General features: G+C 45.0%; 4 protein-coding genes across 25 annotated transcripts; 2 read left to right on the top strand and 2 right to left on the bottom strand.

The window, feature by feature from the left end:
• Positions 1-12,818: 12,818 nt before the first annotated feature.
• On the bottom strand, positions 12,819-60,969 carry VAPB (VAMP associated protein B and C). 2 transcript variants are annotated; one of them, XM_023626808.2, is made up of 6 exons: positions 60,596-60,969; positions 35,857-36,009; positions 22,364-22,467; positions 18,946-19,026; positions 16,875-17,051; positions 12,819-14,314 (listed from the first exon to the last, which is right to left on the bottom strand). In XM_023626808.2, exons 1-6 carry the CDS (start codon positions 60,651-60,653, stop codon positions 14,156-14,158), a joined length of 732 nt encoding a protein of 243 aa, XP_023482576.1. In that variant the 5' UTR covers positions 60,654-60,969; the 3' UTR covers positions 12,819-14,155. The 2 variants fall into 2 exon arrangements, with proteins under 2 accessions (XP_023482576.1, XP_023482577.1); XM_023626809.2 differs by lacking the exon at positions 18,946-19,026 and having other exon boundaries at positions 60,596-60,960.
• Positions 60,970-66,547: 5,578 nt separating this feature from the next.
• RAB22A (RAB22A, member RAS oncogene family) lies at positions 66,548-143,236 on the bottom strand. Of its 5 annotated transcripts, XR_289293.4 has the most exons (9): positions 143,097-143,230; positions 142,024-142,103; positions 104,592-104,673; positions 95,268-95,339; positions 95,072-95,178; positions 94,337-94,446; positions 89,533-89,662; positions 77,677-77,748; positions 75,477-76,413 (listed from the first exon to the last, which is right to left on the bottom strand). XR_289293.4 is itself a non-coding variant. In XM_070247282.1 (8 exons), the coding sequence occupies exons 1-7, from the start codon at positions 143,130-143,132 to the stop codon at positions 89,565-89,567; spliced, it is 585 nt and encodes a 194-aa protein (XP_070103383.1). In that variant the 5' UTR covers positions 143,133-143,230; the 3' UTR covers positions 66,548-67,294; positions 89,533-89,564. The 5 variants fall into 5 exon arrangements, 4 of the variants coding, with proteins under 4 accessions (XP_070103383.1, XP_023482575.1, XP_070103382.1 ...); XM_070247282.1 differs by lacking the exons at positions 75,477-76,413; positions 77,677-77,748 and adding an exon at positions 66,548-67,294; XM_023626807.2 differs by lacking the exons at positions 75,477-76,413; positions 77,677-77,748 and adding an exon at positions 101,327-101,478 and having other exon boundaries at positions 82,376-89,662; positions 143,097-143,236.
• On the top strand, positions 143,099-221,310 carry LOC100056167 (serine/threonine-protein phosphatase 4 regulatory subunit 1). 17 transcript variants are annotated; one of them, XM_070247274.1, is made up of 22 exons: positions 143,504-143,551; positions 143,686-143,730; positions 152,578-152,774; positions 166,542-166,689; positions 170,459-170,591; positions 181,554-181,660; positions 182,943-183,085; positions 192,366-192,512; positions 201,140-201,247; positions 202,066-202,131; positions 204,216-204,374; positions 205,209-205,393; positions 206,469-206,929; positions 208,984-209,177; positions 211,856-211,951; positions 212,802-212,987; positions 213,238-213,399; positions 214,297-214,397; positions 216,500-216,620; positions 217,391-217,525; positions 219,822-219,963; positions 220,785-221,310. In XM_070247274.1, exons 5-22 carry the CDS (start codon positions 170,494-170,496, stop codon positions 220,940-220,942), a joined length of 2,769 nt encoding a protein of 922 aa, XP_070103375.1. In that variant the 5' UTR covers positions 143,504-143,551; positions 143,686-143,730; positions 152,578-152,774; positions 166,542-166,689; positions 170,459-170,493; the 3' UTR covers positions 220,943-221,310. The 17 variants fall into 17 exon arrangements, 14 of the variants coding, with proteins under 14 accessions (XP_023482567.2, XP_023482569.2, XP_023482572.2 ...); XR_011430843.1 differs by lacking the exon at positions 166,542-166,689 and having other exon boundaries at positions 143,477-143,551; positions 219,757-219,963; XM_023626804.2 differs by lacking the exon at positions 166,542-166,689 and having other exon boundaries at positions 143,477-143,551.
• A 1,742-nt stretch (positions 221,311-223,052) lies between these two features.
• Positions 223,053-233,631, top strand: ANKRD60 (ankyrin repeat domain 60). The gene is made up of 5 exons (XM_070247258.1): positions 223,053-223,081; positions 223,669-224,204; positions 228,768-228,898; positions 230,459-230,624; positions 232,857-233,631. Exons 1-5 carry the CDS (start codon positions 223,053-223,055, stop codon positions 233,156-233,158), a joined length of 1,164 nt encoding a protein of 387 aa, XP_070103359.1. The 3' UTR covers positions 233,159-233,631.
• The last annotated feature ends 42,679 nt before the right edge of the window (positions 233,632-276,310 follow it).

Genomic DNA, 276,310 nt, shown 5'->3' with positions numbered 1-276,310 from the left:
TTTATATTCTTTAAAATGCTTGCTGATCATTGTGTGAAATGATTTATTCACGCTTATTCTCTGCCTCCTCTATGACGAGTATCAGCTCCCTGGGAAAAGCGAAGGACAGAGCTGTCCCCGTCATCTTTTCCAGCAGCTCCAGCAGTGCCTGGCACATGGCAGGACCTCAGTAAACATGGTTGGGTAGAGAGACGTTGGTGATCCTGGTTAATCCTCACACCAGAACCTGGGACGAGGTCCCTGCCGTGTGCCAGGTCTGGGGTCCTGAGCAGGAGGCCCAGCAGTGTGGGTGCAGGTGCCTCTCTGCATCCTGCCAAGGCTCAGAGCGGAGGAGGAGCTTGCCCCAGGTCCCTGGCGGCTGGGCCCCAGAGCCTGAGATCTGAGCCTCCCTCTCGGGCGTCCTCTGGGCCTCCGCTCCCCTGGCAGGAGTGGCATTATTTCACTGTGTTTGGGGAAAGCAATTCAGAGCTGTTTTGTGGGACTCGGCTGAGCACCCTCTACTTAGGAGGCATGTGGGAGGGACAGAGAAGGCTCTTGGCCCATTGAGTGGACTGAGCCCCCGACCCCACCCCAGGGCCTTCTGTGCTGGAGAAAGGACAACAGACGTTTTCTCCCGGGCATGAAGCCACGATCCCCAGACTCTGGGCTCCAATAAGGAGGGGTCGGTTTGGGGCCGAGGGGCCGGGCTTAGGCCAGCAGACCACCACCTGTCTTGGCTCATCGTTAGTCCGGGCCTTCCACGTGAAACCTGAGATAGCTTTAATCAAGAGAGGAAAATAAAACCCACAGTTCTAGTTCAAAGCAAAACAAAACAAAATTAATGTTCTCCATTGTATGTTCAGTCACGTTTAAAAGGAAAAAAAAAAACCCCGTGCAGTTTATAATTTCATAGCGCAAGCTCCCAGGAGAGCAAATGAGCTTTTTTTTTAATAAAAAGTTTAAATTGTATACAGCTCTCAGAGGCCCATTAGCTAACAGATGCTGGTTATCAAAAGAAGTTATTTCTTTGCTTTTTCTAAGTGAATGTGTTTAATCTCCCTGCGGTGCTACTGGCCTAAGAAAGCGGCTAACGGTGGCGCAGGCTGCCGCGCTGGCCCTGGTCTCCTGGGGCCGGTGACTCAGGCTGACTCAGGCGGGAGGAGGCTGCAGGGGAGGGAGGGGATGGCGGCTTCCTGATGCAGAGGAGAGAGTCGCATTCGGTTGTGGCCTGGGCCGTCTCCCGGCAGTTAGTGGAGCCCAGCAGAGAGGGGCCGGTTCACTTACGGGGGGCACACTTGGGCAGCAGCCTGTGACGGCCAATCCACTCTTGATGGCCTGAAGGGACTGGGAGCCGACTCCTTCTCACGCACATAACCCCATCAGATGGATGTGAGGGTGGGTCCCCAGAACTGACCTGCTAAGCTTCCAGGCTGACCCTCCTCCCACTTCCTTTCTACCTCCATCCTCCACCCCAGCCAGGGAGCCCCCTGCTATTCTTGAATCACACCCAACGGTCCCTCCCAGGGTCTTGCATAGCTCCTCCCTCTGCCTGGACGCTGGGCCCGCCCCACCCCTACCTCGGCACCCTGATATTTTCACCACAGCACTGATCAGAATCTGAGATGCCCTCCTCGTCCGTTTCCTTATGTCTTGCCAGCCTTGCCCGTCTGGAGTGAGTTCCCTGACCACAGGCCTTGTCTGTCGTGTTCCCCACTGCACCCCTCAAGAGGGCGGACGGGCCTGGCACCTCAGAGGAGCTTGATGAACACCGTTAACCAGGTAAACACTCTGCGAACTGGTTGGAGCTCTGAATTCAAGCATCGAGTTGACAACCACACGCTCTCAACTGGAATTTTGATGTTGCTATTTTTTCAATAAGATGGGCAGTGCAGAACCCAGAACTGTGAATTTGAGGAGACCTGCTCTCCACCAGCCAGGCTCTCTCTAGGACAGGCACTGGGGCGGCTGCTGTCCTGGACACGCGCTCCCGAGAGGCCGTCTCAGGTTTCTCATACCCACAGAGGTCAGGGAGACGGTGAGACCCACCTCCCAGGCTCTCCATCTTCAGCTGTGGAGCCTTCAGCTTCAGTGTCGGCACCAGAAAATGAGCTAAAACCTGAGGATTCCTGGAGCCATCCTGCCCCGACTCGTGGCAAGACCATAACTGGTAGGAGATTCAAGAGGAATCAGTGATGTACTCTAAGAGGAAAGGCTTTACGCAAAGAATCTCTCAGTGAGGATGGGTCTTTTCCCCATGATGTCTTATTTATTTCCTAGGGGTTGGTCATTAATAACCTACTACTCTTTCTCCTACAGTTGGTATTTTTTTAATCCCTCAGGAGAAAAAAAGTTAACAGAAAACTTAGGTGGTGATTGCTTCTGTTAAAATCAACCGTGTCAGTTTAATGAGACCTGCATGTACGTCTTGAACACCCAACATGAGCCAGGTCCTGCGCCGGGTGCCTTGGGAGGAAAGCCTTGCAGACTTCCCACTAAAGTGGCCGAATGAAACACACGCTTTACCTCCACTTCCTTCTGAAGCCCCACTAAATCAGGGGAAAAGAATAAAAAGGCACAAAATCACATGGATAAACAAAAAGAAGAAGACAGCCAACAGGAGACGTCAGCAACATTCCGGCATCTGGAAAGCTGAGGGGTAACTTCTCATTGACAGCAGATCACGGACAGCAGAAGGAAAAGCACCGGCAGGCTGGTCGAGTGGCAGAGCTCAGGAGCAAGTCCACTCACGCCCCGAAAGTTTAGGCACCTCAGAGGCGGGAGAGCAGTGGGGCTGAAACCAGGAGGACCACTTGGAGGTCTAAATGTCAAAGGAGTTTTCCTCCCAGATCCTCTCCCGAACCCCTGTAAGCAACCAGAAATGCAATCAGGGCACCTGTGGACTTGGAGACCGTCCAGGGCAAGATACCAAGCTAAAAATAGAGGTAGTAACTAACGCTACACATCAAACCGTGAGGCTGCACAGCCGCTCTCCCGGAGGGATGGTGGCCAGGCTTTTCCCTCCAGGCAGGAGACTGGAAGATTCTTCTCCAGAGAAACAAGCCCGGGCCAAACCAACTACAGATACCGACAGCCAGAAATTCCCCAGGGAGGTGTCTGTTCGGTCCCTACCCGGTCAGCTTTCAAAGAAACACACCATTCAACAAATCCCACCTCCACATACGCAGCTTCCCATCAGCTTTTAGGGCTTCGCTCACAAATACACAGGACGGTCAAGATCACCAGGCACTTGAGGAGGGCCTCCAGGAGGACAGAGGCACAGACCTAGTCCAAAGTGACTCGTCAGTGGCAGATAATGCAGGGGGTAGGACAACAACTTGAGAATCCTCAGTGAAAACAATGTTAACCTTTGAAAGGCCACCACCACTTTTCAGTCCCTCATATAGAAGAACAAAAGCAGCACTTAGAGAACAACAACAAAAGAACTATAATAGCCTCAACGAAAAGAACATTTTATACATCCAGCAAAAGCAGGCTGCTATAAACAAATAATAGCAACTGGGAAAGAAAGAATTCTTGAAAATTATAAATAGGACAGCAGAAAAAAATTTTAAAAATTGGAAATGAAAATTGGAGAATTTCCCCAGAAATGAAAAGAAGGATCAGGAATTAAAATGGCATCAGACTTGGGGCTGGCCCCGTGGCCGAGTGGTTAAGTTCGCGCGCTCCGCTGCAGGCGGCCCAGTGTTTCGTTGGTTCGAATCCTGGGCGCAGACATGGCACTGCTCATCAAACCACGCTGAGGCAGCGTCCCACATGCCACAACTAGAAGGACCCACAACGAAGAATATACAACTATGTACCGGGGGGCTTTGGGGAGAAAAAGGAAAAAATAAAATCTTTAAAAAAAAAAAAAAAAATGGCATCAGACTTCTTTGGAAGCTGGCAGTCAGTGAACAATGCTTTCAAAATCCTCAGGCTGATGGCCAATGTTGATTTTTCTACCCAGTACAACAATCAAGCGGGAAGGCAGAATGGAACATGTTCAGAGATATAAGGTTCTCAGAAAAATCATCTCCCACATTCTCCTTTCTCAGAAACCTGCTAAAGGATGTGCTCCACCAAAATGAAGGAGTAAAATAAGAAAGAGGAAGCCAGACATCCAGAAAACAGGAGACTCAACCCAGAATAGGACAAAGGGAGTTCCCAAGAAGACAGAGAACGAAGGGTCTTTCTGGGATGATAGCTGTGCAGTAGGTCTAGAGAGGAGTCAGTCCACTGAGGAGTAAGAGAATGGAGAGCTCCAGGAGCGACCTTTTGGGGGAAAAAATACAAAAATCACAGATCACTTGATGTGTGCATGCATCCATCAGAGTCTCGGGCTGAATTCCTGATAAGACACATGGGAAACCAAGCAAACACAACACTGAAACTGAGTAACTCCAGGAGGAAAAGAGGTTATGTATGAAAGGGAAATATAATCCCAGAACACACAAGATGCAGCTGTGAACATTTTAAAACTTAATTATGCAAAAGGATACTGGATATTATGACACAGTAGCCAAAAATTATGACACAACACTACGAGGGGGAGCAGGAAGGAGCCTGTGCTTCAGATAGGGGTGGAGAGAGAGGTTACTGGAGCCAAGTCCGTACCCTTCTTAGAAGGAAATCAACACATAATATCTACAAGTGAAAAATAAAGAAAAAGTAATATAGCCACATCATCCATAAATCTAGAGGTCAACAGCAGAAGAAACAAGGAACTAGCCTTTGGGAAGTGGGAGCCCAGGCGATGAGGTCTGCTGGTTTCACTATGAGCCTGTCAGAACTGTTTGGCTTTTTACACTATGCCCATGAAATGCTTTGGTAAAAAATAAAATTAAAAATACTGCAAAACCAAATCCAACAACAACCAAACCTAGAACTTGCCCTCAAATGGCTTTCAGTGCAGTAGAGGGTGGGCTGTGGTAAGAGAGGTTTCAAAGACTTCGGGGGCAGAGCTGGTGGAAGACGGAGGGTGCCAGTGTCGTCGAGCAGGCAGTCCCAGGGGACGTGAGGAGAAGACAGCATTTGGGAGTCTGTGCAAACTGGGCTCATCCTTTGTGTCTGAGACTGAGGGAAACACCGGAGAAAATGCCAAAGCAGGACAATGACGGGGCCGCAGCCGTGGGGCAGGACCCCTGCTCACACAGGGACAGGAAGGATACTCTGATGGTTTTATGACGACTAATGGAAAACACTTTCTATGTTTTGGGAGCCATGTTGAGGACTAGCAATGTGACTGCAAGGAGGGGGTTAAAATATAACCATGGGTCCTGGCTTGACGTCAAAAAGCCTCCTGCCTTCCATACACATTTTCCTAACATTTTGAAGTAGCATAAAGGTACATTTTCCAAAGTCCAGAACACTAATTTTGTGTTTCTCCAAATTTTTACTATTTCTTTTGAAGTGATTTTAGCGGTCAAACATTGCTAAGAAAACAGAAACGGAAGTTCCACTTGGAAAAAAAAAGGAAGTCAAGACTCAAAGTGCAATTTCTGAGTGTATTTCCAGTTTCTGATGGGGTATGTCACTCCCATCACAGGGCCTGGCAGGCTCTCAGGTAGCAGGTTTGCCTTCTGACGCACTAAGGAGAGAGAACGGCGAGTCAGTGGGGCTCCTCCTTCGGGACAGCTCCTTTCATTGTTCAGAAAACTCTATTTCACAGCTGGGATTTTAACCCTTTAAAGATTACCATCCTCTGCATCCCTCTTAGAATAGCTCCCCATGGCCTGGGATACTGAAAACATCCTCATTTGGCGCCCTCTGTGAGCACATTGTCAAAAGGACCCCTAGGAACGCGAGAGTGACACACGCGTGCAGGCTAGCGCAGTCGTGAGGTTCCTGGCGCGTGTGGGTCAAGAATCAGAGCTCAAGTAGTTGGCCATAAAGGGTATTTCCCCTGCCCAATCCATTCCTATACCCTTTGTGGCAAGTGATCTTCCTATTAGTAAAATAATGTAGATTCCTATTTCCACGTTCATAAATGTCCTTAGCCTCCTTTCGGCTGTCCTGGCAGCAGCCTTTTGTGTGGTAAGCCTTTATTTCCTTTGACTTTACTTGACTGTGGATCTTAAGACTGTGTTCAAATTGCCTTTACCCATAGGAAAAGCTGCTCAACCTCATGCAAAGAAATGCAAATTAAAACTAAGAAAACGTGTGCACTTTTCAGACGAGAAAGGATGAAAAAATTAGACAATGCAATGTGCTGGCGAAGGCACGGGAAAGCAGGCAGCGCTAGGACCACGAGCTGGCAGGTGAAATTCAAAATGCAGGCGCCCTCGGACTCAACCCTCTCTCGGAAGGACTGTCCCATGACCTTCTCACTCATTTACGGGGGATGTACTGTGCCTGTGTTTGTACAGAAACTACTTAAATGGACCTCGATAGAAGGCTAGTTAAGTAAATTATGGGACCATCACACAGAGGAAAACTACAGAGCCATGAAGATGTGTGCAGACAGGAAAGGATCTCCAAGACACCTCACAAAGTCAAAGAGCAACACGCACGACAGGGCAGGCGGTGCGTGCTGTGCCTGTGTGTAAGAAACACCAGGGCTGTGCAGGGACGCACGCACAGGCAGGAGCTCTGCACAGAGCCCAGCAGGCGACGGGAGGCACCGGAGAGTCTGGGGAAGGGACGTGGTCCGGGCATGGAGGAAAACCTACTGGGCTGCCTGTCCCTTGGTCTTATATGAGGTCTTAGCATTTGCATGCGCTGCTTGCCCTAATGCAGCTAAAATGTCTTCACTGATGTTTTAACACCGTAACACTGTAAGACGGAGAACTGTCCGCCACCGCTCGAAGACCGAAGCCACCCCAGCTTTCGGACTTGGACGCCACTTACGCCAGCGCGCAGTCTGTACACCACGCCCACCGTCCTCCCCCACCAGGAAGGCCCGGGAGGCAGGCCGGGCGCCGCGCTCAAGCTCCCCGGGCACAAGTTTCCTCCCCAGGAAAATGAGGAAGCTGACCTCAGTCATCCTTTCAGTCTGTTTTCTGGCACAGAATATCCACAATTTTCCCTTAAACCAATGTCATGTCCCAAAGCAGCAGCGCCAGGGTAGAGTGAGGCGCTCCAGGACGCTCTCTAAAGCGGGTCTAAATGCTCTTAAGCCATCCACTCACAATAAACTTCACACTGGAGCATCCTTTAAATATATTCAGAGCACAGAATTTATTGAACAGAATACGGAGACAGCTAGTACAAAAGTCTGTGCCTGGGCAGGGCGGGCTTCCTCAGGCTGACACGGGACATGTGAGAACATGCTGGGAATGGCTCTTTCAACCTGGACGCAGCAGGAATACAGCTCCTCCCCACCGGGAGACGTACAGCCACCCACAAAACCATGAATTCATTACATGCCAGATCACCAAAGTGTACGGTGGTAAAGAGTCCTTTCCAGTGCCAACTTTTTAAAAGAACTCCACGTCAAAACAGGAAATACAACTTAAAATACATAGAAGAATTATGAAAACTAAAGCATTCTAAGACATCTCTTAAAATACTCAATTCCCAAAATGTTAACATACATTGAAGCCAGAAAAAAACATCACAAACCACAGAGATCTTTTTTGGGGACAAGGAGAAAGATATAAAGAAAGGTAGAACGACATGCATTATTTAAACTAATACTCAAAAAGGAGAGAGGGGGTGAAGGAAGCATTTAAATAGATCATTTTGAGTTTCCCAGAGAAGTTCTAAGTGGCAGCAGTTTATAAATTGTCTTAAAAAAGGAAACACTAGCAACAGAAATGAGAACCAAATGTATTTTACATTTTTCTATGTATAAGCTTGAATCACCTTACTGAGGCTGCTTATGAATGAAAAATACCAAAACAAACCACTCCCCTTGATTAATTTCTCAGCATCTCATACAATATCTAACATATAGAAGGTAAATGGATAAACGTTTGCCAAATGAGTGAACGATGAAAAGCAAGAACCAGTTCTTGTACACATGGTCTCAGTATTACAGACAATAAATTCTGACCTTTGAATCCAAGTAAAAGAGTCAATGGAAAAAAATATTTTCAAATGAATGCTGCACTAGAGGGTAAGAGTTGAATTTAGTTTACTTCTAAAATACAAAAGAAAGATGGGAATGCAGGCAGCCAGTTCATAAAAAGAACCAGACCTTTTTGTATTATATGAAAAACCATTAAGTCATAGGAGAAGCATGCACACTAATTTATCATCTTCTTAAATCACGAAAAGCTATGCATTCTTGTTAGCACTAAACCTTAATGAAATTGTGTTAAGATACCTGATTTGTCTCCCCTAGTTGGCATTGACTGAAGGGAAACAACCAGTAAAAGGTAACCTGTTTTGTTTCGGCCAGACCGGGCTCTGGGGATCAGAGATGCAAGTCCGAGGGCAGCAGCTGGCACCTGCAGCAGCCCGGGCCGTGCCCTGATGCTCATCAGAATGCACGTGTGGGTGCAGGACAGCGAGTGAGCATCAGTCCTGCACCCACATCCATTAGCCAAATGATTAAATATACATCAACCCTGTGGTATAATAAAGTAATTGTAATAGGGCATTGTCACAGGATCAATGTTTCCTGGTTTAAAAATAAACATTAGCATTTATCTAGCAGCAGAAAACTATTACCCCACGGTACTGTTTTATTCAACTGACATCTTTTAATCAAAGCAATCCATATTGTGGCAGCATTCCAAGGTATCATAATTGCAAATATTTATGGCAAGTTAGATAATAGCTATATTTTTGTTGCTGGCCTTTTCTTCCTTTTTCTACAGATTTGACGCAGACATTTTCTAATGAATTAATTCCATTAAGAAAAAATCTGAAGTAATTATATTAATTGAGACGTCTCATCCACCTCCACTGGTTTCACTTTTAACTATTAACACAGAACTGTTCAAGTCTTCTGAATTTTTCAAAATACCTCTGTAATGAAAATAAATTAAAACAAAACCTTTTTTTTCAGTGGCATAGGTATAGCTAAAAACACTCCAAAGGGCGTCTGGGTTCCTCGGCACAGGGGTGGGTGGCCTCATGTGCCCCAACTAATGTTCCAGGAGGCTGAGCCTCGTGTCCCCAGTGTGCGGCTGAGGGGATGCAGACACCAGAGTAAACGGGTTTGTGAGTCTCGCCGGAGATCTCCTTTCTCAGCCTCCCAAGTTCACCTCTCAACTGATGCTCCTTATCAGAGTCTGCTACTGCTCGCTCCCTTCGATGATTTCCTGGAGAAGTGTAACGCTAATTCGGGTAGAGGCCTGAGACCAGCAGCTCAGCTGTTTTTAAACCTCAGCAGGCCACTCCTGTGATACCAATTTTAATGAACTGCCCTCACTTCACATTTAATTTACAAGTTATGTAAAGCCTCCACAGAAAGCATTCTCGTCACCTCGCTGAGTTAGACTGGTAATTTTCTTTCTAAAGCCCCCAAATTCATTCCCCAGGAGCATCAGGCAGAGATCTTCAGGCGATGAGAAAATGGAGAACGCACATTTTTTTACTGTCTGAGGTGTGTGTCGTTTCAAAAGGAAAAAATAAAAAGCATCTGAGAGTCCTGATTCCACTTCATCTTTAAACTAACTGCATACGGCACGAAGGCCGCACAAGAGGTCAGAGGAGCTGAGGCCAGGTGATGCACCGGACCCCTGCACACTGCTCCTTCCAGCCACTCTCGCAGCTGAAGCAGTGTCTTAGTTAGCCACTTGGGCCCTCAAAACATGCTTCTTGGAGACTGATTCTGCTCCAAACGAGAGGCTCTAAAAAGTTGCCCAAGTTAACCTCCCAGAGGCTTCATCTTCTCATGTCCCGGCCACTGTCGCTGCAAGGGTTAAGTGCAGCGAGCGAATGTACAGGAAAGGCTCTACACAGGGTGAGGAGGACGTCATGACAGCAACTTTCCCTAAAGGATCACAGGATTGCCATCATAGCAGCTCTGTCTGAGGAAGGCTTAAAAAAATGCCTTCTCCACATCCGATCAGGCCTCAGGCCGGGGAGACCCAGAGGCAGCCCCCTCCACGCGGGGCACGTCCCAGTCCTCTGGCCCTTATCAGATCTGGGGGCAGGGACCTGGAGCCACCTTTCTACTCTGCAGGGGACTTTCTGGATACAACTCCATTTCTGCTGATCTTTGAAAGCATTCACATTCAGCAAGAGCACACAGGGCCCAAGCTTAATGGCAGTAGTACTCCTCAGAGTGGTAACTTCTAACTGATTCCACAGTTTCACTTAGCTCTCCTCCTTCTCCAGCCAGACAGGCTCAACAGGAAGGGGCAGGGAGGCCGCTCCAGACCGCGTGCCCCTAGCAAGACGCCCGTCAGTGAACTGCCACCACCAGCAGGGGGAAGCAGCAGCCTCTGCACCTGAGACAGTCTCGGAGGTGAACCGTTATTCAAGTGTTAAAGGTGACTTTGAAGCCCAACTCCCACCTCTCTCCTTATTTTTTTCTTTTAAACGAAGAATTTCACAAACAAACCATAACCAGAAACTTGTAAATGGGCCAGTTCTTTAGAGAAGGAACTGAAAATGACAAATGGCATTGTATTTTGGCATGGATTCTGAGTTTGCAAATATAAAGATTTGTGTGTGCAAAAAATATAGGCACCATTTGAAAAATGTTAAGCTACTTACATATGGTACATATGCTACACACATGCACACACGCACACACAAACACACAGCTTGTTTTCAAATTAATTTAAAAGGCTATTTAGCTCTGAGCTCTCTCTGCCTTCAGTTATATCGGACTCAACACAGCCTGCGAGTCCGGCGATATCTTCTGATAGCAATTCTGTTCCTGGGATTTGTTTGAAAGCGGTTAGGTTTTCACGGATCACTGGAGGTTCTTCATTTTTCCCCTTTCTGTGTTATGCAGGTTGAAGCCTCTCTCTGGGCACAAACTGTCCACAGGTAAAAATCAATTTTGATTTTATCAGTATTTATTACTGCTGGTGCCAGCAGTGTAAAAGGCTAGAGAGGGAAGACATGCAAACTAGCAGAAGGAAAGAAGTTAAAGCCGGGTCCTCACCCCTACAAATGATGGAGCCTGCTGTCTTTGAGAGGTGTCTTGTATCGGGCTGAGCGAACTTCAGTATCTAGTTAAAAATTCAATCAATGAAAACGTCCTGCTCTCCCTGATTGCTCACACCTCTCAGGTATTGCGAGCTCAGTGGCGGGTATTTCCAAAACAAGGGCACCACTCTTGGAGGCGCCGCAGACCAGTTCCCAAGGCCACAGGCACGAGGGTGGTGAGACTGCGGCCACCCACGCCCACGCCCGGCTGGCATACTCACCAGCTTCGCCCGACTCGCTCTGGCCAGTTTATGCCCATCACGTGACCCTCACCCTCTCAGGGCAGAGCAGACATGTGGTAGGACCACACAGCCACCTCTTTGCCTTACTCTGGCATTCCAGAAAAACATCAAAAACGTGTATGCTTCTCCAGGTCGAGATCTTGAGAGTTTGTGGCTCTTAAAACGGTCCCTGAACCTTAGTGGCGCTGGCTCCACACGTTCTCTTCCCCGACACAGTCTCTACTGACCAGGGTGACTTACACAACATCCAATCCTCCCACACTACGTCCTTCTCTCCCTGGGGAGTTCCCTGCTTTCACTCAGTCAAAAAGCCCCACAGACTAACGTGTTCACCAAATCCTAACCTCTGAAAGGGGAAGAGATTTTACAGGATGATTAGTCAGAAGAGACAACTTTGGATTTTACATTTTGATTTTTAACTACAAACAAAATGCCCACATGCTCAGAGAAGCTGTATACCTTCTGCTAGATCTACACAAACCGCTAGATCACTTTCAAAGACCTAAAGCAGAGCAGGAGCCCCAGGCACTCTTTTTAAGAACTTAGTCACTCTAGTGTAGCTGCCAGAAAACGGCAGTCTCATAGGCCAAATGCCACCAGCTGTTTCTGTGAATAAAGTTTTATCAGAAAACACAGGCACATCCTTTAAGAAACAGCCTGCAGACCCCTGCTCTAGAGAAATGGAACTTGTAATGCACCCCCTGGGCCCTCCTAGTCACTCCTTTCAATGCCATGAGGCATGGGAAGCTACATAAACATTAATTTGCTGAAGTCTCACACTTAGAAAAATTTTAATCCATTTACAGAAAATTAATGGCAAAAGGCACATGCCTCACAGCTCAGACTTCTCACTCTCTTTCATAGCACCCGGATCCACATGGAAAAGACACTGGAGAGTAATTTATAATTGGGCAGGCTTCCACATCTGCACGCTCAATGCAATCTAAGCAACAGGTGTGTGGCTGAGAACCGGGTCTGTTCGACATTTACCGCAAGTACTTGGGATCTATAGTGAGCTTCTTCTCATGAAGATGGAAACTTACTGACTTAGACCGTCCAGAGATTTCCACCTCCCAGTCTCTGGGTAGCCCCCCAACAGATCACCAGAGCCAGAACCTAAGGCCACTTGACTCCAGCAGGCTCGGGAGGAATGTGACCTGGGTCTGTAACCTCCAAGAATTGTCTCCCTTCTGATGAGTCTCTCTCTCAAACCCGCCCACACATGGGAGCCACTCGGCATGGCTGTCACCAGTCTCTTCTGCACGGCTCCTCGGCCCAGAAGACAGACTTCTTTTAATTGAAGGGCAAAGCAATGGGAGGGCAAGGGAGACCAGCTGCTTAAGATTTTCAGCAGTTTTATTTTATATTCTCAGTTGAAGCCAACCAAATATATATATATGTGTGTGTGTAATTAAATCATTAAATATATAAATATTTCTCATTGATAGGGCTCATTTTTAAATCAACTTTCCAATGACAAAATAATGATGATGATAAAAATAACTCCCCCCATATAGCAAATGTGACAAAATGACAAAAGAACTCTTAATTTGGGGGCTTTATTTTAATATTCTTTTCTTTTTAAGATGCTACATAGTCAAACAGAATTGGATTGGTCTTTTATGGCATAAAATTAATTCACAAATTCTCAATTACTACTTGATGGATTATATGAAGATCTCTCTCACACCCCACCCCCATTCCCACCCCACCCAGCTGGTTCCCTCTCTCCTGACCACTCTGCTGCCTGACTCACTCGCCCTGACCCCAAGCTAGGGCCGCATGGGAAAGGTCAGGACCAGGCTTGGGGCACGTGTGCTGGAAATATGAGCGGCGGTTGAGGGGCAGTGAAAGAACAACACAGAAGATGAGCTACTCTTCTCTTCTCCATTAAAGAGGGTAACACAGAGTCGACTGCTGCTACTACCAGTTTCCCTCCCTAGGACAGTTGTTATTTATTTACACAGACAAACGGTCCCTGGCAGCTGACCTCCAACAGTCGGATCAGCGACTGCTCCGTCTGCACGCAGAGCCAGAGCCCCCAGAGGAGCCGCAGGCCTCCAGCAGCAATGCCAGCTTCACGGCGTTAGGTAGCACAGGTGATTTTTAGGCCACAGCATTAATTATAATCTTGTGACAATAAGAAAACATGAGATGAAATACATTAAATAAGTTAAATATGCATTAAACATCTCTGAATAACAACTCAACCTCACTACATGAGCCATCAGTAACTGAGCCTGGTCCCTTAAAGAGAACAAAGCACTGACTTTTACTGCCAAAGTGCTGGGTCAATCAGTCGACATCCACCTCCTGCTGCCGACAAGCACATCTGATGCTGCCACAGCACAGTCTTTTCAGCTTCTGTCTCTGTTCACCAGTCCTAAGGAACTGATGCCCTGGGCAGACGTGGAGAAGCAGCCCGGGGAGTGCGTGAGCAGCGTGGGGACTGCTGTGTGGAGGTGACGGCACCCCCACCACACGGGGCTCCCGCTCCCCCAGGGCCAGCACCAACAGGCAAGGAAGAGTGTCTCATTTTAAGAGAGGTAATCCAGCAACATGTACCAAGGCTACAAATGTTTAAAATGACATTTACAACATGCCATTATCAGTTAATCACGGTTTCCCTTGTCATTAATAAGGATCATTCTTTTCCCCCAATCAGTTAGTATACATTTTTAACTTTCTACAAGATTGTTACATGTTATATTTGTGTGTGTGTATGCGTGTGTGCACGCGCACGCGCAGGGAGGGATAATTTAAAGGCAAGACCTGTGAGATGTCATCATACATTAATTTCTTTTTATACATGGTTATGATAAATTTAAATCCCATGATTACGGCGGATCCATCAATCCAATTCGCCGCCCTCTGCGTGCTGCCTACAAGGCGATCTTCCCTATGATGACACCAACAATAAAGAACAAAACCACCAGCGCAAGGAGCCGGGTGCTGAGGCCCTCCTCCTTCCCCGCCGTGGCGGACGCCGGAGCAGGGCTGTTGCTCTGCACACTCTTCCTCATCCGAAGTCCATCTTCTTCCTGCAGGAGGCAGACACACATGTCAAGGGAATCCAAGAAGCGGAAGTCAACTTAGCAGGGCGGGCTATTATGAAAGGGTCCAATCTCATTTTGCAAATAGAGAAACTGAAGACTATAGAGAAGGGACTGGCTGGAGGTCACTGAGAACAAACTGTCAGAAGCCCCTCTTTTCCTCCATCATCCTACATGATGCTGCTAGGTCCCCTTTTAGATCAGACATCTAAGCAGGACACTCCTTGGTTCCCCATGATTTATAGAAAAAGATCTATTCAGAGGGACACAGCCAGGCCATTTGCAACCCGGGCCCCATGCACCTTTCTAGCCAGGTCTTCCAGCTGCTCCTGTTGTCCTATGTCCCACCCAAATCCCTCTGTCCTTCCTTCCTCCACTGAACAAGCTTCCTTATTCAAGTCACTGGTTTTTGAAATGACAGGCATTTCCCAAGACACAAATATAAAAATCATAAGAAACTAAAAAGAAGGGGGCCTGGAAGCTTTCAAATGTAGAGATCTGTATATAGTTGGTACCTGATGAATTACATGTAGATTGCTGAATCGAAAATTTGACAGTTAGAATATTAAAATGTGACTGAATTTGATAAACAGATCTTAAATATTTTCTACCTAATGCGTGGAATTCCCATCAAAGCAACATTCCTTTTCATATAAAGATATCTGTCCACATTCTTCTTGCAACTACACAGCAAGTGTAAGGAATAGAAACTTTTCTTCCTTTACTGCCCCCGAGGCCAAGTCTACATTCCTGAATACAGCGTGCATCAAGGTCTTTCTACTCCAGTCCAGATGCAGCTAGATCTTTGCTCCATTACCCCATCTACTCAGCCACAAACCCCACAGAGAAGCTAAATTTTCTTTTCCTCCAATTCCTTCACATTCACCAAGTACCTAGTAGGTCCTGGAAACAACAGGCAGCCAGCCCAACAAGCTGACTCTCTGCGGCACTGGGGACCCCTCATCACGCCAGTTGTCAGTATTTGTGTCCCCCAACTACCCAGTCAACAGGGCAGGGCACCTCCTCGAGGGCAGGGACCACAGTATTAGTAGCCACAGCCCCAGGTACGTGGCAGGGCCTCAGGAAACTTGTCAGCCAAATGAAAGAATGAAACAACACAAACAAGAAGTCAAGAGTTTGGCAGGATAAAGAATCTTCTAATGTCAAGATTGATCTGATAATATTTTAAAGATATTCTGCTCATGGGGCATGGCCAATATCACCACATAGTGATAAATGACTGGTGTTATTCAATTAACTTCCAAAAAAAATGGGCACAGCAAAATACAGCATTTATTTTATTGGGTTTATAGAGAAGCTATTTCTAACTATTTATCACCTTAAATGGCACAGAGCTGTTTCTGAAGAGAAATATACTCAAGGAGAAGCTTTAGGCCTATCTTAGATTTTTCAGCCAAAAAGTACAGTGTCAGCTTCAAAATTTACTCCACACTAAAGGAAGTTACTGAATGAGGGAAATCAAGATCACTGAAAAGAAAGACGCCGCCGCCATTTCCCAAACACCGTCAGTTCTCCTGCAGCTCCTACACTGTCAGAATAAAAGAGAAGGGAAGTCGACTGAAATGAATTTATGATGGACATCTGGTGCTGTGGTCATCAGATGGTGAAAACCCACCACACATGGCTGGGTGGCATGATGAAGATGAAGAGAATAGACCGGCCTCAAAATTTAAGTTGTAACAAAAGCTCCTATGATCAAATGTTCAGAAACATTCTCTTTAATACTAGGTCTGAAACAGACATACTTTTAAAGCTGGAAAGGGCCTTGGAGGTGTTCTGCAAACAGAGGCCCAGGAGATGCTGTGACCAACACAGACTCAGAGCCAACTGAACTCTGACTAGTCATTTCTGCAAACCACAGGCCTCCAAGGCCCAGGGCAGTGCACCCTGCCTCCCTCCACCACCCAGTGCAACCTGACCCTCCAACGTCAATGCCTCATCAACGTCCACAAGCTGGGCGCTGAGGTTTCTCCTTCTATAATCACCACCTATCCACAGTGACAACTTCCCATCTCCAATCTCATCACCATGGTAACAGTTTGATGAGACCCTACTGCCAAAACCTATTTAGAGTCTGCAAAAATCAGAATTACGCCTGTGTTAAAACAGAGTACAGGTCAGGATTTACCCTCTTAAAAAACAGATTCTCATCCAGTGGGGATGTAGTGGGGTTTGAAAACGTGAATTCAAGATAACCGTTGCTTTTTCACTTTTAGTCTCAGAGTTTACTTTCAATTTACAGTAATGGAGGGTGGGAGGTTTTTGTTTGTTTACAAGGAGGCAAGTTCAAATAGTTGAGAAACTTCGGTTCAAAGGACACTGGTTCTTAATTTGGGGTGTGGGGAGGTGGGTGTTCAAGGACCCTTTTGAGATACCTGATGAAAGCTATGGAAATTTCTCCCTGGAGGAAAAATATGCAAATAGAAAACAACTCCACAAACTCAGGGGTTCATCAACCTCCCCACCTAGGATGACGGCGGAAAAGCTCCTGTTCTCTGTAGATTATCAGAAAATAAAATGCTGTTACCTTGAACTGCTTGTTCTCCTCTCGTAGCCTCTGAACTTCACCTTGCAGCCGCTTACATTCTTCCATCACCTTCTTGACTTCAGTGTCATCCAAAGAAGAACTCAGAGCTTTAGACACCATTGGAGTTTCTGTCTTTGATGCAGTTGTGGATATAATTTTATTTATTTCTACATCATGCTGTTCAGAAATAAATGAGAGCCCAAGTGTCACCAACTGTGTAATAAAGGACTTTTTTATGCAAAGTAGTTCTCAGCAAACACCACACGTGGTAGCGTTTCATCCACACTGTAAAATGTCACATTTATTTTAAAAATGGATCACTTTATCTAGTATCTTAATAATCTAAAGCAACTGAGCCCCAGAAATTATGGATAAGGGCAAATAATGAAGTTCGGCTGAAACTAATACTTCAAAGAGAGAGAAAAAGGGCTATGCATATTGCAGTATCAAATTCCTGCCATGCAAAAATTAGCATACTGTAATTGTGCAAGCTCAGGAGTTATTAGCCACAAATTACTGTCACCATGAAGATCTGAACATCCCCAGGACTGGCTGGGCAGGGGTGGAAGGCCAGGGAGAATGCTACACAGAGGGCAATTTATTTCATGAACTTAGACTTCAAAGCTGGGATGCAGGTGAAACAAGCTCAGGGTCTGTCTGCAATATTTCAATCTGGGGGAGATATGTAGCCCCCACCATTTCCCCCGCCGAGACTGTGCTGTGCTGCCCTTTCGAGAACGACTGGGGATGACTCAGTAAGCGGGGGGAAGGTAGAAAAGCACTCAGGTGTGTTGGGGAAAATAAAATACCTGGGGATCATTGCCCTGGGGGTTCCATGCAGCAAAGTGAAAGCTCTGCCCTTCATTTTCCAGAATAGTGAGGCCCTGAAAGGCAAGGCCCCAATCTACAGAGCTAATGTATCACAGAGCAAGGACCAGAATACAGATCTCACACTCAGTTTCCAAAATTGACCTTCCCAGGACATTATGTGCAATGGGAAGAGAGGAAAAAAAGACCACTACCCACTCAAAGAAGTAAGATGATGCTAGCGGTCAATTACTGTGCAGAAATAAAACACTAAGCCGTTTTGACACAAACCAACAGCATTCCTGGAGATTATGGATAATGTCAACAAGAATGTGAGCATTTCTACTTCCCAACTCCAGATATTAACAGCCAGGGTAGTTTAAGATTCTGCATGTGTTTTAAATTGTGCTTTTAATACAACTTAAGTTTTTCCAGCTTGGTTGAAGGGAGGTCCAAATTAGCATTTCAGATACAGACTTCTCTCTTCAACTGGCCACCAGTGAGGGCCATGGCAGGCTGAGTCCCTGGTTTCACACAAAGAGAAAGTGAGCTGACAGCTCAGAGGAAGCTGCCCCTTCTCCTCACCCCTTCAGGCAGTACAGGGAGTGATTCTCAATGGGGGACGACTTGTGGTTGTCACAACTAGGGGGTGCTACTAGTATTGAGTAGGGAGAGGTCAGGGATGCTAAACACCCTACAAGGCACAGGAGATCCCCCACAGCAGAGAATCATCCAGCCCAAATGTGAACAGTGCTGAGGTTGGGAAATCCTAACCTAAAAGCAGGTTTGGACAGAAGAGGCAGGTGGGGTTAGGGGGCCAGAGAGGTGGAGCTGAGGGGAAAGGGGGACAAGGAAACCTACAGGCAGCAGTCCGTAAAACAGAAGAGCCCACGAGGTTCCCACCTGGCCGCCAAGCCCCAGGATCAACGGCAAATTATTCCCAGTTTTTGTCTGACCCGCTGTGGAACAGCAACTGTAACTTTGCCAAGCCAAAGACGCTCTTTTGGATATATTTACTTTTCAACAACCAACAGGTTGCACTTTTCAAGGGGAAAAACTGTTTCAATTAGTTGTCTTTCTGCAAGTCTTTTCAAGGCTGACTTCATGAGGGCTCACTTATTTGGTGACTTCAGCTTATTTTTTTCTTCATACATCAGAAGAAGGAAAATAATTTGCCAACTTAAATCTTGGTTTTGCAGGAGATGGTAGGCAAATAAGTATCAGCTTGCAACATTCAATTATCGTTAACTATAAACATACTTACTGGTTTATCATTTTCTGCTGGCAATTCAAACACACATCTAAGTTTTGAATCCATAAGGTCTTCCGGTTTTGCCTCCTTCCACTAAAACAATTTAAATTTAATAATCAGGATATTATAAAGCTGCTGGAAGAATAATTTTCTTCCTATAACTGACAATTTCAGAAAAATACTCTTAATGAGAAGGCCCTGATGTATATCAAATAAAGAACTTAAGTCTGCTGAGATTTCAATATTTTTAACACGACAAAATTAAACACACTAGCTTTCCTGAATATTTCTTACCCTTCACAACTCCCGAGCTTGCTGCCTGACTCCTCAAAATCAACCAGTGCTCCTCCTGTTGCTAGTCTGTGGGAAGCACATGGAACAGAGAAGACCATTGCTGAACAAAGAGGTATTTTCTAAATTACGTCTGAATGGCCAGAGAGAAGTGGCTCTCCTCAAGACAATAACCCTGACCTCACAGGGCGCACCTTTCTCAAAGCAAGCCTGTGCTATCTGGGAGTGGTTTAGACCCACACTGCCAGCTGACTACGGGGCACGCTGACGAGCAAGCCACCGGCTGTGGCTGTGGCTGGCTGGGCTGACTCCCATTCCCTCCAGTCTGCTGGTGGGGACACCTTCCTGGCTAAATCCATATTCTGGGATGAGGCAGTCCTGGTTTACTCCTCCTCCTTTGGGCAGGGGAGGAAAGAATTCCAGAGAGTTCTGAGAATTGCACACCAGCATAGCAGGAAGGTTACAATACAGAAAAAGGAACAAAATCCCCCACCCTCACCCCAGGACCATGCAAGAGGCAGCTAGAGCAACAACGGTCCCAAGAGCCAAAAATGGGAAACAATCTGAATGTCGAACAACAGGGGACTGCCGAACAAATCACGGCAGACCCATTCAATGGAATGGCGTGCCATTCAAATGATACTGCCGACTATTTAATTACATGGGGGAGACTCACAGAGGATTACGTGAAGAAGCTACAAACACTGCTGTAAATCCGTTTCCCCGCACACATGCATGAGTGTACGTGTGCAAGCAAAAGAGTATCAGGCAAGGGTCACAGATAGACGCTAAAGCACCGGGTGAAGACTGCTGCTCTCCAAGGACCCGATTCCCGCGAGCACCACAGACGGCCGATTAACCACAGGGCAGTGTGCTCTGACACCGAGAGAGCTGGCAGTCACTCTTTCAACCAAGTAACCAAACTTGGCATCACCAAGACAGGGACAACCCGGCATGAAATGCCTTCATATCATGCACACATGGCAGCAGCTATGGAATATTCTTGCCAAAAAACATTTAACTTGAATTTAATCATGAGGAAATAACTGGACGAATCCAGAATGTGGGACATTCTGTAAGTCAACTGGCCTGGACTCTAAAAAATTCAATGTCATGAAAAACAAAAAAGTTGAATGCGCTCTACTAGAATGAGAAGTAAAGGCCATTTTCGTAACAATTGGAAAACGCTGACTATGGGTTTCTCTATTAGATATTATTATTGAATTAATGTTATCGTTCTCAACTGTGATAAAGGACTGTGGCTGTGTGAGAGACTGTCCTTGTCCTGAAGCATTTAGGGGTGAAGTGTCACGAAGTCTGCCTCTTACCGTCAAGTGGTTCACAAAAAAGAAAGTTCATGTTAGAAATCAAGCAAATGTGGCAAAACGTTAAATGATGAATCTAGGTAACGGTTATATGAGCAGTTACTGTACTGTTTTTTTCTACTTTCTGTCTATCAACATGAAAATAAAAATATCTTAAAACAAAGAAAAAGCACAAGGCTCTCATTAACAGTGGTTAGATCTGGTATAAAGAAACTACAGGTCACTTTTAGTCTTATTTTTGCTCATTTGTGTTTCCAAAATTTCTTACAAAACATTTCACCTAAAAAATTTTTTTAACTCTTATAAAAATTATAATACAAAGAAGTGAGATCCCCCTTCGCTGCCCACAGACTGCCTGGCCTGAAACAGCACTTGGACAAAGGAAGCGCCAGACACGAGCAGCAGGCGTTCTACACACAGCACATTTAATCCCACCTCAACCTGTGAACTTGGCTTTTAGCCCCATTTCACAGGCGACCAAACCCTGAAGAGTTAATGAAAACTGCCCAAGGCCACAAGGTTAGTAAAAGGCAGAACTCAGCTTTGCGCCCAAGACACCCAAGCCCGCACTCTTCCCACCAAGCCATGCAGCAAAAGTCAAACAGACCACATTCTTGGATATCCCATATTTTGTATTTGCCATACATTTCCTTGATCACACAAATTAACATGAAGTGACAGACCATGTTCCAGGGAATAAGAGAGAAAGTAGTGCATTGTCTCGATAATCGTTCTTATGAAGATAGCCTATTATCACTGATCTTCCTCTAATCCCACAATATCTGGCTTACTCTTCATTTCCTGCCCAAAAGTTAAACATCCATGAAGATGGTCAGTTATGCTTTCCTAAGACTAAAAGAAAAGGCTGTGTGGTGACGCTGGGACATGAAGGTAGGCTGTGCATGAAATCGCCCTTGGGGTAAACCTTTGAGAGAGAAAACACAGCACAGTGCGGCACAGCTAACTCAAGTCTGCAGGCACCCCTTGGATGAGCTCAGCCTCCCAGTTTGGTTTGGCAAGCTGGAAGTGAAAACGCGAGGCAAGCCTGCCCTTCTGTTCCAAACTGAGAGGACCAGGTGAGCTGTCCTCACTGGGGCTATGGATTGGAAGGTTCATCTGTGTATTGTGATTCAGACTCGCGGCACCAGAAGGCCTGCAGAGTCATTCAAATGTGTAGAAAGCTTACTTTGGGGAGAATTTCCATTATAATCTTTTTCCAGAAAAATCAGTAATATAATATCACTTATTTATTTTATGAAAATGAAGTCATCTTATTTTTATCAAAATCAGAGACAGAGACAAACATGTATTTAAGCAGGAAAAAAATGAAGGAATCTACGGGGGGAAAAAAAAAGAATCATGCTTACCAGCACCAAGCGAAAAAAAAACAAGCCACAAAACCCTTTAGGGTTGAAGGACACGCGGTAGTCAACTCTCTCACATCTTTCTGGGTTCCGGGGGGATGGGGAAGACACAGTAGGAAACATTCCCTATAATGAAAAGTTCCTTTTTCTGTGGAGGACAGGAGGCGGCATAAAGGGAGAGAAGCCTCAAACCACTCAAGATACAATCACAACAAGGAACTGCTGAAGCAAATCGAGATATAAATGTCAGAAAAGAATAGTGTTCTAGAAAGGTACATAAAATGTTAAATCAAAATTTTAGAAAAACCATAAAGGCAGTCAAAGTACAAAGCTCCCTGAAAACACCCTTCCCCTTTAGAAACAGTTCTGACACACACTGCAATGCGCCCACGATTCTGTACCTAATCATTTTTTAATTACTGGAAAAAGTAAGAAGCATTCAGTACTTACTACCGCTTCCATATCAGAAGTGTCAGGTGGAGCAAACAGAGACTGCACCATAAACTTGTGTTTGCTTTTCTCATTGGGGTCATAATCGAAAGGCTGTAACATCACTGGGAAAGAAAAGATGCCATTAGGAGGGTCAGAGCGTGGTTGCCAGCAGCCATTTGTCATGTTAACACTTGTCGTTTGGTGGTAAGGCAGTGTACCAGGATTCTCTGTCTGAGCCTCATGACGCCCCACCTGAAGCGAACAGGGCAAGGTGACCAGCATCTTCTCCACTTCGCAGGTCACAAACCTGAGGGCCAGAAAAGTTAGGGGACTTGCCCAAGGTCAAACAGCAGGTAGTGGCAGAGTTGGGACTAGGGTTTAGGACCCAGGTCTTCTGACTGCTAGTCCACTCATCTTTCACTCTCGCTCTCGCACACCTGACACAAACATCTGCTACAGGCCCCAGGAAGGAGCCTCAAATAACGGCTCCCTTGGACGAGTCATCCCCCCACAGTGAGGCAGGGGCCTTCCCACTCTGACTTAGGTTCCTTAGGACCCACCCCTGTTAAATGACAGCGGCTTTAAAATAGGAGATTCGCTACAAGGCTCTGACTAAACCACACTTCTAGTTAGCTCCCTGAAACCTAACTTTCTCACGTGCAGAAAGTGCACCGTAGCCCTACAGTGGTGAGCCCTGGTGTGGACGGAGCATCTCCCAAGCACCAGAAACGGGGCTCTGCTCTCTGGGTCTACTGTGATCCCATTTAACCTTTCAAACGTAGGCACTGTTGGGGAGTTTATTTTGATGTCTATTTCCAGATGGAAAGAACTGAAGCACAGAAAGCTTAACTAACTTGCCCGACCATGGAGGAGAGAACTCAAAAGCAGGCGAGCATCTGACTGGAAGCCAGTGCTCATGGCCACCAAGAGGAACTGACTCCTGGTCCTCTGACTGCAAGTTCTGTCCTTCTGCACCAGCACCTTTTCTGCTGGGCACTTACCAGTGTTCTCCTGCCTTTGAACCCCAGCTCAGGGCTTCCCACGTGCTCCCTCTAAAGCCTCACAGTCACTCACGCCCTGCAGCAGATAAAGGGCCTCCGTCCTAAGCCCTAGTTCACAAAAGAAGAATCTGGGGCTCCGTCAAGTGCAGCGATTGCTCGAGGTCACAATGTTAGGAAGCAGCAAAACTTCTACAAAGAGCCAAGTGCAGTCCAGCACCCACTTCTGCCACACTGGCCACCCCAGTGCTCCAGGCTCACATCCCGCACCCCAGGCCCGTCATCACGCACCTTACAGAACCACACACGATGGGGACGAGAAATACAAATATCCCCCACCCGTCTTGGGCATTTGGGGTCCTTTCTATCTCGGGGACAGAGAAAGTCTATTAATACCTAACAACACCTCAGACTTCAATGCTTTGGTGTCCGCAGGCACCCTGGCAACTCTGCTGCCTACGTCACCCATCAGAGTGCTCTGAGTGACCTCACTGGGAGACTTCTTCAGGAAAAAAATCAATAAATGTGCAAACATTTTTTAAATTCAGGGCTTATATATTCACAACATCAAGTTCAGCTACCAATAAAGATTACTAAAATAAGGATGTTCAGTCTGAGTACTCAAAAACTCAAGTGTGACCATCAGCAGAAAGAACAAGGCTCATTTAAAACACAGGGTCACTCTACTTGGCATTTTATTCTTGCAGGTCTAAGGCATGGTTCACTCCTGGAAAAGCGGTCCTTGCTGGCAGTTTTGGACCTGGAATGCAGATAACTCTTCCTCTGGCATCACTGAGCTGGCAAGAGCTCCCCCGTAGACAGACCTGGAACATCATCACACACCTGGCCTTGATACTCAGCCTCAGGACAAATGAACAGACTAGCAGGTCAAAACTATGGACTCTTCTGAAAGCTAAATTCCCATCATGGTTTTTTCCCACCCCCAAGACTGCAATAAGGAAGGCACACGTGATAAACTAAGGAGCTGATGTCTTCACAGGCACTCTGATCTTTCTTGCACAGGGAGTGTCAACCTTTTTTGGAGTTGGGAATTTCAGGTCTCAGCTGGCTGTAACAAAACCCTGCTCTAGTACTTTTTAGTATGGGAAAGAAGAAAACTTTGTCCCAGACTACACTTAGATTTTCAGCAGGGCACAGCTCTAATAGCAAAACCTGCCTCATCCTTGAGACTCTGTTTTGCCAGCTGTGCAAGGCCCCTAGTCCTCTACCATAGAGCTCTGAGGCTGAACCAGGATTATCTGTAAAGAGTACCGAGGCCCAGAAGATGAGAGCAGTCAGAAGACACGGCTGGTTTTCAGTAAAGTTGGCCCTTGAGCTCAAACCACACGAGATCACACACAGAGAACTGAGGGGTCCAGAGAACCTAAGACGCCCCATGCAGACAGCCCCAGGAAGACCTGCTGTTCCCTTCCCCTTCCTCTCCCCGTCCCTGAGCCACTGCAAGTGACAAGGAAGAGCCAGGAGACCTCTGCTAGGGTTCTAGGCATGCCCTAAGGCAAAACTGACCCTTCCTTTTCATCTCCCCATCCCCAATACCTTCAAAATGTCCCAAGAAGGAAAGGAAAATAGCCTTTACTAGTGCCTACTACGTACTAGGAACCAGAGAAGGCACATTTTCATTACTTCTCCTATTTAGCCCTCACAACAGTCCATGAAAGAAGCCCCTGTCTTCATTTTCTAGATGAGAAGACTAGGGCTTAGAAAGGCTAGGTGGCCTCACTCAGGTCCCATGGCCAGCATAGTAAATGACTTCCAGAGTCAGACTTTGACACCACAGGCTCTCAAAGTGTTATCCACAGACCCTGAGGGTCCCCACATCAGGCGATCTATAAAGTCAAAACTGTGGTCATGATAATAACAAGACATTACGTGCCTGTTCCATTCTGTTAATATTCACAGTGATAGCTGATGCAAAACCAGAGGTGGGTAAAACCGCCAGCACCTTAGCACGGATCAGGCAGCAGCACCAACAGTGCTTATGTCTCTGTATTGGGCACTGCCACACACACACAGTTTTTTTAAAAAGCTGGTTTCACTTAAGAATATCCTTGATGAAGCAAAAAATTATTAATTTTACTGAATTTCAATCCTTGACAACACATCTTAACAGTCTATAGGATGAAATGGCAAGTCCACATAATGCACTTGTGCTGTCCTGGGAGAAGCACCTGTGTAAACTGGGTTGAAAGTTGAACGAGATGTCCCTCATGGAACACCATTTACTTGAAAGAACAACCAACAGAAAAACTACAGTTATTCAGAACTAGGTATATGGCAGATATTTTTTCAAAAATGAATGAAGTGGGCCTGTCACTTCAAGGCAAACAACTTATAGCGGTTGTTGCCAATGATAAAATCCAGGCCTTCAAGCAAAAATTAGACTACTGGAAAAAAACTTGTATCTGCCACCAAGAGCTTCACAGTTTCCCAAATACTTAAAGACTTTTCTGATGAGATTGGTAGGAATACTAACAAATGTGATTTTTTGATATTGCATAATGAAATATGTCAACATTTGGAAGATCTGTATAACTCAGCTAACGTAATATTACAAAACCCAATTAAAGTGCAAGACCAATGTATTTCAGTGACACAAAGTTCAAATAGCTCACTGACATCGCTTCAGATTCCACATTGTACTGAGAAAGTGCCGCGTGTCAAGTTTTGGTGTAGTATCAAAAACCAATGTCCATAATAATCTGAAATGGCCAATAAAACAAACTCTCCCTTTTTCCAACTACACCTCTAGGGCAAAAGTGGTTTTCTCTCATGTACATTCACCGAAACAACACATTATAACAGACCACATGCACAGCAGATAAGAGAATCCAGCCTGTCTTCTACCAAACCAGACAACAAAGAGAGTTGAAAAACATGTCAAAACGCCAGTCTTCTAAGTTTTTTTGAAAAGTTATTTTTCATAAAAAATGTTACTTTTAGCATGTAATTGATATTACTATTATTGAATGAATTAATACTTTAAAAACTTCTCAGTTTAATTTGTACTATGATAAATATTGATACAATCCACAAACAAAAAAGCTTCTTAGGGCTTCAGTTTTTAAGAGTGTAAAGGGGTCCTGAGACCACAAGGCTTGAGCACCGTTCTTCTATACTAAGCTGCCCTGCAGGCCCCTCCAGAAGGAAAATGACCCGGCTAAGGAATTCAAGTGAAGGCACTGGCAGCTGTGTGTAGTGCCCCTCTTGGGAGAATGAGCAGTTTAAGAGGGAAAGCAGCTTCACACACACCAAGCCTTGAGCCCCAGCTCAGGTAGAGAAAGAGGCCCACATGCACATGCACAGGTCTCTTCCAGGGAGGGCCTAGGGTTTCCTGTGCTCCTCTCATCAAACCACTTGCAGCTGCTTCTCCCTTTCTGCAGAGGGGCGCTGAGATCCACTGCCTCAGCACAGCTTCAGGCCTAGAGCATCCAAACTGGCAAGTCGCCACAGCGTAGATCTGGAAGAACCAAGAGAAGGTATCACTTACATTCAGACCTTCAAGCTAAGCACACAAAGAAGCAGGGTCTGGTGGTAAGCAACCACCTTAAGGGAGCACTGGAGACAGCCAGAAGTGGCAAGTCAAACATCCCTTCTGCAACGGCGAGGACTCATGACATAAAAACGTAGATGCCCGATGCACTAGTGAAGCTGCAGAGTTCAAAAACTTTAAACCATGAGTGAAAATCGTGGCTGCTTGGTGAATGTCCAGGAGGCTCAGAGTGTAGGGCTGGGTGCTCGACCCCTCCCACACTTGAACAGCTCTGCTTCCACCTTGAGCAGCAAGTGGAAAAGAAAGTGTCTGCCACCTATCAGCCCTCCTTTCCTTGTGGGCTCCCGAATCAGCAAGCAAGAGTGAGGAGGTCAAGTGGCCACCCAGATTTTACCAAACTTCATAAACCCTCGTTGTCCCTCAGGATCCACACCCTGCTTAACACAGCCCCTAACTCACGTCAGAAAGTTTGCATTCCTGAGCTCCCATCATCTCAGGATAGTCCAATTCAGTTTGCTGTATCCTGTCAGCTGGAGCTTTATGAGAACAGGACAGAGTAAACGTTGCTAATCGTTTGTTCTTTCAGCTCCATACATGCAAACTGTAACAGAAATTATGTACTTTTTTCCATGACAGGCTATAAAAGAGCTTCCCATTAAGTTAATTTATTTCACTTGAACACCAGAGACACTGATGATAAAACCCTCTTAAATGAACCATCTATCCTACTTTTAAAATATATCTGCTGATACTACATTAAAAAGAAGCCTGTTACCAGGAGACGGCCTGGAGACGGGGTCACCACTCACCAACATTAACGCTTTGTGATACAATGTCTGCTGTAGTACAGAAGGCAAAAGTGGGATCCTGTTAAGAAGGGCCTTCAGGGTCATAAAACATCGGATCAATAAGATCAGATTTTCTTCAAAAGAGAAGAAATGCAGAATATATGCTACTTAACACACACACCTCGGAGAAATGACGACTTGATGAAAAGCAGCCTAGAAGCAGCCTGGGAGAACCCAAGCAAGTCCCAGATCACGTTCATCCGCACCATGATGGAACAGGCAAGTGAATACAAGTCTAGCCAGCACCATGGCACACGCTTTATCATTTTTTTTCAATCTCAGAATCTTATCTTCAGAAAGTCTTTCTCCTCCTTTTACATGCACAACCTTGGCTCAGGCCTCCACTAACATCTAGATTTCTCCAACTAGGAGATCTTACTTCTCCCACTTTCTCTTCCAGTCAAGCTGCATATCCCCCATAACCCCTACGAATTTAATCTCCCACCATTGTGATATTCCCCAGATCAAAAACCTCCTACCAAAAAACCCTATTTCCCTAGTAAAAGACAATCAGTTCAACTCTTCACAGTCTAGCTCTCCTCAGATTTCCTTGCATAACCCAACAATAGGTCTCCTTGCTGGTCCAACAGGGGTGCACGTTGTGCTGGCCACAGCCCCACACCCACGGTGTTCTCCTGTCATTACCAAAGTCTCCTCCTATCATGTTGGCCCTACTTGGCACATCCCTTTTGGTCCGCCTGCCCTACTCACATCTCAATATACCACACCCTCCAGGGTTTAACTCACTCAACCGACTCCGTAACTAGGGGATGTCAAGCTTCACCATGCATCAGAATCACCTGCATGCTCGTTAAAATAAGGCAGCGGGACAGCACCTCCAGAGTTTCTGATTCAACAGGTCTAGGATGGGGCTGAGAACATGTATTTCTAACAAGCTCTCAGATGAGGCCGACACTGCTGTTCCAGGGACCACACCTGGAGAACGTGTGCTACACTACCCCTCCTAACACTGCAGCTCCTACTAGAACGCCGTTTCACACCCTCATTCTTATTCTATCAGTGACCTTATTCTATCAGTGAATATTGTCGATACTAAGACTCCTAAGCTCCTTCCTTACATTTTTGCCCTTTCTACCCACTTAGACTGAAACCAGGAGCTCACGTTTTCATATCTCACCTTCTGGGTATTAATCTACAGTTTTTCACGGTGGAAGGGGGTGCACCTTCTTCCGTTCCAACACTCAAAGCACTCTTGAATCACATTCCCTCTAGAAATCTCCTTGGGGCAGCACAAAGAGAGGAAACCCTCTTTAACCCTCAACCATCCAGCTTCCCTTCTGTTCCACTTCCCAGAGCCACTCACTCTCCAACCCAGGGTCTAAGACAGTGGTTTCCAATCTTCATCACCACTGTTCTCTTACTCTCTAACCTTTCTTTTTTTTTTTTTTTAACATTTTAATTTATTTATTTTTTATTGAGGTAACACTGGTTTGTAACATTATATGGATTTCAGGTGGACATCATTACATTTTGACTTCTGTGTGGACTGCACCACGTTCACCAGCAGAAGTCTAGTTGCCATTCTCTCTCTCCTTTCATACAGCCTGTACAGCAAAAGACCATTCCCTACCCACCCGCACTCCCGGCACACTAAGGAAGTCACTCCCCACTCTTCTCAACTAAGCAAAGACAAACCAGAGCGGTGATCAGCTTAGGCTAACTCCTTCTACCACAACGAGGTGACAGAATTCTAGCCTAAAGCAAAGTAATTTCTCATTTTAGTTAGACTGTGCACCCTTATCATGAGTAAATTTATCATTTCCTTTAGGATTCTCAAAACGCTGAAAACATGACTACCTTCCTGGACCTCTGCCTATTCATGGGTGGAACTCGGAGTCTAGCAAGTAAATAACTAATTTTGTCTATTTAAAAATAAGTTAACATTGAACTGTCTTTGTGCTCTCCATAGGATTTTCCAGTTCAGTACAGCCCATCTGAGATAACAAACTCCTCATGTTCTAATTAATTAATTTGTGCAGAGACTAGTACAAACATATCTGTGTCACTGGAAGACAGGCACTGGCCAAAGAACAAGGCCCACTCACTCTTTTTTTATAAATATCTTTTAAAGATTTTATTTTTCCTTTTTCTCCTCAAAGCCCCCCGGTACACAGTTCTATATTTTAGTTGTGGGTCCTTCTAGTTGTAGCATGTGGGATGCCACCTCAACATGGCCTTATGAGTGGTGCCATGTCTGCGCCCAGGATGCAAACCTGCAAAACCCTGGGCCACCAAGGCAGAGTGCACCAACTTAACCACTTGCCCACGGGGCCGGCTCCATAAAAATACCTTTTAAAATACACGTCTTCTTCAAAACTCCAACATACTTTCCTGTCTCCTATAACACTTGACAATGGAAAACAACACAGCCTTTTGCTGAGTACTCTTGTGCTGTGACCATGAACACCCATTATATACTATCTTAGGAAGACTTACACGCCAGGTCTCTTGGGACTGATCAACTGGAACATGGAGAACGGTCTGCCCTGAGACTTAACTGATTCCAGATCCCTGCTGTGATTTTTGAACTCTCCCCCGTGCTTGCTCTCTATGGTGGCCTGTCCAGTCCTTCACTGTGGCCACCTCTCAAAGCCCTTTCCTTCACTCTGGCCTGCGAGGGGCTGGAGACCAGGACCAGGGTAACAGTGACTCTAACGTAAGAGTTAACAGGAGAGTCAAGACTTGGGAGCTCAGGTGTATAAGTCGTGAGTGAAACGAACATGACTTTTGGCTGCTCCAAAGGTGTGCTTAGTTTCTCCTCTTCAGTCACACTGCAGAGAACTGAAGTTAACTTCAGGTAAGTGAGGCACACTGAATGTACTGGCTAAGTCCTCTTCATCATGATCTTTGAAAATGTAAAGAATAAGTAAATTATATCATACTCCTAAAAAGTGAAACACAAGGGGCTGGCCTGGTGGCGCAGCGGTTCAGTTTGCATGTTCCGCTTCTGCGGTACAGGGTCGCCAGTTTGGATCCCAGGTGTGGACCTACGCACCGCTTGTCAAGCCATGCTGTGGCAGGCATCCCACATGTAAAGTAGAGGAAGCTGGGCACGGATGTTAGCATAGGGCTAGTCTTCCTCAGCAAAACAGAGGAGGATTGGCGGCAGATGTTAGTTCAGGGCTAATCTTCCTCAAAAAATAAAAAAAATTAAATAAAATTTTAAAAAGTGAAACACAGGATTCTTCTCAAGAAACCTAAATATTACAGTAAACTTTTAAACAATCTTTGAAAGCACAATTAAGCTGAATTTCTGTTGGTAATTTCCTTTTTTTAGAAACTAGAATCTCATCTGGTGAGAAAGATTACAGACATCTTTTAAGAAAGAACGTGCGTTGTTCTTATCCGAGTAATAAACTGGTTCATGAAAACCATTTATAAAAAGATTTCACTTATCAGAGACCTCCAAAGCAAATGATCAAACGAAGAAGAATGTTGCTGTTAAGATGCCCCAAACCCCCAAATTTAGCTCCCACTATCAGCACTTGACAGATGGATGCCTGACTTCTTTCTCGAAGGGCAGTGCACTTACACTCTGGTGCTCATCACCTAAAAGCTGCAGCCCCAGGCGGACTGGTCCAGGGCAAGCAAGCATCTCCACTAAACTGAGTCAGCAAAATCTTAAAAGGATTAATTATCAATTGCAATGCTACCCAATTACGCTAATTGACCAACGTTTCTATCCAAGAAGAGTTGCTGATATTCATTCTCTGTCCTCAGCTTTTTACTGGAAGAACTTTATGCTTTAAACGTGATGGAAATAAGTGCTGAAAAGGGATATATGTCAGAATGAATACTGCTCCTTAATTCTTTGAATTTTCGTTTAAAATACAGATTCAGACACGAGAAGATCTGTGTTTGTTTGACTTTAATCCATTTTCAATTCCCAGGGTACACTTAGTAAAGTGTATCTGTACGTAAATACTGGTATCTTCAATGACTCTTTCCAATGCCCCCCACACACAGATATTTTGCATTTCTAATTTGCTTGGTACACAGGCAACCAATGTGCATAACTGAACTGCAAATGGAAGCGTGCTTGCTACTTCAGTGAAATTAGAATTCACTGAAGGTTATAAAAATATTAAACTTAATATCATATTACAGGAAGCGTAAGTATTTTTGATGGGCCCATAATTTTACCACTTCACCTGCTGTACCTGCTGGCAAACATGGTTTGGAATATTAATGGAAAACTTCCTCATTATTAAACTGCAGTATTAAAAAAAAAAATCTACAACTACTAACGGCTTACCACAAAGACATTTTCAGAAATTATCTACCTTAAAAATATTTTCCCACCAGACAGTTCAGAAAATAGATTTAATTTTGTAAAGCTAGAACAAATGGGGAGACCCCCTACTGCTTCAAACAATTCATTAATTCAGAAAGTTCTATTTTCCTTGCATTTAAAATCTCAGGGGGCAAAAAATCCAATCTCCTCTTCTCCAATCTCCATTTAAGTGTGCCTATTTTGCTGAGGTCCAGATCTGAACAACTCAAAACCATCTCTAGTAGATGGTGTGTATCAAGGAGCAAGGGGCTAAAACCAGAGCATTCTGGGCCAATTAACGCAAAGAGAAAGTATCCTGCACCCCCGTCACCTACTGCACTGCCTCACCCAACAGGCAGGGATCCCAGAAGGGGCTCCTGTAAGAAGGAGATGAGATGAGCACCTACCTAAAGGACAAAGAAAAGGATGCAGATCACAGGCCCGAGTGACCAGATCCCAAACACCCCTTTGGCAAGTCCACGCATTTTCAACTAACGTCACCAAAAGTTTAGGTTATGCCTGTTTCTAACCATTACTTTACCACCTGAGTTTATAAACTGGAGTTGCTTTTTTTTTAAGGACCCAGTAAGTGATGGGCCATCTTCTGAAGAAAATAATATGAGAGGTCAGAGTCCAGACTTTTGACGCATAATGCAATGTCCCTTGGACAGCATCAGGTTAATCTGAAAGCTGGGAAGAGCTTCACACAGTGTGTCTGAGAGCTAGAAAGCGTCCCTCCCCGTCACAGCCCTGATTTGTGTGCCCGCAGATCTCAGTCCCTCTGGTCAGCTCCATGGGTGGATCTCCTCCTCCTCTCCCTCCCCAACCCCTCTCTCTAAGGATGATTTATAACCTTCCCTAATAGCTAGCACATCCCAAGGGTTTTCAGAAATGGAAGAGAAATAATGTACCAGTCATGTCCTTTTCAGGTATGCTGCAACATTCTGTATGGTACGCAGGACAATGCCAGTAGTATTTTAAGTAGATTTGATGGCTGCCTTTTTGTAGATTATATTTGAAAATTTACTAGTGGCTTTTCACTATAAAACAAATACATATTATAGAAAGAAGCAAAAACATGAATTTCTTCTTAAAATTAGAAAAAGTCCATAAATTAGTAAAATGTATGGAATTTACTTATTTCTAAAAAGGCAATTCAAATATGTACAATCCACCTTCAAGAAAAACTAGCCACTGTTTGCTCAAAACTAGTGGAAGAACAATGCAATCCCACTCTTGCACCGCGCTGTCAGTTAACACAGCACTGGTAAAATACCACGAGGCAGACACTGCTCTCTCCACACTACAAACGAGAAAATGGGAACCTAGAGAGGTTAATGGATTGGCCAAAGATCAGCCGACAGGTTAAACAGCAGAGCTGGGCTCCCTATTCAGGTTTCTGGACCCCAAATCCAGTGATCTCTGAGCAGAGTGGGTGAGACCAAGCGTGGCCACGTGTGCACCTGTGAGAAGGGGGGCTGGCTTTCAGACAATCTGCACCGCCTGTCTGCTGGCATCCTCCTCCTCCCCCTCCTCAGGATACTCTCTCCCAAAGGAATCTGGGCAGTCTACATACTCACCAAGAATGTCATCACGTAGCTGCAATTTAAGAGGACCCTTGGAGAAGCTCAGTTCTTTCTACCCCAAGATGTTAATTTCTAAGAAATGATACAGTGGCCCTTCAGCACATAAAAGCAGCAAATGGGGGCCAGCCTCCTTTGCTGACTGGTGCGGCTGTCCCAGAAATGCCATGACATCTGGCTTCACGTAAGTGCATCTCAGGCACCGAGATAAATACAAATCAACTAAAAACCAAGGAGCCCTTCCTCAGGTACAAACACATCTCGTCTCACGTAGGAAGGCCTGGAGACACATGGACATTTTATCATTCAATTGCTTTTTTCCCCTGAGTACATTACATTTTGAGAGCCATGGTACTTTATGTTTTATATTCATTTGTGAGTGAGGCCATCCCCTAATATTGTTGAGGCAGTTTCATGACACAGAAGAGCCACTGGATCAGGAGCAAAGACACCTGGCTTCAAATACCAGCTCTAGCACTAATCACCCACGTGACTCTAGATGAACACGTCCTCTCTCTGTACCCGACCTTCTTATCTGCAAAAGGACGGCCGCAACTACAGAGTCTTGTTCTTCCTTAAGTAGGTAATCATAAATCAAATGCCCAGGGTTAGTTAATAACTTTAAAAAACATTCCTATGATGGGGAAAAGATGAATGTTTCTGAAGGAGAGACACACACACTTTACCTTTAATATTGGAAAGCACACCTCCACCATACAACTGCCTGTTGAGACTATTTTATTCAGAAAACCAAGCTGCTGCCCCCATATTTATTGTGAAAATTGGTAATTCTCATCTACTGACGATCTTGCTCAAATTTGATATAGGCAAGGAAATCAAGAGGAAAAAAGAAGTCATTAAAAGAAGGGAACAAAAGATTTCAGCCACCCTTGATTTCAGGAGAAACACTGAAACCATATGGATCCAAGGGGCACAGAAAACACCAACATCCTAGGCCCCTCCCTTTCTCCAGCTGCAGCCCACAGTCTGGGCTTCAGCGCCAGACAGAATGATACACAACTTGGCTCCATCACTTGCTAGCTTCATGAGCCTGTGGTCACTGGTCTCCTTAACACAAGTGAAGTAAGGATGCATTCTTCACAGGGCACATAACAGAAATTATGAGCTAATGTGTGCGCAAGCCTAGTACACAGGAGACCCTCAATAAATGCTAGACCCCACCCTCCTGACTTCTCCTGGATAATAACCCGATTCAAGAGTCTAGATCAGGTCTTGCAGCCCCAGAGAGAAGCACACGGGAGGACAGCTGGCGTGGGCGCACCATAATGAGAGAGACCAATGGATGCAGGGAATAAGAGTCTGCAGAAATGATCAGATAATGAAACACCTTATATCTTTCCAAAGGGGTGAATCATTTTCTTTTAGGTGTCAAAGAAATAGCCAAATGTATCAGAATCAAAATCTGTCATGGAAAAAGCCAGCCAGATTCCCATTTCGAATGAGTAGTAGCGTCTAATGATGCAGAACCCTCTATGACACAGAGTCCCCTGATGCTTCAAGGATAAACACACACTCCCCCATCACAAACACAAAAGGCATCCTTGGATCCAGCAGTTGTAATGAGCTGAAAGTTTATTCCATTTCTAAAATACATTTAAACTCAAACCCATCACTTATATCTCCTTAATTCTGAAATCCAATTCTCAATTTGGGCACTTTACCAGTATCTTTTCAAAAGTTGGACTTTGGAAAATATATGCACCCTCAGACAGAAGGGGGAAAAAAACCCTATCAGACATGCACAAAACTTACACCCTTGAATATATTCCAATTTCCTCAGCCCTCATCTCCCTTAGCTTTTCACAATCAGTAAAGTGCAGTTACCAATCATTGGAAATGACATGAGCTTAATGTCAGAAATCATTTAGCTTAAATAAGAAAATAACTCCATTTAGCTTTCTCCCACAAAGTAAAATTAAGTTTGTTTAGCCCTTTTTTTATTTATCGCCAAAGGGCAGATTTAATTTCAAGGGAGTGAAAACCAAACTCATTCCAAGTAAAGTCTGAAGTTACCACTTTAATTTTGCTCTAACTACCGAGGCGCAAAGGCTGTAAGCATTAAACCAAAGAAGCATTAATTATGGAAAAACAATAGGTGAGTGGGACCCACTAAGCTTTTTAATCAGAGGGTAGAGGGTTGGGGGGAGAAGTCTGCCATTTTATTTTGCTATATTGCAAATACAAGCTTTAAGAAATCCCACCGGTTCTAAGAGGCCTTTTTAGCCCACCCCATTGGCCTCCAGTCTCAGGACTTACCAGATACATTAATCGAGGCCCCTGCCTCAATGATCCCACTGTTGGGCCTCACGCAGTACCTACGTGGTGCGGTGGTCTTCACTTTAAAACATACATTTCGGTCTGTCGGGTTGCCAAGCTTTAAGTTGGTGGTGACAACATCAGTGAAGGGACCTGTGGAATGAGACAGAGATTGATTGGGGATCTCGTAAGGAAAGTTTAGAACATTGACTGACTTATGTTCTAGGGTCAGGAGGGGTATGGAATATTGTTAAGAGAAGATTCAAGAGCCAAAACTGTCTCGCTATCATTGATAGGAGGGATGATGAGCTGAGGTTAACGTACCAACAGTAAGAGCTAAAATTCACCATGATCTCACCACGCCACCAAGCACCTAGTACAATTTCTAAAACACAGATATCGCATTGAAACCTCACAACTTTATGATTAATGCTGTTTTACAGATGAGAACACAGGCTCTGAAGACACGTTACCTGTCTAACTTTCCATGCTAGTTAGTGGTAGTTAGGATCTGTAACCAGGCAGCCTGAGTTTAAGGCCAGTCCTTAATCTACGCTAAATACTGATTTCCACAATAACAAGAGGAAACCTAATGGGGAGATGTAAGGGACTAGAATTGAGTCCATAATGATTATCAAGGGCAGAATGTGCCCAGAGTAGCAGATGTAAGAAGGACTCTGAGGTGTTAATGGTCTACAAACACAGAAAGCCCCAACAATACAGTGCTGCTGACAGAAAAATTAGTATCATCTTAGGCTACCGCAAGTTCTGGGTCCTGTAGGGCAGCCCACACCTGAAACATCACATTCAGTTGTAACTACCCAGGCTACTGGGAAGACTGAAACAAAGCTCAGTGCCCTGAGGGTATTTTTTTATTATTTATTCATTTTCTACTTTATTAGATTTTTTAATTAAAAAAGTAAAACATGCTTCCTAAAACAAGCCAAACAATAAAAGATGTATAAAGAGGAAGTTAATCAGCTTTCCCTTGTCCCCTGAGGTAACAATTATTAACAATACAGGAGGATCTTTCCACATCATCTGTGCTTATACAAACAGTACAAGCATGCACCGGGAGGGGGAATTAACAAAAACGGGATTACACTACTCACCTTACTCTGAAACTTGCTTTTCTTTCCATTTACCCATCAACGGACACCTGACCACTAGGTTTATTAAGGAGTCAGGTGGGAGGGTTGAACTACAAGACCTCTTAGGTCCTTTTCGACCCCTTTTCAAATTTACATTTTTCACCAGGTAAATCAATGATATCTTCCTGTTTCCTCCGGGCAAGCTCTTTACTCCTATCTTTACATTTACAAGGAGGCAGGAGATGGAGTGGGGAGATGTGTGTGCTCATGTGTCCATAACGTTGGTTACCTGTTCCCTAAGCAGACCCGACAAAGACGTTTAAATGTGTGCCTTGAAAATTTTTCAATCAGACTCCAAGCTCCTGAGGACAAGGATGATACTTTACCAGTTTCTGCATCTCAGGCACTGTTACCTAGCATCTAGTAAAGGTCTCAGAGCGACAGTGAGTGAGAGTGAGAGAGAGAAAGAGAGAAAGAGAGAGGGAGAGAGGGAGAGAGAGGGAGAGAGTGTGTGTATCTATCAATCTATAGACAGACAGATACTCATTCAGCAAGGAGGAAACTACCTTGTGGATTACACTAGCAAAATTAAAATCTCAGGCTGCTTTCTCTCCTCTAGAGATGCTCAGGGTATGAAAAATCAATTTGATATGGGCTTAACTTAAATATAAATTAAGAAATCAATATTGGTGGAAAGGAAGAAAGGAAAAGGGACTCAATTCTAAAATCAAATAAACTACAGCCAGTTCTGCTATAAAGCTTATTTTCAAAACGTGAATTTGTTCCAATGTGATTGATGTGCATATTAGGGGGACAATCGGAGCATAAAACGAATTTCACATTTGCTTATGCGTGATTTTGTCTGCAAGAAACGCTAGATGAACACAGAAAACTGCATCCCCAGCTGAACCGAGCTGCACAGAAATACACAAAATACACCCCTATACTAACACGTCAACCACCTGACAACGCCCTCAGTTCACTGGTGGGTTAGGAGCCACACCCAGCCATACCTGGTGTTACAACTTTCTGCTCGACTTCAGGAAACCCTCCTTCCTCGACTTCACAGTAAATCACACAGTGCAGCTCCGCCGACGCCCACTTCCACAGGTCCTCAGGTGAAGTGCCAGATGGACTGCAGTATTTATACATTTCCTACCCGTTTAACGGTGTAAAGCTGTGCTACTGCTTTTATTAGGTTCCTATCTTTCTGTGTGTGTGTGACTGACAAAGTTTTTGACTGCTGGGCACCTAACCCCAGGTCCCCCTCCTAAGTCCTGTGGGTTTTTTTACTGTGCTTTTTTGTATGGTATGGTGACTTGAGGAATGTACGTGTCGCACTATGGCAGAACTGACTATACTACTATCCTGCCTCGTCACTGCTTCAGGGTCACGTGGACTGAAAGCTATTCTCGTTCCATGGGCAGTGACACCTTCAAGGACAAAATGCCTGAAGAGATTTCTCCATTTGCTTACCTTTCCAACAAACCCTGCCTCTGGCCCTCTGGGAGTCCGGCTGGAAGCCATGAGAGGGAGGCACTATTTGGTACAGTTGCTGCCAGACGTCAGGAAAGGTGGAGTCTTTGGTATTGCATCCCACCTACTGGCTCCGTCACAAAGAACCCTTTCTCTACACTCAACATCATCTCCTTATGGAGAACTAAAAGCTTACACAGGAAGGAAGGTCCCCTGTGGCCCAAGAGGACTTTCAGCTACAGTGAGGGAGAGCCAGATGCTGACAAGGCTCCACCCTGTGTCAAGTGTTTGGCATCGAGGGAGAAAGCGGACACTTGGTGCTGAGGTAGTGCTTGGGGGATTGTGGAGGCAGCAGCTCTTCGTGACTCTACCCTTTCCCACTTTCCAACGCACGCAGTCTGACCCAAGCGAAGAGGGAGCAAGCCTGATCCCCCATTAAGTCTCTTTGCTTGCTTAGGGTGGAGATTACTTCAGCAATGGTAAAGAAAAAAGAACAGCTAAACACAACCAGAAAGCAATTAAACACATGGGGACCACAACCACCACGTACATACACTCCCTGGCCCTCACGTGAAAACTGCCAGTCACAAGAACTCCGCATAAGCACAGCTCCAGCTCAAACAGCCTCACAGTGGGGGGAAAGGAGAAGAAATCAGACACACGTGTGTCTACACAGAGACCCTCCCCCCCCGAAAAGGGGGAGCCTCCAATACAAAGCCCAGGGAAAAGGTGCTTGCTGCCAAGCTGAAGGGGCTTTGTAAACTACCAGGCCTCAGAGTTTTCCAGATATAAGCTTAAAGCTATTAGTTTCAACAATATTCTGCCTCAAGAACACGGAAGCATCTATCAGATCAGAATGCCAAGAATGCATAATGGTCCACAAACACACCCAAAAAAGTATAGATTCTTCTAAGGTGGGCTAATGCATACCGAATGCAGAAAACGGGAGGCCAGCATGGTCTCACTGTGAGGAAATTAATACTCAATTATTTACAACTCAGTTTCCAGCGTCTCTTCCTCCCCTTCTTGCCTCACGAAGTTGAGGGGAGGGGACTAAAGTTAAGTATTAGTTTATCCCTTACATTGACCTTTCACAAAAATAAACCAAATTTAACAGTAAACACTAAGGTGTTTTGGAAATTCCCCCAGTTAACCTATTACATAGCGATCTAAACAGTGTTTCAACCTATATGAATCACATAAAAGGTAGTCTAAATTATTGAAAGAAAAACAGTATTTGTAGTAATAAGCAGGATAAAATAAATATCCCAGATTTCTCCCTCAACACTCAATTCTGGGCCTTTAAGTGTAAGAGATTTCTTGGGCTTACATAGATTTTTATTTGCAAAACTCTGGAAGAAACTATACTGAAAATATATGCAAGTGAACAGCAACACTGGTAAAATAGCCAAGTCTCATGACTAAAACTCAAGATGTTTTATAAAAACAGCCAACCCCCTTCTCCCCACCCCAGGCAATTTACTCTAAGAATTTTATGGAAAATAAACTCTACTTGATTTGAGTAATTATAGGGAATAAACCATGTTAGTATTCTCCTTTTCCCCTGTATTAATGAATTAGAATACACAAAAACCTCAATAAAAATGATCTAAGGGCTTATGAGCATCATTCAGATTTTTACTAGTCACAGTCATTTCATAAAACTGCCATTTCCATTAAAGCATTATGTAAAAAATGGGATTTTACTATACCAACATGCATATTTATCCCAATGAATTTCAACACTGCTTACAAAGTACAGAGTCAATTTTACAAGTAAAATTTCCTCCAAAAGTTAGACTTTTCCTTTAAGAGGTGAAAAGAATGATCTGGTGTCTCTAGAACCGCAGTACATACTTTCAATCACTTCTCTTTCTATTCTTCAATTCCTTATTTTAGATAACGTTTATACAAAACTAGGAACTAAGCATCTAAAACGTGAAACAGGAGGTTGAAAAAAATGAAGCAACATGAATTTGAGAGAAATTAGGAATATTCTTAACTTGAACAATGTTCTTTATGCCCTATACTATGCATATTCATCTGTGAAACTTCTTGTGAGTTTGACAGATGCTCATGAATAGCATTAACTAACTGGAATATGAACCCTTTGACATGCTCTAAAACGTATGCATGGTATAAACCATTTCCCCCACCTACCCAGCTTGGCTTACTGTCATTGTAAAGGATGTATTTTAAGACAGTATGAAGAGCTAGAACTGACCTGTCTTAGAAAGCAAATAATACAATGCCAGCAGAAATACGCATAGCATCAAAAGTGAAAATAGGAATGGTTAATTTTTTAGTCTTAATTACAAAAATGGAGCCTTAGAATTATAAAGTGCTGGTTTAAAGGTCAAGGAAAGAAGGTCACAATCTAGCAAACTTCTCAACAGTAAGGGGTCAGGTTCCAGGTATTGAAAACTTTGTCAAACATGGCCGGAAAGATTTATCAATCAGGAAACACAGGAGCATTTTGTGGAAAAAGCATTTCATTAAATCCTTAAACATTTTACTGATCTATGTATGGTTTAAGTACTTCTTTTCCGTAATCGTTCATTCAGAGCTCCATAGAGAAAAAGACTTTAACAAAACTCTTCCTTTCAGGAAACGCAAAATCCATTTTTACAAAGAAATAACTTAAGAGTTCAGGTCCCACCACAAGTGGCCAAGTGGTTAAGTTCGGGCACTCCACTTCAGTGGCCTGGGGTTCGCTGGCTCAGATCCTGGGCGTGGACCTATGCACGCTCACCAAGCCATGCTGTGGAGGCATCCCACACAGAGGAGCCAGAATGACTTGCAACTAGGATACACACTATGTACTGGGACTTTGGGGAGGGAAAAAAAAAAGAGTTCAGGTCCCAATGATTCTAAAAGGTAACAGTGAAAGCTCCAAGTGAACTAACTTAAAACTCAATTGTGGCCTTACTTATGTGTGTAACCTCAAGCATATCAGGTCACCCCATCTGTAAATAGTAGGATACACTTCTTTAAGGGGTAAATATATCATTTTATTTTTACTCAGCAATTCAACTAGAAAATAAAGACACAAAATAAAAAACACATGAAACTATAAACTCCTAGAAGATAACATAGAAGAAAATCTAGATCATCTTGGGTTTGGTGATGACTTTTCAGATACAACACTGAAGGCACAATTCATGAAGGAAATAATCGATAGGCTGAACTTCATTAAAATTAAAAACACCTAACAACATCAAATGCTGGCAAGGAAGTGGAGCAACAGGAGCTCTCACTCATTGCTCTTGGGATGCAAAATGGTCTGGACACTCTGGAAGACAGTTTTGCTGTTTATTAAAAAAAAAACCTGAACATCCTCTTACCATACAATCCAGCAATCGCACTCCTTGGTATTTACTCAAAGGAGCTGAAAACTCATGTCCACACAAAAACCTGCACACAGGTGTTTATAGCAGTTTTACCCATACTGTCACAACTTGGAAGCAACCAAGATGCCCTTCAGTGGGTGCATGGATAAACTGTGATACATGCAGACAACAGACTATATAATCCAGCACTGAAATGAGCCATCATGCCATGAAAATTCAGACAAGGAGGAATCTTAAATGCATATTACTAACTTAAATAAGCCAATCTGAAAAGGCTACATCCCGTATGATTCCAATACTGGAAAAGGCAAAACTATGGAGAAAGTGAAAAGATCAGTGGTTGGCAGGGGTTAGGAGGGGAGGGATGAACAGACGGGGCACAGAGGATAGTTAGGGCAGTGAAGCTATCCTGCGTGACTCTATAATGGTGGACACGTGTCATTACACATTTGTGAAAACCCACAGAATGCACACCATCAGGACTGAAACCCTAATGTGGACTACAGACTTTAGGTGATAATGATGGTCGACATAGATTTATCGATTGTCAATCTATCACTCTAACGCTATACGTTGACAGTGGAGGAGGCTGTGCCTGTGTGTGGCTGGAGCTATACAAGAACTTTGTACTTTCTGCTCAGTTTTGCTGTGAACCAAAAACTGCTCTAAGAAATAAAGCTTTTCTTTTTCCTTCAAAAAAAGAGGAAGGGGCAGGCCTGGTGGCGTAGTGGTTAAGTTCGCGCGCTCTGCTTCAGCGGCCCTGGGTTCGCTGGTTCAGATCCTGGGTGCAGACCTAGCTCCACTCATCAGGCCACGCTGTGGCAGCATCCCACATAAAGCAGAGGAAGACTGGTACAGATGTTAGCTCAGGGCCAATCTTCCTCACAAAAAAAAAGAGAGAGGAGGAAAAAGAGTATTTGGCCTTTATATTAATTAAACTTTGGTAGCAACCCCAAACATTTCTATATTAAATATTGTGATTTTGAAATATATATTATATATAAATGGGTAAATAAAATATATATAAATGAATAAAGATGCTTTGTTTTGCAGAGATTGCTCTCCTTCCTTTTCCTGGAGTTCATGAAATTCTGGTGTTACGAATATATATTCTCCCTTTGTAATATATGTCTTGATGTAGCTACAATACTTTGAAACGCAAACTTGTATCTGTTACCAAGTAAGTTATATACCAATTTGATATATAATCTATCAGGTCTCAGCTTTCCAGACATAAACTTAAAGTTATTAGCTCCCCATCAGTTTTTTTCACTCCACATAAAAAGAGCTGTATTATTTTATATTCTTGCAAACACAATTTAGGTACAATATCTCTCCTTTCTTCAACCTTCCAAACAACAAGTTACGATATTTCACTTCAACTCTGAAAAGATTACCTTCTGGGAAGGTAATAATCTATCTCCAGAAGCCTAGGTGTGATGATGGATTTTGTTAAGACGATAAAATTATGCTTGAGGTTTTGATACAATAGACCCTGTATGGAAAAGCATATTAAAATGGGGGGAAATGGACACTATAAAGTAAAATCTGCTGGCTACCTTATAGACGTATCTAAAATTCATTCTTTGACAGTCTATTTTCATTAAAGGTATCCTATTGCTTCCTGCTTTCCCAACCCATCTGCAATGCACCAATAGTCACATTATTTCCTTTCTTGTTTATGTACGTCTTCCCCTTCCAGAATAGAAACGCCACGAACACAGAGACTTCTCTGTCCCTCAGTTCACTACCGATTGTTAGCATCAGAACACTTCCAGACGTAGAGCAGAGGCTAAATTTGCTGAATGAATGAATAAACGGCCATGCCATGCTTCTATCTACTTTAAACAGTGCTTTTATTCTTCCTGCATCCTCTTGTAGGCACAACCAGGCTTTGGGTGAGTGAACACTGAGACCACTGCTGCTCCCTCTCCAATATGACCACGCTTTTCATCTTCAGCACAGGACTTACCGTCAACTGGTACTTCACTTGTTCCTTTCCTATTTCCCATCTAGAGTAAACCTCCACATGAGAGGATGTGCCAGTCATCACTGGATGCCCTGAGCCTAGAACAGTGCAACACACGTAGTAAAAGGACCCAATAAATGTGTGTAGCATGAATGCATGCCACACTTCCTCGGACGCAACTCAACTCAGATTCTGGCACATTTCCTATAAACAGATGGCTACTCCGTAACTTGGATCTGAAGTCATGATAAATTTGTGCTGTTCATATACAGGTTGAAGGTATTAAAAATGTTCACCTGTGTCAATAATGCTTTCATCACGATTATTCTATGATAATTTTGTTTAAAGTTGCCCCCTCTAAAAAATGAAAAAAAGATATCATAGTCAAGATATTGAAAGAAGGTAAGCTCTAAAATACCCATGAATTCAAGAGTAAGGACATTAGGAGAAGTTTTTTCAAAAAATCTATTTTCTTGACTGAATTGTTGGCTTACATATTAAATGAATGCTTTAGAAACAAAAATAAAGTTTTGCAACCAATGTGTTTTTAACGGCAGACACTGGATTCCAATATTTCAGCAGAAAGCCTAATTGTGTAGCTCTTATTTTGAAATAGCCACACATAAAAAACTCTGCACATAGACCCATAACTTTCCTGAAGAAATCTTGGACTGCAAAGTGTTCTAAATTAATAAAGCAGCCTCCCTGATACCCTTGAGAGACAGCTAGCAACGGAGAAACATCACCCCCATTATTAGAGCAGGACAGATCAACACCAAGGACGCCGTCGAAGGCACACTAGAAGCCAGCACGACTGAAACAGCCCACACCCATCTTTCAGGCTGCTTATTTCACTCACTGGTTTTCTAGCTCCTTTGGAGCAGAAAGAAATAAAACTCAGTAGGCCACCAACTCCACGGGTGGGAAAACCGGACCACAAAGCACTAGTCTAAGAATTCAATACATCAAAGTACTATGGAAGCCTAAGATCAAACTCAGGAAAGCTACCCAAAAAGACATAAAGCTAGCCTAGGAAACTGAAAGATACTTGTAGCTTATGTTAACAGATAAGCAATTATTATTCAGAGTATATAAAGAACTCATTAATAATAAATGCGCTAAATTCTTATGAAGGAATACTATAGAACAATTGAAAATAATGAACAAGATCTGTATTTCATCAATAGATGGGTCTCAAAAACACGTTAAGTGATACATAAACTATGATACCACATTAAGCAATATAGGAAAAAAATGGAAATAGTTTACATACATTCCTCTGGAGGGTAAAGAAAGAGAGGAGCAGGAAAGGGCAGATATGGAGGGCAGAAATGTCTTCAAATTCCTAGTCAGGTTTAATGAGAAATATTTAAAACAAGTCTAACAAATTAATAACATTTAGTTATTCTGTATTTGGGTGTATATTCTATTACCACCCACATAAAGAAAGCTACGTATAGTTTACGTAAGATCCAGACAATGTTCTTTTGAGAGAATTTCTTCTTGCCCAGAATGCCTTGTCTATATAAAAATACTGGAATCCTGAATTGTGGATTCCATTATACCCACCATTATACCTACCTCAATAGCCACTCTTATGCAATTTGTAAAAATCAAGGTTATCATTTAAAACATGTTTAGAGTAGCAGTGGGCTCATTAATTCAAGACAAAGACCCAAAACTAAACTTGTGACAAAATCTATTAACAAGAACTTTGAAGACTAGAAGCCCTTACCCGTCTAAAGATAAATACTATGACTACTTCTCTCTAACGCAACACTTTTTTTTCTAAACAGAAAAATGGCTAAAGGTATTATATAAGAGCTGAAGCTTCACACATCCTATCTATATTCAGCACTAAGATTATAGTACACAGTTGACGATTATTTTAAGGTAACAGCACACCTGACTGGTATGAGTTTTATATATCAATTCTAAAAGAATCTCAGACTATTTAATAAACTGAATTTTTTCAATACACAATCTTTATTTCAGCGACTAACAAACATTTAGTAATTTTTCTCTATTTAGAAGACCAAAATTTGTAATTAGTCTTCACAAAAATAAACAAAAAGATAAGCAATATTCTACTCCAAATAAAATTCTACCTAAATGGAAGAGTGGCAAAACATGACATTTTTTTCACACAGAGCAGGAGGGCTCAAGACAGATATCATGTCAAGTGAGGGAGATGAATGATAGGAGAGCAAGGGGTCCCAATTTCTCATGGTCACAGGTGTGGTGTTAACTTCACTGAGTTACAAATGAACAGTTCAAGTCAAGAGCATAAAATAACTATCAGGAGAAGTAAAAACTTCCCCAAAATGTTCAGTCTTTAGGGGAGATGACAGACAGCACGTGAAAAGCGTCCACGTCAAAAGCAAGACATCCCAATACACAGCAGACACACAGGAAGAGAGCAAAGCACGCTTAGCATTCTGCACCTTCATGGTCCAACCTGAATTATCACTTTGTGAACAATGAGAAATAGCAGAGTGCGGTTTATCAGTTAGCATGTAATCTGCTCTGGTTTCCTTTTCAGTAGAGAACCTAAGTGGCTATACCAGTGAAAAGAGATTATCAACCAGGTCAGCGGCTTCTTAAACAAATTCAACAAGAAGCCAGGGAAAAAGGCTGTGAGACTTGGATGAAAAATATCTTCTATTTTCCTCTTTCTCTGCCTTTGGAAATCATACTCATTCTTCAAAGTTTTGCTCAAATGCCTTCTCTTTTGGAAAGGCTTACCTAATCTTTCAGTCCGAAAAAATTATTCCTTCCTATACTGTGTTCTAACAATAAGCTGATGATGGCCAAATTTACATCCGCAGCCTGACCCTGTCCCCTGACCTTACTTGTAGGTGGACTAAGCCTCAAATTTATCACATCCAAACAGCACTATTGAGTCCCATTCCCCTCCCCTAAACCCACAGCTCCCACCTCAGGAAAAGAAGCCACCGTTCAGCAAACTGCTTGAACCAAAAGCAGTCACCTTAGTTTCTTCTCTTCCCCTCCCACTGCACATTTAACCCATCAGCAAGTTCTGCCAGCTCTACCTTCGAAACAGATTTGGAATCTGAGCACCTCTCGCCACATTCTCTCTGCGGTCGCTACTCTGGTCCAAGCTGCGGACTCTTTCATACTCGTGGCCTGGATTATTGCAGGAACCTAACGGATTCTACACACACCACCACTCACACACCTCCCATAACCTACTTCCCCACACCAGCCTCGGTCATTTGAAAATGGACTCTTGCTCAGAAGACTCTTCATCGCTTCCCATCTCACAACAAAATCCAAAGTCTCTCCCGTGGCCTGCCCACCAGGAAGGCTCCTCCTTCTTCTCTGAGCCCATCTCCTACTGTGCCACTCCATCACTTCACTGCAGACACAACGACCTTGCTGCTCCTTGAACATACCAAGCTCATCGCCACTCGAGGGCCTTGCACTTGTCCTTCCCTCTGTCTGGAATGCTCTTCCTTCCAATGCATGCATGGCTCACACACTCATGTTATACAGGTCTCAGTTCAAGTATCACCTTCTCAGGGACATGGCCTTCTCCAATCACCCTCTTTAAAAGAGAACCCAGGCGCCAGTTCCGTGGCACAGTGGTTAAGTTCGGCACGCTCCGCTTTGGTAGCCCAGGTTCACAGGTTCAGATGCCAGGCGCAGGTCTACACCACTTGTCAGCCATGCTGTGGCAGCCACCCATATATAAAGTGGAGGAAGACTAGCACAGATGTTCACTCAGGGCTGGTCTTCCTCAAGCAAAAAAAGAGGAAGACTGGCAACAAATGTTAGCTCAGGGTGAAGCTTCCTCAACAATCAATCAATAAAACAAAATGCGGTCCATTAAAAAAAAACAGAACCCACTCCCAAACCCCTTTATCCTGCATTCCCCTCTCCCCATTTAGCACTTACCATTATCTGGCACCATATTATATGTATTTCCTGTCTTTTTATTTAATTCCCATCTTCCCCACCAGAAGATAAGCTCCATAATGCAAAGATTTGTCAGTTTTTTCATCTCAGTCTCTCAAGTATCCAGAACCATACTTAGCACATTGTAGGCATTCAATAAGTAACTGATGAATGGTCCCCATACTGTGCTAAGCCCTCAAGCTAGAGAGATGATACTTCTCCTGCCCAGAACCCTGAGAAGATAGAGTAAATATACTTGCAGAACCATTCCAGAACCCAACCAGAACTAAGAGGTAAGAATCTCTGGGATTGAGACTCTGGAATGACATATCTTGAAAAAAAAATCATCAAATTATAACAACGTTAGTTAACATTTAACAGTGCCATGCCTATTTTCGGCACTTTACGTGTATCTACTCCTTTACTCCTCCTAACATTCCCCACAGTGAAGAATCTGAGGCACCGGGAAGTTAAACCCTTTATCCAAGGTCACGTGACTTTTAGCAGCAGATCCAGGATTCACATCCAGACCATTTGGCCCTAGAATTCAACTCGTCAGTGCTGGGTAATGTACTACCTCTCACTGCATCGAATACCATATTAAAGCCCATGTATAAAGTCCTATGTAAACACAGGAGGGTGGGGAGGCGAGGAGCCGAACATGGAGGGAAGTCCTGGAGTTTGAAAAGATGAAGGGAGGTATAGACTGAGCTGCAAAGGCCCTGGGGAATGCACAGTGTGGTATGATCGCGTGCACGGCCCTGACAGGGGACATCACATGGTTAGAGCAGAAAGGGTCTGAGAGGAGTGAGTGAGAAATGGGACAAAAATCATGGCTGCTCATGCTTTTGAGAAACTTACAGTTTAAGTAAAAATAAAGTGTACAAACTGATTACCTTAATGCTATACAAGTCTCCAACAAGGTCTACATGAGGAAATGGAGGCAGAATATTAAAAAGGATTCTAGGAAGGGAGGCGTGAGGAAGGAAAATGAGTTTCCCTTTTCTGATCACGGACTCTTAAAAGTATTTACTGCCTCAACCAGCGTTCGCTATAAACCCAAGATAAGAATATATGTACTCAACGTGTGTCTGTGAGAGTGTGTGCGTGTCTGTTTGTTACTCTAAACAGCTTGTAAATATTGCAGGTGTTTAAAATGGAAAATAGAGGCCAGCCCAGAGGTGTAGTGGTTAAGTTCACACACTCTGCTGCGGTGGCCCAGGGTTTGCGAGTTCGGATCCCAGGTGCAGACCTACACACTGCTCATCAAGACATGCTCTGGCAGCATCCCACACACAAAACAGAGGAAGATGGGCACAGATATCAGCTCAGGGACAATCTTCCTTAAGCAAAAAGAGGAAAACTGGCAACAGATGTTAGCTCAGGGCTGCTCTTCCTCGTACAAAAAATAGGGAAAATAAAAGCTGAGACTGTTTTAAAAAAAAAGGGTGGGGGCCTGTTTTTGAAAGGCTTTGATTCTGGCCTAAGAATGCTGAACATTAACCTGTAAGATCCAGGGATCAGTGAATGTTTTAAAATAAAGAAATGACACAATCAAATTTCAATTTTAGAAAAATAACTCTGAAAACTGTATTCAGGATAGCTTGAAGGGTGAGGGAAGTAGGGAGAAAAATTAAAGACAGAGCTGGGACACGGGGCAATAATCCCAAAGGGAGAGGGCCCATCCTCAGGATCCGGGACTGGAATGGAAAGAAGCAAAGGGGCCCAGGAGACGCTGCTGATGAAACGGACTGACGGGATGTGAGAGGAGAGGAGGAAGAGGGAGGGAAAGATGAGCGCAGGATTTCTGGCTTACCCAATTGGGTGCAAGGTCCATTCCCAAGAAATGGAAGACACAATCAATGGGAACAAGAGGACAAATCCCGAATGCAGTGTAGAATGTGTTGAGTCTGATGTGCTTTCATGACAGCCAGATAGGCAGGGCTATCCAATAGGCAGAAAGCCTAGAAATCAAAAGATCTGCTTGGAGATGCTGATTTGGAAGTTTTCTGTGTAGAAGTGAGAGCTGAAGGTACTATTAATGAGATAACATAAACAGAATGGTTAAATGAAGAAGACTGAGGACAGAAGCCTGGGAAACGTCAATATCCAGTAACAGAGATGATAAAGAGGTGGGCAGAGGCCAGCCCCATGGCTGAGTGGTTAGGTTCACACGCTCCACTTTAGCGGCCCAGGGTTTCGCCCGTTTGGATTGTGGGCGCAGACCTGGCAGCGCTCATCAAGCCATGCTGAGGCAGCATCACACACAGCAGAACTAGAAGGACCTGCAGCTACAACATACAACTATGTACTGGGGGGCTTTGGGGAGAAGAAGAAGAAGAAAAAAACATGATTAAAAAAGAGGTGGGCAGTTCACCAGATGTCAAGGACAAATGTCATAAAGAGAAACCTGATGCACTGAGAGGGTTTCAGTGGAGGGGGAAGATCTGAGAATTGAAAAGAAAGAGAAGACGTAAACCAGTAACTGACACTCATTGCTTCCAAAAATTCAGTTGTGATGGAAGACTAGACGTTTGCTCAAGTCAGGGAAGATCTGAAGGAATGTGATTTCTTTTTAGGAACGGGTAACTTAAGCATGTTTGTAGGCACGGGGAAGAAATCAAGCAGAAGAGAAATCTGAGACATCAGAAGCAGAGAGGCTGACTAACGGAGCAGCGCACCATAAGCGATGAGAAAGGAATGGAGTAAAGAGCACTAGGTGAGGAGGCAGTCCTGACTGCGAAATAGGAGGGAGGGACAGGTGAAAACAGAGGTTTGCAGAAGACAGGAACGGTAGCAGCACTTGGGAGGAAACTTTTAAATATTTTCTGAGCAAAATACACTGTCCACGTAGATCAGCTCACACAGCGGGCCTCACTGACGGGTTTCACCACTCCTTGCCACAGAAAGCCGTCTTCTCTCTTTTTCCCCTCTCTTCTTTTTCAGCATTCTTTGACCCAGACACCATTAACTCCCTGAGAACCTGCCATGTGCCATGCACTGTGCTAGGCACCGGGATCTGGGGATAAAAGACACAGTCCAAAAATGGCAAAGGTATCGCTGACTAAAGGGAAAGGAAGTCAAGTAGCCAAACGTAACCCACTGTAGCGAGGTCGGGGCCCAGGGCACAGGCACCCTGAGCATCAGGAAAAGTGACCTCAGAGCAGCGAGCTGTGTTGAGCCTTGAAGGTAAGTGGGAGGAAACAGTGAAGCAGGAGGAGGACTGAACTCATTCTGAGTGGTAGAAACAATATATGCAAAAGCCCTGCCACCAGGGAGAAGGGAAGGCTGGAGTGTCAGCTGAAGCGTGAGGAAAGATGATGCTGGAGAGATAAGGGCAACAGGCAGAACGATTTCCCAGGTCTTGTTAAAGAATTTAAACTTTACTCTTTAGGCAAAGGGGAGACATTTAATGATTTTAAGCAAGCAAGAGATAAGCTCAGATTTGCATATTTGTAAGTGGCATCAGTATGGAGAGGAGAGAGAGGACTCAGACAGGAAAACAAGTTAAGAAGGCATTATAGTCATCCAGGGGAAAATGAGACAGCCATAGTGAGGACAAGGAAGAAGGGGCAGATCTGAGTCATGGAGTCTCTGCGTTGGTCGACTGTGGACGTGGGTACTATTCAAGTGAGATATATGCAGGAAGAGGAGGTTTGGAGGAAAAAGGAGTGGTGAGGAGTGTAGTTTGGGGCACGCTGCATTTGAAGTACCTGTGGCCCTATATATGGGCTTGGGTCAGGCCTGGGATCATCTGTAAGTGATGTCAGAAGCCAAAGATACTGGCAGAAGAGCTCCCCAATGGGGAAGAAGGAAGACAGAGGGGGAAACAGAAAGAGAGAGACGGAGAGAAGAGGAGCAAGAAGTGGGGGAGAAGGAAAATCTGTAACCCTCAGCATTATCAACGGAACTCCACGAGAAGTGGGCAAAAGTAGCCAAATGGGTGGAAAAAAGCCAAGAGAGAGTGATGAGGGAGGCAAAGGGAAGACTGTCAAGAAGCAGGATAGCAACAGGTGTCAAATGGCACAGAGAGTACACACAAGGTGAAGGAGGAGGCAAAGAGCGTCAGCCCCCGGGACCTAGCGGTTAAGTTCAGCTTGCTCTGCTTCGGCAGCCTGGGTTCAGCTCCCGGGTGCAGACCTATACCACTCTGTTAGCAGCCATGCTGTGCTGGCAGTCCACATACTAAAAGAAACAGAGGAAGACTGGCACGGATGTTAGCTCAGGGTGAATCTTCCTCAGTTAAAAAAAAAAAAAACACCAAGGATATGTGTAGTAATGAAGCTCCTGGGCAATGAGGTTAGGAGCAAACGAGAAAACGGAGATCTAGACTACTGTTTCCAGAAGCTTGCTAGGATAAGAAGGAAAGTGAAGAAAGAAGCTAGAAAGGGCAAACACAACTAAAAAAACAGTTATTCTTTTTTAAAGGTCTAAGAGACAACACTCAGATGTTGACTGAAGACGACTAATCACCAAAGCTGTGTTCAGTGCTAAGGTATGTCAAGAAAAAAGAAACAATCTTGCTCTGAAGGAGAAAAGCAACAAAGGCATTCATTTAAAAATAATAATAAAATAAAATACAAAGACCCAAATGAACTGATCAACTTTTCTCTGAACTTCCCTGGATGACCTCTCATGTTTCTTCCACCTCTGCCCTTCTCTGTGAGATTAGAGGTCAAGTGGGCACCCACAGTAAACCGTGGTCCTCCTGTCCCCAAACCACACGAGAAGTTTTGAATGAGTCTGTCTGCAGATTCTCTAAGGAGTGATTCATGGCTTTCCTTCATCCAATTAGCAAAGAAGTATCTGACTTGAAAAAGGTCAAAAAGCACAGATTTAGACTTTCAGAGCAGTCCATCAGGATACATTTATGTGCCAACAAATCAATCCGACCAACAGAATCAGAATTCAAATAAGCCTCCACAAGGACAACCTTTGGTTTTTCGGCAAATCCCTCTTTTTATTCTTGCGTATGCTTCTATCTCAAATGGTCATACCAAACATTAAAAAGATGACCAAGTCCAGGGTTGTATCCCTTCTTTGGGGTTACCAGGAGAAGAAAACGACGGTAAGAAAAGAATATACTCTATTAGTCACTCCTGGGAAAAACTAAAGACATGATACCTATAGGAGCCTGCATTCTAGCAGGGAAGACAAAGCAATGAGTTACAGCAGCACACGGAGAGTAAGACATCAACAAGATATGCAAGGCCGGCCCGGTGGCACAACGGTTAAGTGTGCACATTCTGCTTTGGCGGCCCAGGGTTCACAGGTTTGGATCCCGGGTGTGGACATGGCACCGCTTGGCAAGCCATGCTGTGGCAGGCGTCCCACACAGAAAGCAGAGGAAGATGGGCACGGATGTTAGCTCAGGGCTGGCCTCCTAGGCAGAAACAGGAGGACTGGTGGCAGATGTTACCTCAGGGCTAATCTTCCTCAAAATAAATAAATAAATAAGAAAATCAAGGGCCTTCCTAGTCAGCACACTCTAACTAGTCTTTTAAGGGAAGAAAAACAGCCAACATAATGATAAAAACCATGGTTTGCAGTCAGACAGATCTTGGTTCCAATCCCAGCTCCATCTTTCCTTCAGGTTCATAACTTAGGTACCTTAGGTTGGATCTGAGGGTCCTAACTGAGGCTCCACTTCCTAGGCTTGCTGTAAGAATCAAATAAATGAGCTCTTATAGAAAAATGCCTCGCACACACCATAAACTCACCAAGTCACAAATCTCAAATGACACCTTCCCTGTGAAATCCAAACCCGGAAGCAGAATTAACACAGCTTTTTCTAGCTCCCAATGGGGGGCAGCCCGTAAGTGTCCTATATCCATATTCTCTTCTCTCCCCTCACCACCCAGAGGCTGGAAACTTTAAGGGTCAGAACTCCTCCCTAGTCCCCAACCCAGTGCCTGGCCCATAGGCAGCTTTCAGTATGTGGTAAGTGAACCGGTCCTCAAGAGGGCTTCTGTCCGTGAAGAAACCTCAAAGGATGAGGTGTGAAAAGGAGGAAACCCGAAATCGTCCCAGTTTGGGGGAATGATGACTTCCCAAAGTATACCTCATACAGAAAAGAACAGTACTTTTTGTTATTCACCTTCAGTTTCTCTCTTTCAGTATTTGAGAACTCTCTAGCTATACATTAACACCCTTCTTTGTTTCTCTGCCTAAGGCAGTGGCCTGTCAGGAGCACTCAGAACTAAGGGCTTTGCAGCCCCACGTGTAGTTACGGCGGCGCCTACACAGCTCATTTATTTTAGACATTCCTATCTTAATAAGCACCCTTTCAAACTTCTCTAATTCCCACTTTACAAATCTGCAAACCTGTGAAATCTCCACCACACACAAGTGTCACCCTCCCTTCCAAAGATCCAATACAAGAACTGCCAATTACTCGAAAGTTCATGTCTTTAAATACAGAGAGTCATGGAACACCATCAAAATCTGATATAAAAAGTGAATATTTACAAGGTAAATCAAAGAGTGCTTTGGAGTCATCAACACGAATTTTCAAAAAGTATGGTAAGAAATCTCTCCTAAAAAAATTCCACAAAAAAATAACTCAATTAATTAATGTTCTTAACACATTATCCTGACAGCCACTAATATTTCCTTAATGGTTATGAATTCCCTGCCTCTCCGCCCCAAGAATGAACTCCATTATGAGCTCACTCTACAGAGCTGCTAGTGACGCACTAGAAGAAATGGGCTTGGGCACTAGACAAACCTGGGTTAATCTCTGCACCGTCGTTTATCGTGTGGCCGCATCCAGGGGCAGGCTACCTAACTACTGAGTAACTCACCTCACAGGACTGCGAAGGGGATTAAACAATAAGATAAAGAACATAAAGCATCCAGCACAGTCCCTAGACTTTGCCGACTATCTTCCAGAAATTAAGCATTTACCTTACGCACTGTTCATTCTGGCCTTATCTTTTCTTTCCCCTCATGCAGCAAAATGAACATCGGCACCCACTACAGCCACTGCTTTTAACTCCAGACCCAACCCACTGGAGGGGGTCAAGGAGAGTCCATCAGTTCGCCCCTTACAAACATGCCCTCTGCTCCTAGTTCCCTAGGGCCAGTTGTCTGTTCCTCTCCATTCTCTTAGCACCCTCCAGCCTTTAAAGACAACCCAAGGAACTTACAGTCGTAAAGGTTCCAAGCCACATAACAAGCAATTCAAATCTAGGTAAATGGTCCGGGGGCCCATTCCACTGTCTTAAAGTACAACCCAAAAGATACAAACAACAGCCCCAATCTCTCTCTCCCCCAAAATATGTACTTCCCGAACCCCCTTCCCAGACAGGCTAAGGTTATAAGAGCCTACTGAAATGCCAACTGTATACTAATTCAAACACGTTACAGGCGTCGGTAAGAACACGTGCCCACCAGCAGCACTTCACGTGCCCACACGGGTGCGCGCACACAAACCAAAGCCTCAGTGAAGACACTACCTGACACAGACAAAGAGCAATACTAACCCAGTCGAAAACCCTTCTGAAAGAATGAAGGAAAATTCTAGGAAGGTATTTCTAGCTTTACAGTTTTGTACAATTAATGCCAAAATATTATTAAAAGCAAGCCCATCAAGAATTTTCCATGGGACTATATGCCATTTTCTTATCGATTTCTTTTTTCCCATGCAAGGGGGGAAACCCTATAGCACATTAAGACATTTGTTTCTGTTAAAACAACACATTTAACATTTTGAAAAATATACTCTGGAGATAGTTTTGCCACATTGATATTTTCTAAAATAATCTTAAAATGACTGTCAAGTTCAGTAACTTTGTTTCTGTAACAAAGCTCTTTAAATAACTCTTGTTTTTGTAAAGCCAGCAGCCCTGGTCTGTGAGGTAAAAACTTCAAGGAATGCACATATTCACTGAGCTAGGGCTAAAGCAATCCTGGATATGCTATGTTGACGACAGCCTGAACGCAACTTGTTTTTAACACAATCCTTGTTGCAAAATAACCATACAGAAGGCTTTTATTTTATTTTATTAAAGACACTCTATGGCAACTTTGTCTTGACTAATGGAACTCAGCCCTCTTTGTGTTCTTCTTGTCATCTTGCTGAAGCCCGTGCTCATTTGTTCCAAATCATGGTCCCTCAGGTGGCAAATTTTTCAAATACAAATGGGGGATTATGAAGCAATCTGGGAGATCATTCTTTATGTAAAAATTCAAGTTTCAGGTTCTAAAAATCAAGCCTAAGGGTAGTGTTAGAGTGATAATCAATGTCTTCTATTCCCTTGACTCCTTTCCTCATTTTCCACTACTTAGTGATAACACTGCCCAAAGTTCTCAGTATTTTGCCTTCAGCACTGGAAGGAAAGATGCTATATAATTTTAATAAGTAAAAGATAGTGTAAATGTTTAAGAGTTCATCTCTGTAATAAGCATCAATTCAGACTAATTATTTTAATAAATCCACACTTGGATGCAAAGCTACCAGGTAATTATGAAGATAACTGTAATGCATGTTACAATCACACACATCAAGAAACTAGCACTACTTTCCAAATATAAGCACATGGCCAAGAACTATCCATTTTTTTCCCCTAAGGAGTTAACTATCAAGAAAAGTGGATAAAAGAAAGTTAACTTCTGGTTCACATTTTTCTCCCAGGAACAAAAACTCAAAAATAAATAGTGTAATCTATGAAGATTTAAGTTTGACTAAAGCCTAGTAAGTTTAATGCCACTTGCTTTTGATGAGCAAGCTGGTTAATAATTAAATAAATGAAGATAATCTATTCAGGATGGATTTAAACTACTACTATAAAGAATCTTAAGCAGACTGCTGACATTCTGTTGTGCTGTAAAACAGTCTGCTTCACGTGATCATGAAATGTTAAGGAAATCAGTGCTATTCCAAAGCTAAAGAATTAATCCTGTAGCTAGCACCTGAAAGATAATTACTGCATTGAACTGACTATATCTGCAGGGTTTTATATTTTTTAGCTTCCCAAACAATATTAAATTACACACTAAGGGGGTGATTCTAAGCATGCTTTCCTTATCCAAATGATAGTGTTCCTAACTTACCTACCATCTATAGCCCCCAAGTTCCTACTATTATCTCCCCAAAGCGGTAACCAACCACACCAACCCACTGGTTCTATCCCACCGGAAATCCCTACTGACCAACAGCAGAACTCTGAGACTTCCTGAAGGCCACTGGTTTAGTCTCAGAAGAAAGCAAGGGTGAATGAGTCCACAGAGGGTTTAAACCTTAAACATCCTCATGAGCTAGTTAGTTAACAGACCACTCTCACCCGACAGTATCACTGGGGGGCGGGGTGGAGGTGGTGCTAGGATGTGAAGAAGGATTAAGAGTCCCGGACAATGACAAAAAAAATAGAAGGCATTCTATATACCACAGATGGAATACGATGGAAGGGGAGGCAGAGGAGAGAGAAAGAAGACAAGAGAGAGAAAATGCCCTGAAAGTGACTCATTCCGAAAGCCCTTTGAGCTGGGCGGCAAGTAGGACCTCAGAACGAGGAGATGGAAAGAAAAGGACTAGGCCTTGGAAGTGAGAGAAACAGAAAGAGTGACAACGCAAAGCACACATTCCACAGGTTTCCAAAAACCCTTCACTCTTTCAGAAAGGTCCCCCAATCCAAAAGAGCTCCCACTGTTTCACCAAGGCAAATGTCACAGTGTTGTGCTTCTTTCAAGAGGCCAGTAGTCTTTCGCCTCTGATACCTGCCACAATGTAGACGGCACTTTCTAAAAGACTGACCAAGGCCATGCGAGTCTGTGTTCTCTTTTCTTCTTAACATCCTTGAATTCAACATAATTACACAAAATGCCCACACTGAAAAAGAATCCAACATATACAATCCCATATCATCTTAGGCTGCACTTACAAGATGATTAATTATTTTCCTTTGGATGACAGGCATTTGAATTATCACCTTCTTATTAAGCAAAGTTAGCTTACAAGTTTGATTCATCTAAGTGAACCACCCCAAGTCAGAGTCACCACTCTGAGTGACTTGGAAGAGACGTTAAATATGCCAGTTCTGATCCTGAAATGAATGATATCTATACAGCAAGCCAGGGCACTGAGCCTCTACCCTATTTCATGGTCTTAGTGCTCAGTTTAAAACAAACAAATCTCATAAAGTGGTTTACACATGCCTGAATACGCCTCTTCTGAAGTCATGAGCCAACAGCCTTCAGCAGTGGGACACCGCGACTTCTCTCGGACCACTTCCCTAGCAAAAATATCCAGTGACTTTGCCCATCATTACTTCGGCCAACCCAGGGCCAGAAAAATCACTCTTCTCTTCCATATCTTTCAGGTAAAGAAGTTGAAATGATGAAGTCAGTTGTCTAAATACAACCACCAATCTCTGTGTAATATTGTGCATTTACAAAGCACGGCTTCTAAACAGTAACAAAACTTTCTACAGGAGGAAAGGCAGACATGAGCGGCAGCCCCATGGACTGACGAGTGACCCCAGGCTTTGGGGAGTGAAGTGGTCAAACATCTCTAAGTGAAAGAAGTGGGACAAAAACTCCAATTTCTCAAATTAGTGCCTCTTTCCATAACATCACATTAGAGAAGAGCGTATATACTGCAGGTGGGGGTTGAGGTTGCAAGGGATCGATCAAGGAAGGACTAGCTGAGAAGCAACACAATTTGCACTTGGACAGTGGCTGCATCTGCACACAGGTGGCCTTAGAAGATCTGACTCCTGTCTACTAGCAGCCTCATCTTCCTACTTTGCCTTGCAACCAACAAATGCTCGTTGCTGCTGTCATGCAGACCTACTAGTGGCATCCCAAAGGAGCCCAGTCACCTCAGCCTTTGTGCCTCAGTACATGCAATTTCCTCTGCCTGACAAGCTCCCCATCCAGATATTTCTTCTTTTAGCCTGCTTCCATTCGACCTTTAAACTCAGCTCAAATGACACCTCTCTCAGGAGCTGACCTCCTTCGTGCTGCCGGAGCACTCAGGATCACCTTCTATCACTGCACTGTCCTGCCTCATTCTGTCATCTGCGCCCTTCCCTAGATTTCAGTGCTGGGGTAGGGTGTTGAGGGAGAACGGGGGCACACATATGATGTGACTCATCCTTTCCTGGTACCTGACACATGGAGCACTCAGTAAACGTTTGTGGACTAAATGAATGAATATGCCAATTCCCAGGAGTGGCCAAGCCACAGGCTTCCAATGTCAAGAACTTCAGACAACTCAGGTGGAAACCATCATCTTCCACAATCACTTTAGCAACCTGGACTCCTTTTCCAGCCTGGCTCCTCTAGGAGGCCATGAGAACGTCACGCAAGCTCAAAGACTGTCATGGAATTTAATCCATGTTAGGCTTTTGTGATTTTTTTTTTTAAATTTTTGTTTTATTTTCATTTTAACTACAAAACTCTTGCTTCTTTATGCATCTGGGGTCATTTCAGATTGTTAAGCTGAGAGGCAAAGTTCTAGACAGCTACAGTTCTGGACTATCTCCCAGGGTCAGAAAACATAATTGTTAAGAGGGTGAGCTCATGGGGCTGCCCCGTAGCTAAGTGGTTACGTTCCCACACTCCACTTCGGTGGCCCAGGGTTTCACAGGTTCGGATCCTGGGCACAGACCTAGCACAGCTCATCAAGCCATGCTGAGGTGGCGTCCCACAGAGCAGAACCAGAAGGACCTACAACTAGAATATACAACTATGTACTGGGGGGCTTTGGGGAGAGGAAAAAAACAGGGTGAGCTCTAAAGCCTGGGCTCAAATGTGCCATTTGCCAACTGGGCAACTTTGGGTAAGTTATCCTACACTACTTCCTGCCACTACATATACACCGGGGTGCCTCTGGCCAACATCCATTCCCCAAATATCTACTGAGCACCTGCTGTGGGCCAAGCGCTGGCCATCCGACCTCACGCATACTCGCACCATGTCGGCCGGTTTTATTTCCTTCACAGCACTTACCACCATCTGAAACGCTGCCATTTGCTGGTTTGTCTGCCCTGATTAGCAGGCAAGCTCCATGAGGGCAGGGGACTCGTCTGTCTGGTTCGTTCCCTGTCTCTCCAGTGCCAAGCACATGACTACCAGTTACTCAACACATTTGAAAAGAAGGAATCAAGTCACACAGCTCCCTACTGTCTCACGGGCTCATATTGTGGAGGAGAAGGGGGGAAAAATCATGAAAATCGTTACAAAGGGCCCCGGCTTGCCCCCAGCACAGCCGCGCACCAGGCTTCCTCTGGCTCCCGTTCCAGGCTGCTCTGGGTGGAAGGCCTCGCAGCCCCCCGCAGACCCCCAGCGCACGGACGCGAGCAGGGGCACGGGAAGACAGCAGAAGGCAGGTCAGCCCGTCCCCTCCCCGCGCCCGCGGAGGCGCCTGCGGAACCTCGGCCCCCGACACGTGCTGGGCACGGAGCAGAGCGACGACCGGTCCGGCCCGCATGGAGTTTCCCTTCGAGCGCCGCAAGCTGGCACACAGGCGGGAAAAGGTGCTCGTGGGAAGCGAGCGCCGCGCGGCCCGCGGCCGGGCGCCGTGACAGGGGATGCCCGCGGGCGTCCAGGCGGGCGGGGGGCCAGGGCAGGCCTCCCCGAGGAGCTGACATCTGACCTAAGCCCCCAAGAGGGCAACCTCGTGGAGCGCAGGGAAGAGCCTTCCCGGCAAAGGGGGCGCCCACGGTTGTGCTCGGGAGCGGACGGCCCCGGGCCGGACGGTCGCCGCCAACATGTCCCCGGGCCCGGCGGCTCGAGGGCGCGGCGCGCGGCTCGGGAGGAGGGGCGGCGCGGGGCCTCCCGGCCCGGGGCGCGGGCGGGCGGGCGCGCCGTCGGGGCGGGGCGGGGCGGGGCCGACGTCACTGCGCGGCCGGGCCCCCGGAGCGCGGGGGGGGGGCGGGGGTGCCGGGCGGCGGCCGGGCCCGCGGCCGAACATGGCGGGCCTCCGGGCTTACCTCGGAATTTGAGCTCGTGCTGCGGCTCGAGGCTCAGGACCTGCTCCACCTTCGCCATGTTCCTCGGCGGCGGGGCACCTCAGGCGGGAGACCCCTGAGCGGTCACCTGGAGCGGGAGGCGGGAAGGCTGCGCCCCCTTTAAATTTAGAAGGGGGGGCCGGCCGGGGCGCGGGCGGGGGTCGCCGACAGGGTGCGCGCGGGGGGGCGGCCTACGCGGTACAGGCGCAGGGGCGGAGGGCGAGGGCGAGGCCGCGGTGCCCGGCGAGCGCACGGCACGCACGCACGCACGCAGCGACGCACGCACGCACGCAGCAGGCTGGCCGGCTCGGCCCTGCGCGCGCGTCCCCCCTCCAGGGACAGTGCGCAGGCGCGGCGCTGGCCGGGGGGGCGGGGCTGCCGGGCGGCAGGGGGCGGGGCGTCTAGAAGTCCGGAGGAGGGGCGGGTCCGGGACGCCTAGAAACGAGGACTGTCACCGCGAAGATTACTTATTCAGGGGCCAAGGGAAAGAGCCGTTGTGTGAAGTGCTTTACTCAATAGTAATGAGAAGAATAAACTTGACTTTTCTTTTGCTTGTGTAGTGCCAGGCACTGTTAGAGACTTTGAATAATAATGAAAGTACTATTTATTCTCCCTATAAACGTAATGTTGATAGGTGAATGATGTGTGCTAAGCGCTGTGACATGTGGTAAACAATAAATATAAATATAGTAAGCTACCAATTATTGCTTGCTTGTTGTGTGCCATTCTGCTGAATGCTTTCAATAACAACAGCGGCAGCTATAATAAATAATAGCTACTCTACATTAAATGTTTACTGTATAACAAGCACTGTGCTGAATCCTTCACTAATAGAGGCAACAAATATTTAGAAATACAATAAGCAGAAAAGTTGACCTTGTTCCTACCCTCTCGCTAGAGCCTATTGGAGAGAAAGCCTTTGAATAAATAACCACACAAATTATGTGATTAAAAATTCCTGGGAACCCAGGTCTCCTTGGCCTCAAAAGTGAACACTCTACATCAGTACTGCCATTTAAGTTTTATTTCAGTATATAATGTTTACCACATAAAATATGTGTTCTTAATAGTCTCCTATATATATGTATATAGATGAAACAGACACAGCAAATAGTTAAAATGTTAACTCTGCATGGCAGACATATGGGTATTCTTTGTACTATTCCCACTTTTCTGTACACTTAAATTTTTCATGATAAAAAAGTTTTTAAAAAAATAATCTTTGTCTTTTAACTAGAGCATTTGGTCCATTTATACTTATTATATTTACTGATAAACACTGTATCTGGATTTATTTCTATCATATTATTTTGTGCTTTCTATTTGTCATGCTTGTTTTTTCTTTTTCCTCTCATTTATTGCTTCTTTAGGGCTGATTTTTTTTCTCATTCCATTTTTCTTCCTCTTATACACTCTATTTCTGTTGTTTAAGTAATTACCCTAGAAATTTGACATGGGTGCTTATCTTATGAAAGGCCAATTTCTTAAATATCTTTACCTTGCTCTCTTAAAATATAAGTACTTTCAGATACTTTAATCACTCATCCTCTAAATTATATGCCTTAATTGTGGTCTATTTTAATTTTAATCTTTCCCTTTTTCACCCCATGAGTCATTACTAACTTGCTTTATATAGTTGATGTTAGTTTAGACTCAACCACGCATTTACCAATTTCTTTGCTCATCTTTGCTTCTTGCATCTCAGAACTTAGAACTAGGATCACTTTCCTTGTGCCCAAAGTACATCCTTTAAATTCTATTTCAGTGAGGGTTTGTTGGGGCAAAGTCTCTCCGTTTTTGTTCATCTGAAAATGACTTTATTTTGCCCTTCTTCCTAAAAGATAATTTGGCTGGTTTTCTGGAGTGACAGTTACCATCCACTGGATTCCAGCTCCCGTTGTTACTGTTGAGGTTTCTGATGACAATCTCTTCTTCATTCCTTCCAAGAAAATCTGTTTTTCCCCCTGTTCTGAGGTTCTGAAGTTTTACTTACCACAATGTATGTTTTTATTTATTATCTTAGTCCATTTAAGCCGCAATAACAAAATACCATAGGCTAGGTGGCTTAAATAACAACAAACATTTATTTCTCACAGTTCTGGAGGCTGGGAAGATGCCGTGGCTGTCAAGAGCCCACTTCCTGGTTCATGGTCAGTGTTCTCTTGCTCTCTGGGGTCTCTGTTTTTTGGTTGTTGTTTGTTTGTTTTTTATTTTTTTGGAGGAAGATTAGCCCTGAGCTAACATGTGCCACCAATACTCCTCTTTTTGCTGAGGAAGATTGGCCCTGAACCAACATCCATGCACATCTTCCTCTACTTTATATGTGGGACGCCTGCCATAGCATGGCATGGTAAGTGGTGCATAGGTCTGCACTCAGGATCCAAACTGGGAAACCCAGGGTCGCCAAAGCAGAATGTGCAAACTTAACCACTGTGCCACCGGGCTGGCCCTGGGGTCCCTGTTATAAGGCAATAACCCTATTCCTGAGGGCCACACTCTCATGACCTAATCACCTCCCAGAAGGGGACACAAACATTCAGTATACAGCATTCATCCTGCTTGAATCCTCGGGTGTTTCTGAATTTGTTGATTGGTATTTTTCATCATTTTGGAAAATCCTTAGACGACATTTTAAAAAAAAGTTTTTAATTATAGTACAATACACATAACATATAATTTACTATCTTAATCATTTTAACTGAACAATTCAATGATATTGAATACATTCACCATGTTGTGCAATCTTCACCCCCATCCGTCTCCAGAACTCTTCATCTTGTAAAACTGGAACTCTGCACAGTAAATAAGAACTACCCCCCCGCCCCGGCCCCCAGGAACCACCATGCCACTTTCCATCTCTATGAATCTACTGCTCTAGGGACCTCATATAAGTAGAATCATACAGTATTTGTCCTTTTGTATCTGGCTTATTTCACCTAGCATAATGTCTTCAAGGTTCTTCCACATTGGAGCATTGTGACGATACCTCTTTTAAATATAACCTGAGCCTCATTCTCTCTCTCTTTTATTCTGGAAGTCTGACTAGTAGTTTATTCAATCAATGTTTTTCAAACTGTACATTGTTTCCCAAAAGTGACTTATAAAATCAATTTAGTAGGTTGTTACCAGCATTGAAAAAGAAAGTGAATAGAAAATATCAGTGTGAATTGTATTATTTCCTGAAGCTTTTGTTTCGGTTGTATTTATTAACATACCTATACATATACCTATGTAGTGAGTCGCAAGTGCATTTAGTACTCTGGGCTGTGGTAAAGGAAGAAAGAAACAGAGAGAGAGAGAAGTCTGTAAACACTGAGACTCTCGCACACCATTCTCCATGTCTCTTTACCTCTCTGTCACAGCTTAATCTCTCATGTCACTAATTCTCCCTTAAGCTGCTGATAAACCTGTTCCAGGAGTTTTTCATTTGTTATTTTTTTTAAGTCCGTACATTCTATTTTGTTCTTTTACATACCTGAGTGGTCACGTTGGCAGGCTTCTAACATTGGTTTCAGGCCCCTCCTCCCCCCAGGAAATGGAGCCATACTGGGGTTTTAGTGTTGGTCTTCACTGTTGTCACTTTAGATGATCAGCGGTGGCAGTGACCAGGTCTGTTTGACGAGGTTGGAAGTCTGTGTTCTTGGGGCCATGCAGAACTTCCACACCTGCCACCATAGCCACTTTGTAAATAAACCCAAGGAGCAAACAATGACAAAGCCGGAAATAAAGGCTGACACCCACAGAATGTGACACCTTGTCCACTTGATTATTAGAGTCACTGTGCATGGATGCCCTTGGGTGTGCATTTACATGGGACACCAATGTCTTCACACTGTGCCATCCTGAGAGGCAGCCACATACCTCCTCCCCACACCTCCTTCTCACCAATCTGGTTCTGCCACGTCTGTTCCTGGCCACCCACTGCCCACCAGTCAGCATACATCTGTGTTTCTGGCCAGCTCTCAGCCGGACAAAGTAGACATCCAGTAAACTGCTTGAGATTCCGCAAGTCCGTGGAGCCCATTTATGTCGTAATTCTGCAACCTGCCCAATCAAATTTGGGGTATGATTTTCAGCAAGGTCAAAAACCTATAGCTATGAGAAATACAGGATTATTTTAGGGCTCCACAGAATCTCTCTGGTTTTCTGACTGTGACTTAAGCTGAGAGTTTAAAGAGCGTATCATTTTCTTTCCATAATAGCTGTGGTGAACTCAGACCCAGCTATCCTACGCCACAGTCCTGTTGTCACTACCACATAACTGTAGCAGCCACTTGGCTCTCCGAGGCCCTTGCTTCTGTGGGCACTATATCACAATCACATAGGTGAGAGTGTGATTAGCAGTGATGTCACTACATGTTACTTGTAGATTACTTGTAACCCATGGTATATGCTAAACTGGCTCTCTGGGGCAAAAAGAACTCTGATTTGTAGTTTTGGCAGATTTCTGTAGTGCAAACACTTCTTCCATGACTGATTTGTAAGCTACCTTTGGGATGTCACTGAACACAGAGTTGAAAATAGAAGTGCGCCATCGTTGCTGGCGAGCTGGCATGAGCCCACTCCAGTACATCCTGCTTGTATTCCGTATCCCATCGCACTGCAATCAGGCCCGAGGGGGTGGCCCCATCAGTCTCAGGATCCCTTCTTTGAGCGTCTGCTTCTCGGGACCACTCTTGGTACCAAGTATCCTAATTAGTCAAGATCCAGCCAGGAAAGCAGAAATGACACCCGTTATTTTGACAAAGATAATTTAGCATGAGGAAATGGTTAATCAGGTAACGGAGAACTGTCAAAGCCAAAAGAGGAGGACAGTGAGACATCCCAAGGGTAGTGACTGCACGAGGCGGCTACGTTCCTGCGTGAGGAGAGGAGCAGAGGGCAGGTCTAGGGTCATTTGACCCCAAGAGCTCAGAGGACGGGCCGACTTCTGAGGAGAGACAGCTAACTGACCAGTCCTGGAGTCTCGGAGGGGATGCAATGAGGCTGCTTCTGGGAATAAATACCCCAAAAAAGTCAGAGACTGGAACAACTACTGCTGCCAGGTGAAGGGTTGCTGCTGAGGTGACACTGACAGAAACACAACGCAGACAGGAAGTCCCTTCTTACCCTCCCACCTTCAGGTCTTCCTCAAGTGCCTCCACTGAAGGAGCCTGACAGGAAAGCCAAAACCCGAGGAGAGACGAGTGTACAGAGCCCCAGCCCCAGGATCTCAGAGCGGCGTGCAGAGGGTTGGTTTAGAGCTGAGAGAAAACAGCTTCATAACTCCCACACCCTCTTCTGTTTCTTTAAACATCATAGACACACTTATTTTTATATCCTGTTCAATATCTGAAGTGTGTGTAGTTTTGATTCCGTCGTTTCTGTCGGCTCAGGGTGTCCAGTTTCCCTGTGTGTTTTACGCTCTTTCACCTTATTGATGGGAATTCTTTGAGGCCTGGTGTTGCAATTCCCCATCACCACACAGCTGATCCCTCCAAAACAGAGTGGCTGCAAAGATCAACAATCGTTCTATTAGTACACTAACGTGCCACGTAACGTTTCAGTCAATGACAGATCGCATATACGACGGTGGTCCCGCAAGATTAACACACGGAACCTCAGTGTAGGAGCCTGCACCGTCCAGGTTTGTGGAAGTGCATGCCGTGATGTTCACACAAGGATGAAATCGCCTGACGACGCATTTCTCAGAACGCATCCCCGTTGTTAAGTGACTATGACTGTGCTCAGCTAGGCGGTTCTCACTCACGGTCTCTTGTGTGGCCTCCCAAAGACAATGGCTGCAGCTGCACAGGGAATCCAGGGCCAATTACTAAGTTAGAGGTCACAGTTCCTGAGATTACCCTCACTTCCGACACCAACTGTGAGTTTGGGGGGCTCCTCAAACCACCCTCAGGCATGATAATTCGACAGCAGGACTCAGAACCCACTGACGGCTGTTAGACTCATGGTTATGGTTTATTACAGCGAAGGATACAGATTCAAATCAGCCAAGGGAAGAAGTGCACAACGCAGAGGGTTCCAAATGTGGAGCTTCCCTCGTCCTCTCCCTGTGGAGTCGGGACAAGTTACTCTCTGGCGTTGATGTGTGACAATATACATGGAGCATCACCAACCTGGGAAGTCCACCTGAGCTTCTGTGTCCATAGTTTTTATTAGGGTTCCACTATGTAGGCGTGATTGATCCACTGATTGCCCATGTGGTTGATTTCAGTCTTCAGATTCCACGCTATCACGTGACTCAAGCCTCCACCCTAGGTCACACTGTGGGTCTTTGTGGTGTGGCCAGCCCCCTCCCTCAGACTAAATGCGTATTGCCAGCCCCTGCCCTAAATCACGTTGTGAAGACTATCCAGTATGACTCAAGGTCCTCAGGCAAACAAAGACACTCTTATCAGGCATGACATTCCAAGGGCCCAGAGATTATCCTGCAGAAGCGGGGCCAAGGCCGGACCTCTCTTTGGGCAAATCCGTATTCTCCACTCACCAGGCTGGAATCATCAAAAGGCTCAGGTGCTCACATGGCTGGCGCCTGGCTGGGAGGACCCAACCAGCCGGAACACAGGGGCTCCATGGCCACTTCTCTCTGACTTCACAGGTTTGTCCGCATGCTCCCTCCAGACGGAGGCTTCAGATGGCGGGACTTTCCATATGGTAGCTCAGGGCTCGAAAGCCAGTGTCCTGAGAGAGAGAGAGACAGACAGCCAGAGAGTGAGTGAGCCAGCTGGAAGCTGCATCGCCTCTTCAAAACTAGTCTCAGAAGTCACACAGGGCCGCTTGTCCACTACACTGTATCCTTTGAGGCGGTCAAGAGGCCCGTCCAGGTTCACAGGGAGGGGACAGAGACTCTACCTCCTGATCGGGGAGGGGTGAGGTCCTAGAGGGACACGTGGGATAGGAAATATTGTTGCAGCAGTTTGTGGAATAGACAATATGTGACACCTGAGCGGAAGGGGGCTCCTCCAGAAGGGCTGCCTTAGCTTCTGCCAGGTAGGGGTTGGGAGTGGGCACTAGCCAAGGGAGCTACCAACCTTTGGAGAGGCTGCCCTGTGTTCATGATTCTTGGGGGAAATGGCCTTTTCCCTTCACTTTGGAGCTGGGGGAAGTATTTTCATTTCAATGGACATTGAAGGATCCTGCTAGACTCCCCGCCTTGGGTGGGCCCTGACCTTTATCTTCCATCCTATGAAACCCAAAAGACTAGGAAAGTCCAAGCACCGTTCACAGACTTCAGCAGTTTCCCGGGACAAAACCCAGCTCCAGGACTCAGCTTACCTCGAAGGGTTTTATCCTCCCTTTCTTTTTTGTCATCAGAACATTCAATGCTCTTAGAACATTTTATCCAGCATGTGCCTTGCTTCGTTTGGAAGGGTTGCTCAGAATATCGAATCCTCTCTCCTCCCAGAAAGAGGAGTCTCCTGAACAGAGTTTTCAGATTCAAATATTTTTATTGCACCCAGGTCTCAGATCTTAGTTTCTAATATCATTCCCAATAAACGGGACCCGGACTCCATGGAAAAATGGCTGCTTCTAATGCGGGAGCAGGAAATATATGAGATGAACCTGGAGCATCTTATAGTTTCAGAAAGTAAGTACGTGCTCAAAAGACAAAACCAGACGGCATGTCGAAGGGGACCTAGGAGCCAATGAAAGAGCTCCCAATGGCCAAAGCTGGGACAATTTGAGCAACAACAACAAATAACGTAGTATTGGATTGTAACCCAGAGTAGAAAATAAATATCCTTGGGTCTTCCTGTCATAAATAAATGATTGAATAAACAAATAGAGCAGAAAAGACAGAGAATTCCTAATAATTTATGTTACTATTCCTCCTTCAAGGAGTGGAACATAACTTGCTACCCCTTGAGTGAGGGCTACGCTTAGTGACTTCCATCCAAAGATGACAGAATGGAAAGTAGGAAAATAGTAACTTTATAAGGAGAGACTGCTACCTGACAAAGGGTACCATCGCTCACTGTGAGACAAAAGCCAATTGTCAAGAGGCGAGATGGTGGCAGAGAAAGGGCGTTTTATTACAGCTTGCTAGCAAGAGGGAAGATGGCCGACTAATGTCCGAAAGAGCCATCTTAAGGGGGCAGAGAATCTTGATGCAGTTATATGGGCCAGTGGGTTATGGGGGAGTGGGTTAGGAATGTTGACCCTCTGGTGTGACAGACTGGGAGTTGCCACAGCAGGTCTTTCAGTTGTCATTGATGATGGCTGTGAGCATAGACTCTCCGTCTGGGGGTCATCACATTCCTAAGGAACTCAAAAGAACAAAGTTAAGGGCTGACCCAGTGGCACAGCAGTTAAGTGCACACGTCCTGCTTCAGCCACCCATGGTTCACCGGTTCGGATCCCAGGTGCAGACATGGCACTACTTGGCAAGCCACGCTGTGGTAGGCGTCCCACATATGGGGTGGGGGAAGATGGGCATGGATGTTGGCTCAGGGCCAGTCTTCCTCAGCAAAAAGAGGAGGATTGGCAGCAGTTAGCTCAGGGCTAATCTTCCTTAAAAAAAAAAAAAAAAAGAACAAAGTTATCATCTTATTGCAGCTGGGAGGTACATACACAAGCAGGGGTCATAAAATCCACAGAGCAGGTGGATCTCCTGGAGGGTGCAAATCCAGCTGGGGCAGTTAGTCAGAGGTCATTCAAAGTTACAATATAAGGGCCAGCCCCATGGCATAGTTAAGTTCGGCATGCTCTGCTTCAGTGACCTGGGTTCACGGGTTCAGATCCCAGGCATGAACCTACACCACTCGTCAGTCATGCTGTGGTGGCGACCCACATACAAAATAGAGGAAGATTGGCAACAGATGTTAGCTCAGGGCAAATCCTCCTCATCAAAAAAAAAAGAAAAAAAGTTACAATATGGTTTCTTTTCTACAATATGGCTCCCCTTATGTCAACCTTGTGGTGAGCAGGTATCAAGACCTGGCAAACAGGTGATCAGCTAAGTGATCCTTGATGAGCCATGTCGAGAGCATGGCCTTAGCATGGCATGTGAGAAGGGCACTTTGCTTCTGTGATCTTCTCCCAAAAGCCCACAATCCCAGTCTAATCACAAGAAAAAACATCAGGGGCTGGCCCCATGGGTGAGTGGTTACATTTGCATGCTCCACTTCAGCGTCCCAGTGTTTCACCGGTTCAGATCCTGAGCGTGGACATGGCACCGCTCATCAAGTCATGCCGAGGCAGCATCCCATATGCCACAACCAGAAGGACCCACAACTAGAATATACAACCATATACTGGGGGAATTTGGGGAGAAGAAGGAAAAATTTGAAAAATTTTTAAAAATTCAAAAGAAAAGTAAAAACATCAGAAAAACCCAAACTGAAGGCCATCCTACAGAATGCCTGAGCAGTCCTCCTCGAACTGTCAAGGTCATCAGGGATGAGCAGAGTCTGAGAGACCGCCACAGCCCAGAGGAGCCGAAGGAGGCGTGACGGCTAGATGTCGTGTGTGTCCTGGGCGGGGTCCTGGAGCAGGAGAAGGGCATCAGGGGAAAACCAAGGCCATCTGGATAAAATATGGACTTTATGTAACAATAGCATGGTGATCACATGCTTAGTGGTTCACTGGTTGTGACGAACGTACCAACTAATGTCAGAAGTTAACAAAATGGGGAATAGTGTGCCGGGTACACGGAGACTATTCACGACGTTTCTGTAACTCCAAAACTGCTCTAAAATTAAAGGTTTATTAACAGTATTTTTATCAGATTTTTTTTCTCTTTTGTCCTATTTTATTGTGAAGTTTATTTAAAATAAAACGGATATCTCTGGACTTCAGCTCCTACAAGTTCAGGGAGTTCCTAAAACTACCTCCAAGTTCAACCATTCAGTAGAAGGACTCACAGAACTCACTGGAAGCTTTTATACTCATGGTTATGTTTATCACAGGGAAAAGATACAGATTAAAATCAGCCAAGGAAAGAAGAGCATAGGGTCGTGTCTGGGAAAGTACCCAACGCAGAATTTCTGTTGTCCTCCCCCAGTAGAGTCACGATGTGTTACTCAGCTGGCATCAGTGTGTGACAATATGTGCAGAGTGTTGCACACCAGCCAGGGAAGCTCACCCGTCTTTGGTGTCCAGAGTTCTTATTGTGGCTCAGTCACATACTGCCCACATGGCCGGCATTTAATCTTCAGCCCCTCCCATGTTGTTGTGTTTTTTTTTATAGTAGTCACTCATTTTCTGTAAGCCAAAACAATCAGAAGAATAGCTGATTTCTTTACTTTTGGTTTATTAGATTTTTATTTTTTATTATTCTTATTTATTTTTTTATTGTAGTAACATTGGATTATAACATTATGTAACTTTCAGGTATACTTCATAATATATTTCGAAATTCTGTGTAGATTACATCATGTTCACCACCCAAAGACTAATTACAGTCCGTCACCACATGCCTGCGCCTGATCAGGCCTTTCACCCTCCTCCGCTCCCCCCTTCCCCTCTCATAACCACCAATCCAATCTCTGTTTCCGTGTGTTTGTTGTTGTTGATTTATCTTCTAGTATGCGTGAGATCACACGGTATTTGACTTTCTCTGTCTGTCTTATTTCACTTAGCATAATGCCCTCAAGGTCCCTCCATGTTGTCACCAGATTCCATCATTTCTTCTGGCTGAGTAGTATTCCATTATGTATATATACCACCTCTTCTTTATCCATTCGTCCCTTGATGGGCACCTGGGTTGCTTCCAAGTCTTGGCTGTTGTGAATATGGCTGCAGTGAACATAGGGGTGCGTGTACCTTTATGCGTTAGTGTTTCCAAGCTCTTTCTAGTGGATTTTCAATCTTCTATGTTGGTGTTCTCTGCAGTGCGAACTGTGACTGTTGCTCCCTGGCCCCCCGGCCCTTTGACAACCAGAATGTGCACTGCGGGCCATGGAGAGGAAATGCAGTGTCATCGGTGTCATCATCCCACCCCCTTTCCTGCTTTGGAAATGCCACCCCCGGCTGTCCAAATCCCACATCATTCAGGGCCTCACTTGCTCACTCGCTCGCTGGTCCTCTCTTTCACTCATTCGCTCCTCCGAGCAGCATTTCCTCAGAATCTACCGCACGAGCATCCTGCAGCGGCTGCATTTAGTCTTGGCTACAAAGCACCCCACTGTCTAGGGAGGGGAGTTGAAAAAAAGCACTAAATTAATTACAATCTGTGATAAATACTAAAATAGATGAGAAGGAAGTTATGAAGAGACAATGAACTTTACTCTGGAGGCTGGGAGAAAATTTAAAAGCTCAGAGGATATTAGAGAATAGTCTTGGAAAAAAGCAAGAAAGATTTTGCCAGGGGCCCTGCCCTGTGGCTGAGTGGTTAAGTTCATGCTCTCTGCTTCAGCAGCCTGGGGTTTCATCAGTTTGGATCCCGGGTGTGGACCTAGCACCGCCCCTCAGGCTGTGCTGAGGTGGTGTCCCACATAGCAGAGCCAGAAGGACCTACAACCAGAATATACAACCATGTACTGGCGGGCTTCGGGGAGAAGAAGAAAAAGAAAAAAAAAAATATTGCCAGACAGAAAAGAGAAGGCGGGTTCTCCAAATGGAGGAATAGCATGTGCAAAGGCCCCGGGGTACAAGGCCTGCCAGGGCCTGCTTGAGGAAAGGCAAGGAGTAGCAATAGTTTCTCACATTTATTTAGCCCCTGCTCTGTGTCAGACAGTATATTAGTATACGTATTAGTTTCCTATGGTGCTGTAACAAATCACCACAAAACCGTGGCTTAAAACAACACAAATTTATTATGTTACAGTTCTGGAGGTCAGAAGTCTGAAATTGGGTCTTATGAGACTAAAATCCATCTGCATGCCGTCTGGAGGCCCCTTGCCTTTTCTAGCTTCTGGAGGTTGGCCACATTGCTTGACTCATGGCCCCTTCCTCCGTCTTCAAAGCCAGTGGCACAGCATCTTCGGTCTTCTCCCTCTTGGCCCTCTGCTTCCATCACATTGAGTGCGTACCTGTGGGCCAGATACTGCACTAACGGCTTTGCTTGTATAACTTATTTAATCCTCACAGTGTCAAGAGGGGTAATTTACCCCCACTTTACAGAGGAGGAGACTGAGCCACCGAGGAGTGTCGACAGCAAGAGCCAGAGGAGGAGGGATTTTCTGTCATGCTACACAGTCGGGTCTTTATCCACGGATGTCCTTGGCTATTCCAATATTTTCATACTGAGGAGTAACATGACCAAATGCATAGGTTTTTTTTGTTTTTGAGGAAGATTAGCCCTGAGTTAACTACTGCCAATCCTCCTCTTTTTGCTGAGGAAGACTGGGCCCTGGGCTAACATCCGTGCCCATCTTCCCCTACTTTATACGTGGGATGCCTACCACAGCATGGCTTTTGCCAAGAGGTGCCATGTCCGCACCCGGGATCCGAACTGGTGAACATTGCATTTATTTTTCACAGTGATCCTCCAGAAGCTGGAGGACAGACTGACATCAACAACCCCAGCCACCACGGACCAAGCGCTGTGTGCCAGGCACTGTTCTAACTCGTACGTTCTCACAACAGCAAGGCAATAACAGTATTTTCTCTGGTTGACAGACAAGTAAACCGAGGCACAGGGCGGTTTAGAAACTTGCCCAAGAGGAGTGAGAAACTGGAGATGGAGGACGAGGGCTTGGGTGAAACAGACCACAGGGGCGGGGGAGGGCTTATTTCTCAGAATGGGGGCCCCGGTGAGGGAGTGGGGCACGGCCCAGAGAATCCTGGTGGTCCTGCCACCAGCCCTGTGAACTCGCTGTTCCCTCTCCTGCAAGGCCATTCCCATGGCCGCCTCTACGTTGTCACCATCATTCTTCTTCTTGAACACCTGCTGTGCGTCAGGCACTCTGCCAGGTGGTTGGGACACATGAGATGTGGACACGGGTGCAAATAACCCGTGGGTAGGGAGTCCTCTGAAGAAAACATGGCAGGGCGTGGGGATGGAGCATGAAAAGGTGACCGTGGGCAGGGTGGGTGTGAGCTGGACGGGACACTGGTCCTAGGGGGCTGCTCCGAAGTCTTCCCAAGGCCAATCCCAGCCCCCCATCAGCCACCCTTTTCCTTCCTAGTACTTTTGCCAATGTGGAATTCCTTATTTGTTTATATATCTGCGTCTGTTTCTGCCCCAGGAAGCGAGCTCTGTGAGTGATGCATCTCTGATTTAACACCCTACCTCCAGCACCTAGCAAGGGCTTGAAGACAGCAATCGACAGAGGAGCGAGTGAAGAAATGAATGGATGGATGAAGGAATGGACGAAGATCCAGTCACCGGGCCTTCGAGTTTCAGGACTAGCTTGTACACAGGATTTCTTAAAACCCACGTAGACCCAGCAACTCAGAACCAGCCTGGATGGGGAGTGGGGAGATGAGAGTCAGAGCTGCCCGACAGCTTTGCAAACAGGGGTGCAGCCGTGGGGCCTAACCCTTGTCCAGAGATGGGGGCCCTTCCAATCTCAGGCATGAGGACTTGGGAGGGCCACCTGCTAAGGTGAGGGTCTCAGCCATCGAGGCGGATGTTGGGAGGTCTGGGGGCGGGGGAAGAAGACCAACGCCGGCACCCTTCCTCCCCCAGAAGCAAGCTCTCCCCGCCGCCAGAACCCCCTTGGTTCTTCCCTCCTGACTGTGAGTGACCAGGAATGCATCCTTGGTCCCCATCTCTGTGCCTGGCATGAAAAGGTGTTCAGTAAGTGTTTGATGAATGAAGAAAATAATGTAATTAACTATTTGGGGTAGAGGTGGGGGGATAGAGTCTTTTCAATCCTTAGGACTTGTTCCCAGCCACCCAGAAGGCCACATTTGCATACACATAATTGATATTCTAATTATAAATCATTTGTATTGATTTATTAAGCAGATCCCCAAAGGATCTCTAGAAGATAATTAGATTCCACGCTCCTTAGGGGTAAGGGAGGCATATTTACCTCACTGTCCCCCACGGCGGCTCGAGGCAGGAGCGCTACATGATAAATGTTTGATGAGGCCGGGAGCGAGCATGGTCATATGGGGGGGGGCAAGTTTGTAGGGACCCCACAGATTACTCCCAGTGTGTTGGGGGCTGCGGGCACTGGGGACGCATCTATCTGTGTGTTTGCGTGTCCGTGTGTATGTGAAATCTGCGAACCTCTCTTTTCCCTGATCCCTACTGATGTTCCACTGTGTGGCCTTCATTCATGGAGGGGGACGTGGCTTAACGCTGGGGACCGAGGTACAAAAGGTGCGTAGACCCCTCTTTCTCTGTCCAACCAGGAGACAGAGTTTTCAGTGGCCCCACCAGGGAGTGGCTGGGGGCTGGGAGTGTCAGACTTCTCCCTGTCATCTCTGTCCGCCTCTCCCTCAGTCACCCCAAATAAATGACAATTTACACACACACACACACACACACACACACAACAAGCAACTGGAGAGGGAAGGCATCATCAGAAAACTTTGCTGTTTTCATTGATCTGATTAAAAACTGTGCTTGCTCTGCAAGCGCAGCTTGAGACCCCCCACCTCCACTGTCTTTCTGACCCATCAGCCACCCCCGGGAACAGAAACTGTGCAGCAGCCGCCGGGTGTCAGCGTCGGAAGAGGAGGAGGAGTCCCCTGGATGCATGACCTTCAGAGCACCAAGCAGAGGCCAGAGCAGTGCTGGCCTGCTGGCCGGGGGCTGGGAGCAACGAGGGAGGTAGGACAGGGAGGGAGGGCGAGAGGGGGAGGGAGGTGTGAAGGGTGGAGGCATTTCAAACTCTGGTTTCTGCATTTCTGTTTTCCTAGCCCCACTCCCAGGAATGCTTAGGGCCACGGATTCTCAGGTGACTGTCACGACTTTGCATTTCTTGCATTTCTATCTGGGGGAAAACAAAAACAAGCAATACCAATATGGAAAGCAAGTGCAGTGCTCTTGTGAAATCCAAATCGTTGCAGCAAGCCCCAACCTTTCAGGGTGGGAGAGCACCATCCTCTCTGGTGCAGCAGGAACCTGTCGCCTGGGTCACCTCCTCGGGCAAGTCACTGAACTGTTGTCAATGCCCTCCAGCCAAAGCCCCCAGGGACACACCTCGAAGAGAACAAGTTGGGGTTCTTACTGCAGCAAGGAGGGGGAGGAGAAGCTTGCATGTACCCCTGGGGGGGGAGTGACTTGGGGGAGGGCTTAGGAAGTGGGTTTGCTCTGGGTTAGATGCTGCCAGGACCCAGGTGGTTCTATCGCTGGGTGGGGAGATGGGGGAGAGCAGACTAGAGACAGCCTGCCGCCATCACTGGCAAAGCAGAGGCCTAACCAGGGCTCAGATTAGCTGGGAGAGGGGATGTTTGGTCAATTTTAGGGGTTCGGACAATGTTCTTGTTTTGTCCGGGTTCAGGATGATTACAGAGGCGCCCTGTTTTCGTCTTGACCCTTCGTGGTCACACAGTGGCCTTGGGTGATGTTGGTGTCCTGAGGAATTGTTTCGATGCAACAGGACAGAAAACACCAAGACCGCGGAGTGTCAGGCGGGCTCCTGGCGGCGAGGCGCTGCTTTTCTCCTCCTAACTGTCCATGACTCAGTTTCCTCCTCTGTCAGGTGGGGAATAAGGAAGGCTTCTACCTCTTAGATTTGGGGAGGAGTCAATGCATGAATGCGAGTGAAGTTCCTAGTGCCGTGTGCCTAGCACATGGTAAACCCTCAATAAAATACCAGCTCTTGTCCTGAGGGCGGCATTTCCAAGAGCTCTGCGGGTCTCTTGTGTCACTTCTGAGGCTGGTGTGGTGTGCAGCTTGGAAGCTGTTATGTCCCTGGAGATTTTAGTTACGGCAGGGCGAGTTCGTTTCTTTGGGTCCTCTGTGAAGGAAATGACTTCGTCACGTGGGTCCATGCCCCTCAGCCCAAATACAACACATCCAGACCCAACAATGCCTTAAAAACTGGCTCTTCATCATCAGTTTGTAACTCGGTAAGATCCCCTCTCCCCCAATCTTCAAATGTTATTAGATAAAAGCAAATGATTTTTAATTTGTAGCTATTAGGAAAAAGGACATGTAGTAATTTACTAAATACCTTGTTATTTCCTCCTATGGCAAAGGCATCACAAAAGAACCATCTCCTCCTGCCTTTCTCTCTCAGAAGATGAATTCCCTGATGGGGTCCTCATTTATTGGTGTTGTGACAAAACAAGGTGGGTGATAGAGTCTTCAAACCCTGTCCTGATTTTTCAGTTACTTGTTTTTCTGTATCTGACACATAGGGCTTTGCAGGGGCAGGAGTGTGGAGGGTTTTTTGGTGAGGAAAGTTGGCCTGAGCTATCATCTGTGCCAATCTTCCTCTATTTTGTATGTGGGACGCCACCACAGCATGGCTTGATGGGCAGTACCAGCTTAGCACCCAGGATCTGAACCCGTGAGCCTTGGGCTGCCAAAGCGGAGCGCAGGAACTTAACCACACCACCGGGCCGGCCCTGGAGTGTTTTAACACTTGGCAATATGAGTAAGAAATGAAGATGGATCAGCCTCCGATAGCTGGTACCTGGGAGGGGAGGGGTGACATTTGTCTCCTTGAGGTGTCGAGTGCCATCGGCACTATTTACAGGCATCTGCCTCTCAGCTCTCCTTGCCCATTCCCATCTTCTCTTTGGTCCTCGCTCTAAGCCTCGGACTTCTATTGAAACCCCTCTGATCCTGTCGTTCTCCTGCAGCTGGGGCTGTAAGGGATCTATTGTCTTTTTCTTTTTACTTTGCAACACAAATCATTTATCTTTTCTTCGTTTTGTGTTAGTGTGTGTACTCACAGGCATGTGGGGATGTATTTTTTTTAAATTACAGCATTATGAAAAATAAAGGCAAACTTTTATATTTTTTAGGCTGTACTATAGAAACCATAAAGAAGTCCCTAATGGACCCAGGGTGAAAAAGGTAGGCACCAAACGTGTGTGTGGTTTTCCAAGGCAGTCGGACACTAGGGCTAATAGTGGAATTTGTATGTTTATTCTCGGTGCGATTAATGATATTGATTTATATTGGCTGACTGCTTGCCATCATTAGCATTCACAGTAGGCCCATAAAGTCTGCATCATTATCATTTAGCAAATAAAATCACACAGCGACTCACAGGAGGGAGCCGAAGTTGAAGCACAGTCACTGAGGCAGCAAAACCCTTCTTCTGGCTGGCTTGGAGCTCTCTCTGAAAAATAAGCCCAAGTCACTCATCTCAGAGAACATCCCAAGTAAATGCAATTTTATGCCACTTCTGGACACGCTCTCTTCCAGATTTCTGGATCACTTAAACCTGCATGTCGTTTCAATCCAGCCAGTACCAAGGAGCCTTCCCGGTGGTGAGATTCTTCTTCTTTCCCTCACGGCGGCTGTGTTTTTCCTTGGGGGGAGGGAGTAATTTGATATACACAATAATCATGTCCGTATTCCGAACTCTAAGAGGCTTCAAAACTTGCCTTCCTGTCAGCACCCACAAGGTCATTAACAGACCATTTATAAAACTGCCACTTGGCCACCCATGTTCCCATCTCCTATTACATTCAGAAGGAGGTTTGTTTTAGGAGAGGTAATTTAAGAGCAAGGAGAGAAAACCCACAGGATCCTACTTCTCTAAAATGGGGTTATCACATTGGAAATACGAAACATAAAAATAAATGCAAGCCAAACATTCTTGGTGGGATATTTCATGATTTGATGGCCAAAATATTAACTGGCTGATTGAGACCACAAATCGCCTTGTTGGTAGAGAGCTGCACGTCACAGCAAATTGCCAACGAGGTGATCTGCGGTCTCAATCAGTCAGTCATTAATATTTGGGCCATCAACTCATAAAGTAAAAACTGCTTATTTAAAAAAAAATAATGCGTTCTCATTTATATACAAAGATATGACCTCATCCCATAGCTGAAGCGGCTGATTAAAACTCTGATGTTGATGATGATAACACTGGTGTGGATTCTGTGTTCTAACACAGTATCGACCTCACATTTACACTCACAACCCTCTCATTTTCTTCTTAAAAATGCCCTTTCTCTAATGGAGTGGAGCCTTGGTAGCTTTCCCATTATATTTTCCATATATTTTCTTTAACAGAGGCCTGAAGGTAACATTCTACACTGAGTATTCATAAAGAGAATTTGCATCCTCTTATTGTCCTGTTTCTCACCCCTTAGTGCTATCTGCGGTTATGTCAACTTTATGTAAATTTCTTAAAAGGTGATCTCTGCATTCTTACATTGTTCCCTGGAAGATGCTGAAAGGTTGCGCTGAAAATAAAAAATCTAAGAGACCAGAGGTCTGATTAAAATCATAATTAAGGGCCGGCCTTGTGGTGTAGTGGTTGGGTTCACATGCTCCACTCTGGTGGCCAGGGGTTTGTGGGTTTGGTTCCCAGGCGTGGACCTACACCACTCATCAGCCATGCTGTGGCGGTGTCCCACATACAAAATAGAGGAAGGTTGGCACAGATGTTAGCTCAGGGCCAACCTTCCTCACCAAAAAAATTTAAAAAATTTTTTAACAAAATGATTCATTTTGCCAAGGAGTTAGCTGCAAAGTCTTTCTCCTTTGCTTCTCTCTTACAAGCTCTAGCACTGGTCCCTCAGAAAGGGTATAAAGGGAAGTGATAATTTAATACTCCTGGTAGGTAAATTCTAGAAGGCTGATGATGCTTGACTTCTCCACCAACACCGACATTTTCACTGCAAAATCATGTTTTTGGGCCAGTATTATTGTAAGCCAAACAAGTGAAAATTTTAAAAGGCTTTGCATTTTATTTTATAATTTACCATCTTAATGGAAATCTAGTTCTTAAGTTCTAATGGAAAAAAAATCTGTAAGAACATTAAGGTTGCTTAGACACCTGGGTCCATGATTTAGTTCTTATATGCTCTAAGGCAAGCTGCTGGTTGCTTGGGGAAAAATAAAGCAGAGTTGTTTTGTGTCTGCATTTGAAACATCTGTTTGTTGCGGGTGTGTGCTAATTTGTTTCTTCCTTTTTGGCACAGAGTCATTCTCTTTTTCTTGGCATCTATAAATGAGATTGCCTTCCACAACTGTACCGTTTTGACAGGTTACACACCGATATTCTTCTTCTTAACATATATTTATTTATACTCCCTCCCTCTTCTCCTAAGATTTAGGGCAGCTTGAAAAGATAAATATCAAACATGAAAATAAAATAAATGTGTAAAGTTCTACAACTTGCTCCAAATTTGGCTCTAAGCCTTTTACTGACCCAATTGAAGGGGTGTGCCTGTTTTAAAAAGGAAAAATAAGACCAATGCAACATCAGTATTATCCATTCAGCCAGTTTTCATTAAGGATCTGAGGACAGGATTAGGGTGCAGGAGTTTCTGATTGTTTTTATAAGAAAAAATCCACACATACATGCAGTAAAAACATTTCCAAAGTATAGAAGTACATATAAAAGATAAAGAGAAGACAAGGTGACAGTTCTATCACCCAAGCGTCTCTTGTCAGAGATAACTACTGCTAACAGCTCGGAGAACATATTTCCAGACTTTAAAAGCACACACACATATGTGTGTGTGCATAATTTACTTTTAGCTTACTTATTTTTTGTTGGGGTCACATTGGTTTATAACACTATATGAATTTCTGGTGTACATCATCATATTTCGACTGCATCAGGTTCATCACCAAAAGTCTAGTTGCTATCATTTGTTTTATATAAACGGAGTCGTGCTCTGCATACATATTGAAGCATTACCTTCTTTTTTCATTTAACTATATACTGGCACAGCTTTCCGTGTTAATTTGTGTGTGACGGTTTGATTCCTTTCTGCTGCTTTCCCAGGGAGTTACAAACCAGACGTGATGACCGTTCCCATACAGGTTCTCTGGCACCATCCCCGGGGTGCCGTCTTTAGATGTGGGGCACGCAAAGGGTTCTCCCAAGGGCTGGGCGAGCTTCACTCTGACCAGAGGGGTTTAGGAAGTGTTCCTCTCCCCGCTCTCGCCAGGGGGCCAAAGACCAGCTCACTGCCGTCTGTATGCGCGTTAGTGTAGCTGAGCCTCTTCTATTCGTTAATTTACTATCTGTATTTTCTTTTTTGTGCATTCTCTTTTCACATCATGGCTCCTTTTATTTCCCTTTTGGAGGGTTGTTCTTTTTGCTTTGTAGACACTCCTAGTAGACTAGGGATAGGAGCCTATTCTGTTAGATATGTAGCAAACATTCCCCCCGTTTTGGGTTCACCTTTCAACTCCGTTTCTGGCGTTCTCTGGTCTATCTTATCATGGAGCCAGATGGAGGACCTGGGAGTTGAGCCTGGGTTTGTGGCTTTCCACTACACCTGGCATCGTCCTCCATCCACTACCACTACACACCTGCCAGAATGGCTAAAACAGAGAAGAATTCATCAAGTGTTGGCAAGGATGCTGAGCAACTGGAACTTTCATACACTGCAGATGCCACTTTGGAAAACTATCTATTGAAGTCAAGATAAACCAACCAACCTACAATACTCATATCTCCTATGACCCAGTAATTCCACTCCCAGTTATACGTCCCATAGAAATCTGTATATGGGCACCAAAGAACGTTCGTTGTGGTACAATCCTAACAGCAAAAATCTGGAGACAGTCCACTGCCTATCAACATAGAATGGATAAACCATAGGTAGTTTATTCACGCAATGAAATACTACCGAGCAGCGAGAACGAATGTGAACACTCTATGCCACTTAGAACGAAGGAAGCCAGACCTAGTTCCATAGGGTATGAATGTAGAGTTCAAAACCAGGCAAAACTAATCTGTGATCTTAGAAAACAAGCTGGTGATCGGAGGGAGGCACGAGGCGGGGCCTCTGGGATGTGGATGCTGTCCTGTTTTTTGATCTGAGGGGTGGTTACATGGATATGTCTCCTTTGTGAAAATTTATTGAGGTGCACACAAGATCTATGGCATTTTCTGTACATGTTGTACTTCAAAAAAACGCAACCCTCCCCTCAAAAATCAAACTAATGACAAGTAGTTATTTTAACTGAATCAGATAAGGATTAAAGGGGAGAGGTGGCTTTTAAAAACAAATTATACGTGAGTGCTTACTCTGTTAGTGCTGTGCTGAATGACAGTTAGGGATCTCAGCAAAATAGCCACACGTGGTGGGATCTCTTATTATCTTCCCAGGTAACGGAACTCAGAGAGGTTAAGGATTTTTCTAGGGCCACGCAGCCTAGAAAGGGGCTAAGGTAAGAATCAAACCCAGGTCTGTCCGTCTCAAGCCCTCTCTGCTCTCTCTGGTTCCCTCATTTGAACACCTCGGTCCTCCCTGCAACACCACAGTATGTAGACAACTGTGCTCCTACCTAAAAGGGGTGTCAAAGAGAAGATGAGCGGGAGGCTGTGCCTCTGCAGGCAGGGAGTGGCGTGGAGGGGCTCCAGGGTTAGAGTTAACACCAGAGTGGCACAGCTGACATTTTTGATGAAATTCCCCAAATAATGGAAGATGGTGGAAAGCTCTTCTTCCCTGAACCATGGTGTCTTGCTCGAGGAGAAATGGCGCTCCCTCTTAAACGCTCTCTGGAGCCTTTGCAGGCCTCCAGCACTGTTCGGCATCTTAACCATGGAAGGACGCGGGGAGGGAGGAGATGGGTAAGATGAAGCTGCAGCGAGCTGGGAGGCTGGCTCAACAGATACAAGTATCTTGCTACTCACCAGACACTATAGCTATCAAAGTTCTGGAACTTTAGTTTTCAAAAATCACTTTGAAATGACTTCAGAATATTTGGTTAAGAAAAACGTGTGATAAATACTATCACAAAGAGAAACCATTTGAAAAGCAAATACATCTATTTGTAAACATAGCATTTTATTAACAAAATGTTTACACCTTTCTTACAATACAACAAATTTTGTAGTGATTTAGCATATTATACTCTATAAAAGCTTATTATAGAATATTCAAGCCAAAACAATATAGTTTCAAACTATGCCAAACCAAGCCCCATCTGTGAACTACCACCAGCATAAGCATGAAAAGACAAATCTGACAACAAAAATCAAAGGAGCGAGCTTTTCTTCTGTCAGCATCCACAAACAATAGACATCACGTGGTCTCTGTGCGGACTTAGGTCCAGCCCAAGGTTAAGACTGCAAAAATAACGTCTTCAAACGCCCACATAAGCTCGGCAAATCATCGTTACAATATTTCATCACAGGTAATCAAGCGACGCATCGTGCAGAGAAGCCACGGCTATAAATTTGGGCTGTTTACAGTGCTACAAAGCGGCCTAAACTGTAAGCAACTGAGTTTTGTTTTTTTTCATAATATATGCTATTATAAAAAGGCACAAATATCTCACTCCTTGCATCAGGTCTGGAAAAGGCATGACATTCTTAGGAGAAATAAGAATTGCTGGTACGATAGCTCAGCTATTTTTTTAAAACGTCTAGGCTCATCTCCATAGCTGCTTCTCTTCCTGACTTTAGACTTGGGTTTTTACAGACTTTAGCAAATGCTCTATTCAAACTAAGCAAAGTTCTGACACTTCAATGATCTCACTACCAATGGTAAAAACCATCTTATCAATCATGCAACTCAAGCATGTTGCCACCGGAAGCTGGTGCTGCCACTCCCTCCCTGGAAATACTGGAGTTCTCCACCTCAAATTAGCCCTTGTGTTTTCTGACAGTGCTGGTTGCGTCTCGCCTCACTTGTCGGACGTGGTGGGTAAACCTTACTGCGGCCATGTAAGGCAGCATGGGAAGGGATGTCACATGCAATAATGAGGTGGCTGGTGCCAAGCGTCTTAAAGAGAGAGCCCATCACAAAAGGAGAAGAATAAGAGAGATAAGGCAAGAAGTCTGCTTCGATCACAGAGAAGGCAAGATGTCAATTCTTAAGAAGGTCAGAGGCATGACTGACAATTACGTGAGTGACTCATAAAGTGAAATGATGGAAGGACTGAGCTGGATGAGTGTAAAAAAAAAAATCTTTTCCAGGGCAATAAAGCTGTGTCTACACAACACAACAAATGGTTTAAAAATAGAGCCACTGATCAGTTGTTCTGACTAGCCAGCTGCCCGCTTATTTTCCCTGCATTAAATCCACCGGTCACTCTGATATCATGCGGGTGATCCGTAGTAAGAAGCTTCATAAACTATGTAACAATCTCATGTGAGAAGTAAGCCGAGGCACACAAATTCGAGCCCTGCTTTCAAAATTTTTCAGGGAGTAAAAGTGATTATTCAAATATAAATTTAATTAAAAAATAAATAAAGGACAAATGATACTAGGATTAAGCCCCAAAGTGATGTCATACAGAGCTGTGTGCTGACCATGTTCCAAAGCGGCCTGGGCCTGCTGCCTGCCCCACTCCAGCTGGGTGGCCAGCGGCTCTGGACTCACCCTGGGGAAGAAGGTATGCTCGGTTTTTCTACAATGTGACAAAAGATGTTGTCAGTGCTCCCTGAACAATTTCAGTTCTGAGTAAAGATTATCCGCCCTACACGTGAAATGCAATTTTAAACATGATTTCCTCTGAAGTACCGCATTAAACAATTTGCTTCTGGAAACACTAAAAAGTTCTTGAATCAAGAAGTGGCATCCAGGGGCTGGCCTGGTGGCACAGCAGTTAAGTTCACGCGCTCTGCTTCAGCGGCCCAGGGTTTGCTGCTCCAGATCCCGGGCAGGGACCTAGCACCAGTTATGAAGCCACGCTGTGGCGGGCGTCCCACGTATGAAGTGGAGGAAGATGGGTGTGGGTGTGAGCTCAGGGCCAGTCTTCCTCAGCAAAAAGAGGAGGACTGGCAGCGGCTGTTAGCTCAGGACTGAGCTTCCTCAAAAAGAAAAAAGCGGCATCAAAACCAGCATATGTTGTTTCTGTTGCATGATTAAGGAGCAGATTAAGGTCCACAGTTTAAAACTGTCAATTAAAGAAGGCTCTTTCAAAAAATCATTACTATCGTAGGATTTCCCATTAATTGGCTGAATTCTTGGTACTTGAATTCCTGTTCATGGAAAGCTACCCAGAATTTTGTTTGTTTCAACTATGAAGCATTTTGATGAGGCACTGGGCACCATACGGATCTGAAAATGAACTGGCAATAAACTGAAAATTCTTTTGTTAAATTTGTTAAGACTCTATGGTTTTAATTCCAGGATCTACTGATGACATATACTAATCTTACTATCTAAAATGTTAATGTAATAAAAAAAAAAGATGGAAAGATTAAGATTTTTCTTTTTATTAAATTTCTGAATCCTTTTGTTTTGAAAGCAAAAATATCCTAGCGTATCTATAGCTGACTATACTCTAAAAGGAAAGAACACAGATATTAGTTATTTCTGATGGTACAGACCATCAAATTAAAGTTGATCTATGCTGCTGGAAGTCCTTCTAGATTTGAAAAGTAAATCATTTTCCTATATGCTAAGAGAATCTTGGACAAACTGAGAAATATGGAGATTCGTGCTTCTATTTATTCACTTTCTCCACTATGTCTAATGAAACTTCATCACAACAGGTCCCCCCCACTTTCACTCTCTCAGCTTGAAAAAGTGGAGGCTCCCGAAAAATGTAATAGCCTTCTAATATTTTTTAGACTTTCATTTGCACATAAAACAGGACAAATGCCCCAGAATTCCAGTAATGTTTCTTGCAAATGAGATAATCAAATTGCCTGGATTTCTATTACTGGAAGTCAAGACAAGTAACTCTGCTGTCAAGAGAAATCGGTAGAGGTTGTTTCTTTCAGTCCTAAATTCCACCCCCACGTCCCTTTTCTAAAACAATACAGCATAATGTTTATCTCCTGGATAGACTTGTTGCTTGGACTATTTTTTATCATAGTACCACAGGAGTTAAAATAAATCTCCTAAACATTACCTTGAATCAGTTAAAAATTTTTGATGGACCAAGCTAATTGAAGGCAGGTGTAGAGTAACAGCTTGACCCCCGCAGTACACTCCATTTCTTCCTTTAAAAGTATTAACTGTTAAGAGGTAGACCACGTATACAGAAGTCATGCTGCTAGTCCCTTTAAAACAATTTTAGACAATGAAGATGTTTTAGAGGTTCACACTCCCCAGTTTATGACTGCCATTTAACTTTCATGACATAGCTGGGACGAACACTTACAGCCTGGTGAGTTTAGAGCAGAGAGCCAGCCTGAGTTCATGGGCTGTCATGTCCCCCCAAATGTTCTAAAGCAGGTTCCTAGTCTAGATCAGAGTTAAGGGACTTCCAATAATTTCTCCTAGAAGGAAAGGATTCTGTCATTACTTATACAGGTTCTTGCAAAAGCAACTGAGTATGTCCGGGGATCATCTGTCATATAACACACTGTGAACCTCTATCTTATACACTAAGGGACCATGAATCACGTTCTCAGTATGTTCTGAAAAAAAGGAGTGAAAAAATGCTTTTAAGAATTTTTATAACCTCTTTTGCAACTCACTCTCAGAAGACAAAAGATGCACACAGCAATGCATAAAGGCCTTTTCAAGCTCTGAGGCTATGCCAATGAATGCAGTGTAATCTGAATCAAACCTGCGCATTTTAACACAATGCCACAGAAGTATGGATGTTCTGGTTTGACACCTCCAGGCCAGCCATGAAAGAGCTATCTAAAGCACAGTCATTACTCTCTCCCAGAGTTTAATACAGAGGTCTTCCAGACCTATTTTCCTTCTTGACAACAGAAAAGAGATAAGTACAAGACTTAAAGAGGAGTTCTGAAATTAAATATGGTTTTCTTTTCCTTTTTATATATTTAAAAACAATGAAAATTGATAACGTCAAGAAGGACACCAGCCCCCCTTACAGGAGGAAGTCAAGCCTGTCATATAAAAGGCTTGATCCTTTCAGACACGGGGAGGCATCCAGGAAGCTCGTGTGTCACAGGAGCCACGCACTCCAAACAAAATGGTCAACAGGCAACAAGGCAGTGCGCTACTTTAGAGGAAGGAAATCTTTCAGCTGCTGGAGGTTTCACTGGAGCCAGGAGGCCTTGCAGTAGGTGCTTCTCCCTAATCACTTTTCGGAGAGTTTCAAATGAAGGACACTTAATCATACTCTTACTTTATGCTCTTTTAATCACCAAATGATAGTTAATTAGTTATCATAGAATCAGAAAAACTCTTGTGTGAAAGGAGAGTTCTAGAGACCAATGGTTACCAGGATTGGACACCTGCAAAGAGCTTATTTCAATTACTCTGAGAGGAATCAATATACACTTGCAGCTAATTAATGATTTTTCTTTTCAGTCTCACAAGTTTTTAAAATGGCCCTGTGTCATAAGGGAACCAAAAGAAGATTTTTATAGATGGGCTATATCTCAATTCCTTTGAAATATAGCCTTTATCTCACAGTAAAAAATGACAATAAAGAATGTATGAAATACATATTAGATCATTGCTTAGGTTAACAATCCAAAGTATGTTCAAAATAAAATGCTGTTTCTGACTTTAATATTCATCTTTGCATTTCAGAAGCAAAAAAATAAATGAAAACATTTTTTCCCCTCTTTTCATAGAGTATGGATTATGGATCTGAGATAGATAGCAATTTGCTGTTGGTGTTAAGCATTAAAAAGATACTACATGAGAAACAGTTCCACGTCAATTTCTGAGACAGACTGATGAAAATGAGGGGATAAGAGGCCCCAGACACGCGTGAAGAACAGCGGTGTTGCACAAGCCATACGTTATTCATTCTCTCAATAAAACATATGGCCATAACCAAACAGAATCATTCTCTACATATGGGAAGGAGTACGGGAAATCTGGACAAGAAACCAACAGCACAGGGCTAAATACAGTGAATGTCATGAGAGGATCAGAGGCATCCAGAAGCCTCACCAATGAGAGGAGGCACGGAAGCACTCGGCCTTTCCCCGTGCACCCAGACACCATGAAGTCATCAACACTGACTGACAGGTTTGCTGGAAAAATGTGAAGGTCACAGGTTTGTATCATCTTTTGGTGAAACGATACAGAAAAGGCCACACTTGCACTGCCTCTTCGGTAATGAGTCAAGGAACTTTTGTTTTTATTTTGTTGTCCTGGAGATAGAGGCCCAGCAGTGGGAATGTCAGGGACACACCAGGGCAGTGGCCAGACACCCCCATCCATCTGGACATATATGAAACAAAGTTAAACTGCCTTCAAGTGTAAAGAGCCCAGCCCTTGGAACCATGAGTTTTCTCTTACAGCTTGCTAATTTCACGCTGGGAAGGAAGCAAGATGCTAGGTGTGTTGAGAAGTCTATATGTATTTTAAACAAAACAGCATTAGAATTTTCACGAACTACATTCCTTCTATACGATTTCAATAAGAGCATAAGCAATTTCAAATACTTAAGATGTACACCAGGAAAAAGGGAATCGTTTTTTACCTAATCTGAGCTATAATTTTCCCATTAAAATCTATCCCTATTAAGTGGGGGGCACAAAGAAATAACAATTATTTTTAAAAGTTTCGACTGTTCAGTTTAAGGATAGCTCTGCAAACACAATTTAGTTTGAAATTCAAGCTGTTTCATTTCCTATTTAATCTTGTAAATTTCCTTCCCTTACAATAGTCAGGTTGGAAGGGTGCCAAATTAGACTAGGAACAAATTTTCACCAACTTCACTTCAGCGCTTTATTTTTAGATTATATTAAAAACCTCATTAGGCTCCCTGAGGGAAAAGAGTGTTAACCACTAACAGAGGCAGGGGAAAATAAAGGAAACGGAAAGATAAGCTAAATTGTTAACAAGGAAAGCTCTCTTAAAACAGTTGGTCTGAGGTCGCTATAAAAGCTAAAAGAAACTTATTACCAAGACCAGGTAAATGACTTGAGCTTGGAGCTTAATCTCTTACCCCAAAGCTAGCAAGGGCTAGTCAGGCTTGTCAAAGTGCGTAATCTTTATCATGATTTCCAGATGGGATGTGGAGGGTGCGGGGAGGGAAGGCAGAAGATCTCTGCAGACTGTAAGCTGCGCGCTCTGCGCTTCCCACAGCGTGAATGTGCTCCAGAGGCTCCTGGGCATCGGCCGAAAGCGACTGGGCGGATGGGAGGCTGGGTGCAAGATTAAATGGAGTGTTGAACAAAACACAGAATTTATTAATGTATTTACATAATTTATAATCTTTAAGCAATGGTCTCATAAATATAGACTACAACTTTACATATTCTAAGCAACAGATAATTGTTTTCCCCACCAAAATAGCTGGGTTAAATAAAAAATTGACAGCATTTACACCACTTTCTCTCTTCTTCCTCTTTTTTAAACCATTGCTAGTCAGTTTAAACATACACAATTCAATGTATTCCAGGCAGCTTCTCTACCACCACCATCTTGATCATGAGAGCTTACCTAAAAAGGTGCCAATAATGTGTTTGGTGACTCATATATGACAGGGTCAGAATGCAAACCTAAGGTGAGCTATGCAATTGTTATTGTTGTTAACTTACTGTATGTATCCTGGGCTAATATCATCAATGAAAAATACTTTAGAGATGGCGGGATGGAATAATTTCCATCAGTCCTAGAAATAACCCACTTTAGCTTCAAACAATAATTGCCATCCCTCCACTTAGCATATCCCACCACACTGTCAGTGATACAACTCCCTATAACAGTGGGAGTGGGCAACTACGGAAATGATAATCTCCATAAGATCTTTTTTCCCCCTAAACTCACAAAAGTGCTAATTTTCCCTTTACAAATGTTACATAAAATCTTGATTACAAAACTACTCAACAACTTAATCCTACCATCCATACAATTATATGTTCCTTTTCGGCAAGGTCAAAAGCCAATGATGTAGTCCCTTTGTACACCAGAGATTCTTTACACAAGAGAGGTCCACAGACTGAACTATTATTGCTGCGCTCTCCAAAGAGGAAACAACCGGTCAAGTTCCGTGAATCCTTTCTGCATGAAGAAGGCCCAAGACCGGCTAGGCGACCCATGGCGGCAGGGTCCCCGCCCTCCTGTTAACGTTCAGGACCACCTACGTCATCATCCAGTCTGAGGGGCTGAGGCTCAGTCAGCAGCAGCTCCGTCTGGGCTCTGAAGGCTGTCTTCGGAGTTTGAAGCCCTTCCCGCCAGATGGTGGGTTGGCATCAGTGGACGGAATTCTTCGACCTAAACAAAAAGGAGACAAGGGAAGGAAATGAGCTTTAACTTTCCAAATCTGCTCATTCTCAGACACAACAATTTTGCAGATGCAATGTGATGGGTTTCATTAAAATAAAAAAGTTTGACAAACTTTTAATTTTGGAATAATTTTAGATTTACAGAAATGCTGCAAAGGTAACACAGAGTTGCTGTATACTCCTCACCCTGTTTCCCCTAACGCTGGCATCCTGTCTTACACGGGACATTTGTCAAAATGAAGAATTCAACGTTGGCACATCACTATTAACTGAACTCCAGACTTTTTTCAGATGCCATCAGTTTTTCCACTAATGCTCTATTTCTGTTCCAGGGTCCAGACAAGGATATTAATGTGGCATTTAGTAAAAATTTTTTAATTAAAAAAATTACGTTAAAAATACCATTTTGTTTTGAGTAGGTAATATTTGTATATGGTAAAAAAAAAAATTCAATCAGAACATGCCTATCCTTCCGTCTTACGGCAGAGGCCACCTTCCAGAGGCAGACGTGCACAGACATGCACAGTATACATACACCTCTACCTGTCCCCTTTCTAGACCCAGACAGGAGCACACCGTGTGCACTGCTCCCCATCTTGCTGTGTTTTCACTTGATTGATCCTGGGGATTATTCCATCACAGCATTCTTTTTAATAGCTCTATGATACTGCATTGTATGGATGTACCGTAATTTACTTAAGAACTCCCCTGTTGATGGATATTTAGTTTGTTTCCAATATTTTGATGTTAATAACAACAGTGCAAAAACTATCTTTGTGAACCTAAGAGTGCATATGTAGGATAAATGAAGAGGAATGCAAGAGCTGGGTCACGCTATTTTACTCCTGGGTATTTATCTGACACATACACTGTATTTCCAGTGTCTGTCTAGCACAAATGCAGGAAGGACGTGCAATTTAAATTTTGACAGATGCTGCCAAATTGCTCTCTGAAGAGGTTATGCCGCTTTATTCTCCTACCAACAATGCATAAAAATGAACAGGTTTCACTTTACTGCTCCGTGAAGCATAATGTCAATTTCGAGAGAAATCTTAAATCACCCATCCACCTATGTAGCTGATAACTCAGGGGTTGCTTCTTGTACAAAGGCTTTCCTGACGCTCTCCTACTTCCTAACTCTCTCCAACACTTCAGACACTGAAGTCAATCAGGAGCGAGAAGCCTGTTATTACATATTTGTTTACGCAACTCTCTCCCTCGAATTAGACCCTAAGCTCTTTGAGGGAAGAGATCTGTTTCTTCATCGTTACGTTTCTAGCATCCAGGTAGTGCAGTACCTGGCACCGAGGTATTTTGAAAACGTGGGATGAAATGACACACGCATCTTTTGGCATTAACGAGGCCTAGATGCAATCCACCAACTCTCAGGTCCGTCGTTACCCAGCCTGGAGACTCCAGCATGTTGAGCAGCCTGCACATCTGGGTGGGTATACCACTCATGGTGTCTATATGACTAGAAATGTCCCCCAGTATGTCCTAACTACTCTTCAAATGCCTGTGGATACTATTGTGAATAAATGGCAAATTTATTTAGAAGCTTTATTGAAGCTTCCTGTCATAAGACGTTTCTCAATAAACCCATAGTGGACATACAGCTGGTATTACAGAGCCGTCTCTGAAATATTTTTAGAAGAAAGCAGAGGAGAACAACTTCATGACCTGAGAACAGGCAATGATTTCTTAAACGGAAGCCAAGAAGTGCTAAACATAAAGGAGAATAAGGATAAACGCATTATATTAAGATTAAAAACTCCAGTTCATCAAAACAGTTGATTGAAAACTGAAGGTCAAGCCACAAAGCAGATGATCTTTCCAATACACATAATCAACAATGGACTCATATCCAAAATAAACTATAAACATTAAGTAAAAGGCAGGTAACCCAACAGGAAAATAGGCAAAACTTCACAAAAGAGGATATCCAGATATTATATAAATGCAAATAAATATCCGGAAAGGAGCTCAACTTCATTAGCTGTCATAACTGCTGGTCACTACCTACTCACCAGAAAGGGAGAGTGACTGGAATCCTCACACACCACTGGGGAACATCAATTGGTATAACCACTCTGAAGACTGTCTGGCAGAAACTCTTACTGAACACGTGCATACCCAGTGACTCAGCAATTCTTCTCCTGGGTGTAAATATACCCAACAAAAATGTGCACATAGTGGACGTGAAGGGGAATGTTCAGGGAGGTACTACTTGTGAAAGTTCTAAATTGGAAACAACTAGCCAAATGCTTATCAACAGAATGGGTAACTACACTGTAGACATTCTCCTCACTGACATATGCACCCATGCACATGCGCGCACACACTACAGCAATGAGAAGGAATCAGGCAGTGATATGCATGAATCTAACAAATGCAATGTGGAGGGAGAGAAGCAAGACACAAAAGAGTAAACAGCATGTTTTAAAAAATACAAAGTATAAAAACAGGCAAAACGGATCTGAAGAGTTAGCAGTCAAGGTGGTTCTCTTGAGGGGAGGGGAAGGAACTGGAGTGGCACCAGGAAGGCTTCTGGGGTCCTGCTGGGTCTTGATCTGAGTGCCCATTATAGGAGTACACTCAGTTGTGAAAACTGTTTGAGCTTTATACTTATGATATGAGCACTTTTCTGTATGCATGTTACACTTCAGTGAAAAGTTAGCATGCCAGGGACTCGGCTAATGCAATTTTATAACACCCAGTAAACAGTAAACTCAATTTAAAACTCTCTAAATTTTTCTAATCTTTGCAAACATTTATTTTTTATTTTTCACAGTTAAAATGAATATGTACATGCTAGTTTTTATATAAAAATTTTCATTGTTGGTATAGGTTACTACCTTCCTGTTTTCAACACTGCTAAAGAACATTTAAAAAAACAGTGATAATTTTAGCACACTCATGACACCACACACTCAGATATTTTAGCTTGAACTGTGAAAAATTCCGACTGGCCTTATGTTGCCTTTCAGTTGCATCCGAGTAACTGCTATTTACAATCTAGGAAGACAATAAATATTACAGCTTTTTAATGTTGAAATGAAGGGGCTGCACTAGAGGCTGCAAACCAGCAGTCCACGGGCCACAGCTGGAGCAGGTAGGCTTGGCAGACCTGCATAGTACTCTGAAAATATTTGAATTAGTGGCCAAATCTAAACCAGGGAACATGTTACATAAAATTCAAATCTCTGGTTCTTTGAACAAACTAAAAACATCAAAAAAATATAAGTAGGGCCGGCCCCGTGGCCAAGTTCGCTCGCTGCTCTTCGGTGGCCCAGGATTTCGCTGGTCTGGGTCCTGGGCATGGACATGGCACCGCTCATCAAGCCATGCTGAGGTGGCATCCCACATGCCACAACTAGAAGGACGCACAACTAAAAATACACAACTATGTACCGGGGGGCTTTGGGCAGAAAAAGGAAAAATAAAATCTTAAAAAAAAAAAATATATATATATATATATATATGTAGATAAAAACAAAAATAACCCCAGCAACTGGGTAACGAGGAATCTACATTCCAGAATGGCCCCAACTGCTGGAGCTATGCCTGCACTTGCCAGCTGTCAAGGTCACCAGGGCTTCCTGCAGCCCCCCAAGTCCCAGCCCTCGCCCCAGGCCTGCTCTACTGGTGGGCTGTCCCGGCCTGGCCCTAGTGGGCATTGAAGTTCATGCCCCGTCCTCTGCATGATGGCCAAGCACCCTTCCAGCTTCAGTAATCTCAGATTTTACCCAAAGGATGGATCTTAATGAATAAGGTCGCTGTCCCCTGTCGGCTTCCTCCTGTTTTCCATCTGGTAGTCTGACATGTCCAGTTAACCTGAACCCCAGGTCTCTGCAAGACCTCCTCCATCAGATCTCAGCTCCAACATCACATCCTGAGAGAGGCCTTCCCCGACCACCTGCGGACATTCCTTCACTTCATCCTGTATTATTTTCTTCCGATCACTGCTTGTCATTTGAAAGGATCTTATTTATTTTTGTGACCACTGTTTGCCTCCCACAGTAGAATGTGTGCTCTAGGAGAACAGGGGCTGCACCTGTCTTGTTCACTGCTGTCTCCCCTGAGCGTTGAACAGTTCTCGATAAATATTTTGAGGAATTTGAATGAAACGAATAAACATAGATACAATCAGCAGAGGATCCCAAAGGTATGCAGCGCCTCTCTTCCATCTAGTGTCATCCTATCAACACTTCTGGAAGGGAAGGGGGAGGGGTGGGGAAAACAGGTCTTAACTTTTATTCCCCTAGTATTAATTTCTGAGGGTTTTCTTAAAGTGGAATTACACATGCATTCCATTTCCCTTTATTTATTTTGTTCATTTTCAATGACTTTGGAAGACTAATTGAAACACATTTAAAGAGACAAAGAGGGAGAGACGACAGCTTCCAGGTCCTCCAGGCCCTGCGCATTATTTACTCAGTAGTGACATTCTTTCTAGAAGGGCTACAGTCATCAGGCAGCAGCTCTCCAGCAATTATAACACGATATGAAAACTGGCTGTTGCTCTTACATTCTCAAATCTCATTCCACTGAGAACAATACCAGAGTAGACTACACTATGTAAGAAGGGAATTTTACCCAGCAAGATAATTCTGTTCTAAGTTGCTCTGCACACAGGAAACCAATAGGGCACAGAAATACTCACTAATTTCTATAAAGAGTTCATTTATGTTTATCGCGTTTTTTGCGCTGGTCTCTACAAAAATTGCATGGATGGAGTCAGCGTAGTCCTTAGCATCTCTTTCCATGACTTCCCTGGAAGGCAACAATTGCAAATCAGAAATTCTACCCATCAAGAGCTTAACGTCATCCCCACCTGGTACCCAGTAATTTACCAGATTTCAGATGACAGAGAATGTCACAAATGGCTGGCGAAAGAGCCCTGACACATGGTCCTCTGAATTACACCCCTTCTATGGTTAAACCAAACCAAACCAAACCAAACCGAACTCGGCACCAGTAGCAAGGCAGTTAACGGAATGATCAGAGAGTGGCAGGGGTTTCTTTCCCCCTAAAAACAAAGCCCTTGCTTTGGGAATCACGGAAGCAGGCCAGAGAAATTGCTAATAAATATTCTTTCCTTAAAATATGCTTTCCCCATCCAAGTATCCTATGTCATGGGAGCTGGGGGCTACACTAATCTCAGATAATGTCAAGTATGATGCAACCAATCTTTAAATAAATTACACACCTGGCTATAGACACAATCTAATTAGCTCTAAATGTCTGAACTCTTAATTTAGTTTGAAACTTCAGGACTCCAACCAAACAACAAAAAGGACTTTTTTAATGTCAGAGATAAAATAAAAGCAAGATTCTTATATTGGATATTGCAATGAGCACATCATGAACACTGTAATCTCCTGCTCTAATAACTTACCTGACATCGACAAGATCACACTTATTTCCTGCAATGGCAACTACAATATTAGGTGGGCCATGCTGTCCAAGCTCTTTCACCCAATTCTTTAATGTTGAAAATGTCTCCTGCAACACAAAAGAAGAAAGCAACTGGAGAGCTAAGTAACCAAAAGAAAGTTTTGAAGAGTCTAAAGAAAATGGTATGTAAGTCTTACTTCTTTTGTGATATCATAAACAATTATAGCTGCAGCCGACCCTCGATAGTACATTGGTGCTAAGGCACGAAACTGTAGAGAAGAGGGAAAAAGAAACAAAATTGGGAAAACAGGTTAAATATGTTCTTTACTAGACTTTTAAGCCCATTATTGCTGCACAAAAGGTAATCTTTCTCTTAAGCCAAAGAAGTTGACATGATGCTTTAAAGCAAATGAACCCGTAATTACCAAAGGCGAAAACTTTTAATGTAACACTGCAATGTCTCTCAGAAGATAGTTTAGAATACAGTTTTATAGGAATTAAATATGGTGCTGTAAACAATTGTTTCAGCTAGAAAGGCTTTTTAATTGAACTCAATGTTATAATTCCCAAATTCATTTGTTCAACAGTCCTTTAAACTTTGGCTTCCCAAACTATCAGGGAGATAAAAATACAGCTGTAAACAGTTCTCCAGAGAAGTGGCTGCATTTGAGTGCTGTAAAGATAACCCTGTGATCTAAATGCTGATCGTGCCACACAAATGAGCACACATTCACATTCACTACTTAGATGAGTTTGTAACTCACTTTTTTGATATCTCCTGCACGTGGCAATTCCCAAATGCAGTACAGATGTCATTTCATTTACATGAATTCAACTCTGTATGCATGGCTCCTTCCCACCCATCACCTCCCCCACCCTGAAATACAACCAGGAGGGAAAAGGAAAGGGAGAGGAATAACAATTTAAATAGCAAGGCTGATTTAGTGGGCCACTTCTCTGGACGAGCGTGAGATGGAGAACACGAAGCTCCTGCAATCAGCTTCGGTTCCTGGGCATATAGATGTGCCAGTGTGAGCATCTCGCTCACTGAACGTGAGGCCAATGTTCAAAGACAAGAATTTTACCTATACTTGCTCTTTGTCTTACATCTTGACTTTCAAACCGGACCCCTAGAGATGATGTCATACTATGGTATGCTCATCCTGCTCTGTTCTGGTGGCTTACCCCCAAACACAGGCAGGAACTGTCATCAGAGGTGAGCATGTAGTGCACAGTACAATTCACATACAGAATTATAGATGCTGCAACTTCTTATCCAATGAGCTTAGCCTTTGGCTTTCAAACTTTCACGTTAATTTGAGTTTTACAAAAGAAAGTGAAATTATGACTAAACTCCATGAGAGAAGACAGCATGCCTGTTTAGTATACATTTTATTTCTGGGGCCTAGCTCCTGGCACACTGCAGGTAAGCAAGAATTGGTGACTAAATGAAGAAGAATTGTTTAAATATGGGGTGATGCCAAACTAAATCCCAGACTCAAATGTCCCTAATATAAAGTTTTACTAGTCTGTGAGAAAGATCCCAGCCTTTGGGGTAAAAGCCTGATAACTTTCAATAAAATATGTTAAGTTTTAGAGAGAAAAAAAACAAAAATAGAGGTTGTAGCAAGAAAGCGCTACAGAAAAGGAAACAACATTATTTGGTGGAAAAGACGCTGGACTGACTTCCAAGGTGGAAGGAACGGGAGTACAGAGATGGCACAAAGGTGATGGCATCAGCTTTCCTGTTAGATGCATCACACTGGCAACATCCTTTACAAGGTTGCTGGGTTTTTGTTTTTGCATTCAAATTTGTAAGGTACAAATCATATAGAGAAATGCAAAGATCTTAAGTTTAATAAAAGACATTAAATTTTGATAAAATGACAAATGTGTATGTATACATCCACATAAACACCATCCCACCAAGATACAAAACATTTCTATCAACACAGAAAGTTCCTTAATGCCTCTCTTATCATGCCCCTTCTTTATCCTTGATAGTAACCCTTGTCTTCAAGTCTACTTTGATATTGACTGCTATTGATATAAACACAAGGGTTTTCTTTTGCTTATGATTTGCACAGAATATCCTTTTCCACTCTCTTACTTTCAAGTTATCTGTTTTTATATTTAAGGTAATCCTCCTATAACCAGAACATAGTTTGATCCTGATTTTTGATCCAATCTGATAACCTCTACGTTTTAAGTGGAATGCTCAGTTCCTTTACATTTAATGTACTCACTGATACATTTGGTCTTACTGATATTAGGACTACCATTTTGCTATTTGTTTTATATCTGTTCCATTAAAAAAAATTCCTCTGATCCTTCCTTTTCTCCCTTCTTTTGCATTAACTAAATGTTTTTTAGTATTCAATTTTAATATTTTAATTTGTTCATTGGCTTTTTAGCTAGACCTTCTTGTTTTACTTTTTAAGTAGTTGCTCGTTACCACAATATTCATTTTTTCCTCACAGTCTACTTAAGAGTTGAAAATGAACCACCTCATGCAAAATATCACAACCTGTATGATCTAATTCTTTTTATCCCACTGTCCTTTGTGTTATTGTTGTCAAATATTTTAAATATACATACGCTATAAACCACACAATCCAGTGTGGTAATTTTTGCATTAAATAGCCAGCAGTCTTTTAAATAAGCTAAGAGAAAAAAAAAAGATTTTTAGATCTTTATGTTCACCATTTTCTGTGGTTGTTATTTCCTCCTATGGATCTGAGTTACCATGTAGTGTCATTTCCCTTCAGCCTGAACAGCTCTCTGGGACTGCTGCTGCTGAGTCCTCTCAGCTTTTGTTTTTCTAAAAATGTCATTACTAAATCAGCAAATCCAAAAGTCCCATGCACCCCTATGTTCATTGCAGCATTATTTACAATAGCCCAGACGTGGAAGCAACCTAAGTGCCCATCAACTGCTGACTGGATAAAGAAGATATAGTATATATATACAATGGAATACTACTCAGCCATAAAAAAGGATGAAATCGTCCCATTCACAACAACATGGATGGACCCTGAAGGTATCATGTTAAGTGAAATAAGCCAGATAGAGAAAGATGAAATCTGTATGACTCCACTCATAGGTGGAAGTTAAACACAGAGACAAAGAGAACTGATTGGTGGTTACCAGGGGAAAGGGGGGTCGGGGAGGGCACAAAGGGTGAAGTGGTGCACCTACAACATGACTAACAATAACGTACAACTGGTATTTCACAAGGTTGTAAACTATCATAATCTTAAAAAAAGTTAATAAAAAAGGTCATTACTTTGTCTTCATATTTGAAAGCTAAGTTTGGCAGACTGGCATTGTGTTGCTTTCAGCACTTTAAAGACACTGCTCCACTGTCTCCTGGCCTGCACTGCCTCCGTGAGAAGTTACCGTCATTCACATTGTTGTTCCCTGTAGAAGATGTGTCTATCATCTCTGCTGCTTTCAAGATTTTTCTTGTCAACTCTGGTTTTCAGCAGTTTGACTATGACGTACCTAGATGTGGCTTTCTTTGTACTTAGAGGTTTGCTAAAATTCTTGGATTTGTGAGTTGGTATGTTTTACCAAATCTGGGAAATTTTCAGCCGTTATTTCTCAAAATATCTTTTTTTCTGTCCCCCTCCCACCCCCTTTCACAACTTCTGGGTCTCCAGTTACACACGTTAGATTGTTTGAATTTGTCCTTATGATACTGAGACTGTGTTCACATTTTCTCACTCCTTCTCTGTTCTTCTGATTGGTTAATTTGTTTTGTTGTCCATCTAGTGGATTTTTCATTTTAGGTATTACAGTTTTCAGTTTTAGTGTTTCCATTTGATTCTTAGTTTCCATTCTGTGCGAGATTCCTCATCCACAGTTAAGTAGATAAGACTACTTTTCCTTTAAATCTTTGAACATTTTTAAATTATCTGGTTTCTGTTACCTTCTCTGAAAAGTGTTGAAATATTCGCTAATCATGCCGAGACTGGCTTTATGTGTGATTAGGGTGCGTCTATCTGGGTCTGCCTTTAGTACTAGGACATGGTCTCCACTTCTAAGGCATGGCCCTTCTGAAGTTTCAAGGGAAGCCTGTATTGACCAACCCCCTTTAACGCGGCAGGACTGGACTCCACTCCAAACTCCCCGTCCTGTGATGAGCAGCAGCTGTCTCTGCTCCATCCAGTCACTCCTCCAGCTGCTGCTTTCTGTTGGGTTCCTTAGTGTCTCCCCTGTGCCTTCACAACTGGAGGGTCAAGCAAAGACCTGAGGAGAATTTATAGCAGATTTTAGGGCTTCCCTCCTTGTTGGATCCATCTTTTCTGGGATTTGCCTCCTCTTTTTCCAGCTGCTGTAGCAGCCCTAAACTCTGGCCCCAAAACTGCCAGCTAAAAAGACGGGCTTTCTGTTTGAGTCCTAGCTACGCTGTGCCGCATGGACTGGGGAGTGCCCTCTGAGGAAAAGCTGTAAAAGTGTGAGTCTCAGCCAATGTCGTTCTCTTTTCAATCCCTGACTACATGTAGTTGCTTGGCAGTGCCTTCAGATAGTTGGTTTTTAATGTTTTATCCAGAGTTTATAGATAATGGTCATCTGTGGGAGGGTTAGTCTGCTACATGCCACTCTGCCATGACTGAAACTGAAACACTTTCCACGTTGTTTTGGTGTAAAGAAAGAAGGTGGCAGCTTAAAAAGAGACTTAAAGGACATCAGCACGTCTCTGTTCCAAACTTGGCTCTAGATCAGGGGTTGGCAAACTTTTTCTGGAAAGGGCCAGGCAATAAATATTTTAGGCTTTGCAGGTCATGTGGTCTCTGTTGCAACTACTCAACTCTGTTACTGAAGAGTGAAAGTAGCCACAGACAATAGGTAAACAAACAAGCATGGTTGTTTTCTTTTTTTTTTTTTTCCCCTGCTTTATTTCCCCAACCCCCCCGTACAGTTGTATATCTTAGTTGCAGGTCCTTCTAGTTGTGGGATGTGGGATGCCGCCTCAACGTGGCCTGATCAGCGGTGCCATGTCCGCGCCCAGGATCCGAACCCTGGGCCGCCGCTGCGGAGCACACGAACTTAACCACTTGGCTATGGAGCCGGCCCCAGCATGGTTGTTTTCCAATAAAACTTTATTTACAAAAACTAGCAGCAGGCTGGATTTGGCCCAGAGACCACAGTGTGACCCTAGTTCTAGATGATACCAAGCTACCATGCTTTTTCCTGATTTTAAACACGAGAACAATTCCTTACATGACTACTGTGATGATAAATGAGTCTGTGCCTTCTTGGTGCTCTGACCTCTGGAAACAGTTATCAGGAGAAACGACATTAAAATTCAGAGATATATATCTTTAAGGACTGGATGCACTGTTTATTAGACTTTGGTTAAGAAGCTTTCTTTTATGTAATCACAGACAGATGGCAAGTATTTGAAATGCTGCTGCTATGTTTACGGTCTATTTATGATAATGTCTCTGTAGGCCTATTTGTGCATGGTGCTGGGTCTGTCTCCATGCTACTGTAGGAGTTTCTTGTTAGTGAAGGATGATTGGTGGGAAAAGGTCACAAAGTGAATTCATTTAATATAACAAACAGGGACAAAAAGGTCTGACAAGGGCTCTACTCTGAGAAATTAAATTTAAAATTATGAAAACAAGTTTCATTTTATTTGATATTAGAAAAAATTTAGGTTTATTACTGCAACCAGGAGCTAGTTTCCTTAATGAACACTGAATCAAAGTTGATTGATAACTTGACTGTGATTCTGATAAAGCTATATGCTAGCACCATATGATGGCTATCTTGCATTTCATGTTTGACTCTCCTAGTCCTATCATAAAAATAAAATTTTTACAAAAATATTTAAGGACTCCACCAGTTTTCCCTAGGCCTCTCAACGCTTTGAAACACAAATCATCTTCTGAAGCACTAATATCATCATCCTGATCAGTATTTTTCTCTTCATTTAATTTAACAAGATCCCTACCATCAATTGCTTTGCATGACATTTGCAAAGTTCTCCAAAATCACTTTTGTTGATTTAATGAAATCACTTTGCAATTAATTACAACTGGACCATCAAAAAGACAATCCATCTGTCAAAACTATATACAGCAACAGAGGAGAGGGTCAAATGGGGAGGACGTCTGAACGGTAAGTTCATCAAAAAGGGTTTTCATCTTATGACTTTTGGTGCCATAAAGAAACTCATTACTACAGAGAACTGAATAATAAATATGCAAATACCAGAAATTTGAAATTTGAAGCATGCAATACTCACAAGGTAAAAGTAGGTAGGGGATATGTCCTTCCTTATTTGCACCAAAGCAGGGCTGGCAATCCATTGACATAAATCTGCTGGCATCAATACTGTGTGCCAGGGGCTGAGAGCACAGACATGAAGACAGTCCCTGCCCCCAAGGAGCTCACAGTCTAACAGAAGATAGACAAGTAAGGAAATAGGTGATGATACCATGCATAAGGGCAATCAAAGACTGCTCAGGACACAAAGAAATACCCCAAAGAGTTCATTCACTGATTGGTCCAACCAATATCTGAGCATCAACTCTTTGTCAGTCACTGTGCTGGGCACTGGGAATACAGCAGTGAACAAGATACTGTGGTCCTAGCTCTCAAAGTTTACAGTCTGCAGGGAGACACTGTCATTAAAGGTAAATAGACAGAAATGTAATTACAACTTGTAAAAAGGATCCTGAGGAAAATGAGTAAGGGGCAGTGATGGAGAAAGAACCAGGGCCCTGCTTAGGCACAGGGGGGTTGGGGAAAATTCTGAGGGTGTAACACTGAACCTGAGACCAAAAGGTTGGTAAAGAGCTAGCTGGCCACGTTCCCAGTGGAGGGAAGAGAGAGCTCCACTACAAGAAACGATGTGTGTGAAGGTCTCATGGACGAAGACCCTGGAGTGTTCGAGGAAGCGAATGGAGGCCCCTGGGCTGGGACTCAGAGGAAAGAGGGAGGCTAGACCAGGAGGGCACGGAGGAAAGGAGGTAGGGCAGGTCACGCAGGGCTTCTTAGGTCATTGTTGAGAGTTTGGCTACTATGAGAGGAGCAGCAGGAAGTTACTGAAGGGGATTAAGCAGGAAGATAATAGGGTCTGATCTGTGTTCAAAAAATCCCTCTGGGTCCTATGAGGAGAAGTGACATAAGGGTGGCAGGGCTGGGAAGAGTGACAGCAGGGAGACCAGTTAAAAGGCTAAAGGAATACTGGGGTGAAGTTAAAGGTGTCTGCGAGCAGAGTGCTGGTAGTGGAGATGGAGAGAAGTGAACATATTTGAGAGATATTTAGAGGACAAAGCTGTGTCAGGACATGCTGATGGAGCCAATCTGGAGGACTGAGGGGGAGAGAGGAATCAAAGATAACCTCCAGATTTGGGTCTGAGCAACGTGGGCATACGGCCATGTGGTTACTTATCTGAGAATAGCAGGAATCATTAGGAAAGACCCCCATGAGATGACATTAGAGGTGAGTTTTCTAGGCTGAAGGTGGGAAGGAGGGTATTCTAAGCAGAGGGAACAACAGTATACAGGTGCAAGGGTATGGAATTGCATGGCACGTTGGAGAACTGTAGGCAGTGTGATACTAGAGGATAAATTGGTGGCAGGAGGTGAAAATGGAGAGTCCGGCTGAGGTTGGCATACTGTCATGGCCTTGAAGGCCTTGCTTAGGACAAACTGGCAGGCAGAACAAGCTCAAAGATGTGTCTGGCATGATCTTCACAGTGTTTCAAACAATGTGTGATTAGCTGCCAGAGGTTTAGCTTTTCTTCAAGACTGTGATCTGGCGACCTTGGATGTGAGTGAGTGCTCACCAGTTGATCCTCTCCTCACTGTCTCCTCCAACACTGGGTTCTACTGAGCAGTTCTCTGACCCCTGCCTGCCTGCCTCACGCACATTCCCTGTACCAGCCCCTGGCTGGCTGACTGTGCTTCAGGGAGGGGTGAGGCAGATTTGCATCTCAGCGCAACCAGTCCTGGTGCAGAATCAATGAAAAGTGGGGAAACAAGAGCCAGGCAAACCAGCTAATTGCAAAACTTAACAGAATCCTGCTATTATGGTAGCAGTAAGGGAGAAGCATAGACTCTTGTGTTATTCTTTTTTTATATTCTAGTAAAAAGAAGATGTTATACATCACTGTGTATACCAGGACAGGCTCTGATTCAAAGCATAATGGAATCTGTATTACAGCATGATTCTTTATGATGAGGGTTTTTCTGTATCATCAAACATATGGGAGGGGGTAACTGAAACATGGGATGCAGTGAAAGGGTACAAACATTACTAGCATGAAGAGCCACACGAGTTCCTGGGTAACAGGACAGATGCCAGGGCTGTGTCTACAGAGATATTCAGGAAGACTCTGTGGGAAGCAACACTACTCAAGGATGGAGAGTGCTGGTTAGCAAAGGTCTAGTTGCCCTAAATGCTCCATTCTGGATGCACAGCACCAACAAAACAGAAGTGGGGATGGGAGGCTGAGCAGACGGATCTCAGATGAGTAACTGGACACAGGGCATGATAGCCAGTGTTAAAAAAAACAGGAGAAATCCAACAGAGCAAACTTAAGACATTAAATCTGTACAAATGGACGGTGTCTACGTCTAGGACAACAGTAATGGCTTGCTTTGTTTTCCTCCATTTGTCTGTGATGATTCTTGTCAGATTTTATACCACACACAGTATCTACACTGTCTTAGATAAGACCGTGATGACAGACTATTTCTCCTGATTACTTCTGGTATACTTTTAAGAGCTTAAGATAGCACTGTGTATCCATCAGATGTTCTGTTTTGATACTACTGGTTGAAAACAAAATTAAACAGCAGCTGAATAATGGGGTGGCTGCCAGAGGCACCTTGACAGGGAAATCAGACTTGGGGCCCAGAGTGAAAATGAAGCAGCAGGCAAGCATCTGTCTCCTCCTTGCCTTCCCACCTCTGTCCAATTTGGGTGGGCTTCACCAAATCCCATTCTGCACAGTGAAGCCTTGGCCCAGGCTCTACTTCTCCTTCAGGCTCTTCCTTAAGCAGATAACCACCTCGGACAATTTGATCCACAGGCATTTATTAAGTACCTATTGCACGGCACTGTGTTAGCTCATCCATTTCACTTAAATCTCAAACTTTATATGCTGTAAAGTTCCCTCTTTAGCTTTTAAAAGGTGGCTATAAAAGAGATGTGCTTAACTCTCCCTTTCTACCACTAATTCTTTTATATCTTTGCTAGAGGATGAAGCCCCAAATTACACACAATGCTCTGAGCAGGATTTTATCAGGCCTGTTAGTCAGCATTTACTTTAAGACACTAAAAAGTATAAAAATGCCCTCAGTGCCCATTATCACTTTCTCCATCAGTGGACTTTGTGGCTCTAATTGAAAAGAAAAAGGCTGGCCTACGCAAATGGAAATAAAAATGTCTCTAGCACAAAAAGAAGTGAGTAACGTGAAATGACATGGACATCAACAGTTTAGTCAGAGCTTTAATTTGGGCCTCAGAAAAACATGTAGTAAATGAAAGAGTGACTTACTCGTTCTTGTCCAGCTGTATCCCAGATTAGGAATTTATGTAGCTCATTTTGGTACTGGACAGTCTTGGTCATAAAAGATGCCCTATAAAGAGAGACCTACATGATCAGAATACAATTATTTAAAGCACACTGCCAGCCCCAGTAGGAAACATCACTTAGACTTAATGCTCAAACTCTCGCTCCACACCGCATCCTAACTGTGCTCCTCTCTGGAGTATGCATGGGATGCTCAGATACTGGCTGCATATTCTGTGTCAAAAGAAAGCATTAGGCACATCTGCTCAACACAAAGAGGTAAGAGTTCTTTGGCTTGTGACTGCCTAAACTCCCTATCAAAAAAACCAAGAGATAATTTGGTAACCCAGACATTAGCCTCCCTTGTAAACACGGAAGATGTTATTTAAAAAGATGGTGTCATGGAAGAATTTTCTCAAAAAAACTGTGTGTCCAGGAAATGAGTGCACTAGTAAAACATATTAGGCCCTTCGGATTTGTCCTCCCTCCACCCTCAAACTATAGAAATAGCCGATTAAGAACTAATGCAACATTAGAGTTAATAAAATTAAGATGCCAAACAAGGAGCCGGGGAAGCAATGCCCCCAATGACCAACTCTGTGTTTCAGTAACAAAAGAGCCCCTCAGCTGACGTGATGGGTCACATCAGACCTCAGGGTCTGGCTCAGCCCTTGATGGGGAGTGGAATGATGGTACGCAGGTCATATTGCTCACTGTGAGGGACCACTCTGTCCAGGGGCCTTTGAAGACAGGGGTTCCTATTGCTTTGAGGGTCTCATACTTCTTGGAGACTCTCTGAGGAGCCACTTGGCCCAGAACACATGCCTAGACACTCTAGGGGCTCCTGGACACAGGTTCGGAAGTTGTACCCCGGGGCTGGGCCCAACTCCAATACTACCTTCTACTCTCCATCTCACCCAGAGAGCTCCCTCCTGGGAAGTCCTTTGTCTCCAAGTCTCCTCAACGCATCCGAGTCTGGCTTGCAGAACCCAGATGTTTGAAATATTTTTGAGATTCAAGTAATAGATACATAATCTTCAAGAAAGTGCAAGTTGAAATCAATAGAATGACTTTCAGAAGAATCAATGAGCGTTAGATAAGTATCAGAATCCCTAGTTTAACAAAACTTAAACTCTGATACAATGAATTCCTGGTAATAATTATATAAATTCATGGTTTAGCAAGCAGCCTCCAAACAGTGACTGTAATGAGGATGAGAAAGTGAGTTAGGAAGCAAGATCACAGTTCTTGGATAGGTGCTATTTACTGGATGCTTATTTACTGAAAATTTACCCCTTGGTATCTTTAGTAAAGCGCTTTATGCATAGAAGGTGCTGGATAAATGGTTATTGTATCATGAACCTTTGGCGACTCACTATGATTAAATTAGGATGTGCAACATGATTTCTCAGGTAGAAAAGATCTAAGCTTTCAAAAACTCTTGTTTATTGTGAAGATTAAATGATATGATGTATGTGAAAGTGCTTTGTAAATCGTAAAGTACTATACCTATTTACAAGGCATTATTATTATTATTATTTAAAGGCAGCTCCAGGAAATGTTTTAGTTTAGACTTTGCAATTAGTCCTAAAAGCTTGCAACTCAACTCTCCATCAATTATGGCTGTGGTGTTACATTTAGGAGTGGCACCAGGCATCCAATATAGGCCTATTAAGAAAGCCAATGCATCCAACACATCCATTTTGGCTGCTCAAAGAACAAGAGAAGAAATATGCTTCAAGTAGACAAAAAACTGAGAAAGGTATACCCAACAATTAAAAGGAAATGTTTCATTATAGGATCAGAATAAAGTTCAACCTACCTGGCAACCATTTCCCTTTTAATGAAAGCAGAGATTTGTTATTCAGACAGGATAAAGAAAGGCAAAATGGCAGCTATAATGTAATGCAAGTATCTGAAAGGATTAAACTCAATTTCCCGTCTCTGACCCCAGACCATCCTGCCAGCTCTTCCCATCATCACTCTCAACACACTTCCTTCCTATCTATCTCTACACTGAAGTCTTGCTGTACCCAAAGCTCTCTACTTGGGTCTGTTGGCTTCTTGTCCTTTTATTGCCAGCATCACTTGCCCACACTGGTAGTTCTTTAGGAATCTTGTCTCAACCACCCACAAAAGCCCCAAGCAGCCTCTCTACCTGCTTCTTCTACTTAGCGATGGGGTGGCTGTCGTGCTGGAGGAAAGTCACAAAGCCACATGAACCAGTGTGGAGACTAACCTATTTCAGCTGGGTCCAGCTCTTAGGCTTTTCATCCCACATAGCAATTATTCTACATTCTTATGCCTCCTTTCCAGCTCCCTACCACTTCCTGCTACCTTCCTTTTTGGGGCAACAGCTTGTTTCAACCTTCTCAGAGAAAACAGAGGTTATAAGCCCCACATCCCCCAACATGCTCTGCAATCAATCCTCCCAATTTGAGAATAAACAAATTTCCATTCACACCGCCTGCGAGTTCCACTTTTCTGACTTTGGCCAAGTCAGAGATGTCTTTTCTTTGATTCACCCATCACTGCTGCCCTGGATCATGATCCCAAAACTTCCTGCCTGGGCCACTGCAGTCATCAAATTGGTCTCCTCCTCCCAGTCTCAAATCCCTCCAATTGCTCCTGTTTCCTCCTTCACACTGACTGTTCCTTTTCCTTGAATGGTTTTCCCCTGGCTCTCCCATGGCTAGATGCTCCTCATTCTTTAGGTATTAGCTCAACTGCCAAAGAGCACAGAAACCTGTGCGGTCCACCCAAACCAGGCAGCTTCTTCCCCAACTTCACCCTGCAAAACACATATCATCCCATTTTGTCTGCAGGGTGCCTACTACAATGTCTGATAAGCTTACTTATTTTTTAAAATGTACCTGTTCAATGTCTAGCTCACCTATGAGAAATGTAAGCTCCACGAAGGTAGAGACCTTGCTGTACCTCTTCCTCTAAGAGGGGTGTCTTCTTTATCTCCCTCCTCCTTGCTACTCTAGAATTCTGAGAAAACATTGACCGTGTTGCCATAGCTATTTCGGTTTCCATCACTCCAACAGTTCCAGGCTGTCTTGGCCAACCACTTCCAGAAGCATAAAGTGAGAAGTGCTTCTGAAGTGCAGGTGGAGTTGAGATTAGAGGTGACCCTAGCTCTTTAACCACAGCCAGGTGTGTAGCCTCTAGGGTGTGAGGGAAGTGGTTCAACTAGTGCAGGGCTTGCTTGCCCAGGGAAGTCCTTTCTGCCGCTCCTGCTCGCCACCAGCTCTAACCCTCTGCTAACCAACAGGCAACAGACAAAATCTGGAAGTTGCAGCTAAGAATTACTGTGTCCCTCCATCACTGAGACTTCTGGAATTCTGCTAGGGAAGAAGTCATGGCACTTTGTGGACTCTTTGCTGCTGGCTCATGCATTCAATCAGGAGCTCTTTCCCTCCTCCAAGTCCCAGCTGGTGTGGCTATGGTGAGACAGTCACACCTCCCTCACCTCTCCTCCCCTGAGCCCCACAATACCTCTATTGCAACAGGCATCTCTGGTGATTTTTGAGAGTCTGCAATCTTGGCTTATCACACCTTTAAGAGTCATTTCCTCCTCTTCAGCATTTGGATTCTAGTCTATGTAGTGGTAATACCTGGATTCAGGGCCAGACACAGTAGGGGGTGTCACCCACTGTCTCTCCCAAGTCATCTCTACGCAGCTCTGGGCTAGCCCTGGGGCAGAAGGCCTCCCGTATGACTCCTTTGAATAAATCCCTTCCCACAGCTTCTCATTTTTATCTGTTGAGGACAGCACTTTTCTAAATCTGACTGACTGTAGTTTAACTACACAATCTAGATACTACTTCGTCATTTCCCACTTAACATGAAGATGGGGCTTATTCCTACCCTACCTTCACAACAATCCCAAACAGCAAGTTCTCAATCAGAACATTACTATCTTCCATCGAACCCAAGTTGGTCTGCAACTGTTGTTTGTCCTTTGTTACTTGCATCTAGTTTTGTAGAACTGTCTGGGTCTTCATTTTATGTTTAATCTACACTTGAACCTCAATCCCTGGAAGAAATTCATAAATTGGACCCAAATCTTTGAGTGGGACTACTACAGACTTTCCCTCCCTCAGTCACTTGAACTCCAGATCACTCCTTTAACGTTCAAGTTAAATGATGCGGAGGTTATGATAACTTCAATATCTTGCGTTTTGAAAAACAAGCAACGGCTTCCTGCCATTCAAATGATACATTTTTATTTTCCAGCCTGCCATTTACTTGTCTGATAACCTTATTTTTCACTACTAAACCATCTCTCTTCACTCTGCCTAGGCAGGTCTTATTACCTCTTTAATCTAAAATCCCTACCAGTATTATTTCTTAAAGCTAGAATGTCTTTCATATACTTCTCCACGTCTCATGACATTCCAAAAATATGACTTTCATGCACACCAAACAGTCATGATCTTTGCTCAGAGTATCTGTTCCCAATGAAAACCCTTGCTGCAAGGTGTTTTAAAAATTTGTTTTCTTTAATTACAGTAGACTTTTTTTTTAAGGAAGATCAGACCTGAGCTAACATCTGCTGCCAATTCTCCTCTTTTCGCTGAGGAAGACTGGCCCTGAGCTAACATCTGTGCCCATCTTCCTCTACTTTATATGTGGGGCGCCTGCCACAGCATGGCTTGATGAGTGGTGCCATGTCCGCACCTGGGATCTGAACCGGAGAACCCTGGGCCGCCAAAGTGGAACGTGCGCACTTAACCGCTGCGCCACTGGGCCGGCCCTACAGTAGCCTTCTTTAGCTCTCTCAGAACACAGGTATGCCCTGCCATCACATTCCAGTACCTCTCTTGACTGCAAGCCCTTTTCTTGAAAAGATAAATGGGATTGCTGTCATCCCCATATGGGTATGTGGTGCCCTTTAAGGATGAAGAACTTAGCACATTTTAAAATTAATGAAGGATCATAACTTCTAAACAACTTTAAATTTCATGCAAACAATGCCTGGATCTCTAGGTTACATATGCTGATAGAAACACCATTAACTACACTAAGATTGAGACATAAAAAGACCACAGGTACATGAAATCTAGTAGTTCCTCTAATGGACTTAGGAAGAGGTCTTCAGGGGAGTTTAAGAGGGTACGAGGAACTTGACAGGTGTTTAGTGAGAATTAGCTGACCATAAGAGCACGTCTGTCTTGTGTTATGAGTGGCTTCAAAAAGCCAGAAGTTTCTGAGCATCCATAAACGCAGTTACTTAGGTGGGTTCCAGAGTCATGCATGCATGTAACCCTTCTTTTAAGTCTACCATCTCTTAGGCTAAGGAGATCTACGGGTTAATGCACTCCTCTGCCTAGTGCTTCCTTCTAAGCAGTCACTACACATTTCAATCACAGGGATGCACAACAGACGGTTCCCTCCACAGGTCCATGGTCACCTGAGGTAAATCCTTTGGTACTTTCTACATTTTTGTCATTCTAAAAACTTTTTTTTTTGATGAAGATCAGCCCTGAGCTAACTACTGCCAATACTCCTCTTTTTGCTGAGGAAGACTGGTCCTGAGCTAACATCTGTGCCCATCTTCCTCCACTTTCTATGTGGGATGCCTACCACAGCATGGCTTGCCACACAGTGCCACGTCCGCACCCAGGATCTGAACCGGCGGACCACGGGCCACCAAAGTGGAACGTGCGCACTTAACCGCTGTGCCACTGGGCCAGCCCCTCATTCTAAAAACTTTTGGGAAATTATTTAAAATCAGGAAAACATTAAACACAAAGATAACTAAATTTAATAACAGAGTTTAGCCTCTCCTTTCCTAAGTTTGTCAAGAATAATTCACATAATATTAAACCTTTCACATTATAAACAATAAAGTCAACAGTAACAATGAAGAAACTAGCTGCCTTCACTAAGTGTTCATTATTGTCAGGTACTCTTCTCATACTTCTACACTTGTGATCCCATTTAGTCCCTACTGTGAGCCTCTGGGTTGGGTTCGATTCTTCATCACCATTTTGAAGAGAAAACATGGAGGGGACAGAGCTGGTGAGTGGTGCCTGGGCCCCAGAGCCTGTCCCTGGAACCATAGCACCGCAGTGCTGTCTTGTACTGGGTGGTCTACTCCCTCAAACACACGGCCTCCTACTGTACCTGCTGTACAGTAGGAACACCAGGCAGGCAAGATGAGTACAACCCCATCCCTGCCCCCAGGAGGCTCACGCCGGAGGACCCATTAGGTGAACAGATAATTACAAGCAGATATTCAAGGAGACACTGAAGGATGGACAGAGTTGTGGGAGTAGAGAGATAAAGCCACATTTAAGTACCCAGAAAAGTGATGATGCCAGGCATGGGAGGCAGAATAATGCCCCTCTCCCAACAGGATGTCCACATCCCAACCCTAGAACTGTAAATATGTTACCTTCCATGGCAAAAGGGACCTTGCAGACGTGATTAGGTTAAGAATCTTGTGATGGAGTGAGGATCCTGGATTCTCCAGCTGGGCCCAATGTAATAACAACGGTCCTTATAAAAGAGACCAGAAGGAGTCAGAGCTAGGGAAGAAGGTGATGTGAAGATGGAAGTGGAGAGCAGCATTAGGTGCCCTGAAGATGGATGAAAGGCCATAAGCCAAGGCAGCTACTGGAAGCTGAAAAAGAAGGAAATGAATTCTCCTCTCAGAGCTTCTGGAAAGAATCAGCTCTGCCAACACCCTGACTTTCAGCCAGTGAAATGGATTTCATATTTCTGACTTATTACTATAAAATAATAAGTTTGCGTTCCTGTAAGCCACTAAGCTTGCTGTGATTTGTTACAGCAACAATAGGAAACTAGTACACTAGGGAGGACTTCAGATAAGAGGTGAAGTTTGAGTTAAACCCAGAAGTTAGGTAGGGAGTTTGCCCAGCAGATGGGGATAGGACCCAAGGGGGTGGTCACTTCCATAAAGACAAACAGCAGGAACAAAAGCCTAGAATTGTGAGAAGAATCTCAGTGGCTCTGCAGGGTTAGACTCAGTGCAGTGAGGTAGTGAGAGAGGCTAGGTAACCACAGTAAAGGCTCTGGGCAGGCGGGGGACAGACAGCTGGTGAAGGCCAGCCAGCCGCAGTACTCTCAACACCCATGAGCGCCTACTCGGTGTGAGGCCGTTTCCTGTAAGTCAGCATCTCCCCAAAGGTTACGGCTCCACCATCACCATTTCGGCCATATCTGTGTTCCAGTTGTATTACTTACTACTGAAAATCGTAAAAATATCACTCTCCTATTTTTTTTTAACTTAGTCTACTATTATTAAGCAATAATAATAATATTGGTAAAATTAAAAACCCACAGGCTTCATGGCCTAGTTTTATTTTTTCCTAACAGACCATAAAATACTTAACATAAATTTAAAACGTTCATCTGTGTACCCTCTAGCCATCTCACACATGGTGTTTTGGGAAAGACAGCTAAAAGAGAAGGGGAGCCACTGAGGTGGAAAGGAAGGGATGATGTTATCAGACCTGCTTTAGAGGTGAATTCTGGAAGCAGACAACAGACCTTTGGGGTCCCTCTGCCAGAGACCAGGCTCTTACTAACAGATGGATAAATTAGAGGGATCTTGATTTTTAAGGACCTTACAGGGTGGAAGTGGGAATGAAGATGTAGAGAAACCTGGAGAGAACTAAGGACTGCGAGAGCAGAGACAAGACGGAGGGACTGGACGAAAGGGGAGACAAGGAAGGGAGGCAAGCTACGAGGCCCGGAAACAATCCTGGAGAAAGGTGAGGTGACGTGAAAAAGCCACAAGGTATCAACTGGCGTGAGGGAGAAACAGGCCTGAGAAGTCTGAGGGAGCTTCTGTCAGCTCAGGCAACTATGTGTGTGATGAGCTGTTTTAGTCACTTCCAAATTGTAATTGCATTCATTAATTTTTTGAATAGGTAATACACACTCATATGCTTCATTATCCAAAATAGGTATGGACTAAAATGCCTCCCTTCTATCCCTTTTCCCTAGCCATTCAATTCCCCTCCCTGGGAAATGATCTTGCTTGTTTCTTAGGTTTCCTTTCAGATCTACCTTAGGTTTATATAAGCATGCGTGCACAGTCCCCTGCACCCTCCTCTATTTCTGTTTAGCGCAGATAGTAGCAGACACTACGCATCTTTGATTTTCTCACTCTACACTACATCTACAAGACCATCCGATGTAAGCATATCAAGCTGGCTTTTCCCCTTTATCATATTATACTGAGCGCCTGCACTATAAATAATACAATCCGACCATGTACTAAACAACAACACTGCAGTTACTAACCTTGTACAATTATTAACATTGTCGTTTGGAACTTACGTGAGTTTCTCTGAAGGGTAAAGTCTTAGAAGTAGAATTGCTGGGCGAGGGTGGGAGACAGTAGCATTCTGGTTACAGCTAGGCTACCCAGCTTTATTACTTTTGCCTCCAACTGTGTATCAGGGGGCAAGTCAATTAACCTCTCTTTGCCTCAGTTCTCTCATCTGAAAATCAGGAATACGTCAGGGGGCCGGCCCTGTGGCCGAGTGGTTAAGTTCGTGTGCTCTGCTTCCACGGCCCGGGGTTTTGCTCGTTTGGATCCCAGGCATGGATGTGGCACCACTCATCAAGCCATGCTGAGGCGGCATCCCACATGCCACAACTAGAAGGACCCACAACTAAAAATATACAACTATGTACCGGGGGGCTTTGGGGAGAAAAAGGAAAAATAAAATCTTAAAAAAAAAAAAAAAGGAGTAACTTCAGTACTGATAACACAAGGCTTCAAAAAATTATACATATTTTGTTAAAGTATAACTAACGTACAATACAGAGTGTAGGTTTTCAATTCAGTTAAGTTTTGACATTTTCATATTCTCACATAACTACTGCCCAAAACAAGATAAAGAACATTTCCATAACCCCAGAAAGTTCCTTCATGCTCACTTCCAGTTAATTCTTGTACCTATCTACAGGCAAACCATTTTTGACTTCTACTTCACAGATTAGTTTTGATTGTCCTTGGATTTCATATAAATGGAATCATAAAATATACATTCTATTTTTATATGTCTAGCTTCTTTCATTTAACAATATTTTTGAAATTAATCTATATTATTTGGTAGTTAATTATTTCTTATTGGCGTATGGTATTCTACTGTATGAATATATCATACTTTGCCCTATGTTGAGGGATATCTGGGTGGTTTCAAGTTTTGGGCTATTATTAATAAGGTATTTCTGCAAAAGTCTTTCTATAAACATATATTTTAATTTCTCTTGGATAAAGACGTAAGGGTGGATTGCTAAGTCACAGAGTTAGGTGTTTAACTTAATATGAAAACAGAAAAGAGTCCTCCAAAGTAGTCACACCACAAAGTAGTCACACACACTATACTACCATCAGAAATGTGTAAAGTTCTAGTTGCTCCACCAACATTCCGGTTGTTATTCTTCAATTTTAGCCTTAAGAACAAGGCATGGATGTCCACTCTTACCACCTCTATTCGACATTGTACTCGAGGGTCTAGCCAATACAATATGGCAAAAAAAAAAAAAAAAAAAAAAGGGAATAGATTGTAAAAAGTTTTGCCATCACAGAGATCTTATTTACAGACACCATGATAGTGTATGTAGAAATGTACAAGGCCCTATGGAGTCTATAAAATGTATAAATGCTAGAAATAAGAGAACTGACATTCAATGTAGTTATATATATGCCAGTTTTAAGCTTCCTATTTTGGATTTGTTTGCTGTTTCTCTGCTCTTCCTTTTTGCCTTCTTTTGGATAAAACACATCTTTTTTTTGTATTCTATTTCTTTCTCTTGCATTGAATTCTTTAGCTATATCTCTTTGTGTGTGTCTATTTTTTCAATGGTTTCTCTAGAGATTACAATGCAAATCTTCACATTTCGGTCTCCCTCCATGTAATATGATGCTTTTTCATGAAAAACTAAGATCTATGATGGTCAGATTCCAGGCGTCCCCTCCCACCCACTGTGCTCCTGCTGCCTTAGATTTAACTTCTTAAGTTACAAACACAATAATACAAGTGTTAATTTTGTTTGAAAAGCCAATAGTCTTTTTATAATTTCTTTTAGTATTTCTTATGGTATGGGTGTGCTGCAGGCAAGTTCTCTTAGCTTTTGTCTGAGAAAGTCTTTATTTCACCTTCATCTTTGAAGAAAATTTTTGCTGGAAGTAGAATTCTTGCTTGGCAGGTTTTTTTCCTGTTTTACTCTGCTGCCATGTCATATCAATGATAGCTCAGCACTTAATTGTCTTCCGGCCTCCAGTGTTTCTGCTAAGTCAGTGATAATCCTTACCACTGTCCTCCTGTATGTAACATGTTTTTAATACTCCCTCTGATTGCTTTTAAGATCTGCTCTTTGCCTTCGGTTTTCAGCAGTCTGACTACAGCACATCTAGGCTATGGTTTGTTTTGTATTTATCCTGAATGGAGTCTGGAGATATTCTTGGATCTGTGTAGTAAACACTTCCATCCATTTTGGAAACTTCTTGCCCTTTATCTCTTGCATTATTTCTTTTGTTTCATTCTTTTTCTCCTTTCTTTCCGGGATGCCAATTATGTGTATGTGAGTGTGGTATAATAAGAAATACATATTTGGTCTTTGTCCCTAGGTCCTGAGACAGAGCTCCTAAATCTTTTGAAACTTCCTCACTGATTGGACTGTCCTTCGTTCTAATGAGGTGACTCTTGGCGGGCCCCTAGACAATTCCAGGATGGGCAGAGGGCTGTCACCAGAAAGACCAAATCTTGATTAGATGGTTGGAACTTTCAGCCCTATCCTCCAACCTCTAGGGAGGGGTAGGGGTTGGAGCTAATCACCAATGGCCAATGATTCAATTAATCATGCCTAGCAATCAAACCTCCGTAAAAATCCTCTAACAAGGGGGTTTGAAGAGCTGCTGGGTGGTGGCATATCCCACCTCCACAGACAGAAGCTCCTGTGCTTGGGACCCTTTCAGCCCTATGTACCTCTTTATCTGGCTGCTCATTTGGATCTTTTATAATAAACCAGGAAATGTAAGTAAAGTGTGTTCCTGAGTTCTGTGAGCTGTTCTAGGAAATCAGTGAACCTGAAAGGCGGGAGGTGGTGGGAACCCTCAACTTTGTAGCCATGTCAAACACAAGTGTCAGTACTGTGGGTAATCAATACTTGTGATCGGCATCTGAGGTGTCAGCAGTCTTGTGGAGTCTGATATAACTCCGAGGAGTTAAGTGTCAAAACTGAATTGAATTGAAGGACACCCAGTAGCTGTCCAGAGAGTTGGAGAATTGGTTGTCAGTGCAGAAAAACACATCTATTTGGTGGAAGAGGTGTTATGAGTAAAAAACAGTTCACAGTGAGACTGTCTGATAGAGTCCTACAGATCTCAGATAGCTTTTTTGTTGTTAACTCTTTTCTTCCCATTCTGTTTCACACGGACCCAATTTTAAATACAAATTTTATTAAATGAGCTTAACAGCTAACTGGCCACAGCAAAGGAAGGATCAGTAAACCTGATCAAGAGTTGGAGGAATTCACTTTGCTTTCCAGTTCCCGCCTGGATCCCTGCACCTTGGCTGCTGTTGCCCTCTGTCCAGCAAAGGTAGGAATGCCCTCTGAGAGGTTTCTCTGAGCTCAGCTGCCCCACTTCAAGTCACCAGGGTTGACAGCCCCAACGTTCCCAGCTACGGCAGATTCTCCCTGTCCCTGTTTCTGTAGGGAACGAGAGCAGCCATGGATCACTTCTCTGAGCAGCCTGTCACTTTCTGAAGTTTAGTTCACTTCGGTTTCTTTGTGAGCTCAGATGTCTAATGGGATTTTAAAACCTTATCTTGCTTGTTTTAGTCTTTTGGATGAGAATCTTGTGACTTTACATCTGAATTGGAAAGCACACAGGGTTGTTTTGAGGACTGAGTTATTACATTTAAAGTATATGATATGCATATCATTATTATCACTATTTATACTTCATAGTGGTTGTACCAATTCATACTCAGTGGTGGACTTATTGACAAGGTAGGATGAGAGGGTGGAAAGAGGAGTTCCGTGGCAGATACGTGGAGTCCCAGGTGTCTCCAGATACACAGCAGTCCTTTGGAGTCACTGGAGGAAGGCAGCCCTCAAGGCTGTGAGTATGAATGAAATCACTTGCAAAGACAGAGGGCTGAGGAAGAAATCCTCACTGCTTTAACATTTTAGGGGTGGACAGTGAGGCCAAGAAACAGAAAAAGAAGAGCTGTCCCAAGAGGTAGGAAGGAGGAGAATAAGAACTGTATCCCAGGTAACAAGAGGCTTTACAGAAGAAAAAGAATATCAAGATAATGCCAGATACTTCTAGAGAGGACAACTACAACAAAAAGCAACTTGTGGATTATATTTAACCATTCACAAGTTGATGTTAAACTCTTCAACAGTGGTTTCAGTAGAATAATGGGGCAGAAACTGGTAAGAAGAGCATGTAAAGTAAATGAGAGATTGGTAGATAGAAACAATAAATGCATACAATTATAAAAATCTTATAAAGAACAATTTTTTTTTTTGCTAAGGAAGATTTGCCCTGAGCTAACATCTGATGCCAATCCTTCCTCTTTTTTCACTTGAGGAAGATTAGCCCTGAGCAAATATCTAGGCCAATCTTCCTCTATTTTGTATGTAGGTCGCCACCTCAGCATGGCTGGTGAGTGGGGTAGGTCTACACCCAGAATCTGAACCCACGAACCTGGGCCACTGAAGCAGAGCACGCTGAACTTGAGCACTACGCCATGGGGCTGGCCCCTAAAGAATAAATTTTTATTGAGTAGGTACTATGGGCTAGGCACTGGGGACACATCTGTGATCATTTTAGATAAGGATCTTTCTCTCATAGAACTTATACTGGAGTGGTGGGACAGACAACAAATAATTAAACAGATAAATGATTACAGATTTTAACACTTACTATGAAGATAAAACATTGTGTAGTGATAGTGATTGGAGGGGTAATTTAAGATAAGATGGTAGGGAAAACTTCTCAGATAAACCCTAAAAAAGGTGATAAGACCCAAACATGCAAATATCTGGAAGGAAGAGAACATTTCAAAAAGAGGAAACAGTAAATGCCAAGGCCCTGAGGTGGGAGAGAACATTAGGTGTTTGGAAAGGGCTGTGTGGCTGCAATGTAATGAGAGAGAAAGTGATAAAAAAATCATGGTGAGGATTTTGGTTATTCTCAGGGCAAGAGGAAGCCATTAAAGATGTTTAAACAAAAGTAACACAATCCAAGTTATACCCTCAAAACAAGACTGTTTGGACAGTAATGGATGGAACGAGTTGACTTTAGGAACTAGAACAAATAAGACTTGCAGATGGATTGAAAGTGAAGTGTGAAGAAGGAGGAGGATCCAAGAATGTCTCCTGGATTTGAAGTCTGATGGGACGAACGGTGAGAGGGAGGAAGGCAGGCGCCACCTTCCTGAAGGGCTAACAAATGAGCCCAGATCCAATGTCAGAACAGTTTCAGTTAGAGCAGTCATCTGTCTAGGATGAATGGAAGGAACCAGAGTAGAGCAAGGCATTGGATATAGAGGAGAAGGGCTCAATTTAGGGAGCCAGGTCTGACTATGAACAGGAATTGACGAAATCTAGAGTGGAAGAAGAAACAGCCTTGGACAGGAGGAGTAAGACATCTTTCCCGTCGTCCCCTCAAAAATACATACAAGGGCTAACTCACATGAGGTCCTGGGGAAGAAGGCCTTAAGCGATTCAGGCTAGGGAGGGGCCCAGGAAAACGTTTGTAAAATTGCACAGAATGGAGAATAACAGAGCACTATACCCGGTAGAAGGCTGGCAAAAAAGAGGACAAAGTCATTCTGTTCAGGGAGAGTTTCCAGAAGGAGGAAACAATGTGACTTACATCTTACAAGATGGAATGGAAACTAACAGGTGTATTCTGCTATAAGTACGCTCAGGCAGCTGGAATAATATATGAAAAGACAAGATGATGTAAAACTGCAGAAAGGTTGCGGAACCAAAAGCCATTACCCAGGTCCAGAGTCCCAGGTCTGGGGTGAAGGCAGCAGGAGGCGGTAGCATGGACTGCTGGGGTGGATGCAGACCTAAGCTAAAAAAGATAATTTGATTTTGTCCCATGAATGATAAAGAATCAGAGTGGTAGTGGGGATTGGATTTGTGTGCCTAGAGGAAAAGATACACAGCAGGAGTTGGCACACTTTTTCTGTAAAGGGCCACATAGTAAATATCTTCAGTTTTATGTACCATGGACTCTGTCATCTTTGCTGCTGTAGCATGAAAGCAGCCATAGACAATATGTAAATGAACTGGCATGATTGGATTCAGCTCCCGGTTGTAGGTTTGCTGACCTTGATCTAGAGCCTCAAATTATTTATAGAAGTTAATAAACACTATGTGGAATGCAATTAAAACAGGTTATGCAAATAAGGAGACAAGTCAATGTAACGAACAATGAAGATAAAAGACAGACAATGAAGACAAACACAGGTGATCCAGAGAATGGATTGGTTATTCGACATCTTTATTTTTAACTTTTATTATGAAATTTTTCACTTACATACAAAAGTAGAATCCATTACCTAACTCCAATAATCATCCACTTTCCACTGTGTTTTTGTCATTAGAAGTGGACTTTAAAATAACTATGCCTCATAAGTTTAAGAAAATAAAAAGCGAAACTAACAATTTCAGCAGAGAAAAAGGAAACTAAAACAAAATCAATTAGATATTCTAGAACTTTAGAACAATAATAACTGACATCAAGTACTTAATGGTTAGGTTTAAAATCAGATTAGAATTAGTTTAAAAAAAAAAATGATTAAAGAACTGGCCAGGAAAAAATACCTAGACTGAAGCATGGAGGACAAAAATGATGGAAAATAGAGAAAAGAGTGTAAAAGACACACACAAAAAGAAAAAATTTGAAACTGCAAGCAACAGTAGTCTGAGAATGTGAAGAGAGAAAATGGGGCAAAAGTATTATCAAAGAAATAATGATTGAGAATTTTCCAACTTGAAAGACATCAAACCATAAGTTCAAGAAATACTCTGAAGCTGAGCAGGATAAATACAGTGAAAACTCACCTAGGCACATTAAAGCCAAGACTGCCGAGACCCAAAGACGAAAAGGAAATCTTGAAGGCACTCAGGGGAAAGATGATCTATTGCTATCAGGAGAGCAACAAGACTGACACCTGACTTCAACAAAAAGACATGAAGCCAGGGGCCAGCCCAGTGGTGCAGCGGTTAAGTGTGCACGTTCTGCTTCGGCGGCCCAGGGTTCGCTGGTTCGGATCTTGGGTGCGGACATGGCACCACTTGGCACACACCATGCTGTGGTAGGCGTCCCACATATAAAGTAGAGGAAGATGGGCACAGATGTTAGCTCACGGCCAGCCTTCCTTAGCAAAAAGAGGAGGATTGGCAGCAGGTGTTAGTTCAGGGCTAATCTTCCTCAAGAAAAAAAAAAAAGAGAGATGAAGCCATAAGATAATGGGATACATATTTTTCAAAGATCTGAAAGACAATACCTGAAAACCAAGAATTCTATATCCAGTGAAAACAGACCTCAAAAATGATTACGACCTGACAAAACAGCTAAAACTAAAAACAGCTGTCACTGAAGATGTGGAGCAAATGGACCTTTCATGTACTGCTAGAGGGAATGAAAAGGAGTATACAACACTTTGGAAAACAGTTTCTTATAAAGTTAAATATGACTTTAAACCTATTATGGTAGCCAGCATCCAAGATGGCCCTAAGTCCACTTCCACAGTGAACAGGGCTGACCCACGTAACCAAGAAGATATTATGGAAACAACAGGTGAGGTCATAAGGACATTGTAGCTTCCATCTTGGGCTCTCATGGATTACTTATTATAAGGAAGACAGCTTCCATGTTGTAAGGACACTCAAGCAGCCCTGTGGAGAGGTCCAAATGGCAAGAACCAGAATCACCCAGCTAAGTTGCTCCTGAATTCCTGACCCACAAAACCTATGCGGGATAATACATGTTTACTGCTGTTTTAAGCTGCCAAGTTGTAGAGTAATCTGTTACATAATGATAGATAACAAATACGCCTATTAACCAGAAATTCCACTCTCAGGTGTATAATCAAGAGTAACAGGTGCATATGTCCACAAAAAGAACTGAATCAAATATTCATGGCAGCTTTTTCATAATAGCTCAAAACCAGACTCCATTTAAATGCCAACAAGAGGAGATCGAACATCCAACAAACTGTGGTATATTCACACAATGGAATACTACCCAGCAATACAAAGGAACAAATTACTGATGTACACAAAAGCATGGATGAATCTCAAAAACAGTATTGTGAGCAAAAGAAGGCAGCATAAATGAGTCCATATAATATGACTTCATTTATATGAAGTTTAAAAACGTATTGGGGCTGGCCCCATGGCTGAACAGTTGAGTTCGCGGGCTCTGCTTCAGTGGCCCAAGGTTTCGCCAGTTCGGATCCTGGGTGTGGACAGGGCACTGCTCATACGGCCATGCTGAGGCGGCGTCCCACATGCCAAAACTAGAAAGACCCACAACTAAAAATACACAACTACGTACCAGAAGGCTTTGGGGAGAAAAAAGGAAAAAAAAAAATCTTAACCCCCCCCCCCCCCCCCAAAAAACACAGGTATCTATTCTATGGTGACAGAAGTCAGAATGGTGATTAGGTTGGTGAGGTAGCTAGTGGTGGATATACTAGGAAGGGAGCTTTCCAGGGTAATGGAAAAGTTCTGTATCTTGACAGTACTTAAACAAGTATAGGGTAAAAATTCATTGAACTTTACATTTTATTATATGTAAATAAAAGCTCAGTTAAAAAAAAAAGATGGAATTACAATATTTTCAGATAGACAACCCAGCACCAGAAGAGTATGCTAAAGGAAATACAAAACAGTGTTCTTCAGAGTGAAGTCAATAATTGCAGATGGAAGGTCAGAAATGCAGGCAGGAATGTAAAGCAATGGAAAGTGTAGAGGAAATTGATAGGATTGTTGACTGTACAAAAATAATAAATGTCCTATGAGGTCTAAGCTATAGAATTAAAATACACTATAAGAACATAAAGGCAGCAATCAGAGAGACGGGATTTGAGATCCTTGCACTACTGGAATGTGGTAAAAGTAATTTAGATTAGACTTGAATAAATCAAGGATGCATAAGGTAATTTCTAGAGTAAACACTTAAAGAATAATAATAAAAGAATGTATAACTACTACGATAACAAAGGGGAAAACAGCATTAAAAAGAAAACAAAACACAACAAAATTCAATCCAAAAGAACATAGAACAGACAGGGTAAACAAAAGGCAAAGTGTAAAATTGTAGGTTTAAACATAAATACATCAGTAATTATATTAAAAGTAAAATAATTAAATACTCAAAGTTGGGGAGTTCTGAGTTCAGTAATGATGGTGGTACCCCATACTGGAATAAGCCTCACAAACCTGTCAAGCAGAAAACCAGTGCTGCTGGCTGGAGGACGAGGTTCGGGGCTACCAGTGTGGCTGGAAATACAGACTGAATGTCCTGGAAAGGATGGAGCTGCAGAGGAGGAACCTCAGATCTCTACACAAGCTCCTCTCAAATTCCCAGCGGACTCCTAAACCTCACACGCATCAGGGAAGACTCCAAGGACAGCAAAAACTGGAAGGCTGGAAAAGCCGAGCAGAGAGTTTACCTGCTCCCAGCTGCAGGAAACAAAGAGTTGGGAGTTTGAATCCTGCCAAGTTACAGGGGCTCAGTGAACACCTTGAGTGAAAACCCAGATAGGTCACACCTTAGAAAGAGACAATATCCCAAGAATAAGGATTTGCCATAAAGCTAAAGGCAACACTCCAATTGAACCATTCTAACAAAGTGTAAAAGCAAGCTTCCACCAGTTCAAGGATTAGTCCATAATTTAACTTTCCGCTACAACAAAACTCAGCACTCCTCAGCAGAAGATAAGAGAACCTAAAATCTCTGCAACCTGTCTTCTTCTGTGTCCAGTATGCAATAAAAACTTACTAAATATGTAAAGAAATGTGACCCAAGGTCAGGAGAAAAAAGAGTAAATAGCAACAGATCCTGAGCTGATCCAGATGTTGGCAGTAGCAGAGAGGTACTTTAAAAGTAGCTACTATAAACATAATCAGGATTTAAAGAAAAAGTCATATTGAGCAAACAGACGGGGAATCTAAGTATATAAAATATAAAGAAGAATCAAATGAAAATTCTAGAATTAAGGACAGTATCTGAAGTGAAAAAGTATAGTAGATGTGCTTAACAGACAGCAGAAGTATCAGCTGAACTGAAAGACAGATAAATAGAAATGACGCGATCCTAAGAATGAGAGAAAAAGATGGCAGAAAACTCCAGCCCTCAGTCACCTGTGAGACAATATCTAATGGTTTAACCTACTGTATATTATGTACCTAGCATATTACAGTAAATTGCTAAAAACAAAAGATAAAGAGCAGATCTTAAAAGCAGCCAGATAATAAAAAGATACTTTACATACAGGGCAGCAATGTTAAGGATGATGACCAGCCACTAAGCAGAAACCATGGAGGCCAGAATACAACAGAATAACATATTTAAAATGATGAAAGAAAGAAAAAATCGGTACGTGACATCCCCAGGACTTTTTTACAATTGCAAGTTTGTACCTTTTGACCACCTTCACCCACCATTTCGCCCATGTCACGTACAGCATGGTGACTATAGTTAATAATACCCTATTGTATATTAGAAAGTTGCTAAGAGAGTAAATCTTAAAAGTCCTCGTCACAAGAAAAGAAATTTTTGTAACTATGTGTGGTGATAGATGTTAACTAAACTTACTGGTGGTAATCATTTTGCAATATGTACAAATATCAAATCATTATATTGTACAAAAAAGAAAAAGAAAAAAAAAATCAACCCAGAAATCTATATCTAGCAAAAATAGCCTTCAAAAGTGAGGATGAAATACAGACATTTCCAGATAAACAAAAATTGAAGGAATCTGTCACCAGGAACCTTGAATACATGAAAAGTTAAAAAACTTCTTCGGGGTGATGGGAAATGACATCAGATGAAAATTCAATTCTACAGGAAGAAATGAGAGCAATGGAAGGCAAAGGAAACCATCAACAAAACGAAAGACAACCTAACAATTGGGAGAAGATATCTGCAAACTATATATCAGATAAGGGGTTAATATCCAAAATATACAGAGAACTCATACATCTCAACAACAAAAAAAACCAACAACCCAATTAAAAAATGGGCAAAAGATATGAACAGAGATTTCTCCAAAAAACATATACAGATGGCCAACAGGCACATGAAAAGATGTTCAACATCATTAGTTATCAGGCAGATGCAAATCAAAACTACAATGAGACATCACCTCACTCCGGTCAGAAGGGCTATAATTAACAAAAGAGGAAACAAGTGTTGGAGAAGATGCGGAGAGAAGGGAGGCCTCACACACTCCTGGTGGGAGTGCAAACTGGTGCAGCCACTATGGAAAGCAGTATGGAGATTCCTCAGAAAATTAAGAATAGATCTACCGTATGACCCAGCTATTCCACTGCTGGGTATTTATCCGAAGAACTTGAAAACACAAATGCATAAAGATACATGCATGTCTATGTTCACTGCAGGATTATTCACAATAGACAAGACTTGGAAGCAACCTAGGTGCCCATCAAGGGACGAATGGATAAAGAAGATGTGGTATATATACATAATGGAATACTACTCAGCCATAAGAAATGATGAAATCCGGCCATCTGTGACAATATGGATGGACCTTGAAGGTATTATGCTAAGTGAAATAAGTCAGAGGGAGAAAGTCAAATACCACATGATCTCACTCATAAGCAGAAGATAAAAACAACGTCAAACAAACACATAGCAACAGAGACTGGACTGGTCGTTACCAGAGGGGAAAGGGAGAGGGACAAGGGCAAAAGGGGGGATTAGGTACACGTGTGGTGATGGATTATAATTAGTTTTTGGGTGTGAACATGATGCAATCTACACAGAATTCAAAATATATTACGATGAACATGTGAACTTATATAATGTTATAATCCAATGTTACTGCAATAAAAAATAAAAATTAAAAAAAATTCAATTCTAGAGGAAGAAATGAAGAGCATTGGAAATGTAAAATAAAGTTATTTTTGCTTTTTTCCCCTCTTGCCCTGAATAATTACTTAATCTCAAAGTCACTATTAGCTGGGCCAAGCAGGTAGGTGTACGTGGTGGAGAGGGGGGTGGCCCACAGTCAGGCATCAAAGGCTCACCAAAGTAAGGAGTCCCCATATGGGGAAAGTCAGGGGAAGAGGGTGTCAACATTACAATGTTATAATGTTTGACATCAAACAACTAGCTGTCTTTTAATGACATTAGGGGAAAAACGGAAATGGTCTTTTAATGTCTTTCTTGACAGTAAAACAACCATCATTTAAAAAAAACTTGAAAGTCTCTAATTTAGAGAAAAGCTACAAGTACAGAATTTACTTATCCTGAACCATTTGAGAGTAAGCTGCCTCATTACCTCTGAAAGTTAGTGGACATTTCCTATTAGCAAGAATACTCTCCTATATAAGCAGAATAAGATCATTAAAATTGTTACATTAACATCAACACATTGCTACCACCTATTCCTCAGAACTCATCTGAGTTTTGCCACTTGCCTATATAATAATATCCTTCCTGGTAAAACATTCAGTTCAAAATCGCATGCTGTATTTAGTTGTCATGACTCCAGTCTCCTTCACTCTGGATCAGCTTCTCAGCCTTTCCTTGACTTTTAGACTTCTGCAGATTACAAAATAAGTTGTTTTGTAAAATGTTTCTCAATTCAAGTTTGTCTGATGTTTACTCATGATTAGATACAGCAAGGATGATTAAACTTTTGAAATTCAATTGATCTAACTGTAGTGGTTTAAAAATACGTCACTTTTTTGTTTTTTAATACCCTCCCCTTCAAGAGTTTGAGATGGGTTTAGTAACTCCCTAATGAACAGAAGCCATGGCAGGTGACTCCCACAAACAGGTCATAAAAGGTATTGCAGATTTCTCCTTGCTCTCTTGGATCACTTGCCCTGGGCAAAGTTAGCTGCCTTGTTGTGAGGACACTCAAGCAGTTCTATGGAGAGGCTCACATGGCAAACATCTGAGGAACTGAGGCCTCTAGCCAGCAGCCATGTGAGTGAGCCATCGTGGAAGCAGATCCGTCACCCCCAGCCAAGCATCCATATGACTACAGCCCCGACTGACATCCTGACTGCAATACCATAAGCGATCCTGAGCCAGAACCATATCAGCTAAGCTGCTCAGATTCCTGATCCACAGAAAATGTAAGATAATAAATGTTTGTTGTTTCAAGCAGCCAAGTACTGGGATAATTTGTTACTTGGCAATATATAACCAAGACAGTTATCCACCACATTAGCAGAAAAAAGGAGAAAAACCACATTATCATCTAACTAGATGCAGAACAGTATTAAGACAAAATTCAAGACCCAGTCTTGATTAAAATTCTCAGCAAACCAGAAATAGAAGAAAACTTCCTCATCTTAATAATGGGCAACCTACAACTAAGATCATACTTAATAGTACAATGTTTAATCTTTTTCCACTAAGACTGGGAAAACGCAAGGATGGATATTGGTCACCACTTTTATTCAGTATGGTACTGGAGGTCCTAGCCAGTGCAGTAAGGTATGGAAAAAACTAAAAGGAAAGGAAGAAGTCAAGTTGTTTTTATTCTCAGACAACATAATCGAGTATGTAAAAAATCCAAAAGAATCTACAGGACAGCTACTAGAATAAATTTAACAGGATTAAGGTATATAAGGTCAATACAGTCATGTGTTGCATAATGAAGTTTCGGTCAAGGATGGACAGCATATATGACGATGGTCCCATAACATTTGTACCATGTAGCCCAGGTGGGTAGTAGGCTATACCATCTAGATTTGTCTAAGTGCACTCTATGATGTTTGCACAATGACAAAATCGACTCACCAGATGCATTTCTCAGAATATATCCTGTCATTAAGCAACCATTACTGTATACAAAAAAATCAATGGTATTTCTATATGCAGGTAACAAACAATTGAAAATAAAATGAAAAAATACAATTCCATTTACAAGAGTTTATAAAACGTTAATATTTAGGGAAAAAAAATACTTTTAAGACTCCCACACTGAAAACGACATATCAATGCAGATAGAAATTAAAGGAGACTCAAGTGAATGGAGAGAGACACCTGGCTCACGGTCAGAAGACTCAATATAATAATTTTTCACTAAGATGCCAAGGCTATTCAACAGGGAAAAAAAGTCTTTCAACAAATGATGCTGGACAACTGGATAATCACATGGGAAAAGAATGAACTTTACCTCTACCTCACACAACACAGAAAAACTAACTGGAGATGGATCAAAGAACTAAACGTAAACCTAAAAGCAGGAAGAAAACATAGAAGAGCATCTCGGAAACCTTACAGCAGGCACAGTATTTACAGAGAAGCAAAAAAGCATGAACTGGAAAAGACAAAACTGGTAACGTGGACTTTATTAAATTAAAACTCCTTTTCAATGGAAGACTTCATTAAGAAAATGAAAAGGCAAGCCATGGAATAGAAGAAAATACTCACAATAAATATATCTGACAAAAGAGCTGTATTTGCAATATATAAAGAATTTCTACACATCTGTAAGAAATAAGACAAACATTCCAAATAAAAATGGGCAAAAAAGACTTGAATAATGACTTCATAAAAGATAATGAATGACAAATAAGTGATTGCAAAGATGCTTAACATTATTAGTCATCTGGGAAATGCAGATTAAAAGCACAATGAGATATCATTTTATATCCACTAGAATTACTAAAGTAAAAAAGACAAAGATTGGTGAGGATGCAGAGCAACTGGCCTTCTAGACACTGCCGGTGGGAGGGTAAAACGATACGATCACTTTGGACAATTGGTAACTTATTAAATTATACACGTACCTACTCCATGAACTAGAAATTCTACTCCTAGTTACTCACCCAAAGGAAATGAAAACCTATGTCCACAAAAAGAGTTGTAAAAGAATATTCACAGCATCTAATTCATAACAGGCAAAAACTGGAAATGACCTGAATGTCCATAACCAAAAGAACAAACGGATAAACAAATTGTGATCCATTCATAAAATATTACTCACCAATTGAAAAGAAAAAGGGACATGCAACACAATGCTTGAATCTCCAAAACACTGTTTTATGGAGGGAGAAGAAATCAGACACCACAGAGTATGTTCTGTGTTGTTTCATTTATGTGAAATTCAAGAATAGACACATTAACCCACAGCTCGGGGGAGTGTGGCTCACGGAAGGAACTTTCTGAGGTAACGGAAATCTCAGGATTAAACTTTATTAGGGTGGTGGTTATATGGAGTTTACTTTATCAAAATCAAATCAATCTTCTTACAAGAGACTCACCTTAAATATAAAGATACACAAAGGTTAAAAGCAAAAAGATGAGACAAAGATGCACCAAGCAAATATTGACCAAAGGAAATAATGTTGTTATACTGATAACAGGCAAATTAGACTTCAAGGCAAAATGCATTCCCAGAGCTAAAGAGTACATTTCAGAATGTCAGAAGGTTTGTATTATCAGTAAGAAATAAAATCCTAAATTTGTAGGTACTTAATGTAGCTGCAAAACAGATACAGCAAAACTGACAACAAAAAGGATAAACAGACAAATATACAACCATAGTGGGAGATTTTAACCCATTTCTCTCAGTAACTGATGGATTCAGGTGGACAAAAAACCATTAATAACAAGAGAGATGAACAATATGATTATTAAACTTGACCTAATTTCATTCATAGAACACGGCACCTAATAGTTGCAAAGTATACAGTCTTTCCAAACACATATGAAACGTTTACCCAAATCGACATATGCTGGGCCACAGCAAACTGTACTAGATTTTAAAGGATTTAAATCATACAAAATACGTTCTCTCATTTCAATACAATTATGCCAGTAATCATCAACAAAAAGTTAACTAGAAAATTTCTCTATAATTGGAAATTCAGAAACACATTTAAATGACACTTGGACCAAAGATGAAATCATAACAGAAAAGGGAAAATATTTTGAAATGAATGATAATGAAATTGTGATATATAAAAACTTGTTGGATCCAGCAAAAGCCACGGATAAGGTTTTAAATATAAGAAATACAACTGAAAAGAAGGACTGAAAATCAATGATATAATCATCTATCTCAAGAAGTTAGAAAAACAACGCCACATTGAACAGGACAGAAACAATAAAGAAAGGAGCAGAAGTTAATGAAATAGAAAGTACACAAACCATAGAGTTGATTGAAGGCAAAATTAATGTCAGAAATGTAAAAAGGATATCGATAAAGGATCTTAACCTTTTTATGCCAATAAATTGGGAAAAGTACTTGAAAGAGTCAAAATTCTTAAAAAACAAACCAGACAAATCCACAACCTATCAAAACCAATATGAGAAGAAATAAAAAAATCTTAAAATGGATAATCTTACAACTATAAAAGAAACTGACTCCTTAAACTCTTACACAAGGACAAATTGAAGCCCCGATGGCATCACTGATGAATTTTATTAATCGTTTAAGGAAGAAATAAAAGCAATTTTATACAAACTCTTCCAGAGTTTCCCAACTTGTTTTATAAGGGAAGCAAAACTTCGACACCAAACCCAACAAGTTCATTATAAAATGAAGTATTACATGATAATCTTACTTATAAACATACACAAAAATCCTAAAAAAAAATAGCAAACTAAAGCCAGTGATATATAAAAAGAATAGTATATTACGGTCTAAGTGGACTTATTCCATGAAAATTCAACAACGTAATTTACCACATTAACAGCATAAAAGAGAATAATTATGTGATCAACCCAACAGATGTAGGAAAAAATCTTTTGATGAATCCTACACTTATTCACGTAAAAAAAAAAAATTCCCAGCAAATAATGAAAAGAAGGACACTGTAAGGTGGTAAGGGGTACGTACAAAAACACTACAGCAAATACACGCAACGGTACGATAGTGAAAGCTTCCTGCTAAGATGTGAGTGAGATAACAATACCCAGTACCACCATATCTATTCAATAATTGTACTGGAGATCTACTCAATTCAATAAAACAAGAAATAAAAAGTTTAAGGATTAAAAATAAAGATATTTCAAAGCAATACCATTTAGCACATTAACAGTACAAAACTATATTAAAACATCAAACCTCTTGGAATAAATCTAATGAAAGATGTGTAAGTCCACTACACAGAGCAGTAGAAAAAAATATTGAGAGAAAATAAAGAAGGCTAATAAATGGAAGAATAGTCTATGTTCACCTATTAGAAGATTCAATATCTTAAATATGTCATTCCTTTCCAAACCAATCTATAAATTCAATGGAACGCCAATCGAAAACCCACTGGGAACTAGTGTGTTAGGGTGTATGAAAACAGACACGATGATTTTTTTTTTATTGAGTTATTGATAGGTTAAAATCTTGTGAAATTTCAGTTGTACATTAACGTTTGTCAGTCATGTTGTAGGTGCACCACTTCACCCTTTGTGCCCACCCCCCACCCCACCTTTCCCCTGGTATCCACTAAACTGTTCTTAGTCCATAATTTTAAATTCCTTATATGAGTGGAGTCATACACAGATTATCCTTCTCTCGCTGGCTTATTTCATTTAACATAATTCTCTCAAGGTCCATCCATGTTATTGCAAATGGAATGATTTTGTTCTGTTTTGCAGCTGAGTAGTATTCCATTGTATATATGTACCACATCTTCTTTTTCCATTCATCTGTTGATGGGCACTTAGGTTGCTTCCACGTCTTGGCTGTTGCAAACAGTGCTGCAATAAACATTGGGGTGCATAGGACTTTTGGGATTGCTGACTTCAAGCTCTTTGGATAGATACCCAGTAGTGGGATGGCTGGATTGTATGGTAGTTCTATTTTTAATTTTTTGAGGAATCTCCATACTGTTTTCCATAGTGGCTGCACCAGTTTGCATTCCCACCAGCCGTGTATGAGGGTTCCTTTTTCTCCGCAACTTCTCCAACATTTGTTGCTATTAGTTTTAGATATTTTTGTCATTCTAATGGGTATAAGGTGATATCTTAGTGTAGTTTTGATTTGCATTTCCCTGATGATCAGCGATGATGAGCATCTTTTCATGTGCCTATTGGCCATCCGTATATCTTCTTTGGAGAAATGTCTGTTCATGTCTCCAGCCCATTTTTTGATTGGGTTGTTTGATGTTTTGTTGTTGAGTTGCGAGAGTTGTTTATATATTATGGATATTAAGCCTGCAGACATGATGAGTTTTAAGAATAACATAGAGGACTCACATCACTGGACATTAAGACATACAAAGATACATAAATTAAGAAACTGTGATATTGGCACAATGACCCAGAAAAAAAGACTAATAATCTTTTTAAAAGATCACCGACTATGACAAAAAAAAAAAAAAGTGCAGTGTAGATTTTATAAGATGCGGAAGTGAAACATATGATAATAACAGCACAAAGAACTAGAGAGGGGAAACAAAAGTATACTCTTGTAAGGTTCTTATGCCATACGTGAAATTGTATATTATTTGAAAGCAGATTGATAAAGTATATTGTAAATCCTAGTGCAACCACTAAAATAATAAGACAAAGAGGTAGAGCTAACTAGCCAACAGTGGAGATAAAACAGAATCATCAACATGGGGCAAATAGAAAAATATAGCAAGATGGTGGATTTATGCCAAACCATATGGATAGTTACAAAAAATAAAAATGGTCTAAACTAGTACTGTACAACAGAGCTTTCTACAATGAGAACTGAAAGGCATCTAGCACGACTGAGGAACTGAATTTTAAATTTTAACTTAAATTCAAACAGTACACGTGGCTACTGGCAACTCTACTGGGCAGCACAGGTCTAAACACTCCAACTAAAAGGCAGAGACCGTCAGATGAGATACAGAAGCAGGACCAATAATGCTGTCTACAAGAAACCCACTTTAAATATATAGATATAAACAGGTTAAATGTAAATGGATGGCAAAAGACATGCGAACACTAATCAACAGAGGGTTGAAGAGATTGCAGTGACACGAGACAAAGGAGAATTTAGAATCAGGACTGTTACCAGGGGGAAAGAGGGACACTTCATGATGGTGAAGGGGTCAAGTTATCATGAAAAGTAACAATGCTACATGTAGATACCACTCAAAAACAAGAGTTTCAAAATACATGAAAAAAAACTGATTAAACTAAAAAGAGAAATAAATAAATCCTCAATTAGGGTTGGATTTCAACTACTCCTTTCACTGCAAATGAGAGGGGAGAAAATCAGTAAGGATACAGAAGACATGGACAGTGCTATGAACCATGCCCACTTATGTAACGTTTATGGAACACTCCACACAACAGGAGCAGAGCACATTCTTTTCTAGTATACATGGAACACGCACGAAAACCATATTCTAGGCTATAAAACAAACGTCAAATGTAAAATGTTTGAAATAATAGTACGTTCTCTGATCACAATGGATTTAAACTAGAAATCAATAATAAAAAATTTCTGGAAAATCCTTGAATAATTGGCAGTTAGGAAACATACTTCTAAACAACCCAACAGGTCAAACAAGTCATAAGGGAAATAAGAAATACTCTGAACTAAGTGAAAATGAAAACACAACATATTAAAATCTGTGGGATTCACTTAAACCAGTACTTAGAAGGGAAGTTTATAGTTCTAAATGTTCATATAAGAAAAAAAGGCCTTAAAAATCAACGTTCTAAACTTCCACTTTAAAAAATTAAAAAAAGAACAAATTAAGCCAAAATAAGCACAGGAAGGAAAATGAAAATAAAAGTAAAAATCAATGAAATAGAAAATAGATAAATATTAATGAAATCAAAACCTGATTCTTTGAAGAAGACCATTAAGATTGATAAACTCATAGCTGGAAAGATCCTAAAGACATTAAAAAGACGATAGAAGGATATTATGAACAACTTTATGCCAATAAATTAAAAAACACAGATACAATGAACAAATTCCTTGAAAGACAAACTATACAGCTCACTCAGGAAGAAATGAATAGGCCTGTATCTATTAAGGAATTTGAAACTGCACTTAAGATTTTTCTGACAAAGAAAATTCCTTGTTCAGATGGCTTCACTTGTGAATTATACCAAAACTTTAAGGAAGAAATAATACCAATTCACATAAACTCTTCCCAAAAAGTAGAAGAGGAGAAAACACTTCTCAACTTATTTTATTAGGCCCTGATACTAAAACCAGAGAAAGGTATTACAGGAAACTTCAGATTAATATCCTCATGAACACAGAGGCAAAAATCCTTACCAAAATTTTAGTAAATCGAATTCAATGAAGTTTAAAAAAAAGCATAATCAAGTAAAATTTATCCTAGGAATGCAACATTGATTTAATATCTTAATATCAGTTGTTGTAATTCACTATTTTAAGATTAAAAAAGAAAAAGCACAATAACAGTTTTAAAGATATTAAAAAACCACGTGACATAATTCAACACAATTCTTGACAAAAAAAAAAAAAAATTTCTCACTGATTTAGGGATAGATGAGAACATTCTCAACCTGAGTGGGCACTGATAAAAATCCAAGAGCCTAGCCATCAAACTTAAATGGTAGAAAGACTGAATGACCACCCCCCCACCCCCCGCCAAGATCAGGAATAAGGTGAAGATGCCTGCTCTTACCACTTTTCAACAAAGTACTGGAGGTCCTAGCTCACACAATAAGGCAAGCAAAAGAAATAAAAGGCATACAGATTGGAAAGAAAGAAGTAAAACCGTCTATTACAGATGACATATTTGTGCAGCTGAGATAATCCCAGGAATCTATAAAAAAGGGTGCCTGACCTAACTGAATTTAGCAGTCACAAGATACAAGGTCAATATATAAAAATGAATTTTATGTGTATATATTAGTAACAAACAATTGAAAATTGAAATAAAGAAATTCCACTGACAAATCATCAAAAACCAAGAAATACTTTGGGGAAAACTTAACAAAATATGTGCAAAGCCTGCACAATGTCAACTAAAAAACTTTGTTGATAGAAGTCAAAGACCTAAATTAGTGGAGAAATACCAAGTTTATGGATAAGAAGACGCAATATTGTTAAGATGTAAGTTCTACCCCAAATAAATCAATAGATTTGATATATTCTCAATTAAAATTTCAGCTCGTTCTTTCCAGGAACTCGACATTGTGATTCTAAAATTTACACAAATTGCAAAGAACCTAGAGGAGCCAAACATTTGAAAAATAAGAATACAGTGGGATGACTTATACTACCTGATTTCAAGAATTTCTATACATATAAAGCAATCAAGACTGTGTATCGTACAGGCACAAGGATAGACAAAATAGATCAATGGAACCCACACATATATATCAGTCTATTTCTGACAAAGGTACTAAGGTAATTTAAATAAATGCAGAATTTAACATTAATAAATGTTGCTAGAATGACTGGATAAAACAAATGGGGAAAAAAAGATCTTAGACTCTTACCCGATACAGTAAACAAAAACCAGTAGAAATAGATCATAAACCAAAAATTAAAACATAAAGCTATAAAAATTCTAGAAGAAAACAAAGGTGAAAATCTTTGTGACCTTGGATGTATAGGACACAGAAAGCACAAAACATAAAAATAATTGATAAATTGGACTTGATCAAAATTAAACATCTTTGATCTTCAAAAGATAATGTAAGAAAATGAAAAGCTATAGACTGGGAGAAATAAGACAAACAACTCAATTAAACATGGGTAAAAGATTTGAATAGACACAAATAAGCAAATGAAAAGATTCGCAACATCATTAGTCATTAGGGAAATACAAACTAAAACTAGTGAGATACCACTCTGCTCGCAGTAGAACAGCTAAAATTAAAAAGAGTGACAACACAAAGCACTGGGAAGGATGTGAAGCAATGGCAACTTTCCTATATTGCTGGAGGGAACGTAAAACGGTACAATCATTTTGGAAAATAGTTTGACAGTTTCTTATAAAATTAAGCATGTACTTAGCAGATGACTGAGCAACTGCACTTCTAGATATATACCCAAAAGAAGATACACGTTCACACAAAGATGTGCACATAAATGTTTACAGCAGCTTTATCTGTAATAGCAAAACTTGGAAAAAAAAAAAAACCCTCAAATGTTCATTGACTGGTGAAGGAATAAACAAAGTGTGGGATATCCCATACAACGGAATACTACTCAGTAACAAAAATGCATGAACTACCAGAACATGCAATAATACAGATGAATCTCAAAAAACATTATTCAGACACACAAAAGTACATAAATAGCAGGTGCATTTACATGAAACTCTAGAAAAGACAAATATAATCTACAGTGACAGAAAGCTTGTCAGCGGTTGCCTGGAGCTGGTGGTAGAGGTGGAGCTGAAAATAGAATGGGGCAAAAAGGAACCAACTGGAGTGATGGAAGTGTTCTGTATCTTGATCGTGGTGGGGCTCTCATAGATGTATAAATTTGTCAGAATTTATCAAAACATTCACTAAAAATAAAATGCTTTATTGCATGTAAATTATACTTCAGTAAAGTCAATTAAAAACACAGACCAGTGGAATATAAGAGAAAATCCATAAGTCCTATAAATATGGATGCTTAATTTATGACAATGCCATCACTGTATGTGCTCAGTTCAGGGGAGTGGGTTATGGGTCTTAATGAAAAAGAGAGAGACCAAGACTACTGGACTTGCCTGTTGGAATTAACACAAAAACAAGAACAAAAGCCAAAAAACCCCACAACTTAATCTCTGCTTAACATGTCATCTAGAAATCAATTCCAGGTAAATTTTAGATCTAAATCTGAAAATTTAAACAAAATTTCTGTAAGATAACAGAATATTTTTATGACTTTGGTGAACTAGTTTCTTAATCAGGACATAAAAAGTACTAACCATAAAGGAAAAGATTGATTTAATGGACTATATTAAAAGTAACAACTGTTCATGAAAAGATCCTGTCAAGAGAGTAAAAAGGTCAGTCACAGAGTGAAAGTACCTGCAACACTCAGAACCAACAAATGACCCGTATCCAGAATTCTTACATATCGCCTTCAAATCAATAAGAATATAACTGTCAGTCTAAGAGAAAAATGAACAAGATTCTTTTTTTTTTTTTGAGGAAGATTAGCCCTGAGCTAACATCTGCTGCCAATCCTCCTCTTCTTGCTGAGGAAGACTGGCCCTAAGCTAACATCCATGCTCGTCTTCCTCTACTTTATATGTGGGACACCTACCACAGCATGGCTTGCCAAGCAGTGCTACGTCCACACCTGGGATCTGAACTGGTGAACTCCGGGCCGCCGAAGTGGAACATACGCACGTAACAGCTTCGCCACTGGGCCAGCCCCAAACAAGATTCTTAAATAGGCACTTTACAAAAGCTGATAACCAAATGGCCAATAAACATATGAAAAAGTGTTCAACAGCTTTAGTCATCTAAATAAATAGAATTTAAAACCAGAATGAGGTACTACTGTACACCCTCCAAAGCTAAAATTAAAGATTGATAATACCAAATGTAGTAGAGGATACGAAGCAACTCGAACTCCCATACACTGCTGGTGGGACGTAATTTGGTACAATATTTTGTAAGATATCTACTAGAGTTGAAGATACATATTTCCTCTGACCCAGGAATTCCACTGCCAGCTATATACATATATATTACATCCCAAAGAAATTTCATAGATATGGGCACAAAAGACATGTACAAGAATGTTCATGGCATAATTACTTGTTATAGCACCAAACTAGAAACGACCACAATGTCTAACAGTAGAATGGATAAACTGTGGTATATTCATCCAACCAGATACTTACTATACAGTGATGAAAACCATTATTACACGAAACAACACGGATGAATCTCACAATGTTTGAACAAAAGAAGCAGAGACAAAAGAATATATACTGTCTAATTCCATTTATATAAAGTCAAAAACACCCAGTGTTAAAAGTTTACTAAAAAATTACAATTGCTAAGAAATAACAAATGCTTACCATATGCCAAGTACCATTCTAAGTAATTTTTATGTTTTAACTCTGTTTTCAAAATTTAAAATTAGATGTGACTAATAAGCCAAATGTGCAACTTTAGTCACGAAGAGGTTAAATAATTTGCTCAAGGTCACAGAGCAACTAAGTGCTAGAACTGAGATGTGAAGGCAGCCAGCCTGGCTTGAAAGCCTGCCTTCTATATACTATATTGACTCTCAATGATACAGCTTTAATGGAAAGATGGAGGGAGAGCAAACGTGCAGAGGGAGGTAGGAGGAGGATGGTTAAATTCTCATCTTTCAAAAAAACAGTCAGTAGATAATGCCTAAAATTGGAAGTGGGGGGAGGGAAGAGGAGAGGAAGGATCGAGTATTATCAGTCTATGCATGTTATGAAAAAGTCTGGAGAAAGATTAGAAAAAACAGCGAAATCTCATCATAATTGTGGCTGCCGCCAGGGAACGCGTGAGGGTGACCCAGGGGACTGTTGTACTTAACCGCAAGCCCTGTTGTTACAGAAAAACCACATACACATTATTTTGATAAAATAATTTTAAAACATTTTTAAAAGATCAATAGCTACCATGTTGAAGCCCAGTGTCCCTGGCACTTAGCCTAGCGTTTTAAATGCAGTATCTCATGGAAGTCTCCTAACAACATGGAGTTAGTATCATCATTACCCTTATTTTGCTGATGAGGAAACAGATTCAGGGTTAACTAGCTGGCAAAGGACAGAGTCCAAGTCTGGACCACCATGAGGGAAGATGAAGTTCTAGAAGTCAAGAACAGCAACAGAGATGGAGGGATATTTAGGAGGTGGCCTGGACAGGAGCTAGTGACTCACGCTGGCTTCAGGGAGGGGAGGGGGATGAGAAGGGGGATTTGGGAAGGATGCCAAGGTTGCTGGCTTGAGTAAGTGAGGACACGTTGGTCCTTGTCTCTACCACAGAGTCCATGGAAAGGGGAGCAGAGGCCCAAGCCTCCAGTGGGGAGTTGACACTCAGTCCGGAATACGTAGAGTCCCCGGTGTCTGTGGGCCACGTGTGGGCACCGGCACCAGGGTCAACAGAATCTACAGGTCTGGAGCTTAAGAGAGAATTTAGGGTTAGTGGTGTGGGACTTAGTCACACGCAATCAGTGATACTCAACCAGTTTCCCATCCCAGCACACCTGAGGAACACAATATGCTCCCACTGGTGACTGCAGCTCACTACAGTGGTGATTTTAAAGGGGGCCATGTCTTCCCCAGTGTATGTGTATTGCGGGGAGAAGGGTCAGAGGCACATATAAGTCTGAAAAGAGCCTCAGCTTTGAAAATTCCTGTTATAGATGCAACCTGAAGCCATGACATGAGTAAGGTCATCAGGCAAGAGCAGACAAAACGACATCGGAGGGGTCTTGCAGGAACTGTACATACAAAGGGAGGATTAAGGGATGAGGATCCAGAGGAAACTGAAGGAAAGTGCTCATGGAGATAAGAAGATAAGGGGAGTATGGTGCAGGGAAGGCAGGAAATTGAGGCAGTTCGCATCTGAGAGCCTCAAGTTCTTCCACCTGGGCCATTTCCTTTATTTACATCCTTGCCTGGTCCCTGCCAGCACCGGAGTGTGCAACTTTTAGAAGGGCTAACAGTGTACTTGAGTCTTTTTTTTTTTTTTAAAGATTGGCACCTGAGCTAACAACTGTTGCCAATCTTCTTTTTTTCCCCTTGCTTTTTCTTCCGAAATCCCCTCAGAACATAGTTGTATATCTTAGTTGTGGGTCCTTCTAGTTGTGGCATGTGGGACGATGCCTCAACGTGGCCTAACGAGCGGTGCCATGTCCATGCCCAGCACCCAAACCAGCGAAACCCTGCGCTGCTGAAGCAGAGTGCGTGAACTTAACCACTCGGCCATGGGGCCGGCCCCTCTACTTTAGTCTTGACAGATAAACAGGAACTTACCAAGGGGACAAGAAAGAGAAAGGGCCCCGCAGGGGGAACAGCATGTGCAAAGCACGCAGGTGTGGAAAGGGTGTTACTTGGTGTATGTGTGTAGTGGGGAGAAGTGAGCAAGGCCAGTATGGAGGAAGCAGATGAGACACAAGGCTGGGTCCAGACTGGGAAAGGTCTCCTCTGTCATGGTCTCGAGCAAGGTAATCAGACTTGTCTTTAAAGAAGCTCAGACAACAGCAATGAGAATTGGCTGAAAGTGGGAGAGGAGAAGGTAGGGCAGTCAGCTGTGAAACTCACACAACAGTCTAGGGAAGGCAGGATGAGGGCTTCGAGCTGTGGGATGGGGAGGAGGGCCCCGGCGGCAGTGACTGGGCAGAAGTGACATGAATGAGGAGTTCAAGGGAGTGGGACAGGAGGGTGGAGAGGGGTGTGATGACAAATGGCATGTGATCACATACTACTACCAACCAACACTCACGGCACACTTTCTGTGCGTGTCCTGTGTGTCATCATATTCTCCCAACAACCCCAGGAGGCAGGTGACCCCCAACAGAGAGGCTCAGTCAACTGCCTGGAAGTTCTCCCAGTTGGCAAATGGTGGAGGCCCTGTTAAGACCACGCAAGATGGTTCCTCAGGGCCCATGCTCTTCCCCCTCATATGACACATTTGGGCCATTAGGGAAGACCACAAATATGGGAGGAGTAAGGGATTTAGGATCAGAGGAGGGATATTAACCGAGTTCTGCAGGGGATGAGGTCTAAATCACGGGTTGGAAATATGGGCCTGGCCCTAAGGAGAAAGGCCAGAGAAGCTGACTTGGAGGTTCTGTCACATAGGTGAAACTTAGGTGCGGGAGGGGGTGAGAGCACCACTGGGAAACATACAGAGCAGGACACAGCTTGGGGAAGACCAACACGTACAAAATCAGTAGGAGAAGGAGAGAACACTGAGGGAGCACGATCACAGCCGGAGGAAGAGAACTAGGGAACACAGAGCTCATTCCAAGATGTCTGTGGTAAGTGACGTGGGAGCTGCTCCTGAGCTCCAATGCCCAGTTCCTGCTGCCTCACCAGCCTCCTGGGCACCCCTCCAACATGCTCTGTGCCCCCAGTGCACAGTTCCTGCTGTCCCCCAAGCTACTCACCGCCCTCAACACCACCAATCAGTTAGATTCCTCTCTTCAAAAACGTTTCTCCTTCAACTTTTTATTGACTTATAATCCACTCATCTTTCAATATTTAAATGCCAGGGCTTCCAAGTGCTTTAGAGTTTCACTGTTTCCCTTAGTAATGACTCATTCCCTTGGGCCTAGGTCAGGCCCCTGTTACATGCTTTCACAGCATTTCTCCTTCGTAGTACCGAAAATGGTCAAATAAATAATTTCCAGTACATTAGTTACAGAATGTCTCTCCTCCTCCTTGGAGGTAAGATCCCTGAGGGACGGTGTTTATCTGGATTAGGGGTTGGCAAACCTTCTCTGAAAAGGGCCAAAGACTAAATATTTTTGGTTTTACGGGCCACAGGGTCTTAGTCACAACTATTCAACTCTGTCATTGTAGCCTGAAAGCAGTGAAGACAATATGTAAACAAATAGGTGTGACTGCATTTCAATAAAGCTTTATTTACAAAAACAAGAGGTGGGCCAAAGGGCCATAGTTTGCTGACCCCTGGTCTAAATCACCAGCACCCAGTCTAGCATCGGGAATGTAGTGGGGACTCAATGAATGAATAAAGAAAAAAAAATGCCATCGGTTTTGGCAAATAGATGGTACCACCAGTACCCAGGGAAAGTGGTTTTAGTGGCATGGTGGGAGGGGAATTGTGATGATGTGGGTTGAGGAGGGAGCAGCAGTTAAGAAAGTAGTAACTTCTCTTTTGAGAGCTCCACAAGTTGTGTAGCAGGCTTGGGGAATGGTACTGTCTTAGTGGAGCAGATAGATTAGGACCACGTTTGCAGGCTATGATATGAAGGCAGGGCTGGGAAAGAAAGGGGAGAACTGGTGAAGAGGGGGGGCTCCAGAGCTCAGATGTGTAGGTAGTTGGTCATGAAGGAGGAAGACACCTGCTGAAGTTGAGGAAAAAGAAACGGGGCAAGGGGGAAGGCAGGCAGGCAAGAGCCTTGCATTCCTATTTCCTGTGGAATGTGAGCCAAGACCACCCGGTGAAGAGAGAGGGATTAACCCAGCAGCTGTCAGACTGGAAGAGGTGGCCACCAGTGGACGCCTGGACAGGGCTGCAGGCCCCGCCACGACCGCCGGAGCTACACCCTTTATTCTTCTCTCTCCTTATCTGATAGAGCACTTCTACCCAAGGTGGCTTTTGGGTATTTCAGAGCTGTGTTTTCAGCTCTGGCTGGGTGTGAAGTGTGTCACTCACTGAGTCACCAGCACCACTTGCTATCACTTCCTGCCACTTCACTTTCCCAAGCGGGTAGAGACAGGCAGGCCCCGAGGAGGATGAGCTCACGCTTTAAACATGTGGACATACCTAGTTCTTTCTTGAAGGATACTGAAAGGCATTTTAATTTCAGAAAGTTAGTGGTGGTTTCATCTCCATGCCTTCAAACGTGTATGTGTATACTGGAAAATATTTCTCTATTAGGCAGAGTAGAATTTTTCCTTAAGTCAAAGAAACTATTTGATTGGAGGTTTGCAATAAAAACAGCAAGCAGTTAGTAGTTCTACAAACCTAACATAGTATTGAAACCTATAAAACACAGCTTCTCAAAGAAAGCATTAATATTATGATATTTAAACACTGAAAAAAGTTTTCTTACAGAGCTGAAAACCTATAGCAAGCCAATTTCACTTATCCAATGAACTAGACACTGAAAACATCTTACATCTCAACATTAATTTATTAATTCATTATTACTACTAGTGCAGTAACGTGTGAGAAGGGTTTGGATCTCACCCTTCTACTTTTCAGGAAGAACTAAAACCATCTAAATACCTTTTAATTGACATGCCTGAATGAACAGTATCAAGACCTGTTTTTCTCCTGCCTTATTTTAAGGCATAACTGCTGTTGACATTTATAGATAGAAGGTTCTATGTATATTCTAATAAGTAAAGCTTTAATTCACACTTTCATTGTGAAGTTTTCACTCCTCACAAGTCAAAAGATAATTCTTCTAAAACACACCAATCCTTGCTGTATTCTTTCAGGTCTTTCCAGAGATGATGGAAACCATTGTCTCTGAATTCACTACAGTGTAAAACGGAGATGCCTACCCCTGCAACACATTTTTTACTTGGAAGGACTCTCAACACACCTACAGATGCATATTCAATAAGCTTAATCTCTTACCCTATTGTCGGGTTGATGTTGGGATCGAAACTGTCTTCCACAAAGCGCCATACGATGCTCGATTTACCTACACCTGTATCCTGAAAGAGAATGACAGGGGCGAATTAGCAAAAGCTTACCTGCTTGCAGACACGGAAAACTACTTCGTGCCATAAATTCAGGATTTTAGAAAAAAATCACTCTAGATACTAGGCAAATTTTAGAAGTTACGGGACATGAAGGTTTTCATAAAAATTCAGTGGGAGTAACTAGAAGAACTCAAAATGTATTGTGGGAGAGGGGTTTTTTGCAGTTTTTAAGAGATCTTAGGGCCTTTTGAAAGACCCAAGTTTCCACTTAGTGTGAAAAGTGACAAACTCACTTGCTTCTTCACATGTATAAGTAAACTATGAACTCTTCAATTACTTTTAGTAATCCCTGAGCAATCCCAGCCACCCCCCCCCCCCAGACTTGGGAAGGGGGAAGACTAGTTCTTGGAAGCCTTTTCAGTCTTTAAGGCAGCAACTCAGGCACGAGAGCATCAACTTCAGAAAGCCTGCACTAAATGGGAAAGCGGCCCTGACACGACAGGAAGCTGGAGGTTCAAACTAGTCTTTGGAGCTTCCCGATTTGCACGAGCCCCCGCCCCACGCCCGAAAGTAACTCTGCAGGAAGTGTCAGGGGTATCCCACAAGTTCAAAAACGCCAAGCAGACGGGAAGGGCGGCTACTGCTGCTTCTAAAACCTAAGACCTGTCACCGGTTTCACTTTGGGAGACTTGGCTAACTCCTAACTAGCACCTTGGGAGGAAACTAAGAGCGGCTCTTAACCCGATGCAATGGAGGGGCGGGGAGGCCTCTTCACCCTTTGAGGGGCGGGAAGAGTCCTTGGGCTCCAGGGAGGGGTACGGGGGAGGATGCCTCCTGCCAGCAGGACCTTCAGGAGGGTGCGGCAAGGTGGGCAGGACGGCCCGGGGATGGAGGGAGGTCGTCCCGCACGGAGGCTGGGGGAAGGGGTGGAGGGGACGTGGGCACGCCCGGGTCCCCGGCCCACCCGGTCCCCGCGGCCCTCCCCGCCGGCCCGCCGCCACTCACCCCCAACAGACACACTTTGAGTTCCCTCAGAGCCATGGCCCGGGAGCCAGGGGCGCGGGCCCGCCGCCGCCCTAAGTTGAGGAGGGAGAGGCCGGGCCCAGCACGAGCATCCCCCGGCGCCGCCGCCGCACGGCCCAGCCCCGGCCGCGGGGCGCGCAGAGACAGCGGCTGCCCGTTCGCCGGCCCTCGGCCCGGCCCGTCCGCCGCCAGCCGCGCGGGAGCCCCCTCAGCAGCCGGGACAGGGCTGCGGCCTCGCGGGCGCCGCCGCCGCCGCCATCTTGGGACGCCGGCCGGTCACCTGACCTCCCCGCCCACCTCGGCAGCCACCTTCGCCGCGAGGGCGGGGCCCGGCTGGCGCCGCGAGGCGCTCGGGGACGCGCGGGGGGCGGGGCCATTGGCCGAGGGCCCGCCCCCCGCTCGCCGGCCCCGCCTCCAGGCCCATCCCAAGATGGCGGGTGAGTGGGGCTGGGCTCCGAGGCTCCCCTTGCCCCCGCCGGGACCGCCCCTCGAGGCCGGGGGCCTCCCGCCGGCCCCTGAGCCCGCCCGAGGCGGGCCCCTAGTAACTCCTTGTATGTCTCTTGGTTTTCAGAGATCCCCCTGTACTTTGTGGACTTGCAGGATGACTTAGACGATTGTAAGTAACAGTTGGGGCGGCCCCGCCCCTCCCTGGGAGCCTCCCACAGAATTCCGGGTGCATGGCACGAGAGGGGGGAGCTTTACGCGGGGCGCTGCGTGTGGGGACCTGGAGAGCGGGACCCCAACTGCCTTATCCACTTGTGGCGGTCCCTCCTCGCGGGGCGGGGCGGCCGAGGACGGGAGGGGAAGACTTCTGCTGTGGGGAAACTTCTGACTTCCTGTCACTTTCCTCCTCCTGCCCGGGTGCGGTGGGCGAGTCCCAAGTCCCAGCGATGCCGGCGGGCGGGGCGCGGCCGCCTGGGAGGGCTTCCACCCGGGGTCTCCACTCCCCGCCCCCCCGCCCCCCCCCCGGCTTTGCAATGTGCTGGGGAATGTGGGAGGTCCGGCCCTCCTTGTGGCCGGCCAAAGTGTTGCACTGACTTCGCAGGTGTCCTGGCCTCATCCCAAGGAGCCCACTGGCGCCCGCGCTTCTCTGCGGGGTCTCCTTCACTTGTCGCTTCCTGCCCTCTCCTTTCCTTTGGAATCACTTGAAGGACTGATGGCCGGGGGAGGTGTCCCCCTGCAAATGCAAGTTCGCATTTGTGGTGAATGAAGCGTTTCCTTTCCATTCATTCAACAGTTTCTTGAGCACCTCCTTGTTCCGTGCCAGGTCACGTGCAGAACCCCGGACCTACAAAGATGAACCAGAAACAGGGGCAGCTCTGTCCAGGGGGACAGAGGGCTTGCAAATAGAAAATTACCAAACCCCGGATGCTTGCTGGTGAAGGAGGCCCGTTACAGATCATCCAAATAGCTAACATTAATCAGGGTTGGCTATGCTCTTCCCTTCCCATCTACAAGTTTGCTAATAACAAGAGTTGGTGTATTTTGAAAACTTACCATAGGTCAGACACAGTTTTAAACCCTTTACACGTGTTCTCTCTTTTAGAGGGAGCAAGCTTATTAAATTAGAATGACACTTGAAGGGGAAATAAAGCCGATGGTTAGGAGGACAGGTTCTGGAGTCAGATGGCCAGAGTGAACTTCTGTGCCACTCTTTGCTGGTTGTGTGATCCTGGCCACGTCACTGTACCACTCTGAGCCTCAGTGGCCTCATCTGTAAAAAGGGCGTAATAGTGGTCCACTGCAAAAGGCTTTTGTGGAGGTTAAGTGAACGAAAGGTTTAGCTTGAAGCCTTGTACGTAAGAAACACTTGGTAAATATTAGCTGCTGTTATTGTTGTTATTAATGTGATCATTATTCATGTTTATTTAACACTGTTGAGCCAGGAACAGTGGAGGCCCCTGGATTTACAGAGCTGAATGTTTCAGCCAGTGGACATCCTTGAATGGAAGGAATATAGCATTTCTATTGATAAACAACAGTGAGCTGCTAATTAATCTCTTGTTCATAGATTTAATATTTGGCCTGGCTGGAAAAGCTGATTTCTGGCTGTTTCAGTTATCTAACAAACCACCCCAAAACGTAGTGGCTTAAACCAACAGCATTATATTATTGCTAACCATTCTGTAGGTTAACTGGGTGGTGCAGAAGCTTCATGTGTTCTCAGTTGAACTCTGGGGAGGTGAGAAGGTCCAAAAGGCTTCCCTGACACGGCTGTGGGCCACGTGTGCCCGCATGGTTGGCCAGGGCCTCAGTTCTTCTCCAAGTGCCGTTTCCACTTGGCTAGGTTGGGCTGCTCAAAGCTTGGTGGCTGCAAGGCATTTGGACCCCTTTCCTGGGGGCTGGCTTCCTTCAGTCTTTTTTGTACATATGTACAAAAAGGAATGAAGAGATTATATAGGCAAAAATAATTATGGTTTTACTTTGGCCCTGTTTCAACACATATTGGGTGTTTGAGACTTGTAATAAAGGCCTTAAATACTCTTTAGCAGACTACTGAAGACTTGCCCCAGTAAGGAAGGAAACCGCCATTACGGCTCTGAACATACCCACACCTTGGGTAGGGCAACTCGGGGAGCCTCCTGGGGCTTCCTGTTTGAGCAGGGGTCAGGGCCACGGGTTGCCGGGCCTTACAACTTTACAATGTAATTATCTAATAGCCATAATAGGAGGGCCTGTCCCCGCCACAATTTATGCTGCCCTGGGTCTCATGACACCTTACTGTGGTGGCTTTTGGGAGGCGTTATCAGGCCATGATTGACAGCAAGAACCGTGAGGTCCTGTGACCCACTTCTGCCATTAGGCCTGTCAACTTGAGCAGATCACTCAGTCACTCTCTTCAATTTCGTCGTCTGGAAAATGTCGTAAGAATAGGAAATGCTTTGTAGGACTGATTTGAGCATTAGATGAGATAGTACACATGAAGCATTTTAGCCCGGCACCTGGCATAATGAGTATTATAGTCAATGATTTTATTATTAGTATTGTTTTAGTCATCAACATTATTACTAAGCTTTCCTATAAGATTTTCTCATTCAGGACCAGCCCCGTAGCCAAGTGGTTAAGTTAGCGTGCTCTGCTTCGGCGGCCCAGGGTTTCACTGGTTCGGATCCTGGGCGCGGACATGGCACCGCTCATCAGGCCATGCTGAGGTGGTGTCCCACACAGCACAACCAGAGGCACAGCTAGAATATACAACTATGTACTGGGGGGCTTTGGGGAAAAGAAGAAGAAGAAGAAAAAAAAAGACTGGCAACAGTTGTTAGCTCAGGTGCCAATCTAAAAAAAAAAAAAGATTTTCTCATTCATTTTTTCATTAAGAGCTGCTACTCTGTGAGTTAGGTGGGATTATTCCTATTTTACAAATGATAAAACTGAGAATCAGAGGTTAAATAACTTATCCAGTGTGCACAGCTCAGAAATGATAGAACCGGCGGTCAAACTCTGCTCCTTCTGATTCTCGTTCTTTTGATTCCACCACACAGGTTGACTTCACAAATATTCTTAGCCTGATCATAGGAGCCTGGATGTGGGTTTGGGTGGTTCTTTGTTGTCTTCCTTGGGCATTTGTGATTAAATGATGTGCATGTGATAACTGTTCCATTTAGGCTATAAGTCACTTTGGGCAGGGACACAAGTCATCTTTTTTATAACCCAATGTCCTGCATGATGTAGATGTTCAATTAATTTTGTTACTAGTAACGATAATGGATTGTGAGGCTTGTCTGATTTACTTTGTGATTCTTCATTAAATTTGGCTAACTTCAAAAAGAAGCCACAATGAACGGATACCTTGTTTTTTTAAATCATTCAGAGTCTTTGGGCCGTCACAGCACAGAAAAGATTTAATTTTAGAGAATTAGCTTGCTGCAGCGATCTAAATTCCTTCTCTTGAGGGCAGAAAGTGTGTGGGATCGGCTGGCATCTTGGTCCTGGTGGTGGATTGTATGGAGAAAGTGGAGCTGTGTGAGTCGGTGCCTAAGGGGCTTAAAGGCCTGTGAATGTCTGGGTTTGCATATAGCATGTGGAGGCTAAAGGGGTGTTACTCTCAGTAAGGTTTGCTTGGCCAATTAGAATTTAAGTGTATGCTAGTGGTGGGTAAAAAAAAAGGGAGAGGAATCTATTGCAGATATAAAGAGACCTAAGAGACCTATCAGCAAAATACGATATGTGGTGAACAAACCAGCTATGAAAAGACATTATTGAGACAGTTGGGGAAAATTGAACTTGGACTGGATATTAGATTATATTAAGAATTACTATCAATTTTGTCAGACAGGATAGTGCACTCAGTTTTTTTCAAAGAAGGGCCTTATCTGACTGAAACAAACAAGCATTTATGGGTGAAGTGATTTGACGTGTAAGGTCTGCCTTCAAATACTGCGACAAACAATAAACAAACAAAAAGTTGGGAATAAGGATAAATGGGAAGAAGATGGCAGACTATGGATACTTGTTGAAGCTAGTTGCTGGGGACCTGGGGGTTTATGATACCATTCTTTCTATTTTTGCATATGTTGGGAAATTTCCATAATAAAAAGTTTAAAAAAATGAGATGAAAGTTTCATCTGTGATCAAACGGCTACACAAAGAGTTAAAAAACTGGATTTCAGTTTTGAAGTCGGCCGCAAAGTTATTGTAAGACGCGTTTAGCTTCAAAAGACAGACTCGTAGAATGTTAGTTTTTGGGGAACAGAGTATTTCTGTCGAATATTTAGTTTTTAAGAGCTATCTATGAAAGAAGTTGGGAGAGGGCATACTTTATTGATGAGAAAAGCTAGATGCCAACAAATGATATCTGGACCTCTGTTGAAAATAGAAGTAGCTAAGTGAGAGGAATATAGGTAGACTCTTCGAGTATTAATGCTGGCAGCAGCAGTGTATGTTCAAGCTTGAATAAAAGACATCCTCCAGAGCAAAAAGCATTCCATTTCACCTGCCCATTTTGCTCTAGGTTTGTAAAAATGTTATGCTCAAGACCACAACCAAGCTGTGTGCCCCTAAAGCAGAGAAAGTATATTAATTTGAGCCCAACACCAAACCATTGAACTTTTTCTCTGAACTGTAATATAAACTTGAATCAACGATTGTCAATTTTTTAAAAAAATAAAAACCTACCTGTTAAGTGAAATAGTTTCAACAGGTAGAGAAACTTGAGTACACTAACACTTGGGAAATAGAACAAAATCCAGGCATCAGACTATTCTCTAAATCAGAGGTGGACAAATTTTTTCTGTAAAGGATCAGACAGTAAATATTTTAGGCTTTGCGGGCCTGACGGTCTGCGGCAAGCACTCAAGTCTGCTGTTGTAGCCTGGAAGCAGCCTCAGACAGACATAAATGAATGGGCATGGCTGTTTCCTAATAAAACTTTGTTTACAAACACAGGCAGTGGGCTGGATTTGGCCCATGGGCTGTAGTTTGCCAACCCCTGTTCTAAATCAAACCTGATTTCATTCTGTTAGAACCTGTAAGTCTGTCAATTAGCAGAGCCGACCCGCTGGACTGTCTTTCCCACTAAGGTCAATTGGAAGAGCTGAGCTTTTTGTTAGCACAACCTCTGCTTGACAAGTTGCTCCAACTTTGAGTCTTATTTTTCCTGTTGGTGTGTTGAGGGTAAAAACATGTACGTGTTTCCTCCCAGCAGGATGAGCGTGGCAAGGAAGGAGAGCCAGAGCCGTGGGAGCAGAGTCAACTCTGCTCCCCTCTGACAGCCATAATGCATTTTACTTTTGCTGCTTTGTATTTTCCATTTCCTGTGAGACAAACAGATGAGCATCAGAGAGTCCCTGAAATTGTCTCTGTTTAGAAAGAGAGTTTTAGATGGCTTTCTACATCACAAATTAATATCTTTTAAATAGAAATTTTGCAACAAAACCTGGCTAGTGAAAGAGAAAGTGTTTTTGACCTTCAAAACAGCACTTAGTCTTAACCCTGATGGGAAAAAAAAAGAGTTGAGGGCAAGTGGTTGCTTTTCATGTTCGGAAAGTCATTTATCCATGCAGGAAGTGTTTCTCCAGCTCCTCCATGGTGCCAGCCTGTCGGGGGCACTGGGGATAGAGGGATGAATAAGCCTTGGGCTGCTTCCACCTAGAGAGGAGGTGCATGCCTAGAGATGGTGCAGAACGCAGCCTGTCTAGGCCTAGGGCAGAAGAGTGAATCCAGAGCTGGGCATTCAGAATGCCGAGTGACTGTCTGCCAGGGCTGGGAGGGCCTCCCCTCCTAGCCACCTGAGTTGGGTCAGGTCAAGGAAGGTGATGGGCATTCTAGGCAGAAGGACCTGTGTGTGCAAAGGTAGAGTGGTGGGGGGAAGGTCGGAAACTTGGGAAAAAGGGGTGTGTGGGAGGGGAGGAGTCGACCAAGACTGGGGAGGTAGGGTTGGGAGCCATCAGTGAAGAATCTTCCTTGACAGCCACAGGGTTTAGACTTAACACGAGAGGCAGTAGGGAATCTTTGGATATTTTGCTGGGATGTATGTCTTAGGAAGGCAACCCAGGCAGTAGTATAAAAACTAGCATTTATTTAGGACTAATAATGTGCCAATCTCTGTTGTGAGTGCTTCTAGTATTTTAACTTAACTATAAAAACTCTATGAGGCAGATATTTTAAACTCCATTTTATTGCCAAGCAAGGCTCATAAGGGGCATAGAAAGGCTAAGTAACTTGCCCAAAACAACACAGCTGGTGAGTGGCAGGGGTGGGATTCAAACCAGGGAGTCTGGCTGCAGAATTTATACTCTCACTATACTTTGGAGGACTTGGCATTCATTCATTCATGTATGTGACTAATATTTATTAAGGACCTGTTAAGTCCCAGGCATTGCACTAGACCTTATGGACACAGAGGTGAATCAAAGAAACCTGATTTCTGCTCTCATGGAGCTCTCAGTCCTGCGACTGAGACAGTGATTAAAAGCCAACATAAATGAGTGAGAGTGGTTCAGGTGTGGCAGGTGCGCTGCAGGATGATGACAGGTGAGTAGGATCAGAAGTGCCAGGGCAGGGCTGTTGCTTGGATGGAGGTACCACTTTACTTCAAGTGGCCAGACAAGGCTTCTCTGGAGCTCTGAGGAGTGCTCTCAAGTTAAGATTGGATAACATTCTCATGAAAAGCCAGAGAAAGCATCCCGGGCATAGTGAATAGCAAGGACAAAGGTGCCGAGGCAGGATGAGCTCATCATTGTCAAGGATTTGTGCGTCTGGAATGCAACGAGTGATGGACACAGGAGGGAGAGAAGTAGGTGGGGCCATATCATGCGTGGCCTTAAATCCATCACAGGATAAGGAGTTTGCCTTTCGTTCAAGGAAGCATGGGGAACCACTGGAGAATTTTAACCAGGGGAGTGACTAGTGCTGAGTTACGTTTTAAAGAAAGGACAGACTATGGAAAAACAAGCCAGAGATGGGAAAAACCAGTGTGTTCCAGGGATCCAGGCAAGGGCAGTGGGATCTCAGTGAAGGAGGTGGGCGTGAGAGCAAGTAATGGGTTGATGGATATTTCAGATAGTGAGGGAAGAGTCAATGCACAGACAGGTCCTGTGGGCAGCACCTCTGCTCCGGGCCACTCAGGCTGGGCTAGGCGCCCCTCCTTCGTGTTCCCTGAACCCTGTATCACCGTGTGGCAGCATTTAACACAGGCACGACTGGATGTTTGTTCTTGTCCATCAGACTGGGTCTTACCCATCTTTGGATCACTATGGTCTAGTGTAGCAAATGGCACGTAACAGACAAGCAGAAGTGTGTACTGAATGAGTGAATCAGGCAGTACACGAGGAGCATGCTTTGGGGGAAGGGGTGGGGGGCGGAGTTCATGTTTTCTATCTGAGACAGTTATTTTTGAGGCACTTAGAGGAGATCCTGGTGGCACAATCTAAGAGGCCACTGAAGAGCACCTTTGTAGGGTTCTGGAGCAGAGTTAGGACCGGAGATTAGATCTGAGAGTCATTAGTGGTGGATGGTAGCTGGAGCTGGGGGAGTGGATGAGAGCAGCAGGAGGGGAGTGTTGGAGGAAAAGAAGGTAAAGAATGGGAGCTCTGGGTAGCAGAAGGTTCTAGTAGTGAGTGCTAGAGAACAAACGTCACGGTAAGAAAACAGGGGACACTTGAAGCCAAGGTTTTGTTTGGGGTGATCATTCATGCCACTTGCCATGGAGGAGTTAGATAAAATGAGAACTGAAGACAGGCCATGGGCTTTGATAGTTAGGAGGTCTTTAGTGACCTCAGTGAGAACTTTTCCGATGCAGCCAAGGAGCATGAGCCAGACCAGAATTAGTTGGGAAGGCATTGGGAGTTGAGGCAGTGTCACCTGTAGTCTAGTAGCTCAGTGGTCATTTATTGAGTGACCATTGTATTCCAGGCACTGGCTGGCCATTGGGCACTTTGGGGAATGGTCAGTGCTCTTAGGAGCTTATAACCTAGCAGGGGAAAACACTCTTTCAAGAAGATGCAGCTAGAGGAGTTGGAGGGGTGGAGATCAGTTGCTTTTCTTCTTAAATAGAAGAACCTAGAACACATTCGCATTATTTGTGTCTACTCTGAAAACCTTAAAAAAAAAAGGAAAGCATTTTAATGGCCCCACAATTCCATTCCTGGTTGTATGCCCAACAAAACGTGAAAATATGTTCTCAAAAAGACATGGTCATAGTAGCACTATTTTTAATAGTTGAGAACTGGAACTCACCCAAATGTCCATCATGGGTGCAATGGATTATAAATTATGGTTATGTTTACACAGTGTAAAACTATGCAGCTGTAAGATGAATGATCTAGAACTCTACCCAATAATATGGATGAACTTCACAAACATAATGATGAGTGAAAGAAGCCAGACACAATAGGATACTTACTGCAGAATTCTATTTCTACAGAGTGAAAAAACAAGCTGAGCTAATCTAAGCCATTAGAAGGCAGGAGAGTGGTCACCTGTGGTAGGGTAGTAAGTGGAAGGGAACGTGAGGGGCTTTCGGAGATGCTGGTAAAATTCTCTTTCTCAAGCCAAGTGCTGGTTACATAAGCGTGTTCAGTTTGTGAAAATCCGTCAAGTGAAACACTTATTATTTGTACACTTTTGTGTATCAGTATTATACTTCAATTTTAAGAAAGTATTGATTTTTAAAATCAAAGCATGGGGAGAGCATAACCATGGACTGAGGGAAGGAGCCCATGAAAAAGGCAGAGATGGCAGATAGCAGAAAGAGAGAGAGAGGGTAGGACTGTGGGGCTGGACTGTCTCAGACAGGACTGGAACTCAGTGCATCTGTGGACGAGTTTGCTTCTTTCCAGAAAGAGGAAGGCGACCTTCCTAGCAGTTTGGCCAAGGTGGTCAGTAGAGAAGAGACTTTATGTTTGTCAACATTGCTTGATTGTTTCAAATATTTTGAACAGCAGGAAAATAGAGACCCACATGCACCTGCACTCACCCCAAAGGTTATTGGTTTTCTTTTGCCACCTTTTTTTCTTTTCAGATCTGCCTCAAGTCTGACTAGAGAAGTTGCTGCATGTTTAAGTACTGTTGTTCCATTTATTAATACTGTGTAGACGCTAGCACCCCGACCTCCTCCAACTCTGTCCCCGGCCGGGTGAGTTGGCAGGAAAATTGAGATGTGTAAGATCAAAATGGAGCACACGAACTGCTTTGAGCTGCGGAGTTCTTTCCTATCAGGTAACCCGAGTAAATGTTTCCTGCTGACTGTCGGTGTAAAAGTCAGAGTCATAAATAATGACAGGTTTTGGAAGCTGTGATTAAAGCCACAAATCAAAGAGGAATTCCCATGTATGCATGGTGTAGAAAGGACGGCTGCTCATGAATTAAGTTGGTCGTTTCAGCCAGCCCATTGCGTAGTGCTAGTAATAACCATCGGTAGCCCTCAAAGATTTGCAGTATAAAACATTATGCATCGGACGGATTGCTCATACAAGAGCTAATAAATCAGCTTGGGTCTTATTAGAGAATGGCATTTATATAGAGAAAGTTTGCCTGTGCAACTTGGTGTTGAAATTTAGTTAAGTCAACAAGGATCTGTGGTGTACGGGGGTCAGTTTCCCCCCAGAAGCCAGTGAAGAATCAAGAGTGTTCTTCATCTTTCAAATCGGTCAGGTTTGTGTAGTCTAGCTATTAGAAATAGTCTCAATTTAGGAATCTGCATTAGTACTTATAAGCCTGTTAGCAAGAAGAATGAAACCACTTACGTAACATGTTAATGGATGGTTTACTCTAGTGCCCTCCTAAATCATTTAAGGCCTTACAGAGACTTAGTTATTGTTCATTGAAGAGTGGCTAATGAGAAGCTCTAGAAAATTACCAATTATATAAGTTAGACATTAATGCATTCTTCTGTTTTTTTAAAAGTACAAATTTTCCAAATAAAGCTAAGCTTTTTCTTGGCCACCGTCAACCAATCTTCCAGCATTTTGAGACGGACATAGACTGGGCCACATCTATCATGTTCTCCCCACCACTGTCCCCTAGTGCAGTGTCAGAGGCAGAATATTGGATTGTATGTATAATTGGGCTGGCCCAGCGTGGCATAGCTCACATAGAGTTATAGTGACAGGATGACATGTTGAATGGAGAATCGTAAATATTGGGAATGCCTGGAGAACGGATTCTTAATGAAAATGCTTGCCAGGAGAGACGTGCTATAACATTCTGTCTCCGTCTCTACCTCTGTTTATGTCTGGGCCAATAAAGGCATCTCATTGGGTATGTTTTATTGCATTTATTTTTTCTCACCTTTCCACTTAAAACCAGTTCTGGCGTGGCGGCTCAGTCAGGGCTTGGTGGCTTCATGTGAAATCTCTGGCTTCCCTGAACCACCGAAAGGCAGAGACGCTCCATGTGCTTTCCTCAGCTGTGCTCTTCCCTTCATCTGGAATGTTCTTTTTCCCTTTCCCAGATCCTCTCTCTCTTCCCATATGGAGAATTCCTACTTGATCTTCAAGGCTCAACTCAGATACCGCGTCTGTTCTAGGAAAGCATCTCCCGTCTCCTTCGTCCTCTTCCAGGCAGGGCTGGTTTCCTCCCTGGTTTGTTTCTAACAGCATCCTACAGCTCTTGCCTCTGGAGTATTGTGAGCTGTTAGTGTATGACGATCTCTGTTCCCTTGGGAGCTTTTGGAGTGCGGGGACCACGTCGTTCTCGTCTCTGAATCACCAGTACACTGTCGAATTTGAATTATGGTTTACTGTTTTCACCTGCAGCTCACCACAGTGGGAAGAGTGTGTTTGAGGTGGGTTTGCTATTAACATGTTTCTGTGTTTGTTCTGGATCTTTTGATCCTTTTCTTGATGCAACCTGACCTGTAAAATTTCTTTTCTTTCTCTCTTTTTATTAGATTATATCTACTGTACTTTGAACCTGTAAAGCACATTCACCTAATGTTATACTTAAAACATTAATTCGTACTCAGCCTATTTTAAGACAGATTGGTGTCTTGTGAAAAGAATTGACGCAGAGGCCAGTGCTCCAGGGTGTCTTGTGTGTTCTCGCTAGAGCTCCCTCATCCAGTTTATTTTATGCCCCAGCCGTTTTAAATGATGAGTATACTGACGGCGTTCATTATGTTTGGTAGATGACCCTTGAGCAACTAGTTAGCATAGAGGAGGGTCAGTCTTTTTTCCCCAGAGTTTTAGTTTCCAGGAATATTTTTCTGGCGGGACTTTTAATCAGGAAGAGTTTTGTTTGTTTTTTTTACTTAGTCACCTAGCATCAGGGTCAAAGGATAACAGATTTTGTTATTCTTTGCAAATGGATCAGGACCTCATTGAAGAGGAGCCAATTTCGTCTTTGGATGTGTGAGCTCAAGGCTCCTGCTTGAGAACCACCCTGGTTTTGGTTGGACAGTGGAGGTGAGCCTTCTGTCCCTTAGCTAGTTAGCTGGGTTTTTTAACTTGGATTGTCCTCCTGGAGAGCAGGTAGCAGCCACATCCACTGACTCTGATGCAACAGAGCCACAAGGATGTTGTCCGTACGGTTCAGGGAAATGCGGTGGCATATGGGTGTGCAGCACGGGGACAAGGTGCTGGACATCCGGGATGATGGGAGAGGCTACGCACCCCTGCGAGTCAGACTAGCGGTTCTCCAGGCCCTTCCTACGCTGTCTTTGTTAGCTTTAAATGATTCATCATTTTGGTAAAGGGTCAGTGATGTCTTGTGTAAACTTGCAGTGAACCTGATATGGGCAGAAACTTAGAAGGCAGCTGCTGCTCACAAGTTCATAGCATAGATGGCAGATGAAGTCAGTCATGGTCAATATTGTTTTTTTTTAATTTAGAAAAAAATTTTGGTCAATATTTTTTTTTAATTTTAAAAAAATTTAAAAAAAAATATTTTGAGCCAAGAAGGTTTGAAAGTATTATTAGAAACTATTTTCTGATGAAGGCTTTGCTTTTCTGCATTATATTAAGCTTTCATGAATGGAGTAACTTTTTTTCACATGTAAGAAAATACAATGAAAAAATGTGGACAAGGAATTATATGCTACTTCATATTTCATTTCTCACTTGAATGCTTAATGTTCCTGATGTTTCCGGGTGACCTGGACTTGTTGGGCCTCAGGATAATCGACTGCTTGTGGTATCACCATGTAGACCTCAACTTCTTTTGCCTATGAACAGTTGCCAGACAACGTGCCCTGTTAGCAGTGGCTAGAAATGTAAATTCTAGAAAACTCTTTTGAGAACAGGAGTCATTTTATGTGCTACTGCCACTGTCAGGAGGCACAGCAAGCTAGCCTGGCAGATCTTTACCATTCATTCAACAACTTTGATTGAGTGCCTGCTGTGTGCCAGGCATATTACTGAGTCAAAGGTTTTTGCCCTGAGGGTGGGGGTGAGGGTGGGGGAGCAGACCAGCTGATACCCAGTGAACTGACGAAGTAAATGTTTTGTGTGTTAAAAGATGATAATTCTCTGGAAAAACAGAAAAGTAGATCAGGGTAAGGTGGGCTGTACGTGGGAGGTTTGCAATTTCAAAATAACCTGCTCAGGGAGGACCTCACTGAAAGGGTGAAGGAGCAGAGGTTTTTTTTTTTTTTTTTTTTTTTTAAGATTTTATTTTTTCCTTTTTCTCCCCAAAGCCCCCCGGTACATAGTTGTGTATTCTTCGTTGTGGGTTCTTCTAGTTGTGGCATGTGGGACGCTGCCTCAGCGTGGTCTGATGAGCAGTGCCATGTCCGCGCCCAGGATTCGAACTAACGAAACACTGGGCCGCCTGCAGCGGAGCGCGCGAACTTAACCACTCGGCCACGGGGCCAGCCCCTAGGAGCAGAGGTTTTAAAGAGGAAAAGGATGTTATCAGAGAGGACATCTTGGGGAGGAGAGTTCTAGCAGAGGCAATTGCCGAGCAGTGCAGTGGCCCCTCGCCAAGGAGGTATTGGAGTGTGTGGGAAACAGCAAGGAGCTGTGTGGCTGGAGGAGAGGACAGTGAAGGGGAGAAGGAATAGTGGGAGATGAGGTGCCAGATAGTCCCTACTGACCCCAAATCCCTCACTTTATGGGACCATCCACTCACCAGGGGCTGCTCAGGTAACAGTACCTGGTATGTCTTTCTCTTTCTTTTTCTTCTTCTCCCCAAAGCCCCCCAGTACATAGTTGTATATTCTAGTTGTGGGTCCTTCTAGTTCTGCTATGTGGGACGCCACCTCAGCATGGCTTGATGAGCGGTGCCCTGTCCATGCCCAGGATCTGGACTGGCGAAACCCTGGGCTGCCGAAGCAGAGCGCGCGCACTTAACTACTCGGCCACAGGGCCGGCCCCTATGTCTTTCTGTTTCACAGTGGTTCTCATCTGGGGACATGTAGCAATGTTTGGAGATGTTTTTGCTTGTCGTAGCTTGAGGAGAGGGTGCTCCTGGCATCTAGTGAGTTGAGGCCGGGAGTGCTGCTGAACGTCCTATAATAATGCACTGCCTCCACAACAGAGGGTGAACGCATTAATAGTGCTGAGGGTGAGAAATCCTGCTCTCTTGTTATATAGTTCATCAGCTGTTGATTGATTTAGTTTGTCTTTGAAGACTTAATAAAAAAAACACATTAAAACATCATGGGAAGAGGTTATTAATCACAGTACCTGGTCAGAGTGCCTTCACAATTGACACTGAAGACAATGCTGGCTGGTCTCGCTGACTTTGTGGGAAGGGGGTCCAGATCTTGCTTGCATGTACATGTTAGTAAACTGGTGCTTCTGCGGAGTTGCTCAGGAAATCTGATACATCATTTACAGATAAAAAGTCAGAATCTCACTGATACTCGTTAATTTGGACTCAGGTAGTATTTTCTAATTGTGACTGGCTGGGGTGTTGATCCGCACAAGGGATAATGTTCATCCCTCCCTCTCTCTCTCTCTCTCTCTCTGAAAGATTTTCAGTACTTGGAATAGTAGGCAGTATTATTTGCATATGAATGTGATGTTATTAGTGGGAATATTTTCCTTGGATTACACCAATCCAGTATTTTTCAGACGTCAGTCATTTGTGTACTGCTTTTCCTGTTTTTGGCTTTATCTATATACCACCTGTATTTTCTTTATATCAAATAAGTTCTTTTATTTAAACACGTTTTGGAAAACTGGTACTAGTTGCTCAACATGAAACTTCACCAAAATATCATAAGACAAAAATAGAATAACATTATTAAATTCTAGATAGACACAGTTGCCTGCAAAAGATTCTGAGCTTGAGACCTGGCTGTTTTAAAAAGGAAGGTGAACTGGTTTTAGGCAAGTGTCCGAGACATGCTAGGACCCAAAGGGAACTTTCTTTGGTTTAATCAGGGAATTGAGAAGTGGGTAACTTTCCCACTGTGTGATTTAGTGATGTTTCACGTACCTTCCACGTATCGCACTTGGGGATATGCTGTCCCAAGCTGTCGTACTCTGAGACTGGGTGACTGGCTGTGCATCTGCAGCCTGGCCGGCTAGGGTCAGAGCTGCAATCTGAGAGTGCGGGACCAAGCCGTGATGCAAAGGAGGCTGGCTGTCTTCGGCTCTTAGTGCAGAGCCAGAGCTCTCCCAGAGAGGCAACTGTTAGATGACCTGGTTCTTTGTGCTGTGGAGGACGAGAACTAATTCCATTCTTAAAATAATACTGAACAAAACCCCCTATGATTCAGATTTCTTACTGTTTCAGATGAACTTTACACGTCTTTCCTCTCTGCCCCTCCTTAAGTACTTAATATGAATTACCAAAATTTAATTCTACTATACTCATTATTAGGATGATTTAGTATTTTTTATTAACTCGTGCACTTTATATTGAATGTGAGGTTTCATTTATTTTATTTTAGCAGTTATATGATTTTTTTTCCTGAGGAAGATTCGTCTGAGCTAACATCCATTGCCAATCTTCCTCTTTTTGTCTGTGAGCCGCCAACACAGCATGGCCACTGACAGACAAATGGTGTAGGTCCACACCCGGGAACCCAACCTGGGCTGCCGAAACAGAGCGTGCCAAACTTACCCACTAGGCCACTGGGGCTGGCCCTGTGTGATAATTTTTGACCTACTTTCTCTCTTCTGAAGGTAAGATCTCTCATTTTTGTGAACAGAAGTGAATTATTGTCTTGGTTACTTTCTAGCTCATCTTGTGGGTGTAGCTCCAGGTGGCTTTAGGCCAATTGCTACACCTCACATTTGTTTTTGTGGAAACTGGGTTTTCTCAGCTTCCTCTGGGGCTGCTAGACTCTCATGGATTGAATCCTGGCAAGCAAAGTCTGAGGAGACTGATGTCTGCAGGAACCAATATTTGTTAAATGTGTGCCACGTGTTATATGACAGGGTCCCAGGGTGTAAAGGGCCTACAAGTCCAGCTGTGGAGACAGAAACAGTCTACTTAGAGTTATTAATGCACCATTTTATGTAAAATGTTGAAAGCTGACAACTGTATAATTCCACTTATTACCTTCCTACTTTATGTTATAGTTTTGATTATATAGTATATCTGCATATGATATGAAGTTATAATTTTTGCTTTGTATTGCTTTAAGCATCGTATGTATTTTGAAGAAATTAAGAGGAAAAATAGTTTTTTAAAAAACTTACCCCCAAATTTACCATTTCCAATGTTCTTGATTCCTTTTGAAGATAGTTTCCAAATGGTATCATTCTTCTTCAGCCTGCACAACTTCTTTTAGCATTTCTTGTAGTCTATGTTGGCTGACTGTGTTTAAAAGGGTATGTTAAAAAATGAATGATTTTTCTTTGCTTTCTTTCTTTCTTTCTTTCTTTTTGTTTTTTGGTGAGGAAGATTGGCCCCGAGTTAACATCTGTTGCCAGTCTTCCTCTTTTTGCTTGAAGGAAGATTGTTGTTGAGCTAACATCTGTGCTCTTCCTCTATTTTTTTGTGTGTAGGACACTGCCACAGTGTGGCTTGATGAACAGCATGTAGGTCTGCACCTGGGATCCGAACCCGTGAATCCTGGGCTGCTGAAGGGGAGCGCACGACCCTAAACACTGCACCACCGGGCTTGCCCTGAATGGTCTTTTTTTTTTTCTCTAATTTGACATTGTCTTTATTTCATCTTCATTCTTGAAGGATATTTCTCTGGATTTCAAGTACTGGATTAACAGTTTTTTCTTTCAGTTCTTCAAAGATGTGATTCCATGGTCTTCTGCCTCCACTCTTTCTGATGAGGAATCAGAGATAATTTGCATCCTTATTCCTTGTATGTAATGTTTATTTTTCTTTGCTACTTTCAACATTATCATCTAGCTAAAATAGAGAATCTTTTTACTCATTATAGGCATATTTTTCTTTATATCCATAAACATTTTATAATAGTTGCTGTAAAATCCTTGTCTGTAATTCCAACATTTGGATCCTTTCAGGGTCAATCTGGATTTTTCTCTATTTTAGCTAGTTTTCATGTTTCTTTGTTTATTGAGTAGTTTTGGATTATAACCTGGATGTTGTGAATATTATGAGATGTAAAATCTCTGGATTCTGTTATATGCCTCTAAAGAGTGTTGACTTTTTTGTTGTGTTTTGTTTTATTTTAGTAGGCACTTAAATTGACTGATGTCAAACTGTTACGTCTGTGTCTCCTGTAGTGGATAGTAGCCCAAATCTTAGTTCAGTTCTCTTAACCTTAGCTATGCTCTGGAGTTGCCACAAAATGCATGGTTTAGGGGTCAAGCCAGCGTTTGGGCTGAGTTTCCTGCAGAGGCTTCCCCTCTCTGATGTTTTCCTTTCTGGGAATCCCCCCACCCCAACCTACACACACTTTCTAGTGGCTGTGGCTGCCTTGAACTCTACAGAGAGAAATACAAACAATATCAGTAATATAATGTGCTCACTAATTTGATAGTAATAGCAGCTGATACTTTCAAAATGCTTGTGTGTGTCAGATGCTGTATAACTATATCTGTCTGTCTGTCTTTCTATCTATCCAGTGTCATTTAATCTACACTACCACAGTCATCTAAGGTATGCATCCATTTTAGGGTGAGGAAACTGAGAATCAAAGAGGTGCGATATGTATCCAGAGTTACATACCTTAGAAGAGACAGAGTTGGATTTCAGAATCAGATACTTTGACTCAAGGCCTCACACGCTTATCAATTATATGTTATGCCTCTAACATCTTTTAAGTGAGAGATCTGGCATTTAGTCTTTAATTTTTCTGTTTTCTTTGCCGTTGATATTCTGCAGTGCATCTAAATATGGATTTGTTATTAATCATTCTGTTCAGGATTTGTACTTCTTGAAATTGAATAGTCATCTTTTTTTTCCATTCTGGAAAATTGTTAGTCATTATCTCTTTAAATATTGCCTCTGCCTATTTTCCATAATCGCTCCTTCTGAAATTCCTATTGGACTTATCTTAGCATTCCATTCTTCATGTGCCTTAATTGCTGTCGTGTATTTTTCAACTCTTTATTTCTCTGTGCAGTGTTCTGGGTCATTAGTCAGATCAATCTTCCAGCTCACTAACTCTCTCTTGAGCTGTATCTAAACTGCTATTTAAGTCAGCTACTGAATTCTTAATTAAATGGTCTCTATTTTTCATTTCTACTTGGTTCTTTTTCAAGTGTGACTATTCTTCTCACTCTCTTCTTTTGTCATTATGATATCTATTTTTTTAATTGTTCTCATTCTATGCATAATTATTTCATAGTCTGTTTCATATTTTTCTAATATTTCTAATCTTGGTGTGCAAATTCTCATTTGTTGTGTCTGCTACTCTTCCTCTTGATGGTTCGTAACCATGTATAGTTTGAAATTTTTATTGCCTGTTTACCTTCAGTAGGAGTACTTTACGAAGTTGCATGCTTTTTGGATTGTGAAAGTCTGTTTAGAACAGCTTCTTGTTTGCTTCCGCTGGGATGCCTGGGATTGGAAGAAACCTGGACAGTGATGCTCTCAGCAGTTCAGTGTGGGGCTCTACACTTTGCAGGTGGTGTAAATCTGGGCTCTACTCGTAGGTCATGTAGCCTTTGGCTTTGCTTCTTGAGTGTGACTACCCCTCCCCCCACTCCCATCCTAACCGTAGTCCACTTTCCACAACTGTGTTATATTGGGGTCGTGGTTTCAAATTCACTACCCATATCTTTTATCCCCATGTGGGTATCAGAAATCTAGTATCTTAGACCTATATCCGGGTCTTCAATGTTGACCGTAGGGGATGACCTTCTGCTAACTGCTCTCACTTTGACTTCTGTCTTCCTTTCTGGCATTGGGGATGTCCTTCCTGCCTTCCTATATTTTTAAATATTTTATCTAGATTTCTGTGGGGTTTTTTTTTTTTGATGGGAGAGAGTTCCTTTCTTGTCAACTCCACCGTAAGTTGTCGGAAAGAAATCCCAGTAACTGGGGTTTGGATGTAGTTGTCAAAAGCCCATGCTCCTCTGATAATCTACACTGAGTTCAGGTAATAAAATCAGGATGAAAAGGGGACTGATGTTAAAATAGAAATCAGAATCTCAGTTTATTTGTTATAACGAGATGAGTATTTACCTAGAAGGCTAAGCTGTCAAGGTCAGTAGCTTCCCACTGGATAAAGTCTAGGGTAAGAACTTGACAGTGCTTTTTCAGAACCGTTCAGGGGCAAATAGGACCATACTAACAAATATAAATAGCCTGGCAGTTTTAAGATATATTATTATATATGTTATATAATATTATTATATTATATAGATAATATATTCCTGCATACCTTTAAAATGAATTGGGGTTTACTTGAAGACCGCGCGACTTCCCATGGACTCGTAAGTACTCTACGTTCTCTAGATCTGAATCGGAATTCTCAAAGACATTGTTAAGATGACAAAGTCACTTCATAAATATGGAATTCGAGTAAAGGAAGTTAGATACTCTTAAGAGTTGTTTTTTTGTTTTTGTTTGGTTTTTTAGACTGGCACCTGAGCTAACAACTGTTGCCAATATTTTTGTTTTCTTTTTCTTTTTCTGCTTTTTCTCCCCACATCCCCCCAGTACACAGTTGTATATTTTAGTTGTGGGTCCTTCTAGTTGTGGCATGTGGGATGCTGCCTCAGCGTGGCCTGATGAGCGGCACCACGTCTGTGCCCAGGATGCGAACCAGCGAAACCCTGGGCCACTGAAACAGAGCATGCAAACTTAACCACTTGGCCACGGAGCCGGCCCCTTAGGAGTTGTTTTCATCACAGCAGTGCCGGCAACTTGCCAAGTAGATCCATTCTTGCTTTCATAAAACCAGCTTAGGAAGATAGAGGAATGGACAGTCTTCTACTCATCTTCCTTCTTTCTTTCCTCCCCTCCTCCCTCCCTTCTTTCCTTCGTTCCTTCCTCCCTCCTTCCCTTCCTTCCTCCCTTCCTTCCTCCGTTCGTTCCTCCCTTCCTCCCTTTCTTCCTTCCTCCCTTCCTCGCTTCCTTCCTTTCTCCCTTCCTTCCTTCCTCCCTTCCTCCTTTCTCCCTTCCACTCTTCCTTCCTTCCTTCCTCCCTTCCTCCCTTCCTTCTTCCCTGCCTCCTTTCCTTCCTTCCTTCCTCCCTTCCTTCTTCCCTGCCTCCTTTCCTTCCTCCCTTCCTCCCTTCCTCCCTTCCTCTCTTCCTCCCTTCCTCCCTTCCTCCCTTCCTCCCTCCCTCCCTCCCTTCCTCCCTTCCTTCCTTCCTCCCTTTCTTCCTTCCTTCCTTCCTCCCTTCCTTCCTCCCTTCCTTCCTTCCTTCCTTCCTCCCTTCCTTCCTTCCTCCCTTTCTTCCTTCCTTCCTCCCTTCCTTCTTTCCTCCCTTCCTCCCTTCCTTCCTTGCTTTCTCCCTTCTTCCCCTCTTCCCTTTCTTCTCTCTTCCTTTCCTTCCTTTCTCCCTTCTTCCTGTCTTCCTTTTTTTAAGTCACCTTTACTGAAGTACAATTTACATTTAATAATATTCACTGAAGTTTAATTTCTTTTTTTGGAAGTTTAATTTCTTAAAATGAATCATAACAAGTACATAGTGTTGAGTGACCACAATTGCACAATCGCAGTCAGGACAGAAAACATTTCCAGCACCCCAAAAGTCATGTCATGTGCATTGGCCATCACACCTTTCCCCACCCCTGATCCCAGGCAACTGCTGGTCTGCTATATATTACTATATTTTTGTCTTTTCTAGAATTTCATATTGGCAGAATTATGCAGTATGAAATCATTTGTGTCTAGCCTCTTTCATTTGGTGTAATGCTTTTGAGATGCATCTATGTTATTGCATATTAGTAGTTTATTCCTTTTTATTTTATTTATTTATTTATTTATTTGAGGAAGATTAACCCTGAGCTAACATCCGCTGCGAATCCTCCTCTTTTTGCTGAGGAAGATTGACCCTGAGCTAACATCTGTGCCCATCTTCCTCTACGTCATATGTGGGATGCCTGCCACAGCATGGCTTGATAAGTGGTGCATAGGTCCACACCCAGAATCCAAACCGGTGAACCGCAGGCTGCGCGAACTTAACTGCTGTACCACCGGGCCAGCCCTGATTCCTTTTTATTTTTGAGAAGTAGTCTATTGTATGGAAATACAACAATTTGTTTATGCACTTAGCAGTTGATAGATACTTTGGTTATTTCCAGTTTTTGGCTATTATGCATACAGGTGCTGTGAAAACACAAATACGAGTCTTAGTGTAAACATATGTTTTCGTTTCTCTTGAGCAAATACCTAGGATTGGTGGGTCAGATGGTAAATGTGTTTTTATTTTTTTTAAGTAACTCCCAAACCATTTTAGTAGCAGTACCATTTTGCATTTCCACCAGCAATGTGTGAGAGATCTAGTTGCCCCATATCCTTGCCAACATAACATAGTCAGTTTTAAAAAAAAATTTAGCCTGCCTAGTGGGCGGTAGTGTTATCTCATTGTGGTTTTAATTGACATTTCCCTGGTTACTAATGATTACTAATGATATTGAATACTTTTCTTCTGCTTAGCTGTGATTTGTATCTCTTCTTTGGTGATGTGTCTATTCAAAGTATTTTCCCTATTTTAAAAATCAAGCTCTAAGAATTCTTTACATATTCTGGATATAATATATATGTTTTATGAATATTAGATAAAATAAAAAATAGTCTATTAATGGGCTTGGCCAGTGGCATAGTGGTTAAGTTTGCGCATTCTGCTTCAGTGGCCCAGGGTTTGCTGATAGGGATCCTGGGCATGGACTTAGGCACCACTTATCAAGCCATGCTGTGGCAGGCCCCACATAGAAAGTAGAGGAAGATGGGCACAGATGTTAGCTCAGGGCCAGTCTTCCTCAGCAAAATGAGGAGGATTGGCAGCGGATGTTAGTTCTGGGCTAATCTTCCTCAAAGAAAAAAAAAAGTCTATTTTTTAGAGCAGTTTTAAGTTCACGGCAAAATTGAGCAGAAGGTACAGAAATTTCCCATATACCCATTGCTTCGACACATGTGTAGCCTCCCCCGTTATCAACGTCCCCCAGTATAGTTCTATTTAAAAAATGCTTTAAAAAGTTTCTCTCATTATAGGATTTGGACATATTCTGTTAAATTTATCCCCAAGAATGTCATATTTTTTATGCTGTCATCAATGTTATTTTTATAGTTTCAATATCTAATTGTGTATTGCTAGTATACAACTTCTTTCTTTTTCGTGAGGAAGATAGGCCCTGAGCTAACATCTGTGCCAATCTTCCTCTATTTTGTATGTGACAAGTGGTGTGTAGGTCCATGCCTGAGATCTGAACCTGCCAACCCTGGGCCACCGAAGCAGAGCACATGAACTTAGCCACTATGCTACCGGGCCGGCACCTACAACGTCTTTTTGTATATTTACTTACATCCTGCAATCTTGCAAAACTCACCTGTGAGTGCTGGTGTCTTCTTTGTAATTTCATTCGGGTCTTCTGCACGGACAATCGTGTTTGTGGATAAAGACACTTTCGCTTTCCTGTCTAAGCCGTGTGTCTTTTACTTTGCTCTCTTGCCGTACTGCTGCTTTGCTTCTGGATGCACTGTAAATCGATAATGCGTTGTCCTTATTTCTGCTTTAGTAGTAGGTATTTTTTAAAGAGATATTGTAAAATGAGAAAGAAATGCTTGTTTATATTTGCCCACATATTTGCCATTCCTGACCCTCTTCTTTTGAGTAGCTTCAGATTTCCATCTGGTATTGTTTTCCTTCTGTTTGAGAAGCTTCCTTTAACATTTCTCATAGTTCGTGTTTACGGGCAATGCATCCTTTCAGCTTTTGTTTGTTTGAAAAAGTCTGTATTTCTCCTTAAATTTTGAAAGATATTTCTCTGAGTAACAAATTCTTGGTTAATGTTTCTTTTCTTCCTTTCAGTGCTCTAAAGATATCGTTCCATCTTCTTCATTGAATGGTTTTTGACATGAAGTCTACTGCTGGACTTTCTTTGTTTTTTAATGTAATGTTTCTTTTTTTCCTCTGACTGCTTTCCTTATACTGATTTTGAGTGATTGATTGTGATGCCCCTTAGTGTGATATTTCATTATGTATATTCTGCTTGGGGTTTGTAGAGTTTCTTGAATCTGGCGGCTTATAATTTTATCAAATTAAAAAAATTTTCAGGGGCCAGCCCTGTGGCTGAGTGGTTAAGTTCACGTGCTCCACTTTGGTGGCCCAGGGTTTCATCGGTTCGAATCCTGGGCGAGGACATGGCACCGCTCATCAGGCCATGCTGAGGTGGCATCCCACATGCCACAACTAGAGGGATGCACAACTGAAAAAATATACAAATATGTACCGGGGGGCTTTGGGGAGAAAAAGGAAAAAAAGTAAAATCTTTAAAAAAAATTTTTTTTTCAGCCGTTATTTTTCTAAAATTTTCTGTTTTCTTCATCTCTTCTTCTTTTTCTTTCTTTCTTTTTTTTTTTTTGTGAGAAAGATTGGCCCTGAACTAACATCTGTTGCCATTCTTCCTCTTTTTGCTTAAGGAAGATTGTCACTGAGCTAACATCTGTGCCAGTCTTCTCTGTTATGTGGAATTCTGTTATGTGTATTCACAGTGTGGCCTGCTAGGTCCACGCCCAGGATCCAAACCTGCGAACCCTGGGCCACCAAAGTGGAGTGCGTGAACTTAACTACTGTGCTACTGGGCCAGCCCCAACTCCATCTCTACTTTGCTTCTGGGACTCCAATTACACATATGTTATGGTGCGTAATATTGTCTGCAGGTAACTGATGCTTTGTTCTTTTATTTTTTCCGCTTTTTTCTCTCTGTGCTTCCTTTTGGATAGTTTCTATTATTATATCTTCGAGTTCTCTGATTTTTTTTCAATTGTCTAATCTGTTAATTTCTTTCAGTTTATCTTTTGATTCATTTATTGTGTTTTTCATCTCTTGAATTTACATTTGGGTCTTTTTTTATATTTCTAGTTCTCTCACCATCATTGTTTTCCTGGAATATATGGAGCATTCTTCTAATTGCTGTTTAAAGATCATTTTCTCTTAATTCCATCACCTCTGGCATTTTGGGAACTTCTTATGTTTAATCATTTTACCTGGTTATGCTCATACTATTTGCTTCCCTTCATTCTTGATAATATTTGGGTGCCAGACATTAAGAATTTTGGGTTGTCAGTTGTTAGATTTTACTGTATAAATCGTATAAATCCAGCAATGTTGGATTTTGTTAGGACGTCCTTCGATTGGGCTGGACTCCGTTGCGGCTGGATTTCAAGCCCTGCTTGGGCGGGGCTGGGAAGGTTTTCGTTGAGACTGATTTAACCCTCCTACTTAGGCAGCGCCTGCATTGCGGTCTCTCTCCGCTGCTGGTGGGAACAGGCAGCTCCTCACTGCGTGTGAGCCGGAATGATCTCTGCCAGCTCCTCCCAGCCTCTGCAGATTTCTCGCACGTGTGCAAACTCAGCTGCAGCTTCCAGGGGGATCTTCTGACCTTTGTGGCTCCCTCTCCTGCAAAGTCGCCCCTTTGGCCTCCTCACGCTTCCTTTTCTGGGGCTGGAAGCCCTCCGGGTGGTCAGCAGCCGCCATCTCAGGGTTCTCCTTGTCTGTGTCCCTTCTCTGAGGGATCCTAGTCCTGTGCGGCCTATTGTCTAGTCCCTGAAAACTGCTGTTTCATTATTTTTTTCTGGTGTTCTAGTTGTGTAAACCATGAGGGTCTTTTATCTTCTTGGCGGGAAGTAGAAGTCTCTTTCAGCTTCCTTCACTTGCCTCGGAGACCATGGCCTTTCCCTTTGCCTTCGCTGTTCCTTCGGCCTTTGTCTTAGTTGATTTTTCTGTGCATCCCTTGAAAGAACACTGGGCTGGAATGGAGAACGTTTGGGTTGTAAGAAACCCAGGTCTGCCACTGGCTTTGGGGGCACGTCTGTTTACTATTTATCTATAAAATGAGGGAGTTTATCAAGGCATGTTCTAAGGTTCTTTCTTGCTTCTTTATGATTCTGTATTATAACATCCATTTTTTCCAATATTTGTTTGCATTCATTTAAGTATATTTTGGTGGTATTGTTCCTTCATTTCACTACTTTTTATTGAGCATCTGCTACTTACCAGGTGCTGTCCTGGGTGCTGCAGTTATAGCCCTTTCGTGGAGCTGGCAGAGCGGCTGAGAGACAGACACGAGCAGTCTCAAAACCCGCTGCCAGCACCTTTGTGGGGAGTGTTAGGGCAGGAGAGCCACAGCTCCAGGAGAGGCCGTAACCAGAGACTGGCCTTCTCCCAAGGGTCAGGGGAGGGCTCTTTGGACACTGAGAACCAAGCTGGGACAGGGGCAGGGGTAGGGGTTTAAGAAGTGGGAGTGTCCCAGGCCGTGGGAACAGCATGTGCAAAACCATTGAGACGAGGACTTGGGCTCATTTGAAGAACTAAGGGACCTCTGTGCCTGACGCCCAGATTGGGGGTGGGAGGGGATTCTTTGAAAATTAAATTTAGGTTTCCTCTCGGGCACTGTAGCATAGTGCCAGTCTAGAGTCTGACTGTTGGAATTCACATTCTGACTCTGCCATTCACTAGCTGTGTGACCTTTGGTAACTTTCTTAACCTGTCTAAGCTTCAGTTCCCTTAACAGAAACAGGGGAATGATATGGTTGTTGCCAGGATTTGAGGAGCTGCGCTGTACAGAGCGCTCTGAGCAGGGTTCCTGGCTTGTAGGAAGTAACCGATAAGGATTAGTGATTATCCAATGTTTTCTGGCTATGGCTTTTATTTCCTTGTATGTAGTTAGTGTTGTTTTAAATAGTTAGTGTAGTGGAGTCATTAATATTCTCCAATAACAATTATGCTTTTGTGGAACTAATTGCTAAGTTCCTTAGTTCTCTGATAAGCAGAGTATTTTGAAGAGTGCCTGCGTATTTTCAATTACTTTAAAACTGCAGTTCTTAACCTGTGAAGTACACGGAAGGGTCTCAGAGGATCTTTTGAAACCCCTGATCCTGTATGAAAAGTTTTGAGCGTGTATGTCTGTGGACATCAACAGGTTCCAAAGCTATCTGCGACCCCACAAGTTTAGAAACCACTGCTTTAGACAGTGTCAAAAGTCCACTCCAGACTGGGTCCATGGCGCTCTAAACATCTGTGGGGTGGAGGCTGCAGGTTCCCCCTGGGCCCTGAAATGCACTGAGAATGGCTTCTACAAAGGGCCTGTGTTTGGGGCCTTGGCTGTGACCCAACGTGGACCCATTCATCCCTGGCAGGGATCCTGCAGAGAAATGACATATTTGATTGTGTCACATATTTTTCCTACAAATGTATAATTCTTTATTAAAATTCTGAGTAACTGTTAGACAGTGTAAATTTTTAATAAGCTCTAATTACTAGCTTAAAAGAATTAGTTGAGAAAAAATGTGGTTAGAGCTTCAAAGAAAAGTAAGCACTTAGACACAAACTTGTCATGTCTTATTTAAAGTTCTAATCAATTAGTGCCTAAATTAACCTGACTGTCTGCCAGGTAGGAACCCTCTGCTTTTTTGCACCAGTGCTTCTCGCCCAGCTATTTCAGTGCAAGGGATAGTAGGGAGGCATTTGCAGCCCTGAAGTGTAGGTGCGTAAAGGATGGTGGCCAGGGTCAAGCTTGGCCAGACCACAAGGGCCCAAGTCCTGCAGGTCCTGACAAGCATGAACTCATTTGTTCGAACATCCTCACAGGGTAGGGTGGTTTTATACCCACCCTACATGTGAGAACATGGAAGTGTAGACAGGTTAAGTCACTTACTCTGGTCACACAGCTAGTAAGTAGTAACTGGGGGATTCATCCCATTCCAGGGATATTTGGCTCCAGGACCCATGAGTTCAGTCACCGCAATACTTTAGAGGGAGGGGGCTGCCTGCCCTCAGTTTGGGATGCAGAGAAGAGCAGACTTAAGGAGGAAGAGTTACTTTGACAGCTGACTCACTTTTGGCCAGTGTGAGTTGGAGGAACCTGTTGGACATCCATGTGGAGGGGTCGGTTGGGTGTTGCCAGGCCAGGGCTGTGGGTTGATAGGAATTGATGTCATAGAGTGGATAAAGCTGTAGATGAGTACATTTAGGACAAGACAAGATATGGGGAGGACTTTCTGTCCGATTCTCGCTTATAGGGTGAAACTTACGTGTTTTTCTTTTGACCATTTTAAACCTGTTTGCGTAAAGCTCCATGGCCATTTTTCATAAGGATGAGCTTCTTTGATCCCTTGTTTCTGAGTTCCCTGATAGGGGAGGGCTTCCTATACATGGTGGTTAAGGTGGCTTATGCATCAGAAGCACCAAAAAAAGGGCATTTAGCTTTTCTTTATGACTCTGGTCTTATCACTCTTGTCTTGGATTGTAAACCAATAGATGAATTGTCAAATTTGCAATAGTCAGAGGCTTCAGTTCGAAAGGGCTGGGAAAGAAGAAAACATGCTATAAGACCATGTCTTTGCCCAAGTGTGACTTGTCACAGTTGATGGACACTTATGAGTGTGGTTCTTCCCCTCTTCCCCTTTAGATGGATTTGAAGACTACGGTCCACATTGTGACAGCATGAGGGTAACAGCCTTCTTGGACATTCCAGGCCAGGATAACCTGCCTCCACTCACTCTCCTGGAAAAGTATGCTTTCAGTGATAACATCTTCAACCGGTAAGCTCAACCAGCCCTTTGCACATTTATAGCCCTCTGTTCTGTCTGGTTTAAGCTGACACTGGCGGCCACTTCTCTGTGACAGCTTTGAGGGGACCCATGGATGGGGTGGAATGTGGGCTGTCTCCAGGATGCTGGGATTCTGTCTGAATGGCACCATTTTGTTAGGCTTTTCCATTATTCTTGTTACTGCTTTATGGACCACCTGGTGGCCAGGAAGGAAATGGTGATGAAATTTAATGGTGTTGAATTAGGATCAGGGTGAACTGGGTTTCTTTCATATATACGGTACTCAGAAAAGTAAAATGCGTCATGTAATTGAGAAGCATCCGTTGGAGCATTGCTCGCCTGTTTTGCTTTTTGCCTGCACCATGCTTTGGGCCTTTTGGGCCGCTTGTCCTGCCATGTTCTGTCACTCCTTATGGTGCTGGCAGGATTCTACCCCAGGTTCACACTATGCCTCTTACTTTCAGCAGATGACCTTGACTATTGTTTCATGAAGAAAGCAGAAACTAAGGCATCTCTTTCGATTTATGATCCACCTAAACCTGAATCTGAAAGCATTCTTCGGTCCTGTCTCAGAGGGGGAGATGTCTCTCTTCTTGTCTCCCTTCCTCCGTCAGACATGCACTCTGTCTTCTGTATCTTCCTTCTCGCCCCTTAGACACACCCTTTCCTGCCTCTTAGAAACCCTCACCTGTCTCTCATTCTGAACAGTCCTCTGGACTTCTCTACCTGCGGCCTTCCCTGGTATCTTCCCGTAAGTACATTGTTCTTCTGTGAAGACTAGATGATACTCACTGAGTCTCTTTCCTTACTTTCCATTTACTCCTACTTAAAAAAAATTATATTCTGTGCTTTTGCATCTGTTCAATCATAGAAGGATTCACAGCAATTGCTACTGAGTGAGGCCAGTTATTATCCCAATTTTACAGATGGGGAAATGACAGTATTCGGAGCAGTCTTATGATGAGCGGTTCTTAATTTAAATGTAGCTCACGAGTTAGCAACTTTTTCTTTTATGATTAGTCCTTTTCATGTCATGTATAAGAAACGTTTGCCTCCCCCAAGGCTGCCAAGCTATTTTCTTATATTGTCTTCTTGAAGTTTTATTGTTTTACCTTTCATGTTTGGATCTATGATGCATCTGGAATTGCTTTTTTTGTTTGTGTGTGACGTGAGGTAGAAGTCAGGTTTCATTTCCGTCCATATGATACCCAACTGACCCAGTGCCATTGATTGAAAATACTCTTTTTTACCTGTGCTCTGCATTGCCACCTTCGTCTTAAATCGAGTGTCCATTTCTGAACTTTGTAGTCTGCTCCACTGGTCTGTTTATCTGTCGTTGCACCAAGACCGCGCTATCTTCATTGCTGCGGCGTTGTCATCCCAGTCTTGGTATCAGGTAGGATAAGTGCTCCCACTCTGCTCTTCAAGATTGTCCTGGCCGTTCTTGGCCCTTTGCGTTTCCAAATGCGTTTGAGCGCCAGTTCGTCAATTTGTAGAAAAAAAAACCTGCTGGGATTTTCATAAGAATTGCATTGTATCTGTAAGTCAATTTGTAAAGAATTAACATCTTTACAATATTTGGTTTTCTAATCCTTCCATTTTTTAAGATTTTCTTAAATTTTCTGTGTGTGTCTATATACTAAGTTCACTCATTAATTTTAATAACTTTCCTGTGGATTTGTTGGGTTTTCTACATACTACGATGATGTTGTCTGTGAAAAATGATAGCTTTATTTCTTCCTTTCCTATCTTGTTGTATATTTTTAGTAGCTACCTAAACATTTTGCCACATGTATCATTCTGTCGTTTTATGTTTTTCCGCGGAACCACCAGAGAATAAGTTGTAGACGTCATGTTGCTTTTCCTAAACGCGGTAGTCGCTCCTTCTCCACAGTGTGGCTTTGCATGGGTTCAGGCATCCACTGGAGGTCTTGGAACGTATCTCCCAAGGATAAGGGGTGCATTTTTCTAAGAAGGATGTTCACCATTCACTTATGTAATCAAGTACAGTTATCAAAATCAGGGGATTTAACGTTGATATAGTGCTGCTGTCTAAGATATAGAGTTTAATCAAATTTTTGCCAGTTATCCTAATAGTGTCTTTTTTATTGGTGTTTTTGTTTGTTTTTTGGGTCTAGAATCCAATCCAGCATCATATATTGCGTTTAATTTTGGTGTTTCTTTAGTCTCCTTTAATCCCTAACAGTTCTCAGCCTTTCTTTGCCTCTCATGATATTGTTGACATTTTTGAAGAGTACAGATCATTTACTTTAGAGAATAAACTTACCAACGGTTTTTAAAAATCATCAGTGAGGTCTGAATTTTATATAATGCTTCTTTTACATCTATCGAGATTATCAATGGTTTCTCTACTTAAATTTCTCTTTTTTTCACTTTTCTTTAAAACTTCTTTTATTGTGAAATATAACACATACAGATAATTGAATAAAACATGCATGTAAAGTCTAAGGAATTTTTATGAAGCACATGCCCATGTAGCCATTGCTCAAGTCATCCCAGAAGTCTGTCCTCCCCACCATTCCTCATCACCACTTCCTCCCTACCAAGACGTACCCACCAGCCTGATTTTTATGTTAATCACATCTTTGATTTTCTTTCTAGTTTTAACATCTCAGTATCTACCTCCAAATAATGTGATTTATTTTCGTTGTTTCTGAACTTGAAATATATGAAGTCATATAGGGTGTGTTGCTATGTGGTTTTGCATACAGTTTTGAGTTTGTTCCTTTTCTAACAGTATTCTGTTGTTTGAATATACTGACATTTATCTATTTGCTGTTAGAGTAGTCAGGTGCTCTGGGTATTGTGAACAATTTTGCCGTGAACGATGTTGTGTATGTACCTTGGTCTGCGTTTCCGTAGGGCGTCTATCTGGGGAGGATTGCTGTGTGACGGGGTGTGCTGTCCTCTGCTTTTGTGACCACTGCCAGTTTTCCAGAGCAGTTGCATCCGTTTGCACTCTGTCTTTGCCCTGCTTTTTATTTCCCAGTTGGTCTTGTCAGATTTTAAAGTTTTAGCCAATCTGCTACTGTGGTAGTAGTGCTATTGCATTGTGATCTTAATTTACATCTTCCTTATTTATGAGTTTGAACACCTTTTCGTGTGTTTGTTGAACATCCGTATTTCTTTTTTGTGAAGTGCCTGTTTAAGTCTTTCGTTGGAGGGTAGGGGAAAGAGAGATTAACTGTTTTTTTCTTACTGATTTCTAGAAATTCTTTGTATATTCTTGATTTCAAACCTTTGTCAATTAAGTATGGTAAATTCTTTCATACTGTGGCTTGTGTTTTAGCGTTCCTTTTGGTGTTCTTTTGGTGACCAGAGCTATTTTCATGTGGTTAAATTCATCAACATTTTCCTTTATTCTTAGTGCATTTTGAAGTTTCTTTAAAGTGTCTTCCTTTACCCCAAGATCATAAACGTGTTCTTTTGTATTATTTTAATATTATTTAAATATATTTAATATTTAAATTTATTAAAAATTTAAAATATATTAAATATAATAAATCTAATATAAATTAAATATAATAAATATAAATTAAATAATTTAAGTATTTATCAAATACTTATATTAAATATGTTTAAAGTATATTATTTAAAATATATATTTAGTTTTTTTGTCTTTTACATTTAGATCTGTAATCTATCTAAAATTAGTTTTTATTCATTGTGTGAAAGGAAGGGTCCAGCTTCATTTTCCAAATTGCCATAATAGTACTTATCAAAAATGCATTGTTTCCTCAGTGCTGTGGGGTGCCACCTTTGTTATAATCCAGTATCTGTTTATGATAGTCTTTATCTGGACTGTCTCCCTCTCAGCCAATACCACACTGTCTTAATTGCTATAGATTTGTAGTAAGCCTTTTTTTTTTGGCAGGGTGAGGAAGGTTTACCTTGAGCTAACACTTGTGCCAATCTTCCTCCATTTTCTAGTATGTGGGCTGGCAGCACAGCATGGCTGCTAACAGGGCAGTGTAGGTCCGCGCCTGGGAACTGAACCCTGGCTGCCAAAGCAGAACGCACTGAACTTAACCACTAGGCCACTGGGGCTGGCCCTGTAGTAAGTCTTGATATTTGATCAAGTAAGACTTCTTATCTTGTTTTTCTTCTTTGATGTGACTTGTTATTCTTGGTCCTTTGCATTTCCATGTAAATTTCAAAATCAGCTCATCAGATTCTAATAAAGCAAAACACCTATTAAGATTTAGATTGGGTTAATCTATAGGTCAATTTGGAGAAAATTGTCCTCTTAACAATATTTAGAGTTCCAATCCATAAACGTGGTGTATGTATCTTTCCATTTATTTAGGTTTTCTTTAATGTCCCAATAAAATGTGATCATTCTCTCTGTAGAAGTTTTGTGCTTTTTGGCTGGTATATGTTAAAGGAAATCTAAGACATCATATCATTTTATCCAGTTAAAGACTTAAATCTAACTAGAGTATCATTATCACGCTCAACAAAATTAACAATAATGCATGCCTTCTGGTCTACCAGACTATGTCCCCTTTTCCCTGACTTCCCATCTACCAGTCTATGACCACCTTTCCCTTTCTCCGGTTTACCAGTCTATGGCCACTTTTCTCTGACTTCCAGTCTACCACTCTATGTTCACTTTTCCATGACGTTCAAAATGCCTTTTTATGGTTGATTTGTTTGAATCATGATCCAAATAAGGTCCCACATTTCATTAGGTAGATGTGTCTTTTTTGTTTACAGCTTTTTTCCTTTTGATCTTAAATCTCTTTTAATCTCTAGTTGAAGCTCCCTCTCATATTCCGTGTACATCATTTATTTGTTGAATGGGTCATTAGTCTTGTAGAATTTTCCACATTTGGATTTGTTGGTCGTTATTCTCATGGTGTAATTTAACACGTTCCTTTGTTCTCTGTAATTTCTGTAAACTGAAAGTTACACTTGGAGACTTGATTAGATTCTGCTTCAATTTTATTTTTAAACAATACTTCATATGTTGTTTTGTGTAATTCTTATTACAGAACATCAGGAAACAATATCTGGTGTCCTACTTTTAGAGATGTTAATATTGAGCTGTGAGCGCAGGTGTTCGATTCTTTCATTATAAAATTCCTCACCAGCATTTCTTCTAATGATTTTAATAGTCACAAATAATCACTGCTTAGATCTGTTATTTCATTATGTGTTTGAAAATGGTAATTTTCTTTTTATTGTCTGTGAAATCTGTAGTATGGCCCCATTTTCCATCCTGTTATTGGTTATTGTTGCCTTTTCTTTTTTTTCTTAGATAATTCTTTACAGAGAATTATACATTTTATTAGCTATTGCAAGGAAGCAAATTTTGGCTTTGATATTCTCTATTGTATATTTATTTTCTAGTTCAATAATTTTTGCTCTATTTGGTATTATTTTCTTCCTTGGAGTTTTTTGGTGGGGGGGAATTTAATTGCTGTTCTGTTTCTTACTTCTTGAGAGAGTTGCTCAACTCTTTATTTTTTTGGTCTTTCTTTTATAACATTTGCGTTTTACATTGTAAGATTACTATTAAGTACTATATTAAGTACTTTTAATTTTATTTAAGTACTTTTACTTTTAAGTATATTTAAGTACTTGAGTATTATGTTAGCTGCATCTTCAAGTTCTGGTATGTAATATTTTCATTACTTTTCAGTGTAAAGTATTTTTAATGTCCATAATGATTTCTCCTTTGACCAATGAGTTATTTAGAAGTGTGTTGTTTAATTTCCAAATATTTGAGGATTTTCCGGGTATCTTTCTGTTATCTGATTCTTAGTTTAAGTCTTTCTTGGTCAGAGAATGTACTTTGTATTATTTTTCTTTTTTTAAATTTGCCGAGATTTGTTTTATGGCTCAGAATGTGTTCTAACTTAGTTAATGTTCCATGGGTACTTGAAAAGAATGTGCATCCCAGTATTTTTGGGTAAAGTAGCTTATAAATGTCAATCAGGACAAGTTGATCGAAAACGTTGTTCAGGACTTCTGTTTGTTTTTTTTTTTTTTTTTTGAGGAAGATTAGCCCTGAGTTAACACCTGTCCCCAATCCTCCTCTTTTTGCTGAGGAAGACTGGCCCTGAGCTAACATCTGTGCCCATCTTCCTCTACTTTACATGTGGGACGCCTACCACAGCATGGTGTGCCAAGCAGTGCCATGTCCGCACCCAGGATCTGAACCAGTGAACCCCGGGCCGCTGAAGCAGAATGTGCAAACTTAACCACTGCGCCACTGGGCCAGACCCATGGACTTCTATATTCTTATTTGTTTTCTGTCTATTTGTTCTGTCAATTACTGAGAGAGGAATGTTAGAATCTGCCACTCTAATTATAGATTTATCTATTTTTCTTTTAGTTCTAACAGTTTTTATTTTGTGTATTTTGAAGCTCTGTTCTTGAGTGCGTACACATTTAGTATTGTTCTCTTCTCTTGAATAAATCTGTCTGTTCAGGTCTGACCCCATGGCCGAGTGGGTAAGTTCGCTGGCTCTGCTTCGGCAGCCCAGGGTTTCGCCAGTTTGGATCCTGGGCACGGACATGGCTCAGCTCATCAGGCCACGTTGAGGCAACGTCCCACGTGCCACAAGTAGAAGGACCCACAACTAAGAAAATACACAGCTATGTACCAGGGGGCTTTGGGGAGAAAAAGGAAAAATAAAATCTTTAAAAAAAAAAATCTGTCTCTTTATCACTGTGTAATGTCCCTCTTTATTGCTAAGTAATATTCCTTTTTCTGAAGCTTACTGTCTGATATTAATATATGCACTCCAGCTTTCTTTCGATTAGTGTTTGTGTAGTATATTTCTGTCCATACTTTTATTTTTCACCTATGTATGTCTTAGATTTAAAGTGTGATTATCGTAGAAGGCCATAGTTGCTTTTTTATCTAGTTTAACAGTCTCTGCCTTTTAATATGAATGTTTAGATCATTAAATTTGATGTTATTGTTGATATGGTTTGGTTTAAATCTACCATCTTGCTATTTGTTTTCTGTTTATCTCAACTCTTCTTGCTACTTTTCTCTTTTCAAGAAAAGTTAAATTTTTTTTTGTAATTCCAATCATCTCCACAGGGTGAGACTCTTAGAGCAGTGCTTCCGCTCCCCTCCCCTGTCTATTGTGCTCTTTTCCTACATTTCACATCTACACACCTCATAAACCCTGCAATACCTTGTTGCTAGATTGCTTTAGATAGTCAACTATCTTTTAAATAAAAGAAAGAAAGAAAATAACAATATTTTTTATGTTTGCACGTAAATTTTTTTTTAACTGTTTTATGCTTTTCCTTTCTTTTTGTAAAATGCCCATTTCCATCACGTATCCTTTTGTCTCAAGAACTTCCTTCAACAATTCTTGTTAGGGGGCCGGCCCTGTGGCCAAGTGGTTAAATTCGCGTGCTCCACTTTGGCGGCCCGAGGTTTCGCTGGTTTGGATCCTGGGCACTGCTCGTCAGGCCACGTTGAGGTGGCCTCCCACATGCCACAACTAGAAGGACCCACAAGTAGAATGTACAACTATGTACTGGGGGGATTTGGGGAGAAAAAGCAGGAAAAAAAAAAAAGATTGGCAACAGTTGTTATCTCAGGTGCCAATCTTTAAAAACAAAAAACAAAAAATCCAATTCTTGTTAGTACAAGACTGCTGTCAATGAGTTCTCACAGATTTTGTTTGTCTGAAAAGAGTCTTTATTTCACAATCATTTTTTTTCTTTAATTAATAGACTTTATTTTTGTGAGCAATTTTAGGTTTACAGAATCATTGAGCAGAAAGTACAGAATTCCCGTATTCCTTAACTGTCCAAGCATATCTGACTCTTCCAGACCTGTAGCATATTAATCCTGCTTATTTTAAAGTCCTTTCTGATTGTTCCGACATCTGGGTCCAATGTCTTCACCTCTCCTCGTCTCTGCCTGGCCCCTGCTCATCTTCCCTGCTTACTCCTCCGTGTTCTTCTTCTCTGTCTTAAGAATGCCATCGCTGTTTGTCATCATGGATTTCTTGCCTACTTTTCTTGCTTCAACTGTGAGATCCTTCAGGACAGGACCTGCAGCTTGCTCATCTTCAAGCTTCGTGCCCTGAGTCTAGAGCTAGTTGGGCTAAACTCATGATTGTAACTACACGAGTCGGTGAGGGAAAGAAGAGACAAAGGCAGGAAGGGTTAATTCCACAGTTATATTTTCAGGGAAGATTGCCATGTAAAATTGAGCCATACTCTTTCTTTATATTTTAAAAAATTCACAAAAATAATACCTGCTCTTTGAGTCATTTAGCAATTTCAGGAATTAAATAGTGAGAATTTCTCTCTCCACCACTACAATCTTAGGTCATGACTGTGAACAGTTCAGAGTATATCCTTCCAGACTTTTCCCTAAATGCGTATGTTATATACCAGTGTGTTTATGTGTACATGTGGTGCACATATTTTCATAAACATAATTTGGTGAGAAAGGGGCTCATACTATATGTAAAATTCTTTACCTTGTTTTTTCATTTAATGTATCGTGGGCACCTTTCCAACTCAGTGCATTATCTACAGGTACCTTTAAAAATGGTTGTATGGTATGCCCGTGCATAGATACATCATAATTTATTCAAGCTTCCCTCTTTTGATAGACATTTTGATTGCAATTCTTTGCCTATCAATGGCTGGCACGCTAGAGGGCTTACTGTGTGCCAGGTACCGTGCTATGAGCTTCCCGTGCGTGAGCTCGTTTAATCTTCACAACACTCTTCTCAGGCATGCAGGCTTTTTCTCTCTTCTTTCATTTCATTAGTAGAGCTGATGGTGAGAAGTATTGAGGGTGGTGCTTCTGGACTCTGCTTTCACTGTGGCCTCTTCGGTCATCCCACCGTAAAGCAGCCAGGTTTGCCAAAGCATCAGTTCATTTGGATCTTCAGCGCTCTCCTGCTCTGTATTCACTGTGGTGGGCTTGTCCCTGCTTCAGGGCCCTCTCTTACGCTGTCCTTCACTTTCCTTAAGAGGGCAGCCCCCTTGTGACCACTTGAGGCTGGATGCAGATCTGTCTCTTTGTTCTATGGCCCTAGAAGCAGATTGGGGATCTTAGTTGCTTGATTTCCCTGGGGAGGCTGACATGAATGTGGTCCAGTGAAATGTAATCAGGGACTTTATAGTGTCTGTTTCGACTTCCCTAAGCCTTCTGGCTGCCGGATCTCGACCTTTCATCCCAGGAATAGTGTAAGTCTCTCCAAGGACAGGCTTGAGTTGACGGATTCCTTCCTGTAGGATGCTGAGCCAAAAGACTACCTCTTTAAACTCTGCATTTCTAGTCTTCTTGGCCTGAAAATCAAGGTGGGTTTTGACTTCAGCTGATTCTCCTGATGTGTGACCAAAAGTGGTACGTGTTGTTCCTGGATTATCAGGTACTCAGAGCAGCAGGCAGAGGCAGGCAGGGGTTCCTTTCTGCTGGTTCAAAGAACCTTTCGGAAGTGCTTGCCGCTCTTCTCCCACGCCCAGGCCTCCAGGCCACATAGGCCACTGCTCCTCACACTGACTTTGCCCCTCATCACTGTCTTTGTTTAACACAGCTTTAGTGAGGCGTGTTTGTCATGCAATAAAATTCACCCACTTAAAGCGTCCAGTGAGACGAGTCTGGGTGAATGTACACAGCCATGCAGCCATCACCATTACCAAGTTGAACGTTCCCATCACCCCCTCATTTCCCTGTTGGCCGCTTTGCAGTCTGTGCTTCCCTCCCTCACGCTGCTGGCCCAGGCAGCCACCAGTTTGTGATGCTAAAGTTCTGCTCTTTTGGAAAATTTCATGTAAGTGAAATCATGCGGTTTGTGGTCTTTTCTGTCTGGCTTCTTTGACTTAGCAAACTGCATTTGAAATTTATCCCTGTTGTTACCAGTAGTTTCTTCCTTTTTGTTGCTGAGTAATATTTCATTGTATAGATATTCTGTGTTTTGTGTATGCATTCCCCAGTTGACAGACGTGGGCATTTTTCCATTTTATGGCTATTATGAGTAAGGCTACTATGAACATTTGTGTGGAAGCCTTTGTGTGAACATAGTTTAGAAGCCCTTGTGTGGATATATGTTTTCATTTAAATTGGTTAAATATCTAAGAGGGAATTGCTGGGGTCGAATGATAAGTATATATTTAACTTTGTGAGAGACTGCCAAATTGTTTTCCAAATCACCTGTGCTATTTTGCTTTCCTACCGATAACGTCTGTGGGTTCCTGTTGCTCCGTGTCTTTGCCAGCACTAGGTATTGTTATTATAATTTTAGTTTTTCTGGTGGGTTTAGCATTACTTCATTCTGGCTTTTTTGTTTTTTTGGTCTTTGTGTTTTGTCTTGTCTTTAAACTTTATTTTGAAATAATCTTAGATTTACGGAAGAGTTTTAAAGATAGTAGAGTTCCCTTCCACCTTTTGCCCAGTGTCCTCTAAGGTGGTAGTTCTCCAATGGAGGTGATTTCCCCCAGTGGACATTTGGCAATGTCTGGAGACGTTTTTGGTTGTCACATCATGGGGGGGTAGGAGCCGGGGGGACGTTACTGACACGCAGTGGGTAGAGGCTATTCGAGATTGAAATGGCCATCAGTGCCTCTTTGAGCCTTTTCCTTCTGCATTTATTGGTCACTTAATTCTCTCCCACTGTCATGAGACCTCTCTTCCAAATCTATCTAGGCCTGAAGAATCAGTCAGAAAAGGTGAAAAAACTTTTCCCTGTCCCAAGTGGACAGTTTCGACTTCCAGGGACCACCAGACTGGAGGATATGGGCCCTCTTCCTGTAGGATGTTGACACATCGGAATGACCATCTTTGGATGTTCCTTGCCAGTCTCTCCTCCCTCTGGACAGAAGTTGTTGACTTTCCTTTGATCATTGGTTGTGTTACCTGCTCTTAGCATGACGCCAGGAATCAGTGCACTGGCAGGCAGTGGTGCCCTGTAACCGTGTGGGTCATTTCTGTCTCCACAGTCAGATTATTGCCAGAGGGCTGCTTGATATCTTCCGGGACTTCAGTAACAATGAAGACGACTTCTTAACAGTAATGGAGATTGTGGTCAGATTGTCAGAAGATGCAGGTTTGTACAAGGATTGTATGCTTTTATTTTTTACTTCTGCATTTCCAAGAAGTTGTGTATCAACAATGGTAGCTGATTAGAAAAAACTTGTTTATTAATCAGTAAATTTTAAGCACTATACAACCATGAATGGATTTTGTCATGAAGAATGGGCATCTTATTTGGCATCGAATATCCTTATTTTTAGAAATTAGAGTGACTAATGGCTATGAATGCTATTTGCCTTGGGAATTAGGCCTCTTGTATTTCATGAGTTTTGCCAGACTATTGGTTGCTAAGAAATACCAAATCAAAAGAGGTCCTTTGGATTAGAACAATCCCAGTCATTAGTTTCCCTCACCTATGATCTTTGTAGGCTAGTCTTGATTTTTCTTTCTCTTTCTACCTCTCCATGACTGCTATCCTGGAAGAAAAGCAGACTGCCCTATGGTGGACTCTAAGATATTGTCGCTCCCTATCCACTCCCCCCACACGGTGAAGATGAGTAAGATGAGTGAGCAGTGGGGTTGCCAGTACTGACAGCTGCTCTCCACACCCCCAACTCTGCACTTATAATGACTAGTGAACAGCTTCAGAAAGTTTTGGGAATCTTAGGTTTGCTTTAGATTTTGATCATTTTAACTGAAAATAGAAAAATAAGCCTTCTGTATAGCTCCCATATTAGTTTAAAATATTCATATGAATATGACGCAACGCTTTTAAAGAGCCCCAAGTGGATGTTTTGAATCCTTAAATGGATTCTCTTGGTAAATGAGTCACCATTTACCGTGCTGAAGCAATTATATATTTGTGTTAAATTTAATGTGGTATATTGGAGCTCGAGCTGCTCTTTTGTTTAATGCTTTGCCTTAGAAATAATTGGGATGCGTGGATTGTGGGGGAGTGCATTTATGAAAGAATTATTTATAATGTATACATTCTGGCTGGAATTTAAATAAGCACAACCCACAGGTCTGGCGTATATGCCATTAGTTGTAATGGCTTTTGGATGCTGGCCCAGCATGCAGACTTCTTGCTCCCTCCTCGATTTATATATGGCTTGTTATAATAGAGTTGTCATTCTCTCTTCTTTTTATGTTTTTATATTGCGTTATGGCTTATTAGCTTTTTAAGCCTGTCTGTAGCATAAATACTCTAAATGGGAAATGATTTTTAAACTGCATTTGTCTAATTTCCTTGATGAAGTATTTTAGTAAGAAAGGCAGAAACTATCAGTATATACTATATAAGATGCTTGGCTTATTCTTATATAATTCTCTTTTTTTATTTTTTATTGCTGCAGAGCCCACAGTGCGGACTGAGCTGATGGAACAGATTCCTCCTATTGCCATTTTTTTACAAGAAAACAGATCAAATTTTCCACTGATGTTCTCTGAATATCTCATACCTATTGTAGTGAGGTACCTCACAGATCCAAACAATCAGGTATGGAAAAGTGCAACCTTGCGATCTCTGGAGCAAGTTCTCTTCAGTCTTATTTCAGCTGATATTCACCATTCAGAAAGCAGCATCCTAGAGTTAAGTGATTCAAGAACAAAAGGTCTATTTGTGCCAGTCCCTCTAGTCATGTGGCAAGATAGACAGCACTCATTCTTATTATCATGGGATATTTCTTTTTTTTTTTTAAGCTTTTGTTATGGAAAATTTCAAACACACGTAACAGTGGAGAGAATATTAAAATGAATGCCCACGTACTCTTCACCCAGCTTCAACTATCATTAACATTTGACCATTTTTTTCTCCTTTATCTTACCCAGATAAATCCAGCCCAGATAAAAGCATTTCCCAGACACCATATCATTTCAACTGTAAATCCTTTAATGTCGCTCTATAAGAAATATAGACGCTTGAAAAAAAAGTAACGATAACACCATTATCACAGGTATAAAAATTATCAATAGTTCCTTAATATTGTCTAGTATCTAGTCATTGTTTAAATTTTCTCATAAATCTGTTTTTTTGCAGATAGTCTGTTTATATCAGAATATACACAAGGTCCACACATTGCGTTTGGTTGATGTGTCTTTTAAGTCTCATGTAATTTATAACAGTTCCCCCTTCCCTGTAATTTAGGTCATTAGTCCTATCGGATTTCCCACATTTGGGATCTGGCTGATTACATCCTCTGTGTGTTGTTTGAGGTGTTTCTCTATTCCCAGTATTTCCTGCAATTGGTGTTTAAGTCTAGAGGCTCGGGCAGACTCAGATTTTTGTATAGTGTAGTGAGAATACTTTTTAGGTGCTGCTATGTTTTCCTGCTGCATCAAATCAGGGAGCACAAAGGCAGTGTCATCACTGAATTCAGGTTTTGTCAGCCTTATCTGTTCATTGCAGAGTTCCCCATCAACCTATGGGCAGCCATTGGCCATCGTTGCCTAGATCCAGGATTTCATTAGAGGATGTAAAAATATGATCCTCTAATTCCATCATTCCTCCTTAATTTAATAGCTGGACTTCTCCTATAAAGAACTTCCCCCTCAGCTATTTGGTAACCCTGGAAAACCTGTTTGCCTAGGGAAGATAGGATAAAAGCTTTATTTTTTCCCTTTATTTTCCAATTTCTAGAATAATTGGTTGGTGTCCTAATAATCTACAAAGGTTACCAATTAGGTTTTTAAAATTTCTTTGAGTATGATTATGAACTCCTGGATTTTAACAAGTTAGGTAGGTTTTAATCCATTGTAGTCATCATTCTTTTTGATGATCAAATTGTCCTACCTTTGACCAGTGGAGACCCTTCAAGTTGTCTCCTGAATCTTCTTGATCTAACCCAGTAGACTCTGACACCTCACCTCTGCCTGGAATCAGCTATTTCTCCAAGGAACCCTGGTTCCTTTACAAGGGAAATGATAATAAGAAACCAGAATCTGAGGCCTGGGGTGCTCGTTGCTACAGGATTGGTCATTGCCTCTAGTGGCAGAGCAATTTATTTTCTTAAAAAAGTAAAAATACTTCATGAGTGTATATTGATATTTCCAACTCAAATTTAGGATTATAGGGCTTTTTACTTGTTTGATTTTATATTTGTATCTTTTTTTTTAACACAGTACAAATCTTGCTTCTTAAGGGCATTAATGTATGTATATGTGTGTATCCAAAATAAAAATACCAGTAATATTACTAACAATATGATAGGATTACTGAATATAGTTTAAGATTTCTTTGTGTTTCTTTTGTTTTTAGGCTATCTCCCACTAGAGATGTACCGTCCTATTATTATTACTGTGTTCTAAAGTCACTTGCATTAACCCTTCTCTCTGTGGTTAAGCTGCCAAGTTGATACACAGGCTCATTTGTTCCATTTATTTTTTATATTTAGGAATTGCTTCAGTTTTTACATTTTTATTTAATTTAAATGGAATTATTCAAAATGTTTTTTACATGATTCCAAAGTCAAAACTATAAAACAAAGTACATTCAGAGAAGTCTGACTTCCTTCCCTATCCCCCCAACCTATTCTCTCCTTCCCCTATAGCTAACCATTTTTATTAGGTTTTAGTTTATTCTTACCTCTAAAAAATACACACAGGCAAATAACTGTAAGAGGATAGGCATATATCCATGTATTCTGCACTGCCTTGTCCCTTTCTCAGGTGCAAGATGACACACCGTACCTGAGGCTCTGCCCCCTGCCTTGCCCACTGGCTAGGCTGCCCTGGAGATCAGTCCATAGCAGTCTAGGGAAAGCTTCCTCATTCCTTTTCCTGGCAGTGTAGTACTCCACTGGGGAGAAGTATCAGAGTTTACTGATAGACATTTCTGACAGACAAAGGAGTTATTTCTACTGTTTTGTCACTTAAAAATTTTTGCAACAAGTAGCCTTGCATCATTTTTATTTGTGTCAATTTATTTTGGGGATGGATTTCCACAAAGGCTAGAAGTATTTGTAATTTTTAGTTATATGCCAAGTTTTCATTATTGTTATTTTCAAGAAATTCTACTGTTTTGCCTTGTATTTCTCCTTTGATCCAAGCATTTTTAAAAGAGCACTCACTTTTAATCGTTAAACAGTGTGATAAAATTAAATGTAATTTTCAAATAAGGAAAGAAGTTATCCTGTTTCTACTTTGCTAACATCAGTATTTTTATTATTTTTGCATTTTCTTCTCCAGGTGCTTACATTTTTTTCCACATGGGTCTAATCATAATGTGATGTAATTTTTTCTGTTCATTCATTTATTCAGTTTCTGAGTGCCCATTATGAGCCAAGCACAGTGCATCTTGCTGGGGATAAAGAGATGAGAAGGACAGATTTTCTGCCCCAGAGAGCTCATCTACATGTCGTAGACATTGTACATCTTCTTAATCTTCATAGTTTCAATTTTTTTGAATGCTGAGGTTTCTTTCGGTGTTTTGTACTATGGATGCAGTGAGCATCATAAAGCATGCGGTTATATTCTTCTATAGGCTTTTCTTTTCCCTTTGGATACATTCTTGAAAATGAAGTTATACTGGGTCAGGGGAGTTGACATTTCCCTGACCTTTGTCATATATCATTGCCATATATTCGATTCCAGAAGGGTAGAGGCAAGAACTGTGGTTTTGACCCCAGGCTCTAGCCTGCTGCCTGACACTCAGCCTGTGTTTGCTCAAGAGTTGTGTCAATGGCCAAGAGCAGGACTTCCCTGCTGTCAGCCCGTGCTGCAGATGCACTTCAACAGCCATCCCCGCTGCTCCCCGCTCCTGCTGTCACTCCTCCTCCCCTGGGGTCTCCAGAACTGTCTTAGCTCTGAAATCCCAAAGATAACCTTCCCCTCTGTCACCACAACTTGCCATCCTTCCTTCTGTCCCACCACCCTGAGCCTTCCTGCCCTGGAGGACTCTGGTTCCCTGCCTCCCATTGTCCTCCTGCCTTTACTTCCTGTTCTCCCTCAGCTGCTGCCTTTATCATCCCACCATTTCAGGCCCGTCCCCACCCTGCATTTTTTATCCTTTTGACAGTGCTTCCACCACACTGGCTCTACCTGCCCATCCCCAGCCCACGGGCTCCTCCATCCCAGGTTGCTGAGCTTGGTGCGGGGAGTCCCATCATGCATTGATTGGTGCCGTTGCAAATTTATGGATTCCAATCACAGCAGGACTTGCAGCGCTGCTTGGCAATCCTTTTACTCGTCCCTCATCAGCTGCTTTTCACATTATCCTTGGCAGCTCTTTGAGACCTTTGCCACTTTGATCAAGCCTCTTCACCTCACCCTGTCTCGCACCAAGCAGGTGACCTTGCCTTTTACTTCACAGAGAAAATGGAGGCCTTCAGTCTTCATCCGCTCTTCCAATGAATGGAACCACCATCTCCTTTGTTCAGTTCCCCAGAGCCACAACCTGGGAACCATCAAAATCCTTCCTTCTTTCACCTCCTGCATCCAGTTAGACCACGCCATGTCTCTTTTGTTTCTATAATAAAAACGTAACCCCTTGAGTACACCCCCTTCGCCAATCCTGTCGTCTTTAAACACAGAAATATGATGAAGTCATATCTTACTGAACGTTCTTTGGACTCTTTAATGCCATGAGACAAATCCCAGACTCCTGGTTGGGCTACCTGTCCCCATCCCGCCATTGACACTACAGGCATCAGCCCAGTTCCTGTCATTCTGCTGATGCTGACCTCCTTGCTCCTTCTGAATGCCCCTTCTCTCTTAGTCCTGTCAGTCTCTACCTCACTTTAACAGATGCCAACCCTTCCAGATATCCACACTCTTGGGTGCTGGGAGTGCCTGAAGGTCCCCAGTGAGTTAGGATTCTTAATTCGATAAAGATGCAGATTTTTTTGCATGTAGGAATGGGTATTCCAGGTCCTACTCAGCATCTGCATCTCAGGACAGCTTGTCTTTCTCTATTCGTCATCAGGTACTTTTCATGGCCATTGAACATGCAGTGACTTGTGAGGTATGCAATTCACAAAATCGGGCATGGTATCAATATTATTACTGTGACTACTACTACTGCTAACAGCTGCCATTTCTTGAGCTCACTGTGTGACATGCCATGCTCCAGGATTGGCATGGATTATTTTATTTACTCTCGACCACCTTGTGAAGGATGGGTATGCTTGTTAATTCATCCTTGTTTCAGAGGTGAGGAACCCGAGGTGCAGAGAAGTATAGGCATGTGTGTTGGGAGCTGCTGAGCTGGAGAAGGAGCGCAGGGTGTCAGGTCCCATTTCATGAGGTTCATCTGTTGTATGCTTTGGGATTGCCCAGGCTCTACTGGATATTGTACCCAATAGTTTCTCTCCTATTCTGGGCTCTGAGCCCCTGACTGTAGGAACTAGATCTTATTTTATTTATCTCTGTGACCTAGCACATGGTCTGGTACCTGGTATATTTTTAGTAAAGATTTGTAGAACTAAATTGGCTGTAAACTCTCCATTTGGTAATGTAGCCACATTTCTTCAGTGGTCCTAAGCTACTTGCCTTCTGTCTCAAGGGAATGGATGTCTCACTGCCTTAAGTCTGAGGTCTTCATTTCCTTCTTTGGTCCTGTCTCCTTACGTTTTTGCTTATTTTTCCAGTGTCTCTCATTGGCTTTTCTCTTTCAATTACAATCATGCCTAAGTCTCCTCTTTCTGTTCCCTGGCCTTGACCCTGAGTTCCCCACCACTCCTTTCCCTGAGGCCAAGCTTCTTGCAGGAGGAGAGGACTCTGTGCAGCCTCAGCCCCTACATGGGCTCCCTTTCAGGTGTAAGCCCCTGGTGCCCTGCAGCCGATGCCCCCCACAGCCAGGTGACGGTATCTGGCCCCGGACTTAACTAATCTCAGTGTGAAATCCAATGTTTTTGTTTTTTCAAAGATAGTTTCAGTTTTTAAACTATCCTGAGATATTTTAATCACACAAGAGGTTTGTGTAGTAAAGACCCGTGTATCTACTGCTTATATTCAGCAAATGTTTGCGTGGTGCAGTTTTGCTTCGAGCTTTTTTGTTTTTATTTCTGGGTTATGCGTATGGTTGAAACTGCTCTGTGCCCCTTCTCGCCACCCTCTTCTCCCTTCGTCCCCTTCGTCAGAAACTGCCATCCTGCACTTGGTGTGTCGCTGCCCATCCAGGGTTTATAGTCACACCACTTACGTGAGTGGCCCTGAAGAAGAGAGTGTCTTGTTTTGGGTGCTTTAAAGCCTTAGAGAAATGGTGTCAGACTGTACTCTCCATTCTGCCGCTTGCTTTTATTCCTCCGTTTTTAAGATCTGTCCACATTGATGCAGAGAGCTCTTGGTCACTCATTTTAACTGTTTATGGTATTGCATTTATATTTTTCCCACAATTTATTTATCTATCCGGTGTCTTCTCTTCTTTTTACTCCTTTGCTTGATCCATTTGCACCATGTCACTGTTAACTACTTTTAGCTTTTCGAAGAAACCCTTCTTGGATGCCCACTAGGGTAATGTTGCCTTACCCTGGCAATAGAGATGAAAAGGTGACCAGGACATGTTCTCTGTTTCTCCTGGAGCTCATCATCAGGCAGATCTGGACTGGGATTGTCTGAACCTTCCTTCCCTTGGCTTCTAATAATACGACCTCAGTAACAATAACAGTCAGCATTTACTTGGGGCTTACTGTGCCCCTGACAGTGTTCTAAGACCTTTACGTAGATTAGGTCGTTTCATCCCTGCAGCCACCCTGTGAGATGGGTCCTCCTAGTGTCCACTTTACAGATGAAGAAATGGAGGCTCAGAGAGGCTAAGTCCCTTGTCCAAAGTGGCCCAGCTAGTAATTGCAGAATGCCGATGAGGGCGCAGTGTTCCAACCACTGCAGTCTCACGTGTTGCGTGCTTACGTGTCCTCTCAGCCGCTTCCCTTCCTTCATGCCTGCGTCTTCCCTGGTCTCTGTCACTAGCCCTGGTCCTTGCCTGCCCTTCAGGGTGTTTTCTGGTCTTTTTCTCATGGTGCCAGGATCCCCTCAATGGTCTCATCTGCTTCCATGGGCCTAGGGGCATCCACGTGCATGGGAACACCAGACTACTGGCCTTCACCTGGGTCTCTGGAGTCTGTGAGTTGCTGACCTCTATCTTCGCAGCCCAGGAGTGGCTCTCCCTGGAGATCTACCGTGTCGCATGGAGCTCAGACTCTCCAGCGCCTGCACCTCTCCCTACCCTCACTCTTGGTTCTCCTTCCATTTTCTCCATCTGGTTAATGGTGGCCTGAGGCCAAGACCCCAGAGTCAACTTTGATTTTCTATAATCGTCTTCAGTGACACACTCAACTCTCTTCCGCAGTGTCTTTCAAACCTGCCCCTCTGCTTTCTTTCTTTTTTTTTTTTTTTTGTGGGGAAGATTAGCCCTGAGCTAATATCTGCTGCCAATCCTCCTCTTTTTGCTGAGGAAGACTGGCCCTGAGCTAACATCCATGCCCATCTTCCTCTGCTGTATATGTGGGATGCCTGTCACAGCATGGCTTGCCACGTAGTGCCATGTCCACAGCCGGGATCTGAACTGGTGAACCCTGGGCTGCCAAAGTGGAACGTGTGAACTTAACCTCTACGCCACCGGCCCCCTGCCCCTCTGCTTCCTGTCCTCTACCCCCCAAATCCATGCTTGGGTCAAAGCTGGAAGCTTCTCTGCCTGGGAGCCCCTCACCTGCTCTCTCAGCTTTCAGAACCATTTGAGGTTTCTAAACTGTCACCCTCAGTGAATCCATGTCTGATCTTGTCACTCTGCTTTGCAACCCTGGGGGCTCCCCAGTGCACCGGAGGTCTTGGTGGTGCACTGAAAACCTTTCCTACTCCGACCTCGGCTGGCCCTCCAGCCTCCCGCCCCACCACTCCGCCATGCTGCCGTCCGTTCTTCTCACACATCTCCAGGCTTCACCTCTCTGTATCTCTGAGCATGCTGGTGTATGAGCATCGCTTGGTGTATTAGTGTCCTGGGGCTGCCATAACAAAGTACCACTCACTGGGTGGCTTAAAATGACAGAAATTTATTCTCTCACAGTTCTGGAGGCCAGAAGTTGAAAATCAAGGGGTTGTCTGGATTGCGCTCACTCTGGAGTCCCCAGGCTAGAATCCCTTCCTGGCCTCTTTCAGCTACTGGTGGCTCCCGGCTTCCTTGGCTTGTGGCTGCATCACTCCAGTTTCTGCCTCTTTCTTCACATGACCTCCTCCTCTTCTGTCTTCTCCTCTTGCCGTTCTCTTATGAGGACACTTGTGATTGTATTTAGGGCCCACCCTGATAATCCTGAATGCTTCCAAGATCCTTAACTTAATCACGTCTGCAAAGACTGTTTTTCCAGAGAAGGCCACATGCTGAGATTCCAAGGATTTGACATGGACCTAACTTTTGGGGGCCACCCTTCTGCCACTCTTGGCAGGTTTCTGACTGCCTTCGACATCTGGCTCCACGTCTGCTCAAGGCTTCCCCTCCCTGCTTGGAGCGTCCCCCCCAGCGCTGCTGCCTTCTGGCATTCTCGGCCATCCTGGGATTGGGTCAGGTAGTGAGGTGGCTGGTGGGTCTGGCTCTTCTGGTCTGTGCTCCTCTCGTGTTCTCTGCTCCTGGCATGTGTCAGACACTCAGTGAGTGACAGCTCAGAGTTGTTGGGGGCTTTTGCTGCTTGTAGTTGGGCAGCAAGTCCTGTCCCCTGTGCCAGGGCAGCGCCTTTTCTCTCTTCGCCCCCTCCACTGGGATTGTTGGAATAGCTCCTTTGCTGACTTTTCTGCCCTCAGTCTTTCATCACCTCCAGTTTGCTTGGAACACTACTACTGGAATAATCTTTCTAAAATACTGTTTTCATCCTGTTAGCTGTTCGGAATCTTTAATGTGGGGTTGCCTTCGTGGCTTCAGTCTCCCGGGCTAGCCGTCTTTGATCACCTGCTATCCGCTAATCATCTGCGACTCTATCTACACACTTCTGGGTCCCATTGCGATTTTCTTGCCTTACCGTGATGAGCTGCATATTTCATTACTTGCTCTATAAATTGGAATTTCCTGTGCTTTCATTTCCCCAAAGATGGTCTCTCTCCAGCTTCTGAGGATCCCTCTGAGCTCTAGTGCTTGCTCACCCCATGCAGACTGCGAAGAACAAACAGGTCCTCAACCTTCCTCTTCTGTGGACTCAGGAGTCTTTGTTTTCTGTGTCCCACCTTGTGGGGATTCTTCTCTGGGCCCCTGCCCTGCTGCCTTCTATTGCAGCATCCATAATTCATGCCCGGGTGTGGTGTGCTGGGGTTTTACAAAGCAGCTGGAGGATGGCACTGTGTTTTCCAATCCCTGTGCCTGTGGAGGGAAGATGCGCTCTGTGTTGTCCATATGTGGCCAGGTCCTGAGGGTGCACGGAAGGACAAAGGACAAATTAGGTATGGGACCCACCCTCAAGGTTCACTCTTGGCAGTGGGGAAGACAGATGGCAATGTGTAATCATACAGAAAAAAAAAGATGTGTGTGTGTGTATGTGTAGAAACCTGGAATGGGAGTTGTGCAGGAAGAGTGCAGGGCACTGTTAGCATGCAGCTGGGGGACCTGATCTGACTGGGCTCAGGGCAAAGGGATGCTTGGCCTGAGAGCAGAGGAATGGTAAGAGTCAGTCAGGCAGAGGAAGCGGCATGTTCTAAGGCCTCAGGAAGGAAGTGCGACCAGAGGGCCCGAGACCTGTGTGGTTCACGTGCGCCGCAGGGCTGGGGAGGCAGGGCCAGCTTAGCGCTCTGCTGGAGGAGTTTGCTCTTGATCCTGACAGCACCTTGCTTCTGTATTTCACCTTTTGCCGTTTTTCCTCTTCTAGGTTAGAAAATCAAGTCAGGAAGTGCTCTTGATTCTTTTGGAACAAGATCTCATTTTCCAGCATGATATTGAAAACAAAGTGTGTCCAATCCTGCTGGCGCTCTCTGCCCCGGACAGTGATGATGAATATAAAGCAGAGGCTGTGAACGTGAGTCTTTCCGGCAATGACAGCCGCGCACCTTGGGGGACTGCCCCATAGCTTGGCGTGTGAGTGACTTGAAGTATCACATGCGCTCGATGTTGGCCAGCACTGTTCCCATAAGCAAGGTGGCTGGTGACTTGACCTCGGTCAGAGAAAGTTCATGGTTCAGATCTGAGCGTGTTTGGAAGTGATTCTCCTTATGTCCCCAATTGTCTCATGAAGGCAGAGCTTGGGAAATTGGAGTGATTCGGGTAGAGTTGTGGCAGCTGGGTTAGACTTCTGCTGGGCAAGATGCTGAGATTTATAGGTAAATCCTTGAACCTACTTGAATCATGGACCTTGTTTCCCAAAGTAAGGAACCCAGGCTGGTATGGAAGATGATTTTAGGTGGTGCTTGGACAATTAAAAAAAATTTAGTAGACACGTGTGTCTATTTTATAGATTAGGACGAGTCTAAAGCAGGTATGTCGGCAAATATGAAAGCATCACTCTGACGAACGTAGACATGGGCAAAATGTTTACAGCAGTGTGGGAAATACTGTGTGGAGGTATTTGTTCTCATGTCAGTTAAGGTATACAATTAAAGGAATAGTATAAAACCTAAATTTCTTCTACTTTTAATAGTCAATTTTGCAACGTCCTTGGGTTTGTAAGGTTCTGTCCTTGTTGTGCAATGATCGTACAATCAAGGACTTTCTACTTGCTTCTGGGACCCTTGTTCACAAACTGGCAGTTGATGAGCCAGTGCTGGCTTTCACGTGTCGCCCTTAGACCAGGACTCCCCAGCTTGTCCTAAGGCCTTCTCTGTGGCTCAGGGGGAGGCTGCCCAGGGCCCCCTTGTTTGCTGGTGCGGCTGCCGCCTCCACCTACCTGTGCAGGTGATGCTGCGCAGCACAGCCCTTTCCATTTGTGTCCAGAAGTAGGAGTCCAGGAGTATTCTACCATTTCAGGATAAATCGTGCATAAAGATTTAAAAAATCATAAGCCTTAATTATGAGTACAGTAAGATATAGAAGATAGTTGTTTTCTTGGTTGGAAAAAAATGATGGTAGAGAAAGGAATTTTCTTTTTCAAAGTGCAGAAACATACACCACAGAGCTAAAAGATTGTATTACAGCATCAGAACATTTGGCAATTATTCTTCATTTATGTAAAAGCTTTCTTCAACTATGAGTTAAAGGTCTGGCTTTTTAAACTAATTTAATTTTTGCATATTCCATATGTTTATAAGATGAATCAGGCTGAAGAATAATTGATTATTAAAATTCAAATTCTCCAGGGTTCTTTTATAAATTTCAAATTTCTCTGTAAGAAATTAAATTTATTTTGCAAAATGAACCTGGATAATATCATTTAGCTGGGGTATTTGGCAGCTGAGCAGTGAACTTTGCCAACTAGATCTTTTTTTTGTTTGAAAGTTGGGCAGGCGAGTTTCCAAGGTTACAGCTGACAACCAAATATCTTATCACTAAAGACTGATAATCCTATGACAAATAATGCTCAAGTCATTTTTGCATGATTTTTATTTTGTTTCCTTTCCAACCACTCCATTCTTGTCAGCAATATTCTTCTTCTTCTCCTTTTTTTTTGGTGAAAATATTTGGAAAATATAACAAGCCTTCAAAAAGCTCTCTCCACAAATCACTTGCAGAACAAATTAGTTCACATCGATTGTGTTTTTCATTCAAAGTGAGTTGCTGATGTAATTACTTGAGTGTATAAGCTTTCAAATGTGGCTGCAGAGAAGCAAAGGGGTCTTGAACCCTCCCCAGGCCAAGGCACACCTGTGTGTCGGGGTATTTCTGGAGGAGCTCCCCTTCTCTGCCTGTGGACCCCTGATGGAAGCAGGATTGGGAGCCTTGTCTGGCCCGTGCGTGCTTTGGTCAGATTCAGAAGATGCTCTGTCTTCTTTCCTTGGAGCCTGCAGGCCAAGGGGTCTTGGAAGGGACTCACTCCTTGGGCATCCAGAGTTGCAGAGCACAGAGGGTGCTGTTTTCTTTTTAGCTAGGAAATGACAATATGGGTAGAGAGTGGATTTCATTCTTCAAGGAAAAGACGGCCACATTTGTGATTTGCTGAGCTCCCCAAGGAGGGCAGGGTCTCATTTAGCTGGTCTGTGAGTGACACACCAAACACTGCAGGCATCGACGTGTACTTGTGAGGAGGTCGTAGGTGAGAAAAGAAGCAAATTGTGCTGCTCCAATGCCCTTGTGTTTTGGGGCTGTCTTTGCAGCCATATGGTGTGAATATTGCTACATCTGTATGTACATAAACACACACACTCTCAGAACAGTGCCGTTTTGTTTTGAAGGAATTGCTTCTCTCTCTGAGGAAACTGCCCGCCTCCATAGACAAAATGTGCATCTATTCATTAGACTTTTCATTCTCACTGGAAGTTACAATCATTTGATTCTGATGCTAGCAAGCCCGGCGCATACATGATTAGGAAAATCAAAGATAGCCAACTAGATATGTCCTGGGCATTTTAAAATTGAGTTATGCAGTACCAATTACATGTTGGTTTCCTCCATCCTGGTTTCTCACATACATATGCATTTTGTTTTGTGAAGTCTTTCTAGATATGCCAGGCAACAGGAGTGTCTTCTTCCTTCCTGCGTCAGAAGGCTTAGTTCATATCTGTCTCTATCATTTAGCGATTGAATTGTGAACTTGGTTTGTTTGTTTATTTCTCCTTCAAAATGGTGAGCTTCTTAAACACAGCTGTCATTCTGCTACGGCACCCAGCACAGTGCCAGGCCCAGAGTCAGTACTGAATAAATGCTGGTTGTTGAATGAATGGATCGGTAAAAACTGGAAGTGCTGTATCCTGTAATTATATCTAGACAGCATAAACAGGCCACTGGAGACCAATTATAATTCCTCTTGCTTGCAGGAAGGCCATTAGCATTCTGAGATTATAACTAATTGTCAGAAGCCTATTTTTCTCTCCCAACACGTTTTCACATTAAGGCTTCCTCATTTTTTGTCGTCATTCCTCTTTTTAAGCTCATTTTTATTTGTGCATTTATTTAAAAAGAATGTTGTGGTTATGTGCTATAAAGAATAGTGGGCTCCAAGCAACTAAGTGAAGATCGTCATTCCATACAAGTGGTTCCCAGGGCCACAGGAATATCATTTCTTGTCACTTGGTGTGCTGACTTTTAATGAATCTGAATTTGTCTTATATGGCTGGTAATAAGGTCATGTGGGTGTGGCAGATGGACAGGGGTGGATGGAGATACCGGGCACTAATCTTTAGTTGCCTGTTGCCCTGGATACGGAGGCCTTGTGTCCTCATTTATTGTGGCTGTCACAGTACACAGCTCTGCCCAGCATCAGATCAGAAATATGTGTCCTCTAAGTTTGGAAGACTTTTCCTCATTCGTGTTGTGGGGATCATTTCCCCTTCCCCTACTCTGGTTGGTTTTCTTTGCCCTCTTGTCAGCTGTGTGCAGATTCCAAATGCAATGGAGGGTGCACTGCTAACCCTGGACCTTTTTCTGCTGTAAAAGGGCAGTGCTGAGTAGTGGGAAGAGCAGCCTGCAGAGACAGGAAAGCCCTCCCTCCCTCCCTTCTTTCCCTCCTTTTCTTTTTCCTTTTTGGGGGGGAGTGGGAGAGTTCTTTAAAAATTTGGGGGAGGTGATTTTTAATTTGTTTTTAATTTCAAACTTGTAGAAAAGTTGCAGGAATGAACTGTATACCTGTATCCAGATTCTCCAGTAGCTTATATTTAGCTCCATGTGTTTTATCATATTTTCCCTCTTTCTACACACGTGTGCACGTGCGCACAGACACACACACACACACAGATATATACATACACATATGTATATATATTTTTCTGAGCCATTTGAGAGTAAATTGGAGACATTGTGCCCCTTTACTCCTATATACTTCAGTGTTTATTTCGTAAAAACAAGGAATTCTCTTTTAAACAACCTTAGTACATTGGTCAAAATCAGGAAATGTAACTGATACAGTGCTAATATCTTATCTGCAGTTCCTGTTCAGATGTTGTCATTTGTCCAGGATCACACATTGCACTGAATCATCATCTCTCTCTGCCTCCTTTAGTCTGGAACAGGCCTTGAATCTTTCCTCGAATTTTGCGACGTTACCACGTTGAAAGAGGAGAGGGCAGTTCTTTGTGTTAGTCTGATGTTCTCTCATGATTAGATCAGGCTCTGCGTTTTCGGCAGGATATCACAGAAGTAATGTATTCTTATGTTTCACAGTAGGAGGCCCAAGGCTTCAGCTTCTCCTGATCTTGGTGCTATTAACTCATGACTTAGTAGATAGGGTCGGTGTCTGCTGAGTTTCTGGGTACTGCTTTTCCCCTCAGGAAGTATTAAGGGGAGTTACTTTGAAACTATGTAAGGATGCTTTTTGTTGAATTTTCACCCACTCGTATTGGTGTCCATTGATGATTCTAGTTGACATTCTACTGTGAAGAGTGTTCTCTTCATTATTTGCTAACATTTGGTTGGTAATTTTCACATCTGTATTCAAGAAGACTATTGTAGGCAGTTTTTTTTTTCCCCTATTATGTTTTTGTCAGGTTTTAGAATCTGGGTTATTCTGGCCTCAAAAAATGAGTTGGGAAGTACTCTCTGCTATTTTCTGAAAGATTTTGTTTAAGACTGTTGTTATTTTTCCCTTAAACATTTGTTAGAATTCACCAGTAAGACCGCTGGTCCTAGAGTTTTCTTTGTGAGATGGTTTTTGATAACCGATTCAATTCAGATATGGGGCTACTCAGATTTGTTATTTCATCTGTGTCATTGAATAAGTTGTGTATTTTAGGGAATTTATTAATTTCATCTAAGTTGTTAAATGTATTAGGATAAGTTTGTTTAAATATTATTTTTTTTTGGTGAGGAAGAGTATCCCCGAGCTAGCATCTGCTGCCAACCCTCTTCTTTTTACTTGGGGAAGATTGACTCTGAGCTAACATCTGTGCCAGTCTTCCTTTATTTTGTATGTGGGACACCACCACAGTGTGGCTTGATGAACAGTGTGTCAGTCCATGCCTGGGATCCAAACCCATGAACCCGGGGCTGCTCATGTGGAGTGCATCAACTTAACCACTTTGCCACCAGGCCGGCCCCAACAATATTGTTTTATCCGTTTAATTCCTGTGAGATCTGTAGTGTTATCCCCTGTCATTTATGATATTGGTAACTTGTGTTTTCTCTTTTTGGTCTTTCTTAATCAGTCTTGCTATCTTTTTAGTCTCTTGTCAGTTTTATTAATATTTCCAAAGAACCAATTTTTGGCTTTGTCAGTTTCTTTATTGCTTGTTTTCTTTTTCATCGATTGCTACGCTTTATTATTCCCTTAATTCTTCAACTTGCTTGTATTTTTCTGGCTTCTAAAGGAGGAAACAATATTTTTAAGGCTACTTTCTTTTCCATTTTGAGCATTTAAAGCCACACATTTAATGTATATATCTTTCTGATGTATTGACCCTTTTATTAAGAAATGACTTTGTCTCTGATAGTAATATGTGGTTGATAGTCTACTGTGATGTTACTGTTACCACTCCAGCATTCCTGTCCTTTTTGTTTGTCATAGTAGATTTGTTTATATCCTTTCACTGTCAACCTCATGTCTTTACATTTAAAGTGTTCTTGCTTTCATTAGCATAGAGTTGGGTTTTGCTTTTATATCCAGTCTGACAGTTTCTGCCTTTTAATTGGAATGTTAGTCCATTTATGTTTAATGTAATTATTGATTATATTTGGATTTAATGCTGCTATTTTGTTACTTTTTTTCCATTTGTCTCATCTGTTTTTGTTCCTCTGTTAGTTCTTTCCTGCCTTCCTTTGGGCTAATTGCTTTTTAATTTTTCTATCGAGGATTTTCAGAAAATATAGCACCTTGCAACAGTGTAGTTCCACGCTCTCCCTCTCCTCCTTTGTGCTTGTTGTGTTGTGTTTTTGTATGTGCTGTGACATAACACATTACATTATGAACCTGGAAATATGCTGTTATAATTTTTGATTTAAACAATGATATCTTTTGAAGAAACCAAGAGAAGAGAAAAAAGTATATAGCCTTTTATACCCACATTTTTGCCCTTTTTGGTGCTCTTCCTTCTTTTCCTGGATCTGAGTTTCCATCTAGTATCATTTTCCTTCAGCCTAAAAAACTTCCTTCAGTACTTTTTTTTAATTTGGTTGGCTGATAATGAAATCTCTGTTTTGATCTGAAAATGTGTTTATTTTGCCTTCATTTTTGAATGATGGTTTTGCTGACTGTAGCACTGTGGCTTGACGGGTTTCTTTTTGTTTTTCTTGCAGCCCTTTAAGGGTTTCACCCTGTTGTCTTCTGGAGAAGTCAGCTGTCTTGCAGATGTACTCCTGTGTATAAAGTATCCTTTTTCTCTGGCTGCTGTCGAGGCTCTCCTCTTTGTCTTTGCACAATGAATGCTTATCCCACTTTGTGTTCATTGAAGTCCTTGGATTTGTGTGTTGCTGCCCTTCACCTAATTTGGGAAATTTTTGGCTATTGTTCTTTCAAGTGCTTTTTTCTGTGCCATTCTCTCTTTCTCCTTTCAGTCTGGTACTTAGATTACACAAAGTTAAACACTTAATATTGTCCTGCAGATCTTTGAGGGTTTTTTAAAGTAATTTTTCTCTCTGATGTTCAGATTTGATCATTTTTATTGATCTATCTTTAAGTTCAGTGACTTTTTGTCACCTCCAGTTTGCTGTTAAGCCTGTCCATTAAACTTTTTATTTCAGTTATTATGCTTTTCATCTCTATAATATTTTGGCCTTTTTAATTTTCTGCATCTCTGTGATATAGAGATTTCCTATATGTCCTTCTTTATGCATAAATTTTCCTTCTAATCCTTGAATAGATGTATAACAGCTCCTTTAAAGTCCTTGTCTGGTGGTTATGACATTCAGATCATTTTGGTGTTGATTTCCATTGACTGCTTTTTTTCTTTATTGTGGGTCACATTTTCCTGTCAACACATAGGTAGTTATTTTTAATTGAACACCAGACATTGTAAATAATACACTGCCAGTGTTTTGCTTCTCTAAAGTGATTTTTTTGTGTGTAGCAGGCAGTTATCTTGTCTGATCTCCAACTCCCAGCTGTCTCCTTTGTGGTGAGCAGCAGCTAACATCTCTGCTCAGGTGGTTTAGTTTCTGGCTGCTGCTTTTCTGCTGGATCTCCTGAGATCTCCCCCACCCATGTGTAGTTTAGCAGTCAGCCAAATATCTCAGCAAATTGTATACACAGATTTTGGACTTTACTTGCAAATCTCTCCACTTGCTGTTCATCTTCTAAGGATAGCCTCCTCTCCAGTTTCTGCCTTTTGGTTGCTCTCCAGTGCTCTCAAATGGTTGTTTTTTTAAAGATCCTGTAATTGTTATCTGTAAGAGAGTAAGTCTAATGAAGCTGCTGCTTTATTACCAGAAGTCTTGGTTCTTTTCTATAGTTTCCATTTTTTTGATGAGATCTCCTATCTGTTCATTTGTTATGACCCTATTTTCCTTTTAGTCCTTGAGCATATTTGTAATACCTGTGTTAAAGTCCTTTTAAAGTCTGCTGATTCTAACGTCTGGATCTTCTGTGGATTTATTTCTCCTGACTGATATTTTTCTTGAATATGGGTAACGTTTTCCTATTTCTTCTCATGTCTATGAATTTTTAAATTATTTATTGTATCTTCTTGGTGAAACATTGTAGAAACTCTGGATCCTGTTATTTTCCTCTGAAGACTGTTGACTTTGTTTTAGCCACCAGTTCAGATTCTTTTTCCCCTGCAGTAGTCAATAGCTGAAACCACTCAGTTTTTTCCCTTCAAGCTATTACTTTTCTCTGTGAATCTTACCATTTTCCCCATGCATGTATGGTTCCAAGATCAGCCAAGGATTAGAGTAGGGTTTAATCACAGATTTGGGGGCTCTCCCTTCTTTAGCTCCCTCCTTCCTTCTTAGGATTTCTGCCCTCACTTTCCAACTGCTCTTGCAAGCTCAGTCTCTCTTCTCTGACTTCTCAAGCTAGTAAAACTGTAGCTTTTCCGTGAGGTCCAGCTACCCTGCCTAGCCATGCAGAATGTGGGAGTGCCCCTGGGCAAAAAGCAGCAGCAGTGTACCCACTGAGGTTCCCTTCTCTCGAGGATCTGCTCTCCTTTCATTTCCACCAGCTTTGGTCACTCTCCAGTGCCTACAAGTCATTTTTTATACCTTGTCCATCTATTACTGTATGTCCCTTTGCACCACCACTTGGTTTTGGTCGCATTACTTAACCTCTTTGAGCATTAGTTTCTTCTTCTGGAAAAATGAGGACAAATAATACCCATGCCCATAGGGTTTGGGGAAGGTAAAATGAGTTAATATGCATAAATTGTTCATGTATGTGTTGGGCACATAGTGGGGACCTGGCACATGGCAACTCTTGAGCTACAGACAAACCCTTATCTGAGTAAAACCTGAGAAATATTTGGCCTTCTATTGATGAGATAACTTGACAAAACTCAGAATAAGGTGTTCTCTATTTTTACTTCTTGGGAATGTTGGCAATATTTTGAATATTAGCTTTTGGAATCCAGTTAGCGATAGGTGCGATACATGCTTTGGTATTTCAAGTGACTCTAATTTTCTGGTTATTTGTAGATAATCTGCAGACTGGCTTCAGTGCTGAGCAAGAGCACAGTTGAACGCCTGCTGCTTCCTCGATTCTGTGAATTGTGTGGTGATGGGAAACTCTTTCAAGTTCGGAAGGTGGGAACATATAGTTTCAAAACGTGAAAAGTTAAAAAAGTTAAAAAACTCAAAATTGGTTCCTTTAAAGTTTCTGGACTTCCTCAGTAGACACAGTCTGGAAGAAAAATGAGGCCGGCATAATCTGTGTAAGGAAAACACCAGCAGAGTGTTGCCAGCTTTCCTGCAATTAGGGCGTGTGTGGGGACCTGGAGGTGAGGTTCTGTGCAAGTGAACCTGGTGCGCTCAGGCACTGGAGGAGGAGCTACAGCCCTGCTGGCTGGTTGTTAGATGCTGTTGCTCAGCCGTGCAGGTCTTTCATTATCTGGGGTGATTTGCTCCAGAACCCTCTTATCTTTGCTATAACTTCCAGCTTCAACCCCGCCTTCCCCCTTCCCTTTTAGTTGCTTATCACTTGGTTGTCAAATTCTTCCTTTTGAAGGCCATTATCACCCCTTCCTGAACAGCCCCCTCTTCCTCCTGTAACTGGCCGTCTTCCTTTTCGTCTCTCCTTATGACGCATTGGCGAGAAGATAGGTCTCATTTGCCATGCAGAGAATATTAAGGGTCTCTTTTGCTCTATTGCTAACAAATGCATTATGTATTGAGATCAATTAGGAGCCAGAAAGACCTAGAGTTTGGTAGTCTATTGTAAATCTTCTGTTTCCAGTGCATCAGAGGCACCTGGGTGGTGCCGTGTGGGCGCAGGGCTCGGTGAGTGCTTGTTAGCTGCCTGACTAGAGGAGTAATTGCTCTCGAAGTTCCTGCTTGTTAGTTTCGCAATTCGTTAAGACAAAAAGAAAGCTGAGAATAATGGGTATGCCTTTTGCCTTTTTAAGGTATGTGCTGCAAATTTTGGTGATATTTGTCACGCCGTTGGACAAGAAGCCACTGAGAAATTTTTGGTATGTGTAGTTTTGCCAATTGTAATCGCTGATGTACTTCTTAGGGCGCTTTTAAAATCAGTTCTAAAGTTTTGTATTTATGAGTCTGTTACTTTGGAATGGCAGCTCAGTTTTGCATTCATCAATTTCAAAGTTCTTGACTTCTGAAGCTAATGTTTCTCCTAAGCTTTAGGCACTGGTCTGTGGGACGGAGCAGAAGCAGCCCCAGTGCTCTTTCCTCTGGACGTCTGCTGTTGCTTCCTCACTGGTCACTTCCTCCAGTCTCTTCTCACTGTCTAGGCCACTTTCTCCCTTCTTGACTTATTGGCCTTTCAGGCACCTTCACAAGTACCTCCCTGCCTCGCCACTTCCAGTCTCCTTCCTCAGACCACACACGGCCTGGCCTGGGCGGGTCTCCCCTTGGCTGTGCATCTGAATCATGGGTAGGAGGGAGGGCCCGAGGGTCTGTATTTTTGATGAATTCCCTTGAGATTCTGAGGCACAGCTAGGTGGCCAGGTGACTTTTCAGCTCCCTTGAGGCTTTCTGCTCCTTCACCTCTTCACGCCTCTGCTCATTGCTGCCCCTCTCCTTCCAGGCTCCTGACTACCTGGTGGACCCTGCTGACACTTCACACCCAGCTTGCATGTGCATAGGCCTCTGTCCAGGTCTTTCCTTGTCTAGACTCACCTCCCCACTGTGTCAGAAAGAATTAATTTCTCCCTTCTCAGCATTCCCACATCATTTGTTCAGAGTGCTTGTTTGTCCTTCCCACACCTCATTATAGTTTTGCTGACAGGGGACCTTTACCCTATCGTGTTCATCCTTGTTTCTCCAGTGCCTGCCCCAGACCTGGCACATAGAGAACTATGCTGAATACGCACTTGCCACTTTTATCTGACAGGATATGCTAGCTGTATGGTTGGAAGTATAGTCTTTGAACTGATTTTGAAATTGAAGTTCAAAAGCTTGTTTAATTTTATTTAAAGTATAAGCCATGTCAACAGAGTTCGAACCAAAAAGTATTTTTAGTGGGCTGTCGCTTTGAATATACAGGGAGCGACACCATCCGCGTAACGTGTCTGCATGAGGAACAGCTGAGACCAGCATGTTAACCTTTCTGTAGGCGGGTATTTTCCTTGATCATATACTCCCATTCGTGGAGCTTTTCGGCTGATTATTTTACATTAGGATATTACAAACAAAGCATTATCTTTAAAGGATAAATTTTAAAAGAGGATGTAATCATGACCTTCATACAGATATAAAATGAACTTGTGTCAAAGATTTTATAGTTCTCTCATGTATTAATGAGGGAACCAGTAAGATGTGACAGCTGGTTTAACGGAGAGCTCACAGTACGACACGCTTGTGGTCTGCCCGAGGCCTGCTGAAGGGAGCCTGCAGGTGAATTCACAGCAGCTCCGTGTCCAGGCTCATAGTCGTGTGCCGCTGGACACAGTGTGCATTTCTGTGCACAGGCATTACTTACTTTACTATTAGTTTTTAACAGTTCGACTCCTATCGCTAAAATAGCCTAGTCAGAGGCCCTGTAGGTCCACAGCCTCATCAGCGTTTTCTTACTCTTGAGAGGAAGGAAAGGGGAGCGAGTATTTTGGGGCATCTGCTGAGCGGCAGTCGCCTTCCCGACACCGTGAAGCACATGGTTATCCACACTGTGTTGGTGATTTTAATCTTGTCTAAAAAGAATAAAAGAAAATACTTTAAATTTAAAAAGTTACCTTTTTGGTATCTGTGATACCTGGGTGGGTGAGCTAATTGGGATATCCACTAAGTTTCAAAGTGATTCACAGTTTTTCTTCACAATTCACATTACGAATATCAGTCATTCTGCCTTTTGGGGGGTTTTCTCTATTATCTTGTTAAATTTAACCAAGTCGCTTACTAGCATTAAGAGTTAAAAGAAATGTTTCTTTATTCTACTTATCATAATTTCTGTTTGTTTCAAATGGTTGCTTTTATACTAGTTTATGTTTCCCTTTTCTTTCTCATCAATTTATGGATATGCCTTAACTACGTCATAAAACAGGTGCTGCCCTCCCTCGGGGAAACCACATTTGAGTAACACTTGTGTTTGCTTTGGTAGATCCCCAAGTTTTTTGAGCTCTGTTCAGATAATGTTTGGGGCATGCGGAAAGCCTGTGCCGAGTGCTTCATGGCAGTGTCCTACAGCACATCTCCCGAGCTCCGCAGAACCAAGCTCTCGCCTCTCTTCATCAGACTCATCAGTGACCCCTGTCGGTGGGTAAGTGCGGGCAGCTCGCAGCGCTGGCCTGCAGCCGCAGCAAGCTTTCTGGCCTTGTCTTGGCTTCTGGACTTGTGACTGTGTATTTTGTCTTTTCAGAAACTAGTCAGCATATTTAGACCCACTGGGGATTAGGGCACCTAAAATCTCAAAAGCTGCTTTGGTGCAAATTAAGAAAGTAGGGGGCCTGCCCTGTGGCCGAGTGGTTAAGTTCATGTGCTCTACTTCGGTGGCCCAGGGTTTTGTCAGTCCGGATCCTGGGCGCAGACCTAGCACTGCTCATCAAGCCATGTTGAGGTGGCGTCCCACAGAGCAAAGCCAGAAGAACCTACAACTAGAGTATACAGCTATGTACTGGGGGGCTTTGGGGAGAAGAAGAAGAAGAAGAAGAAAAGAAGATTGGCAACAGATGTTAGCTCAGGGCCAATCTTTAAAAAAAAGAAAATGGCACACACCTTAACATTTGTAGTGACTATCACAGAAATGAGAGTTGAGAATGGAAAAACTGTAAGTGTGAATTGTTCCCTTTTCTGTTACTCTCATAAACGTGCCTGTAATGATTAACAGGGTCTGTTCAGATGCTTTATAAAGTCTGGAATTATTTGATGTGGAATTAATATTCTGGAAGAATAAAAACTACATGATGATGCTAAATTTTTCCTCATTTTCTGTTGAAAAATCGTTTCTTTGGAATTTAGGGAATGCCTTAGAAAGCAATAAATCTGCTTAGACATAATTTGGTGAACAGTGAATTGTCTGTGATGAGCCGTCTGTTCAGCCTGGGATCAGCCCTGGCTGAGGTCACACTCACTGGGCTGTTCTCTCTGGTTTCAGGTGCGCCAGGCTGCCTTCCAGTCCCTGGGCCCCTTCATTTCTACTTTTGCAAACCCCTCCAGAGCCGGCCTTTATATTCGAGAAGACGGCACCCTGAGCATCCGACCGCTGGCTCAGGGTTTGGACTCCACTTTCACCTCGGGGTCGTCCAGTGCAGACAGTGGCGGTAGCACTTCCTCAGCCTGGTGAGCTCCGACCAGGACAATTACCAGGATCCCTGCGTCACCTCAAGCGTCCACCTGAAATTCTAGCAATTATCTTGTCTACAGTTTAGTAACAGTGACCTTCTGGGCAAGATGGAATATTAGAGCTTTAATTATGTAAAGAAGGAAAAAGTAATTGCAATAGTGATGTTGAAACATGACTACTAGGTTATAAATAATGAAGCTACTGTGTCTCCTAAATTTAGATAAAATATTCATTGAGAGTAGAGATTAAATAAGCCTATAAAGAAAATTTTCTCTTACTTTTTGATTAATGAAATTCTTTGGATAATTTACAGGGAAAATGTGAAGTCTCCCAAATGTAGTTTTGTGCCATAGGATATTACACGCACATTAAAGGTGATATTCCTGACCCACCATTAGTAGGCTGTTTTTCTAGTAAATTCTAGTGATTGATCTTGGATTTTTTTCATATCTTTCCTCTGAGGATGATGGGTTCATACTAACTAGACCATCCGAGGTAGTTTATAAGCGTCTGCCCATTGTTAGTATTATACAGGAGCGTGAGAGTGGGTAATTTACATAAATCCTTTCGAAGATTGGTGCGTCCTCCTCTCCATCCTTCTCCATTCAAATTCATTGAGTTCCTGCTATATGTCAGGCCTGTGTGCAGCATCTTCCTTATCAAGACTTTCCAAGTGGTTTTCAAATAGCTGGCACTTAGCGACTTCGACACCTTTTATTTTCTGATGCCTGCCCCCTGGTGGAGGTACTAACCAGCAGTAAGTGCAGGAAATCTTGCTCCTGAAGGTGTGTCAGCAGAAGCCAGGGTCAGTTCACCACTTGAATGGAGGGATTGGTTGAACTTTTGTTTGGCATTTTCAATGCACATAATGCTCCCAGTGGGGTAAAGGGGCTGACTGGACCTCTTATTCTCTTGTGAAGTTGTCGTCTTCTGGCACTGGGAGACACAGGAGGTCAGGTGGCCAGGTAGAGAGGAAGACTGGCTTGCGAAGGTGTGGATCTCATGTTTTCCTCTTACTTCCAGTCTGTTATCACGCAGTGCTAAAAGTTTGCTTTCCTCAATTTAACCTAGTTCCACAAAGCCGGTGCAGCCACAGCCGGATCTGCCCGTGGAAGGCACATCAGCAGAGACTAGCAATCTCTCACATGCCAACAGCTTTTCTAATGGCCTGATGGAAAACCCAATGGAAGACTCTGTCTTGGCTGGAGCTGAGTTGACCAGGCTTTCCCCAGAGGCCAGTGCCTTCTCGAAGCTCCCTGTTATTAACGACCTCCCCATCCACAGCCACGCTGGGCTGAGTTCCTGGGCCTGCCCAAAGAGTCCTGAGGATGTATTCAATAATTTCCTTTATTGGCGAACTCCTCTTCCTGACATCAGCAAGGACTTAGAGCTGCTTCTGAGTGAGGCTGGGCCACAGGAAGAAGGCTGCAGCGGACCTGAGACTGTGCATAACAGTTGTGTGGCCAGGAACGAGATTCAAAAAGTCCTTGATAGTTTGCAGGAGCATATGATGAATGATCCAGATGTTCAAGGTAAATGCTGTCCACTGAAATTTAAGAGAAAACGGGCTATTTCTGGGCTGTGTGTCGCACGGGCCTGTGTATTGCTGCATATGTGCCTGTGCTTATCTTTGTTTACTGTGTGCACACACTGAGAAGGGAGACTCGTTCAGTCTCCCCACAGCTAGAACATCAGGGATCTCTCTATGGAGGTTCCTGCAAGGGTTTGACTCCTTGTTTTGCTATCGTGCAAGCCTGAAGTCAGTGCCAATATCAAAGCAGATCGTTCTCGGGCACATCTGTAGCGGTGGCAATTTTATGAGCTCCTTGGACACTGTACATCATGTCCCGTGTTATATGCCCTCTCTAGTTATGAACAGCTAAGGATGGTGCTCCTTTTGGAGCCTATTAGCTCAATCCTTAGCTAAACTTTAAGGTTTTTGTCTTTGTATGGCAAGGAAAAGTACAACTTCTTCTTTGGGGTATTTTTCATTTTATGACTAGTGCTCCCACTGAGTGTCTGATCTGGGAGCCGGGCCTTGCAATCCATATCCATTATCACGCCTCTTCTTTTTCTAAACAGTGCTATATTTGTATTCTTCCTTGAGTTGGGGAAATTGGAAAAAACAACACTTGCTGCTGTTGCCGGGCAAAGATTAGTGAAGGTTTCAGGAAAGGAAATATGAAAATCCAGTTAGCCCTGTGATTATTCTTTGTCTTTAAATTTATAAAGGAAATTAAGTCCATGTTTGCTGAAGGAATGAGCACATGTAACATCTCGCTTCTAATAGCTATAGACAAAGGTCTGCTTTTGGAAAACACGTTTCTAAAGCTGCATTGATCTCAAGGCTGGGACCAGGGCTGTGTGCTGGGGCAGCAACGACCGGCACCTGAGGCCCTGGTGCTCTGATGGCAAGGGTGATATAAACAACCACCTGCTGAAGGGTGTGGCAAGGGCTGGGACAGGAGTGGGCATGCTGTGATGTGGAAGCACAGGGCAGGAAGCCGGTCATTCCTGGGGACAGAGGAAATGTCTGGGAGAAGACCTTGCAGAACAGGTGATATTTGACATGAGCTTTAAAGGGTGGCTGGGAGTCCACCATCTGGAGAAGTGAAGGGATGGGTTTCAGAGGGTTCTTTCAGTTCCCTGAAATCATTGTTTGTAAAACCTTGCATGTATATGCATACTTAATTTCTTTGTAAGAAAGGACCCGCAGCTTTCATCAGAGCTCAGAGGGATCCGTGCTCCCAAAAGATTCAGAAATAAACGACCCATTGGGTATTTTGAACTGACTGGCTGGAAATGTCACTTGGGCCATTGGGATGGGCCTGGTGTGCTGCACTGAGGAGGTGAGACCTTGCCTTGGGCAGAGTGGGGAGCCAGCTATAAGCTCTAAACATTTTAATGAATCTTGGAGTCTATTGAGTTTAACTAGTAGAAAACAGGATGGAAGAAGTGTGTGTGTGTGTGTGTGTGTAGGTTGGGGATGTGGAAATAGCAGTTTTTTTTTACAGAAAGGTATGTGAAATATGTCATCATTCTTTTAGGAGGGTCTCAGACAGTCATGCTCTGGACTGAACAAATGAGTAGCCCTTGGGGCTTGGTAAGCGAGATCTTTACTCATCTGCTTCTACGTAGATGGATTGGTATCTGTGCACGCGTGCGTGCGTGTGTGTGGTAAAGAAGGCAGCCATCATACTTTATAAATAGGGGAGCAGGACCTCCCTCACCAAGTTGGTGGACCTCCCAGACATCAGCATTCAGTAACATTGTGTTGTCTTCCTGTGAAAGATGACGGAGTCAAACTCTGATTTCCCTAATTGAGGCTTTTTGAGTTCGGATTTGATGCTCTGTGCACGGCTGGCTTTTAGTTGGAATAGTTCAAGTTAATGGCCATAAATCTCCCCAGCTCACTGAGAGCTGGTTCTGGGCCTCTGGAGCACAGCTGCCGCAGGGACGGGTGTGTGAAAGGTGGGCACTGGGCAGCGCACCCACACGTAGACGGTCTTGTTGGGCACACTCCTCTGAAGTAATCCCTGCCAACCAAATAAAGTGATTAAAATTCTTGAAACTTGTCTTCCTGCAGCTCAAGTTCAGGTATTATCAGCTGCACTGAGAGCCGCACAGCTTGACTCTGTGAATGAGCCTGAGCGCAAGCCGACGGAAGGTCTAAATGGAGTGTCCCTTTCTGATCCCAGCCCTGCCTCTGACAATCAGATGGCTCTGTCAGCTTCATCATCGCAGAATGAGCTCTCCGTGGCCAGGATATTACAAAGCACAGTAAGTATTAGCCCTCTCTCTCAGCCACTGAGGATGTGACAGAAATCACAAAGCTGCATTTTCTTTTATTAATATATCCTGGCAGAGATGATAAATGGCAAATTTAATTTTATTCTTAAGGTCATGTTTTGGATAACTAGACAACCAATCAATCAGGTGATTGATAACCCTGATTCTCCTCCATAAAAACAAGGGTGGGGAAACCAAGGACCTCCCCTCTGCTCCAGAGACACAGGAGCTGCTTCTTTAACCGTGTGATGAAATGCTCTGCGCCACTGCTAGCCATCGTATACATCTTTTCATGATGGCGGAAGGTGAATTCCTGCAGCTCCCGGAATTGAAAGTTGGCAGAGGCCTCAGAGACTGCTCGTCACGTCAGCCCTCGTCCCTTAGGTGCTCTTTTAGCACGTGGTTGCTCAGGTGGTGGTGCCGGCATGCTGTTCCTCACAGGAGAGACTTTGAAAAGCCAGCAGCCCACCAGCTTTTCTCCTGTAGTCTGGAACCAGCCCCCGTGAGACTGGGGCTCTGCCTCGGGGGTGAGGCGGAATCCTGTGGGTTGTTTCTTACTTTGAGTCTCTCCAGAAGCTTTCTAGCTTGCTGTGGCTGGAGGCTCTGATGCCTTCCTCATTCCTACTAAACTTGCACTTGGACCGCTTGGGCTGGGGCCCTTCCCAGGCAGGGGTGAGACTGGAGAATTGAAGTTCGGGACAGGTCCGTGGTCATGAAGTCATGGGCGTGTTGGCACCTTCTCATTTTCATGCACCACGATGGATAATCTCTGTAAACTTGTGGTTTCCAGGGTCAGAATGCCAATTGTTTCTTCATTCACATATTTTACACTTTGATTTTAGCAATTAAACTAACTTATCACCTCCCTTACCCCCAGGCCTGCTCCAATAAAACAAAACAAGAGACAGAACTAAAAAGCCTGAATACAAAATGTTTAAGAGTTTGTGAAGGTTACCTCTTATTAGTAAGAAATGAGGTGATATCCTATTTTGTTGGTTTGTTTAGAAAACTAGGCAAGAAAATTTGTGTTGTTACCCTTGTTAACTGGAGTGTGAAAATCACTTGTGTTCACTAGAAAGGTGTGGCCACATTTTCCTTGGTGGGAGATGTGATATTATTCGAGCTTCTTTGTCATAAACAGAAGTGAAAAGAAAAAAAAAAGAACAGATTCCTCCGAGTTGGCTCTTTTAAGTGAAGGATGTTAAAGAGCTTGTGTGGCAGGCCTCTGGCTGACGGTAGGATACTGCAGCTCTCGAATCTGCAGCCTGACTCTTGATTCCAGTGGGGTCAGTCAGGCTGCTTCCAGTTGCAAATGAAGGAAAAAGACAAAAAAGGATCAAAAGCTTAAACAGTGAAGACTGTTCTCTCAAACAAGACGGCAGGAGGTGGAGCTGAGGCCGGGGGCTGGTCACCCAGCTCCTTCTGTGCCTCCACTCTCTCACCGTAGTGTGCCAGTGCAGTCCTGAAATGGGGGCCAGTTTCTTCCCACTTGTCTGTCTTGACTGCCAGGTGGTTTCTGGGGCCGTGACCTCACGATACCTTGTGGGTTGCCTTGACTTGTGGTGGTTTAGTTAAACCTTAACTTGGATCCTGGAGTCAGTGCTGTACGTAACAGTTGCACTGAAGACTTTGGAATAAAATTAATTCCTGAAAGAAGAATAATGATTTATTACTTATTAATATATGTGAATTTGTTAAGTTGGAGAAATTGAGGTCTTAGGTTATCATACCAAAATATGTCTGTTTTATCATGTCCTCTGTTAAACTAAGCACTACATTTCAGTGAAAACCTCGGGAACTGAAGGTTCTGGTAGCGTGCCTCAGAGCAAACGAAGTGTCTATTGGTGTATTAATGACTTTCCTGGATCATATATTGAGCTGATTTGTCAGAATCCATTAAGCTGGGAGACAGTGTGACATTTCAAGTGCACGTGGGGAATCCTTGTTGTGGGTAAAGGAGAAGGTCGGGTCCATCTCAGTGAGTGCGAATCAGTGATCAGAGACTGATGTGTCACAGTGAATGTTGTTGCTCATTTTAATTGTTCCCCTAACAGAAAGGTTCATCAGCAAACATTAGAAGTGTTTGTACCTCTGAAAATCGACAGCGGTTTTCTGAGTAAAGACTCCTTTATCAGCCACGTCTTTTCACTCAGATTCAGTGGGCCTTCCTCTCCTTCTCCACCCTCTGTCTGACGCCCAGCGCTGCTACAATCTCCAGTTCCCAAGAAATGCTGGAAGTGCTTGCTTCCCCATTTCTGATGAACCTCCCCCTGCCTTCTGGAGTGTTCTATGCCTTAACCATGTGGATATTACTTAAGGGCATTGGTTAACCCCACTGGGGACTCTGGGGCTTCAAGAATGGTAAATGCAGACTCAGGTTGTTGGTACTCACCAACGTTCGCCTGTCTTTTCTAAGTGCCTCAAGCAGTCTTAAAATGTGTAAAATCTATTTGCCTTGGCAATTAAAAGGACTGACCTATACAATATCTTAGATGACTATGCAAATGTATTTTTTATCATCTGGGGAGAGAGCCTCCACTTCAAGGGGCACTCTGCTCTCGGTTTGCATCAGGCATTTCTAGCATTGAAGGAGGAGTCTTTGAAGGGGGAACGGTGGGACAGCTTCCTCCTTTTGGGTAAGTTGGTAACATGTCTGATCAACCCTGCAGGAGCCAGGCGAACCCTCTGAGGGAACCCGTGACCGTTCGGAGCCTGGACAGAGGCATGAGCCCACCCCACTGGAGAAGAATAAATCTAAATTCCAGGTTTGTTCCTTGAAAAGAAAAGCAACTCAAAACTTTACCTTTTCTGGCAGTTACATTTAAGAATGGCCACGAGAACCAGATACTTTTCTTCCGTTAATAAGAATGACGTGTCTTAGTTCATGGTCTTTGTTGGTAATCTTTCCTTTCTAACCTAAAAAAAGTAACTTCTAAGGTAGTGTTTAAAGTCTTCTGAACAGTCTAGAATAGGATTTTAATAAAGCAAGTCAAATATGAGAAAAAATTGACATCTATATACATTAATATTTAGTGTCTGTTTATACAAGTCATTTAGCTTTTTTTTGTCTGAAAAGTTTTTGACATCTTCTTTTTGAACCATGTTTTGCTTTGTTCTGTCTTGTGGATTTGCTTCTTGTGCTATGTCAGTTCTCTTAAATGTTTTTAATTGTTGTGTCCCATTGCCCTTACAGGGACAAAGGTAAGGGGATGGAGTCTTATCCATCAGCTGGAAAAAGGAGTAATGATCCCAGTGTAGGGCCTGGGCCCGAGGTGTTGGGGGCAGTTAGAAGAGAAGAGAAGAGAGTTCCTCCTCTCCAGCCGTGTGCACCAGCCTGACCAAGCCCTGATGTGTAGGCTGCTCTCTACCGTAGCAAATGTTGGGGCCTTTAGAAAAGACGAGCGAGGGCATTGCCTCCACTTCAGTGCAAGTTGAAACTGACTCCTTGCAGAAGAAGCAGCTCGCCAATCCAGAGCCGTTGCCTTTAGGAAGGCCTCCTCTTCCTCTCAAATCTCTGCTTTGCTGTTTTCACCTCCTAATTCCAAATTCCTTGTTTCTGATGAGTATTCTGCAATCGTGCAAGCATGATGGTTTCCTTTCTCTCCCATTTCCCAGGATATAATCCCTCAGCCCCTGCTAGATCAGTACGTGTCGATGACCGACCCAGCTCGAGCACAGACTGTTGACACTGACATAGCCAAGCACTGTGCCTACAGTCTCCCGGGAGTGGCGCTCACCCTGGGCAGGCAAAATTGGCACTGCCTGAAAGATACGTATGAAACACTGGCTTCCGACGTGCAGGTAAAGCACCCTTTTCAGAGGCACGCACGGATATAGCATGGGTCGTCTAGGAGGGGAGGGGAGGCTGCAGCAAGGCTCACTGACCTGTATTTTATGTGGCTGCAAGGCGTATTTACTGGTCTCTGAAGAAATAAAGCTTTAAGTGGCCAGCACCTGGCAGTATCAGTTTTGCTCTAGAAATGCCACTTGCGCTGTTGATAACATTGAATTATGCCTGTGTTTTGTGCTGTGTGTGTCTGCTGTGCACCAGTGGAAGGTACGTCGCACCCTGGCCTTCTCTATTCATGAGCTGGCTGTGATTCTTGGGGATCAATTAACGGCCGCTGACTTGGTGCCCATCTTCAATGGCTTTTTAAAGGACCTGGATGAAGTACGAATAGGAGTTCTTAAACACCTGTATGATTTTCTAAAGGTAGGAAGAACAATTAAAAAGAAAAAACAAACCTCCCCTCTTCAAAGCAATTTTTTTAAATCCTGAATATGTAAAGTATCACTGGAAAAAAATGCAGGTGTCTAGGGTTCCTTATTGAAACATGCCGTCCAAAATCTTAAAGTGAATGTTCTTTCAGTGATGGGTAAATATTTTTATATCTTTCCTCCTAATCTTCCTGTCCCTTTGAGTTCTGATTCTATGGAGGATGGTAGATGTATAGCCTCGCCCGCTCTGTGAGCAAGAAGGAGCCCTGGCCCCCGGGCAGTGCATGCTGTGCCCAGGGTCACCCAGGGGAAGAGCCAGCTGAGGTCCCATCTCAGTTCTGCATGAAGGGCTTTTTCTGCAAGATGTTGCTGCTTCTCTTCTTGCCTTTTTTCTTTTTTCCCTAAAGGAATGATGGGTATAAAAACAGGAATTTAAAAATGACCTAGAGAAACTAATTGCTCACATCCACACGACCAAGAGCTGCCCTTGGTGGACTTTGGTGCCTGATGACCATTTGCGAGTCTTGTCTCGTGGTACAGGCGCACACAAGCAGTGCCGACCCCCTGGAAGCAGCAGTGGCTTTATCTTCTGAACACACACATATGCGGGGTTTTTAGGCAGGAAATTATGAGAGAAGAAAGAGCTAGGGGGCATTTGGAAATACACAGGCCCATGCACTAACCGGGAGGAAAGGTGGGAAGCATTTGGGGGTACATTTGACGTCTGTAGCAGCAGCCTTGACTCAGAGCCGCGCTGGGGGATGGAGCAGGGGCCTTAGGGAATGCAGTTCTCGCCCATGACAAATGTGTAATCTGAAGTAAGTAACAGTATATTTGAGGTCATTTGGAGGGATTATATATTTTTATTTATATATACATTTTTAAAAAATAGTTGCTTCATGAAGACAAGAGGAGAGAATATCTTTATCAGCTTCAAGAATTTATAGTGACCGATAACAGCAGAAACTGGAGGTTTCGATATGAACTAGCAGAGTAAGTAAAATCTGTTTGGGGGTATGAGGAGGCAAATTAGATGGAATAATTCTTAATTTTCCTACCTTATAATTGATTTCTAAACAAGCAGTAATAATAGTGTTCTTCTGGATAAAGAGATTATGCTTTTATTAAGGGATAAACTGAATCCCAAGGCTCTGAGTTTCAAATACCACAGTCTCCCGGGAGACATCCATTTTCAGAGAAGACAGGACTAGAGTCACTTTGGAATTAGAAGTGTTCTGCTGTTCTATAAGGCAATTTATTCGAACCAAATAAAAGATGAATCACCGCTCTTCAATATTTTCCTATTAATCGGAGCAGTTTTTGCCGAAGCTTTCTTGAACATTCTGAGCATAGCCCTCTCTGGAGGGCACAGCGTGGTTTATGCACTTCAGCTTCTAAAGAAAATTATGCTACAGTGCGAGATATGAAAAGGTCTAACCCAGATGAGACGATGATTCAATAGAAACGTCCCCCCAGGTGGCTCGTGTCTGTACATCATTTTGTGTGTGAAGGAGCATTTGATTCCATCTTGTGCCGGGGAAGGGAGGTGACAGGTTTTAGTGATTCCAAAGAGGGCAAGCGTCACCTTAAATAGTCCTGCCGAGGCGCACGGTGTGCTCTCCGCAGTGCCGAGCGGATGTTTGTGGTGGTGGTGGTTTGCGTTTTAGTTTTCACCTTGTCAAGATTTATTTCCGTATCTTTAGTTTTCATTTTTCTTCCCCTCAACTAGAAATCTCTCAGATAATTGTCTTCCCTGTGGAAATCCATCAAGCTTTTGCAGCTATTCGGGATATGATTTGGCCGATGCCAGGGGCAAACTAAAAGATTTTCTCTTTGCTGTGATCTTTAATCATTATGCTTAATTTGAGAGATTGAGGCTTTAGTCATTATGCCATGTTCCCAGCGAATATCCTGAGAACAGAAAAACAGACCCACGTTTTCCATGAAAGCATCGCGCCCTCTAGCGGCAGTGTGCAGGAACTCGGCGAGGTGGACTGGCTTCCCGGCGGGGATGGGGCCGGGGGGATGGGGCGGGGACGGAATGGGGAGGGGGGTGGGGCGGGGACGGAATGGGGAGGGGGGTGGGGCGGGGACGGAATGGGGAGGGGGCCGGAGACCAGAACAGGGAGGGGGATGGGGCGGGGACAGGTCGGGCCGGGCGGCGGAGGATAGGGGGACGGAGCTGGGGCCAGGCGGGCTGGCATCGCCCGACAGCGTTATCTCCGAGTGCTGGCTATCTTCCATCTCTGCTGTGGTTATTGAAGCCAAAGCCCCTGATATGAATTCTGTGCTCCTGTGCCCATGATATTGGTATCATTTTTCTGAAAACAGTGCATTTTGATATGAAAGTATTCACCGGCACTTCTGGCTCCTGGTTCTAACTTCCTTCCAATCTCTTTTTCATTTCCTTTCGTTGCCAGTGTGGAAATAATGCCATTTATTTTCATCCCCTTCTCCCCATCCCCATTTAGAAAATAGTGAAAGCTTTGGTGGTCGGTTTTGCCAACGGCCACCTTATGAATTTTCCCCCTGGAGTGAGGAGCTGATGCTCTGGTTCTCCCCACGCGGAGCTCGCTGGCTGGTGAGAGGCTCGTGCCCTGCGCGTGAGCCGCCGGCAGAAGCCGAAAGTTTCCCGTGCAGCTTCAGGAGCGCCGCGGGGGCCGTGAAGCCGCGGGGGCAGTGAAGCCTCATTTGAGTCTGCCCTTGATCTCTCGATCTTTGGGAACTTCAGTGTTCTGGCTATTTTTGTGTTATCTGATTTTTAAAGTTTTATGTGCTTTCGAACTGATAACCTAAAATTGAAATAGATAATCCTTATTCATAAATATCTCAGCCTCTGTTTTACAAAGTTTAATTTATTCCCTTTTTGTTTGATTTGTTTGTGTGTATGAGATGAAGAATGGAGGATTTTTTTTCACTTTTCTTTGCGTGGCCGTTTCACCCAGCTTTCTGCTTTTGGCATTTCACTGACGAAAGCTTTGCTGCATTGCGTTGATATCCCAGGCTGGCTGTTTATATCTGTAAGATGAAAGTAAAGAGAAACTAATAAGATGGTTTTTGCCCCCAAAAAACAATTTCTTTTTTTTAAATTTCAGACAGCTGATACTGATTTTGGAACTCTATAATCCCAACGACGTTCATGATTATTTAATGCATATTGCCTTAAAGTTGTGTGCAGATAAAGTCTCTGAAGTTCGCTGGATCTCCTTCAAACTAGTAAGGAATCAGGGCGTTCTCTGTGATTTTTGGAAATAGGAATATTTATGTTTCTTCCATTTTTAACTCCTTCATTTTTTCTGGGCTTAATTTGTCAGTTTACCTATGAAACCAGCTTTTAAGTTAGGAACTGTATTATAATTTTATCAATATGTAAAATAGCTTTTTTGTTAATCAGTATGCTTCAGTGATAGAAATTGTGGGTAAATCATTTTATATATGAAACCCTGTAAACAGTGGCTTAGGGTTTCTTTTAAGCACAGATTGGGTTTACTCTACAGCATGGTTTCGTAGAGAGGTAGTTCGTGAGCACAAACTGGCAGAGAGAAGCTGATCGTGTTTCGTGTGGGCTTACACCAGCTGAATGCAGAGGAAAAAAGTTCATTTGAAAATATTGATTTACTAAGGGACTCTGCTGGTGTTAAAATGTTATTAAAATGACATGTTCTGAAAGGGAGTGATTTAGTTACTCTGTGAGGGGACTCTTCTAACATTTGGAATCTGAAGATTAGTCATGTATTTCTCTGATGCCAGACCCTTTTCAATTTCGTTACGCAGGGTTTTGTGTGTGCGTGTGTTGCCGCAAACTTAAACATCTTTTCTCCTCTGTGTTCTAATGATTACTGTAAGAAAAATTACTTTCTCCTCTGCTTATAAATTCATTTTAAAAGTGGAAGGGTGCACAAAAATGTCTAGTTTCCGTGTAGAGCAATATTGGGAATTCAAACAGATGCACCATTTTAAATGTGCTCTTCTGATGTTTTTCACAGGTTGTGGCAATTCTGCAGAAGTTCTATTCAAACAGAGAAAACGTCTTGGGGTTAAATTTCATCCAGGAACTCGTCGTAAGATTCCGGCACTGTTCTAAGTGGGTCGGAAGGCAAGCTTTCGCTTTCATTTGTCAGGTTAGCACCGCCTGGGGGGTCTGCCCTCTGTTGGTCGGGTGCACCAGCCTGGAATGCCAGCCCGTGACTTGGGGATCAGTCGACTGGACCCCTCATCTCACAGGAGATTGTGACAACTCAGTCAGGCAAAGTGACTCGCCCACAGTTACCCGACCCGTACACATGTTCGTTCTAGGGATACTGATTGAGTGCCTGCTGTGTGCCAGGCCGACTCTAGATGCTGGGGACAGAGAGTGGACACGCTTCTGCTCTCCCAGCACCTTCCACCTGGCGAGGCGAGGGCCAGGCCCAGAGCCCTGCTCCTGTCCCGTCCAGCCCAGGGCTGTGCTCCTCACTACCCCTCCCCTTAGCCAGCTGCCTTGGAGAGAAGGGGGACTGAAGAGCAGAGCAGGAGGTTAGGGCGGAGACTGCTCCCCTCTTTCAGGGCAAGTTCACGTCAGCCTGCCCAGCTCCTCATGTTGCCCTCTCTACCTCGCGTCATGGAGATGAGGGTGCAGTTGATGTTTGGCCGGGGGTAGGCATGATGGCTGCCATTTCTCGAATGCCTCTGTGTGCCAGGCATCTCATCACCCATCTAATCCTCAATAATAAGATCTGCCGTGCATTGAGCATGGTACACCTGTATACTTTTAGATCAGTTTTTTTAGATGAAGCAATTGAAGCCCAGAGAGGTTAAGTAACTTGTTCAAGATCACACAGGAAATGTAAAACCATGATTTTTTTCTGTTAAAGTGTTATTTCAAAAGTTTTAACTTTTCCTCCTGCACATTTTCAAGCACATACAAAGGTAGAGGGACTAGTATAATGAATCTCCATGAACCCATCACTCAGCTTTCTCAGTAGTACAGTAAAGGTGTGGCTGGATTCCACTTGACCCCAGGCCCCAAACCCTTTTCTCTCCCTCATAACCACCCCCACTGAAGGACTCACCAGGGCCCTCTGTTGGGCTGGAGAGGCACCACAGGGGTACTCTGGCCATCCACTTTGAGAAGTGCAGTGGGTGGCAGAGAAAGTGCCAAATTCACAAACTACGGGCCTGCCACCTTGTAAGGAAGAAGTCAATGCTCGGACCATTTTGTGGAGAAAGGATAAATGAGATAGTCTTGCTTTTATTTTTTAATTCTTTATCTGAGGGCTAGAAAATCCATGATGAAACAAAAGGAAGAGCCTCCAACTAATTTTACTCAAGAAAAATCAGTTTTCCTTTTTGCTTTCACTAATTGTTAAAGATTTAGGAGACTCACAATAACACAAACAAAAGGGAAGGTGCTCAGCCAAGAGTCCTGCCTAAGGGTCACAGGGATTATCATTCCAGCGCAGCTCGAGGGAGAGATGAGACGCTGGAAGGCAGGGGGCGACGTGAGTCCACACCGCTGCTGTGAAGCCAGTCTGCTGCTCCCTCGGGCGGCGGGCAGAGTGCTCCCCCGTGCTGCGGCTCGCCTTCCGCGAGTGGGGCAGCAGTCGGCCGCCTCCTGATGGTCCTGAGGCTGAGCCACCAGCGCACTGCCTGCACCTGGGCGCTACCAGCTGCTGTTGGTGCCTTGTAGTGGGAAGGTCGACAGGCTTTAGGGTCCTCACCCCTGGCTTGGAATCTGCGCCCTGCCGCTGCTTGTTGGTCATGAGGCCAGTGGGTGTCCCCGCCCCACTGGACAGAGTCCTTATTTCTGATTCGCATGGGCGGCTGGGAGAGTGTCATGCGAGTGCGCGTGGGGCTCGGGGAGCAGAGAGGCAGTGTGCGATGCAGGTGGTTAGCACTGCGGCAGTGTTACCAGGTGACCACAGGCGGCTGGCGCGACACCGGACTCCAGGAGCTGGCCCTCCCTTCCATGCGCGGTCCCTGCCCTCAGAGCTGAGTTCTGGTGAGGGTTCTTAACCCTTCCTGGTGGTGCCACGTTTGACTCTCTGCAGAAGTGGCCTGCCATGCTTCTCCGCTGTGCAGATGAGGAAACGGCAGCTGAGAAAGGTGATGCCACTTACCCAAGGCCATGGAGCTAGTGAGGGACCGAGTGAGGGTTTGAACCCAGACCTGGCTGACTCAAAAGCCTTTGCTTTCTCCACCAAATAGCATACTCCTTGTAACCAGTGCTTGGTGAGCAATTAGAAAACGTTAATTGTGTTTCTAACCAAATTTAGCAGTTGAGATTTTAAAATTCAGACACACACACACCGCCCCCTCAGACCAACAGATCCCGAAATTACTTCTTTGGAACTACTGAAGTGTCCATTTTCAGAAGAAGCATGCTGATCGCTCCCTGTTGAAAACACCACTTCTTCGGCTGTGCCTTTCCTCCTCCAGGGGGTGGTGAGTGAGGGGTGCGTCCCCGTGGAGCAGTTTGTGGAACACTTGCTCCCCAGCCTGTTGAGCCTCGCCTCGGATCCTGTTCCAAACGTCAGGGTGCTGCTGGCCAAAGCGCTGAGGCAGACACTGCTGGAGAAGGGTGAGAGGACCGTCTTCTGACCTGACCCACTGTAACCCTCACCGGGCAGCACCGGGCTTTCTCTTTAGGAAATCGTGGCAAAGCGTATGATAGCTTACTTCAGATTTATCACACAAATCGATACTTTCAAACATATTTATAAAATGACTAAGGAAATAAGGGTCGTTCTGTTTTTACATTTAATAAATGTATGCTAAAATGGAAACTATTACATAATCTTCTAGAAATGAGGGAAACTTTTGTAAATTTTGAGTTATGACATAGAGATTATGAAAGTTAGCAAATTTAAGCCTTAACTACATTTAGGTTTTAATGGTATTATTTTGTAATCAGTAAGAAAAATTTATAGCCCAACCTAGTCAGTTATTTTACACCTGAATGGGGCTCAATGCAAGATCGTATCCCTGAGCGGCTCGTGTCTACACTACACACCCGGCCCTGCCTATGCCTATCTTGCCACTTCCCTCCCATCCCCCGGCCCCCCCCCCCCCCCCCCCCCGCCCCACCAGCAACCTGCTCCCCCTCCTGTGTTCCACACATTGCCAATTCTTTTGTATGGGAGGGAAGAAAAGATAATATTAAAAGTTCTTTAGTTATAATTTTTAAAATATGCATACCTATTCTTGGGAGTCCATCTTTAAAATTTAGAAGTACTCTTTGATTAAAGCAATTTTATCATTTTCAAGGGCTTACATACATGCTTATTCTGTGACAAATGATTTATTGTCCTGAGATGTGGTTGGAAAAAACCAAAAGCTAGCGTATGTTTTAGAACACAGTTCATGGCACATGTGATTCAAACTCATGTTTTCTCTCTTTAGCGTATTTTAGAAATGCTGGAAACCCTCATCTTGAAGTTGTTGAAGAGACTGTCTTAGCTTTGCAGTCAGACCGGGACCAAGATGTTTCCTTTTTTGCCACCCTGGAACCACAGCGGCGGAATCTTATGGACATCACTGTGCTGGAAAAGCAGCACTGAGCACTCTGCAAGCACTTACGGCCTGGCCGGTTCATGCTTGGCACACACTGCTTACTGTGCCTGGAAGGGGAACTGACTGAGTGACGCCTGCCGTGGGAGGAAGGAGTTCTGGAACTTTATACCAAGCGCTTGAACGCCCCCTTCCCACCTGCGGTGACAGGACTGCACCTGGGATGGGCTCTGGTTATGACCCCCTACCTACCTGATCAGGAAGTCTGCGAAAAGGTGGAAGAACCAGGTGGCTCACTGGTTGGGGGGCCTCCATAGCGAAAGACGGCCTGCGAGCTGTTTGTCTCTCTGTTACAGGCTGTCATTTAAAGCCACCTCCCCCAGAAATAAAGTCGTTTATAGCAGCTTTCACTCTTTAATAGACTTGCATATTTGGCTTCCCTTATGCTTTCTGATAAAATATAGTTTATGGTCTTATATTTTATTTTTAACTGAAATACTGTACATATATAAATAACTCTTGACAGGAAGGAAATATATTAATGTAATATTAGCCTCCTATCAGTGAACAGGACAAATACATCATTTAAATTTATGCCCCACTTTTGAGTTGCTGCAAATATAGCCCAATTTGTTTACTTTTGAAAAATGTGATAAAGAAGTCTACTACTGAATGATTTATAGCAAGCTTTCTAATATTATACTTTTGTTACAAACTGTACTTGGAACTTTTCCTAGGGCACTCATCCCTCCCCTGGTTGCTCCAATTGTATCCATAAAGATGTGGCCTTTGATAGAGGCAGACAGCAGGGAGCGTCTGCATTCTTATGCGGATATGTTACTATGTGGTTAAGAACTCGAGAGGAGCACTGGTCATTGAAATGCTTGCATATTGGCTTTATACCTAAAGCTTTAGAATCTCAACAAACAATTAGAAACCATAGTTTTGATCAGTCCATATACTTGCCCGAAAATACCAGTGATTTGGGGGGTTAAATTATGATACTCTTCAACTTAAGTGCAGAGAATTTAGATTTCATGCTTTTAAAATTTAGACTAAGAGAAAGAAATTCTAGGATTTAAACAGGTTTTTCATTAATTAATAATTCAAGGTTCCAGAAACATTTGCTTAGATTCTGCGTACATGTATACACATGTTATTCTCGTTTCTGTTTTTATCTCCTCAAAGGCAAAGGGAAGGAAGGAGCAGCCCATCTGGGGCCCAAGAGCCAGCTGCAGAGGGCGCGCCGCTCCTTCCATTCTCCCCTTGGATCTTTGCCTCATCTGTCTTTTCTATCTTTCTTCCTTTTTTTAGAAAACTAAATTTCTGGAGCTATATATTGAATTTCCTGGTATATAGGATGTTCTCCCCCTCCTTCAAATTCCACTGAGCTGATTCTTTAAAAAGAAAGGAAGGAATCTATACGTGCCAAAGAAAATAAGGCACACGTGGGAGAATTTCACATTGTAACCCAGGGTCTCCTTTTGGCAACTCTGGCAAAGAGTGAGTTAATAGGTTGGAAGCTACTTATTAAGAAAAACCCAACCCCTCTCGTGTCCCAGACCTGCCTGAAGTGCGAAGACGGAGATAGTGTTTTGCTTCAGGGGCAAAGAATTTTTAATTTTTTTATTGCTTAGAGATTGAGATTGTCCTGTTATTCACATCTGTTCATCCCACAGCAAGGAGAATTATTCACCTGCAATCTTGTATTCTGTGCAGAGCTTAATTTTCCATTAGGAAGAAAAGATCAGCTTCAGTTGGTGGTGTGATGTGTGGAATCTGCATGCTGAACCACACGTGCTCGTGGAGATTGTAGAGACTCTGTGGGAAATAGAATCTAACCTTTAAAATTTCAGTTTATGTGTTAAAAATTTTCTATAATTTCATACGAATGCCTTTCCAATGCAAAGATTTTTTATGACTGTAATTTCTCTGCAAGAAGTATGTTTAAAGCTCACATTTTATGCTTTTCTTTGTGACAACGGTGATTTTTTGAGGTTGCTCTGGTCCCTTGCCACCCTCTCCTACGCCCCCTCCCTTCAGCTCTGTGTAGTTGTCGCTGTGGGTGGTGGTGTTGAGAGTTTGTGACTTGACACGTCGGCTTCCTATTTTACTTGACCCCTGAGCCTCCCCTCCTGGGAATTAATGGAAAAGCGCAAGATGGTGTCTCACATAGAGCTCCTCAAAAGGTATCTTAACACGGAAACTTCTCAGTCTCTGCCAAGTGGACATTTCCCCCTTGTGAAGTGTTTTTTATCAGCATCTTTCTTTCTCCAAGAATTAGCATTTTCAGAAAAGCTTTGCAGGGGTCCACGGAGCCTCTGTCTCCCACTGCCGCAGTGGCCAACTCTGGGGTTTCTGCCCCATCAAGTCAGGCCCAGATCTGCTGAAAGGAGTCGTATTTCGGCAATGTTGGTTTTTTCGTTCATGCGAGAAATACGATTTTTAAGCGTGACTGACTAAAGACTGCACTGTAGGCCTCTCGAGACGATGCACGCGGTGATGATATAGAGCGTTATTCACGCATCACTCCTCCAGGTGGTTGGCCCCGGATTATTCGAAGATTTGTATTTAAACGGATGTGGAGAAGAGGTCGCAATTTCCCAGCAGCGGCCAGAAGCCGCCCCGTTTCGTTTTCCGGGCTCCGGGAATTGGCATTGAGAGCAGCTTAGCGCTGCGAGGAGCTGGGGACGTGGCCGCAGCTGGGCCTGCGGGGGCGCGCGGCCCCTCGGCGACGCCTCTGGATCGGTCTCAATAAACCTCTCGATCGTTTTAGGAAGCGCCTGTGCCCTTTGCCCTCATTTAAGACCGTCCCCCAGGGGGGCTGCGCCTCCCGTAGCCGCGCGGCCCGTCGGCCCCAGCGGGGGCTCGGCCGTCGCCGGGGGCGCGGGGCGGGGGCGGTGGTGACGCGCGGCCGGCGCGGGGCCGGGAGGATGCGGCGGGCGGCGGCGGACGCGGCGGGCGGCGGCGGAGCGCGGGCGGCGGGGTCGGCGGGGGGCGCCCCTCGCCGCGACCCCGCTGCAGGCCGGCGAGGCAGGCGGGCGGCGAGCTCGGCGGGCCCGCAGCCCCTCCCCGCGCAGCCCTCGGGCCGCCCCCGCGGCGGGAGCCGTGGCGGGGACCCGCAGGCCGTGAGCCTGGCGCTCGACTTGACCCCAGACGTCTTCACCATGAGGGTGCTGCTGGAGGAGACCGGGGAGGTGTTCCGAGTGACCAACTGCCGCAGCGACATGACCGTGCGGGAGCTCAAAGAGGAGCTGGACCTGATGGTCGGCATCCCTTTCAACCTCCAGCGGCTCCAGTACCTGGACCAAGGTGGCCCCTGCCCGATCCCTTCCCTCGACTCGTGTCCTCTCTCGACCCTGGGCACCCAGTCTCCTTCTGAGCCTGCAGTCCCCAAAGGGAAGCCTACCTACATGAGGACCCCCAGATGTCAAAACAAACCCCAACCCCCTGGAAACCCCAGACGGAAAAGCAAAACCTGGCCAGCTAGGGACTTCCCAAGCCCAGACAAACGGGATTCACATTAGACCTCAAATCTCAAGGCAAACCCTGTCCACAGGAAGACCCTAACCCTCAAACAAACTCTGCCTGTGTCAGGGCTACAATCCCAAAGCAAGGTGTCTGCTCAGACCTGAGCAAATCCTGTCCACGTCAGGACCTCAAACCCCAAAGCAGACACTGTCACAGCAGGAGCAGGACCCCTCGGGCCCAGACCCTCAAGCTCCCAAGTCCCAAAGCCAACAGTGTCCACACAGGACCACAAGCCTGAGGCAAAGCCTATCTATCTTCAGCGGGACCCCGCAACCCGGGGCAAACTTGCTCGCATCTAGACCCCAAACTCCAACACACTTCCCAGTGCTGGACTTGTGGACACCAGAACCCCCAATCCTCCAGCCAACCGTGTCCACATAAGGATGCCAAAGCCCCAAACAAACTCAGCCCACCTCAGGACCCCAAAATCCAGAACAAACCTGCCCAAGACTGAACCCCAAGTCTCTAAGGTAACCATGACTACCTCTGAACCCTGAATCCTCCAGCAGCTATGTCCACGCAGGGGCGCTAAAGCCTGAAACGAACTCTGCCCACCCAGGACCCTATATCTCTATACAAACCATGCCCACAATTGAACCTCAAATAAAGTCCCAAGCCACCACTGCCCACGACAGAAACCTGAATCCCAGAGCAGACTCTGCCCAGATCATGAGCCTGAATCCCAGAACAGACGCGCCCCATTCTGAGCCCCCAGTCTCTAACCACTTGTGCATCTGAACCCCAATCCATCAGCCATTTCTGTCTATGTAAGGATGCCAGAGCCCAAAGTGAACTCTTCCCACATCTGGACCCCAAAATTCAAAGCCCACATCTGAAAGCCAGTTGCCAAGTTCACCATGATTATACCAGAACCCCAGTCCCAAGCAAAGTGTCCTCAGAAGGGCTCCAAAGCATGAGACAAACTCTGTCCACAATAGGACCCCAAAACTCAAGTCCAATCTACCCATATCTGAACCCCAATCTCCATGGCAACCATGTCTACATCAGCTCTCCAAGGTTTAAGGCAACCATGTCTGTGAAAGGAAGCCAAAGTTTAAAACAAGCCTTGCCTACATGAGGATCCCAAAATTCAAAGCAAACTCTGCTTGTATTTGAAACCCAGATCCTTTAGCCAACCTAATACACCCCAGAACCCCAAATTCTGGACCAAACCCTGCCTATGTCAGGACCCCAAATCTCAGGACAGAGCCTGTCGCCATTAAGACCCCCAAATCCCAGGGCAGACCTGTCCGATTCCTTACTCCCTGTTGCCACGCTACCCAGAACTATGTCAGAACCCCAAATCCCAAAACAAGTCCTGCCCATGCAAGGACTCCACATCCTAGAACAGACCCTTTCCATACCAGGACCCCCAAATGGAAAGCAAACCTTGCCTTCATCAGAACCCCACTTCCAGAGCGAACTCTGCCCTCGGCAGGACCTCACATCCCAAAGCAAACGCTGTCCACATTTGAACCCCGAATACTGGCACTAACCCAGTCTGTATCAGAACCCAGAATCTCAAGCTGTGTCCTTGTCCACGTCAGGAGCTCAAAGTGAGCCCAGCTGGAATTAGAACCCAGCACTGAAAGCTCCCTGTGGCTAAATCAGGACCTGAAGTCCCCCTCCCCAGACAAAGCCGACATGGGAGGCACCGGGGGAGGGCGAGGACCCCAGAGCCCAGTCTCTGCTTCCATCAGTCTCCTTCCCCCAGCCTGAGGACCTGCTGTCCCTGTCCCGCTTCCTGCAATAGTTAGGATACGAGAACAGGATCAAAGACCCCGGCTCCATCATCTCCCCACCTGGGTGAAATCAGTGCAAAAACACTTCAAGAAAAGGAAGATAGGAGAACTCTCTGGGCTGCTGCACAGAGAACGTGAAGAGCGATCTTGCAGACACTGCAGTCGTACTTCAGGGGCCGGGCACGATGGAGGCAGAGCGAGCGCGGAGAGCAGCCTGTCTCCACCCGCTCTGCTCTCCCAGGCGCTGCCCTTCCGGGGCTCAGTTTCCTGATCTGGAAAGCAGAGCCTTTGAGCTCTAGAATGCTCAATGCCATTCCCCCTATAGGCAGAAATGGCTCGGGAAACTCAAAATGTCTATGGAGGGCCAAAATACCGTCCTTTGCTCTCTTGCAAATAGGTTAAGCATGTTTCATGACGTATTTATTTTGCTATGAAAGTATCTGGAAGATGCTTTGGGGCATTTTTGAGGCTTTATTTGGAAAGAAATGTATCTCGAACTCAGTCTGTTTTAACGTGCTAAAAACGAGGAGAGCTATTGAGGGACTTAGTAAGGGCTCCAGGACAAGTAATTCAGAAATTACGTATCCTGAGCTACCAATGTCTGGCACACAAAAACCTTCTGCTAATTTATTTTTGCTGATGAGCTATGCTCAGCAATAAATTCAAGAAAGCTAAGAGGGAATGAAAGAGATGGAGTGACTGAACACTGATGTCACAATCCCATCGCTCAGCGGCACTTAGAGACTGTGGAAGCTTGACCTCGCCTGTGTTTGCACTCCTTACTGTTGGCAGCTCACGAGAAAGAGAAGGTGCTCCTAGGTTGTTAGAAGACGTTGGGGCTTCTGCCTATAAATAATCCGCTGACGTTTCCTTCTCCACCTCAAAGGTTGCCCGGGAGGATCAAATGAGATAATGTGTGTGAAAACCTTGAGAGACGCAGATCCAAGAGGGCTGAGCGAATTCATGGATGAGGGGCGCCCTTACACGTCTGTTGTCGACTCTAATAATTTATTTCGCTGGTGATAATTAGTATTTGTCTGAGCCGAAGGCAGTCGCTGCCTGCCTGTGCAAAGAGAATGGGCTCTGGGTTCTGGGTGGGCTGTTCAGCACGTGTGAATCGCGCTCCGTCTGTCTCAGGGAGACGCAGCTTTACTCAATTTTTTCAAAGTTGTTAGGAAGTCGAGTTGTTTTACTTAGACTAATTACTGATTATCCTCTGTGTGAGAGCCACAAATAAGACCCTAATTAACAGATTTGCTAGTCTCTCTTCCTTGTTTACACCATCCAGAGTTTCTGGTAAGCAAAGGGTGTCAACAGAGCTGAGAGTGACAGGCGCGTGGCGCCGGAGGGAAGGCAGGTCTGGTGGGAGTCTCGGCTTTGCCACTTACCTGCCTGGCGAGCCCCGCTCTGCTCGTCAGCAATTGGAGACAACAAACCTAGCTTGTCATGAGGATTAAAGAATGTAGGTGCTTAGTACAGGCACTTAGGAATCACTTGATCATGAAACCGAGAAACTCACGAATTCCACTCAGAATAAATGATAATCCAACTGAGGCAGAGTGGAGACTTTACATCCGGGGCACTGCTTGTGGAGAAGGCAGGTCATTCTGTTACTCTTAAGCAAGATGGTAGGTGGCCATGTAAGAAAATGTGTGTGTCTTCAAAAAGGTAAGCTAAATACAACTCCACTTTTTTAAGATGTTCTAGAATCCTCTTCTAATTCTCATGGTCTTCCCCAAAGAGTCTGAATTCACGAGGTGTGAGTAGATCCACCCCCTACTCTTTCATACGAGCAAAGGGCTGTTGTGGGTGCTGACAAGGACAAAGGAGTTCTGACATCCCAAATCCAAATTATGGCGAATGTCAGCATTATGATTCTTAGGCTACTGTAGGTTCCCAACTAGGGCAATATGGTCCCCCAGGGGCATCTGGGAACATGTGGAGACATTTTTGATGGTCACAAGGAGGTGAGTGTGCTACTGGCATCTGGTGGGTAGAGACCAGGGATGCTGCTAAACACCCTGCAGTGCACAGGGCCGAGACAGCCCCCACAACAGAGAGTGCTCCAGTCCAAAATGGCACTAGGGCCGAGACTGGGAAACGCTGCCATAGACTGTAATTTGAAAGATCCAACAGATTTTTATCGTTGTTAGCTCTTTAGCCAACCAATGACAATGTTAACCAGCATTAGTATTTGAGTTGAACGTCTACGACTTGCATAACTACGTTGTGCTGTGTCTGTGAGATATAGTTACTTCAAGTTTAAGCAATTCTATTTGCAGAGTTTGCCTCATAAAATGATTTTACTGACTCATGTGGTTTTTTTTTTTGCAATAGGACAAGTTATAATTACAAAATTTTATAAATTATTGCCTTTTTTGTTTGTTTGTTTGGCTTCTATTTGAGCTGAGCCAAATTAACTTTCTAAAAAGCATTAACGACCACAAACAGACTCACCCAGAGTCACCAAATGAGATTAGTGCTCAAGGTTCTAACATTATCTTTGTGGTACCCAAGGTCAGGGAATCTCTTAACTTAACCAATGGATGGTTTATCTTTAATATCCAATTTTTTTCTTTAAAGAAAAAATTGTTCCCCGTAGGAGTTTTGATGGATGACGCGACGCTGAAGTTCCATGATGTGGTTCCTGGTGGAATTATTTCATTATGTGTCTGGCATTATGATGGATGGACCGAGCTGGTCATGGCGGCTGTGGAAGGGGATCCCAGTAAGGTGTTTTCATGCTTCTTTAAATGGATATTACATTTCATGAAGCAACTGTAAATTGTGTGTGCGTGGGGAAAATCACTTTGTCTCGAATGTGGATATTTGAGTAAAAGTTTCAGAATAGGGAAGAAAGGTGACAAGGACTGGTGTCATAATGCTCCAGTATTGGTGCGGTGTTTCCATTCGGGTCTGTGATTTCACTGGGCTCACTTATCTGTTATTTATAACTCAATCGCCCCCCTCGGAAGGAACCCGGGCAGTGTATTTTCTATTCACGTATACATTTGGTAAAGTTGAAAACCTGATTTAACAGTGAGGGAAGAACTCCAGATGACTTGGAAACGCTCGGCCCAGAGCATTTGATGGCACAAAACTGCTAATGGGGGTCTGTCCCCACCCCGAGGAGGGAGAGATCATGCCCTGCTCAGATATGCAGCAGGTGCCTACTGTTCTCTGGGCCCTGTGCTTCGCTCTCAGCTGGGCTCTGGGGTGGGCGGTGGGGGAAGGAGGAGGAAATCAGGATGTGTACCCCACAGGGAAGATGAATCACTCAGACACAGGGGGCAAGTGTGTGTTCTTTCTAGAAAACAAATTTGGATGAAAAGCTATGAGCTTGTGGAGAAGAGGAGACGGTTTACTTTCAGCTGGGAAAGGAGTCTGGGAAGGCCAGGTGCAGGAGGGGTGTGGGATCAGGCCTGGGAAGGGGGCGTGGGCTCTGGGGAGGTAGGACCAGGACTGTAGGAACTGCCCTGCTTGCTGGGAGCGTGTGAACACCTTAGAAGGAAGGGCGGGGCCCTTCGCAGCTGTTTGCGCACCCCTCCAGCTCCTTCCCTGCGTTTCTCCCCCCAGCCTTCCCTTCCCCCACTCTGCCACCAACGATTGGGTCTGTGCCTGGGTTTTCTGGCTCTTCCTCTGGACGTGGGGTCATTCCCTCCTGTGTTGAGTCAGCGTTGCCATCACCCCTATCTCCCCGACACCCCACACCGAATGCCCAGCATGTGGACAGAGCGCCTCCTGTTGGAGCCCGTAGTCTTCCTCCCTTCCTCGTCCTCAGCACCTCAGTTCACCACGAGATGATTGTATGATGGGGCCATTATTCATCCACAAGTTCAGAGTATTCCAAAAGGGAACAGAGACAATGGGCCCGCAAATAGACCGGAAGACCAGAATTCATCAAGTGTCCAGAGAAATCTGCTCCCCTCCGGGGAAGCCATTTCATGTTGGCTGGTGTCTTCCTTAATGGCCTCAACCGCCTCTCTCTGGACACCCAGAAAAGCTATTGTCTCTCTCTAAAACATCGGCAGGAAGAATTTCCTGCCTCCCGAGCCTGCCTGGTGGTAAATTCGTATTTCCTGGATATGTATAGAGACTTAAACAATGTCCTCCCCTGGGCGTTTTCCAACTTCTTGGTAAGGTTTGCCCCTCTCTGTCCCCATCACAAGCCCTCACTTGGCATTTGAGCAAACCTAAGCCCTAAGTGTCCAGTCACCCCCCCCGCCCCAGGCGGGTGCATCTGCTTCTGAAATAACTCAGACCCACGGCGCGTAACTCTGTTATCTTGCCCAGCTCTCTTGCCTTGGCCTTGCTGAAGATTCTTTCTACCAAACTGCAAATTCACGGCGTTTCAACGACAAGCAGTGGAAGAAATGGACATCTCAGAGGGCGTTCGTGGCCTTGTATATTACCTCACACAGAGGTCACTTGGATGCTGTGCAGTACCTTCTAGAACACGGTAATTCTGATAGACAGCTGAGTATGTTCGAGAGTTGGGGTCCCTGGCAGAGAGGGCGGACAGGTGGTTTGTGCTCTGGTCCTTTCAGCAATGGTTTTCCGGACCCAAGCCTTGTCAACTACCCATCATGGGCCCCGTCAGGCCACTCCATCCCTGTCTGAGGTGTCCTAGGATGCGCTAATCAGAGGCTGTGTGCCCTCTCTTGGCCAGTCTCCCGATTCTTTTTCTTGTGGGGAGATGGAACTTTGAGGACACCAAGGCGCAGGAGCAGCCAGAAAAGGGCTTCCTGGCATGCTATGTCCACCCAGACACGCTGCTGTGCCCTTTCTGCCCCCCTGAAGTTGGGTTTCTGCAGTGGTCCGAGGCGTCTGGCCCCAGCCGGCCTTGTGCTCTTGGCGGTCTGCAGGCTGGCCCGCCTCCTTTCCCCAAGACTGAGTCATTTCCCGCACAGGAGACGCTCCCCCAAACCATCTTTCATCTCTCCTGCAGCAAAGGGCAGGTGGCTCCCCCTCTCTGTTGACAGAAAGAGAGGCTGTCGCCTGCGTTGTCTGCGAATAAAGGGGCTTTGCATGCGATTCCATGGGCGTGCACTTGATCTTCCCTGGACGCAGGATATTTTTGGGAAAAGAGGCCCACTGATTGAGGTATAGATCATTCAAGAACAATAGACAATGGTTGCAGACAGCCCGGGCCACCGGCTTCCTTGGGAAAAGGAAGACCGTGTGACGTGGTATTTGATCAATGGTTTGAGGCTCGGAAGGGGGCCTCATCCGAGGGTCTCCCGTATCAACCTGTCTCCGAATTAGACCCTTTTCTTTCCTGCCCGCGGCCTGACCCCAGCCTCTCTCTGCTCAGGCTTTGCTTTGTCCCGGCTTCCACCGACTGAGGTGGGAAACACCGCAAATGTTGGGGTAGCTTGTGGGCCGCGTGTTGGGGACGGGGGAGGTCCCTCGCCTGTGGCCTCCTCCTGCCTCCACTACTTTCTGCACTTTGCCTGTTGCAAGATGAAATACAGGCTTTCACAGCCAGCAGTCCTTTAAGCTCATAAAAAGTCATTTTCACTCTGATGGAACTGTGATGTATTTGAAAGCACCAGTTAAAAAATTACAGGCAGCTTTGCAAACTTTTCTGTCCTCTACAGACAGCCGCTGTGGAGAGGCGCCGTGGCTGAGGCTGGGCGTTATGAGAACCTATTTAAAACTTTACCTCACCGACCAGCCATAGCTCATAAAAGCTGGCAACCGAAATGTCAGCTGCTTGTAATTGAATTGCCTTGTTTTCTGTGTCATGATATTTGTTACCCAGAATTTGATTCAATTCAACAAGTCCATATTGGACACCTGTCATTAGCCCATCCATCTGCGGGAGGCAGTGAGGAATTCAATCGAAGCGAAATCTGTCCATGAGTCAGGCCGCCCGTCGTCTGTCATTTCCCGAGTGTCTGTCTTCCCCAGGCATCGCACTACGTGCTGGGGATGAAAACAAGAGCGATCAAAACAAGCATGTTTTCTGCCCTCATGGTGTTTATGAAGGGAAGTCAGCAAATTATTACAAATAATTAATTCCACGGTCAGTCGTGCATAGCATGTTCTGAAGACGCAGAATGTCTGCTAAGCATATACGGGGGGGGGGAGGGGGAAGTTGTGGGGAGAGGGTGCTGAGGAAGGTTTTCCTGAGAAAGTGGATGAAACCTAAAGAAGGATTGAGTTAGCCCAGAAAAAATAAAGGCTGAGAGTGTTGTTAGGCAAAGGAACAGCATGTGCAACGGGCCTGGGGCAGGCTGAGGGAGCAGGGCATATTTAAGGGATAAAGATGGAAGCCTGGTCTGACTGGAGCATGGCAGGAGGGGAGACAGAGCATTGGGGGGTAATGTTGGAGTGATAAGGGGGGAGGTGGGGTGAGATAAGGCAGTAAAGACCTAGAACACCAACCCAAGGGCAATGGATGTCAGCAAGGGGATTTGAGCTGGAAAATGATATGGGCATTTGGGAAAGGTCACTGGCCGCCATGAGAGGAGAAGACTGGACGGCAGGCAGTGCTGGATGCTGGGGGAATGTGCCACTGCCCCCTCCCTCACCCTTGGGGCTGTGGTGGGGAGCAGTCATTAGCTCTCCCAAGTGTTCCTTCCACAGCCTCAGCCCCTCTCGTGCATCTCTCCTTGAACGTGTTTCTGAAGGTGCGGCTCATTGCCGGGAGGGTGGTCCTCCCTCAGCCAACTCTCTTATTTTACAGGAGCCAACTGTCTCAGCAAATCCCCCGTAGGCAGGACACCCCTACACGTGGCTGCAGCCATGGGCCGGTCTGACTGTATTGACGTCCTGCTCAACTATGGGGCCCACATCAACGACAAAGATGCCAAGGGGGAGACCCCCATGACCATCGCCCGCCGCCTGAACCGTGTGCACAGCGAGCGACGGATGTTCCTCTGCTACTGGAAGACAAAGTCAGGGACCACGGACACGATGGACATGATCATGAACAAGGTTTTCCCGAGAGTCAAGGCTGGATTTGGCTCCAAGAAGAACAAAACTTAGCTACCCCGGGAAAGTTTGCACGTCAAAGCAGACGTGGGTAACTTTACAGAGTGCCAGTCCACGGTGGCCCTCGGTGAGCGGGAAGGCAGGAAAACATGGCAATTAATCTGAGTCCAATACTGAATTATCTGTCCTGTTTGCAAATGATTTGGTGAAGGTGTTGATGGAAGTCGGTGAGTTTGTGTTCATTTCGTGATCCATTACGGACCTAACAGGCTGGGATGCCAGCCTTTAATTTTAAGCTATTTGTACATTGTATCCAATAATGCTGCTTGGGGTGATGAACCAATTACCTTCTCTCCCGTCTGGAGACTGTCTAATGCATCGGCGTAATAGGAGTAATAGCAGTAATGAGAACAGTGCTGCTGTTATCGTACAAAACAAGTGCTGGAAAGGTTGGGAGGTCGTGTGCCGTGTGGGCTGTGAATTCGGTTTGTAAATCTCATGGAAGTAAATGCTCCCACGGCTAGTAATGTTCCAGAAGTTTTCCTGAGCCACCTTTGGGAGGGTCTTCTGCTTGAGTCGGCCTGGGGGGGGTGGGGGAAGAAGTGAAGCAGGTGAGGAGCAAGGGAGAGCTTGAGTTGCCAAACACATTCTCCAAAGGGGGCCCTATGACTCGTGTCGCAAGGTGAGTGGGCACTGGATTTGGAGGCGACAGTGTAGAACATGATGATGAGCCCGTAGAGGACAGAATCAGAGCTGGCGCCGGCCCTGCCTTGGTTGCATCTCCAAGGGTCTGAGCAGCCTTCTCCCACCAGCTGCTGCCTCCTTTCCTCCTACAACCGAGGTAGCTCCGTCATCCTCTCGAAGGGGCAGTATCTGTGCTTAATTCTAGGCTCTCTACCTCACAAAAGCTATAGACCTCCAGGAGCCTGGCCTGCCATGTGGGTGAGTGAGCTGGGAGAGACGAGAGGGAAAGGTGAGGACTGGGGCAAAGTGACATGCACACCCCTGTCTGAAGAGGGCGCCACAACTCAGGTCTAGCAGAAATGTGAACCAAAGGCTGCTAGATCTTTCCAGAACTTTCCAGAGTTGGAAATCTGGCTTTTTGATATGATAAGTCAGGATTTTTAAGTGTTGGCTTGAATTTTTTTGAGATGGTGATATGGTACTAAAGGAGTAGAAGATTTGAGACGCACCTATGGGGCTTCCTACCATTGTCAAACTCTTCTCTCATGTCACCGAGGAATGTGGTAGAAACAACATGAGACTCACAGGAACACTCCATGGCCCTGAAGCCACAGGATGGGAACAGCCATGGGTCTTGCTGGGTGACGTGTAGCATCCGCCCTCCCAACCCACAGCCACGTATGCCTCTCTAAAGCCATGTCCTGGCACAACTTCCAGAATCGGTCTGTGTGGCGACAGTCTCTCGATCTTTGATGTCCTGAAACTTGTGATGGAAAATGGCACCGTATCCTGGTTGCCCTTCTTTCCGACTTACATCCCAATAGCTGGATTCGGCTTTTAAATTAATTGGCTGCATTTCCTGCTGTCATAGCAAGTAAGATCTGTGTTGATGGTGTGGCTTTACACTCAGTAGACGTGGCTGTACCCAGCTTGGCAATCTGTTTGACAGATAATAGGAAAAAGATACAGCTCAGCATCAACCATGTCAAAACCGAGATCTCGTTTTTGGCAGACGTTCTCCACAGTCAACAGGCAGATGCGAAATAAGCCCGTCCGATGGGTCAGTTCATTCAGCTAATGAGGCGTGTTGCGGGGGACGTGGGCACCCTTTTAACTGTAGGCGTGACTTTGCTGAAAGTCACGAGTTCCTGGGGGCTTTGCTCTGTGTCTTTGTCATTAGGAAAGCTGTCCATCTGACACTTGTCGCCAAACTTTGGCGGCAAGCCCTCTGTCTTCACGTGCACCCAATTCATCAAACACGTGGTCAGAAAGCCCCTGCCCTCCATGGCGACATTTTGCTCAGCCCATGGCAGGGTCCTCTGATCACTCCTGTGGGTCCTGGGGGCTCTTCATCTGGGACAACCTTAACATCCTATCTGTTGTATTCGAACAAGCCCGCATCACCTATTCGATAAAATCTGGCCATAGCCGTGGAAGGGTTGATTTGAAATTGGTCACAATTATGGAACATTTTGTAGCTATTTCATTAAACGTTTATTTTGAAGGTTTTTTTCCCAGTCATGCTTTGGAGCCAACAGAAGAAAGTTCTTTTTGACGGGTCGATCTCAAACCTTTTTGGAGGACCCTGAAATCCTTTTAGGACCAAGGCACTGAGGATGGTCTTTGGTGGTGAACCCGCTGTGGTCTGTGGTCACCCACGTGGGCCTCACCTCTCCGTGGAGAGGGATGGGCTTCCTCTTGGAAAAGGACTGTGGCAGTCTTCTGGGCATAGTATCCAGCTCCCTTCTTATCTCGTATATCCCGTGAGGCTGGACTCGGTCACCAGAGCGGGAGAGCTGCGGGGCGGTGTAGAGAAGCAGGGTTTGGGGTCAGTATAGACCCCAGATGGCATCTTGCTGACTCTGCCCTGTGGCCTTGGACGAGGTCCCTACTGCTTGAGCCAAGAGTCTTCTGTAGAGGAGGATGGAGGGTGGTCCTGGTGCCTGGTCCCTAAGATTGTTGGGAGAGCCTGGGAGATGGGAAGCGCTCAATGTATGTCACTCTTACCATGTGAGAGCTGGGCTGGAAAATCTTGCTGAAGTCATGGGCTAAGTTATTGATGTTTGAGAGAGAGGGAAGGTCGGAGACCCACTTGGTGCTTTTCTTGGGCTCTCTTAGGTTCTAATCGCCAGAAAACTCATGACCTAACCCTTTGAGCTCAGTGCCCCCATGAAAATGCCATTGAGTGTCCTTGAATTTCTCGGTGGCCAGATGAAGGATTCCTCAGCATCTCCTGCCATCAGGGACATTGCTCACCAGTGCACCTTATGTCAGCCTGAAAAACAGGCCCTTGGAGCTGGGGACCCCTTCTGGAGAGATGGACAGCTCACTACAAGCAGATGATGGCAGCTGTGTCAGCCACCAGTTTGCTATTCGCTCTGGCTGCAGGATGCTCAGAGCCAAGGTTAGCGCCTACCTGGAGCGAGTACCCGACCCCCTCCCCTTGCCTTTTCTCTTCTCCTGAATGAGTTATAATGAGTCACTCTGTTTTGTTACATATGTTTAATTTTAAGTTGCCTCAAATCCTTTCTGGAAGTCAGTGCAGTATAAATTAGAAAGAGGTAATACAAATTGTGGGGTTCAGAGGGCGACTTGAACATCTTGCCAGGACTGGCTCTGCTGACCCAGCCTCCTGGCCATCCAGCCTCCGGTCCCCTGTCCTGCCCACACAGTCTCAGGGGCAGCTAAACAAAGATGCGAGCTTCATTCTACATCCAGCCTATTGGCCTGGTCTCCAGCATCCTCTGGAACCTGCATGTGGGCATCTTGCTGCCCCTCTGGACCTCTGGCCACCCCCTGGGTCTCACAGGTCCACCCGGGTCTTCGGTACCATGCCTTCTCTTTGCAAAGACCAAGAGGTTTCAGCTTCGAGCCTGGGCTCTTGCCACCTCCGTCCATCTTAGACCTGATCTCCCTCACCTGAAGCATGTCCACCAACCAGAGTTTCCCAGAGAGGTGGAAGGGCATCTCACTGGTGGCACCTCAGGGGGCTTTAGGTGGCCCCTCACCTTGCATTAAGTGACCCTGAAAATACGGTGAGAAAATCATTCCCTTCTTAAATTTCTCCCGATCCTTTTCAGTCCAACAGGGAGAAAGTCTGCGTTGGATGCTATGTCTGACTCCTCCCCGACCCTCGTTAATCTCCCTTTTAAAAACACCCTAATGGGGCGGCTTCTGCAGGCAACAGTACTATGCTAGGATTTCACATTGCCTTGTTTTCAGTATATTTATGGGCTGGGATTCTATTCCTGTCTCCACTCCTAACTAGGTGTGACCTTGGGGCAAGTTGTCATCTCCCAAGGACCTCAGCTCCTTTGCCCCCGTCATCTTCCATCCTAACCTGGTGATGTTGGTGAAACGAGATGACCAATGTGAGTTGTGTGCCCAGGACCAGGAGCCCTGTCAGTGTGGCCCTCTGGTGCCGGGGGAAGGGCCTGGGAGTGAGGTGTAGCCGAGCCGGTTTAGAATTTTCCTCTGCCACCGGCTGTGTGGCGTTGAGCCAAGCAATTGCATCTCTCGGAGCCTCAGTTTCTTTGTCTGTAACATTCGGGTAATAAAACCTGTTCCTGTCATCACTGGAGGGATTAAATGCCTGGCACAGAACAGACACTTGAAAAATAGTAGCCATTATTATTATTATTCCTACTCCACTTAATTTGCTTAAAATGTTTACTCATCGGGAATCAATACACTCCCCGTTTCCAGATAGCCTCATAAATTTCAGCAAACCTCGTACAATAGGAGTCTCCATCCAGAACTCATAATTCCCGAAGTGGGCGATAAATAATTCCCCTGAAACTTGCTGATTTTGGTATTAAATACAGGGCTTCCTCAACAACTCCCAGAAAAGTCGTTCTGAACCTGAAACTCCAGGGCCAGTTCTGCGGGAGAGGAAAAAAACTCTGTGAGGAGAGAGGAAAATTCCAGTCGCTCGGCTCTGCCTCCGCAGTGCCGCACTGACTACGCAAGCATCCAGCAGAGGGCACAGAAACCCATTAACATTTAGAAAAACGCCGGTGTTTGTGCTCATCGGAAATGTCAGAGATGCTGCAGTCTGCGTCACACCGAACACTCGAGATCGGGGCTCAGTGACAGGGGCTCGCAGACAGACTTCTCTGCCTGAACTCCTGAAATTGTCTGCAAAATGTGCGTGTCTGCTCACACACGTTTTCTCAGGAGAACATTCTTAGCTCTTATTAGATCCTGAGGGGGTCTGTGGACCCCCTGCCCAAAGGTTCCCAAACCTGGACACACAAGGAGACCAGCCACACGAGTTATCACCAGTCATCAAAGCAAAGCACACATGTTGGCACCTGCTACCCATTTGGCTGGTGTGCACTGTCAATGTGCACTTTGGAAAATGATAAATACTGATAACACCTGGCTCTGTGGGGTGGTGTGTGTGTTTGTGTGGACATGGGTACCTGGGCTGTGGCTCTCTCTCACACTGCAGCAAGGAGCTCGCAGATTCCTATAGCCTGGTAATACTAGGATCCGACAATATGTATGTGTTCAAAATGCCCAGCTACTCCACTTTTTTTTTTTTTTGAGAAAGATTAGCCCTGAGCTAACATCTGTGCCCATCTTCCTCTACTTTATACGTGGGAAGCCTGCCACAGCATGGCTTGATAAGCGGTGTGTATGTAGGTCAGCACTTGGGGTCCGAACCGGCTAACCCTGGGCTGCTGAAGTAAAGCACGTGAACTTAACTGCTGCGCCACCAGGCTGGCCCCCCCCCCCCCTTATGCCAATCTATCCTACAGAGATGAAACCCCAGCCCAGAATGAGACATGCGCGAATGTTCATGACAGCCGTTTATGGCGGCAGGTGCCTGGAAACTCCGCATGTGCACCACTGGGGGTGATGGTGGAACACTTCACAGCTGGAAAAAAACGACTTGATTTGTATGTGCAGGCCAAGGGACGGCCACCAGGAGTGTCTGCGACGTGTCATTAAGTGAAAAACACCAAGTTACCTAGACAATGTGGATGAGCTCAGTGAGATGCAATTTTAAAAAGGAGGCACATCCAGTAAATGTGCATATAAGTTTATTTGAGCAAAAAGAATCATGTCAAAGATCTTCAGACTCAGCAGGGCCTGCTTCAGGGCGGTCAGGTTGCTGACACCTCTCAACGGTCACACCCAGCGTGTCTTGTCTTCTTTTTTTTTCTTGTAGTAAAATACACATGAAATTCACCATTAATAACATTTAGTGCACTCGCAATGTTGTGCAACCGTCACCACTACCTAGTTCCAGAACATTTCCATCATCCTAGAAAGAAACTCTGGACCCATTAACACTCCCACCCAGCGCCCGCATTCCCCCAGCCCTGGCCAGCCACAGTGGGCTTTCTGTGTCTACAGATTTGCCCATTCTGGATATTTCGTATGAATCGATCACACAATATGTGGCCTTTTGTATTTGGTTTCTTAGCATAAGGTTTTCAGGGTTCATCCACGTTGTAGCGTGTGTCAGTACCGCATTCCTTTTCATGGCCGAATAATATTCCACCATTTATCCTTCCTCAGCTGAAGGACATTTGGGTTGTTTCCACCTCTGTCTATGGTGAATAATGCTGCTGTGGACACGGTGTATAAGGATTTGTTCAAGGACCTGTTTTCAGTTCTTTTGGTTATATGCCTAGGAGGGGAATTGCTGGGTCATAAGGTAATTCTAGGTTTAACAGCATGTCTTACATTTGTAATTAAAATATATATATATATATATATAAACAGAAAAGAAGGAAAGAGAACGCCCACTGGACTCTCCAGAGTTTGAGAATTATAACCATCCTTTATTGAGCATTTATCCCGGGCCAGACAGTTTGCAACATCTCAGGTAGTCCTTTCATTGATCCTGGGAGTCAGAGGTTTTCAGCCTTCAGCAGGCATCGGTCCCGGGGGGCGGGGTCCTCGGTAAGTCACAGATTGCTGGGCTTCACCTCTTAGAGCTCTTGGATTCAGGAGGTTTGGGGCAGAGTCCGAGATTCGGCATTTCTAACGAATTCCAGGGGATGCTAGTGCTGAGCGGCACTGAGCAAGTTCTAGTTCATGCCTATTTTTCAAGGAAGCTGTGGCTCAGGGAAGGTCAGCAACTTGCCCAGGGTCACAGAGCACGTAAGTGGAAGAGCGAGGACGCCTGACTCTGAGCCATGGTTTTAACGAGCATCTGAGACTATTAAGCTTGCTGGAGCGCAGACCGTGCCCCTTCTCCAGGAGCGAATCAGCCTGCCTGGGAGGACTTCCTGGCAGCGTGGGCTCGGTCAGGTCTTGAAGAACCCCTTTCCCGGCGTATAAAACGCAGAAAGTGCCCTCCTTCTCAGCGCAGCGTGGAGGTGCTCACCCGGGGCCTGGCCGGACGGGTCGCAGGGCTGGGCACCAGCGCGCAGTGCAGAAGGCCGGCGGCAGGAGCAGGTGAGCAACCCCACCGACACCTCCTCCTCCGCTCGCGTCAGCCCCAGCGCCGCCAGGACGGGCCCAGGGGTCCTGGGCTTTTCCTCCCGCTCAGTCTCGGGTTCGAGAGCCGGCTCCCCGGGCCTCCCAGGGGCGGGCCGGCGGCTCCCGCCAGGTGGCGCTGCCGTGCGGGCCGACTCGGGTGCGGGCGCGGCGGCCGCCAGGGGGCGCAGCGAGACCGCGCATCCCGCGCTCGGGGCTCCGGCTCGAGCGCATCCCGCGCCCCCGGCCGGCACGTGGATGCCGTGCCTTCTCGCTTTTCTCCTCGTCCTTGGGAGCGTCAGACCCCAAGGATTTCCCACTCGATTCTTTTATGCTGTTTCGATCTTCGTATGGTATATAGACTATTTAAAAAAAAAAAAACTCCTAACTTTACGTGCGTAGTATTTTCATATAAACTTGATAGGGTAAGAATTTAGAAAGAAATCCGGTGCTCCAATTCAAAACTTCTTCCTCCAGGGGCTCACGAGTTTTGGTTTTAGAGTCCAGGATAAGAGTTAGCCAGCTTTAGAGATAAATGGCTGTTTTTAAACTCCCTAAAGGGAGGAGAAGTCTAGCACCTTCCTTCCAATTCTAAGGAGCATTTTAACTGATGTTTCTCTCCCCCAGGAGGGGCTGCACCACGGGATGCAAGAGCTGTGCTAATTTAGGTATTTTGAAGCTCGGGGTCCTCAACGTTATCTTTCCCAAGCAAGCGAAGTGTAAGCCCCAGCAGGCAGGGAAGGACTGAGATTTAAAATGAGCACACATCAGAATTACTATTTTTACCAATTTACACCTTCATTCATGATTTATCTCCACCTTTCAGTGACCTGCAGGCAGTTTCATACCTGGTTCATCTCACATGTGCTTTAGGAATTATATTTAAATATTGAAAGAATGGATCAGATCTGGTTTTGCCAGTGCTGTAAAAGTATCTCATTTGCTTCTTGTAAGGACCCTGCGGGGTGTCATTATTCCTGCCCCGAGGCCTGGGGAGGCAAAGCCACCTCCTGTGAAGAGAAGTGAATCGGTACCTGCAGCTTGGCGCACTGGACTCGGGAAGACGCACCAGTGAGGGCAGGCGTCCACGCGCTACCCGCCGTGCGTGCAACACAGTGATGAGCGCTCACGTGCTGGAAAGCTCCCCTAGGATCTGGGCTGCCCTAACTGGGGGCCCTGGAGGATGCTGTCACTGCTGCCCCACTCTTGCCCTGCACGCCCACCCTGTCGGATTCCCCTCCCTGCCTTGGGCAGTCTCCAGATCCTTTGGCCATTTACTGCTACTAACCAACAATCTTAAAAAATCCAGGCTGGTCCAAATGGAAATGGCAGTCACTCTTCCGTTGCAGCCCCTTTCCCCAGGCAGGGCTGACCCCGGCTCGCAGGTGGCCGTGGGGCTGTGGCACCTTTGCCCTCTGTCCCCGCTCCTCTCCACTTGCCCAGCTGTTTCTGGTGTCTCTGGGGTGGGCCCCGGACACAGGGGGACATGGCGGGGATGCATGTGGCTCTCTCCTGGCTGCCAAAGGCCCTCGGCTGGGGGGCACCGGCACTTAGGGGGCCTTTGTTCTCTCCTCTTGGGACCACTTGGGTCCATGTGGTCCTCTTCCCTGGTGATTCCCTGCTGGTCCCCGAGACCTGCCCTCCTCCCTCGACTGCTCACCCCTTGGCCTTGCACGGGCAGGCAGTGTTCTTGGGCAGGGTGGCCAGACCACACCTGCCTCCTTACCTGCCTTCTGTGTGCCCACTGGCCCCTGGGAAAGCCGTCCTTGTCCTTGTCCGGCGGGATTCTTGAAGTTTGGGCTGCTCCCAAGGACCTGCCCTGGAAACAGTCCCTGGGGCGGGAGGTTGGGCTTCTTTCGGGCACCCTCAGTCCCTGTGAAGGGGTCTCGATGCTCTTCTCTTGGCTTCGGTGGGGGGTGGGGGGGGGGTGAGGAAATGCCCAGGCTTCCCTCGGGATCACAGCTCCTTCCAAGGAAATCTTCACTTTTTATACTGAGTTTCTAACCTTCTAGAAAACGGTGGCTGCTATTTTTGGGGGGAGCGTGGGTCTCAGAAGTGGCTTTGACTCTGTCTTAGCAAGTAGGGTGTTACCTGAGCTGTAAGGGCCTCTCTCTGGAAGACGGCGGAACCTGGGGAGGTTCAGAACCTTCCAGAAACCATTGACATGAGAGCATAGTTACCAACGAGGGCAAGAGGAGTAAGAGACAGACAGAAAGGCTGCTGGGGGCCGGGGCGGGCAGTGCCTCCGGGCTTCCGCGGTAGCCAGCGTCTTGATTTTTTGTGGCTGCAACAATTCTGCAAATGTGATGGCTCTCACATTCCTGGAGACCAGAAGTCTGAAATCAAGGCCTCCACAGGGCTACACTCCTTCCGAAGGCTCAGGGTGCCAAGGGAGGCTGTTGTCTTAAAGACGGGAGGAGCTGGCTGGGTGGAGTAGTGGTTAAGTTCAAGCACTCTGCTTTGGCAGCTCAGGATCTGCAGGTTTGGATCCCGGGCGTGGACCTACACACTGTTCATCAAGCCATGCTGTGGTGGCGTCCCACATACAAAATAGAGGAAGATGGGCACAGATGTTAGCTCAGGGCCAATCTTCCTCACCAAAAAAAAAAAAAAAAAAAAGGAAAAAAGGGAAAAAAGATAGGTGTAAGTAGCGCCAGTTTATGTGTAAATGGGAAGGATCTGGCAGAGCAGAAGAAATTATGCAGTAGGGAGATGGGCCAGCTCTATGGAAAGGCCTTTGGAGGGAAGGGAGGGTCCTCTGAGAGGCCCATCGATGCAGGGGCTGCCTTGATGGGTGTGTTCACGGCCCTCTTCCATAGGTTAAAGGATCCACGGGTCCTGTTCCCTTCCACTTCCCAGGCCCAAATCCCCAACTCTGGTGAAACATTTCCTACATTGAAACTTTTAAAAACTTTTATTATGGCGAAGTTTAAGCAGGTAGAAACAGTAGCGTAGAACCAGCAGAACCGGGCGTTGCTGACTTTTGCTTTACTTGCTTCCTCTGTAGAGAGTAACGACACTTCCCCCCTAAATGCTGTGGTCTGCATCTTCTCGGGATGAGGGCATTCTCCTGCTAAATGCGGTGCCGTCATCACACCCCAACAAATGAACAATAATTCCCAGATAGCATCTGTGTTATTTTCCTATGGCCACTGTCACAAACGGCCATAGATTTAGTGACTTGGAACAACACAGATTTATTACCTTACAGTTCGGGAGGTCAGAAGCCTGAAACGGGTCTCAGAGGCTAAAATCACGGTGTCAGCAGGGCTGGTTCCTGCTGGAGGCTCTGGGGAGAATGTATTTCCTTGTCTTTTTCCGGCTGCTGGAGGCACTGCATTCCTTGGCTCACGGCTGCCTTTCCTGACCCTCAAAGCCAGGAAGGTCACGTCTCTCTGACCTGCTTCTGTTGACACATCTCCTCCTTCTCTCGGCCTCTCCTGCTGCCCTCTCAGCAGGACCCTTGTGGGTAGGCTGAACCAGGACAATCTCCCACCTCAGGGCCCCTCTCCACACCTGCAAAGTCACTTCTGCACGGACGGGAACGTACTCACGGGTCCTGGGGATGAGGGTGCGGACGGCTTTGGGGGCCATTTCCAGCCGAGCAGAGCGTCTAAGAGGCAATCTGAATTCCAGTCCCCCAGTTGTCCCCAGATATCTGTTAGAGCAGCTGTTTCACGTTGGGTTCCTTCATTGAGTCGTTGCATTTTGTCGTTGTGTCTCGAGTCTCTTCGAACCTCCAGCAGTGACCACCCTGCCCACTACTTCCACGGCGCTGACCTACAGAGGCCAGCCCAGGCGTCCCGTAAGACCTGCTGTACTGTTTTCCCAAATCAGCTGCACCATTTCACCTTCCTGCCAGCAGCGTCTGAAGGTTCCGATTCTCCTCTCTGCGTCCTTTTTACTGGAGCCAGCCTGGGGGCTGCGAGGTCGCTCTCATTGTGGTTTTCACTCCATCCCCCGGTCCCCAAGTTGAAGCTCCCCGACTGAGTCAGTCGTTTCCTGGGGGCTGTAAAGCGGTGCTTGTCCAATTCTGTCATTCCTTCGACATTTCATTAGCTTGCATTCTGCTGTAAAAAAAGAGCTTTCCTCCATCCTCTGAAGCTATTTGGTTTTCCTGAAAGACAGTTCTAACTGAAGGGGCAGGGAAATGCTTACTGCTTGGTCTTCATGGATGCTGGATATTTGTATGTTCAACGTGTTCCAACCAATTACAGTTGGTATTATTATTGTTCTTGATGTTCAGATCATCTCAAATTTGGCCACTGGGTGTGACACAGTTCGTAAAAAATAGGGTTATTAAGGTGTCATTTACATAATCCTAAATTAAAACTGTTCTAAGCGTACAATTCAATGATTTTTAGTAAATTTACAGACTTGTACAATCATGACCACAATCCAATTCAAGAACATGGGATTCACATTTTAAAAAGGTGATTTTGTGCTTTTTCAGTCAACTTTAATTCCAAGGTAGAGAACGTACCAGAAGCCCCCGGTGAGGTGGCGTTTACCCTTCAGCCAGCCCTCGGGCCTGTCGACAAACCGCTGTGATTCTGCCACTGCATTCTAGGTCTTTCCTTAGCATCTTCTAGAACCCTGCTACTCAAAGTGTAGTCGCTGGACTGGCAGCCTCTGGCTTCCCCTGGGGGTTTATTAGAAATGTGAATCTCTGTGCCCACTGCAGACCTGCTGGTCAGAAAGCCGCTCTAAGAAGATCCCAGGGGATTGGCCTGTGCATCAAACTGCGGGAGGTCATTGCCTTCACACAAATGCAGCGTGGCTCTAGGGAACCCCAGCACGGGGCTCGGAGGATGTCTGGTCCGAGTGCTCCGGCTGGCTGAGACAGAGGAGGAACTTTATTTTTGAGTTCTGTTCTGGGGCATGAGTGGCCTGCCGGGGCACCAGGGCTCAGCAGCTGGCCTCCACTGAGACATGTGGTCTTGCCTGACCCTCAGACTCTGGTCCAGGCAGATGACTGCTAATCCTTCTTCGTGATGTCTGCAGGGTCCTGCCTGGTCCTACTGTCTCTTGGCCACTTTGCTTCTATTCTCAGGGACAGTGGGCTCATTGAGTGGCTCCCCCACCATTTGGAGCAACTTGGGGGCCCAGGAAGCTGCAAGACCCCAGCTGCTACCCCCATGACGTCCCGGGGCTACCTCTACCGGGGCCCCAGTGCCCGTCTGCTACTCCTTCTCGCCACAGCAGCTCTGGAGGCTGACACACCTCCTCTCTGCCTAGATCCTCTGGGCAGCCATATCCTTGGGGGGTCTTGTCCCCTTATGAGGGGCTCTTCCTGGAAAGAGGGCCCTCTCCCCCCCATCTACTCCTTAGGGGAGAAACTCACCCTTCTCAGGGATGGACAAGGTGGGAGGGCAAGTTTTCTGGGAAGCTTTCCTCTTCATCAGAGCTGCTTCCAGCTCTGCTCTCCTTGAGTTCTCTTCCCTTCTGTAAGGACAAGACTTTTGAAACCCAAACGCCAAGAACTGACTCTGGTTTTCTTTTGCTTCCTGGAGCATCCTTCCTTCTCGGAGGCAGTGGCACCAAATGCTTGGTTCCCACACTAGGGGAAGGGTCATGAGGGAAAAAGAAGAAGGGAAAATATTACTTTGATGCACATTTAATTTTGACTCAGAGCCTCATCCTTTTGGGCTGGTGGTAAGTTGAGCTTTGGTTAGTCTTATGGACTCTGCCTCTCTGGGGAGTGGGACTGTAGTCATTGATCAGATTCTAGTGGTCCCAGGACACTTGATCCTCATGTGGCTTGATGGCACAAGATGTCTGTGCTTATTTTGGGGTCGCCAGAGTCTTTGGCAAGGCCAAGAACCCTAGTATCTGGAGTTCCTCCCCCAAGGCAATGATTGACTGGGGTAGAGTAACAGCTGCCCCCTTCCTAAATTTGCCCCAGTCCCTACCACTTTCTATCGCCTCTTCTACCCAGCCCTCCCACCCATTAACACTGCTCAGGCCCCTGAAGGCATTTAATACTGGATGAATTAGTTCAGACTTTTAAAAAGTTTTCTCCCTACCTAAAGCCATTTCCAAGACAGCTTAAAGAGAGGGGGAAGTGAAAAACACAGAGACGCCAAATAATTTAATATTATACTAACTACTGCTGTCATGACCTGCTGGTGATTTATTTTGAGAAAGGCTATAGATTGAGCAGGGCCCCTGCCGGCCCTGCTCCAGGAAGTTTAGAATTAGAACGAGAGGATGTGATTCTATTGAACATTTGCCAGAGCAAGTTCAAGAGGGAAGAACTTGACCTCTTCTGTTCGGTTTCAGACCCCATGACCCTCCTTTTGGACGGAAAAAATCTTTCTGGCATCTTTTTCTATTTCTATTTTTTTAAGCAAAAGTTTGCTAAATCCTTGGGAACAAGAAACCCCAACATCCTGTTTTTATATGTTCAGAGTGAAAGATAAGGATTAATTTAGACCCTGATCCTAGTGCAATAAGACACAATTCATAGAGCGCACGCACGTCTTCCCTTCCCAGAGCCTGTTTCTGCCAGATTAACGCAAAGCTTTCGTAGTTTGTGAAACTTTTCTTTCCCAGGGGGTCCTGAGGTCAGGGCCAGCCCAGGGCAGCCCAGGGGCAAGGACCGCAGGCCCCTTTGGAGAGGGAGAGGGTGCCTGGGGCATCCAGAGGGCCTGGCAGACCTCGGCTTGGTCATTCTGATGCTGAGGCTGGTTTGCCCTGCAGGGAGGCAGAGCCATCAATTTGGGGGGTGGGAGGCCCCGCGGTGCAGGAGTGAATCTCAAGCCACCGGAGGAGCATCTGTATGCATAAATCAGATGCCTCTGTGGGCGAAATCCCAGCCAGTATTGATTGAATTGAGCCCTGGTAGTAAATTGGGCAGATAAATCAGCTGGGAATTAAAGCAGGCATAGGGTGCACTGTTATAGAAAACATTTAAGTTTAATGCATGGACCAGGAGCGGAGCATAATTTCACAACGGCGCCAGTTTGCTGATGACGTGAAATAGTGAGGTGGCAGCCCCTCGAGGAGCCACCCAGATGCATTCTGCATGGCCCGGCAGTGCGGATGGGCTGACGAGCAGCCTGTGCAGTTCATTGCTGAGCTGCGCTGAGTGATGACGTTGCGGCCTGAAACTCACCAGCTCCTCTGGCCAAAAATCGTGCGGAATACTGATCAGCTGGTGCCAGGCCCTGGATGCGCCCCTCACCCTCCACTGCTGCCGCAGCTCCGTCCTGCCCGTCTCAGAGTGGAGCCCCATTCACTCTCCTCTCTCACCCCTACGTCCAGCCCCCACTCCAAGGCCTGGGGTGAATCTTCCCACCCCTCCCACCACTGAGTCTCACCCAGCTCTGCAGTGTCCGTCTCCTGTCTCTCTGCTGCCTCCAGTATGATCTTTCAAAACAAAGTTGTGGTGACATCTCTCCTCTGTTTCAAACTTTCAATGGCTCCCCATTGCTCTTCAGATAAAGGCAAAACTCCTGACTGAAGGCTTCAGGGCTCCCCGGGCCCCACTGACTTCTTGTGGCTCTCATTCTGGGCCACGTTCCTTTCCTCTGGGTTTCAGGCATGAGGACTTCTTTTATTTCCTTCCTACATTAGGCCCTTTGCACATGCTGTTCCCTCTGCTTGGGATGCCTTTCCTGCCTCTCCTTGTCTGGCTAACCCCACTCACCCTCCCATTCTGCAGCGTCCTCGTTGCTTTCCCCGGCTGCTCCTCACAGTGACCTGGCGCATTCCTTGGTGCGCACCCTACTCCTCCGTATCAAAGTTGTAAGGAATTTGTGGTGTCGTCATTGTTCTGCGTCTGCTTCATTCGTTGAGGGGAGCTTGTGAGCGAAGGGCAAAGTCTCACTAGTTCAGTGCTGTCTTCAGGGCTGGTGTCTGAAAGCAGAACCTCAAACACATGATGGTAAATGAAGGGAGCCGGCACGAAAGGCCACAGATGGTAGGATTCCGTTGGTATGAAGTGACCAGCATAGGAAAATCCACAGAGACGGGGGAGAGATCAGTGTCGCTTAGGCCTGGAGGAATGGAAAGTGACCTCTAAGGGGCATGGGGTTTCTTTTTGGGGTGATGGGAATGCTCTAAAATGAGATTGTGGTGATCATGCATAATTCTGTAAAAATTCTAAAAACCATTGAATTGTATACTTTAAATGGCTGATCTGTTTATGGTATATGCATTATATCTCAATAAAACTGTATTTTTTAAGGCATTCAGCAGATATTTAACAAATGAAAGGTTGTGGAGTTCAAGAGAAAGGGAAATTCTCCTCTGCAGAAAAGCAGTCAAAATGATCTGACTAAATATGCCAGTGTGCCCGTGGGTGGAATAAGTGACACAGAAGAGGTCCCTGGCTGGCTGTGTCCTCAAAGATCTGCTGGCCCAAGGGGGGAGAGAAAAAGCTGGCTGGGCAGAGCCGGCTGGGGGATGGGATGGGCGCAGTGGGGTGGGCAGCTCGTGGGTGGGACGAGGAGGGCGAAGTTGGTGAGTTCAGTCTGGACATGCTGAGTTTCAGGCCAGGGGGACATTTGGGTGGCAGCCCCCAGGTTGGGGCTGGACATCTGGGTCTGGGCCTCTGGGGCACATGGGTGTAGGTTGCACGGGGAACGCTGGAGAGCGAGAAAGACGAGGGCCCAGGAGGGAATGGAGGAAGCTCTTTGCAGAGCTGCTGGGGGGACCTGGTCCCTGGAGAGCTGACAGCCTGCTCTTCCGTTCTCCTTGCCCCGCTGTCTTGGCCACCCCGAGCTCCTGGACCCTCGGGGTCAGAGCTGGTGCAGGGGTGGGACAGAGCAGGGCCAAGGCCTTTTCCGGTGGCTGGGGGCTTTGTGCACCCCGTACAAGGGTTAGATTTGCTCTGCTGGATGAGTACTCTCTGCCCTGGAGGGCATCGAATGCTGCTCCTGCACAGGCCACGCTCAAGGCATTTTTGGTGTCCCCCCCTCCCAACCTGACGCCTTTCTAGGTCCCACTTTTTCTTCTGCAAATAGGAATCATGAATGCTGCTGATGGAACCTGCGCTTGCCACCTCTCACCAACCTGTGGGTATAAATGGGGTCACACTGATAGTCAAGATGTCACCAAGATTTGCCCTTGTCACCTGGGGCCCCAGGAAATCCCCTGTCCCTCTCCACTCCAGGGATTTCTGGGGCACTGGTCGATCTGTTGGCTGTCACTGCCCTCTGCTGGTGTCTCTGGGCACTGCCACAGCGGCCACCATCTCTAGGCTGCAGGCGAGGGGAAAACAGGACCCGACCCCCCTATAAACCTGTCGGGGTCCCCCTGCCGTGCTGACAGGGCCCAGCATCTCACAGAGTCTGGAGGGAGGCCTCCACTTCTGATGCGAGTCTGTGGCGAGCCTGTCCTCCTCCTCTCTGATTCGGATGGGACGTTCCTTTCTCAGGATTAATCACAGGGACTTCTAGCTGTCGTGCGCCGCTCCTCGCTCTGTGCCAGGCGCTGTGCTAAACCTGCACGTCCAGGACCCCATGCAGCACTCGAGACGCCCTCTTAGGGTGGCTTCCTCTTCTCTTTCCACAGGAAGACCCCGGACGGCACAGGGGGACCTTTAAGCCACAACAGGGAGTGTGCAGGAGCCTGCAGGCCGGGCAGGCTCCGCGTGCCCGGGAGGTGCTCCGTGGCCTCGGCGAGGACAGTGGGATCCCTGCAGCCGTGTTCGGGCTCGTGCCCTGGCTTCTGCGGTGGGGAAAGTGTGTGTCTGCACAGGAGGCAGCAGAGGGTCTTCTCAAGACACAAGAGGGACCATGTTCCTTTTCCTCCAGGGCAGCATCCGTGCAGACTTCAGAACTCGAAAAAGAAAATCCTACAAAACAAAAGCCGGGACTTTAGGAGCCGCTGTCAAATCTCCTGGGTCATTTCTGGGGGATGAGGCCCCTGAGCTCCCGGTCGAGGGTGGGCCCTTCCCCACATGCCCCCGAGGGCCCTGATTCTCCTTGGTGGCACTAATTGCCCCGTTAGTGGACAGCTCTCTGGGCCACCCTTTGTCTAACTGCTCTGCCTCCGCTCACCTCTTCTCCCCGTGGGTCGGGGACTGTGTCTTTCTTGTCTGAGTGAGGGAGTGAACGAATGAATGACGGAAATTCTCCGTGTTACTCAGGACATTTCTGGGTGTAACTGACAGAAAATCAACTCAAACTGGCTTTAGCCCAAATCGGCCATGTTGGCTCAGAAGCAGAAAGGTTCAGGGCTACCACTGGGTTTCGGGGCTCCAAGGAGTCAGATGATGTCACTAGGTTGCTCTTCTCGCACGTCTTCATTAATCTCTGCTTTTCCCAGCATGCTTGTGTCACTCTCTTTTCTTGCCCTTGGGTCCCTCCATGTATCAGGGGACAATGGTGGCAGGAAGCGCCAGCTTATGTGGTCTTCAAAGTTTAGGAAAGAGAAGCTCTCTCTCCTAGCGTCCGGCCGGTCTCAGGAAAGGCCCTGATCAGTCACACGCCCCGTGGAATGGAGTCTTCTAATTGGCCAACCTGGTTCATGGCCCACCCGGTACATGTGCTGGGGATGGGGTACCAGGACTGTCACATGATTGTGCCTACACGGGACCACTGGAGAGTGGGAAGTGGTTTCCTGAAGGAGAGAATGTGGAGCAGAAAGAATATATTTTTTCTATTCATTAAATTCTTTTGTAATTAAAAAAGGCAACATCTCTTTATTTTCCTGGATTGACCTAGTTTGGAAGTCCAACTTGGTTGTGTGGCTTTTTCTCTAACTTTGAGAATTTTCACAACTCCTGTGATAGATGGAACTTAAACCAAAACAAAATTAAAGTAAAAAAGTAGAATTTGACAGTAATTTTCTGGCTGCTGCATTTTAGCTGTTAGCTGTCCATCCCCTAAATGAGTACAGAACGTTGAGTCAAAATACGGCCCCCAAATGGGCTCTCTCTGCCATTACGGTCTGAAAATCAGGTTCCTGGGACACATTACCCCAAATATCACTGAGGGCAGGAAATGGACAAGATCCACTCCTCTGCGGGCCGGGCAGTGGAAATGTGTGGCTGGTCATTAAAAGCCCGAGTCCAGCATATTTTTTTTCCATTAACATGACTGAAATTGTGCTGAAAGCCAAGCTGTCATCTCTGGGAGGCGGGGGCGGGGGGGGGGTGGCAGGTGGGAGTCTGGGGTGACGTGTGAGTTTAGCACCTAAAGTGGGAAGTTTCTGAGAGTCGGATGGGCCTTGGCCTGGCTGCCTGTGGCCACCTGTGATTCCAACTGGAGGGTCTTGGCCGACTCCTCTGGCCTCGACGATGCCCAGGGCCCTTTCAACGTCCCTGTCATCCGTGGATCTCTGGGGTCCTGGAAACTTCCTTCTCTCCGTGTTTGTCTAGGGTGGTCTGAAAGGATGGTCTCAGGTTGAATGCGCCTCCTCTGTGTCCTGACTCCTCTCCCTCCAAGCTCGGTGACTCTCCTCCCAACGGAGAAAGAGACACCAGGATTTCACTTACTACAAATACCATACACGCCCGAATATATGGGCACCCGACACAGGAGGAGCTTCTCCCCACTTTCCAATAAGATTTAAAAGCGAGAAGACCATATCCACAGAGATGTAGATGAAATCGTCAAATGCCTACTGATAATGCTTATGTAACTAGTAGCACGCATGTATTTAAAATCACATAACACACAAGGAATTCCTCTGGAAACACGGCAAAGTCCCTCTTTCACATTCACGAATCAGTTCTGTGTCAACTCTTTGCTTGGGTACGTCCTCCTGCGTCCTTGTCATCACCAGGCCTTTTGAGGGTCCAGCATTTTGCAGAGCTCAGCATCTCCACTCCCACCTGAGTTGCAGGAGACTGGGCTCTTTTCGAGTGCCCTCCATGAGGCTGCCACTCGGCGTTTTGCTGTAAGGCCCGTTTGCATGGTGTTGGGACGGTTTTCTCCTCCTGTCCTGCAGGTGTAAGCCGGTGACGCTCACGGTGCAAGCACTAACTGTGTTGCATTTGAAAGGGATCTTAACAGGCTCGTTATGTTAGTTTTCTATTGCCATGTAACAAATTAGCACAAAATGAGCCGCTTAAAACAAGCGCATTTGTTATGCATTTGTTATCTCAGAGTCCGTAGGTCAGAGGTCTGGGCTCAGCCTCGCTGGCTTCTCTTCTCAGATCTCACAAGGCTGAGAAGGTGTCTGCTGGGCTGCGATCTCACCTGGATCCGCCTCCAAGCTCCCTCAGCTTGTTGACAGAAGCGTCTCTTCGTGGCTGTGGGATTCAGGACAGCTTGCTTCTACGAGATGAGCAGGAGAGGGAAGGAAAGAGGAGAGAGACAGACAGACAGACTCTCACCTCAAAGCCTTTTTTTAAAGGCTCACTGGATTGGGCCCACAAAGGATAGTCTCCCTTTTGAGTAACTTAAAGCCAACTGATTAGGGACCTTAATTACGCCTGCAGTGGGTTTCTTTCTTTTCTCTTGTTGATAACATCAGGATAAGCCTCCCAAAGTGGCATTTATTGAGACCTCCCCTTTCCCTTTCCTAAAATATGTCTTTTTTTTCCTTTGCTGAGGAAGATTAGCTCTGAGCTAACATCTGTGCCAATCTTCCTCCACTTTATATGTGGGTTGCTGCCACAGCGTGGTCGGTAAGTGGTGTAGGTCCGTATAGGGATCCAAACCCGAGAACCTGGGCTGCCGAAGCAGAGTGCACCGAGCTTAACGACTACACCACGGGCCGGCTGCAATATGTCTTTCTAAAACACAACTTTGTTGTTAAAAATAAAATATTTGCAAGGCCACCTGATGATATGAGAAATGTAGTAAAGGGCTCCAGTTCCCAGCAGTTCCCTGTTTGCTGAGCGACTCAGGCTTGGTAGGGGATCCTCCTCAAAGCAAGGGAGGGTGGCTCAGGGAGCACAGGAAGGTGGGCTTGTCTGCAAAATGGGAGACTGACTTCTCCTCCCAGCTGGACGCTTACTCAGCCCTGGTCCCTCGTGGAGGCGAGAGTGCTGGTGAGAAAGGCCCTGGTGCCATCAGCGCCCTCACCCCTCCAAGCTCCACATTCCTGAGAGCACGGGGGACAGAGCCTGCTCGTCCTGCAGGCCGCAGAGCTGGGTCACGGAAAGTCACCAAAACTGGGGGTTTCACTCACAAGATCCCTGCAGGGTGGGGCCCAGAGGCGTATGTTAGGGTGATGCGGCAAGACGCCTCCAGCTGGAGTCAGACAAAGGATGCGGAGCTCACCACCAGGGGAGAGGGCTGCTCCTGCTTCCCCTCCTGGCCCAGCACCAGACAGGTGAGTGCGTGCAAGAGAGAGGGAGCTGGACCCGGCATCCACTACCCGCAGCCCCCAGCCAGGTTGGGAGCAGCGCTCCAGACGGCACATCCATTCACTGACTCCACAAATTCTTGAGTGCTTACCATGTGTGGGGCACTGTTTAAATAAGACAGCCGTTAGAACCGAATGGAACAAAGTTTTATTTCTTAATTTATGGTTTAATCAATTTAATTTAATTTAAGTAATTGCTATACTTAGAGCCAAATATTTCCACAAAGGTTGTTAGGGGAAAAAACCCACAGTTTCCATCGTTCTTGCCTGACCAGGGAGATCCCTTCCATTGCTTTTACCTGTTGGTCTCGGGAATTTTCGTGTTTGCACCTAATCACAGGCTTGGTTTGGTCCTCTGAGTCCTGCAGTTTTAGGAATGACCGACGGATTTCCTGCTATGCAAGAGCGTTTCCCCCTTTCTATCCACCCCCCAACAAGCTCGCTTCTCATCCCACTTCCCCTCGCATTATAGATCAATAATCAGTGTTTCCAGTATTATTACTTTGTTTCCAATATTATTTACTTTTATGGTATATGTTATAATAACTACCATTTTTCTTGGCTTAGTTTTTTTTTATGTACTGACTAATTCAACTCCAGCTTTTCACCACTTGCCCAAATCTCCTCTCTATCCAAATATATCCATTATTCAACAGATTTTGTCTTCATGAAGAAGTTCCGGGACTTTCGGAACCGGCTGCCTTCTGTGTCTGCCGCCCGGTCGTCCTCCTGGCATCTCCCTTCGCCTCCCTCCTGGGATCTGCCCCGCCTCAGAGAGGGGCTCGATGGCAGGACTCCCCTCAGAGGAGGCGAGCGAGGGAGGCAGCGGGTCTCGAGGCTGGGCCTGCTGGTCACCGTCCTCTGCCTCCTCCATCAGACACTCCAGAGCCCCCTTTGGCTGGCACGTCTGCGGGTCTAGGCGGCTCGCCGGGTGGGATGACCGGCCCTCATCCTGGAGGGGTCTGAGATCCTGGGATCATGTCCTCGTCAGGGCCGGCTGCTGTCCTTGCCCAGTGACAGCGACAGCTGGGCTGCTCCGTGGACCCTGAGCACCAGACATGTCCCTCCAGCCAGCATGCATGGACCGGCACCCACCTCCTTTATGAGGGGGGTCGTGACCTCTGTGCTGGTGGGGGACGCGGTCAGGACATCTGCTCATGCAGGCTGTGTGTGCCCTCTGGCCTTGCACGGGCCCCATTCTGGGGGCGCCTCTTGTCTCCCACAACGGGAGTGGCTGCACCCACCTGACGTTACAGCTCGGTGGTCTGGCTGCGGGGCCGGCATGAGGGTGAAGCCATCGGGATCCTCCAACAAGGCCTGGAGCCGAGATGAGCCGTCCCAGCTGAGCCCTGCCCAGAGGCCTGACTCAGTTTTAAGGTGGCTTGTCACACAGCACTAAACACCTGGGAATCTCTTGCTTCAAGGGGCACAGGGGTTGGGGGGCAAGTGGGGGATTCTTGTGCCAAACCAAGTAAGTCAGAAAAGTCCAGACTGTGACCAGGGCAATGACAGAAACAATGGGGCAATGTGACAGAGTGGCAGGAGTGGGGGCGGCAGTGGAAGCTACTTAGCTACGCTGGTCGGGGGGCAGGGGCTTCCTGGAGGAAGGGACATTAACTCTCCCAACAGAGGCTAACATTCACGGAGAGCTTACCGTGTGCCTGGCCTGACCCCACTGAATCCTCCCTCAGGACAACCTGGGAGGAAGGGGTTGATGTTATCCCTGCTTTACAGATGGGGAAACCTGGCTCAGAGAACTGGAGCGACTTGCCCCGGCTCACACAGCAGCTGAGGGCAGAGCGGGAATATGAACCCAGGAGGTCCAGCTTACTCACAGTCTGGGGAGCGGACTGGACGGGCTTAGAGAGGGCAGCAGATGAGAAGACCAGGACCATGGACACCAGGGTGAGGGGACCTGGGCAGAGCTGCCTTCTAGGTTGCTCAGAGGGCCCATCATGAAAGCCCCAGAAAGTCAGGGAGAGGAGGTGCCTCTGGCCTGCATTGGGGGGGACAGACACCTAGAGAGAGGGTTTGTTTTACCCACATGCCTGGCCCTGTGGGCCCTTAGGAGGCGCAAGGGGTCTCCTGGAGCTCATGGCGAGAGAAGGAGCTGTTGGTGCTGCTAGAAGGTGTGTCCAGGTGCATAGGTGAGCAAGACCAGGTGTACAGGTGAGCAAGACCGGCCTGATCCCCAACACCCAGGTCCTCAGCCCTGAGATCTCTCCCAGTGATGGGCGGACGGATCAGTCCCTCATCAGTCAGCTAGCCAATCGATTTCCGATCAGTTCAATAAGCAAATTTGCTTTGGACATTCACTGGCTGGGAGCCAGGGGCACAACAGTGAGCAAAGCTGGGGGAGGGCCTTGTGAGGGGCCCCATAGGTAAGTGCATAATCGCCAGCTGCAGTGAGGGCGTTCTGAGAGCAGGAGATGGGCACCTGCCAGAGGGGGTCAGGGAAGGCCTCCCCGAGGGGCTGAGCTGAGCTGGAGTTTGGGGATGGGGGTGGGGACGGACGGGGAAGATGCCCCAATGCTTCAGAGCAGCAGAGACAGCTTGGACCTTCCTGGGTGTCTCAAGGTGGTCCACGCTCTCTCCGAGCTTCAGTTTCCCCACTGAGGAGATGGGCTAAAGGCTCTTGAAGATGGCAGAGTGTGCTGCTGGCCTTTTAGAATCTCGTCATGACTGCCCTGAACTCAGAACGGTGTACTGGCCCAGAGGACGGCAGTCATTCCGTTGAAAATGCTTGTACCAGGTCTTGGCTCAGGAGCACGCGACCCGTTTTGTGAGCTGTAATTCTCCAGGGTGCTTGTCTCTGTCAGGGCTCAACCAGAGAACAAACCGGCTGGAGGTAAATGTCAGGGGAAGGAAGTGGCTTAGGCGACGGTGGGGCTGGCTCAGGAGGTCCAGAACCCATGGGACAGACATTGGGAAGGGCTGGAACTCTTGCCACTGGCCGAGGCTGCTGCCCACAGGCTGAATTTCTTCTTCATTGAGGAGCCTGAGCCCTACTCGTGAGGCCTCTCAGCTGGCTGGACCAGGCCCACCCAGACCGTCCGGGACAGTCTCCCTTACGGAAAGTCGCCTGATTAGGGACTGTAATCACATCTACAAAGCACCTTACTGCAGCACCTAAGGCACTATTTGATGAATAATTGGGGACTGGGGCCCAGCCAAGCTGACACATCAAACTGTCTACCTTTTGCAGCCTTCCTTTGAAAATATACCCTCAAAACCCGGGAAATTGGAGGTGGTGGGAAAAAAATATAAATACATGTATCTTTACATATGTATGTGTATGTATAGAGACACACATATTAATCTGATATGTGAGTACATGTAGATATATGTCTGTGTATGTGTAACATATAGGTATCAAGTCTCTGCTGAGCCAGAGCGCTCGTCGACTCTTCTCTTTGGAAATCAGCTCTGCAGAAATGATTGGGAGATAATTTGTATGCTCCCCTAAGTGACAAGAGTTTTCCCATGTAATTAGCAATAATGATAAATAAAAGTAAAACGTGGGTTTATATATGGCCAATTATACCTAATAAAGCTGTAATTCCATCTGAGGGATCATAAACCACTGAGCGTGTACGGGGAGTCCCGTGAGGTTGGCTCCTGTCACCAGAAACCACAGGAAATGACAGCTGACCTGATGGAAAGGGGACCCATCTCTTGTCTGAATGACGTGGTGGTGCAGGGGCAGGGGCGGCCTCAGCAAGTGGGACGTGGTTCTTTCTGCCTACGGGCTGCACGCTCACACTGTTTCAGACCATCGCCAGGTTCTGAACTGTGCCTGTGAAAACAATTAGGGCTGTCACTAGACTTTTACAAAGATGCTGGCTCAAGGCTGACTGCTTCACCCGCATTCTTAGCTCATTTAGCCCTCCCAACAACCTGTGTGGTAGAAAGTGTGATCCTCTCTATGGAGCAGAGGAAGAAACCGAAGGTCAGAAAGGTTAAGTAATTTACCCCAGTGGCACAGATGGTAGGAAGCCATGTTGGGACTCAACCAGGTCTGCCTGCAGAGCCCATGGAGGGAGCCACAGGGCAGCAGGAGGCAGGTGGTGGGGGGAGGGCCGCAGCAGCGTGGGGGACTAGGGTGGGACAAGCTGGGTACTCCCCTCCGTGCAAAATTTAAGGGGAGGCCAGAAACACTCAGTAATCAAGACAAATGATACTTTAATGCATCTTTAAAAAATCAAGATTAATGCAAAATATCCATGATGAGCAAAATATCAAAGCTTTAAAGACAAATAAGTAACAGGGCTGTGTCGAGCCATATTAGAGCCTGAGGCAAAGAGAAAAAAATCAGTAATATGGATGCTAATCTTCATTTAAAATTTTGTTCATCACGGATATGTTTGCAGTGATTTTGAATTTTTAAAATATTATTCATCTTTAACACTTTTTCAAGCGTCCCTTAAATTTTGCACCCCATTTCACCCCACTCCCGGCCTTCGGGGAAGAGCTCCCAGCGGCCAGTTAACATGAAAGGAATGGGTGTTGGCATTTCCAGGGGCCACCGGCGGGTCAGTTCTGACCGGGCGCCACCCCCGCCTCTCCGGGCCTGGTCCTTTCTGGTTTGGGGCGGTCCTTTGCCAGGAGACCCTCCATCAGCGCTCCCCAGCCCGTCAGCCCTGCGGCTCTTCTTTAAGGCGCGCGGTGGTCCTTGCCAGGCCCCGGCGCTGGGCAGGAGATGGGCTTCACCCACGCGATGCGGGAGCACTGAGAGACCCCGGCTCCGCGCCGCCCCCTGCGCTCCCGGCCGGGCGCGGACGTCCCCGTGGGCCGCGCCTCTGCGCCTGCAGCTCCGCGTCTGCCCAGCAGGGGGCGGCGTGGGCACGCGCGTTCCCAGCCTGCGACCTGGGGGCGTTTTTTCCTCCCACTCTTGCGGCTTTTCCTTCTTCTTGCCAGCAGCCCTGACCAAGCGACAGGTGACAAGGCTGCTCTTTAACCCCTTGCTGACAGCTCCTGCTCCCGGGGAAGGGAGGAGGAGAGGGAGGAGCCTCTGAGTTCTGTTTTGGTGAGCAGCAATTTTTCCTTGGATTTGAACTGAAAAAAGCTCACACCTTCACACATACAAAATATGTACGATTGTTGCGTGTGTGCCGACCCTTTACCCGCCTTCCCGCACTGACGGTGCGCAGCAGCCCTAAGAGGCGGTCGCTACTGTAAGCCCCACCTTGTAGAGGACTCACCCGGCTGGGGAGGGGCGGGGGCGGGGGCGGGGGTGGGGAGGGGGGCGAGTGACGGGGACCTGATTCTGTGCGGTTTCCACCGGCCTCTGACGGTTTGCACTGCTGAGAACTGTCACCAGGAGCAGGGTCTGCAGGTGACACCCCCCCCCCCCCCCCCGCCCCGGTTTCTTGCAGTGAGAGACAAGGGAATCCCGCCGTTTGTGACAAGGATGGGCGAGCCCCTCGAGGGCCGGGAGCGTGGGCCGTCTGTGCCGCCGCCTCCAAGCGCCGATCGAGCCCTGGACAGCGTGTCCTGGCCAGTTGTTCTCTGCACTCGCCGTTCCAGTCCAGGCCCCGGGGCCCGGGAGCTGATGCCTCCCCAGAGCAGCCCCCAGCCAGCGACGGTGCGAGTGGGGGACAAACGCCCACTCCCTGCCCTGTAGGGGAGATGGCCCGAGGGTGTGTGGCCCTTCACCCCTGGTTCCCAGCGGGGCTTGAGCCTCAGGGCCCAGGTGGTGGCCGGCCTGGTAACACCTCCTCTGTCCCGGCATCACCCCCGCCACACAACGCTTATGGATGCTGTTTACTGAGCACTTCCTGTGTGCCAGGCCCTGCGTAAAGGGCTTCGAGGGGCTTGCTGTCCTGGAGCCTTAGAGTGGCCCCAGATTATGGATGAGGAAGGGGGCCAAGGTCACAGGGCTGCCGGGACCCGGACCCGTGTCTGATGGCCTTAGCTAGTCGAGTGAATGGGAGAGTGAAGCAATGGGAGGGGACGGTCTCCAGGCCTGAGGGGGGAGCAAACGACCAGCCTGGATTCCTGCTGGCACAGGCCCTTTGGAGGGCTCTGGGGAATGTGATGGCGTGGGTGATGGGCGCCTTTGGGGGAAGTGGGGGTGGGGAATGGGGACATCACAGGCTCCTGGACTCACACCTGGAGAGGGGGGACCCCGCCCTGCTCCGGGCCCACTCTGGGGGCGGGATCTTAGGTTCATCTTTCTGCATTTTCTGTTTTACTCTTTTCTACCATAGACAAGTGTGCATTACTTTTCATAATTTGAAAATAAAATCATAAAAAATCAAGACTTTCAGATAAACGTACATTTAGACATGAATTAACTGTAAAATGTAGCAAAGCGAGCTCTCAGCAGGCTGCCTGGTCACAGTGGTTTCTGGGATGAAGACAAGCAGCTGGCCAGGTGGCTGAACCTGGTTGATAGAGTCTGTGCACCGTCCCCTCCGGAGGGCAGGGCGCGCTGCCCCCTCGGAGGAGTCCTGCCTCAGAGACACAATATTATTAAAACTTATGTTGTGACAACATGTGCCTTATAATCTCCAAAGTAATCCTGTGAGGTAAGTATTACTGTTTTCATTATTATTCCCATTTTTCAGGAAAATTGGGGCCCAGAGAGATTAAGTAAATTGCTGAAGGTCACACAGCACAAAAGGGGTGGAGAGGATTCTAGTCTCAGAATTTGTCCCAAGGGCCACCTCTTGACCCCTAGGGGATGCCGGCCTTCCTGTCTCCCTGACACCCCCTCCACTGGGACGCCAGCAAGGTCTGTGTAAAAAGCAGACCTTTCTAGAGCTGGTGGAGCTCTACTTTAGACAAGTCGGAACCTTCGAGGTCCACAGAGAGAGTGTAGTGTCCTTCAAAGAATGAGGTCAGGGTTGGCAGACCTGGGTGTGTGAGGCCCTGCGTCCACTCCTGCCTCTGAAACCTCAGAGGGGGAAACTGAGGCACAGAGATGCTAAGACCCTGCCCAGAGCCAGCCATCAAGGAGGTGGCCGTCCTGCATTCACTGGGCGTGGACTTTGTGCGCACCGCTGGTCCCACAGATGGGCGCACCGGGGCCCGGGGGTGCACAGTGGGAGGTGCAGAGTGGGAGCCGGCGTGGGTGGGGGCAGTGAGGAGGCGCAAGCCCCTGCCTCTCTGGCCTCCCCTGTAGGGTCCCCACCCACCACCGGCCAGCTCCTTTCTGCTCATCCCGCCTGGACCTCCCCTCCCTGGCCCCAGCCCCAGTCCCTCTGTCCTGGCCAAATTCTCAGCTTAACAGTGACTTCTCAGGGGTCCTTCCCAGACCCCCCCACTGTAGATTGGGGCCCCCTTTCACCTCTCCCAGCGCCCTCTGCCCCGGAGCGCTGGTCACGGTTTGCCTTCTCCCTCTGGTCTGTGGCTGTCGGACTGAGGTCCTCGGGAGACCATCAGCTCCGAGGGGCGGGACCCTCAGCCTCACCCAGCACACGGCCGGCACGTGGCAGGTGCACAGCCCAGTGCGGGACGAGTGAAGAGAGAGGAGCAAAGGCATGAAGGGATGCAGGCATGCTCCAGCCGAGACGCTGCAGGGCGGCTGGAAGGGGGCACGGGGTTGTCAGCTGTGGCGGCTGCGGTTCTTTTTTCTCACTGAAGAGGAACGTGTGATGATCGTGGAAGGAACGCTTGGCTGTCACTCCCCAGCGAAGCGGCTGATCTCTTGTATTTTGACTGTCCCATCCCACATCTGGGAGAAGAACTTTCCTCCCTCTAGGGGGTGGGGGCCATGACACCTTGTCTGCCCTGGTGATCCTGGGTGCTCTCCGTCCCTCTGAAGCAAGCGGGGGATCCAGCCTCCCAGCCCTGGGCTGGCACTTTGCACCGGTGGCCGATGTTGAGGCTGCAGACTGCCTGAGAGAGCGGCTCAGGCACAGAGGGAGGAAGCACCAGGGCTGAGATGGGGAGGGATCCGCATCGCTGCGCTTTCTCCGGTGGTCTCCTTCTGGCTCCTCCAGGTGCAGGAAAAGAGCCGTGTAGGCAAGCCTGTGGTGTCTGACCCCAAGCAGCAGGGGAGGGTTCTGGGCTCTCCGTGTCCCCCACGGGTGAGGACAGAGGTGTGAGCATCTCCCGCTGCCCTCTCCTGAGGCGGGAAGGAGGGGATGACAGAAGTCCAGAGGGTGATGGTCTTGGCAGGTGGGGCCCTGGCTGGTGCCGTCCTGCCTCTGCTGGGCTCCGTGAGACAGACATGGGGGAGGAGGGGGAGGTGGAGAAGGACGATGGACAGCAGGGCCTGCTGGGCGGGCGACAGTGACGGCTGGGTTTTCTGTGGGTGTCTGGCTGCTGACCTTTCGGAGGAATGGGTTCAGAAGTGACTGCTATTTGTCAAGGCCCAGTTCAGAGATGTCTTCAGCACTAAATGTCAGGCCCCCACTGTGGCCGGGAGGCGGGAAGTGCGTCCTGCAGGATGCAGGCTGGCTGAGCCCGATAGACACCTGAGCCCTCGGGATACACCCATACGACCTCCTGGGGTGTTAGGTGTTAATTTGTGACTTGTTCTTGTGTTTTAGCTTTCTCCCCTTCCCAGAAGATCTCAGGACTTTATGTTCCGGTCCTTTTTCAGGCTTTGGTAGCAGGGAGTAGAGAGCAGAGTTTGCTGAAGGACGACCCAGGCTTGGAGGGAGCGTGGCTGAGGTGGTGGGCGCTGGCCGGGAGGTAGGATCTCTGCCTGTGTGGATTGGACCCTGGATGCTGAGGCCTCCTCGTCTCCAAAAGACCCCTCTGCCCCATCTCTTGGCCACTGCCCTCAAGGGACCCCGAGGGTCTGTATATCAGGGGCCAGGGGCCAGGGCCAAGTTGTCAGGGTTGGAAGCACCCCCATCCCGTTTGCTGGCGTGTCCCTTTATCCTCTCTGTGCCTCAGTGTCCTCGTCTGAAGACTGAGGACAGGCAGAAGACCCTGTAATCTGCAGCGGGATGATTTCAACACACAGAGCAGTTGATCCATGCCTTGAACAGCCGGTGCTCACACAGTACCCAGGAAGCACTCAATAAATGCTTGCTGTTCATGTAAGTTGTGACTGACCAGTGTGGACTGTGGGTCTGGTGGCCCCCCGAGAGTGTGGCTCTGGGCCAGCCCTGGGGCCTTTGAGGAGCAGTGGGGCGGATGGCTGGTCCCGCCACCGCGTGGGATGGGGGCCTGAGGCACTTCTTGGGGGTTTGAGAGGCGAGTGGAATGTGAGTGTCTAAGGTCAGCGAGATTCAGGCTCACTGTCCCGTCTCATGGGAGGCTGGCCGGGCCAGGGTGGGGGGTCGCCAAGGTAAACCTCCCACAGAGGGAGCCCAGCCGCATGTCACCTCGGCACCCTTTGAGGTGAGCTAGGTGACCCATGTTTTGTAGGTGAGGAAGCTGACACTCAGGGCCACCATGGGGAGCCGCCCCATGCTCATGACCGATGAGCCGCGGATCAGGGACCGGAACCTGGTCTGTTTCCTGAGCTTGAGGACCCTCGACATCGGACTCAGCTGCCCTTAAGGGGCACTGACTTCCCAGGGGTCCCGGGCTCTGGTCTCCAGCGATGGGACTGGCTCTGCCCAGTGTCCAGCTCCTGCGGCTTCTGGCCTCTGAGCTCAGTGGCTGAGCCCTTGGTGGGGACGTGTCCCCTGCCTCCTCTCTCCCTAGAAGCTGCTCCGTGTCCTCAGGAGCTGGAGGATGGTTTTGCCACCTGGTGCCCGCGAGGCGGTGCCCAGGTGCTGGGAAGGGCGGGTGGGGCCTGGCGCTCATACTGGGTCGGGTGCTTACTCTGCCTCTCCCGGGAGGCCTTACTCTTTTCTCCTGGGGCAGAGACCTGGGGAAACCTGCAGGTACCAAGCCTCGCTCTGGTTCTCAACATCCTCCCGCAGGGCAGAATCCCTGGGACAGTGGCTTTCCCTGGGGAAGCCTGGCTGTTCCAGGGTCATCTCTTGGAGAGGGGACCTGGTCGCCATCATGGTGATGTGTCCTGAGTGCTGACTGCCCTGTGCTGAGCCTGTTCCTGGCCTTGCTCACAAAGTTACTACACTGCCTTTAGCAAGGGTGCTGTACTGGTGGCCCGCTGGTGCTGGTGGCCAGCAGGGGGATGTGGCTTTACAGGCGTCCAGGTGGGAGGCTGCGGGCTTTGAACCAGAGACCTGGGTGGCGGCTGACTATTGAGCTCTGCTGGCCATCAGCTGCCACTCTTGCAGCCCTGGGGAACCACAGGTGACTTGTGAGGACTTCCTCTGTGCAGGTTGGGAACCAAGCCCTGTTGAGTCCGTTCTGTACCCAGGTGGGTGCTCTGGGTGCTGTCCCCTCATAGCCCCTGCCCCACTGAGTCCTCATGCCTCCAGCAGGCTGGAGCGCTCACCTCAGCTGGACTTCTGCTTTCCTCGGACTGAGGACCTCGAGGGACCTCAGGAGCTTGCTTAGCCTCAAGCTGGCCCAGGGCAGTGAGGGAGTGAACACCCCTGGGCCTCCCTCGGTGGGGTGGGGCTGGTTGTCAGGTGCCCAGCGTCCTGGTCCTCCTGGCTCGAGTCTCAGGTGGGCTCCTGCAGTTCCTTAGTGGGTCCCCAGAGGGATTCAGTGCAGGTGCCCCTCCTCTCAACACACCCTCCTCTGTTCCCTCTCCCTGATCCTTTCCTCAAGGGCACTTCCCTGGACCCCCTGCTCCCAAGGGCTCAGTGACGGCTCTGCTTCTGTGGGCCCTGGGTTAAACGGGTTCCTGAGGTGCCCTTCTCGGGGGCAAGGCCTGCAGTGCTCAGGCAGGCACGTGCCTCCTTGACCATGGCCCGGGGACAGCTCCGAGCTTTTCCAGAATTGTCTACGTGAAGACAGGTTTTGAGCCAACATGTGCACACTGTATCGCTGACCCCCACCACAGCCTCAGTCTGGGTACCACCGACCCTTCATCTCACATGTGGGGCATGTCCATGTCACCCCAAATGGTGGACAGAATAAGTGACCAAACTGGGACGCTCTGTCTGGGACAAGTGCTCAGCTGGACAATGAGGGTCAACTGGGACCATCCTTGGTGCGGGGTGGCTGGAGGGACGGGGCCCCCAGGCAGCACTCGATGTGTGTGCCTGCTGTGTGTGTAAATACGGGCAGGGGTCACTCTCTCCCAGCACTCCCGGAAGGTGACAGATGACACACTGATGACTCAGGAGGCAGCTCACCCCTGGGCCTCACTCACTTGGCCAAGGGGGGCTGAGCCAGGATTTGAACCCGTGCAACCTGGTTCCACGGCTGGTTGCCCATTGCACACCACGGCTGCTTCTGGGGAGCTGTTCCTTTCCTGGGAGTGCAGCCTCTCCCCTCCCACTGGAAGTTCGAAGAAAGAAAGAAAAGAAAGAAAACAACCAGATGCCCCCCCCTCCCCCGACCTCCCTCCGCTCCCGCTTCCTCTGTCTCCCTCTCTCTCTCCTCCTGTTCTTTCTATGTCTCCCTCCCTCTTTTTGTCTCTTGCTCTCTCCCTGCCCTCTTTTGCTGTCTCTGTTTCTCCCTCTCTTGGTCTCTCCCTGCCTCTCCTCCCCTTTCCCCAACCCCGGGGCGGGTGCTGGAGGTGGGGGCTGCACATGTGCTTTGTGCCCACTCTGGGGACTCGACCTCTCTGGATTAAGGGGAAGGGACACGGGTAATCAGTTTATGGAATCCCAGGCCTGCTGTTTGCCGCAGATGCTGACAAGCTCCTTGAAAACAGGGCCCTCTCAGCGGATGCTACAGGACCCGTTCCAAGGGCCGGGTGCGCTGGGCCTGGCTGGGCTTGGCTGGGGTGTTCTGGAAGGCCATTCTGGGCATGGTCTCTGACCTTTTGCAGCCTTTCTTGGGCTCCCTCCTTGGTGTCTGTGAGCTCATGGAGAGGAGGAGGGCAGAGGCAGCTTCTCCAAGGACTCATTAGCAGACCGGCGCCCTCCTCGGATTCTTTCCGGAAACTTAGAGGCGTGTTTACCCTCACAATTCTGTGACTTTTTCCTGCTTCTGAGCCTGAGCACAGTTTTGGTCTGGGTCACATTCCCGTCCTCTGATCTGCTTCCCATGCTCTCCATGTCCACAGGGCACCTGTGGCTTTGGCCCTCTGCTCCCTGTGCTGGGCCGGGCCGAGGTGACGGAACTGCATGCACGCCCTGCACGCCCTGCTTTAGATCCTGTCCCCAGAGGGGTCCTGAGCCGGAGGAGGCTATTTCTGTTTGCACAAAAAAGAAGCTGCAGAAAAAAGTAAGCATTTGGGACCCACCTCCTGTGCGTCCTTAAATGGAGCCTGAACAACATCCAGGGGGTGGGATTTTGGACCCACAAACCCACCCACCGGGCGGCTTGCAGCCTGAAGCCAAGGCCTAGCCCGGCATTGCAGAGGGTCAGCAGGAAATGACACGTGTCCGATGGGTTTATGCATTTATTATTTATTTTTAAACTTTTCTATTTTTTTCCCTAAAGATTGGCACTTGAGCTAACATCTGTTGCCAATCTTTTTTTGCTTCTTCTTCTCCCCAAAGCCCCCCAGCACATAGCTGTATATTCTAGTTGTGAATTCCTCTGGTTCTGCTATGTGGGACGCCACCTCAGCATGGCCTGACAAGCGGTGCCATGTACCCGCCCAGGATCCGAACTAGCGAAACCCTGGACTGCCGAAGCAGAGCGCACAAACTTAACCACTCGGCCACAGGGCCGGCCCCTAAACTTTTCTAAAACTGAAGTCTACGTAATACAGAAAGTGCACACATCCTAAGTGTTCCTCTCGAAGCATTTTCACACACTGATGTCACCGCGTCACCATCATCCAGGTTAAGACCCAGCACATGGCCAGCTGCCCCCAGGTCCCCCCCATCTCTCAGCACCATGGGTTTTGTTGGTTTTGCGCTTTGTGTAAATGGAATCCTACAGCATGTTCTCTTTTGTGTCTGGCTTCCTTGGCCTGGCATTCCATGGGTTTATTTTTATCTCTCATCCCACCAGAGCAGCTTTCCTGAGGCGGGGAAAGATTCCAAGAAGCAGGTCCATCGGGCGATGGTGGCCCAGAGAAGTGATGACCACGTGGCCACCGTGGGTGACCGGGAGCCACTGTGGCACACTGCTGGCTTGAGGGCTTGTGGCTCTCCGTCGTGTGTCATTTGACCTCTCCAGTGGGCAATGTGTATTTTAATAAATTCATCAAAAGTTGGAAAACTATATAAAAGAATGATTTCATGCACAGCACTCAGAATCAACAACTTAAAGAACTTCCAGTCATTTTTTTTATTGAGGTGAAATTCACATTTCATAGAAAAAACCCATTTTAAAGTGTACAGTTCAGTGTTGCTTTTTAGTACATTCACCATGTTGTACAACGATCACCTTTATCTAGTTACGAAACATTTCCATCACCCCAAAAGGAAGCCCTGGACCCATGAGCGGTCACTCCCCATACCCCTCCCTCCCTCCAGCCCCCGGTAACCACTAATCCACCTTCTGTCTCTACAGAATGATCTATTCTGGATATTTCCTATAAAGGGGACCATATAAAAGGTAACCTTCTGTGTCCGGCTTCTTTCACGTAGCCTAGTGTTTTCGAGGTTCGTCCATGTTGTAGCATGTGTCAGGACTTCATTCCTTTTTATGGCTTCTAGTCATTTTTGCTCCAAGTCTTTTTTTTTTTTTTTTTAATGAAACATTACTGATAAGGTGCAAGAGTCCTCTCCTCCCTAGGGGCACTTCTGAACCCGGGTCCCTAACCCTCGTCCTGAAATTTGTCCTTCACAGTGTTTTGTAAAACTGGGAGTTGATTGACAACCCGGGACCTGTAGTTGCAGCTTCTTTTGGCCAATCAGAAGGCGCAGTTTCCCTGGGCCCCGCCCCGCGGCAGCCATTGGCTTCAGCGGCAGGGCACCACCCAGGTGGGCGTGAGCTCTGCGGTGGGTCGGCCGCGCCCGCACCTGCCCGGCTTCCCTCTCCCGCTGCTTCCTTCCCAGCCTCTGAGTCTGTCTGTACCCCTGAAAGATGCGCAGTCCAGGGGTTCCCAGACCCCTGCGTGGCAGGTCTCTGACCAGGTTTCCTCTCTGCAGATAAACAAAGAAAATGGGGGTCTGATTTAAGGATGGGCTTCTATTCTGAGAGACTCTCTTCTCTACTTTCTCAGTGTTGAGTTGTTCTTTTATGAGATAATTGTGATAGTAAATGGTGTAGTCCAGGGGTAGGCAGACCTTTTACGTGAAGGGCCAGCGAGTAGTTTCCGCTTTGCAGGACGTACGGTCTCTGTTGCTCTGCTCTGCCCTGTAGCAGGAAAGCAGCAATTTCAACATGCAAATGAATGACGGTGGCTGTGCCAATAAAACTTTATTGACAAGAATAAAATATACAACCTCATTTAATAAATGGTGGTAGTGGTTGTATATTTTAAATATCCTTTACTTGCAAAAATAAAAATTTAGCAGTTGTAGAAGTTGCTAGTCCTTGTGGCAGATACTTAATGTGAATGAAAATTTCTTGCCCCCTTGAAGTTGGGCGTGGTTGGATGACTTGCTTTGGGCAAGGAGATGTGAACAGAAGTGACACGTGTCACCTTCAGACGGAAGCATTTCCAGGCCATTGTGCACGGACAACAACAACATCGTCGTGGACCACGCCATCTACCACCACCATTGCGTCCACCAAAGGTGTGCATCACGGTGTCACATGCCTGTTCTTCCACGGAGATGATGGTGATGGCAGATGGTGAAGTAGAGAGTTTCATTGACCCATTTGCGAAGGATGGTTGGGGTCGAGGGTGGGGTGGAGGAGAAGCCGTGTCACCCAGCTGCAGTGATGCTGTGGTCATTGACTGATGTGTGAACACAGGGGAGGGGCAGAGGTTTATTTGGGTGGGGAAGCGACTGCTGGAATCAGTTTAATTCTGACATGTCAAGCTTGAGATGCCTTTTTAGACATCCAAATGGAGATGCCAGAAAAGGGGTTGGAAATATGGGTTCATTTTAGAAATCGTAAACTGGGGCTGCTGGCATATTTGGTTTAACTTGCATAGTATTTAACAGTAATGTAAACATAAAAAATTTAAAAATATTTTAAAAACACTAAAAAATTGGGGGTATTTTGCATTTATAAAATTCAAGTTGTTCAGCCTCCTTCTGAGTAATTGGAAGATCTGGCCCCTCTGGGCCCCCAATTCCCCAGGGCGGTGGTCTGCCGGAGCTGAGGGGCCACTGGCCCTTACAGTGGGACACAACTCTGCGGTTTGCATGTAGAGTCTCTGTCACTCCCTACAGGATCCTTGGTCCCGAATTTGCCTATCAGTTGCCATTAATTGTTTTGCTCAGGATGCTGCTGTCCAAGTAGCAGAGAGGAAGCCTAACTCTTTCTCCACATCCACGTCTCAGTCAAATCTGGGAGAGAAAAGATGCTGCAAGAGAGTCGTGTTTCAAAGAAATTAGGATGGCCGACGCTTTTTCTTACCCTCGGAGCATTTTCTTGCTATGTCAGCCCGCAGATCAATTTGAGCTGCCACCTGGTGAGGCAGCCTATACACCTGCAATTGGGATGGGCCCTGGCACCGTCTTGATAGCTTCCTTGGCTTTCGTTGGTCCAAGTGTTTGAATATGTCCTATATTTCAGTATAATTATTTTATAAAAATGAGTGGGAAATAGGAAATTGCTGGAACCAGGATGAGCAGTGAAAGACTTCCACGTTAATGCCATTGCAACCAAGATGGGTGTTGTATCAGTTACAGTTCTCCAGTGAAACAGAACCAATTATTTATTTATTGTGAGGAACTGGCTCACATGATTATGGAGGCTGAGAAGTGTCACAATCTGCCGTCCGCAAGCTGAAGACCCAGGAGAGCTGGTGATGTAATTCCAGCCCGAGTCGGGAGGCCTGAGAACCAGGGGAGATGATGCTGTAAATCCTGGTCCAAGCGTGGGCAACACGAGATGAAACGTGCCAGCTCAAGCAGCCAGGAAGCAGGAAGAAAAAGGGGCGAGTTCCTCCTTCCTCCACTTCCTGTTTTCTTTGCCCTCAGTGGATTGGATGATGCTCATCCACACGGGGGAGGACCATCTGCTTTCCTGAGTCCCCCCATTCAAACGCTCATCTCATCCAGAAAGACCATCACAGACACGCCCAGGAACAGTGTCTAATCTGGGCACCCTGGTGGCCTGGTCAAGTTGACGTATAAAATTTGCCATCACAAGTGTCATTAGACAACATGGTACATCCCTGGCCCAAGACGGTGCTCACAGGAGCTAAATTTGATGGTTTTCTGTTCAGTCTTGAAAAAAAAAAAAAAAAAACCCACACTAAAAAGCAGGTTCGAATCTGAACCATGGCACCAAGCAGCACATCTAAAGACAGAGGATGGTTAGGGACCTTGTAAAAACGCTTTCACTTTCTGAGAAGAGAAACTTCCTGGTGGAAAGTGGCTGCTGGGATTTTGAACACTGAACTTTCACACATGTTTTTAGGAGAGTCTCACATTTGAAAATCAGAGGTGCCTGTAATTTTATTATAGATTATATCGGACTATGAATGTCTCAAGGGCTGTGCAGCTCTGATTCCGTCACCAGCAGTGTCTTCCTTCTTTCAAAATACTAAGCACCTATTTTGTGCTGGGTCTTGTTCTATACACTGTGTGTATAATGGTGAGAAAAGCCAGATGTGACTCCTGTCTTGCCAGGAGCACCAGGCTATTAGGGGAGTAAGATATTAGTAGGAATATTCCACGAGTACCTGTAGACTTGCTGGGAGTGGTGTGTATCGCCTGACGGCACGGCGGGTGGGGCAGGGTGGGGCCTGCTGCTCTCAGGCAGGGCTACCAGCTAAAGGCTGAAGATGAGTCGGAGTTTAATGGTGAGAAGGGGAAGGGAGCATTGTTGGGTCTGGGATTTGATTCGACTTTTCTCGTAAGCTAAGAAGTTAGCGTGTTACTGATCCATGGATGCTGGGAGAAGACACGAGACTCCTGGATCAGAGACGAGGGACTTCATTACTCCTCGCACAGTAAGCGCATGAACGTCAGCATGCGGGTCCCCCAGGGGAGACGTGGTGGGTTTGAGTGACAGTCAAGGAACACTGAGCCTGGGGACCAGCCGTTTGACAGCAACAGTAAGTGGGCTTGCAGACCTGTATTTCAGTCCAATTGTCCCTCAGCGTTGCTGGCTACAACACAGCCCTGAGAAAGGGCCTGTGTAAAGAGCACCAGGGACTTGCATTCTTGGCACATCCGGTGTATTAGCTTTTAGCTTTTTATCACTGCTTAGTAAGCCGTCACAATTTAGGGATTTGAACGAACACCATTAAAAGAACACCACAGCTCTGTAGGTCAGAAATCCTGATGGGCTGCTGTTTTCTGCTTAGGGTCTCAGAAGGCCAAGATCAAGGTGTCAGCCAGCCTGAGCTCTTACCCGGAGGCTCTGCGGGGAGAGTTCTCTCCTAGGCTGATTCAAGTCTTTGGCAGAATACAGTTCTGGAAGACTGGGGTCCACATTTTCTTTCTGGTTGTTGGCCAGGAAGCATTTTCAGCTTCTGGAGGCTGCTCTTCCTTCTCCTCTTTTAAGGGTTCCTGTGATTCTGATGGGCCCACCTGGACAAACCAGATAATCTTCCATCTGAAGATCAAAGACGCCGTGGAACATAATGTAATCGCAGGTTCTGGGGCCAAGGGTGGGAATCCTGGGAGCAGGGAGGGGATTTCCAGAATCCTCACACAGGTGTGCTCTGGGCAGAGCAAACAGCTGGCACGTGGCGGGCTCTCAGCAAGCCTGTGGGACATTCCAAAGGTGGTTTGTGGCATCTCTGAAGTTGCCCAGAGCGGAGTTCGAGAGCTGCCTTTCCTGCTGCAGGGCCTGAGGCAGCTCACCTCCCCTGCCTAGCTGCCCTTCTCCGCTGTCGCAGGGCTCAGGGCAAGACTGGGTTTGCAGGGCCGCTCTGAAGACAACATGGACTGAGCACGATGTCTGCTAAGTGGCCAGCCGGTCGACCTGCAGAGACAGGATGGACCTCACCCAAAACTGAGTCCGAGGCAGAGACTGATGGTGCCACACACCAAGAGGGCAGGAACGAACTTATTTACTTACATGGCGAGGATTCCTGGAGAGAGGGGGCAGGCTTCCCCAGCTGGTCGCAAAATGGCTTGAGAATGCTGGGAAAGGTGACTGGTTGGGGTTTTGATGGTAGTCCGGGGAGTGAGGTGGAGGTGAGGGTTCCCACGCATGGTTTGAACTTCCCATTGGTGCCAAAGGAGCGGGCACCAAGGCTTTCTTCCCAGCGTGCCCGGATGTGGGCAGAAGGGGAGGAGTGTCAGCAGTCAGACATCACAAAGTGGGGTCAGACTATTACACTGGCAGCAGAGGCCCAATAAAGGCAATGAGCATTAGCCATTGTTTTAGCCCCTTCCCCGCCCCACTGTGGCTGTCCAGCCTCCCTTTTCCCATAAGCGGCATCAGCCCGGCTCAACCCCCTTCTGCAGGCCGGCCTGCGCCCCGCCCTCTGCCTCTGGGACTGACTCTGCTCCATGGCGCTGTGCCCGCCACACGCATGAGTGGCCTTCACCCAGTGCACCCGGATCAGCGTTCCGTGTGCACCCTCGTGGGAATGTTATAGTCACACATCGAGAAGCAAGAGAGAGGTGCCCGCACAGTAAACCACTCAGACATACCCACGCACAGACACACAGGCAGCAGCGGCTCCCCCTTGTGCGTAATTTCTCCGGGGGAGCAGCAGCTCTCTCCCGGCTCATCCAGGAGTCATGGTTTGCTTCTTATCTAATCGGAATCACCACCCAGTCAGGCAGAACGCCGCTTATTAACCCCACAGCCATCCCCTGAAACTAAAGCCGGTTGGGCCACCTCCCAGCCGCGCTGTTACACACAGCAAGTGTGAATGCCACAGGTATTCTGGGCTCCACTGCAAAGTCTGAATGAATGGCCCAAGAAAGATACTAAGGTTTATTTTTTCATGGGAGTATGAGGGGAGTTTAATTTGTTTGTGGATATTTGAAGGAGTACCCAGCTTTCTTTGGGCCCTAGCCACAGCCAGCTCTTAAACACAGTAGGTGCTGAATAAATTCCTTACACTTAATGGAAAAGCCTGAGGACAGCCTACCTTTATGGAGGCAGAATCATTTTCATTGACAACAATGAGAGAGAAAAAAGTAGCACCAGCCACCCGGCTCAATCCCTTGGCCAGGCCAGACTCTTAACAGATACTTTGTTGCCAGCGTCTCGTTTTGTCTTCCCCCTGCTTCTGGAGAATCTGTTTCTTGACTGCCAGGGATGGAGCTAATGTTTTTTCTGGTGTCTGTCCTCCATCAAACCCTTTGCATCCTAATCCCCATTAACCGTCTTACCACCCCTGTGAGACTGAGTTTTGTGTCCTCATCTCTCAGCTGAAGAAGCAGGTGTCTGAGAGGCCCAGCCCCTGCCCAAGGCCACAGCATCTGAAAGGGCAGCACCCGAACTGCACCGCAGGCCAGCCTGGTCCCGAGCCGGCTCCTCCCTCCGCCCTGCCCCGGCTGCCTCACCATTCCCCTGACTCAACGAAGGGTCTAGCCAGCCCTTGGTGGACAGCCAAGGACAGTTTTTAAATGGCAATTTGGGGTTAAAGAGATTGTGAATTATTTTTCTGGCTTTGTCCCCCAAACTTAAACTAACAAGTGTCACCTGGAATGGTGATCCAGCTTTTGCAATTTTAAGGAAGAGTGTTGCGTGAAGACTGTTTCAGGGTATTTCCCAGGAAAAGGGCTCTGCTCCTTTTGGTGAAGTCAGTGCGGCTCGGGGGAATGTCCCCGAATTCTGGAACTTTTCAGAACATGTGGGGAATTCTCTGAGCTCTCCTGAAAATGATGGTGATCAGGTGGGTTTGCGATTTAGAAATAGCCTGGATTTGTTATCTGTTGCTGCGTAATAAATTACCCCAGAACTCAGTGGCTTAAAACACCATTTGTGATCTCACAGCTCCTGTGGGCCACGAATCCAGGGCCAGCTTGCCGGGTCCTTGGGGCCAGCGTCTCTCACAGGCCGTGGCCACCTCAAGGCTCCACTGGGAAGGACTGGCTTCCTGGCTGGTTCAGAGATTGCTGACGGGATTCAGTTCCTTGTGGCTGTTGGATTAAGACCTCACTCAGGCCCTCAGGAGCTGTTGGATGTGGTTTCCCTGAGTTCCTCGTCATGGGGGCATCGCCACAGAGCATCCCATGATGCGGCAGTGGGCTCCATCAGAGAGTGAGCAGGAGAGGGAGAGAGAGCGAGAGTGACAGCAGGAGAAGGGGAGAGCAGGAGGAGAGGAGAAAGCGTGAGATGGACGTCACAGTCTCGTAACCTAATCTGGGAAGTGGCCTCCTGTCACTCTTGCCACATTCTCTTCATCAGAAGAGAGTCACCAAGTCCTGCCCACACTCCAGGGGACAAGACTACACAAGGCCATGACTCCCATGGAGCAGGAGTCACGGAGGTCGTTTCAGAGGCGCCAGCCACAAAGGACAGCGAATTGGAGCTGTCTGGGAATTACTACAAAATGTGAGCTCCCGAAAACTTCACTTTCAGCTCAGGTTCTGTGGTGGCCAGTTGTTCCCTTTGTTTTTACCACGTGGAGTCCCTTCCCTACTTTGGGTGACCAGCTCCAGACTTCTTCCTGAGAAACACCTTCTTCTTCCCCCTCCACTGTGTGTTCTGAGCGTGTCCTCTGGGTGGGGCCCACTCCATCTCAGGGGTGGAGCCCAGGCCTAAGCCAATCAGTGCACTTCCTTTCTTAGGCCACACTGATTGGTTCAGGGATGGGACTGTTACCCAGTCAGAGTCAATGAGGCACAGCAACACTTTTGCTGGGAATCCTGGGGAATACTCTCTTCTTCCTGCTCTACTTGATACTGAGAACGGGGTGGTCAGGAGCTACTGCAGCCTTTTTGTGACTGTGAGGAGTGAGCCCATCTGAGAATGAAGTTATGGTGGATATTATGGTGACCCTCTCTACTGCCTTTTCACTGCTCCTCTACTGAGTAGGCATGGTGTGGTGTGGGCAGGGGTTGGCCTGGCTGGCCTGAGGAAGAAAATCCAGTGACTGGTTCAGGAATGGGGACACGATCCATTTCTGGCCAATGGGACTCCAAAGAGGTTTTCCAGAGAAGGGAGGGAAGCTGCTTCCTCTTTCTGCTGCCAGAGGTAAACAAGAAAGTGTGGGGGCCCTGACTGTGGATGGCATCTATCCTACAGCCATGAGGGGAACTAGCCTCAGGTGGAAGCTGACACGGGGAGTGGTAGAGCCAAGAGAGGGAAGAAAAAACACCTAGATCTTTGATGACATTGTTATGTTACTAGATTAACCCTGGTGCTCAGCCTACTTTGGGTCTCCTCTTTGTGATCTAAGAAAGTGTGTTACCGTTTTAACCATGTAGAGGGATGTTACTTATACTTGAAAGCAGCCAGATAGACCAACCTGAGGAAATTGGAGCCTATGGATCCTGGGTCCTGGTGATAGTGTTTGAATCCCTGATCAAGCTGTACCTGAAGCCAGGCCTGTCCTTGAACTTCCTGGTTACAAGAGTCCATATGTTCCTTTTGTACTTTGGCTAGCTGGGGTTGGGTTTCCTGAGAGTCCTGATACAAGTTCAAAACTAAAGGCAGATCCAAAAGAATCAGCCCTTTGATATTTTCTGTGGTGACAACATGCTATGCCCAAAATCTCTTATCCATTCCAAACTCTAAAACGCTCCAAAATCCAGAAATATTCTTGTTAGTTTGACACCAAAGCTCATTTGGGGGCAAAACTTGAACCAAATTGAGGAGAGGCTCCTAAGAGTCTTAGTTCCACTTAGTGTGAATGCGCATAAGTTTTGCTACAAAAATATTAATGGATTTAATTTTGTGGGGCTGCCCAGACCTTGCCAGAGGGTTGGGCAATATACATTGTGTGCACCATCTAAAATCGACAAGCTCTGCACTCCCAGACACATCTGGTTCCAGGCTTTGGACACTCAAAGTCCAGCGTCCCCTGGGTGTGTTTGTACATGTAAGGGCAAGACTAGTGTTTTCCAATAGTTTTATTTCACTCAACCCTGTCGTTTTCTTGTAACTCAAGCATAAGAGTTTCTAATTCGTCTTGGGCTGCGGCGTGCTTGTGGCAGAATCCTTTGCGAGTCCCCGACCCAATTACATTTTGCATCATTTCAGGGGCGGCTCGTTTAGACCGAGCCCGTCTGGAGGGTCATTGCTGTGATGTGTTTCGGCATCGTGTACACAGGTTCCCCAGCCTCGTCTCGACCTTGGAAATGTTGTGGTATTTTACAGTGTGTGGTGACATTTACGAGCCCATTTGGACATCCGCAAAGAGGGTGATTTCCATGGATTAAATGTCAAGTTTGAAGCCGTGCAGGGTAATTGAATCCTCCAGCATTGTCCACTTCGGTTCTCATCGGAGGCCATTGACTGGACGTTCGGGCTCTGTTATGAGCCCACAAGTGCGGCCCCAGCTGCTTAGGTCAGACCAAGGCCAGGAGGACGGGTGGGAGTGGGGAGGACCACAGCAGTGTAATTTGATACCTGCAGAAATGTTGGCTCCTTTTAATTTTTTAAAATAAAACACATGTGGTTAGTTGGTGAATAAATTATCAGAGGCAGGAAAAAACCCACCGAGGTTTCTGAGAGTTTGGTTAGTTTATAAAACCTAACCATCCTGTGTATGGACAGGAGCGAAAGGGTAAAAGGGAATCCGTACTGTAATGTTTAAAGGAGAAGCATTTTTAAGCGGCGCTCAACGTCTGCACAGAAGCTGGGAGTAGCTTCCCTGAAACTCAGGGGCAGCAGAAGCGTCAGTTTCCGAGAGATGTGAACACGTTTGTGTTCCCACGGCCCAAAGGATGTGTGTCTTCAGACTTTGATCTGAGTCTCTCTCTTTTTTTAAGGAAATCTTAAGACTTA

The sequence above is a fragment of the Equus caballus genome, chromosome 22, assembly GCF_041296265.1.
Source record: "Equus caballus isolate H_3958 breed thoroughbred chromosome 22, TB-T2T, whole genome shotgun sequence".
Lineage (NCBI taxonomy): Eukaryota > Metazoa > Chordata > Mammalia > Perissodactyla > Equidae > Equus > Equus caballus.
The sequence above is the reverse complement of the archived record's forward strand: the minus strand, read 5'-3'. Positions and strand labels throughout refer to the sequence as shown.

What these genes read in the sequence shown, in the direction of transcription:
- VAPB (XM_023626808.2), bottom strand. Translation starts at nt 60,653, where the DNA reads ATGGCGAAGGTGGAGCAGGTCCTGAGCCTCGAGCCGCAGCACGAGCTC. An exon ending in CTTCTGATATGGAAGCGGTA is followed by an intron (nt 19,027 to 22,363) that starts GTAAGTACTGAA and finishes AAATTGTTTTAG; the next exon opens with TGGAAGGAGGCAAAACCGGA. An exon ending in CAGCAGAAAATGATAAACCA is followed by an intron (nt 17,052 to 18,945) that starts GTAAGTATGTTT and finishes ATTTCTGAACAG; the next exon opens with CATGATGTAGAAATAAATAA.
- LOC100056167 (XM_023626799.2), top strand. Translation starts at nt 143,131, where the DNA reads ATGGCCCGGGAGCCAGGGGCGCGGGCCCGCCGCCGCCCTAAGTTGAGG. An exon ending in AAGCCACTGAGAAATTTTTG is followed by an intron (nt 202,132 to 204,215) that starts GTATGTGTAGTT and finishes TTGCTTTGGTAG; the next exon opens with ATCCCCAAGTTTTTTGAGCT. An exon ending in TCAGTGACCCCTGTCGGTGG is followed by an intron (nt 204,375 to 205,208) that starts GTAAGTGCGGGC and finishes CTCTGGTTTCAG; the next exon opens with GTGCGCCAGGCTGCCTTCCA.
- ANKRD60 (XM_070247258.1), top strand. Translation starts at nt 223,053, where the DNA reads ATGGTGTCTCACATAGAGCTCCTCAAAAG. An exon ending in CACATAGAGCTCCTCAAAAG is followed by an intron (nt 223,082 to 223,668) that starts GTATCTTAACAC and finishes CGATCGTTTTAG; the next exon opens with GAAGCGCCTGTGCCCTTTGC. An exon ending in GCTCCAGTACCTGGACCAAG is followed by an intron (nt 224,205 to 228,767) that starts GTGGCCCCTGCC and finishes TGTTCCCCGTAG; the next exon opens with GAGTTTTGATGGATGACGCG.
- RAB22A (XM_070247282.1), bottom strand. Translation starts at nt 143,132, where the DNA reads ATGGCTCTGAGGGAACTCAAAGTGTGTCTGTTGGGG. An exon ending in TTTATGATATCACAAAAGAA is followed by an intron (nt 95,179 to 95,267) that starts GTAAGACTTACA and finishes TTTGTGTTGCAG; the next exon opens with GAGACATTTTCAACATTAAA. An exon ending in TGAACTCTTTATAGAAATTA is followed by an intron (nt 89,663 to 94,336) that starts GTGAGTATTTCT and finishes CTTTTTGTTTAG; the next exon opens with GTCGAAGAATTCCGTCCACT.